Source organism: Aythya marila (assembly GCF_965140915.1).
Source record: "Aythya marila genome assembly, chromosome: 1".
Taxonomy (NCBI): domain Eukaryota; kingdom Metazoa; phylum Chordata; class Aves; order Anseriformes; family Anatidae; genus Aythya; species Aythya marila.
The window spans coordinates 181,819,737-182,108,094 of NC_139042.1; positions in this window are offsets into that span (position 1 = coordinate 181,819,737).

A 288,358-nucleotide genomic window follows, 5' to 3' on the forward strand; every position below is an offset into this window, starting at 1 on the left:
GAACCAGGGATATTCAATAAATATAAATAGAACAAATGAAGAATATGAATAGATGAAATGTACCAGGTTCACTAGCACTGGGTGTTCAATGAAATCTGTAATTGTTACTTGTCAATAAGACAAAAAGCCCTGTTAAACTGAGTTAGCTGCCATCTCTATTTTTCTAATCTATATAGAGTCTGCATAGCATATTTTTCAAGTTGTTCATCAAAAGAATGAAAGCAGGGTCTGAAATGAACATTCAAATGCAAAGTATAGAGAGAAGTGTTGAATTCAAGGCCTGCATCTGAAAAAAATTACTGCAGTTCTTGCTTCCAGATGGAAAATATAGCAATTTTAAGTTTGGTTCTTGTGGACATGAATAGTCTAAAAAATGTTTTTCTCCTGGCTGAAGCTTCTCTTCTTTTCCTTACAGCCAGCACCATACACACTACCTTAAGCCATGCCCAGCTGATCTAAGGCAAGAAGTATATTCCTTTCCACTGTCTTTCCTTCCCTTTGTTTCTGCTGGGGAAGACTCTTGTTATGCTTTGTTTGCCCTTTCTTACCAGCTGGAAAGGAAGATGGATTTAGACACAAGTAAACTATGAGTTTCAAAGCCTGATCTTCTGTAGTCTAGCCCTTGATTTCTACTTGTGCTCCTTCTGAAGTTCAGCTGTAAAAGGAAGAAGCAATGTCATTTTTCTGCAGTGCTCACACTCAGAACATCGAAAATTAAGGATGAAATTTTGCAGTGAGGTACACAAGCAAAGAATCTCATCATCATCACGATTATTGAGAGGAGTAAAGTGAAATGTATGTGAAACCCTTTCAGGAATGAGAGTAGAGGAATAATGCTACAGAAGAAAAGAATGATTTTGGAAACATAATATTGTATACTTTCACGTTATTTTGAATGCATTAGGCCTTACAAAAATATTTAAAATATATAATTATGTATGTAAACAACATTGCAGAAGAAAAACTTTGTGATATTTAAACCAAACATTTCTATATCTCTGTAAATTGCCTGTCAGAAAAACATGAAAATGGATATTAGAACATAAAAGATTTATGCTGGAATATCCGTTGTATCTAAAAGAACAGATGAAAATCCATTTTATTTTTAACTAGAAATTCTGACATTCTTAAGAAAAGCCTACTGTCTCTTAATGCATAAATAAGAAAACTCCTAACCCAACACGTTCATGTTTTTTCTTTTGTCTTATGTCATATGTCTTATGCCATTTGGCCTCTAAATATTTATATGCATTCAACCACACAGTCATACAGCAAGCATTCTCCACAGTAAGAAAGAAGTCCTTTGCAATGGACTGTTTTTCTACTTGTTGTCCTTCTCTGATTTTAAATTTCCTCCTTTCACTTTTCTTTCTGTCTCATTTTCTCTCTCTTAGTTTCTTTTTCTCTTTCTTTCTTTTTCTTTCTTTCTTTCTTTCTTTCTTTCTTTCTTTCTTTCTTTCTTTCTTTCTTTCTTTCTTTCTTTCTTTCTTTCTTTCTTTCTTTCTTTCTTTCTTTCTTTCCCTCTCTCTCTCTCTCTCTCTCTGTCTCTCTCTCTGTCTCTCTCTCTCTCTGTCTCTCTCTCTCTTTCTCTTCTCATTTTGTATTTATTGTCTCTTTTTTGAAATACTTTTCCCTTCAGATTCTCTCAACACTGAGAGGCAAAACAAAAGGTTAAGAAATATGAATTGAACAGACTGTGGGCAGTGACCTATTAAGATATTAATTTAGATCAATTTTCCAAAAGTATTCGGCACTGTCTTATTTTTTGGGCACTATAGAGACATTTCAGAGTATGTAGTGTAGAAGGCCAGATATCTGGTCACTTTTAATATACAGTCATGCCATAGAGTCTCAGGAAGGTCCAATGTTTTTCAGTTATGGAATGGCCTTAGGTTTAGCTTTTAATCTATAAAATAAAGTAAGGACTTTTTTTTTTTTTTTTTTTTTTTTTTTTTTTTTTTAACAAATCACATATCTTCTGTACCTTTGTTATAAGTTAGACCACACAATTTACTGGTCTATTGAAATTATTTTATTAATCAAGTAAGCAGACACAAGCAAAACAGCGCTGGGCGGCTGGGGAGTCTCCGCTCCACCACGGCACGCAACTTCCCCTTTCCAGTGTCGCTGTTTTATAGCATTGAAGTTCCAGCTTGTCGAGACCTGTCGAGACCTGTCGACTTGTCGACTTGTCGAGACCTGTCCTGAGACTGCGCAGTCTGTTGTTGGGGGTCGTTATTCTTCCTCCGGTGATCATGTGTTGTGCTTGTGTTCAGGTGGGGGCAAAACAGGATGTCTTGCGGTGGGTGGGTGGTATCTTACAAAATCTTTGTTTTAACAAGGATGTTCACCCAACCCCCCTTCCCCATTTGTCCCCATGTTACAATGTCGTGAGTTGTGAAACCTTATCTCCTCAGTAGATTCTTTAAATTCTCAAGGACAATGAACAAACCCCTACTAATTTATCACACCTTTATATACCAACTCAGTATACTCACTGATGAATGTCTGACTTTGCAGAATAATAGCTTTGCTCAACTCTGGGACTTGTGGGACATGGATATTTTTGAAGTTTAACCTGACTTGTGTACAGAATGTCTGCTAGTACCTTGCTAGTGGAGTATGTGGCTTAAACTTTTAAGCAGAACTGCAGTTTTCTGCTTAATCTCCCCAGAGATCCCTTGTTTCTCTATTTTCTACTTGTTGGCACGTTTTCTTCATTTTATATGACTTGTCAAGTCTTTCTTCCTTGTCTTTCTCTGCTTTCTTCTTTCTCCCCAAATTTCACTTCTTGTTAAGCATAAGTAAACTATATATACACAGGAGCCTATTTGCCTTTGAAATGTCCTTGTCTATATTCGCCTGCAAGTTCAGAGAAGCTCATTTATATCCTGTATGTTAGCTGACAGTTCCACACAGATGTCTAAGGTACCACAGAATATCTCAAAGATCACTAAATGCCTTTGTTTCAGGGACTACATTGTACTCCCCCTAACCCCTAACCCCAAATCTTCCCCTAACACCACAGAAGGTTTTCCCACTATATTCTCCTCTTCTCTGACCTTTCTCTATTATTTCCATTTCTTAAAATCCCATCCTGAGTTCTCTCTCAAAGCACTCCTCCTGGCAGAACTGTGTGCCTCAGGATCCTGTCTTCAACCTATGTCAACAACAGCCTTGTTGTGAACATCACCTCCAACCTTTTTCTTCCTCAGCTGTCCCTCAGTAATCATCCCGGCTATGTGCTCCCATCAAATTTCTGCCTCCATGAAACAAGGGGAAAACAGAGAGAGAGAGAAAAGATGATTTTGAATGAAATAAAAATGAAGCCTTGCCTTTTAAAAAATCTCAGTGTATGGAAAAGCATAAGGAGAAACAAAAGACACCTTAGTTGCTTGGCTACAGATCTTCATCTGAGTACAGCTTCTCTGCATAACTGACCTTTTACTGTTATTTCCTCCCTGTAAAAGATGAACTTTTTTTTTTCTTTTTCCACTTTGCATTGTCTGAGCTAGCAGCTTATATATTAATTTTTACAACATTATTTCCAGTGGGTGCACTTTATATCCTGTGTTCAGCATGTGCTTTTATAGTGTGAAATACATCAGTCACATCAGTCACATAACAGCATAGCTTTTCAGCTATACCAGTCTGTACTGAATCCTATAATGTATAATTAACTTTGCAATCATTAATTAAAACTTGATTATTACTTGTGATAAAAAACCATAATATAATAAAGACAATTTTTTACTTGACCATAAGGGAGATATGACGGTAGTACTAATAATCCTGCAAATTTTAATATAATACTTAACTTGCTATTGTGCTTGTTTCCAGCAGACAATTTTACAGTGTATTTATATAAATAACAATTTTCTAACTCATCCTCAAGGCCTTTTATTTGCTGCTCATACTTTTAATAAATGGAAGAAGAGGTAAAAGTTTCAGGAGCTTAGCATTCTAACCCACACAAACAGAAAAAGAAAAAGAAAATAGTTTGATAGTTCCCAGTAGCTATCAAAGTAGTTATCAAAGCCATGTACCTGCATTTGGGTGGCGTTATATCTCAGCTAGTTACTTCCTTTGGCACAGCACGTTAGGGGGAATCAGGCTATACATCTTCTGATCTGGGCTGGCCCCTCAGTGGCTGTGCCCTTCAATACTCCCACTCACCCCATTAGCTTGTGCAGAACCAGCCTGTGCACCTCAGCAACTGTGCTGCAGTCTACAGCTGTGCTGTATGCCCCCTGACAGCTCATCCTCCTGAATCATCTTGGGCAAAAAGAGAAAGTTATTCTCTGAATTCCATCTTTCAGACATGCTTAAACAAAACATTTTTATGTTTTCACCATCAAACTGGTTAACGCTCTGTACAAACATGAGTCAGGACTGGTGCACAGGTGCCAAAACCCAGAGTTGCTATTGGCTTTCCCAACACACTAGGCAATTATTTGCTGATTTTTTTTTTTTTTTTTTAAAGAAAAAAAGTGAAAAGCACTTTAAAGCATGGAAAGTTTACATCTTCATTATGGGGAAAGAAAAAAAAAACACATGAAAAACTAACTGAATCATTTCACTGACTAAATTATGTCTCTAAAGAATTCATATGCTAATCTCCTTTCTGATTCTTCTGGAAGGCAGCTTATTAAAAAAAAACACTGAGATTTTGAGATTCTTAGTTTACAGCAACACTTCAAAACCATAAGCAGTTATGGTCACATAAATAGATAAAATCCATAGCCTTATGTCAGCCTTATAAAGTCAGCCTTATTAGTGTCAGACAGTGATTCACATTGATAAGTAAATGGCTCTTTAGATAGTCTCATCTTTTCCTATGGCTAACTGAGGAGTTAATGATTCTTGGAAAGTATTTTGAGATCTGTTAATTCATAACTCTACCTAGCTCTAGATAATATTATTATCACTATTATTAGCATTAATTATAATAGTAATAACCAGAGAAGAAGCCAGTCAGTAAGAATACCACCAGTATGAAACTAAGCGGGGAGTCACTATCTGATCACTCCAGCACACCTGCATTCATACTTAACGAGAAACAACATAATTTATTGTGAATGTCTTGGGGATTTAATGTCTGCTAACTCTGAAAGCATCAGATTTCAATTGTACAAATGACAGTCAACCTTCTATTTCAAGTTGGAAGTGATTTAGTATTTATCTCAGCAACCTTCCTCCCTCTCTTGTCTCCCCCCCAACTTCTACTATGCATCAGAGATCTTTCAAAGATTAATCTGAAATATGCAGTTGGAGGGAGAAATAAATTAATATTTTATATCATATCGTATAAATATTTATTAATTATACTATATATTATACTTATTTATATTATATTATTAATATAGTAATATTAATTGAGGTACTCGCGAAACAAGACTGAGCCTGCTGAACTAAAGGAGGCAGAAATGATACTCAAGTTCTTAACATAGCACAGAAAAGAAAGAAAGTGTGGCTGCTAGAAAGCAATTTGTTATTCAGGGAGGGGGGTAGGTTTTTCTCCAATGCAGGAGAGAAATTAAATTCAAAGGGATGAGGGAAGTCTCCTTTTTGGGTTACTGAAGGAGTTATGAGGGAACCTTAATCAACTAGACCTGGATTTCCTTTTTAGGTCTGTGCCCCCTAGTTTGAACCTATACCTATGCTTCTTGCCTGAAGGAAGGGAGAAGGCAACTAGTGCCAGATCTTTGGTCCTGAGGTTAGGAGAAATCTTTGCTGCAGATTTACTTTGGGTATAGATGTGTGTTTGCATGTTTATCTGTCTGCATCTACCTTTTTAGCATTCCTGATTTCTGGCTATTTACTATGAGCACACCCACGTCCTTTTCCATGACTGACAGTACTGAAATGCTCCTACTGAAGAAGATAGCTCTTCTGCTCTGACAGCCAGTGATTTGTTGGTACACAGTGCCTGTGCTCACTGTGGTAAGTTTCCATTAGGCAGAAGGAAAAACAGTAAGGCATCAATGGGTCTGGCATGAATCAATGCACTGAGTGCTGCTGAGTGATGGCTGGTATTAACTATCCTCCATTGTTCTGCCACACTGCGTGGAAAGGAGTGGAACAGATCAGACTAGAAATGGCGCACTGGGATTAACTTGCAACTTTCGGATCCTTCTTACTGACTCTTGTAGACAGCTGGAGATTTTGGATTAGGAGTTGTATTAAATGTCATTGAACTGCACAGTATAGCTTCTGTTGGCTGAGCTCACTGAAGTTACTGAGGGCTGCTTCAGCTAGCATTTCTTCTGTGCTTTTCCAACTGCTCCTTCCACTGTCTCCCCACTTGTGAGACTCCCTGTCTTCACACCATCCTCTTGGTTGATTCTGGGGAATCTCTGTGACCACAGCCCTCACACCCCAGGGACATGGTTTTTGATTGTGTGGCCCCATTTCTGCTTTAGCTATTACACCCTATCTCCAATCCTCCTTCTCCTCCCCTTATTTCTCTCTCTGTCCATTCCCTCTTGCCTTCCCACTGTACACCCTTACTAGTCCTGTGCATACCCCAAATAATTACTCTGTTTCTCCTGGCAGAAGGGTAAAATGCTCCTGAGATGCTGGCCCAGGTGGTGAGATTCATCTAGCTCACTGTCAGCCATGAAAGCAGAAGGCTGCTCCACGATTTGGAAAAATGTTCAGAGAAGTGTTTGGAGGCTGTGGCATCTACAAACCTTTCTACGGAATATTCTGTGGTGGGCATGGTGCACACAGCTGGCAGAAAGTAAAGTGAGATGCAAGACATGAATAAATAAGTGGTTTACTCTGTGGGGCATCTAATGAAAAGCAGTGTGGACATGACTACTGCACTGCAAAGGTTCAAGCCCTTATCTGTGCATGTCAATGGACATGCTACTGTTTCCAAGAACTGGTATACCTATGCAAATTTTGCTTCCACGGAGAGATGAAAAACCGTTGAGTCCCTCCAATTTCTCCCCTCAAGTTTTCTTTTTGCCTGTCACCGGCATAAATGAGATTTAACTAGTCATTGTCAGCATCTTTGGCATTTATCGGACCCAAAGATACACCATCAGACAGAATATAGAAGCTTGCCTCACCCAATTGTTTATAAATTGGTGACATCAGACAACACCAGACATTGCTGACTGCCACAGTGTTTGACATATTTTCAGAATTATGTCTTTCCTGGAATAAGCACCATTTCTTTATTCTTGCTACTTACAGTACAAAGTCAGTACAAATCAAAGAACATTTTTTCTCTGAACACTTTTGAACATTTTCTTTACAAAATGCCAGATATCCACATTTTCCCCAGAAGTGATAGTGCATATAAATTGCAAAATGTTTTTATCATTTCTACTAGAAGTGGAGAATGTGATCTCCTTTCATGCTTTAGCAATTTTGCCAACATTAATTAAAGATATTTTAATGAGATTTTTAGGAATTACTTCAAGCTATAAGAAAACATAATCTCTTGATTAAATTTTACATAACAAAATTATATTTTGAAAACCCTATGTAACTTACAGATCTTGTAAGTCAAATAGCTTGTTGAATTTTACAAATAAAAAGCTGATTTGGCTGTAGAGATACTATCACGACTAGGTGTGTCCAGGAGCCTGCAAGTTCTACATCTAATGTAAAATTTAATCCTTTTTTTTTTTTTTTTTTTTTTTTTTTTTTTTTTCCTGCTGTGTGCCAAAAGTCATTATAATGCATAGGGGAATAAGTTCTTAATTTCTGAATAGCTGGTCAAGAAAAATTTAATGGCAAAATGATTATTAATGTAATACCATGTACAGAATTCAGAACATGAATGGTTAACAGCACAAAGCACAATTAACTTTACTCTTCCTGCATACATGTATATGTCAAAATATATGTACTTCTGATGATATCTTCAAAGGTACAAAAATGTGTAGTATCTTAAGCTGTCATTGGCACCTAACAGAATTTAACCACTTCAAGACCCCTCTGTGTCTTTGAAAATTTTCCCCAGGCTTGTAGACAAATCTGGTATCGGGAACAGACATAAGGTGGGAGAAGCTGGCGGAAGGGGTCTTAGCTTATCATTAGCATTGGATGGCGTAACACTTTCTCGTGCATCATATGATGGGTCCATGGTTGCATGGATGTACAGCCCTCCTACCCCTCTCCACAAATAATAATGAAGTTGTATCCACCTTTGGATATTATATGGTATTGATCATTAATGTAATTTGAAGTTGCATGCTTGGAAAACACAAGTCTCTCATCTTTATGTTCTATTTGGTAGTTTCCTGTAGCTCAGAGTTCACTTCATCTACACAGGTTTGGGTAAGGCTCAGCAAATGTTATCGTGTTAGCTGAAGCTGGTTAAATTTGCTGCCTCTGAAGTAAGATGTGCCTCAGTTACCATCAGAAAACATTTTTTTCTCTCTTAGGAGCATAAGGAGTATGTATTTGCAACTGTATTCACATGTGAAGGGATAAGATAATATTTCATATTAACCAGTCACTTGCATAATCCATTCTCTTTGTAACCCTCCTATACCACCTTCCCCTGGCAATGTCCAAGGATCCTCACCTCCACTCTGTGTGACTAAGCTGCATAACCTGCATAACATTGCTGAGGATATTGGAAGAGTAAGAGCTCTGAGAGATCTCTAGAAAGATAAGAAATGTGAAATTGCACAGAAGTTGGGTTGCTGAGGTGGGGATTGAGAAGAAAAAAAGAAAAAAAATACAATATGGAAATATATAAAATCACAGGCTGAACTCATGTGTGAGTTCATATGTTTGTGAACAGACTAGAAATGAGAACAAGAATGCAGCCTCTGGAGTTTGTGTAGATGTTTACAAATAATATTTGGATTATATTATTTTCACTGTCCTGTATTCATTGCAAAATGGATAGCAGTAGTCCTTATGAATGCTATCAGTGCATCTGTAACAACTGATGATTGCTGGCAGCGGTTCCAGGAACCTGTAGTCACTGGTGAATGTACAATTCCAAAGCCTTTGCTGCTTGCAAATGCTTTATTTATTTTATTATTTTATTTTATTTTATTTTTATTTTATTTTATTTTATTTTATTTTATTTTATTTTATTTTATTTTATTTTATTTTATTTTATTTTATTTTATATTTTATTTTATTTTATTTTATTTTATTTTATTTTATTTTATTTTATTTTATTTTATTTTATTTTATTTTATTTTATTTTAATTTTTATTCCTTAAATCTGAGGTTTTGATTGAATTTATGACAGTAGTGGTTGTAAAGAGGGTAGTTAGCTTGTTTAAAGTATACTATATGATTTTAAATTGATTAACCCAGACATTTATTAGTCAAAGTGAAGTTACAACATTGATTTTAACATATCATCCTTAAAGTCAGCTAGGCCATCATCTATGCAGTGAAATGTCCCCTTTGGTAAAGCACTAAATCTATGTAACCATCAACATCCACTTATGATAATGTCAACATTTCTTTACTTTGGGGGTCTCCATAAAGCAAATATAGTTTGTATGTGCCCATTGAGATAATTTGATCTGTAACCTTTACTGATATTCATTATTTTGGCGTACATCCATTCTGCTATACTGTGTGTGAGGGAGTATGTTATTTCCCCAGATGTGCAACAGATGTTTTAAAATATCAGCTAGAATTTTATAAACTGCATCATTCAATTCTAAACCATGTTAGAAGTTCTATTGCTACAATGCTAAGAAGGATTTATATGTCCAAGAATAAATAATTAATAGAACAATTGATACACAGGGAAGATTACACTGATTATAGTGAAGAATACAAGACAGATGATGCCAAAATGAACTTCCCCTATAGACATCATGTTCTGAGCCTTTGAAGGCTGCCAGGAGCAAATTAATTCTGGTTTTAGCTCTTTATTTCCTAATTTATCTACTTGTCTTCTAACAATTTGCTTCTGTCCAATAGACGTGAAATGTACATCATTAAATAGAAAATATCAAGAGCCAGCTTAGTCAGTGTCTGCTACAGGATTTATTCCCCTTGCAGAAATATGACTTTATGTTGCTGTGTTTCCTTCTAACATTGCAGGAGTTGTATAGTCTTTCTAATTTAGATACATGCACAAAAATGCCCAAGCTGAAAGAATGGCTGAAGCTCAAAATGCTGGAGAGAATGGGATGCCATGCAAAGGGACATTGACAAGCTTGAAAGGTGGGCCTGTGCAAAAAATATGTAGTTAAACAAGGACTAGGGCAAGGTTCTGCATCTGAGCTGGAGCAATCCCAAGCACAGATACAGACTAGGCAATGAGTGGATTGGGAGCAGCCTTGTGGAAAAGGACATGGAGGTACTGGTGAATGGAAAGCTCAACAAGAGCTGGCAACATGTGCGTGCAGCCCAGAAAGCTGATCACATACTGGGCTTCAAAATCAGTGTGGCCAACAGGCTGAGCGAGATGATTCGCCCCCTCTGATCTGCTCTTGTGAGATCCAACCTGTAGCACTGCATTCAGTTCTGGAGCCCCAGCACAAGAAGGGCATGGACCTATTAGAGCTAGTCCAGAGGAAGGCCACGGGGAAGATTAGAGGGCTGGAGCACCTCTTCCTCATCAGGCTGAGGGAGTTGGGTTTGTTCAGCCTGGAGAAGAGAAGGTTCTGGGGAGACTTTACAGCAGTCTTGTAGTACATAATAGGGCTCTACTGAAAAGATAGAGAGGAGGTTTTTGCAAGGGCATGTAGTGATAGGACAAGGGTTACGAGCTTTAAAGTGATGGAGGGTAGATATAGATTAGATATAATGAACAAATTATTTACTTAGAGGGTGGTAAGGCACAAGTTGCCCAAAGAAGCTGTGGATGTCCCATCCCTGGAAGTGTTCAAGGCCAGGCTGGATGGGACCTTGAGCAACCTGGTCTAGAGGTATGTGCCCCTGCCCATGGCAGTGGGGGTTGGAGCTAGATAATCTTTAAGGTCTCTTCCAACCTAAACCATCACATGATTATAGTGTACGGCACTGATGTACATTGGTTCTCTGTTTCTAGCCTGTTTCCTCCACTTTCATCTCACATTCATGTTACTGGGAGTCACCATAGAAAGAGGTTATTTTCTGGATTAGAAAAGCTAATTCCCATATAATTTTCTTCTATATTTCTTTCATGTGAACATATGTGAAAGATTTCTGTTTAAAATCTTTGTGTTCTGCAAAATGTTATACAGAGGGCCAGACATAGTACCTTTGTAAGGCTTTCTTTTATTAATTGGTTCTGGAGCAAAATGTTCCATCCTGGTTAAAAAGAAGACAGGATAGTTCATTGAAAATCTGAGCTCTTGGGCTATTTTTCCTCTCAGGAGGCATCTGTAATAGGTCTTCTTTGCCCATCCAAGTGTTTAACTTGCACTGAAGTTATTATTCAGCTGGTGTAGCTTTCATGTAATACTTCTTGTTAGAGTCTCAACTGATTTAAAAGGCATGAATAATTAAAATAAATTTAGATATTGAACAAAGCTGCTGTCTTGCCAGGTATATGGTGCTCAATCAGAAATCAGCCTGCATCCTTTCTGTACGAAGGAAACGATTCTTGGGGTACATCCAAATGTATTCTAAAGCTTGTGATGATTCTTACCTACAACAGATGACACTGCCTCTTTAGACAATTGCATATGATTGCTCTAAAACAGCAATTAAGAATCATTTTTTACAAACTGTTTTGGATATATTTTGTACAGTGTGTGTGTTATGAATGATTTTCAGCAAAATACCTATTCTGTGAAATACAAAGGGAAAGTTAATCTGGCCAACTATTTTGTCCACCTTCTTCAGTTTATTTTTAACACTTAAAAAACATTCTTAAAACAGTTAAAATAGCAAAAATGTGGGCTGGACAGTTCTTATTTTTCTTTTCTGTCATTCACATGGTGGCAAAAAATGAACAAATCTCTGAAGTGAAATGCTTTCCGTTGAAGTGTTTGCTGATATTATATAAGAAGGCCACCACATAAAAATGTAATGTCAGAAGTATCAGTGAATAACCTGTCAGAAAAACTGCTCTTAGATACAGAGTGGAACAATGTAAAAAACAACTACGTCCTGCATAATTATTTTCATCATGTTTACTATGAAAACAAAAATCCTTTGCATTTTTAGAAATTTAGAGGCTGTAAAGCTCTGTGTTAAAATATCTTCCAAAAAGGCACTGTTAGTAAGTGACAGAAATCCATCCCATAATGTTCCCTGTGCATCCACTGTTTCTTAGTGCTTACATCAGCAGCAATGGCTTCTTCTCCCTTACATGAGAATTCCTTTTTCCAGGACTTCACTTATTCACTCCTAAATGAGCAAGTTAAGTGCTGTAGTGAACTGCTACCCATTTCAAAGAGATATCAGGCTCACTGCTGTCTGTTGAAGGTCTCATACCATAATATAACCACGGGAAATTTTGATTCCATTCTGTATATAACATAGATAAAACAAAGCTGAATTTTGTAGCTTGAATCTGTCATATTTGTCACATCTGTCCTCCATTAAAAGTGCTCAATTTACCAGCTATTTCCCAGTTAAGGACAAATGAGCAGAGAGGCAAAGATCATCCTTTTTTTTTTTTTTTTTTTTTTGTTTGTTTGTTTGTTTGTTTGTTATTATGTTATTCAAAGATGAACACTTCTTCAATACAGAAGTATTTTGTTCTCTTTCCCATGATCCTTTCACTGGAAATTTTTCTGCCTGGGCAATGGTAAGGCAGAGTTCCTAGAGCAATGCAGTTGGTGGCCATGTAATTGAAAACTGTATCATAATAAGTAGACGTGAAGGGAAGAAAGTATTGTTGTTCAAAATTTAATTCTGGCATTCCTCAGCTTTACAAAAACTATTTTGCCTCCTTCACTCTGGTCTTTTTAAGGATCTTTTTTTTGTTTGTTTGTTTGTTTGCATAATCTTAAAATTGAGTCTCCTAAGTCTGAATTTGTTATATTTATCTTTGTTTGTAATGGGGATTTATTGGAAAGAAAAAAAGTTTGACTTTTTTTTTTTTTTTAAGTCTCATAAGATTGCTTCTTGAGTTGATGGAATGAAGCAGTCTCCCGAATCTAACTTTAACATCTCTGATTACTCTCAATATACCACCGTAATTTCATAAAAACAAAGTCTTAAAATGTTTTTGAAATGTATCAGTCTCTTTTATTTAAACATATGGGTATAAAATTTCGTGAGTCAGGACTGGTGTTAAAACTAGCTTGATTTTTGAGTACAGAGGCAGTTATGAAACATCAAAGTATATATATAAGACTGAGCTTACGTGCTGTGTTATATCCATGAGGGTATCATTATGGCAAATATGCTGGCATCTGCTTTTATATTTCTTTGCAATTTCAGAATAATCTTTAAAGATATTTGGTTAAATCATTTTGGCATGACTTTGTACCTCTGGGCATCATTGTTCTTTCTACTCTAAGTATAATATCAGCTATGTTCTTTCGAGATTAAGGAAGTTATCACTGCAGACAACACAGGCAGATAACTTTAATTTGTGTATGATTTTCACTGTGCTGCTTAAGTCCCATTGTAATTTGATGTCATAGTTCAAACATGTCTTTCTGTTAACAAAACAGGAACAACAATTCATCTTCAACACTCACCATATGGCAGAGATATTGATATGCAACAAGGCATAGTTGAATTAGCATTTTCTGCAAGCCATGCTCATCTGTGTAACTGATTCAATAATTAGATGTGTTCTTTCCTGTCTACAATTAAACTTATCATCTTTGCTAATTGAAAGTGCCCAGCCTCATTTTGGCAAATCCGGAAAGTGTAAGTAATACAGTTTTAGGAAAAAGCTGCTGGGTTTCTCTTTGTGTTTTCCTTACTGCTGACAATTGCTTCTTGTAGGGAGGAGGGAGTCCAGTAAGTTACTATACAATAATTTAGAGTTTTTGTGTACATTTGATTCAGTGAAGCCTTTTTGTTATTTTAATGCATTTGTTCAAAGAAAATACTTTTGCTTAGTCCAGCAGGACTGTTAAAACATCTTGTCTGCTTCATCTGTGTAGGAGCCTTTGCTTTAAGATAAACATCATTTCTACTGCTGATCAATTCAAGATCATAAAGTCCCACCTTCAACCTTCCCTACAGAGTTTTGTCACTAAATCAAGTCCCTTAGAGCCATGTCCACAAGCCTCTTAAATATCTCCAGCATTTGGAAACTTCACCACTTATCTGGGAAGCCCATTCCAACGCTTGACAACCATATCCATGAAGAAACTCCTCCTAATATCCAGTCTAAATGTCCCCAGCACAAAGTCAGACCATTTCCTTGAGTCCAATCACTTGTCACCTGAGAAAAGAGGCTGACACCCTCCTTTTTTCAGCCTCAGATAGTTGTACAGAGAGATGCATGGCTTCTTTGGCAAAGTTGCCTTGCTGTTCCACTCATCAAAATTATTTTATTACTTTCCAAGGCAAATACGGCCTTTCTCGTCCTTTTAAGAACTTCCTATTTTGCTCCTGTAGTCCCAATGTCACTGTCAGGAACCTGGTCCAAAGCACACAGGCAGCCACTGAACCCTCAGTGAGATAGTTCTGCTATTATATGTTGAAAACTCCTCAACTCATATTACTAATGTGGCTTTTTGACTTCTGCTTTGAAAATAATTTGTTCAGTGAAGAAAGAAGATGAGAATCTGTCACTCTGGAGCCAAGCACCATGTAGCAGTGCTCAGCGTTCACTGAATGTAAGCAGCTGCAGAAACTTCTAACCTGCAATGGCCAAGGTTCCATGAAGGCTGGCTAGACACCAGCATGTCAGAACTGTGGAGGCTGATGGCTCTTGGAAAGACACCACTTTCCCTAACATAAGGACGAGGAAGGAGACTCAGTTAATGTTGATGTTTAGTCAGGATGATATGGATACAAGTTTATGGATTATTTATTATTGTCATTGTCATTGTTATTGTTATTGTTATTATTATTATTATTATTAGTAGTAGTAGTAGTACTAGTAGTAGTATTTAATGGAATAAAGATATTATCAAAGATATCTTTCCTAGTTTTCTGTCTAGTGGTTGGACATATATTTCCACATATTTTCTCTTTTCCCCTAATCTGATTCTGAGATCTATTAGGCATAAACTGCTGCTATGTGTCTAGTAGTCTTTTGATTATTTTATTATTATTATTATTATTATTATTATTATTATTATTATTATTATTATTATTATTATTATTATTTTCTCTTCTGATTCTGCCACAAATATTCAAGTAAACTGGGAAGTGAATAGATGAGGACTCATGAACACATAGCATAATTTTAAAAGAAATTTCTTTAAAAAGAAACTCTGCAAGCCAGAAGTTCATGAGTTTCTCAGTCTTGTTTTGCCATTGAAGAATTTTTAACTGCCTATCTCTCCTTGCTTCCAAATATCTGTGTTTTGCATGGTCCTGCAGTCTCTCACCCTATAGTCTCAGGTGCTTTACAAACACATTAAATGTAAATTTGATGCTGAAGTCCATTTCACAAATATAGATTTTCTCCTCTGGGGTTGTGATAGCTATCTCTTTCATTTTGTAAACTCTTGTTGTTTTGCAGCCTTCCTGTGGTTATCTGACTTCTGTAGCTGGCTGAAAGTGTATCAGTAATCTTCTCTTGGATATCCCTTAGTAGTTATCTTAGTAACAAATTCCCTGTTTTTACTCTCTTTTATATTTAGTCCTAATATCTTAGAGTCCTTCCTTAAATAAATGGCCCCATTTAAAGGCAGTACACAACCTAAAATATAACACTCCATTACAGCTTTACCTCCTTGCTACAGATTTATTTAAGATGTTTAGTTCCTATTATAACTCCACTAAGGAACTTCACATGCCCTGTTTCTCCTCCCTTATCTCACTTATCTTTCTGAGAACATAAGGTACAAAATGATAATTCAGTCTCCTGCTGTCTACCCCCTTCCAAGCTCTACCACTAACTGTACACTCCACAGCCCAAAGCAGTTCAGTATTCAATTGAGTTTATTAATTTATATATAGCGATCACATTTGTTTCCTGAAAAACACTGGATATTGAATTCATTGCAGCAGTTACACAAATACATGCACAAGGGAGCTTATGAATGAGGCTTTGCTTCAGTGGATGGATTTCAGCACACAAGCTTACTTTTCAGACCAGAAATGCCTCAAAATCACTTATTTGTTCATCCAACAACATGGAGGTTGAATCTGAATAGCCTAAATCAGTAGGAGAGTGTGAGAAAAAACGAAGGTACTATCAGTATTGTGCTCATCTTTTCTACAAACAGGTAGAGTTCACATCATCTCACAGCAAGAAAGGCTGTTTCTGCACATTTTTTTTTTTGACACTTAAGGGAGAAGCATGCAATTAATAAAACTGTTTCTTGAATTAAGGATTTTTTTTTTTCTTAATTTTCCTGGGGAACATTTCCCTTACCCAAGCCCCAAAGTGCTCACAGTATCTTCTGCAGGTTGGTGAGCAGGAACAGACCTGTGCTGTGCCTGCCCTGAGCCTCTTCACTTGCTTCTCTCCAAGCAGTACAAGAGGGGCAGCCAGAGACTCTTAGTAACAGGAGGGATGGAATTTTGTCTACCTGCTCCCAACATCTGAAGTGTTTTTTTCTCTGGAGAAGGCACAGTTTTTGTCTACCCAAATTTGGACATAGGCAGAGCTGGCTGTTGAAATCCTCCCACGAATATTTGTTATCTCCTGCTGCTCATCCTGGGTGATCAGTTGCCCACCCCATTCTTGCTCCAGCTCCTTCTGATCACAGGGATCTCTGCTTGTTGCTTCAGGAGGGAGCATAGTGGAGGGTCTTCCAGTGCTGGCCTCCTTTCTTGCTCCCAGCTCCATGTCTGCAGGAGCAGGGGCTTTTGAATCTGATTGGTGTTTATCTGGCAGCCTACTGCTGCTCCATAGACACCAACCTTCGCCAAAGAGGTCCACCACTTGCCTGCCCACCGTGGAGACCCTCATCCATGTGAACCTGATTTAGATGTCTTCAGAGCCCTCTTCTAGGATGCACGATTTTAGACCACAAGAGAACAGCAGTGCATAGCCACTCTATTAACTTACTGGAGCTTATTTAAATTGTATGCCCTGATTTGATATAAGCGAAGGCTATGATTTTCAGGCAGTGCTGAGCAGTCAGAGCTCATGGGAGAGTCAATATGAACTCTGGTCTTAAGCCTCTGGAAAAATCAGATCCATAGTGAAGCAGGGCAATCTGTAGTTCTCATTCTAGAAGTAGTTTTTATGAGCTGCGGGTAAACTGTTGCATGAAATCAAAGCTGAAGGCATATTTATCTTAATGGAAAATGAAAAATATATCCTTCCTTCCATTGATTAGATTTTTTTTTTTTTTCCTTGTGTGTTGTAAACCTTTCCATGGCAGCTATTATTATTTCCATATCCGCTATTATTTTCATTACTGTTCAGGCACTGCAGGAGAACTAAAGTAAAATCAAGAGGTAGCTGCAAATTAAGCTGTTATATAAACAGCTGCTTCTGACACTCAGCCAAACAACCAACTGCTGCATTGTAGAGGAAGGCTTAGTCCCAATTTCAAATAAAAAAATCTTCTGGCATGGAGGACCATTCTCCAGGGCTTGGAGATTGGGATGGCAGTGCTTTCAGCTCCATTTGGAGACAACCAGATTAACTGATGTAACCTTAAATCACCAAAACAAACAAAAAAACAAAAGCCAAAAAAAAAATATCTCTGTACTTTTGGGCAGACAAATCATGTCCATCTTTGATAGCTATGTATATCTAGACCAGCTCATGCATTGAATTTTCTTCTGTATCGAGAGCTGTGGTAGAAATTTTTGAGGGGCCTGGGAAGATTGCTGCTTGGCATTCATACACTAAATACATGTAAAAAGAGAGAAATGGTATGGGACCTTCCCACCTTTCAGAATCCCTGAGGACTGAGGTGGCAGAACCAGCTGCTCTGGAGCTTGGTTGGTGCCAGTCAGCCCAGCCAGCTGCTGGTCCTTCTGGGAGAGCCCTACCACTGTTTGCTGTGCCCTTGGGTCTGCAATCTACAGTGGAGCCATGGCAGTTTAAGGAAACTGCAGGTTTGTGTAATCAGGGAACATTTGTTTTACATCTCAGGAACAGCAACAGCCCAGGGAACATTATGGCTTTCTGGCCTCCTACGGTGCAAAATACCAGTGGTTTGTGATTCTGGATGTCTGTCCTGTACAGGCAGGCTGCTGCTGCTGCTGCTGCTGAGGTCTGAGATGGAGGCAGGGATTCATTTCCCTTTTTTAGGCAACCAATTTGCAGCTAGACTCACACTGAGCATTACAGCCTTGCACCTGGAGATTACACTAATTCTGGAGAGGTGTAGGCTTGGCTGTGGACAACTCTGAGTGAGTAACTGTGAGGAAGTCTGTAGTAGCACTGTCACCATCACTGGGAGCCCAGCAGGCTCCTCTATCCTGTAGATAAATCTCCTCTCAACTCACAACAGATTAATGGATCCTCAGACTGGGAGATCTATGGCCGCATTCTGTGGCCTATCCATAATGAATGAAAGGTGTAGATTAAAGCAGTGACCGGTTGTGTTATTTATAAATAAGAAACATTGTTCTGTTCTGAAAAAAAAAAAAAAAAATATATATATATAAGTATTATTTACCCAACACTACATTAAATATCCCCTCTTGTAGAAAAATTGCCTGTGCTAATCCCACTCATACTGTGCTTGCTGAACTGACGATAGACAATTTTGTTGGTGCTAAATTTAGGAGATATGGATGCTATATGAGAAGTTGTGTCCTAAAATGTGACAGCACCTACATACTCAGCAAATCTGTTTCCTATATGCGTTCATAAACATGCCTGGTAGTGTTACAAATAATTTTTACTAGATTTTCAGTCTTGCTAGCACTTCAGAAATAGTATAACTAAGTGGTGTCAGCTGGATTTTATTCACCTGAGTGCATTAGAATTGCTCATTGCTTTCCATTACAGGCACAAACAAATGAAAGGATAGCTGCAGGGCTGTAATGGGTTGCAAGGCACACAGGGCAAATTCTGTCCTCTCTAGCTAAATCTGTACATGTCAGCTGCGCAGCTCAGGGCATATGCTTGGTTACCTGTACACTCTAACTGCTCACAATTTTCTGTGTCCTGTGTCTGCTCCATGCCAGCTCTCTCTCTCCCAGGCAAAGCTTGGACACAGTGGAGGAGTACCCTGTAGGCATTCCTTTAGGGGAGGATGTCTTCTGTTAATTGAGAAGACAGACTTTTGCTTTGCGAGGCTAACTAAGCAAGTGAAGTTCACGTAACCTGTTTCATTAGATATAGTGTGTTCTTAAAAATTCACCAGTCTCATAAATGTAGTGATGTTGATTCTTTGAGACTATTCCCATTCACTTCCTTTTTTCATAATCATAAGTCCAAGGTTCATTTACTTTTTTTTTTTTTTTTTTTTTTTTTTGCTTGCTTTTATAGATGATTTTCTATTTTCCTTTACATCACTGAGAACTAAAATACTTTTCTGTCAGCTACTGCAGATCTCTTTCTTCTTCTCTCTTTTTAATTCTATTTTTACTTCTGCTTCTTTGTCCCTAATGCTGTTTCCTTGTTCTCCCCCATCTCTTTTTAATGTAAGACATAAACAGAACATTTTATTTTGGGAAAAATGCTGCTGTAAAAAGTAAATTGCCAAAAAATAAAAATGAAAACTCAAAGCTCTGCCTATTTTGTGTCATGCTTGTGGTGACAGAATTAGGACAAGACTGGAAAATTTCAAGGTTTTACACATTTTCAAAGTAACCTGTTTTGGCATAGAACACCTAATGAGTATTACCATGGTAACTCTTTGAGGACACTGCAGTGAATCTTATTTGCTTTTACTGCTGTCACTTTAAAACAGTAGCATTAAAAATGGTAGGAAGACTACCCTCATTGCAAAACTTGGATCAGTTTGAATGATCCATGATGGGATTGGGAAATAAATTCTTTGACTGCAGATCTGTGAATACATCAGTTGAGAGGAGCAATGAGCTTGGCATGAGTGCTATCCTCAGCTACCTGAGGAGCTGGATACTCTCCCATATTTGAATCTGTGTGTTCATTAATGATTTACCTCTTAATTTTGCAGGTCTGCTGTAACAACATGATTAAGATCTTATTCTATGCCACTTTAGAAAGTATCCTGGTGACAATGTACCTTTCATTTAATGGTAGAAACATAGGCAGCGGTAGAATAGGAAAGCAGGCAACCTAATTTCTGAGGTGAGCCCACTTATAAACATTTTTCCAGTTTAGAGGCAAATAGGCCCAAGTGGGAGGTGGCATGGCAGGAAATTTGGTCAGAAATAACAAATGCAGCAGATGGAGTGTGACAAGAGGCAGTAGTGTGACTTCATGTATTTTGGCAGGTATGAATTTATATGTTTTGAAAGGTATCAGTTTATTAACTTTGAGAAAAGCATGGTGAGATGAAGTAGGAAAGTGGGAGAGTATAAAAGGAGATTGGCTTGCGTCTTGCAAGAGCTATCCTTAAATGTCATCCCTGTTTTTTTACAAAGAAGCAAAGATGAACTTAAAGTCATGTTGATTTTTCAGGTATTATTTTGTATGACTGGCAATTACGAGTTTGTATGAAATACACTGAGTGCCTCCTTCAAAATTCAGGATCCCTCCATCCTCATAAACTCCCAGAAAATTAATAAGAACTGATTGCCTGCTCAGATTTGCAGTCATGACTTTAGGCAAATTAATGTTTCATATCTGAATTGCACAAATATGGAAAATATTTTCATCAAATGTATCTTCATTACAGAACACTTTAGCAGGGATATTGTATGTTTCATGATGTCAGGGATATCTTTAATAATTCAATAAATGTTCCTTTACTCTTCTGTGTTCTCTTTGTTCTTGTTATATTCTAAAGAAACTTAAAATATTTCAAACTTGAAGTCATTGATATAACTGTCTTGTTTTATCTCCAGCAGCTATAAACTCCTTTATTTATTAGGTACTTCAAGCCGAGGTGATGTTGGCTGAGGATTATTTTAGGTATGAATGACAATAACAGATTGGGTTTTATGGGTATGTTTGTCTGACCGGCTAGGGAAAATTAAATAAAAAAATGGGTCTTTAATAACCGTTGGTAATAAAGAAAAGTTAGGGTCTAGTTTAGTGTGATACTGATGTAGATGCTTAATTTCAAGCACGTGAGCAACTCCATTAAAATTGATTGCACAATTAAACATTTTAAAGATTAGTCTCTGAAAGGCTTTTAATGTTTAGGACATAATGTAGAAGAGCACAAGCTTCTGATAGCTTATCCTATATGGACTGAAAATTGATCAATGAATATTTCATGTTCATGTCCACAGATTGTGAAAAGGCTGACAGAAATAGCCTTAGAAAGTGCAAATAGTGTCTGAAATGAAGGGGAGAAATGTCAGTCTTGGCCAGAAGTGCTTAATTTTGACCTAATACCTCACTGAATGAAGACGGAAATGTCTCTGTTTTCATGAAAAAAAAAAAAAAAGAAAGATTGTCTCCTCATGGAAATAAAACAAGTCTTCAAAGTTAAGTGAGTGCAGAGATCCTGTGAAATGAAGAAATGGGACATTGAATTTTAGCTCATTCACTGATTCTTTATAACTTTATGACATAGACTTAGCTGGGACCTAAAATAAGAACATACTGCAATTTAGATAGCCTTAACAACTAGTCAAGGGACAAATGGGCTGAGAATCTGTCTGTAGATCTCTGAGGGAGCAATTGTAAATATTCTAGACATACAACTGGAACAGAAAGACATTCTGATCCCAGAAGTAGTAAAATGTAGCCTCTGCAAAAGTTAGTTACAGAACTTACAAACTGTTGGAAAGAAAAGAATAGATAAGAGAAGGAAAACTGGAATGAGAAAAGAAGTACTTAAAAAGTTCTTGAAAAATTCCTGAAAAAAAAATAATTTAGGACAAGACGGAGTATGTCAGAGGTTTCACAGTAATGTTTCCTGTAACAAAGGGGAGGTGTTCAAGGATGACATTTCTAAGACATCTCCTATGCAAAATCCAGTGCTGATTTCATTTATATCTTGTTCCAAACCCCTGTATTTCATTTCATAAATGGAGATGGAGCCCACTGAATTATATCACCCTGTGCAGAAGATTATGGGGAATTAATCTTATATATATATGGGGAAATAATAGAAGACTATGCAGTGTGTCCTATATGACACGGAGTCTACTAACTAATGGGAAAGGTAAAAGGTATCATTGAGAATGTCTAAGCAAAAACTCCACTGCAACATTCTTTTCAGTCACACTGCATAGTGCAGATGAGCAAACTCTCACTGTAAGCTCTCACAGGTCACATGTGTTACATAAAATCAATTCAAGTGGTATTTGTACTCCTTGCTAACTAACTAGTTGTACAAAGTTGTTTTTGATTAAATTCATTAACCTTGTTAATAGCTGAATTCTTTCTTCACCAACTCAAATATCAGTTTTCCCGGAGTGCTTAGAGCAGCAATATCTCAGCACCTAGAAATTTTTGACTACCATTTTATCTTCAGCTTTCACTTAAAGCATTCATATCTTAGCTCAAAGAAAATATGTTTTTAAATGAATGGATGATTTGTACAACATTGAAACTGAAATAAAAGAAGGAATTACAACCTTTGTTTCTTTTATTGCCATATTGTGTGCTTGAATCTGTTGAAAAAGTTACCTTTTCTTCTAATGAGCAATGGAGAACCTGATAGTCTTGGTAGTGATCATATCCCATTATGACAAGCTGAAAGTTAAAATTTTTCCTCCTATTTTGAACAAAGAATGATACGATCTTTGAAACTAACCAGTGAAAGTGCAAACAGCAAGCATTGTATTAAAATATCAATTGTCGGTAGTCGCAGGATAAAGTACTGTGGAATATAATAAGCCTCCGAAGTTCAAATGATACATATAATTTAAATCAGACACTACTTACACTGAATATACCTGAAGGTAGTATAATTATGTTGCAACTGCAGAATATTTTTATACGGTATATATAAATTAGGCTTGAACCAGTGTTTGGCCTCATGAACAAGATGATCATTTTCCTTGGCCTCTCTGGTGGGGCATGGGTCTTACAATCCCTCTCATTTGTATTCCTGACTGTGAAGTCCCCCAGTAGCCCCAGTTTCAAGCTCAGGTATCAGGCAGCCCCTGACCAGGGGAGACCTTATTATTTTCAGAAACCCTGGTTAGTAATCCTGTTGCTGAGCATTAAGGTTTTACAATACAATGAGAGAATTGATAAAGGTTAAAGTGATAATTCCAGCTTGGGTTGATTTAGAATATAAATATAACCACAGTGAATAACAGTGGCTAGCTGTATGTAGGTTGGAGAGAATTAAAGACCATAATATGTACTGTATAACTAATTAGTATTCCAGACAGAGTCTGCAAACAGATTTTGTAAAATGGGAGCACTACATAATTAATATGTACCCATATCACACTGAAGAGTTGATTCATTGCTAGAAATAGGGGTATTACATCAATTTCTTGTATGCCTAGGATGTGCTAATCAGAGTATTCTGAGTTTAAATAAGGAAAGAAAGATACTACAGTCTGCACAAATACATTCCAGTGTTCCTACCTGTAGAAATGAAGGAAGAGCCAGGGAAAGATCCTATTCTTTCTTACATATGAAATATGCATGTAGCATAGGATTCCTGGTCTGGTGGGAGTTTATATGTACATATGCACACGTGTAAAAACATATGCAGGATATCTGGGGATTTGCAGAGATGAGCACAGAGTGGCTGGCTTCCCTATCAGAGTCTGCTGCTTCCATGCCACAATGTGCAGTGTGACACTGTTGTGTAATGAATAGTCATTGTCCCATTTCTGATAGGGCTACATTTGTGCTCAACTGCACACAAGCATGCAAAAATAACACTTTTTTGGATGTTCTTTGAATTTATAGACAGTGGTTTGACTGACCCTGCTGCTCAGCTCCTTATTCATATGTTGGAGAGGGGACAGCTGCTAATTAATGGGTGATATACACAGGTAAAGTAATAAATTATTATTTATCACTTCATGATATTTTACTTGCTAGAGCATTAAAAACCAGTTAGACACTTATTACACTACAGAAAAAACAACCCACAAATATTCAGTTTTGACCTCATGTGCATGATGGACTTTATAATTATAATTATGACTGAATTTATTACTGATTTTGTGTTAACACCTAGAAGCCCCAGAAAAGTCTGCCCCTGCCATAATTAGGTTACAACCTAAGTTTAAGAGAAAGCACTGCCTGAATTTTTATTTACACTCTTGAAGAGCATTTGGAGTACATGGCACACAACATTTAGTGCAAAATAAGAGAATTAAGACACATCATTCTCTTGGAAGTAGCTATAAGAAGAAGAGAAAATATGTTATGATACATTTTCTCAAGTGTGAGAATATAAACTTTTAATGCTGAGTTCATATTCTTCATGACTTCTGTGTTGACTATTGATATCTATTTTTGCTAGGACTGGATTCTGCTGTCCTTGAACTCAGTATCAAAACTCCTGTCCAATATACTGGGACAAAATCTGGTTCTGAGAGCAACCTTTTCATACTACCACATAGTCAAAGCTTTAAGTATTTCTTCAACCTTACTAAACTACAGTAATTACTCTTTTTGGTCTTTTAATAAAGATGTCGTGTGCTAGTTAACTTACCAGTTTTAACTTCTGATTACTGAGCATGGGATTAGTATTGATTAACTAAACATAAGAAATATTTACAGTTAAAAACAAGCCACAGATAATTACCTGGGCAATTCTGAAAAAGGACTAAGAAGAGAGTGATTCTTCCATGAACATATTCCTATTCAGCTAGATTATTAGCCAAATGATTTGTTCCATTCTGCTGTTAACAGGGGGGATCAAGTCAAGTAGTATGACATGTAAAATAAAATCTTAGTTAAAATAATGACTGATTATTATTATTAATTGTATATGTATTATAGTTATAACAACTAGAAGATATTATTTACTAGAAATAAATTTAATGAAAAACTGCTTTCAATATCAGTGTATTTCTCTTAACCGAGAATCTCATTTCTCTGATGCTGAAGATGACACGGTTACTAGTGGAAATTTTACAGAATAGTCATGGAGATCTTACAAAGTAGGAAAATATTAATTTGGGATGAATTTTTGTTGCATGAATACTGTTATTATATTTAACAACAACAACAATACCAACACACAAACTTAAAATGTCACTGGAAATTCCTAGGGGAAGACAGTTTGTGGAACAGAGATAGTGATGAATTGAAAGGTAAAAGCAGATTCAGAGAAGTACTAAAGCTAAGATCACAGATCAAATTCACAAAGACTTGGTCTTAATTATTAGTCACAGGCTTCCCACAGAAACAAAAAACGTGATACCACAGAACTGTAGAAATTACAGATGAAAAGATATAATTATAATATCATTATACTAATATAATATTATCATAATTATAATTAAAATATTATAATGATATAATGTTAATTGTCAGCCTTGTAACAGAATCTTTAATGGAATTTGTGATCGGCAGCTAGGTTGAAATTCTATTTTATCCCAGAGAGTGGTGGTAAACAGAGTGGAATACAGCTGGCAACCGGTCACCAATGGTGTTCCCCAGGAATCTGTGTTGGGGGCTTTTGATATCCTTTTTAATATCTTTATTGATGACGTAGATGAGGGAATTAAGTGCACCCTCAGTAAGTTTGCAAATGATACCAAGCTGGGGGGAAGTATTGATCCGCTGGACAGTAGGGAGGCCCTGCAGAGTGACCTGGACGGGATGCTTTGATGGGCAGAGGCCAATAGAATGAGGTTCAACATGGCTAAGTGCTGGGTCCTGCACTTTGGCCACAACAACCCCATGCAGTGCTACAGGCCTGGGGAAAAGTGGCTTGAAAGCTGTGCAGAGGAAAAGGATCTGGGCATGTTGGTTGATGCTCACCTGAACATGAGCTAGCAGTGTGCCCAGGTGTCCAAGAAGGCCAGTGGCATCCTGGCTAGTATCAGGAACAGCCGGCAGGAACAGGGAGGTGATTTTTCTCCTGTAATCTGCTCTGGTGAGCCCACACCTCGAGTACTATGTTCAGCTTTGGGCCTCACTACAAGAAGGGCATTGAAGTCCTGGAACGTGTCCAGAAAAGGGCTGCGAAGCTGGTGAGGAGCCTAGAACCCAAGTCCTGTGAAGAGTGGCTGAGGCAATTGGGGTTGTTTAGTCTGGAGAAAAGGTGGCTCAGGGGAGACCTCATTGCTGTCTACATCTACCTGAAAGGAAGGTGTGGCGAGCTGGGGATTGGCCTCTTCTCTCAGGTAACTAGTGATAGAACCTGAGGGAATGGCCTCAAGTTGCACCAAAGGAAGTTCAGGTTAGAAATGAGGAGACATTTCTCCTCAGAAAGAGCAGTTGGGCATTGGAACAGGTTGCCCAGGGAGGTGGTGGCGTCACCGTCCCTGGGGGTGTTCAAGAAAAGGTTGGACCTGGCGCTTATGGTCATAGTTTAGTGAGTGACAGTAGTAGTAGTCGGGTGATGGTTGGACCAGATGATATTGAAGGTCTTTTCCAGCCCTAATGATTCTATGAGTCTATGATCTACAGTGAGTAGATAGCTGCTGCATTGGCACAGTTATTAATATTTGGACTGAAGTTCCTGAAAGAGTACTTGAGCTTGCAGCCACCACAGTGTAAAGAGCAGCTAGTGTCACTGAAATAAACACCAGATGATGGAAGCATTTCTAGTCTTCTTGTTTTTAAATTCTTTATAATCTGTCATACTCACAGAGAGATGATTGTTACGGTTTAATAGCATTCCACTAAGAACTTATTTTCTATTTGAAGACATCTATTCTTGTACTTAAAATGATTGATGGCGCTTAGCTCTCTCTCTTTATCTTCTTCCAACACCACTGTTGCCCATGCCAAAATGAAAGCTTTAGAAATGTGGGGTTCAGTGAACATCTGCTAGTGCAGTGCAGTAAATAACTGTGCTGATCTGGAGAGCAATGGGTCCATTCCTCTTGTGCGTGAGTACAGCTAGGTGACATTCACTGAAATGCAGCACTTCACTCGTGCACACTTTTGGATAGATGAAAATTGGTGCAAATTCTACTCAAATGAGATTAAATAGTTTAACAGAAAAATGACTGAAAACTGCATAGTTTCTGTTTATCATTTACTAAATATTTTAATTTTTCTTTTGACATATTTTAAGTTAAAAAGCAGCTGAACAATTTTAAAGTGTAACCACACTTGTGTGTTTTAGATATTAATTATGGAAACAATTAAGCTCTATACACTTTTCAAATGCTTTCAGTTCAATCTGAGCATTTTATAAATTGAATAAATTATGGTGCAGGCCAGGCTAACAATGTGGTGATAAATCTAGTTGGTGCATAGTCTAGTTGGATGCCATTAACTAGATGTGTACTTCAGGGGTCAATACTGGGTCCAGTCCTGTTCAACTTCATTAGTTATCTGGAATGATGAGGCATATTTGTTGAATGTAGCCTCAACCATCTTGCTGGTGACTCAGTGCTGTGAGGGGTGGCTGTCACACCAGAGGGTTGTGACAACCAGAGAGACCTTGACAAAATGGAGAGATGGGCTGACAGGAACCTCATGCAGTTCAACAAGGGGAATTGCAAAGTCCTACACCTGGAGAGGAACTCTAGACACTAGAACATGCTGGAGGCCAAACATCTGGAAAACAGTCTGTCAGAAAGGGACCTGGGGACTTTGGAGGATACCAAGTTGAAAACAAGCCAGAAAGTTTTGTCACAAAGAAAGCTAATAGTCCTGGGCTGCATTAGGCAAAGTATTGTCAGCGGGACCCCTCTACTCAGCCTTGGTGAGGCCACACCTGGAGTACTGTGTCCAGTTCTGGGCTCCTCAGTACAGGTGAGACATGGAGCTACTAGAGAAAGTCCAGTGAAGGGTCACAAAAATGATTGAAAGACTGGAATTTCTCTTCAGCTGATACCAAAGAAGGAAGAGATGCCACTCAAAGGGACCTGGACAGGTGGGAGAAGTGGGACCATGTAAATCTCATGAGGTTCAACAAGTCCAAGTGCAAAGTGCTACACAGGGGTCAAGGCAATCTCAGACATGAGTACAGACTGGGAGAACTCATTGAGAGTAGCCCTGCAGAGAAGGACTTGGGGATTCTGATGGACAAAAGGGTTGACATGAGCCAGCAGTGTGTGGTTGTAGCCCAGAAGACTAACTGCATCCTGGGTTGCATTGAAAAAGGTGTGACAAGCAGGTCAAAGGAGGTGATTATCCCCCTCTACTCTTCCCTTGTGAGGTACCACCTGGAGTACTGAATCGAGGTTTAGGGTTCCCAACACAAGAAAGATGTGGACCTGGTAGAGTGAGTCCAGAGGAGGGCTACAAAGATGATCAGAGGGCTGGAGCACCTCTCCTATGAAAAAAGGCTGAGAGACCTGGGGTTGTTCAGCCTGGAGAAGAGAAGCCTCTGGGGAGACCTCACGGTGGCTTTTCACTACTTAAAGTGGGCTTATAAAAAAGATGGAGAAGGACTCTTTACTCGGGAATGGTCTTAAACTACAGGATAGATTTATATTAGAAATTAAGAAGAAATTCATCGTGATAAGGGTGGTGAGGCACTGGAACAGGTTGCCAAGAGAAGTTGTTAATGTCCCATCCCTGGATACGTCCAAGGCCAGTCTGGATAGGGCCCTGGGCTACCTAATCTAGTGGGTGGCATCCCTGCCTATACCAGCAGAGTTGGAGTTCTTTAAGAGTTGGATGATCTTTAAGGTCCCTTCCAACCTAAGCCATTCTATGATTCCATGAGGAGAGAATGAGAGAATTGGTACTGTTCAGCTTATAGAAACGAGGCTCAGGGTGGTATTGTCAATGTACCTGAAAGGAAGGTGCGAGAAACAAAGAGCCAGGCTCTTTTCAGTTGTGCTCAGTGCCAGGACAAGAGGCAATTGGAGCACAAGAGATTCTATGTGAATAATGGGAAACAGTTTTTTCTTGTTTGGGTGATCAAGCACTAGCACAGGCTGCCCATAAAGGTTGTGGAGTCTTTCTCCCTGGTGATCTTCAAAAGTTACCTGGGCGTGGTCTTGGGCAAGTGACTCAAGGTGAGTCACCTGCTTTAGCAGGTGGTTAGAGAAATTGACCTCCAGATGTTCATTCCAATATTATCCATTCTGCAATTTTTAATGGCACTTTTAATTTGTGAATAGGGAAAAATTAGATGATTCTGAAAAAAATATTAAGATTCCTCCCCCTTCCCCCTCCCCCCCGCATTTTATGAGAAGTGAACTCATGCCTACTTTGAGAATTAAACTTTAATATTATAAGGGCCTGATTCTCAAAATAAAAGAAAGAATGATGATATTTTTTTTCCTTTTTGAATGATCTATTCATGGGAGAAAATTGTGTCTTTTTCTAGTCACTTGTCCACATATTCCTTATCCTTAATAAATATAGACCTCAACTGGTTTCTAAATGCAGCAACATTCCATAGCTCTTGCATTCTTCTAGTGTGACAAGATGTAGTAGCAGCTCATATTTGCACCATTGAAGGATTACATAAACAAATGTTATCTCAGACCTGTTTATATTTGTTGCTGGTTTTGGTCCTGCATGCATGCGGAATATTGATTCCCAAAATCTTGTTGCTGCCAGCAGGTAATAGCAGTTGTATATCTGACAGCAAACATAGGTAAATGGATGAATACAATTAGGACAATACAGAAGTTACTTCTTTTTACTACTTGGTCTGAAACTCAAAACATGATTTTATACACTTTTTGCACTGTTCTACACTCTCCCTGGTTTAGAATATATTGGACTATAACTTCCACCATTTTACTCATTATTTTGCTTAAGCTGCTTTGAAAGGGAAATGATTCTGTTACAAATGCTCTTCCCCTTGTGTGTGATATGTCTGGGTGCTTGGCAAAGATAAGAAGACTACAACTGTTCTGTGTCAGGTTGATTTAATGATGGATATCAAGAAGACATTGTACAAAATGTCAGAACAAGGACTCATTTCTAAGTATTAGTAGAAAGGAATGTACTACAGTTAGTATAGAAAAAGAAGGATTTGAGTGAGTACAAACTGTTTCTGAGCAAAGAAGCTAATGCTAAACCATGAAAGGTAAATATCATTCTGGGATATGCAAATACAAGTTTTTATATTGAAGGCTTCATATCTAATCATTCTACTAAGTTGGCAGTAGTAAAATTTCATCTGGAGTGGTCAAGACTGGATATTTAAAGCTAAGACAGATGTTGATAAATCAGAGACAGCACTTAAGAGAATAATAAAAATATCAGGTTTTAAAAGCATGGTTTATGACAAAAGGCTGGACCTTATTTTATTTTATTTTATTTTATTTTATTTTATTTTATTTTATTTTATTTTATTTTATTTTATTTTATTTTATTTTATTTTATTTTATTTTATTTTATTTTATTTTTATTTTATTTTATTTTATTTTATTTTATTTTATTTTATTTTATTTTATTTTATTTTATTTTATTTTATTTTATTTTATTTTATTTTATTTTATTTTATTTTATTTTATTTTTTCTAGAAGACAAGTCGTGTAGGTGAAAAACTCTTGAACAAGGAACCAGAGGGTGTTCTGTTACACTACATGTCCATTGTGTATTAATAAATAATTTAATTTCCTTACTCTTCTCTATGGGGGGGGGGGGGGGGGTGTTGAGTTTCTCGTTATGAGGATTCCTCAGGAACAAGCTACCAAGGCATAGGGTGGGATTCCCACTGGTGGAAATTTCTGAGAACAGATTAGACCAATGTGTCTTAAGGATGGTGTAAGGATGTTCTATCCTAACTTGGTGAGAATGGCTAGAGCTGATTATCTAAGATCTTATGCCTAAGAAATCTTAGGTGCTATTGGTAATGCTTCATCTCTATATTTCTATAACTAAAAATCAAGACAGCGGAGTGACAAGATCATCTTTAGATTATACAGTTTAGCTGCTGAAGATAGTTATCTTTGGTTTCTAGACATTACAGAGCTGCACAATGCAATTTATCTGATCTATAATAGACCCTTTACAGTGCACTGACTTGTTCTTTTATTTGTCTTTCCTCTGACTCTGAAGAGATCCCTAGGTGACAAGATTATATTTAGGTATTTAACTTTATGTGCCCAACAGAGGTGAGAGGACTCTCAGCCTGTTACTTCAGATTCTGAGGTTACTAGTTGCAATTTTCTTTCCTGCACAAGTATACAATTTTCTAAAGTATTTTAAGGCATACTTTCACTGGTGGTTACAGGTAGTTTCCCGCCTGATTCCAGCCCAGACAGACATAAGCAAGAATGTCTCTGGATGGTTGGCAATTATGTGTTTATTTGTGGCTGTGCTGGCATTGGTCTCTCACCCCTTAGGAAGGCATGGTGGTTTGGATTCAGAGCACACAAATATGCTTACATGGCATCTAAGCATGGGTGACTCCGAGGTGGAAGGGAGATATCAAGAAGCACAGGGAAAAGAATCTGGGGAATTGCAGGGCACTCAGCCTAACCTCACTCCCTGGGAAAATGATGGAGCATATCCTTGTGGAAGCAGTTTCCAAACAAGAGGGACAAGAAGGTGATTGCGAGTAGTCAGAATGGATTTGTGCTTAACCAACATGACAGCCATCAAGGATGAGAATAATTGCTTGGTGGATGAGGGGAGAACAGTGGGTGTTTTTAATATTGACTTTGGCAAGTCTTTCAGCATTGTCTTCAGTAGCTGATGAAGTACAGGCTAGATATATGGGCGGTGAGGTGGCTTTAAAACTGCCTGAATTTCTGTGCTCAAAGTGTTGTGATCAGTGGCCCGATCTCTGGGTGGAGGCCCATGGTGGTACGTTCCAGAGTTTGATACTGGGGTCAATAGAATTTAAAACCTTCATCATGAACTGGATGATGGGACAGCTTGCACCCTCAACAAGTTTGCAGATGAACTGGTTGATACCAGTTGTTTGTGTTGCTGTTTAGAAGAATCGTGACAACATGGAGAAATGGACAAACAAGAACTTCATGAAGTACAAAACAGGGACATGCCAAGTACTGCACCTGCACTACTACTTTCTGTGTGACATGTATACCTGGCGTTGTACATATTTTTTTTTCTCTTTCAAATAATTTAATTAATATTGTTGTAATATTTGCATGCAGACATATGAGCATAGCAAGTCAACTACTTTTTATGCACAGTTTTTAGTTAATCTGTGTGGATGTCCTCTATAGAATTGGTTCTGTAAAAAGGGAGAAAAAAAAATACCCAGGGACTCAGATGCTGCTCAGTTCCAAGTCATGTCTGCAAGTCTGAGTGCTCTTTCCTAGTAAGATACCAATTACAGATACAGACAGCTGTGTTTTCTGCCTCCCCTGCTACTGTGAAATTTCATAGTTCAGCAGTGCTTGACTATCATTTGCCTGAATATCTTTATCAAATGCAGTTTCTGAAAATTAACTTTTTTTTTTTTGTTTGTTTGTTTTTTTCAGAAAGCATTGGACTAACTCAGCTACAAACATCACCATGGCCTTAAGAACTTCAGAGTGTCAGTCTGACCTTAGCGCCCATAGAATGAACTTTTGATGACAAGGAGCTGAGATAAGTAGCAATATGAATCTCCTGGCAAAGCCAGTGCCAGAAACTTCTCTCTAGCAGTTTGATGTGAAACAGTTATTAAATCTTCCTACTTTTCATAATGGTTTTAACACATTCAACAATACATTTTCTTTTGCTAGATGCTGGCTTTGCACTTTCTGTAGAATGTTTTCCATTTTCTTCTTTAATGTTCTTTATGTGTGAAAACTTTACATTTTTCAGAAATATTATTGAGGCAGTAGCATATTATTACATCTGAGAAGTGGACTTGTCTGATTTCTCTGTATCCAATTCTTTTAGTTTTATCTATATTTTAGATATTTTGAAATTTATTTTAGATATTTTGAATATATTTATGAATGTTCATTTCAGGTTTGATTTTTGGTTTTATCATACTGCAGTTTGTTCCTGGTTTTATGTTAATATAAAAATGATGAGAGTGTTCCCTGATAAACAAAAATATTTACTTTTTTTTTTTTTTTTTTTTTTTTTTTACTATGATATAGACTTTCACCGATGCTGATTTAGCAGACTATTATGTGAATAAAATGCATTCATTTTTCAAATGTCCTACATCCCTGAATTTAAAATTGTGAGCTAATATGTCTTGGCTAACAAGTGGCTACATTAGATGAATGCACCACAAAAAAAAATTATTTGTCCTTGAAAATGTAATAACATCATGCATGTTTCAAAATTGTGCCTTAAATATAGTTTTATATTGACAGTCACATAACTTTATTATAAGTAGCATAACTTGGTAAAATATGGTAGACTCAAGAATTTAAAAGCCTATATATCAGTAAGAAGAAAAGATGAATTACATTCAAAACTTTACTGCAGGTGTTGGTGCCTTGTGGTAATAAGAAATGGGTTACCATAAAATTCACAAGCATTGCTTTGATTTTCTTGGAGTAATTGGAATATTTGATTGGTCTTAGGTCATTAGTTAAATGTGTTTGTTTCAGATGGTGGCTATAATAAAAAAACATACTTTTTGTTTTAACTTAAGAACAGTAACTGGTTGTTTGCCTGGAGGGCAATCTTAATATGCAGTTGTATTCTGCAAACTCATCAGCATCTATTCATAAAATTTCTCTTCCATGCCAGTTAAGAAACTATTTGTTTACATTTTGATTATATCTATACCATGACTTCTTTTTTGATGTATTTCTGTGTCTGAAGAAATTTTTCCCTGCTTCAAAAGCATCTTCCTTGCTCACTCCTGGAATCATCTGCAGCCCCTTTACTGGCTTCATTTCAAGAAACGCTCAGGACTTATGGTCAGGTGTTATACCAAAGAAGACTCTTGAACACCTCATTAATCTCAGCTCCTTTTTTCCCTGCCTTGCCTGACTCATGTTTCTCAAGCACTCTCGCTTTGTAGTCCTCACAAAACTGCCCTCATGTCTTCTTCAAGTTAGCCACATCTTCCAGGACCTTCTTATCAAGTCCTTTTACCAAATATGTTTTCAAACTTTCTGGGAATGGTCCAGAGCTTCTGAAGGGTTTTACCACTTGTCCTACCCCACCCTATATCACAGGGCTAAAGAGTACACACCTACTGTACATTCATGCTTTTATTTTTGACACTTCTGTCCTCTCTATTTTTGTTGTCTACCTGGATTGTAAAGGTTTTCTGGAAAACGTTGCATCTTATTCCATGCCTTTAAATGCTTAACATATTTCTGAAAATATAACTATAATAATATGTTGAGTGGAACTGGTTTAAACAGTGTAAACAGGGATGCTTTCTATCAAAAAGGTAATTTTATCAAAATTGAAATATTTCCCATGAAGGTACTGATTTTTATGATAAAAAGGAAAGTAAAATCTTTGCATTCTAGCAGTGTTCAATTACATTTCACTTATATCATTTGAATTCAACTTCTGGAGACAAAGGAATGATTATTTTAAGACGCTATTTTGTAAATTTGAAGTACATTTATTCAGTTGCAGATGCTACAGACTATACTGACCATTTAACCATCTGATGTTCTACGTGTCTGCTCACTTTGGCACCGTGTTGCTACTGGGAAAATGTCAGTGTACCCTTGTTCTATTACTTCATTGGACATGACTGTCCTAAAAGCCTTTGTGCTTCTTCATGCAACAGACTCGTAGCAGTCATGAGATGGAAGTGTGCATGGGTGGTGGGTTTTCACTTTGATCATACAGGTGGGGACCATGGGGTAGGGAGCTTCAGGTACCAAGGGCTGTGTTATGAGAATAATTTATTCTGATTTATGGTTTGCTGTCTTCCTGCATCTAAACGACCCTGGGGAAAGAGGCTGGTAGCTCTTAGTCTGCAAGCTGAATGAATTATTTAGGCAGCACTGCAAATCTAGCCCATAAACCATAGGTTTTCTACCTCACCCTTGGTTTTACAACATTACAGCAGAGAAAATTATATTAATCAAAATTATATTAATCAAAATGACATAATAGAAATGAAGAATTTTAACAGTATGATATGTCCTTCAAATGTCCTTTCTGTAGGAATTATCTACATGTGTTTCCTCAGGCAGATTCATAATTAAGTGTATTTCATTGTCTAGCACAGTTTCTGGTGGAGCCCGAGTACTCTGGAGTGGGGACTCAAGTTCTTGATAATCTGAGACAGATTCATCAGCCTGGGAATGGACAGAAAAATATTTTCTGACAGAATGTTGTTTTCTTGAGCTAAAATTAAATTCTTAATGACAGATAACAGCAGGGGCCTATTTGTTCTTCTACTCTGTGGGAAATTGGTTTTCTCCCTGACTCCAAGAAGAGACATTCAGAGCCATAGAGACACCACAAGAGTCTCCTTCACAACAGTGAGTGCAAAAGTACATGATCCTGTTTGTTTCAGAGGGGGAAAGGCAGTATTTCCTTTCCTCTTTTAATAGTAGTAGCAGTGCAGTACACCTCCCAAGAACATTGCGGTATCTGATGCAGGGGTATCTGATGCCTAAATGATGATAAATAATCCTCTATATAGATGAACATGAGACATTTTCCCCTCAAAATTTATGCTCTCTTAACAGGAAAGAACACTTCCTTCTCAGACTTACTATTTGAAGAGACCATGAAACATATGTAGGCATTCTTTTTATGTATAACATTTTTATATACACCTTCTGTATACATTCTTGTGTCTGTAACACCTTCAATATCCTGACTGTTCCTTGCCTCATAATTACATTATAGACTACTTTGGGCAAGGCTATCATTTTCATGTGATGTGTAGTGACTTCTTTGATGGGTTCCTGGTCCATGATTAAATCTACTAGATCTTATGATAACAATAATACTAACAATACGCTTTTACTCCCACTGGCTGCAGCTCTGTTTAATGCAGTGTGTCATAGTGAAGTCTCCTGATAACTCTCCCAGAGCAGCAGCAGAGCTGTTGTGGCAGCTCTGGCACCCTTAATTGCTGTTTATGAAAGCTTGTGGCTTTCTGATGCCTGCAGCCAAGGCCAGCAGCAAATGTGACTTAACATGGCAGCTAATTAAAAGGGAGTACTTCAGCATGGTATTGAGGAGTGGACTTATTACCTCTTAGCTCAAGTTTCAAATAATGCCCAGTAAACCCAGGAGGAAACAAACTCAACCACATTGTCATTTTGATATTTTTACCAATCTTGCAGGAAGTATTTGCTGAAATTGTTGAGAACAATTTTATTAGATTCAAAAAGGCCACCAGATGTCAGTATGACCTTCTGTAATATAGTGTGGTATAATTAATTCACTTTTTGCCAGAGAGAAACAAGAGTTTTAATATATATATATTTTTAAAGAAAAGTTCTACTTTCTGTCACTGAGAAAAATACAGTCAATTTTTTAAATGCCTTCTCTGACTTCCAGTGAGTCTTTCAGTTATTAGAAATGAAGGGCAAGAGTAAAAGCTAGAGAAATTCTGTCCACTTCATGTTGGCTTTTGCAGAAAATTCAGACTAGTGTGTATGCTCCTCATAGCTGAGGTCCTTCACAGAAGTGCTGAAGTAGGAGAAAGTGGCCTACTACTTTTGTCCCCTTGGTAAAACCACTTCTGGGCAAGGACATAAATCACAAAAATGGCTAGGCTCACAAAAGTTGTTTATTTCACTTAGATTATATATATATACATAGATATATTTCCTCCAAATTTCCTCTATTATTGATCTTCAAACTAGATTTCTTTATTTGGCTATAGCTAGATTGCTTAGCCCTGGAGTGCTTCCCAGATCTGGGTCTAATTGTTCATTCTCTATTGGGACGAAACCTGGGCATTTGTCAGTTTTGCCTTTGTGTACGTTGTTTTTCCTACCAAGGAAACTTTAATTCACAGACCTGATGGCATCTGCAGCATAATTTCTATGTCTTTTTATTTATTTATTTATTTATTTATTTTTTATTTGTTAAGTTTGGGAAGAGTAACATAGGGTATGCCTCAGTGTATTCGATAGTCAAACCATGAACCCAATGTCTTTGAAAATAAAAACTATATGCAATATATATATATATATATATATATTCTCAAACTTAAACTGAAAACAGTCTTACTCATTTGTCTTTGGATCAGAGGGCTTGTATGTGGCTTGAGCTTTAAAATATACTTAATGATGATATTGTGACAATTGACACTGTTGTTCTGATATCCAAGCAGGTGCAGCAAGATTATATTTCTTTGGTCTTCCATTATTCCAGTCAGTTTGTTAGAAGCAGTATACTTTTAATCACTAGCTTGTCCTAGAAACTGGACATATTTAGTTTAAACAGCCAGATAGACAAACGAAATACAACCATGCTTTGGAAGGTGGGCAAATATCAGGTGGTTGGCTGCAAACTTCCAGCAAAGTATCTCTACATTGATCAGCTCCACTATATATTGCCACCTGGAAGTGCTTAACAGGTGTTAAACAAGTGTCCTAAGTATGTCACACACCAAAGCATGTGCTGGAATCATTCAAGTGTGTTGGAGTAAGTAGTTTTATAGTGAGAAGCTTTAGTTTTAAACAGTCCATTGATTTTTGGAATCTAGAGCTATGGGTTAACCATTTATTAAAAAACACTTAAGAACTATGAATTCATGACCTATGAAAAATGTGTATACAGAACTTTAATGAAAAATAACTTTGGAGTTAAATACAGAGAATTACTGAGGATGATCCATCTTTCAGTAAAGGGGAAAATGTTTCAAAAGTACTTAAGTGATGTAGAACCCTCAACAAGGACCTTTATGACAATATGCATACATATCTATATATTTACTTGTTTTTTTTTTTTGTAAAAAATTTAAATTACTTTAAATCTTGGCTGACCATATTTTCCTCCCTGCACTTTCCTTTCCTTCCCCATACATTTTCTGACTGCATATAGTTTATCATAAACGTGGTTGTTTTCAGAGGGATTTGAGGATGCTCAAATAGTGTTAGTTAATGTTTTTACAGCATGGAAAACATAGCATGCAAGGTACAGCTAAAGGATTTGTGCCAGGTGGAGAGGCAGCGACTATAGCTATTTAAATGATGGGCCTTCTATTTCTAAAAGATTTCAAAATGTGCAAAATTCGGTTAAATCTTTTTTTAGTGGAATACACACACAATCTTTGAAATTCTTCATAAAGGGAAAAAAAGAACCAAAAAAACACCTACCCCAGTATTGTTTGAATTTATACTAAATATTTAACTTTGATAAAATAATTCACTAAATCTTTGAATCTTAAATATCTCGTTATATTACAACATGTGGTAAAAGGATCAAAATGAATATTTCAAAACATGTTATCCAAATCTTTTACCCTATTATATTATATTAATATATTCTAATTCCATTATGGATTTTTTGGCTTTGTTTAAAAACATTTTAATATATCCAAATTAGCCTCTTCAAAAAGTATTGGACAATTGATAAATTCATCATAAGCTCTTAAATACAAAGACTTTGCCTCTGTCTCAGGCATTCACAGATCTGGGAAACATCAGGATGTGTTTGCCCTTTTCTTCTTTCTCTACTTTTCCTTAGTTATCTACTATCAGCTATTTCTGGAGACAGGATACTGGGTTAGCTAGATCATAAACATATTGTTTAACACAATATGGCGTTTCTTACACTGTTCTGCTCTTTCTGTTGAGAATATCTGTTTTCATAAAATTGCATATTCCATGGAGGTCAAATTCCATCTGGAGCTTCACTGATCCATTTTATTCTATGAAATTACCATTAAAAAATCTTTCTTGCTGTAGCCATTCTATAAGGCCTTAGTTTGAAAATTGTCTTGTTGATTCAGATTGAAGAGAGGGATGGAGTGTTTCAAGTTAGTTTTAAGTTAAAGAAAGTCTCAAATATGTGTTTACATTTTTGGCTTCTGAGTGTTACTCCTTTATCTCCTTTTAGTTCAACATTGGCTTGCTGTCTTTGAGTACTCAAAGAACTCTTAAACCTTCTGACTTACTATTCCTTAAAGAAGAGGAATTTGACATAAGATTACTCATCTTACTCATGATTTTTGTTTTAGATGACTTTGTCTTGCTCCTGTGAAGCAATAATTTCTTTGCACTTCAGGTTGAAAAATATGAGACAGCAAAATCTGAAAACTCATTTTTAATGGTGTAACCCAGACCAGAAAGATCTGTGTTTGGGAATCAAAACACACTCTCCCAAACAACCTGCTGACATACCTTGAGTGACATGAATGCTATCAAAGTATGAAAGGTGTGTGACAAGTATTCAAACACTGGTTCTTCTGTGGGGATTTCCAAAACCATTCCAAAAACTTCACATCCTCTGTCCAGCTGAGAGGTATAGTTAGTTTTGAAAATCTACAAGTGACTCCAGGTCTTTCGTAGCTGCTTATTTGCTATTCTGGATTCTGATTACCTTGAGCAGTGAAACAAAGAAAAAAACTGTCACCAGCACAAAGTGGTCAGCATGAAAGACAGATCAAAGAGAAGCAAAAGGGCTAGGGAGGCTGCAGAGAGTAGGACAGATGTGGAAGGAAGTAGTTGTTAATTCAGTGTGTGCTGCAGGTGAGCAAGGGGAGCTGCAGAAGCATGCATCTTGATTTGAACTGTTCCGTTGAATTCCTGCTGAATTCCTGCTGGTGTCTAAGGCAGCTGTTCCCCTACTCCCCATGTCCCTTCCAGTGTGAGGCACAGCATGAAAGAAGACAGTATAGTACAGGACTTCATTATCCTGTTTTTCAAGCATGATAAACAAAGAACATTGTCATTTATGAAGTTATCTTCCTTAACAGGCTTCTCAAATTCTTCTAAAGGATGTGTTTGGTTACTTCCCTACTTACTGTATTACTTAATTACAGTTGTAGGCTTTGATCATAGGAATCAGTAGGAAGTTTCAAGAGATGTAAATTTCTGTTATTTCCTGCATAATGTATGGAAGGAATTTGATTTGTAAGGAGAAATCACATTTGCTATCTGAGAAGAGAGCTGGCAAAAAAAACACAAAACTGCTCACGCAGATACTGAAGAATGCAAACTGATTTTTGCAATTCTCACCCAAAAGCTGAAATAATGAAATAAAAGTGAATCAGCCATGGAATTATCATGGGGCTTGCAGCCATTTCTCTTGGTATATTTCTGGTATATTCCTCTGCTTCTTCTCATTCTTGCTTGTTGATTGAGATCAGTAGCCATTTGGAACAAGGATTACTTAAGCTACTTTTATTTTGAATGCTTTAAATACAACTTAATTACATTTAACAACTTAAGAAGGTTAATAAATCTGAGTGTATGAATCCTTAAGAAGACTGGGGAAAAAAACAAACAAACAACAACAACAAAAAAGCAACCCTAAGTATTGGTAATATACCCTGATGTAAATAGAATAAATATCTCCTTCTCGAGCATATGCTATATTTTAAGGTGTGATACAGTCTGCAATGAACCAAATGGAGTTGCTATCATGTAATCATAGAATTGCTTCGGTTGGAAGGGACCTGAAAGATCATTTAGTTCCAACCCCCCTGCCATGGGAAGGGATGCTACGTACTAGTTCAGGTAGCCCAGGGCCCCATCCAACCTGATCTTGAACAACTGGGGGGATGGGGCATCCACAGCTTCTCTTGGCGACTTGTTCCAGTGCCTCACCATCCTCAGAGTGAAGAATTTTCTTCTAATCTCTAATCTAAATTTTACCTATCTTAGTTTAAAATCATTCTTTCTTGTACTATTATCTGCCCAAGCAAAAAGTTGCTCTCCATCATTTTTTATTTTATTTATTTATTTTTTTAAAGCCCTCTTTAAGAACTGAAAAGTTGCAATGAGGTCGCCCTGGAGCTTCCTCTTTTCCAGACTGAACATCCCCAGCTCTCTCAGCCTTTCTTCATAGAAGAGGTGTTTCAGGCCTCTGATCATCTTCATGGCCCTCCTCTGGACTCATTCAAACAGAATAACATCCTTCTTGTGCTGGGAAAATCTTTTCACAATTGCACATACATGAAGAAAAGATAATCTCAGCACAGATCTGGAAATCTGACCCTCCTTTTCACCATTCATTGTTTAGTGTTTGTTTTAGATTGTAGAAAATTTTCTTGCCTCCTGTACATAAATGCTATTTACGCTTCTGAAAACAGCAAGAGAGCTTCATATATGAAGGACACCAGAATTTATTTCAGGTACAACATCAAAAGAAAGACAGTTTACAATATCCTCAAAATGGGTGAGTTATATTCAATAATATAGTACACACTCCTATTGCTCAGATTGAAAAGTGTTGATATCGAGTGGAAACTGATCTTAGGAATACTCATTAAATTAAATGTTATTCAGTTAACTTGAAATTATCAGTGTAACTGAGATTATAGATCTACTCTGGTTCTTAAAAACTGCAAACATAGATTTATTTATTTATTTATTTATTTATGCATGCATGCATGTCTATCTATCAGCAGAAAGGAATGATAGTCACATTTATTCAGTCCCAGAATAATCAGAGTCCCTGGATACGGTTGAGATTACTCATGAGAGAGTGCTTTGGCAAAGAAAAAGTGTTGAATGATGAAAGAGTAATTGCTGGAAAAGTCTCTGGTCCTGCCTGAGACTTTTTTGAATGTGTACTTTGGTCTTTTTGGAAAAAAAAAAGGCCAAAAAAGCATAAGTAGAAGGATGTGTGCTGACTCTGCTTTTTCTGTGGCAGTAGAGCTCAACTTATGTTAACTTATGTTAGTAGCTTTGGGTGAACAGCGGTTGAATCCACTTCAGGCTAGATATGATGTGAAAATGAACAGTAAATAATGAATGCTTCACATTATTCTTAATTTAAATAAGCAAAAACAAACACAAAACAACAACAACAAAAACATAGAGGTGTATCATTGAAGCAGGGGTGAAAAATGGGATGGTGCCAAAATCATAACAAGTCTAAGGTGTTTTTTTGGTAAATGAACTTATTGTAACATAATTCAGATCAGACAATTTTAGGTGGCTAGATAAAGAGTGAGAGAGCTACTGTAGAGGGTATGGTGCTGATAACTGCTCAAGACAGAATACAGACTATCCATAGCAATGGTGTTAGAAAGCAGACCAGTATTTGAGGTTTCTCTTTTCCAAATTTAAATGAAGTAGTTCTGATCTCTGCCTGTTTCTTTTTCCTGCCTTCTTTATCTTCAAGACAATTCATCAAGGGAAGAAGATCCAAATGGATACTATGCTTTTCTCAAAGAAAATGGATTTCCTGCATTGTCTTGAGTAAGGGAAAAAACACCTGAGGATGGGTGACATAGCTCAAAACACACTCACTCTCTCCCTTTCCTCCTCTCTGTGCAGTCTTAGTTTCTTGGTTGCTTTCTGCAGTCATGGACTGTTTGTAATATTTGGCATTGTTTCCCTCAGGGAGAATAGGAAGACTCATCTTTTTGGCATAGATTTCTTACAATTAAAAACATTTTAAAATGAATAAGTGTTCCCCTCTCTGCTCTTTTACAGAAAGGACAAAAAATCTCTAAGTTAACTCTAATCATATCAAAGGGCAGAACTGTATCTCCCTGCTGTGCACAGTTACCATACAGAAGGGAACAGAGTAAGGGTAATAGGAATCTTTTCCATGGGGCTTTGGACTAGTTCCTAAATAGTTTGTACAGTCAGTGGGAGATTTGGATAGGTCAGGGTGGCTGAGTCTCAGATCCCAAAGCAAAGGCCTTCTGCTTAGAAAGAGGCATATGGTAAACTAATTAAAAGTGATATTTTCCAAAGATTAGAAAGTGAAATTTTAGTACCAAAGTGGGGAATGCTTTTCTATTCTTTTCTCAAAATTTTACAGGTCATCTCTAAAGGAATATTTTGTTAATCATCAGTTTTGTTATGAGATATTTTGCAATTTTTCCATGACCTTTAGGAAAGATATAGTTTATAAAAAGAACTGTCTATGTACAATAAAAGTTGCTGGGGGCAATTTTGTATTTATGAAAAAAAAAAACCACATAACACTTCTATCAAAGCAGGAGTTATCTTTGGTGAAGTAAAAGACTCAAAATTAGGAAAAATCCACTCATATCATTGTAAAATGACAGTTTCTCTTCTCTTCTCTTCTCTTCTCTTCTCTTCTCTTCTCTTCTCTTCTCTTCTCTTCTCTTCTCTTCTCTTCTCTTCTCTTCTCTTCTCTTCTCTTCTCTTCTCTTCTCTTCTCTTCTCTTCTCTTCTCTTCTCTTCTCTTCTCTTCTCTTCTCTTCTCTTCTCTTCTCTTCTCTTCTCTTCTCTTCTCTTCTCTTCTCTTCTCTTCTCTTCTCTCTCTCCCATTTCACAGTGGTAAAAGCACGTAACTGCCATGAGCATGTAAGTTCCAGAACTATTGATAAATATTTTTTCCTGAGATTTTATGCTTTTTGAGAAGTATAACACACAGGTTTTAAAACAAATCCATAACAAGCTTTATAACTCATATTGGGTGAATTATGCTTCTTGCCTTTGCAGGCTATCTTTACAAAGATAGAGCTTGTAGTTAGCCTCTCTGTGCTGACTGTGACTATCTCAGGTGGTACCGTGTTCCAGGGAAATCTCTTCACTTACAACACCTGCTATCTCTAGTTATTGAAAGTAAATTGACAGATATCCTTAATGGGCTTCTCAACAACCAGTTGCAGTCCATCTCAAGGGCTTTTGGCAGTTCTGAGTATCCACAGCCAAACAATTATTCTTGCTTCTTTTCTGGTCACTCCATAATTGTACACAACCTGCATCAAATTTAAGAAGTCAATGTTTAGTGGTATATTACTGATTGTTATATACAGGACAAAATTCTGCAAGAAGATCTGGTAAGTGCAATACTGTTTAGATTTCTCCTTAGTCCTCCTTTTGGCTTGTTTCTCTGGCCTTCTAGTACTGGCGTGCTACCTTGTACAGGGGCATGTTGCCATCCTGACAGATGGGTATGAGTGTAGTTGGCTAGAAGGACATGTTTACTCATCAGATATGTTTGTTGAAAGCAGAATTACCAGCCAGATGTATTGGATCAACTGTTCATTCTGGGCTTTTATATCTGTGTTCAAAACTGTTACTGTGATTTTAAAAAATATATATATATAAACAAAATTGTATTAAATAATAAAATAATTTAATGTTTACAACCCTTTACAATTTGGTGTTATTTTTCCTCTCCTTCTCTCCCCCCCCCCCCCCCTTATATTATTTATTTATTGTTGTTATTATTATTATTATTATTTATGCTTGGGAGAGTCAGCATATTCATTGCCTAGATGGTAGGTTACAACAGAGGGGTTATAAATCAATCTTCAGCTATGTACTTTAAAAATTCTGAAATCACAGATGAATTTTACCTATTGGGTGGCTCAATGATATAACAGGCAGACAATACTGAAAAAGCTTATTGTTACATTTTTGTGGGATTAGAGACCTTTAGTGATACAGAACACAACAGTAAATTCTATTAAACTTTTACTTTTGTATTTTAGACTCAATTACTTAATACTAGTAGTAGAATCATTTGTGGAACTATGTTTAGTGAAAGCTGAAATCTACCTTAATTAGAGAGATAGCATGAGACATACATTAATTGTGGGTTTTAAACTGTTTTTCTCCTTTTTCTTCCAGCAGAGAATGTGTCAGATGTAGAGATGCTTTTTGGTTCTCTTAGACTGCATGCACATAGTAATTAACGTTAGTGTTAATCTTTTCCCATGTGAGACACTTCATCTGAATTTTTAGTATGCAGTGCTGTGCTAGAAGATATTAAATAGGGCAGTTGGCTAAGTGAATTAGATCTGAGGTTAAAAGTTGTGCTTGCCACATGGTTCCTGTCTCAGCTGCCTTTTCTCTAGTGCTCCAAGGTGAACCAGAGGCCCTGCAGAGCTGGAGGTTCTTTAGAAGCCTGTAGTTAAAGTGTGGCAATGATACTCATGCATATTGCAGTATCTAGCTTCTCCTCTTTGTTCTTCACCTTGCATCATTTTTTCTTCTGTCTTCTAAAGGAAGAGATGAAAAGTAGAAAAGATGTGTAGGGCAAGGGATGGCATGCTGTCCCAAGCTCAAGAACTAGTTTTTAGATTTAGATGCCATGATCAGGCTGTGAATGAAAAACAGTGGTCCTTACTGCTCTCTATTGCTTATGTAGCGCATTGTAGCAATGATTAAAATATGGCTCCCTGAAACATACCACATCTGGGAGACAAAGTGTCTCCCAGACACTTTGAGACAGAATGTCTGCAAAGTGACAAAGGCTGCAATACGGATTTTTTTTTTTTTTAACCAGAGAGACTTTATTATGTGTCATGCGGTGTCCCCATTCTGCCTCCTCCTCCCAACCCCAACTATAAAGGCAATATGAATGATTAGTTTGGGTCTAGCCAGCATGGAAAATAATATCATTTGTTCCTATGATTATGTTCCTCAGGATCGAAGTAGTCCTATTTTCTAAATGAGTCTTCAAATCCTCATCCTCTGAGGTGTGCAGTCCAGTGACTTGAGCTGTTTGGACCAGCCCTGTGTCCCCAGCCCAGTATGACACTTATTCTGAAGTCTGTTTGAGCCTGTGTGGCTAGACACATGCTGAAACAAGTTTGATGGATTGTGATCATGATTTTCTTTGTGTGTCAATTACCTGAAGTGTGAAACTCTGTAAAGACAGGAATATGTGAAGCATCTGTGTAACTCCTGTAGCCCAGAGATATAAGAATTACCTAGCTCAGTAGTTCAGAGGAAATGGGAACCTGCTGAACCTTTCTTCTGAAAGTGAAGTTGAATTAATGGGCATAAATGAAACCTTTTTTTGAAGCTGATCCAAACGTGGTTTGAGCAAACACAACCATTTATTTTCTGGAGACACAAGTAAGTAGATTTATTAAAGACATTGGCTAGTTCCATAAAGGCAAATGGAATATCTGTCATTATTCCTGACCTGCATTACTTTGATTCTGTACTGGAATATCTCAACTTTAGTTTTCTGCAATTAGAAGTACTAGTTGATATTTCTGAAGTTTCCTTTCTAAATGGAGCATATCATTAATAGCAAACAGGCAGAGAATTTCTATTCTTTTCATAAGCCAAGGGATTTTTCCCTTGATATGTTCTGTATGTTCTGGGAAAAAAACAAACAAACAATAAACCAACCAACCAAAAAAATAAACACCCCCCTTCCTCAAAAAGGAAAAGGAATAAAAAAAAAAAAAAAGGAAATAAACAAACAAAAACAAGCAACCAGGTTGTGCTTTGCTGTTTCTTCCCTTTTGGAATGTACATTGCAGTAAGCACAGTTACCCATTTAAGTTGCCTTCTAGGTTTAAAACAAACAAAACCAAAGAAAACAGAACACAACAGTGGCAACTCCAAGGATTATTTGAATCTCCATTACTTCCCTGATATCTAAGTGCAATGACTTACATCCTGTCTGGAGACATTTAAATTTCAGTTAGTAATACCTTAAATTTCTGCTATCAAATATAAATCTTAAACATTAGTGATTCACAACTGTTATCTGCTGCATGGACCTAGAGAGGATTTACAAGCTTGATTCTTTCTTATGCAGAGCACATCAGGAAGAAGTGAGAGAGACCCTCCTCCTACCCCAAAGGTTTGATTACCCATGTATTAAGGCTTTGAGGTCTAGCTCTGACCTGTCTCAGTTGCACAGCCGTGGTTTGTGCTGCTGAGAAAGACCCGTGAGAAATTCTGTCAATAGGTAAGAAGGGTAAAATTACAGATGGGAGCAGAAGACTTGAGACCAGATCATCAGTAGCTTAGGGATTCAGACAGGTAAACTTCAGCAGAGAAAGACAAAACTCCTAAACAGGAAGGGGTGGGGGGAGGGGGTGTGTGTGTGTGGAAAGGGGGGATGGAGAGGAGACTGGTCAGGATCCTTGAGTAACTGGTTCAAGTCATTGGTACTGATTGAGCTGGTAGAGGATGGCAGCCCAGTGATGTGGAGGAACTGTTCCTGGAGCTGTTCAGGCTGAACCCTCCACAACAGCCAACTGGTGTTGACTGTCTGACCAACTTGTGGGGGCCTCTCAGTCAGGCAGCATATGAAACTTGGCCTTACAATCTTCTGTAAAGCTGTATCTACCTTTCTTGCAGAGTCTCTGTGCATTTCAAATGACTGAACATGATCACCTGAAAGATGAGCTGGGACAGAGGGCCTACTTGTTTTACTCAGGGGAAGATTAAGGGATATGCTGGGCCTGGGGTCTGCATGCCTGGGGAACTCTCCCATGCTTGTGACAGTTGTTTTGCCTTTCTTCTCTTCCTTGTTTCTGTTACATGAGAGGAGGAGCGATGGGGATTAGGTGCCACCTTCTGAGAAGCTATTCCCAGGTCTGAGACCCAACCAGGGCAGATGCATCCTGCCCACTTAAGTGAGGGGCCCTGGCTCCTGGGTGAGAGCAGATACTAAGGCATGTACACCTCTTCCTGGTGCACTATTCCCTGCAATCCTTTCTAGGGAATGGAAGGGCACCTGCCCCGCACATAGAGCTGGAGGAACTGGTGTCCTCAGCTTCCTCCAGGGAGTCTGGGAGCTGCTAGCTTCCTTGCTCCTGTCCTCTAGGAACAAGTCTGAGTGCTCTCCAGCATTTTCACACTTTGAGAAAGTCATGACTTTGTCATTTCAGAGGTGAAACTTGAAGTGAAAGCACACTACAGCATGTGTGTTGGACTCTGAGGTGAAAAACCTGAGAAACTGCATTCCCACAAATGATATTTCTCCGGTTCCACAGAACTGCCTGAAAATAATCAGGCAACTCTGATTGTGATGTAATCTATTATTTTAAAAGGGGGAAAACAAAAGTGGAGGGAGTGACTTAACAATGTATTAGTATTCCTCAGATTACATATATGGAAAAAATTACCAGATGTGCTGACTTAAATTTGCTTTTTCTGGAGCCAATGTGCTCTTTTATTTATTTCCACTGTGATTGCAGAGGGGAAATTAACCTCCAGAATTCAGGTGGGAATGACAGCTCAAATGCCTTTGTGAATCTTTCTAAGCCTCACTCAGGCAAGGATTCAGCTAAATGAATGTAGATATTGAAGTCTGGATAGAAATCCCTAACATGCTGGAAAATGAAAATGACTATTTGATTCTCTTTAGTGAATCAAATTATTCAGAATAGTGAAGGGAAAATGTTATTATGTGAATCAATCCAATACTTATTGATTAATATCACTACTGGTTTCAGTAGTTCTCCCCTTTCACAGTAGAATATGTAAGAATCTTCATAAATTTGAAGACATTATTATACTGATAAGGTTTGAATGAGTTTTTAAATGTGAAACCCAAGACTCCACTTTCCCTTAAGACAGGATTTTTGGGGGTCTCCCTGCAAACTGGTGATTCTGTCTCAATGTGAGAAGCTGGAGCTTTGTAGAATGACAGAAAGGTCAGCCCATAGCCATCTCTGAGGTCTGATTTCCCAAGGTAGCTCATTTAATAGCCATAGTTTTGGACTATCACTTAACTTCTCTGTAAGTCCTGGCCAACCAGGTGGTAGAAATGTACACTCGTTTGTGTGCAGAATATTGGCAGATATGGTGATCCCCTGTCTTTGTGCTTCTTTCAGTCTACAAAACATGAAGCAATTGCTGTTCCTGTAAAAGTTTATCTTTGGGTTTGGACACAAGGGAAAGATAACTACAAGTCTGCCCCAGAGCTGGGAGGGGGGGGGACGGCGGGGGGGGGGGAGGGGAAGAAAAGAGAAAAGAAAAAAAAAATAAAAATAAAGGAACTTTAAATCTATAGTGAGCATATGTAAGACCATAAAGCAATCAATTCCAACATTCACATCATATGTTTAGGAACATGCTGCTATTTTCCTGTTGCTGGACCACAAGAGCTGTCCCCAGGGGTCATCATTTGCTTTTGGGGAACAAATGATTTCATCAAATACTGGCTTTTCACCACCTCCAGCCTATGGAGCTAACTCTATCAACTTTCATCAAATGTCTCCACAGTCATTGCAAATGTGTGCACCAATGCTAGAAAGAAACTCACTTTTCCTTCACTTTGCAGCAATAATGTCAGTGCATATTTAACCTTGACTTTTCATTGGAAAATGTTAATAGATGGCAAAACTTGTACTCTGGAGCTAAACAGATCCAGGTAAATTAGGTAAATATTTGAGTTAATCTTCAAAGCTGTATCCTGTCCCTATAGACAGTATCAAAATAGGAGTTCTGACATCCATGGTCTCTGGGACACTTAGATGAGTTAAATAAGCAATTATGGACAAATAGTGGTATTGATCTGAAGCCAAGTTTCTATGTTCACATGCCATTTTTTTTTTTTTTATTTTTAATGTAGCTAGTAATTCCAGACCCTTTCCCTCTCTATGCTACTCCATTTTCAACACTCACAAGTCACTTAAAAATAAAAAAATAAAATAAAAAATTGATGAAACATTACATAATTTCATGTCAAAATTATTCTTTGGAGTTAATTAATGGAAACCTGAAAATAGATTTTTTTCGGTGTCAGAGTTAGTTGTACTTCTATTTCTTATATTGCCTGTTACTTCATTGCTGAATTCTTTCAATTGGATGGTGAAAATGTATTTAGTAGTGGATTAAATTTAACATGAATTTGTGACATGGCATTGCTTTTTCCAGCTATTCAATTTATTTTGCTTTCTCTGTTTGTTAAATAGCATATTAATATGAAGTGTTTGCACAAACCTAGGTCACTAAAATTGAAATTCTACTTTATAGTGGTAAGTTATAGTGCTTATACACTGTTAGATCACTACCAGGGTTTTTCCCCTATTCTTTTACCATTTGTTTCTTCCCTAGCATAGTACTTTGAGTAGCAGTTTGAAAACAAAGCTATACTTCAATATTTTTAAGAACTTATTTTCCTGAGAGCACAGCATGTAGTTTTCTGATACTTGCTGCAGATATAAATAATAAAACCAGAATTGCCTGTAGATTTATTAGTTAAACTCTGGAGTGCTTTTATATGTTAGGACAGAAAATCTCTGTACAGCTATCATAAAATCACTGATGAAATCTATTGGGTTCTCTGCATTATTGGTGTAGTAAAGCTATGAACTGTGAACCCCAAAATGCTCCTCCTTGCTGCCTTTTGGAGAAGTTGGGTTGCAGTTTCCCTTTTAATGAAGGGACCTGTATCAAATAGAGTAGTGCCTCTTAAATCCTTTCTAATTAGGGATAGATAATATGTAGCTGCAGAAGAGCCTGGGGAAGGTATACTTTTGCCAGACCTTCTGAAAAGCAAGTTTGTTATCAGCAATCAGACTTCTTAGACCAGGTTTTCTTTGGAAAACAAAAAAAACAAACACAACAAACTTTGGCCTTCTTTTCTCTAAACTAGATAACCAAAGTGTCATCAGCCTCTCCTCACTGGTTGTGCCTTCCAGTCCCTTTACCAGCTTTGTAGCAACCCCCTCTACTCTGCCTTTGTGAAGCCCCAGTTGGAGTACTCCATCTGGGTGTGGGGTCACCAGCCCAAGGAGGATGTGGATCTGTTAGAGCATGTCTAGAGAAGTGCCACAAAGTTGGTCCCTTCCAACCTGAGCCATTCCACGATTCTATCAGCAATAAACTGTTTCTGAACCATAGTATAGATTAAAAGTGCAGAAATTATATAGGTAAGTAGGAGTAGAGTAGTGTTCTCAAATAGTTATTGTAGGCATGCTTCTTAAAGAGCTGGCAGTCACTTGGGGAGAGGAATAAATAAGGTGTTGGCTAGAAAATTCAGAAAGGCAGAACAGTTATCGGTAAACCAAGACTCTAGCACTAAATGAAAAATGTGTAGAGACTGTAAGTGACTTTCTGTGAATAGGCAGATGTTTGAATAGTTTGTATATAATACCACTGTAAACTGTGATATTTGCATAGATTTATTTTTTTTTATACTGCATTTATTGGCTAGTAAAAAGAACAATAAAAAGCATAGCCTATGGGCATATATCCAGGCTCCTTATTCATTTTCAGCCTCCAAGATTTTACTCATCTTTCTTGACAGTGGATATATCAAAGTTGCTCTATCCTGAGCAACTCACATGGTAATAGAAATATGTCTTTAAAAAAAAAATAAAAAAGAGTCTGAAAATAAAATTCTGGCTGCTATTTAGCTGTGCCAAACTTAAAAAATCACAACATTTTAGCCCCAGCACTTGTGTGTGTGTGTGTATGCATATATTAAACCAACAAGCCTTATTGAATGTGGCGTGTAGTTGCCTTCAGATATGAGAAAGATATTCACTTATTAATTTTCTGTTTTTAAACTTAACTAGGAGCAGCAAGTGCTCATTCATTTATATGGCATAATGTGAGCTTGTTGTGACATAGTATATAGCATATAGCCACAAGAAAACTAATATATCTCTGAATGAAAGAATTTTGCATCATGCCACCTAATTGACTTTTTAGTTTGTTATTGATATATAAAAGATAAACATACATCTTTAGCCCCAAAAGAAAAGCAAACAGCAACAACAACAAAAACAACAAAAAACAAAAAACAAAACACAACAAACCTTACAACTAAACCAAAAAAGGAACATAAAACCAAAACAAAGCAAAACACCAAAACCAAAACAACGTTTTTCACTCTTTCTATCTTGTATTACAAATACATTCAGTTATCAGGTATAGCAATTCTGGGATGGCTCTCATGATTGAAGCATTGGAATGAAAGAATACAGGCTCTTCAGGAAGGACAGGGAGGGGAGATGAGGAGAGGTGTTGATCTCGATGAAGTTCATTGAGCTCTGCCTGGAGATGGATGAGGAGCAGGCAGAGTTTATGGGTCAGGATTAAAGGGAGGACACATGACATTGTAGTGGGGGTCTACTACAGGCCACCTGATCAGGAAGACCAAGCAGATGAAGACATCTATAGACAGATAGAAGCAGCCTTATGTTCACAAGGCCTGGACTTCCTCCAGCCTGGAATCAGGGAAAGCATAGCAGGGCATAGGCAACCCAGGAGGAATGAACTGATAACTTCCTTTTCCAACTGATAGAGAAGCCAATGAAGACAGGTTCTATGCTGGACCACTTTCTCACCAAGGAAGGTCTTGTGGGGTACGTGAACCACAGGGCAGCCTTGGCTGCAGTGACCATGAATTGGTGCAGTTTTGGACCCTGAGGGCAGTGAGGAGGAAGTACAGTAAGTCTGCTACCCTAGACCTCAGGAGAGCACACTTTGGCCTCTTCAAGGATCTTCTTGGTAAAGTGCCATGGGACAAACCCCTGGAGGGAAGAGGGGCTCAAGAAAGGTCATTAATATTCAAGGATCACTTCATCCAAGCTCAGGGAGGGATGCAGCCCAACACAGATGAAGTCAGGTCAAAATGCCAGGAGGCCTGCATGAATAAACAAGGAGCTCCTGACCAAACTGAAGCAGAAAAAGGAGACCTCCAGGGGATGGAGGCAAGGACATGTAGCCTGCAAAGAATACAGAGAAATAGTCAAAGCAGACAGGGATCAGGTTAGGAAAACTAAAGACCTATTAGAATTTGAATTGGACAGGGATGTCAAGGGCAACAACAAAAGCTTCTATAGGTACATCCGTGATAAAACAAATACTAGGGAAATTGTGGGCCCTCTCCAAGAAAGGAATGAGAGACCTGGTTATCTGGTATATGGAGAAGGCTGAGGACTTGAGCTATGAAGACAAAGGCAGGGACTGGGAGAATGTGATGAACTGTCTACTGTAGGAGAAGATCAGGCTTGAGATCATCTAAGGAACCTAAAGATGTGCAAGTCCATGGGACCTGATGAGATATATCTGTAGGTTGTGAAAGTTGGTGGATGTAGTTGCTAAGCCACTGTCCAGCACATTTGAGAAGTTGTGGCAGTCTGGTGAAGTTTTCACTGACTGGAAGAGGAGAAAATTTCCCCCCATTTTTAAAAAGAGAAAAAAAAAAAGAAAAACAAACAAAACTAAACAAAACAAACAAACAAAAAAAAGACCCAAGGAACCACAGGTCAGTTGGTCTCACCTCTGTGCCAAGCAAGATCATGGAGCAAATCCTCCTGGAAACTGTGCTAAGGCATGTGGAAAACAAAGAGGTGATTGGTGACAATCATCATGGCTTCACTAAGGGCAGATTGTGCCTGACTAATCTGGTGGTGTTCTATGATGGGGCTACAATGTTGGTAGCTAGGGGAAGAGCAACTGAAACCATCTGTTTGAAATTGTGCAAAGCATTTGATACTGGCCCACATGAATCATAGAATGGCTTGGGTTGGAAGGGACCATCTAGTTCCAGTCTCCCTGCCATATGCAAGGATGCCACCCACTATATCAGGTTGCACAGGGCCTCATCTAACCTGGTCTTGAATACCTTCCAGGATGGAGCATCCACAACCTCTCTGGGCAACCTGTTCCAGTGCCTCATCACCCTCTGAATAAAGAAATGATATCTTTGATATTGTTGTCTCTAAATTGGAGAGACATTGATTTGATGGATGGAACACTCAGGGGATAAGGAATTGGCTGGATGATCACGCTCAATGAGTCATAGTCAATGGCTCAGTCTCCAAGTAGAGATAGTGATGAGTGGCATTCTTCAGGTATTGGCATTGGGACCAGAACTGTTCAATATCTTTGTCAGTGACATGGACAGTGAAATTGAGTGCACCCTCCACAAGGGTGGAAAGGCCTTGCAGAGGGATCTGGATAGGTTGGAGAGCTGGGCGATCACCAACCGCATGAAGATCAATAAGAGCAAGTGCCGGGTCCTGCACCTGGGACGGGGAAACCCTGGCTGCACGTACAGACTGGGTGATGAGACGCTGGAGAGCAGCCTAGAAGAGAGGGATCTGGGGGTCGTGGTAGACAGCAAGTTGAATATGAGCCAGCAGTGTGCCCTGGCAGCCAGGAGGGCCAACCGTGTCCTGGGGTGCATCAAGCATGGCATCGCTAGTAGGTCAAGGGAGGTGATTGTCCCGCTCTACTCTGCGCTGGTGCGGCCTCACCTCGAGTACTGTGTGCAGTTCTGGGCACCACAGTATAAAAAGGACATGAAACTGTTGGAGAGTGTCCAGAAGAGGGCTACGAAGATGGTGAAAGGCCTGGAGGGGAAGACGTACGAAGAACGGCTGAGGTCACTGGGCCTGTTCAGCCTGGAGAAGAGGAGGCTTAGGGGAGACCTCATCACAGTCTACAACTTCCTCGTAAGGGGGTGTCGAGAGGCAGGAGACCTTTTCTCCATTAACACCAGTGACAGGACCCGCGGGAACGGGGTTAAGCTGAGGCAGGGGAAATTTAGGCTTGACATCAGGAGGGGGTTCTTCACAGAGAGGGTGGTTGCACACTGGAACAGGCTCCCCAGGGAAGTGGTCACTGCACCGAGCCTGTCTGAATTTAAGAAGAGATTGGACTGTGCACTTAGTCACATGGTCTGAACTTTTGGGTAGACCTGTGCGGTGTCAAGAGTTGGACTTGATGATCCTTAAGGGTCCCTTCCAACTCAGGATATTCTATGATTCTATGATTCTATAAGTATGCAGGTGACACCAAACTGTTTGGTGTGGTTGACATGCAGGAGGGAAGGGATGTCATCCGGAGGGACCTGGATAGGTCTGAGGGGTGGGCCTCTTGTCTTTCCTCAGTGTGGAGAAGAGAAGGCTTCAGGGAGACCTTGCAGCAGTCTTCCAATACCTAAAGAAGGGTCTGGAGGGGCCCTTAAAGCTGGAGGGGCATTTATTCTACAAGGGTATGTAATGATAGGACAGAGGATAATGTTTTACACGGATAGAGGGTAGATATAGATTAGAAATTTGGAATAAATTCTTCTTGATGAGGGTGGTGAGGCATTGGAGTGTGTTACCCAGAGAAGTTGTGGGTGCCCTGTCCCTGGAAACATTGGAGGCCAGGTTGGATGGGGCTTCGAGCAACTTAGTTTAGCGGGAGGTGTCCCTTCCCATGGTGGGGGTGTGGAATTAGATTATCTTTAAGGTCTCTTCTAACTAACCATTCTATGATTCCATGTAGATACCTACAGATTATCATATAGATTATTAACTTCCTTTTTTTTTAATAGACAAATTGACTAAAGATGAAAATAAATAGCTAAAGATGAATTCAAATTTCTTCACTTTAAGATGGAGTCATTGTGAATTCAGATGTAATCTATTGGCCCTAAAAATGGGATACTTAAGCTACCAAGTTCAGCATTTAGTGAATAATTCAGATTCCCATCAGTGCAAAAGAAATTATCTTTGTCTGGCATACAAAACAAAGTAGTAATAAATTGAAGGTGACACCACTTCTTGGAGTAACTGAAAATATAAGACGACTTCTACTTCTTCCTACACTGTCATAATAAATATATCTTGTTGACTCTTCATTTCATACCACTTCCTGTTCAAGAATTGTGATTACTAAAATGATATTAGGTGGAGTGTAAATAACATTTTTTTTTTTTTTAGATCTGCATTCATTGCAAACAACCTGTTTCACTTGTTTACTGTCTTTCTGGAAAAAGATGTGGTGTACCTGAGAGTGTCTTTGAAGTGAGTTCTTCCTTGATTTTCTTTAGGCTTGATCTAAAGCACATGCTGTTTTTCTTGTGTCCCAGTTCACTATTGTGTTTTTCTTTTTGTTGCATGATACATTAACTTTGGTGCTGGAAGTAAGATAGAGTTGTATGGAATTTACTCGTAGACTGTAATATTTATTCCATTCACTTAAACAGCAGTTGTACACAGATATACTACATTGTTTATCTGTACAGTTTTTTACCACTAGGTTTATCCGAAAAGTATATAGCTGTAGTAATTGTTGTCAAGTAATTCTAGAGATAAGTTTTCAACCATTTCTAACATGGCTATAATCTGAGACAAATACTCACAAATTATCATTATTTAGTATGTACTTCTAAATAATCACATTTTTCAAGGTCTCTGAATTCTTAAGCTTCTTTTAAGCACGTACACTTATATCTGTATAACAGACCTTGCTGTCTTTGCATACCAATATAAATCAAAAATAACTTAATTAAAATCAATGGCAGTAGATGAGAATAAAACTAGCGTGAGAAGACTGCTACATACTTACATACTCTTTTTTTTTTTTTTTTTTTTTTTTTTTTTTTAATGTATGGGAAGTGTAGGATATAAGTATAAGCACTGTCTTAAATTAATGTCTGTTTTATACTCACATTCCATTACTGGTGCTGCAGATAAATTTCTCTGCCTATTTCTAAATAGCATCATACACCATGAAAGTAAATGAATTGCATGTTATTGGTAGGCTGATGTAGAAATATACACTAGTGTGTAGCTCACAGTGGAAACATGCTCTTAAAATGTTAGACTGGTTATTAAACCATAGAATATCTTTAATTGGAAAGGACCCATAAGCATCACTGAGTCCAGCTCCTGGCCCCTCAGAGGACCACCCTTTGTCCAAATGCTTCATGAATTCCAGCAGATTTGGTGCAGTGGCCAGTTCCCTGGGAAGCCTTTTCCAGTGCCCAACCATCCTCTCAGTGAAGAACCTCTACCTAACACCTATCCTGAATCTCCCCTGACATAGATTCCTACCATTCTCTTAGGTCCTGTTGCTGGCCACCATAGCTAAGACATCAGCCCCTCCCCCTTTATTTCCCTCTCATGAGGAAGCTGCAGGCTACTGTGAGGCTTCCACTCAGTCTCATCTTCTCTAGGCTGAATAAGCCAAGTGACCTCAGCTGTTCCTTATACATGTACATATCCACTGCTATACCCTTCACCCTCTGTGGCCCTCCTTTGGGCACTCTTTAGTGGTTTTATGTCCTTCTCATAGTGTGGTGCCCAAAACTGTACACAGTACTTGAGGCGAGGCAGGACAATCGCTTCATTTGCACAGCTAGCAGTGCCATGCTTGATACATCCCAGGATATGGTTAGTCCTTTTGGCTTCCAGAGCACACTGTTGGCTCATACTCAACTTGCTGTACCAGAATCCTAAGATCCTTTCTGCAGGACTGCTCTCCAGCCTATCAACCCCCAGTCTGTATATATAGCCAGGGTTGCTCCTTCCCAGATAAAGATTCCAGCTCTTTCTTGTAGTGGGTTTATGTTGCAAGATTTTGGTTGTGGGGGGCTGCAGGGGTAGCTTCTGTGACAGGAGTCCAGAAGCTGCCCCATGTCAGACAAGGGCCAGTTTCAGCAGCTCCAAAGGGACCTGATGCTGGCCAAAGCTGAGCTAATAAGCAAAGTTGTTTGCATCTCTGTGAGAGCGCATTTAAAAAAAAAAAAAAGGGGGGGGGGAGGGGAGGAGGAGGAGGTTGTGAAACAAAACTGCTGTGCAACAGCAGATAGGAGATTGTGGAGTGAGAACCAACCTGTGGAGAGGCCCCTGGTGGAGCAGGCTGTCCCCCTGCAGCCCATGGGTCCCACAAGGAGCAGATCTCCACGCTGCAGCCTGTGGAGGAGCTCCTGGTGGAGCAGGTGGCTGTGGTCTGGAGAAGGCTGTGGCCCATGGAGAGCCCCTGCAGGAGCAGGACCTGGGGCAGAGCTGCAGCCCATGCAGAGAAGCCCATGCTGGAGCAGGGGGTCTGGGGGGTGCTGCTGCCTGTGGGGGACCTGTGTTGGAGCAGTTTGCTCCTGATGGATGGACCCTGTAGTACAGAGCCAGTTGGAGCAGCTCTTGAAGAGCTGGTGCCTGTGGGAAGCTCACATAGCATCAGTTTGGGAAGGATGGCATCCCATGGGATGGACCCCACGTGGAGCAGGGACAGAGAGTGACTGTGGAGGTGTGGCAAAACACTATAGACTGACCACAGACCCCATTCTCCCATTTTCCTGAGCTGCTTGGGGGTAAGAGGCAGAAGAGGGTGGATTGGGGGAAGGTGTTTTTAGTTTCTCTTCTGTGTTTCTCACATAAACATAGTTGCTTGTTAGTAATAGCCAATAAATTTCTCTAATCTCCCTATTCTGAGTCTGTTTTGCACATGACAAAAATTGTTGATCAATCTCCATGTCCTCATCTTGGACCTTGAGCCCTTTTCATCTTATTTTCTCCCACTTTCCCTTTGAGAAGGATGAGTGAGAGAGTGGTTGTGGTGGAGCTCAGCTGCCAACCTGAGTAAAACCACCACATTGCTCTTGTTGAATTTCCTGTGGTTGGCGATTGCCCAGTCCTCTAATTTGTCGAGATCTCTCTGCAAGGCCTCTCTATCCTTGAAGAAGTCAACAGCTCCTCCCAGTTTAGTGTCACCTGCAAATTTTCTTACTATACCTTTGAGTCCTGCATCTATGAAAAACTTAAAGAGAACTGGCTCTAAAACAGAGCCCTGTGGAACCGCTCTAGTGGCTGGATGCCAGCTGGGTGTGAACCCATTTATTATAATCCTTCGAGCCTGACCCAGCAGCCAGTTGTTCACCCATCATGTTAGATACTTGTCAAGCTGCATATTTTGTCCAGAAGGATAGTGTGAGAAACTGTACCAAAAGCTTTACTGAAATACAAAAATATTACATTAACTAGCTTCTCTTGGTCAACTGAGTGGGTTACCTTGTTATAAAAGGAAATTAAGTTCATTAAGCAGGACCTTTCCCTCATGAGCCTATGTTGGCTGTGACCAGAGACCACATTGTCCTTCAGGTGTTTTTCAATAACCCCCAGAATTATTTTCTCCATAATTTTACCTGGCATTGAATTGAGACTGACAGTTCTGTAGTTACCAGGGTCTTCTTTCTTGCTTATCTTGAAAATTGGAAAAATGTTTGCCAGCTTCTAGTCAACTGGGACCTCTCCATATTCCCAAGTCTATCGAAAAATAATTGAGAGAATTCTCATGGCGACATTGGCCAGCTCTCTGAGTACCCTGGCATGAATCCCATTGGGTCCCATAGACTTACATGCATCCAGGTTGCACAGTAAATTCCATGCAAGTTTGGAGTTGGCTGGGAGCTTATCATTACCGCAATCAAAAAGTCCTCCAACTCAGGCTGTAGAGGATGTAGTTTTCTGATTAGATGACTGGGGCTCCTTGTGTGGGTTGCAACAACTTCTTCACAAAAAAATACAAAATATTTTATTATGAGTACTAGTTCTTTGGCAGAAACATAACTGAATAATGTATGTTCTGTAACAAAGAATATAGCAAAAGAATGGGAGAGAAAACCTGAAAGGAAATACAGTAATGCTGTGAATGACATCACGATATACTAGGTGCACTACTAGGTGCAATTCAAACCACACCAAGGGAGTTTTCTATGGTTTATGAAGAAGCTTTGAAGGAAGGTCACGTGTTGCTCAGAACAGCTGCTTTCTTAGTCCAGAGAGATTAGTTTCCATTTTATACCTACTGTTTATATCTGGTAATTAAAGCATTTCTATAAGTATTGGGAATGTAACTGCATTATTTTGGATACCTTGGACAGAAAAGGAATTTATTTTGCCACCATCGTGAGTGGAAGTGTGTAGGTTTGGCTGATAGATGCATCAAAATTGTATCATTTTGATAGGTTTAGTAACCACAGAATTGTAAATACACAAACATGCACTTTTAACAGAATTAAAAATATCTTGAAATAACACAAAACTACAGAAGCAATACAGAAGTAAAAAGAGAATAAGAAGCTTAATAAATAAGAGCAATGTCTCCTTTAAACTTATGACTTTTACATAAGGTATATAGAAGGAGTCTGGTTCTGGAAAATTATTTTCTACAAAGCCATTCATAAATGCATATAACACATTACAGAAACCATGTACATAACTGTCATACCACATTATCACATTGCCATGCACAAGACAGCGGATATAAACTTTGCCATAAGCACATGCCATGTACCTCTAACAACAATTTCTACAAATAGATTTGCATATAGTCAGCAAACAGTACATCAGTCAAGTCAATGTGACTAGATTTTGTGGTTGTGCGGAGGACAGAATTTGAATTAATGAGGTACAAATAGTGAATTTCAGGTACATGTATCTTTATGATAGCTGCATAACGTTGCATTAACCGTTCATCACTGTCTTCTCACTTGGATTCTTAGTCACTTGTGTCTTGCTTAGAAGGCACTGCAAACTCTGTAGTTTTTGTAGAGATTGTCTTCTTATGTGAACATTCCAGAGGGACTTTGGCCCTGTTTGTAGGTACCACTGAATTACAAACAGTTAATAACAGTATCACTCTTCTGTAGTGACTGAATGGGAAGTGCTGTATGTACGGTGTTGCTCAGATTCTATTATCCTCAGTGTGTACGTGTCATCAACCTTATCTCTTCATTGGTAGTTGTTTTCCATATGGTTTTCCAGCATAGCTGTCTACACAGAAGCACCAGAAATTGAGGGTAAATGGTAAAATTCTAGTTTTACTGACCTAGGAGTAAAACTCTTTGAAATCAGTGGGGTCAAATATTCATATAGCAATTACAAGCGCACTTACTCCACTCATTCCTTAGATCTCTGAGGAGTTGTTTGGTTGGTTCCTTTCCTGTTTGTGTGGGGCAACATCTAGAACTCAAGTAGCAAACAGTCAGGAGACATGATCCCTGAAAGAAAAAATAAATACCCAAATAACAGCACCAGAAGGATGCTAGAGCCATAACCTACAAACTCCAGAAACAATACCAACCTGGAAACTGTTTTGCGCTCCAGTATCCATATCTCTATTTTAAAGGCAGATTTCCAAAAACTGTTCAGATTAACACAGTGTGAATATAGTGTGTTCTTTACAAGAGTCCATGTTCGCTCTGGATTATGCTCAGAGATGGTTTCTACTCTTGATCAGTTCTCTCATGCACCGTATGCCAGGTGACTAATCCCTTGGCTGAAGTATTTAGCTGTTTTCTCATGATTTTGGTTAGTGTTAAACTTTACTGTAGAGCCTTTACTGTAGAGCTTCTTTTTCATGACTTCTGAATACAGTCCTAGATTCTCATCTCTGGCATCACCAGGTTTACGTAGTTTTGTGTTTCACTATTTAAATACTGACAAGCCCTTTGAAATCAAAGGCTAATGTGAGTAATCTTAACTGAAAATCTAAGGAAGCCAGTCACATAATTCACAAATTTCTTTTGTAAATTAACTTGTTTTTCTTAATTGCAGCAGGTAAATGATATTCAGAGCTACATAGTATTGATCGTATATGCATCTGCAGAAAGACTGGGCTAATAAATAAACCACCTTTTCCAGTGATGCTATTTTATCTTGTGTTCTTACTGAGGAATATATATATATACATATTTATTTATTTATTTATTTATTTAATTTTTTCCTGAATATTAGAAGAAACAGTATTAAAAGGATAAGAAAGCACTGGTCATCAGGATCAGTAATGTCTTATAATGCATTTTCACAACCTGCTACTGAATTATGCAGTAACGGTATTAATAACATGGTCAGGTTCTCAAAAGGCTGTGGTCAATTGGTGGTCTTGACTGTAACACAACATTACAGTTTAGGATGAAGAAAAGATGATCGGGTCTACCAGAGAGACAGACACCTTGATGCCGCATTTAACACTTTTGTAGAGTTATAGCAGAACATAGATGTCAGAGTGCCAACCCTTCTGAGTACTCTGTCATGATGCAAATAAATTTTGGATCCTGGTTTGCCAGCTGCAGCTGCTAGCATCATATTCCAGTAATGAACCCCGTGAGCTTGCTGGTGATGGAAATGGATTAAGACTGTGTGATCTGAATCTGTTCCTTTTTCTAGCCAAGAGAAAAATAGGCTAGTCTTGGTCTCTTAATTTACTGGAACATTCTGGAAAGAAAAACAGTGAAAAATCTCAATGAACCAGTAGTAAATAAATGGAATCATGATGTGCAGGATTGCTTCTAAAGCTTTCTAAATGTCAAAACAGAAGGGATAGAAAGAGCCTGACACATAAAAACTGGACAAAGACATGAAAAGACAGACAAAGCATGAAGATAAAAACATACAGAATGATGACACAGGAAGAAGAGAACTTGTGGAAATGGAGAGAGAAGAAAAAGGGACTAAAGGAACCAAGAAAAAAAAAAGGGAAAGAGCAGAATGAGAAAACGGAAAATAGGAAATGCAAGGAAAAATTGGAAATGAGTTGTACAGGTCAGAATACAGAAGGAGAGGAGTAAGCTAAGGTTAAAAAAAAAAAAAAAAAGCCGAACAGGAACAGAAGCCCTGAAAAGTCTGTGAATCCTGTTTCTACAGGATAATGGTGAATCAGTAGTGGTCAGGACTGCATGACAGAGGGGGAAGACAGCTCAAAACCCTGTGTGTTGATAGGGTGCAAGAGCAACACATAACCTTATTGTAGCATATGAAGAGAAAAAAGACACACTGATCCAAACTTATGATTTAGGGCGTACATAGACATATTACCACCACAATAATAAATACGACCAACAAAAGTAATTGAAAGTACAGCTAAATCAGTGTGCTGTTTTATTTCTTTTGTGAACATTTACGTAAGACTGAATTTGGCCAAGGGGATCTAGCCTTAGTTGACTGAAAAATATCCTGAAAAATAACATTGACTTATGACTTCTATTGCAGAGGAATTGTTTATTCAATACAGTAGGGTTTACATAATAACTTTTGACCTTCTGCCTTCATCCAGAGTGGATGTCACCCTCCTGAACGAAGTGGTTCCCTCAATCTCCACAGTGTCCTTTTCTATGGAAGATTTTACAAATGTGAGTGCAGAGACTGACAACTGATCCTTTTAATCCATCCTCAACCCGAGCTTCAGTGACTATTTGAACCAGTAACCTTCTTCTGGCATTGACAAGTGTTACTTGTCAAGATTGACTGTACATATGACCCACTAAAGGTCTGTTGGCAGACTTTTTCAGTTCTTCTGCCATTCCTTGTAGCTAAGTTTTATTCCCCCATGAAGAGGAAATCTTTGTGATGAGACAACATAGAAAGACAGAGCCTTAATAACCTTTTGTGTAATCTGCACATACTGAGAAATGCTTGCCAGATAATTTTGCAAGCCTGTTAAGGCAGAGTGTTGAAGAGAGTTTGTACAGAGAACACACAAAATAGGTCATAATTTTAAATTACTGGCTTATGGCTCCAGCAGTTTTATTTTCCTATGAGTTATCAAGAACATGGCAAAGAAATGTTAGAAAACTGTTTAAGAAATAAATAAGAGCCTGAATTAAAAATAATATGGACAATTTCAGACAAAAGTGTGAGCCCACCAGTATAAAGAATGGCACTAGTAGGACTCATTTTGAAAGATGGCATCTGAAGTAAAAAAGGACCTTTTAAAATATGCTGAGGCAGTGCTCCATGTCTGGCTCAGAGGGAAGGATGTTACCTATTGAAATATGAGCACCATCTTGTTCAGCATGCTGTTTAAAGATGGGATTTTCTCTTTGCTTTACAAAGGGAACAGAAAACTTCCAATAAAAATAATGTCAGCCTCTCAGTTGAAACACATGTAAACTTCCTTTTACCTAATGTTGTATATAGCACAGAATAGCACATTTCATAAAACAATATAGTAAAAAGATTATTTCAAGCATAGCATGTTTTTCCTCATTTTAATTTTTTTTTTTCTTCTCTCTCCTCTAGTAATATGATATTCAGACAGGAGCAAATTATATTTTCCACAGATCACAGATTTATTTATTTTTTTAAACAGTTGTCACAGTTCTTTATTTTTATTTTATTGGTAGTCATGTTTGTTATATTTAAGGCAATGCTGATTCTCCGTGTTCTTTAATCCAATATGTACTGATATTGAATTTCTATCACAGAAGAGAAAAATAAAATAGATAAAAATATTTCTCTTGGGTGACTGTATAAACTATCTGTGTTTAAAAATGGCATCACAGATATCTAAATTTTAGCCCTTAAACACAAGGCACTGTAGAGATGTTGGATTCTCAGAAAACCCTTGTCCAAGGATTACAAATTCAGACCATATGCTACGTAGTGTTTAGGACTTAGCCCCAGTTGGTCTAGAGCAAATCAAGTGTAGGGCTTCTGAAAAAGAATTATGTTTTAATAATGATGTTATAATTAAATATTAACCATTCAGTTTCAAAATTTCTCATCTAGTTAAGTCTCCGTATATTTACAGGTGGTTTAGCTATAGCCCCACTTCCTCCTTCCCCTTCCCTTTCATTTTTGTTTTCTTTCTTCCTTCTAATATTGCATAATTTTCTTCAGTTAACTTTTGAAATATACAGTGCAGGCCTCTCCTATCTGGCTTCTCACCTCAGATTCCCTTCAGAGTCAGAGAAGCACTTGCAGGGCAAGCAGGCGATCAGGCCTAGTCAGCATGGGTTTATGAAAGGCAGATCCTGCTTGACGAACCTGATCTCCTTCTATGACAAAGTGACACGCTGGGTGGATGAGGGAAAGGTTGTGGATGTGGTCTACCTTGACTTCAGCAAGGCTTTTGACACCGTCTCCCACAGCATTCTCCTCAAGAAACTGGCTGCTCTTGGCTTGGACTGGCGCACGCTTCGTTGGGTTAGAAACTGGCTGGATAGCCGGGCCCAAAGAGTCGTGGTGAATGGAGCCAAGTCCAGTTGGAGGCCAGTCACTAGTGGAGTCCCCCAGGGCTCGGTGCTGGGGCTGGTCCTCTTTAATATCTTCATCGATGATCTGGATGAGGGCATTGAGTGCACCCTCAGTAAGTTTGCAGATGACACCAAGTTAGGTGCGTGTGTCAATCTGCTTGAGGGTAGGAAGGCTCTGCAGGAGGATCTGGATAGGCTGCACCGATGGGCTGAGGTCAACTGCATGAAGTTGAACAAGGCCAAGTGCCGGGTCCTGCACCTGGGGCGCAATAACCCCAAGCAGAGCTACAGGCTGGGAGATGAGTGGTTGGAGAGCTGCCAGGCAGAGAAGGACCTGGGAGTGATGGTGGATAGTCGGCTGAATATGAGCCAGCAGTGTGCTCAGGTGGCCAAGAAGGCCAACGGCATCCTGGCTTGTATCAGGAACAGTGTGACCAGCAGGGCTAGGGAGGTGATCGTCCCCCTGTACTCAGCTCTGGTGAGGCCGCACCTCGAGTACTGTGTTCAGTTTTGGGCCCCTCGCTACAAGAAGGACATTGAGGTGCTTGAGCGGGTGCAGAGAAGGGCGACAAAGCTGGTGAGGGGCCTGGAGAACAAGTCCTACGAGGAGCGGCTGAGGGAGCTGAGCTTGTTCAGCCTGGAGAAGAGGAGGCTCAGGGGCAACCTTATTGCTCTCTATAGGTACCTCAAGGGAGGCTATAGCGAGGTGGGGGTTGGTCTGTTCTCCCACGTGCCTGGTGACAGGATGAGGGGGAATGGGCTTAAGTTGCGCCAGGGGAGTTTTAGGTTAGATGTTAGGAAGAACTTCTTTACCGAAAGGGTTGTGAGGCATTGGAACAGGCTGCCCAGGGAAGTGGTGGAGTCACCATCCCTGGAAGTCTTCAAAAGACGTTTAGATGTAGAGCTTAGGGATATGGTTTAGTGGGGACTGCTAGCGTTAGGTCAGAGGTTGGACTCGATGATCTTGAGGTCTCTTCCAACCTAGAAATTCTGTGATTCTGTTCTGTGAAAAGTCACTCCTGGGGTGCAATTCACCTCATCCTATTTTTGACAGCTTAAATTATTCATACTCTAGAATGATTATGACAACCTCTGTGGTTTTGTGGTCTATAACAAAAATATAGCACAACTCAGAAAATAGGTATCTATATTTCAGATGGCTGAAATTCATTGAAATAATTCTCAGCAGCTCGCTTCTTCCAAAGGTGTTTCCACTTTGGGAAGAACAGTGGAGATACTTAATAGTGGAAACACACTTCCCTCACCCCTCCCCCTCCAAGATTCCAAGATTTAGTAGTGCGTAACAGGCTTCTGTTTGTTTGTTCCATATACAGAGACACTTTTAGGGCTTATACAGGATACTAAATAAATTGTAACTTGCTCTTGAGAGCAAAGCACTTTTTTTTTTTTTTTTTTTTTTTTTTTTTTTTTTGCCTGATTGGACAAGAGAATCAGAATTAACCTGGGAGAACAATGACTGGAACCAGGGTATCTCTGCTGTTTAACAGGGGAGAGGAAAATTCAACCATCCATTGCAATAGAGCATAAAACTGAGTAGGGCACTCGGATAGTGCTTCAGAAACACTTAGTAATGGGCTAATGTACACTAGTAATATCCAACATTGGCAGTGGTAATATGTTACTTGATTTACTTCTTCTACATTAAAAACAATGTACCTATTTTATTCTAATGGAGACATAAATCTTTGTCTCAGCACAACATAGTAAAATGAAATTTAAGTTACTGAACATGCAGGGGCAGAAAGTTCTATGTTTCTATTAAGTGTTCACTCAGTTTTGAACAAGCAACAAATTTTCTCTCATGACATGCAATTTCATTTTCAGTATTTACATATTGTCTGTACTTTTCACAAGTAACAGTGTATAGTAAGCTATGCTATTATGCCATTAAAAAGTTGCCAAATACATATTTAAAGAAATTAAAAATATTGTATTAATTAAATAGTACTTTCACAAGAAATTCTCAGAATGGAGCTATAAGGCATTCATTGCAATGAGGATTGAAGTAATGCCAATTTACTGTTTTCTGAAATTAACAGCAGATTTTATTGGAGAACAAGTGCAGTAGGTTAATAACTGGGTCAGCACTATATTAATGTCACTTATTTCTTTTTGAGGGGAAAATCTATGCTGAAAACATGACTGCAAAGGATAAAGTGCTGTGTTCTCTGTTTACTGTTTTCAAATGAGTTCAGTAGATATGTTCAAGCTTTTCTAATTGACTTGCATGCAAACTTCCCTGAAGTTATCTATTTCTCTCATATTAAACTGTAATGACGTTCCTGTTGATCAGTAAGTGCCTTCAGGTATGGTATCATTCATTTTAAATTCTGACACAATGGACACGTGAAACCCTTGCTTGGTTATCTGTAACTCTCTGGAGCATAAAATAGCAGTTCTTTTGAAGATTAATAAAGATGTAAAATCCAGTTCAGCTCCTCATTACTATGTTTTAATTTCAAAGTCTAACAGCAGTAAGCTTAGCTTTTTTCTGGAGCATGCATGTGTAACACTGAAAACAGAAGGAACAGATCTGAGACAGAAAGAAGTAGCATTTTCAAACAGTTTCCATAGAAGCACTGTAGTTTAATATATGAACCTGGTACGTAACTGGATGTTTGATACCTGAACTGTGTTCAGATTCAGCAAGTTTAAAAGTCTGACTCCTTCTCATGCTATACAAGGAACTCCCTTTCCAGAGTGCATTGGCTAACCTGTATTCAAGGTTTCAGTTTTATTGAATAATACAGAGTATTTTAAGTTGCAGTTTTGTTCTAACCTCTTAACATTCTTAGCATTTCTTCTTCAGACATATAATATTGTTGTGCTTTAACCCAGCTGGCAGCTAAGCACCACACAGCCATTTGCTCACCCTTCCCACTCCTTCTTTTGGATGAGGGGAGAATCAGAAAATAAAATGAAAGCCTGCGGGTTGAGATAGAGACAGTTTATTAGGACAGAAAAGAAAGGAAGATAATAATAATAATGATAATAGTACTACTACTAAAGACTACTAATCATGTGTACAACACAAGTGATGCACAATGCAATTGCTCACCACCTGCTGACTGATGCCCAGCCTATCCCCGAGCAGCCGGTCCCCCCACTCTGGCAAGGTTTATTTTGTTTATTTGTCTATTGTTTAGCATCACGTCAGATGGTATGAAATACCTCTTTGGCCAGTTCAGGAATACCTCTTTTGGCCAGTTTGGGTTCAGTAGATATGTCCTGGGTCTTTGTCCTACCAGCTCCTGCTGCACCCCCAGCCTGCCCATTGGCAGGACAGAGCAAGATGCTGAAAAGTCCTTGGCTTGGAGTAAGCACTGCTCTGCAACAATTAAAACATCAGCGTATTATCAATATTATTCGCATCCTAAATCCAAAACACAGCACCCTACCAGCTACTAGGAGAAAAATTAATTCTATCCTAGCCAAAACCAGGACAAATAGTATAACAGATATCTTTTTTTTTTTTTTTTTTTTCTTTTTTTTTTAAATGGGAATGCAGTTTAATTTCCCTAGTCCCTAGTGTTCTGTGGACTTCACAGAATCACAGAATCACAGAATTTTCTAGGTTGGAAGAGACCTCAAGGTCATCGAGTCCAACCTCCAACCTAACGCTAACAGCCCTCCACTAAACCATAACCCTAAGCTCTACATCTAAACGTCTTTTGAAGACTTCCAGGGATGGTGACTCCACCACTTCCCTGGGCAGCCTGTTCCAGTGCCTCACAACCCTTTCAGTGAAGAAGTTCTTCCTAACATCTAACCTAAAACTCCCCTGGCGCAACTTAAGCCCATTCCCCCTCGTCCTGTCACCAGGCACGTGGGAGAACAGGTCAACCCCCACCTCGCTACAGCCTCCCTTGAGGTACCTAAAAAGAGCGATGAGGTCACCCCTGAGCCTCCTCTTCTCCAGGCTGAACAAGCTCAGCTCCCTCAGCCGCTCCTCGTAGGACTTGTTCTCCAGGCCCCTCACCAGCTTCGTCGCCCTTCTCTGCACCTGCTCAAGCACCTCGATGTCCTTCTTGTAGCGAGGGGCCCAAAACTGAACACAGTACTCGAGGTGCGGCCTCACCAGAGCTGAGTACAGGGGGACGATCACCTCCCTAGCCCTGCTGGTCACGCTGTTCCTGATACAAGCCAGGATGCCGTTGGCCTTCTTGGCCACCTGAGCACACTGCTGGCTCATATTCAGCTGACTATCCACCATCACTCCCAGGTCCTTCTCTGCCTGGCAGCTTTCCAACCATTCCTCTCCCAGCCTGTAGCTCTGCTTGGGGTTATTGCGCCCCAGGTGCAGGACCCGGCACTTGGCCTTGTTCAACTTCATGCAGTTGACCTCAGCCCATCGGTGCAGCCTATCCAGATCCTCCTGCAGAGCTTTCCTACCCTCAAGCAGATCGACACATGCACCTAACTTGGCGTCATCTGCGAACTTACTGAGGGTGCACTCGATGCCCTCGTCAAGATCATCGATGAAGATATTAAAGAAGACTGGCCCCAGCACCGAGCCCTGGGGGACGCCACTAGTGACTGGCCTCCAACTGGACTTGACTCCATTCACCACGACTCTTTGGGCCCGGCTATCCAGCCAGTTTCTAACCCAACGAAGCGTGCGCCAGTCCAAGCCAAGAGCAGCCAGTTTCTTGAGGAGAATGCTGTGGGAGACGGTGTCAAAAGCCTTGCTGAAGTCAAGGTAGACCACATCCACAACCTTTCCCTCATCCACCCAGTGCGTCACTCTGTCATAGAAGGAGATCAGGTTCGTCAGGCATGACCTGCCTTTCATAAAGCCATGCTGACTGGGCCTGATCGCCTGCTTGCCCTGCAAGTGCTGCATGATGGCTCTCAGGAGGATCTGCTCCATGAGCTTTCCTGGCACTGAGGTCAAACTGACAGGCCTGTAGTTTCTCGGGTCTGCCCTCCAGCCCTTCTTGTAGATGGGCGTCACATTTGCTAGCCGCCAGTCAACTGGGACCTCCCCCGATCGCCAGGACTGCTGATAAATGATGGACAGTGGCTTGGCCAGCTCCTCTGCCAGTTCTCTCAGTACCCTTGGGTGGATCCCATCCGGCCCCATCGACTTGTGCACATCTAAGTGCCATAGCAGGTCACCAACCAGTTCTTCATGGATAGTGAGGGCCACATCCTGCTCCCCATCCCCTTCCACCAGCTCAGGGTACTGAGTATCCAGAGAACAACGGGTATTGCCGCTAAAGACTGAGGCAAAGAAGGCATTGAGCACCTCCGCCTTTTCCTCATCTCTTGTAACTAAGTTTCCCCCCGCATCCAGTAAAGGATGGAGATTCTCCTTAGTCCTCCTTTTTGTGTTGATGTATTTATAGAAACGTTTTTTGTTATCTTTAACGGCAGTAGTCAGATTGAGCTCCAGATGAGCTTTGGCCTTCCTAATTTTGTCCCTGCACAGCCTCGCTACTTCTTTAAAGTCCTCCTTAGTGGCCTGCCCACTTTTCCAAAGCTTATAAACCCTCTTTTTCCTCCTAAGATCAAGCCACAATTCTCTGTTGAGCCAGGCCGGTCTTCTTCCCCGCCAGCTCGTCTTTGGGCACGTGGGGACAGACCGTTCCTGCGCCATTAAGACTTCCCTCTTGAAGAGCGCCCAGCCTTCCTGGACCCCTCTGCCCTTCAGAACCACCTCCCAAGGGACTCCACCAACTAGTGTCCTGAGCAGCTCACAGTCAGCCCTCCGAAAGTCCAATACAGCGGTTTTACTTGTCCCCTTCCTGGCCTCACCAAGAATAGTGAACTCCACCATTGCGTGGTCACTCTGCCCAAGACAGCTCCCGACGATCACGTCCTCCACCAGTCCTTCTCTGTTTGTGAAGAGAATGTCTAGCGGGGCACCACCCCTGGTAGGTTCACTAACCAGCTGCGTCAGGAAGCTATCTTCCACGCTCTCCAGAAACCTCCTAGACTGCTTTCTCAGGGCTGTGTTGTGCTTCCAGGATATGTCAGGGAAGTTGAAGTCCCCCACGAGTACAAGAGCTGATGATTTTGCAACCTCTGTCAGCTGCCTGTAGAATTCCTCATCCGTCTCCTCATCCTGGTTCGGCGGTCTATAGCAGACCCCGACCAGGACACTAGCCTTGTTGTCCCTGCCGATCCTAACCCAAAGGGACTCGACCTTGTCATTCCCAACCTCGAGTTCTACAACCTCGAAAGACTCTCTAATATAGAGAGCCACACCACCACCCCTTCTATGCTGCCTGTCCCTTCTATAGAGCTTATAGCCAGGCATTGCAGCACTCCAGTCATGAGACTGGTCCCACCACGTCTCCGTGATGGCAACCAAGTCGTAGCCTGCCTGCCGCACGATGGCTTCCAGCTCCTCCTGTTTGTTACCCATGCTGCGTGCATTGGTGTAGATGCACTTCAGCTGGGCCATTGCCTTATCCTCCGGCCTTGCCATTGTTCCCCCTGGCACAGCCCCAACAATCCTAGCCTCAGCCCCATCCCCCTTCCTACCTAGTTTAAAGCCCTCTCAATGAGCCCTGCCAGTTCCTGGCCCAGGATCCTTTTTCTCCTAAAAGATAGGGACCCGTCTGCGGCCATCAGGCCAGGTGCTGAGTAAAGTGCCCCATGATCCAAAAACCCAAGATTTCTGCGTTGGCACCAGTCCTGGAGCCACGTGTTTAACAGGTGGGCTTTCCGTGTCCTCTCTGAACCCCTCCCTGCCACCATAGGGATGGACGAAAACACCACCTGCACTCCCGCTCCATCCACTAACCGACCCAGTCCCCTAAAGTCCCTTTTGATAGCCTTGAGGCTTCTCTCTTCGATGTTATCACTGCCCGCCTGGACTATCAAAAGGGGGTAATAGTCAGAGGGGCGTACCAGGTTAGGAAGCTTCCTGGCAACGTCCCTGACCCTGGCCCCAGGGAGACAGCAGACTTCCCTACGGGTAGGGTCAACAGACTTGCAACAGGGGTTACCTGTATTCTTTCATCTAGAGAAATTTTAATAAACATGAAGATGTGAGAATGGCAAAATCTCGTATACAATACAAAGGGATCTCAAAAAAAGTAGAGAAAAGTGAGAAAGAATACATGAGAAAAGAATTTATACACAGAAAGATTGAGATGGAGGTACTAGAGGAAATATTCAGAAAACTATTCCAGTTCCCTGCTATTTTGTAGAAGGGGAAAAAAAAAAGAGACTGAAAATCACTGAATTGCCTCAAATAATATTTGGCCACACTGCTCTGAAAAGAGAAAGTAAAACTCTAAGCTAATGTTGAAAGGGAGTAGTAGGTGGGAAAGAGAAATAGGAGAGACTGAGACTACTATGTCTATAGTAGTAGTTTAAGTTGCCTACCTAGGGTAACTTCCATCTGCTGCTCCTTCATCCATCACACTGCAATTCACAGCCTGTTAGGGAGTCATTATTACAATGCATCAGTCCAAGGAGTGAACTGTTCAGAATTAGAAACATATTTAGTTTTCAATTATTTGTGGAATATCATAAGATCATTTCAAGGTGGTCAAGGACAGTATCACTATAGATAAGCAGAGGGTAGCATAAAGGAATATTTCAGCAAAGATTTTGATGCATGTGATACAAAAAGATTAGAAAGGGAAATTGAAAGGCAGGACCAGGGCTGCCATGGCTACAGCCAGCTCCATTCAATCTGTTTTGCAAAAGATGTAAAAATGTAGGACATTTTTTCTTTAATGGACTTCTGCTGTTAGAAGGGAATGAAGGAATACTCCATTATTTTGAAAACAATAACAAAAATTATCCAACAAACCAACCAAACATAAAACACATGAATATCTATTTGACTAGGAAATTGCATTCCAGCCCAGTGAAATGACCTGTCTTCAGTTATTGCTATGTCACTTCTCTACCGTATTAACAGGTGTTCAGTAGTTAAGAGCTTCAAATAACAATCTGTAGAAGGGCAAATATTAGCAAGCTACATCCATACATAGAATTGGATGGGATAATCGAAAGAGCTGGTACAATTTCCAGAGGGAGGTGAGGTAAAGAATAACTTTGCATATGGATGGAGATGCCATCATTGGTGCCATCACTGGTGCCACATATAGAACATTCCTAGGGTTGACTCAAGGCTGAAGAATGAAGCCCCAGAATGAACCCCCATTGTGCACTTTGATTTTCTTTCCTCTCTAGTGAATTCATAACAGGCATATTAAAATATAGAGGTAAAAACAAACCTCTATCAGCAAACAAGCAAGTCTAGTATTCTGTCATGTCAGTCTACAGAGAAGATGGAAGGGAAAAAAGCTCCTCCAAAATGGATGCTTGTTACATGATATAGTTCTCTACCTAGAAGTGTTTAATTACTCCAGCAAGTTTATGAGAGTTTTACCTCACCCTTGGGGAATAAAAACCAGCAACAGTTCATGTCTCTGTCCGTAGGACATAAGGAATTGTATTATATCATGTCTATCAAAAGAGCATATGTGTCAAACCTCCATATGCTCCTTGTTTACTGCTAAAGTCACACACGAGATGTAGCCAGACTGCACAAATACAGAAATGATGTTTTTCTGGTACACACAGACATTATCTTGAAGCTTCTATTGTTTTTACACAGCAAGGGCTTGGTAGCAGAGGTGCTGCAGAGGTAGCCTCTGTGAGCAGAGCCCAACAGCTGTCAGATCAGAGTCAGCTCCAGACAGCTCCAAAAGGGATCTACTGCTGACCAGAGCTGAGCCAGTGAGCAATGCTGGTTGGGCCTCTGTGAGAGCAGATTTAGGAAAGGGAAGAAAAACTGCTGTGCTACAGCATCTGGGAGAGAGGAGTGAGAAAACGTGAGAGAAACAGCCCTGCAGACACCAAGGTCAGTGGAGAATGAGAGAGCAGAAGGTGCTCCAGGCGCTGGAGCAGGCTGTCCCTCTGCAGCCCATCGGTCACATGGCAGAGCAGATCTCCGCACTGCAGCCCGTGGAGGAGCCCCTGGTGGAGGAGGTGAATGTGGCCTGGAGGAGGCTGCGGCCCACGGAGAGCCCCCGCAGGAGCAGGCCCCGGGCCGGAGCTACCACCCGTGGGGGACCCATGATGGAGCAGTTTGCTCCTGGGGGATGGACCCCGTGGTACAGACCCATGTGGGAGTAGTTCTTGAAGGCTGCTGCCTTTGGGCAACCCCCACAGGATCAGTTTGGGAAGGATGGAGCAGGGGCAGAGAGTGATTATGAAGGTGCAGCAGAGACGAGGTGTTATGGATTGACCACAGCTCCCATTCTCTGTTCTATGCTGCTTGGGAGAAGGAGCAGAAAAAGGTGGATAGTGTGGTTTTATTTTATTTATTTATTTATTTATTTTAGTTTCTCACTGTTCCAGTCCACTAGTGATAGGAAAAATAAATAAATAAATATATATATTAATTTCCCTATGCTGAGTCTGTTTTGCCCATGGTGATAATTGTCCGTGTCCTTGTCCTTGTCTCAACCCTTGAGCCCTCTCCATTGCATTTTCTCCCCAATTTCCTAATCTGAGTGGGAGTGACAGAGTGGTTGTGGTGGACTTCAGCTGGCAAGCAGGGTAAACACACCAGAAAGCTATAAATAAAATGTTTGCAAGAGAAAGGTATATCAAAATGTCTTTTCAGTGGGTATTTGATTTTACTAGTATTGACCTTTATCATATGCAAAAACTGCTGTTTTTCCACATTATACAGATGGAATACCAGCACAGATAAGGAAATGTATTTTTCTTCCTGCAATATGACGTATGTGTGACATGGCCAATAGACTTTTTTTTTTTTTTTTTTTTTTTTCAGTCTCTTCTGGATAAAACTAAATCATTCTGTAATTGTTAGCCTATTTTAACCCTTACTACTGTGCACTGGACTCTACTGTTCATCAGTACTATTCTGATTGATTAGAACTAGCTGTTTGTGCTGTCTCAGTCTGAAGAGCTGGTTCAAAGTTTATATTCCCTCATAGCTTACTGTGGGCTAGTATTTGATAAAATATATCAGTATTTTCATTATTAATTATTAGAGGATTTAAATGGATCTTCTTTTCTTCTTTAACTTCCCCTTATTTTTTTGTTCTTTTACTATAGTAATACATCATAATGTTGTAACAATAAAAGTGTTTTGCATTAAGGAGGATCGACTTCATGCTAAGTAGGTTTTATTCTTTTACATTAGATTTTGGAAACTAAAACAAACACATCAGTGATTTTATGCCATTCTCTGCAAGACAGGAAAGAAATGCACAATTAACACTGCAAGCAGCTTTAAAAGCTTCTCTCCTAACAAGAAAAACAAGTAATAAAACCAGCAGCTCAATTTCTTGCAAACTAAAACATTAACAGTTTTCGTGTTTGCCAGTGTAATTTTTAATAATTAAAATAATTCGGAAATTGTTACCTTGACCATCTTCAGAATGTGACATTGTGATAAGATGTACTTTTCATGCTTCACGCAGTAACGAGAAGAGAGAAAGCCCAGATTTTCTCATAGTCACAGGCAATCTTAGTTGCTTTATGTCCTCCTTCCTTCAATATTTAATATATTCCATTTACACATGAATAGTACTCTGAAGCCTTGTTCATAATTTCTGCATTGTGCAGTTAATGGACTTCCACTGATCAAGATTTTCAGAATGTTTAGTGAAGACTTGAGATATGAAATAATCACTGCATGAAGTAAAAAATACAACTTAATAAAAAGAAAACACTAGAAACAAACCCTTCAGCAAAAATATTTTTCTTTCCTTTTCATTCATTTCTTTCAAATACAATGCTTTAAATGAATAGTAGAATTCAAGGTGGCTTTTCATACAGATGTTCCCTTAAGAACATCAGAAAAGTTTAAGGTTCCCTTTTATTTCTGACTATGAGCTCTTTTTGCCAATTGTAAATGTTTCACTAAAATATAGTGATATTTTCCATATGCACAAGGGGAATAATGCACTGAAAATGTAGATATTATCTTCTTAAAAAAAAAAAAAAGGAAAAAATGCCAGTACTTGTAAGTAATAACTACAGTGATAAAGCTGCAGCAGACAGAAAACAAGTTCTGACAATCCAAGTTTTGCTGGCACCAAGGCTCTAGGCAGAAAGGAAGAAACCAGTAGACTTTCAGAAATGATCGTGAAGGTTTGAACATCAGATGTCCTTTATTAGAAGTAGATTGAGAGAAAGGTTGAGGGACATTAACAAAGCCGTGGCCATAGTTCTATGACTGCCGGCTGTACTATATATAATCTTATAGTACCTACATGGTGATAGGTATCTTCAAGAGAAAATATGTTCTGGGAAGAATGAACTTTCCATGAGAAGAAGGGAATTTGGATAAATCAAATTATTATGAAGAAAAGATTTGTTGAAGGATATTACACAGAATTCATCCCTGTGGCTAAACAGACATACTGCTTTTTCTTATGTGACAAAAAAGTACATACCAAGAAAGTGTAACACTGCTATGTTAATTCCTTATGTGTTGAGTTAAGGACCTTTCTAATCAAAAGAAAAAAAGAGCTCTGCTCTATTCTTAAATACTTAAGGCTTGTGTGCAAAGGCTTTATTAAACATTTCTCTGTGTTTTAGAAGCCAAATATACCCCCTTTTCACTTAGACCAGTTAAGCTTTCAGCCAAGATGAAGCGATAGTTAAAAAATGTATGAACAAAATGATCTCGTTTACAAATTCTGCAATAAAATCCACCCTTTTGTTACATAACTGTAAAAAGGAAGAAAGGAAGGAAGGAAGACAGGAAGGAAGGAAGAAATGAAAATAAAAGGAATAAAAAGCACTGGCGTAAGGCTATACAAAAAATATTTTTCAGAGGTTCCACTGAGAAATGAAAATACAAACATTTTGGTCTTTTCATATATTAAAAATATATATATATATTTACAAAGCACACTGTGATAGATTAGTTATGAATACAAAAAGTTATATAAATATTGAAGACAAAAATTTCAGTACAAAGTTATTTAAACAAAGTTTTTATGTGTTTTTCACTTTCCTCCTCAATATATCAGAAAGGTGGGATCTTCTATTTCTTTCTTCACTCCTTTTAAAAAATCAGACTAGATTGCCAATATTTTTTAAAATTCTTGAAATGTGCTGTTTATGTAATTTTTTTATTTATTATTTGGGGGAAAAATATAATTTGCTTTAGCAGAATTCTGGCTGCATTGATACCTCAATGCACTAACTCATATCCAAATGTAATAAGTGACTGATTAGGGCCTGTGTAGATCTATCACTGCAATTTGCTATGATGAGGCAGTGATATCTTATGGAAAAAATAGTCTAGACAGGAAGGGCATGTCATGAAACAAGTAAATTAACACAAGCATAAATGCACAATGTGCTGAAACTGCATTTTATAATAACTTGTAATTTTTGTTTAATATTTTAATTTTTAGAGGCTATTCCCTTATTGTGCAGCCACGTCTACTGCATATATTTGTGTGAATCAATAAAAGAATGCCATTTTAAATTGAAATAAACATGTCTTTTAGCCCAAAAGAGACTATTTCCAATGTTTTACCTTTAAGAAATATTTATGAATAACTCTGAAATAAAATTTGAATCAGTTAAATATTAATTAAAATGTTAACTATATTCCAGAACAAAATGTATTTCATAATTACTTCAAGTGTCTTGTTCTGCTGAAGCAATTCAGTGAGGTCAACACAACTAGTGGTAAGCAGACCAGAGCTGTTCTTTGATGGTAAGAAGAGTTTAGGCTGATTTTTTTTTTTTCCTAAGCATGTGCCATTGGTGTTCCATGGTGTACAGCCAGCCACCAGCCTATGCTGCTGGCTCACTCTCAAATGCAGGTCCTGTTGGCAATGAGGAAATCCAGGCAGGCTCTTGTGGAACTGGCTTTGCTCTACAGTAGCCAGTGTGAGAACTGTTTTTGAAGGAAGGTCTGGTAGAGCTGCTCTAAATAAGTTGACTGATGCACCATCTAGCTGCTAGGCCTAGAGAGTCTCCTGACTGAAAAAGAGAAGTCCCAGTTCATGAATCGTCCCACTTCATGAAGGCTTACAGAATGGTGAAGGGAATGGTACACAGCATTGCCATTTTTCAGAGTAGTCCAGCATGAATTGTTATGCCTACGTGAATTTGGTTACATAGAAGTGACCTGGAATATCGTACCCATGCTCAGCACCATGGGTGGATGCTTGAGGTTATGGTTGGAATGGCTATAGCCATCCAGCCCTAGCTCTAAGGGCTGGAGAGATTTAACCAAGCAGTGGTGCTAGAGGCAAACAGTAGACAAACCTAGGTATTCATATCCATATCTTTAGACATGAAGCATATCTAAAATACCACCTTAGCAGTGATTAGAAACAAATCTTCTTTCCAAACACCATACAGGCTTCACAAGGAATTAATAACCTAAACAAAGCCTTTAAACCAGTACAGGAAAGGAACTGCTAGAGAGGATCGTAAAAGTGATCTAGCAAACAGCTCAGAAAAATTGCAGTTGGTTGTTTCACAGGGCTACACCTTGTACTGCCTTCTCAGGATGGATATTTGAATAGTTGGAAGTATTTGTATGAACAAAACTATGAATATTAATCAAATAAGCGGAGAAGAATAAAGATGTGCACAAAGAAACTTCAAATTTATGACCGTCTTCTTTAAAGTCAGTGCTTTCCACATTATCTACAGATAATGTGTTTCGTTGGATAAAAGGCATGAGAAATCTGAAATACTGTAATTTCCAGACTCTAAAATGCATATCATGAACAAACTACTTTCTACTCAAATCATAGTGGTTTCTGATGCTTATTTCTTTCCTCTTTCCAATATATATATATATATTTATCTCTGAAAATTTGGTATGTAAGCTATGTTGTGGTTTAACCTGGCTGGCAGCTAAGCACCACACGGCTGTTCGCTCACACTTTCCCCTCTGTCTCTGGGATGGGGGAGAGAATCAGAAAATAAAATGAAAGCCTGTGGGTTGAGATAGAGACAGTTTATTAAGACAGAAATAACAATAACAATAATAATAATGTACAAAACAAATGATGCACAATGCAATTGCTCACCACCTGCTGACCGATGCCCAGCCTATCCCTCTATCCCTGAGCAGCTGGTCCCTCCATCCCGGCTAGCCACCCCTATTGGGTGGCTATATTGTTTAGCATGACATCAGATGGTATGGAATACCTCTTTGGCCAGTTTGGGTCAGCTGTCCAAGGACTGTGCCCTCCCAGCTCCTGCTGCACCCCCAGCCTGCCTCATGGCAGGACAGAGCGAGACACTGAAAAGTCCTTGGCTTAGTGTAAGCACTGCTCTGCAACAATTAAAACATCAGTGTGTTATCAACACTCTTTTCAACCTAATCCAAAACATAGCACCCTACCTACTAGGAGGAAAATTTACTCTCACCTAGCTGAAACCAGGACAGCTAACACCATAATTTTAAATATGCTAAATATGTCTCATCATTGTATTTCACAAAGAGTACTTTCCCTGTACAAAAAAATCAAGAAAGTCATTGGAGGCATATTTTTACTAGAACATTACCTTTATCAAATATAGAAAACTTGTGAATGCAGGTTATCAGAAACTGCAATATACCAAGAGCAGGAAATACCTCTTTACTTTTATGGAAGTTGGAATAATCTCAGAACTAGTATTTCACTGAACAAAATGCTCAGTTAATTTAAACTGTGTGTCTACATTTCCCCATTTTTCTCTCTTGCTTTTTTGAATCTATCTCCTTAGATTGTTATTCTCCTTCACAAAATACCATAGAGCAGTGTGGAGATCTGTTCCCTATTTGTTTGAGCTGTTTTCATTGTCAGTGCCAAAGTACAGTGGCTTCTAGTTGTCTGTAAATTGCTTTGTCCTCAGGCCTTAGAGGGTGGTTTATTTTTTCTAAAGTACATCACAAAAGTGATGCAGTTGAATAGACATTGTAATATACGAGAAATGCTATTGGGCCTTCACTGTGCCAAAATGAGGACTATGAAATTTTCCTGTTACTTTTCTGCATAAATTGAGCTGATTTTTAATATTTGGAAGTAAAACTGACTAGAGCAAAGGGATTTAGACTGATATTTTCAACACACTGAAGAATAATATCTTTGAGGAATAACATCACACATCTGTAATTTTTAATGAAACTTTCTTCCATAATCAGACTGATAGATTTTTCATATCTCCATGTAAGTGAAACATTTAAATGCAACAAGGAAACTGAAAGTAGTCCCTTTCTTAAATGTAGTTAAGTTGGTATCTACTTCACATGTAGATAAATCATTTTCAAAGGTGCATGCCAGTTTCCCCTTATAAAATTATTAATTATACTTCATGTATTTATCGGTAAATATAATCACACTTACCCAGTTCCCTTGTGATTTTCTTTGTAAGATAATTTGGTTTTACAATTTTATTATGTGTTTAATGTATTATGTGTTTATGTATTATGTGTTTAATGACAAGCTTTTGTTTCTGTGACAGCATACTGCATAGAAATGGTCTGAGTAAATAAGTGGGGATGTAATGTGGAGTCAGGCTTTAAGCTGAGCAATATCCTATTGCTTGTTGTGGTGTAGGTATCTTGTTTTACATTGTGCTCTCATTCATCATATATGAACAACTTCACAGCTGTTATTTCTCTTCAGCTTAATCAAATCATGCTTGTGGTAGCCAAGGACAAAATTAGCTAAGTAGAAAGGAAAAGTTATTTTAAAGATAACATTAATTATTTTGCTATTTTCTTAACATTAAACTAGTGTATTTTTGCCATAATTTCAGAAGCAATTTTCTCTCAGAAATGTATTTTCCTGTGCAAGTATTCCAAAGTAGCCATTTGTTGCTATGATCTGTTGGCCTCAAATATTCCACATATGATTTTATGTAGGATAATTTGTATTGTTTTAAATTGTTCTGTCTGATATTTTTTGTTGGGTTATTCAAGTGTTATTATTTATTTTTATTTTTATGGTTATTTATAGGATTTTGTCACTCTTGAATAAAAAAGAAATAAACAAATAAACCCCCCAAATTTATTAATTATTATTATTATTTTTAATATATATATATATTTTTGGCAAATTGAAGCATTAAACACTACAAGTGATTGCTTTTTATTTAATTATTATAAGAATAACTTATACTTTTGTAATACTCTCCATTAGAGGATTTCACACTACTTTACAAATATAAATTAATTAAACCTCTCGGTTCCTGAAGACACACACAGTCACCAAACATGAAATGTTAGAGAATATATCAATATTGTATATGATCAGACAATGAAAATGTCATGGATGTACCTGGAGAACAAAATATGGAAAATGGAATTATTTGAAGAGCAGTGTAAAATTCAAAGGGCAAAGTTAACATTCCTGATTTTCTTCCTTCAAAGATCATTGAATTTTAGTTCCTTGACTTATGGCTTTGTATACCTCGAACACAACAGAAACTTAAAACCATGTGAACAATCTATTTAGACATCTGTGAGTGAAAGCATAAACACATTAAATCAGTAAATCAGTAAAGAGTAATGCAATATCATCAAGGAATGGACACCTTTACCTTTGTGTTTGTGAATACAAGACATTATACTTCCATATTTATTTTTCTGTAACTGTTTGCACAACTTATGCTCATTGTGACTAAGATGTGGATATTCCCATGTACAAACTGTGGCGGGAAGCTTTTGCTCCAAACTTGTCCTGAGACAGTGCTGGTGCTCTGTTTAGCCTTTCTACTTCTGCAATACTTCTCAACAGAGACTTCCTCCCAGCTGTTTTCCCAGCCTTTAAGGTAACCACTGGTAAAATCTGTCCTCCTCTGAGTGGTCAGATTGGCCTGTCCCATGACTCTTATGGTAGGTCCCACCCATGTGTCTTTCTGCCTAACATGCTGCAGAACCTTCATATAGCTGATAGTATGATACAAGACAGTAATAATTTGTTAGTAATTTAAGTACATTCCCACTATACAAGTGAGCATGCCAAGTCTTGGATGACAGCCTTGGGATGAACTTGATGAATTCCGTTCTTAACAATGTTGTGAAAATTTTTTCCTGCCCTAGCTGGTGCCTTCAACCTCTTGTCTGGTAGCTCTGAGCACTCCTTTACACACACCTCCATCTGTAGGAACGTGAGTACTCTGAGGCAAAAAAAATGAGCTGCCACAGTACATCTTCACCTTCATGCTTTATGATTTATGCTCAAGCATAATGCTCAGAGAAGGAGTATTTTCTTAAAAAATCTTAAAGCACTAGTTTATCTATCAAGTGTGACTTACCACGGAAACACTCTTTAATATTAATCTTACATTATTCTTTCTTTAATGCCAGAAAGTAAAAATGGCAGAGCTGCACAAACAGGGAGGCATTAACTTGTGTCCAAAGATGAAATTGAAAATAATTACTTCAGCCATAAATCTTGCAGTCCATATGGATAAGGTATAATACTGGCACAGATATCTACAGGTCCATCTGCACAGAGCCTCATTTTACTGCATAGGGTAAAGCTTTCTAAATCCAGCCATCTGTTTTCAGTCCTGTTTATTCTCCCAAACCTCTAAGTAAGGCCAGGCAATAAAAACAAAATGTAAAGAATTCTTCTATATCAAATGATTGAATTAAAAAAACAAAACAAAACAAACAAACAAAAACAACAATATGAATGGATTCAAATCATGTTTAAATATTTAATGTGGTTATTTCTGCCCCTAAAACTATTTAAAAATAATAAATACATCAATTGACTATTATAATGGCATCTGCTAATTACTATGTAGTTGTAAAGACCTAATTCTGCTTCACCTTGCTGTAGAACAAAGCTTCTCCACCAAAGCCAATCCACTTCACCACAGCACTGCAGAATCAGGCTTCTTATATATTGTTTTTCTTATACATTTGCTTTCCATGAGGAGAAATTTTGTTTTGACTCTCCCACTGATTTAATTTTGTCTTTTGGAGCACCAGTAGATTTTTTGTTTTGAAAATATTATCTCTTCCTCCTTTGTTGGGGAACACAGGATTATAAATACATTTGGTAATATCTACTTATTGACTTGAGTTCTTTTGATTAGTCCCATGCATATACATATGTATATCTATATCATACCCATATCATATACACATGAAAAAATCCATTCTGTAAAACAATTAACAGATGAATCAGACATTCAGTGCATTCCATAAATTCTGCATACTAACACTCTGAAACTGTGAAGTGCTGGAAAATGCTGGAAGGTACTTCTGCTTTCTGTAGTCTGGGATGAAGTAATTCAAGGCTAATATCATTCTGCGAGTAAAGAAGTGGTAATAATATTAATTACAGAAGTTCCTCAGGTGGTATCTCACCCTAATGATTCCTATTTAGGAAATATAAATCTATATAGCCAACCATGTTTCCTGAGGCCAGTTTATCAGAAGTATTTGTATTGTTTGAAGAAAATGAAATGAAAGCCATATTCAGTTAAGTCCAAGCATTCAATTCTGTCTAGCTAGCTCATCAAACATACAGCAAAACATACATCTACATAAAGTTCATCACCTTGTTTTAAGAACTGATGCTAAAAGAATCTTCAAGCAGCTAGCAGTAGCCAGGAAAGCCTCTTGACATGCAGAAAGATATTTGGGAATCATTCTGAACCCCCAGGTGTCACCAGGGGTTGTGTATGATACACCTAAAATTTTTTGCTTCAAAATTCAAAGCAAAACTGACCATCAGCCCTTTCAACTCCTAAGCTTCTTTTCCATGGAAGATAGATAACTCCATAAATAAATGTGTTTTAGGTAGTGGCTTCATATTCTGACGTCTTCCACTCTTGAAGGAAGCCTTCCAAGCCTTCATTTCACAAAATGATCTCCATGAGACAAGTGCCTTTCCTAATGAATGCAACATTTATGGTTTTAAAAATCAAATTAAGACATTTGGAGTAATATTGGGAACAAGATAATCCTCAAAGACTTACAAGTACTTTCATGCTAGAAATCAGTTTTGTATAAATAAATGGGCGTGCATGCTGAACATTGCAACAGTTTCGCACAAGTATTTACAAATTTATTTTATTTTATACTATTGTCCTTTGATTATAGAAATACTTGTTTTAAAAAATAATAATAAATAGTGTTAGATAATCAACAAACTTGGACTTGTTCAGCCTGGAGAAGAAGAGACTCAGGAAGATCTTATCAATGTATATAAATACCTGACAAAAGGTGCAATGCAGATGGATATAGGCCTGTTTCAGTGGTGCCCAGTGCCAGGACAAGACAGCGAGCCCAAACTGGAACACAGGAGGTTCCTTTTGAACTTCAGGAAACAACCATTTCCTATGAAGGTGTCTGATTATTTGGACAGGTTGCCCAGTGAGGTTGTGATCTTTATCCTTGGAGATATTCAAATTAATTCTGAACGTGATCCCAGACAACTGAGTGTAGAGCAAAAGGGTTGAATCACATGACCTCCAGAGGTCTATTCCAAATTTTGAGATTCTATGAATGTTGGACTGAAGTTTAGAGTATGAAGGTTAATCTGCCATTCAACAGGTGGCTGGCAAAAAGGCATGATCCTTACTTGTAATGTCAGAGTTAGTTTTAAGTAGAAATTATCACAAAATCAGAATCTACAATGATCAATTAATCACTAAGCACTGAGGTGTTATTTCTATATAAAGACTTATAACATCTGCCCTCTCATCTGCTCTATATGAGTCATTGTTTTTTCAAATTTATGAAATGAAGGAAATCCATTACTGTTCTGCAGACAGATAAAAGGTAAGAGTTAAAGTCCTTTAAAAATGATCTCCAATACCTGGTATATTCCCATTATTTATGGGTTATTTAAGCAAACCTGCTACAGGAAACTCATCAAAATTTTGTCAGCTAAAAAAACACAAATGTTATGTCAATGAAAAGTGATTAAATTACCCCAAGGGACTAGGACAATTTAGAAATAAATTTGTAGTGAGTATCATGAGTGACAAATGAGAAGAAACATCTTGGCCAATACTTATGGATAATACCATTCTAGAATCAAAGTCAAATTTAATCAATTAGCACATTTTTTTTTTCAGCAAGTTAATAAGAACAAAATAGAATCTCCTAGAGCTTTATCTACTAAAAGACATTACAAAACCATTATTAAACTGTGACCACTATTCAGTGCCCACTACAAAATGGATCTGAAAATCAATAAATGTGATACCATGCATTATGCATATATATAGAAACATATCTATTTTAAGGTTTGACATAATGACTGTATATTGTAAATAGTAAAATATATTTATTTATTTAATTACTTACTTACTTATTTTTGCTATGTTTGCAAGCAAAAATTGTTTAAAAATATTTCAGAATAAAAAGAACCATGGTAACCTAGGTAGAATTTAAAGAATCCTTCACTACAACTACAAATATGTTCGGGCAAATATTGTACTGTATCATACCACTCCTCACAACAAAATTATGTGAATATCTCAAAGTACCTCATTTTAGATAGACCTTGCTACCACAGTCCTAATATAACAACATGCAGCTAAAATAAATAAATCAGAAATATGCTTGAAAATACCCCCCAAAATCAATTCTTCTTCTCACCTTTCCCCAAAGCACAAGATTTTAAAACTAGTTTTCTTGTTATGTCTATATGTACCACCTATTGGTAAGCTGTAGAAGAAATTGATTTAAAACTTTGATCACCTTTTTTTTGGTTCAGAAATGCTTAAAATCAATCCAAGAAAATCTTTCAGTCCTTGGGATATGCAAATTGTGATAGTTTTAATGCACCTATATATAAATTGAAGATAACTGTATATATACATATATATATTTAAATTATGATATTAAAAATGGAAAACTTTATCATGTACGTAGTTTGGTTCAACTATAATGAGATGCATTTTAAATATGAAATGTATCTATCTATGCATTATATTAATCTAAAATCCAATATAAAATATCTAATCTAATCTTGGTTAATATCTATCTAATATGTAAGAGGGTGTGGAAATTTTAATACTTAATAATAACATAGAGGACAGTTTCAAGTAATAGTCTTAATTTGACTATCATAACTATTATACTTTGTAGCATTTGTGTAACGGATTGATGCTCTTTTCCAAGATTTAGATTTTTAATGGCAATAAATGATTCAAGGTATATGGTAATTCCCATGTGTTTGAGAAACAGACACCAATTAGATGCTACCTGCCCCTTTTTATTTTTAGGGGAGGAGGAATGAAACATTATGGTACCTTCAGAAACTAATTCAGAGATTTCTATATGTCCTGGGCCCTTGACAGGACAGTTACATATTATAAACATGGAGTTTTATCTACTCCATACAGAGAAGATAGAATGTTGGCTTACTGTGCACTGAGGAGACTGTCATCTAGTAACTTCAAGATGAGAAATTATAATGTATTCATTGGTTTAAATTTTCATCTGGGGAAGATGAGTCAAGTTTTTCTCTCTAACATGAAATGAGATCATGAAATCATGAAATAGCATGAAATGCTGCTGCCTGTGGGAAGCCCATGCAGGATCAGTTCGGGAAGGACGGCATCCTGTGGGAGGGACCCCACGTGGAACAAGGGGCAGAGAATGACTGTGAAGGAGCAGTGGAGATGAAGCGTTAGGGACTGACTGAAGCCCCCATTCCCTGTTCCCCTGTGCCACTTGGGGGGAAGACATAGAAAAGGGTGGATGGGGGTGATATTGCTAGATTTTATACCTACAGAAATATTTCAAGGGCAACTTTGAGTACAAAAAAACCCACATTATTTTCTGAAATCCATATTAAGCTGCATGCTTTTATTGGTATATCTAGTTAAAACAGACTGGGAGTTCTCCTTAAAAACAAACAATATTAAACTAAAACCCAGGATATACATTTTTAATAATTTAGCTGGAGTGCTAGTACTCAAGCTGAACTCAGTGCAGGGATCAGTAGGTGAAATTCCATGTTCTTTCCCATAGGAGAAATCAAACAAATAATTTTTGCTTCTAAATAAATAGATTTTTAGAAGCAACATTTTTTTTTTGTTTGTTTTACTAAATGTTCTTTTTAACATGATTACATTTACTAGTTTATAAAATATTTTTTAAGCTTTATGTCCCATGTAGTAATTATAAATTTTGATCATTAGGAGAGATTTCCACATTCTTAAAGAACCAAACAACAGCAAAACCATCAATATCTGATAGCCTTTTATTAACATCTTAAGATCAAGAACCGCTATAGAAGCTGAGATTTAGTAAGGAAATTGTATCAATTGAGTATCTATTGAGAGCCTTTGAACTTTTCTTGTTTATTTATTTATTTGTTTGCAAATGTACCCCTCTCTTAAAATAGTATCTCATCTGGTGCAGTTGACATAAAAATATAGCAATGTTTAGAAAGAAGGTTGTCCACGTGGCTTATCCAATTTGCTTTGCAGTATAAAACTAGGTTCTGCTTCAATAATATTTTTCAATACAGAGTAGTAATAGCTCTGTAGCATTTTTGCTGATGGCTGTATACTACTACCTGGCCTGGTGTGTGCTTCCCTTTCTTTTTTATTCAACATGTAGGCTGACATGCTTATGGCTTGAGATAAATGGTACTTGGAAAGAGTTTAGCAAGAGTCATGGAGATCTCGTTATAAAGACCTGCTAACCGTTAGGTAACTGTATGCCCATAGTAGAAAGTTTTTATTTTTTTTTTAAATAACCACAACTTATGTTTTTGTTTTGAAATTTTTATTTTTGACCACCTTATATATGAAGTATATAATTCTTAAAAATTGGTAATACTCTGCAACAGAACAGAACAGAAAACATACTAAACACTCATTGATGCTGCTGTACATCTGAAAGGAAAAGGTCAGAATCACAGAATGGTTGAAATTGGAAGAGACTTCTGGATGTGATCGGTGGAAACCCCTGCTTAAGCAGGGCCACCTGGCCCAGGGCTAGGTTCTGTTTTCTGTCCCTGAGATCAAGTAGTCAAGACTGGCTCTACATATACTCATTTCACTGCATTTTACTCTGAGTCATTCTTCTCTGGTCTTAAAATATATATACACACTATACACACACACATATACACACACACACACACACATATATATACACTATATACACACAAATAGTATTTATCTGCATTTTCAGGTCAGTGGGTCTCAAGTAATTCACCAGCTTTGTGAGACACATAAGAGAGGAATATTAGCAGTGTATGGATAATGGGTATGTCTTTGCCTGAGGGGCTCTCCTCCTCGCCATTCTATGGAAAATAACAGCACTCATAAAATTCTGCAGTGCGCAAGTGTGTCCAGGCTTTTGAGAGGTCTAGCTGGCACGAGGTGACAGTATGTGTGACAAGGGTTGCATTGGTTGGTGTTTAAGGCCCTGTCACAATCTCATTTTACTGAATTGTAGAAAATACATATTTAGACATTAATTATATTACTTATTCATACATTTTTACATTATATTACTTATATACATTATATTACTTATTCATACATATTATATTACTTATTCATACATTAATAATATAAATCTAATCATAGAAATGCCTTTAATCACATCTTCGAATTCATCCCAACACTTTATCACATGCTTAGCTTTAAATTTGTGTTTTGATATCCATGATAATGAGGCTATTGCCAAAAATGAAAGATGTACATGAACATTTTTCTAAGGGGGCATTTTTCTAACTTTGGGCTATTAATATTTATGTAGTGGTGACACTAACCAAGCATGTGTCTGATGCTTAGTAAACATAAGTGAATCTTTCTGCAAACTAGTCATAAGACAAAAGGCTGATAGCTTTCTAAGGCAGATAAACCAAGTAACATTAGAGTGAAGACATAAGAATGGGTATTTTTAGGGTTTCTGGTGAAGGAGATTTTGGTTCTCAAAACATCTAATCTCAGCCAAGATAAAGATGGCTCGTCTCAATACTTGTCTTTGTGTAACAACACAGAATCTGAAAAACTGGTTCAGTAAAAATGTTTGCCTCAGTCTCTGATCTCTTGATACGAAAAAATCTGCCCATCTCTATGAGTGCAAAAGATGAGAAACCTCTTGGGGAAGGGAGCAGCTGCTGCTGGGTGACAACACAAGTGGTGTGAGCTGTTAGCTGGTATACCTGCAAGCATACTGGCATGTGTCCTGAACATGTGCTGTTTACTGGTTGCCAAGAGTTTGCTCTCTGGTTTATGTGAAAAACAACATAATCTGAAGTGTGGAATTCCACCTCTTGTTGTGTAGGCATTAAAAACAACAACTACAAAACATCATCAGTCATCGAAAAATGTTGATTAATTTCATTAAAATATTTTTTGTGAGACTAAACTGTTATAAAATTTAAAAATAAAATATTTTACAGTTATTCTGGTCTATGTTTCTTTTTCTACCTTCCTCCCCCTAAATCAAAATGAAAATGAAAGCTTCAGTCTTTCTGAAAGGTGCAGTGAAATATGCAACTCAGATGTGAGATTTAATAGGTTGCCATGCCAAGCTGCTGCAAAATTGTTTTTCTAATCAATTGGAACTTCTGAATTATTCTATAGCCTGACATTACAGTTCCAGAAATTGCAAGTTTTTGTAAGTTGCTTTAGCTGTGAATATCAGTAAAAATGAAAACAAAAGAACAGGCATTTAATCAGTGCCATTTATTCAGACAGTTTTCACATATTTTCATGGGTAGCACAACTATTCATCCATTTGAATTGATCATGGTAATGTCTCTGTGCACTGACAATTGATACAAATGAGATATAAAGGAACATTTAGTCATTGGATGATAACTACTCAATTTAAAATTATCTCCTAAATTAGATAGGACAATAACTGTCAGGAATTAATACTGAAGGGGACTAAATCTGTAACTGCCATTCTTTGTTAAAAATACTCTGCCATTTACATTTTGACTATACATGTCAACTAATCTGTAATTAGCTTTGTGTTTAGCTTTGAGGAATGATCTGACATCAGAATAGGCCACAATATTAGGAGACACACAAAACCAATGTGCTTCATCATGAGAATATACAATGAAATAAGATATAAAGTAATACAATGGGAAATACAAGAAAATATAAGGTGTAGACACCATTTAGAGCTTTCTGAGGAATGTGTAGGAGTAGACATTGCCTCTCACACTCTGAAGATAATATTCTTTCTTTGGACTTCTGTCACATAATCACTCAGTCTTCGGGCAATATACTGATATATATGAGTTTGGTGATTAATTGCATTGCCAAGGAAAATATATCAATTTAATTTGTGAGGTATATTTTCTAGAGTTGAATATAATATTTATTTTTAAAATATAAATTTAATTAATTAATAATTTATTGAATATGTGATGGGTTTCCTGTGAGATATTTTTATTCCAGTGGCATGTTGTTAGAGAGTTGTCCTCTGTCACATTTGCAGTATGATCAATTGAGGACTTTTTACAGATACTGAACAAAGTTGACTAACCATTTTCTGAAATATGGGTGTCCATTCCTTCTTTATACTCCAGTCATTAGGGCTGGGTTTGCTATCCATGCACATGAACAATGAATCAGACCAGGAACACAACTGAATTAAAAGTAACCCAGCAGAAAAGGGAATAAAAAAGTTAATTTAATTTCAGTCTGTCTTGTTGTATAGCTCCTTAAGTGCTTGTGTTGGCTTAAGGGAGAAGGAAAAAGGGACTACTGAGTAATCAAAAGTAAGGACAAGGCCAGAGGGCTATACAAGTTTAAACAAGCTTGAAGTGTTCACAGAACCATAGTGTTTCTCTAGGTAATCTGTTCTGAGTCCATCACTGCTGTGCAGTTTCAGAACCAAAAACTGCTTTTTAAACTCCACACTTTAATTTGAAAATTGTCGTAAGAAAATACAGCATAGAATTAATCATACTGTGATGTTTTGTCTACTATTGCTTGTATTTTTTTATTCAGCTGTATTAGCTTACATTAGCTAACTACTACTTCTTCTTAAAGCAAATCATTGTGCATATCATCTCAAGAAAAAAGGTAGTCATCAGTAGAAGGAAATTAATTTCTCTTAATGCAAAGTATCACTATTTTGTAAGAGCTATAGTGTTTAGATCATATATAATAGAACCCTTAGAAATAAAATGGTGGCATTCTTTTTGAGATAGACTGTTCACATATAATTTAAAATATAAATGACTGGGTATTACTGAAAGCTGAATCAAAGACAAAATACTGTTCCTACTATTTAAAGCTATATTTATGCTGCAAGGGGAGACTGCATGTTTTCTACATTGAAATAAAAGTGCATTTTTAAAAGCTGGAAGAACGAATATGAGTCTGGGATAGATCTCTTTGATCCTGAAGTCCCAATGCCTTGTTACAGCAGGAAGCACCATTGTATAATTCTATCTGGAAAGGCATCAGGTTCCTATATCAGCTCCCTGCTTCCCTATTTCACAGAATCGCAGAATCACAGAATTTCTAGGTTGGAAGAGACCTCAAGATCATCGAGTCCAACCTCTGACCTAACGCTAGCAGTCCCCACTAAACCATATCCCTAAGCTCTACATCTAAACGTCTTTTAAAGACTTCCAGCGATAGTGACTCCACCACTTCCCTGGGCAGCCTGTTCCAATGCCTAACAAATGTGGATTCTACAGTCATCTAAGTCAACTGGTCACTTGAATTAACCTGAGTTGTAAAATTTGGAATTTGTTAACTATTAAAGGAGTGAGTTTTCCATAAAGGTTTTCAAATAGTCGGCTGATTTAGTCGGCTGAATATGAGCCAGCAGTGTGCTCAGGTGGCCAAGAAGGCCAACAGCATCCTGGTTTGTATAAGAAACAGTGTGGCCAGCAGGACTAGGGAAGTGATTGTCCCCCTGTACTCCACTCTGGTGAGGCCACACCTCGAGTACTGTGTTCAGGTTTGGGCCTTAAGAACAGTTGTGAAGGTATGTTGGTTTTCCTAAGATAGGTATTTAAGACAGGGCATATGAATCACCTTCTGAAAATTCCTATTTCTCTTCATTATGGAGTTTCCAAGATGACTCAAACATCAAGTTTTTAAATGTCTAAATAGGACACATGAGCACAGACCTTGACACCATGCAGTTAAAAATATATTTATTTTACACAACAGAGAATTAGAGGAAAGAAAATAAGATTGTGGTTTACAGCTTTAGCACCCTAATTCAAACCTTCATAACCTCAACATTATGTTTTAGGATTTCTGATGTCAGTGCATTACTTTCAAACACATCAAAAAGAAGCTTTCAATCATTGCTGTGTTTAGAGGTGTAAACACTTCAAATCATTTCACTTCCTTTGATCCTCTCTCTTTTTTTTTTTTTTTTTTTTCCTATGAGATATATAACAGAAATTCTAAAGAGGAAATAGAAGGGAGAAAAAACATGGCTTAAACTGGCATTATAATATGCGAGCACACATTGTATAATAATAGCAGTGAAAAACAGTAATGCTGACAACAACTTTGTTTTGTGATAAAACATCTTGCACGTTTCTTTGGCTAAATCCAAGTTAAAATTTCCCTTGATCAAGATTTCATGAAAGGAAGAATTCTTTAACTATTCTTATTCATCTGTAATGTAAGCAACCTTGATCTTCATAGTAATCATTTTGGTGAGTTGGTCAGAGGCATGCCAATGATTTTAGATTTTGGTTGACATCAACATAAGCAGTTCAGTCCTAAGATCTCCATTGTTGTCCATCATATTTCTGAGCTACAAGAGATTACATGATAATGTCTATGCTGAAGTACATACATCATGGAGGCACTATTGAGTTATATGAGAAACAACAAACATTTGATTTTCAGGATGACAACAAACTGACATATCAGGAAGTATTGCAAAAATGGGGGTTATCTGATCATTTGCATTGTGCTCTAATAAATTCAGTCAATGGAATCAATCATTCTCTTTAAATCATTGACCTGCATCTTCATCCTAAAGTGATATATACGGCTGTGGTGGTTTTACCCTGCTGGGCAGCTGAACTCCACCACAACTATTCTCTCATTTGCCCTCCTCAGAGGAATGGGGAGAAAATAAGATGAAAAAGGGCTCAGGATTTGAGATAAAGACAGGGACATCACTCAACAATTATCTTCATGGGCAAAACAGACTCAATACAGGAAGGTTAATATAATTTATTGGCTATCACTAGCAGACTAGAACAGTTAGAAAGTAAAAGCAAACTACAAACACCTCTCCCCCCACCCTCTTCTATGTCTTCTCCCTGAGTGGTGCTGGGGAATGGGGAATGGGGGCTATAGCCAGTCTCTAACGCTTTGTCTCCACTACTCCTCCTTGGTGCCTCTCTTCCCCGACTCCAATATGAGTTCCCTAGCACAGGATGCCGTCCTTCCCAAACTGATCCTGCGTGGGCTTCCCACAGGCAGCAGCTCTTCAAGCACTGCTCCCACATGGCTCGGTACCATGGGGTCCATCCCCCAGGAGCAAACTGCTCCAGCATGGGTCCCCCACGGGCATCAGCATCCCCCAGACCCTCTGCTCCTGCGTGGGCTCTTCTCCACGGGCTGCAGCTCTGTCCCAGGGCCTGCTCCTGTGGGGGCTCTCTGTGAGCCACAGCCTCCTCCAGGCCACAGCCACCTGCTCCACCGGGAGCTCCTCCACCCATGGGGGGGCTGCAGCATGGAGATCTGCTCCATGTGGGACCCATGGACTGCAGGGGGACAGCCTGCTCCACCAGGGGCCTCTCCACAGGCCGCAGGGGAACTTCCGCTGCATGCATGGAGCACCTCCTGCCCTCCTTCTGCACTGAGCTTTGTTTCTGCAGGGCTGGTTCTCACTCCTGGCTCCCCCAGCTGCTGTTGTGCAGCAGTATTTTTCCCTTTCTTAAATCTTTTCTTCCAGAGGCCCAACCAGCATTGCTCGCTGGCTCGGCTCGGGCCAGTGGCTGGTTCTTTTTGGAGCCTGCTGGAACTGGTTCTGATCTGACATGGGGCAGCTGCTGGGCTCTTCTCACAGAGGCCACCCCTGCAGCAACTCCTGCTACCAAAGCCTTGCCACATAAATCCAATACGTCTATAATCCAATTATAGAACAGTTGATCTTGGTGTAGCTATTTTCACCTTACATATGAAAAGCAACTTTAAATATTTTCTTGCTGATTCCCGTGAAGTTAAAATTATTTTTGTTATAGTAGTGAGGGCACAACTAAATCTGATTTGCGTTTATATTTATTTCCACTCGGTACTGAAGTTAATTGTTTAGATTCTACAGGGTTAAACTGTAGTTTTAGTCTGTCTATTATAGTAGTTCATTGGAAGTTTTCAGAGAACTCTTCAAGATTATAAATCCATGCCCAAAGTGAAGAGCATATAGGCCCTGCTGCCTAGTGGTATCTGTTTTCAGACTGTGAGGTGGGCAATTTTATTGCAAATCTCAGTGTATTGTACTGGCATATCTTGCGACATTTGGCACATACATATGCAAGTGTTGTAAAGTAGGCAGCTAACAGAGAAAAAGACCAGAAGAAGGCAATTTGTTTGGATTTGCTGTGTCTTAGCCATCTGGGGGGTGAGGTACTACTAACAGAAGAAATAAAACTAATGCCATTTAAAGAACCTTACAGCAACTAGTGTAAAAGTATAAGCCTACGAGACACAGCTATTACTATTTATTGATTTCTTTGTACAGGCAAATTTACTCCCAGTGCTTCTGAATTGAACTTCTGATTAATATAAAAGGCCTTGGTCACATTTACTGAATGTTTTCTCATTTCCTTTTGAAGAGTTTGGCTCTCCCAGTTTTGGCATTTGGGTCCATAAATACAGATTTGAGGTCAATGGATTTATTATTCTATGGAGTATGTTACTATGTTGTTGCAATGTTCTGTATGTATATTATTGAATTAGTGTTAGTGTGGAGTTACTACTGTATGCAGAATCCTATCTAGGGACAGCAGGGGATGCTTGTAACCAAATAATAAATCCCATTGGAGTTACAGCATCAAAAAATAAAGCAAGAAGCAGAACTTTCTCTACTAGTTAACTCGGGAACATAACCTTAATTTGTTATAAAAAGAAAGATTTGAGAGTAGGAAGATAAAAATCTACTTCATATGACTGATCTGTTTGTAATAAAGACTTCTGTCAAAGTCTACAGTATTTTCAAGATGGGCTCAAGACTGCTTTACATAACATAGCGAATGAGAGTACACAAAAGAGTAGATTAACAGCTCCGAGTCTGGGAAGTCTGACATTACCACCTCTGTTTGGACAGCACATTCACAGAATGTGAATATTGTAAGATTCAGGGTGGCATGAAATAAAAGGAAAACCAGTCAAAAGATTAGGAAACTAAAAACACGGCAACTGGCTAAATGGTGGTCTTCAGAGAGAGGGTATGGTGCACAGCAAAAACAGGCCCCGTAGTAGCCTTTTTATGAAGTGAAACAACCTGAGAATCTAAAGGAGGGAGCAGGTGAGGCACAAACAGGTGAATTTCATCCAAGAAAACAAAACAAGGAGGAGACTGATTCTGAACATTTTCTGATAAGACAAAGGGAAGGCACAAGGTCTTCTGTAAGAAAGATTTAATAAAGTATTATGAACACAGGCTAGCTCATTCCCCATGGGAAAAAATAAGCATCCAAAGACAATATCTTCCCAAATAAAGTGAGGCGTTTGTATCCTTGTTTCATCAATTCAATCATAAAAACATAGAATTCAATAGGAATTGCATTATCTTTTTTTTTTTGTTGTTGTTCTCTAAGTTGCTCAAAATGTAAGGTTTTGTATGCCTCAACTACAGCCCTTGTTAGTATATATATCTGTCCTTATAAGATGTAGCTATATACACAGACAAGAAGGATTAATGCACAGATTTTAGCAAGTGAGAACATTTTCCCTTCCTGCCTTGCAGCTAGCAGAAATACTTCCTTTAAGAAACTTTGCCTCTAAGCTTGTGGCTGTGAAGTTCCGATCTATTTCTAGTGATTTTGTGACTCTAAATTAAAAATATAAAGAATTTTCTTTCATAATGCCTAGTGGAGGTTACTTGATAGAACTATTTTGGGCTTATTTTACTACTTACTATTACTTTATCAAATAGCCAGTGTGAACAAGAGAGCCTTTGTGCCTTTGATAGCCAGTTTGATTGACTGGCAAGTGCTGTTGAAGTGGGTTGTGTTAACTTCATGAGTGAACTGAGCAAACACAAATTAAGTTAGTTAACATTTCCTGTTCCCATAGCTCTGAATTTCAGCCATGACAAACTCAGTCACTGAATTGGCAAATCTTTACCTTTCTGATGAAAAAGGATTATATTACTCTTGTTCGCTTGTTCTGCTATGGATTCTTGGTATGTCAGAGCAGTGCTGGTGGCGGGAGAACATCCCTTGCATCTCTGTGATGGGATTGAAGTCTCATTTCTGATTAAAATCCTAACTAAAACTGTAAGTTGTTGCCTGTGTGCTGCCAGTGAAAGGGAAAGTGGAGTACCTGTAAATATCCTGCTTGCGTTCAGCACAGGAGTGTCCTGTCACATCAGCAACCCACAATGGTCTCAAAACAAACAAACAAACAACTACAACAATAACAACAAAATACTTGTTTTAAAGAAAGGTTGGATGACAGCTGTTTTCATCTTATTTAGAACTAGCTTAACTTGTATAATCATGGCTTCATCTCCTTAATGATATTGAAGGAAGCACATTTCCAGAAATACTGGGAATACTGGGATTTTCTAGAACTGTGATTCGTCTCCATTTTCCTGTGTGAGCTAGTGCCCTAAAAGGACAGATTTAACATCAATATGTTCAAGGTAGTTAAACTATGTTATCAGTAAATAGTTCTCACGAGAACTTAAAATCAGAATTTTAATCAAAAGTACTTGAAAATATATTTTATCAAAAATTGGTATACCCTGAAAATGAGATAAAATGTAGATAAAATTTTACTATGATTTACATTTACATTAATATTTGTTTTGCTATTTTATATCAGTCTACTTTCATGTACAAAAGTCTATTTATCCTTCTCCAAAGAGTTAATTTAATTTTATCTAACAAGTTTCCTTCTTGAAGAGAAGCTTTGCTAGTATTCCCTTGATAAAAGTAATAGTCATCCTGGAGTGAAACTCAAGATTCATGTTTAAAAAAGACAGGCTGTTCAATAAGTAGAGAAAATAATAGAATATAGATTTCACAGTTAAGGGGTCATCTCTTTAATTAGGAAGACTTAGCACTGTTAGGTAATGGGTGGCAAACAGAAAGTGAACAAACCACATATTACTTAGGAGTAGCATATAAATCTGTTGTCCGAAGCTATTTGGCTGATTAATTTATTCTCCAGCATGTTGTACTATGCTAAGAAACTCACAGACTTCCTGTGAACTACAAGGTTTCTTGGAAATGTTTTTTTTTGGTGCTGTTCTATGTTTTCACTTTTGGATTACTTCTCAGATATACTTTTAAAAAATGACTGTATAACATATGCACTCTAATTATCACCAGAAAGGCGAGGGTAGTTAGATTACTCACATTCTGAACTACCACTAGTCTACTGTAATCACAAATTATGAATTATTATTACTGTTTCAGTACCATCAGCTTCATCTAGTACCCAAAGGAAAATGTAAATACTTTAAGACTATATGTATAGAACCCGAATTTTAAAGCGCACAAATAAAATAATTATACTCTTTAGTACAGATGTGACAAAAAAGTTTTTTTTTTTTATTTTGTTTGATTTTGTTTGTAATGATTTCATCTTTTTAACAGTCATTGTCAGAATGCAGATGTCACACAAATATGTTTGTGTTTTACTTTATCTGTCAGATTTGCTCATTTAAGTAACGCTACATCATAACACTTGTTTAAGTGGAAGGAGCAGTGACTTGTGATATATGTGACTGAAGATATGTGCATACCCATTAAATATTTGAACATTTTAGTGAAAACAGATTTGCTGTGATCATTAACATCAATTAAGTGTTTGATGAAAATGAGTAAGAAAAGTCTAAGAATATCATCACATTCAAATTTACATTCATTTTGAATTAATATTCATCCTACATATTTTCTGTGCTTCAGACATTAACAATTTCATCAACAAATGCAAAAGCTGTTCACATGGGAAGTGATTCTAATTATAACTGGCATGGAGTATATGTATGCTTGTATGTTAGCCTGTTTGCCGGCAAAAGGTATTGTTTCTCTTGTTTAAATAGTCCTAGCATTGCATACCATTGTAGCTTAATAATAACCGTGGACGCTCACCTAATTCAGTTTCATAGTCCTCTTCAGCTGCTGCACTGGTATACATTTTCTGTGTTAGACACGTTGACCTTTGGTAGTTATGGCTCAAGCCCTAACTGCTGTGACTGAATAATTATATCCTAATTTAGAATTTACATCTTGCAGAAAAAGCAAGTCAAATGTATTATAAAAGTCTGTGAAACAACTATTTTCTCTTATTGTAAACTACAGTTTCCATTACATGATACAAGATGTATCTCTCTCTTTATATATCTATATATATTTTTTGGTAATGAGGTATTTCTTTAACAGATTTTTAGGATGATACATGGTCACTAATGGTATAAAGTGGTGATAAGTAAGGAAAGAGTTGCATTTTCAGGGCAATATTGGTATTATCAGAGCTCCTTTATATTGTTCTGGGGCAGGTGGATAAGAATTAATGATTCATAATTTTACACCAATCTGTACATGAAGAAGTTTACTGCTTTTATGCATAATTTTACTTAGCTTACTTCTTGTTCAGAAGGAGAGACAGATGAAAAGCTTCTCTTTCCCAGTCCTGACTGTCACTACAGATAGTAGTGACTACAGTCTCTCTACAAGAGAAAGACAGTATGTTACTTGGGGAAAAGTAATATATTTCAGTATTTTTAGCACAGGAAAATAAAAATAGTTGGAATAGATTATTTGTTGTTATTTCTTAAGTGCTATGGCTAATGTGAATGAGAAAATATAGCCTCTCACCTCCTCTCTAAAAATCAAAACCAGAAAACACAACACCAAAGAAAGAAAAAATAAATTAATGTAATTTTGGGACCAAGAGCAAAACTGCAAATCTTTTGTAATTGAATGATATTGCATTCAACTTTAATAGCAATAGAACACAACCATACTGAAAGAGGAAGGTGAGTGTGTTTAGGATGCTGGGTCTCTGTGTATTGTTGTTATATAGCAGAGCCATCTTCAAACACTGTACACACCAAGCTGTACTGTAAGTAATTTATTTACTACTGATCTTGGAGATAACTAAGTAGTAGAGCAACCTTGCACCTCAGATCTCATAAATGAAGAAATATGTACAGGGGGCACTAAGAAAAAAGTGTTAAAAGAATAGCAAAGCCACTCAGTGTACTGCGAATGATGGTCACTGAGTGGAGGTTTGAAGAGGGTAGTTCATCTATAACTTTTGGCACCATTAATTTTAATTTGAAACTTGCGTCTGAAAGGTAAATTCTAATGACTATATAGGACTTTTCAAAAAGTTCTCCTGGTGCCTGAACCTATGCAGAATGAATAAGGCTGAAATGCTGAACATTAAATGCTTTGAAGATGCTGGTGGAAGGGGATGGGGAGCAGGATGTGGCCCTCACTATCCATGAAGAACTGGTTGGTGACCTGCTATGGCACTTAGATGTGCACAAGTCGATGGGGCCGGATGGGATCCACCCAAGGGTACTGAGAGAACTGGCAGAGGAGCTGGCCAAGCCACTGTCCATCATTTATCAGCAGTCCTGGCGATCGGGGGAGGTCCCAGTTGACTGGCGGCTAGCAAATGTGACGCCCATCTACAAGAAGGGCCGGAGGGCAGACCCGAGAAACTACAGGCCTGTCAGTTTGACCTCAGTGCCAGGGAAGCTCATGGAGCAGATCCTCCTGAGAGTCATCACGCAGCACTTGCAGGGCAAGCAGGCGATCAGGCCCAGTCAGCATGGCTTTATGAAAGGCAGATCCTACTTGACGAACCTGATCTCCTTCTATGACAAAGTGACGCGCTGGGTGGATGAGGGAAAGGCTGTGGATGTGGTCTACCTTGACTTCAGCAAGGCTTTTGACACCGTCTCCCACAGCATTCTCCTCAAGAAACTGGCTGCTCTTGGCTTGGACTGGCGCACGCTTCGTTGGGTTAGAAACTGGCTGGATAGCCGGGCCCAAAGAGTCGTGGTGAATGGAGCCAAGTCCAGTTGGAGGCCAGTCACTAGTGGAGTCCCCCAGGGCTCAGTGCTGGGGCTGGTCCTCTTTAATATCTTCATCGATGATCTTGACGAGGGCATCGAGTGCACCCTCAGTAAGTTCGCAGATGACGCCAAGTTAGGTGCATGTGTCGATCTGCTTGAGGGTAGGAAAGCTCTGCAGGAGGATCTGGATAGGCTGCACTGATGGGCTGAGGTCAACTGCATGAAGTTGAACAAGGCCAAGTGCCGGGTCCTGCACCTGGGGCGCAATAACCCCAAGCAGAGCTACAGGCTGGGAGAAGAATGGTTGGAGAGCTGCCAGGCAGAGGAGGACCTGGGAGTGATGGCGGATAGTCAGCTGAATATGAGCCAGCAGTGTGCTCAGGTGGCCAAGAAGGCCAACGGCATCCTGGCTTGTATAAGAAACAGTGTGGCCAGCCGGGCTAGTGAAGTGATCGTCCCCCTGTACTCTGCTCTGGTGAGGCCGCACCTCGAGTACTGTGTTCAGTTTTGGGCCCCTCGCTACAAGAAGGACATTGAGGTGCTTGAGCGGGTGCAGAGAAGGGCGACGAAGCTGGTGAGGGGCCTGGAGAACAAGTCCTACGAGGAGCGGCTGAGGGAGCTGAGCTTGTTCAGCCTGGAGAAGAGGAGGCTCAGGGGCGACCTTATCGCTCTCTATAGGTACCTCAAGGTATCTCGACAGTTTTGACTGATGAGTCAAATAACTGTAGTGAATCAAAGTATATTTCTAACTGCCAGATATAACGTGCTGACTATAATAAAATACCAGCAAATGAAGGAACTGGATCTACTCTTTATTCCTTTTTGGGCAATGCATCATGAAGAAAGAAAAGCCTAATATGCTTATATTGTTATATATGCTATTGTTAGCATCTTGTCTTATTGCTCTGTAGGTTAGATAGATGGTTTTTGACCGGACATAAAAACATGAATCCAAGAAGAGACAACTAGTTTCTTTCTTATCTCACTGCAAACTGCTGACTAAACAATTTTCAATTTTGAACAAAGCTTTGTTATGAAATTCATCTGAGTTTTCCTGTAATGGTAATTGGTAATTGATCTCCCTCTTTATCTTGACCCATGAACTTCCTCATTGATGTTCTTCCTGTCTGTGCCAATCACCTTGGGAGAGAGTGAGTGAGCAGCTGTGGGGGCATTTGGCTGTTAGCCAAGGCTAACTCCCCACAGTGGTATTCTTTAAAATACCGTTTATTAGAGCTAAGGCAAGATGGAAAAAAAGGATAGATAATCATATGTCTCTTCAGTGCTGGGAATCCCAAGTTTTGCAGCATCAGACAGACTTCCCATTAGGACATGGTACACTGTGCAGGCTGTATCTGTGGAAAAGTTCAACAGCATTTAGAGTTCTAATTGGATTTTCTTAGAAGAAAACAGCTCTATTCATAATTTCTACTGTCAACAAAAAGAATGTTCATATGGGAACATTCTGCTTCACTTTATATAAAGCCAAAAACAGGCAGGTGGTACAATTGCTGGTGCCAAGTGAGAGTTGTCTGCAGGCTGCTTTGTTATGGTTACCCTTCATAGATTATCCTGTAGCCAAGAGATTTGTGAAGCACAGCACAGGTCTGGAAGCACAGCTATGTGTGCAGGATAGCACAGCACAGCACAGGCCTGCCTCTACTCAGATTAACTGCTGTGTGGGTTGCAAACTCTGCAGTGTACAGTGGTCAGGATCACTGTCCCTTACCTCTCAGAAAAGGCAGGTCTAAATGCAGGATGTACTTGGCTGATGGAGTGTGGTGGGTTAGCCTTGGCTGACAGATAAACACCTACCCAGAGAGTCACTGCCCCTTCATGGCAGGAAAACGGGAGAAAATAGGATGTGAAATTTCACAGGTCTGAATAAACACAGGGAGATTGAATAATAATTACTGTTGCAGACAATACAGACTTGAATTAATTTATTGTCAATTAAAATATCTTTGGGTAGTAAGAAAGAAAGGCAAACATTAAAGCAATACCTTTCTTTTTCCCTTTACCAGACTTAACCTCTTTCCCTCTCTCTGCTCACTCCTCTCCCTGAGACAGTGGTTTTCATCTGTTCCAGCACAGATTCCCAATGGGATGCAGTTCCTTACAGTAAAACTATTCTCTGCTGTGGGTTCTCCATGAGCCACAGGTCTTTCAGGACATATCCATCTGCTGTGTATGCATCCTCCATGGGTTGCAGTGAATATCTACTGTGGTGGGGTCTCTCTCACAGGCAGCAGGGAATATCTGTTCTGGCTCCTGGAATACCTCATCCCTTTCCTTCTCTGCCCCTGGTGCTTTCCCTGCTGCTTCTTACTCTCTTTCTTCCCTCCTTCTCTCTTTCTGTCATTTAACCTTTCTTAACTATTTTTTTTTTTTTTTTTTTTTTTTTCCCCCAGAGGAGCTACCAGCTTGGCTGAGGAGCTCAGCTGTGCCAGGGGTGTTGGAGCTGGCTGTGTCCAGTAAAGGACAGCCCCTGGTCTCTTCTTAAAGAGGCCACCCCTGCAACATGCCCCAGAATACCTGGACAGGAGCACCCAATATCAGAGAAACTCAAGATACATCTGAGTGTGTCTTGTTGCAGGAATCTAGCTTCTCTTATCATGTTGTAGCACATTTTTCCTGTGCCTATCTGTGGGTGCAACAGGACAGCCAGTTGTTTCTAGTGCATGGGATCACAGCAAGTGAGAAGGGCTCTAGCTCTATTTTCCAATGGTAAAATGTTGCCACACAGATAATTGGTTTTGTTTTTCTGTTACTGCTTATTATAGTAGTGGGATTGTACTTCAGCTCTGATTTTTTACTGTGCTTCTTATGCAAGAACATTTTTTTCTTAATTTGTTAAAAGTTTTATCCAAATAACTTGTGATCCTAGCCTTTCTCCATTAACCACATCTGCCACTATCTTATTTATTTTCTGAGCAAATGTGTGAACACACATTGAATTGTTTTCTGAAACAAAAAGCTTTTCTCAGTTCACATCATGCATAGACTTAATACACGCTCCAGCAGTAAAGTAGTTGTTGATTATTGCCTTGCACAGTTGTGGCAGCCTCATTAGTTTCACTATGTAGCTTGCAGTAGTTTTATGCCAAATTAAAAATACAGGTCATTCAAAGGACTAACATTGTGAGATCAACATGTGGAAATTTAAAGCTCACCTGAACCCAGTCATTTATAAATGTACAAAGCCATTTACTTCATCTGAAAGCAAAAAATCAGTAAGGTTATAATTAGCCATGTTGTTCGGTCTTAGTAATTATGCTTTGGCTGATACATACACATGACTATGAAAATGAGAAACATGTTTTAATTGTTTGCACTCTACTTAAATGTTGAGTGCTTATCAGTGGTTTTACTGGTCATGGGAAATATTAAACCACAGAAGCAACTTGTCCATTTTTAATATTGCTTAGTATGCAATGAGCCTGAATTGAAGACCACTAAAATTGAGATGTTCTTTTCATTGTGTGGAATACATTAATGGTCATGCTTAAGTGTCTAACTTTGAGTGGAATAATACAAACAGGGACTCTTACCATGGTGATGTTTGGAGGCAATAAGCATAGATGGGTCTGTCCTGTATGGTATCCATGTGTGGTATCAGGGAATTCTCTAAATTTCCCTTTAGAGAAAAAACTAGTGTAATGAGGCTCTTTGCCTCTCCTTGCAGATTGAAAGATTTGCTTAGCCTAGTGAAGGATCTCAGAAGATGTGATTCATCTGTATGGGTACACCAAAGGGATATACAAGGTAGGAGAGACCACTTGTGAATACTGATGATGTGAGTGTTTTTACACTAGAGAAAACTCTTCATATAAATGACAAGGAAAAATAGATGGAATAAGAAAAACAAACAAACAAAGAGGAGACTAAAGAGTAAAGGACATCAGAATGAGAAGGCATTTGTAGAAAACTAAGTAAAAATAGCTTGTGTAGTTATATCAGCAGTGTAAAATTTTGAAAACTGGCAATCTTCAATCACCAGAAGAAAAATTACTTATAAACAGACTGTGAAAGCTTGGAAAGAATATCTTGAGCAATTGAAAACAGTTCCCTGCAGCCAAATCATACTAACCCTTTCATAATTTCATTAAGTTCCCTCCTTAAGCCAGTTATACACAAAACTGTGTTAACAGCAGAGTGCTCAGAAACCTTTTTTTTTCTGCTTCCTAGCAACCTTATTCTGATTTTCAGCATTTTTCATCTGTTATCACGCATTGTCCACAAGGCAACATTTTTATTTTTCATAAACAGATGGTCTCCCTCCTTGATGTTTACCCAGGTAATGATTTTTCAGGGCAGATTATGGTAATTTTAACTTTATATTAGCTCCTGTCTCCAGGATGCTGCTTTTCCATCTCCCTAATCCTGTATACCTGGTTTACAAACCAGGAAGAAATTGTGGTGCTGACAAGCAGGAAACTCTCTCAGATAAAGAAGGGAGGAGATGGGGCTCTGCTCATGCATCCCCTAACCACTTTTCCATAGCACATGTGAGAGGAGACATCAGTATTTACAAGAGCTCTCATCTACCTGATACATCCTTTTGATTTACCTGTACAGAAGAATCATGTCTTCTGAGATCCTTCACTAAGATAAGCAAGCCACGGTCTTTTAAGCAGTCTCAATCTGCTTGAGCAAGAGCCTCTCCTTCCTCATTTTCCTACTTTTTCTCTAAGTCTTAAAGAAGCTATTTTTCCAGAAAATCTCTATACATGCAATAAGTTAGAGCACATTAAAATCTTTTAAACTATTAAAATTAAATAATGTAATTTAACAATAATTCTATTACACTGTGATTATTATTATTTTATATATATTTTTTCTGCCTGCAGATAATAACAGGTTTTTAAGACTACTATGAAACTTCTTTAGAGTTGAATATATCAGGACACATTCTCTTCCTGTGATTTTGATCTTATTTGATGTCCTTAAAAAGAAAGTGTTTTTTTTTTTTTTTGTCTATTAATTCCCCTCCTTCCTCCCCCTCCCCCAATTTGAGATCCAGGCATAAATAGTTTGTTTCACCAAACAACCAAAAAGCTGGAATACAAAGGAGTCATTCAGGTTTTAATTTGGTCAGATATATGCAGACAACATAACTTCATCACTATCAAGGAACATTATTAGAAATAAAAGTATATTTACATCAAACTCATGATGAATAAATTGTAAACAGTAATTGCAATATATTTAATTACTAAGTTCATAATAGGTTTTAATGGACACTACATTTATGAAGCTATGTGAAATATGAAGTACTTAACAGAGGCAATAACTAGTTTAATTTCTCTTCATAAATGTAACTGCCATTATTAACAAATTATTATGCTTAGGAGCTGTGAACAGAGACCATCAAGAGGAATTCTCTTCAGTTTGGAAAGCACGTATATGAAAATGTAATTCTATCCAGGTGTGACCACATATCACTGAGATTGACAAGGATATTGTCGTTGACTTCAGTTGCAATGATGTTCTCCATGAATATATGTAGGTTTAAATATATTAAAGATATAGCACAATAATAAAGAGAGGTAATAATGCTTATCACTATCATTGTAAAATAGTAAAGCACAGAAATGAAGTAGTATAAGACTCCATTAAAAAAATTCAAGCATATATTTTAATAAAGTTATCATATTCATATATAACAATTAGTCTTCTGCAATAGCATTACAAGAAGTGTGGCCACAGTGTTGTAAGGCAGAAACATATGTAGTTTCCTAAAGCCTTTTTTATTTTATTATTATTATTATTATTTATTTATTTATTTATTTATTTATTACCTTTTGGAGAAAGGGTATGATGCTGCAAGAATTAAGAATTTTAACAGAATAGCACAAATTTACTCGAGATCATTATACATCCAAAACTCGGGTAACAGGAAATATATTGTTAATTACTGGATCAAAATAAAATAAAAAAAATCACAAATACACTTTAACAATTTTTCATCAGTTATATGTAATAAGCATGTAATCATGAGATTAAATATGTTGCACATTAACTAGAAGGATTTCATCCTTAAATTAAAAAAAAAAAAGATCAGTGTACACAGTAAAATTTCATGTAATCTCAGTATATACAGGACATTAAAAAATACATTATAAAACAAAACTAAATGGAGAGAGATATGCATTCTGACAGATCTGTTCCTAAGAAATCTAGAAGTATCAAGGTAGTTGCAGTATAAATAGAAGGCCAGCTATCAGTTTGGGCCAGATATTTAAAGTTTTTCTCAAGTGGAGAGAGTTTAGCAACAAAGAACTTGAATGTAGGTGTAAAGAAACAAATAGGAAAGGAAAAAGCATGAAAGAAGAAATATGTGACATTCTGATGAGTAAAACGTGTCATTCAGTGCTCTGTAAACACATTTCCCTTCTTCAAGTAATAGTTAACTAGTTTGACTGCCTCAGCATCTAGATAATGTGAGATATCAGAGTGAAGGATTTAGCAGATTATATTATTTTCTTCTATATTCCAGGAAGATGATAAATGGGTTTGAAAGGATACAATCTCAATGTTAGGTAATAATGGAAAATAAAGAAATTTACCAGGAACCTAAAGAATGGGTCAGTCATTAACTGGAATGGAACGGATTGATGAAGAAACCCTGGAGGTTCATTCAGGTTAAAACACACTGCTGCTGCTCAGCTGCATGCTTAAAACCCCACTGCATCTCTCCTGCTTAATTCTGCCCTTAGGATTTTCTCTTTCCAGGCAAGGGGGGAGAGTGCAGAGATCACTTTCTGTAACTGCAGGATAGGATTGTATGGATCAGGATTTCTGTCATTTTTAATAATGCCCATGGAAACAGAAACCCTGAGTTACCATGGTAAGGAATCCAATATAAGGACATAGATAAGAGAAAACTTTGGGAAAAAATATGTCAATGTGCTTATAAACAAGCCAAAAATAACAACGGCAAAAACTCACAGCCTTCCAAACATTCTTAACTTACGCCACTTCTCCACATCTAATTAAGGTGAGCACTAGACTGTTTCATACTTACATTGTAAACTGAGAAGCTGAGGTGGTCATTTATTGTTGATAAGCAGCTTGAATATTAAGATGCAAAAAGCCAATGAGAGCTGAAACTTCATGTTCAAGAGAATGAAATATTTGGAATGCAGCAGAATGTTTAGCAAAAGCTATCTTCACTGTGAATTTCTTATTCCTCTGCTATTACTAATAGCTGAGGAATACTAGCAAATTCCATTCCATCAGAGTATTAAAAAAATATGTAAATGAGATATGGAGACCTAATTAGAGTGCAGGAGTTGCATGGTTCAAGGAAAAGTTTGGTTATGTATCAGTAATTACACAACAGCCCCTTTTCCTAACAGACTAAAACAACTCAATTTCAGCATAATATGGATTATAATTAAAACAGCTTTTCAAACTAATGATGCATGAAATATGTAATAAAAAACGTAAAGTCAAAACATCTATATAATTTGTTTAAAGACCGAAGAAGCATGGAAAATAGGATTTGTTTATTTATTTATTTTAAGTTAGATGCAGATAATATAATAGTCTTTTATATTTAGAAACAGAATGTTAATGGCAAATGCATAATATTCCATGCAAGGGAAAATTCATACTGAGCTACAACATGAATTTAAATTTTTAACTTTGTTCTTATTCTTAGAAGTGAAGCAGAATGATTTACATTGATATGGATGCTCAAGGAGGGCCTGGGTAGTAGCAATGAATGTTCAAAATGAGGGGTTTGCAATGATGAATTAAATTTAATGGGCCAATTCAATCTTTTCAATCACGTTATTAAATCTAAGTATTGAAATGCACATTCTCCTAGGAATTATTGTTCATTTTGTATCTCCATGACTTTTTCTCACATATGAGTTGTTTTTTTTTTTCTTCTCTAAAAGATGAAATTGCAGGGTGCCTAAAAAAATTGTACCAAGGCAAAAGGAATTGTACTTCCTAGAAAGGAAAACTGAACAGCAGGGTCATAAACCTCTGAGTGTTCAGTTATTTTTACATATATTTAAATGACACTTTTGGATCATATCCAGATTAATCACATCCATTTTCTTCACTTATTTACTTCATCCTTGGATAGCTCTTCACAGAATAAGAAAATTCTGACTTTTCCTATGCCACTGCAAATAAAATTACGAGGAGGGCTAAAAATCAGAACTGTAGAGATATTCCTTAATTATCTTTTAAATATTACTGATCTATGAAGGAAATCAGTTGCTTACTCTGTTAAATCTGACTGGGCATTTCCAAGTATCTTAACCTCAAATAATAAACTTCTAACTTTGAAGTCTTTAAATTATTATTTAAAATATTAGTATTATTTAAATACTTTATATTTAAATACTTCCAAGGTTAAAAGAAAAAGTAGTTATTGGGAAGTACAAGATTTAATAAACTGTGCTATTCTGAGCTTTTGGTCAATAAAAAGGTAGGCCATTTCTATAGACTCACACAATGGTAGTCCTTAGTCATGGCCCTGCATTTTGGAGCATTCTATAGGAGATGACTGAAGGTTGTGCTGCTCCACTGAGGGCTGGAGCACCAATACTGGAGCCCACCAATACAAGAATCATAGAATCATTAAGGTTGGAAAAGACCTTCAAGATCATCTGATCCAACTATCATTCTCCACTAGACCATGTCCCTAAGCACCAGGTCTGACCTTTCCTTGAGCAGCCCCAGGGATGGTGATGCCATCACCTCCCTGGGCAACCTGTTCCAATGCCTGACTGCTCTTTCTGAGAAGAAGTGTCTCCTAATTTCCAACCTAAACAATGTTCACAGTAAAAAAAAAAATAATAAAAAAAAATAATAAAAAAATAAAAACTGTCACCTCTTTCCTACTGTGAAATCTGGGAAAGCTCTTACATTCAAGGAGTCCCATTATAGTCATCACTTCAGAAACAATTCTGATGAAAAGACGGTGTAAATGAAAGCCTGTGTGACTGGTACCTCACTCAGGTCAGTTGTGTGACTTTTGTGTTACTGAATGTGTGAAGAGTTCAGTATCTTTCACTCTACTCAGAATCTAATCAAACCTTGATTCTGGTATGTTTAAAAATTAAGATTTTTTCTTAGCTTGCAAAGCACCTGGCAGGACTAGACCCTCAAGTTATACTCCATTTTCCTTTCTGTCTTTCAAGGCTCTCTGTTCATCAGATCACTAATATCAATGAGCTAAAATGTGTTATGTTGTATTATTATTATTTTCATAGAGGAGAATGCCCTCTGACACAAGAAAAGCAGAAGGAAAGCAAAAATACTGAGACATACACACATATATTTCCTTTTATGCATGCTAGTACATGCCATGGAAGACAAAAGGAAGAGTTTGTAAAAGTCCAAGGCAACATGTATAGTGTAGAGTTCCTTGGAGGTTTCACTGCAGCTCTGACCACAAGTTCAGACTGTCTCCAAAACACACATAATATTTTTTTAGAGGGGAACAGTAGCATTAGGGTTCAAGATCAATTTTTGCTCTCAAAAATTTGTGTAAATAATGTGTTTTCTTTTCCTAATGCCATTTCAATGGTGTTGATGTTGAAGATAGGCACAAGTGAATTATATTTGGTATGTGGAGATGAAAGAAACTTGTAAACCAACTTACTTGTTGATCGCAATTGATCAAGCCAAATTATTGTATATTTATCTCCTCCCCTCCCCTCCCCTCTGTTTATCCCAGGAAATGAATTTTAACATTATATATTCCACTCCTTCGTATTTTATTCTTCCTTTAAAGAATTTTGCACTTTGAACTGTCAGGCCTGCACTGTGTAATGCAACACATCCTGCAGACATGTGCCATCACATCTTTAGGAAACATAAATAAGAAAACCTAACCCAACATATTGTATAAAATTAGTGCTTTTAGGCTACTGTATGGTGGTCATTTCCTATTCCAGAATGACTGTAAACTGGAGTCTTAGGATAGCAGATGAAAAAGTTTATTTCAGTAATTTACTGGTGCCATGAGTAATGTTTGAGACCATGCCATTTCCCTAGCACTTGTGACATATAAAGTCATTTTTTCTGCAAGTGTCATACAATTTTGCATAATGCAGTGTTTTTGTTTGTTTGTTGTTGTTGTTGTTGTTGTTGTTGTTATTGTTGTTGGTGTCCTCCCCCCCCGACTGTTAACTACACAGTTATCAGACTTGAAAAACAGAACAAATAAGACTATATTACATATTTTATACAGAGATTACTTGTGCTTCAGCCACAAAAATATATCATTAAAGTTCCCTTTGTAATACTTGCTACATGTTTGAAAATGAAAATATTTGATATTATAAACTAGGAAAAACAAACAAACAAAAACATGCAAATATTTCACAAATACTTGTATTTCTCTGTGCACTAATGTGTCAATATCTCAATATCTGTTTAAGGAAGTGCCCATCCAAGGCTCTTCCTGAACATACAGTACTAACAATTCAACAGAAATATATGATTGGCTTTCAAGGAATTGAATCTATTTTTTTTTTTTTTAGTGCTGTCTGTGCTTTTTATTATGTATGTGAAAGCTTCAGATGCTGATATCTTTCACAACTGTTGGAAAAGTGCAGTTTATGTGGAATGATTTTAAAACAAATTATATTTTTGCACAAAGAAAAAGTGGTCTATTCCAGGCTGTTAATAATTCTGTTTCTCAGATAGTGATTCTTGTTTACCACTCATGAATCTTTAATCCAATTCAGCCTTTTGACATTAATGGAATCTCTTTCTATTTGATTGCATCAAATAAGACATGTAAACATGTCTTTGCTGGTATGGTGTACTTTTTTAAAACATACTATTACCTTTTTTTTCCTTTTCCTGTATTTTTACTACCATGCTTCTGTCCCCTCCCAGCTTCTTGTTCACCCCCACCTTCTTGTGCACCCTACAGTAGTAGGGCAGTATGAGAAGCTGAAAAGTCCTTTACTTAGCATAAGAAATGCTGTACAACAACTAAAATATCATTGTGTTATCAACATTATAACCGTAAATCTGAAACACAGCACCATACTAGCTACTAGAAAGAAAATTAACTCTATCCCAGCTGAAACCAGAACACCCTCAAAAGTCCATCTTGGGACCTTTAATTTAATTCTGATGACTTGGACAGTGGGATTGGGTGCACCCTCAGCAGGTTTGTGGATGACACCAAACTGAGTGGTGCAGTTTATATGCCAGAGGGTTGCCATCCAGAGAGGGACATTGGCGGGCTGAGAAGTGGGCCTATGTGTACCTCATGAAGTTCAACAAGACCAAGTGCACCTCCTTCAGGGCAATCACTAGTATCAGTACAGACTGGGTGATGAATGGGTGGAGTGCAGCCATGTGGAGAAAGATTTGAGGATGTTGGTAGATAAAAATTTAGATATAAAACTGACAATGTGAACTTGCAGCCCAGAAAGACAGTTGTACTTTGAGATGCATCAAAATAAACATGACAAGCAGGCTGGGGGAGATGATTCTACCTCTCTACTCCACTCTTGTAAGACCCCACCTGCAGTAGTGTGTTCAGCTCTGGGGTCCCCAGCACAAGAAAGAAAAACTTGTTAGCAGGTTGTAGTGGATTTATGTTATATGGATTTATGCAAGGTTTTGGTAACAGGGGGCTGTAGGGGTGGCTCCTGTGAGAAGAATCGAGCAGCTGCCCCATATTAGATAAGAGCTAGTTTCAGCTGGCTCTAAAGGTACTCGCTGCCGCCCAGAGCCAAACCAGTGAGTGATGTTGGCTGGGCCTCTGGAAGAGCATATTTAAGAAATGGAAAACAAAACAAAACCAAAACAAAACAACGACAAAAAAAACACACTGCACAAGAGCAGCTGGGAAAACCAGGAGTGAGAACCAGCCCTGCAGGCCCCAAGATCAGTGCAGAGGGAGGGCAGGAGGTGCTCCAGGTATGCAGCAGAAGTTCTCCTGCAGCCTGTTGGAGAGGCCTCTGGTGGAGTAGGCTGTCCCCCTGCAGCCCATGGGTCCCACATGGAGCAGATCTCCACGCTGCAGCCCGTGGAGGAGCCCCCGGTGGAGCAGGTGGCTGTGGCCTGGAGGAGGCTGCGGCCCATGGAGAGCCCCCGCAGGAGCAGGGCCCGGGACAGAGCTGCAGCCCGTGGAGAGGAGCCCACGCAGGAGCAGGGGTTCTGGGGGCAGCTGCTGCCCACCTGTGGGGGACCCGTGCTGGAGCAGTTTGCTCCTGGGGGATGGACCCTGTGGTACCGAGCCATGTGAGGGCAGTGCTTGAAGAGCTGCTGCCTGTGGGAAGCCCACGCAGGATCAGTTTAGGAAAGACTAAGTCCTGTGTGAGGGACCCGACATTGGTGTAGGGGCTGAGAGTGACCATGAAGAAGTGATGGAGGTGAAGTGCTATAGACTGACTGAAATACCCATTCCCCCACTCCCCTGTGCCACTCAGGGGGAGGAGGTGAAAGAGGGTGGACGGTGAGGAAGGTGTTCTTGTTTGGTTTTCTTTGTTTCTCACTTCTCTAGCTTGTTAATAACAGACAATAATTTTCTCTAATCTCCATAGCTGAGTTTGTTTTGCCCATGACAATAGTTGTTGAGTGATCTCCCTGTCTTTATCTCAACCATTGAATCATTTCATCATATTTTCTCCCCTTTTTCCCTTTAAGGAGGGGGAGTGAGAGAGTGATTGTGGTGGAGCTCAGCTGCCCACCTGAGTAAAACCACCACACATGTCCAGAAAAGGGTCAGAAAAATGGTCAGAGCACTGGAATACCTCCGCTACAAAAATAAAGCTGAGAGAATTGGGGTTGTTCAGCCTCAGGAAGAGAAGGCTCATTTGAACTTACAATACATACAGAAAGCTTGTAAGAAAGAGGGAGAGGGATTTTTTACCATGGCCCATGTTGATACAACAATAGCCAAACAGTTTTACATTGAATCACGGTAGATTTAGATTGGATATAAGTAAGAAATTCTTTACGATGAGGGTAGTGAGGCACTGGAACAGGTTGCCCAGAGAAGTTGTGGATGCCCCCTCCCTGGAAGTGTTCAAGTCCAGGTTGGATGGGGCTTTAAGCAATCTGATCTAGTGGAAGGTGTCCCTGCCCACAGCAGGAAGGTTGGAACTAGATGATCTCTAAGTCTCTTCCAACTCAAACCATTATATGATTCTATCATTTTATGATTCTAAGGTGCTATGAAGCATCTATCACCATCCATTTTAAATCATTGTACTTCATGAACAAAGGTGTAGCTACTTTGGAAAATCTAAGTTTTCATGCTTTTGAAATGGGGATATGCAGATATTTAGCAAGCAGCTTAGTCATGTGAATGCTGTTCCAAAAATCTTTTTCAGAAAATGGTTTCTTCTAAGACCCTATTGCTGTCCTCTGGAGATAGGGTCATCAGGGATTCCAACATCATTCTTGGTTAGAAAGCATTTTACAGTTCCTCAGGTATACATGTCATTGTCATGCATGCACATTTAAATAGCACCTTCTCTTAGTATGTTGCTTGTATATTGTACATGTCGATTAATGGATTTCTTCAGCTGCAAAATGTTTTTCTGCTGTCTTTAATGGGTTAAACCCATTTCTTCTTCTTTTTCTTTTCTGTCAGATCCAGTGGAAATTATTTGACAGAAAAGGAATGGTGATTTCAAGGAAGGAAACATTCATGCTTCGAATATTATTGTGGGTGTCTGGTAGAGACCACCTAATCAGGAAGAAGCAAATGAGACATTCTTTGTTCCTGATAAGGTGCACTGTTGAGTGCTGAGAGAGCAAGTCAATGTCATTGCAAGGCCATTCTGAATTACTTCTGAACATTTTTGGTGATCAGTGGAGGTTTCTGAAGGCTGGAAAGCATCAAATGTCTTTCCTGTCTTCAGGAATGACAAGAATGAGGATCTGGGGAACTACAGACCACCCAGCCTCACTTCATTCCCTGTGAAGGTGACAGAGCAAGTCTTCCAGAAGACTGTTTCTAAACAAGTTAAGGACAAAAAAAGTGACTTGGAGTAGTACCTGTATTGGTACAGACTGGGGGCTGCCTGTCTGGAAAGGAGCTTTGCAGAAAAGTATCTGGAGGTCCTAGTGAACAAGAAGTTGAACTTGAGCCACCAATGAGCCCTAGCAGTATCCCATGTTGCTTCAGAAAGAATGTCACCAGCAGGTCAAGGGAGATAATCTTTCCCTTCTTAGCACTGGGGAAACCACAGCTGGAATGCTGGGCACAGTCCTGGGCTCCCAGGTACAAGAGGAACAAGGACATAATGGAGCAAGTCCAACAAAAGGCTAGGAAGACGATGAAGGGCTTGGAGTCTGTGAGCTACATGGAGAGGCTGCAAGAAAGCTGGGATTTTTAGCCTGGTGAAGGAGTCTCAGGGAGATGTCATCCATGTGCATAAATATTTGCTGGGGTGTGGAGTAAAGACAGTGGATCCAGACTCTTCTCAATGGTGTCCACTAACAGGCTAAGATGCAAAGGGCACAAAATAAATAGATGCAAATTCCTTGAAACAGAAGAAAAAGAGTGATCCCAAACTGTAGCAGGATGCCCAGAGAACCTGTGGAGTCTCCATTCTTGGAAATGCCTAAAACCTGACTGGATGCAGCCCTCTTGGTCACTCTGTTTAGAGCAAAAGGTTTGGACTAGATGATAGCCAGAGGTTCTTTCCAGCTGAAATGGGTCTGTGATTTTCTGTCAAATACTTAAGTGCTGATAAAGCACTGATATGATATGATTGTACATGTGTTTGTTTTCAATGGGAGTGAGAAAGCATGTGTGTGTGCGTGTGTGTGTACGTTTGCAAGCAAAAGTGAAATGCTTTTCTTCATTAAATATCACCTAGTTCATCCAGAGCTGTTCTTCCCTGCTCTGGAAATTGCCAGAGACCACTCAGTTTAATGTTAAATTTCCACTTCTGTCCCAAACTTGTGGATAACTGAGAATAAAAGAAGTCTGTGCAAAGCAAAACAGAACAAATCTGTGCAGGATATTTTAGTATGCTGATTAGCTGCTACATAAAAAATAGAACAGAACTTTTTCTTTTGGGAGAGTACCCGGTGATGGCTTTCGAGAAGCACAAGCAATATGTTTACTAATCTCTCCTGGCTAACAGCAGTATGCTTAGCTTCCATAAGCCTGGAGGGCAGTAGTTCTTTGAGAACCTACAGCTGCAACAGTTTGAGCGTAGTAATTTTGTCTTCCAATTACAAAGTAATTGACCAAATAAATAAATAAATAAATAATCCTTATCTTTTACACAGTTCCAGCCACACACTTCAGCTCTACAAGGAATACAAAAGACCTGACAGCATGACTACCTACATACTATTTTTAGCTCATGATAGAATCTAATACTGCTAAGGGACTAAAAAAAGAAACTGAATTCTAAACCCTTCAAAATATCAGGCATGAAGCAATCACATCTGCAGTGTCCCATTAACTTATGCTGGATTTAAATGAAATTTCAGAGAGCATTTGTGTATCTGACAGCTTTTTTTTTTTTTTTTTTTTTTTAACACCTACTGACTATAAAGAGTTTAAGCATCAGGAAAAAAAAAAAAAAAAAAAGGAGAGAGACAGGTGTTTCCAGTTCCTTTAACCTTTTAAAATCAAGGTAATACATTTTCTGGCAGTTTCCAGTATCATTTTGACTTGTTTTAGTTTCTTTAGAATGACATATTTCTGTGGACGCAAGCATATGTAAAATGCATCAACATGTATTATGTATTCATAAATGCACATATTCTCTTTTCTCCACACACTAATGTAACATTCATATTTTTACATTTGTGTTGGGTGTCTGTGCCCAGGTGTTGGCAGTGTGGGGCTGCAGGGTTGACATCTGAGAGAGGGCAGGGGCTACTGTGTGATGGGAACAGCCTGTTCCAGGTGGCTCCACTGAACCAATCAGGTAAGTTGCTGATACCTGTAGGAAGACATAGTTAAGATGGGATAAAATGCTGGACAGGCAGAGAAGGGAGGAAAAAGAGTGAGAAACAACAGAAGGAACATCAGGGCTGGAGGAGGAGGAAGAGTAGGAGCATGAGCATGTAAAGGAGATGCAGAGCAGATACTGTTGAAGAACTGCAGCTCCTGGAGGGTGCATGCTGGAACAGAGGGAAAGAGTGAGAAGGGAGTTGTAGAGAAGCTACTTTTTGCTAGCCATAACACATCTCTGTCTCCACTCTGCTGCTCCTTTTGCTGAATGTTACCTCACTGAGGGGACTGAGTGTAACCAGCAGAAATAACAAGGGGACAGATGAGTTTGTAGTGAAGTTGAGCCAGGGAAAATGGGGAGGAAAGGTGTTTTCCTTAATTGTGTTTTCCCTAGATTGTATTATTTTGTCTGTATTATTTTTTGTTTTGGTTTCCCAATATCTGACTCAATAATTAAGTATGCATATTAATTAAGAATAAATTAATTTCCACAAATCAAATCTGTTTTGCCTGTAACATTAATTTGTAATTCCTAGAACCTTAGAATGGTTTGAGTTGGAAGGCCATAGTCGGGGCACCTTCCACTATATCAGCTTGCTTAAAGCCCCATCCAGCCTGGTCTTGAACACTTCCTGGGAGGGGACTTCCACAACTTCTCTGGGAAACCTGTCTCACCACCCTCACTGCAAAGAACTTCTTCTTTATATCTAATCTAAATCTACTATCTTTTAGTTTAAAACCGTTACCCCTCATTGTATCAATGGAATCCCTGCATAATCCCTGATAAAGTCCCTCTCCAGCTTTCTTGTAGGGCCCCTTTAAGTACTGGAAGTCTGCTATAAGGTCTTCCTGGAGCCTTCGCTTCTCAAGGCTGAACAGTCCCACTTCTCTTAGCCTTTTTTCATAGGAGAGGTGCTCCAGCCCTGTGATCATTATTATAGATCTTCTCTGGACTTGCTCAAACAGGTCATGTCTTTCTTATCCTGTGGGCTCCAGAACTGAACATAGTACACCAGGTAGGGTCTCACAACAATAGAGAAGAGGGGAGACCTGTTGGTCATGCTTCTTTTGAGGCAGCCTAGGATGCCTCTCTCTTTCTGGGCTGCAAGCATGCATTGCTGGCTTGTGTTCATTTTTTTTCATCTATGACTACCCCCAAGTCCTTCTCCACAAGACTGCTTTAAATACACTCATTGCACAGTCTCTATTCATTTTTGGGATAGTCCCAGTGAAGGTACAAAACCTTACACTTGTCCTTGTTGAACTTAATGAGATTCACATGGGCCCACCTTTCAAGCCTGTCAAGGCCCTTCTGGAAATTCTCTCTGGTATCTTTTTCCTCCAATGTGTCAACTGCACCACTTGTCTTGGTGTCATCCACAAACTTGCTGAGGGTACACTTCTCCTATTGTCCACATTGGTATTACTGTGAAACCATACTGATAATTTGTTTTCTGTGTCTGGTTAGGGTACTCTTGCTGGCTAAGAAACTCATGCAACTTTTCTGACTGAGAAGTGAGAGGATGGTATGGTGTTATTTCAGTTTTACCTACAGATTTTTCAAGTTACATTTTTTTCTCTGTGTTTTATACGTAGTTCCTATTGGAAAAGGTAGTAAGACAGTAAAATGTAATGGTAGCAACCACCTGATGTCCAACTGTGCAATTATATGCCCTAGTAAAGACTGAGGCATCTGTTAAAACTTGGGTTTAACTTGGACAATATTTGTCTGAACATAATAGGCTGTGACATATACTTGAAGGGCTTACTGTGTTTTCCTTCCGTACATAGTATATCATCTGAGTTTCAACCTATGTTTCAAGTAGTTTATTAGTGCTGGTCAATAACTGAAAGTAAAACCAGTGAAGACTTGCTTTTAGTGCCAGAAAACTGAGAGAGCTTACTTTGGCTGGAGATCTTGTTTCTCTGAACTCTACCTACTCTATCTCAAGTCAGAATTTAATTCATGATTGCCTGAAGGCATTTTAGTGTGAATGATTTTGAAAACTAAGGCTATTGATCCTTTATTTGCATGTGGCTTTCAGTAGTTCCAGGAGCTTCACAGTCATCATTTGTTTGCATTTAAGTGGCATTCTTCAGCAGTAATGGTGGATCTGGCTGAGTACCTATTTTAAATTTATAAAAATGCTGTATTGGTCTGGGAGATAACAACTTACTCTTCACTTGAAAGGAGAAACTGACTGTATAATATGTAGGCTTGATGATGAATCTATTTTCATGGCTGTATATTTATTATTTGCATATTTTTGCTAAGTTCTGCTCAGTGTTTAAATGAATTTAGCCAATATGAAAGATACTAGGCTGGGAGCAGTGGGTTGCAAAACCTCTTATACTGGGGCCGTGAAAAACCCACATATCCTTTTCCTGCATTTTTGTACTGATTTGCAAGGTTTACTTTTAAGAATAATAATTGAAGTGCTCCATGCAAAGATGTACACAAAATAATCATTAGCAGTATAAAACAGATTTTATTGATCCTACAAAAACAGAAACTATGCTATGTACTCAAATGCCATCTGCTTCAACACATCTATCTACTAACTCAGCACATACATACAAATCACTTCTTCAAAGAATGCTCTATACCATGGTAGCTTAAGGAAGGGTTTGGATTTTCTGCTGGAACTACAGGCAAGGTGACAGTAAAAGTGCCAGTTATGATGCATGAAACAGTTATGATGCATGTAGGGTGAACTGAGCAGAAAGCCTGAGTTCTTTGCAGAGGCCAAGCAAATCCATTAGCTGCTGATCTGTATTGAAGTGATAACCATGCCAATGCTACTTCTATTATTCCTATTATTATTATTATTACTACAACCTCTGTGACTATAATGTTTGTACAGAATGAATCTAACTAGAAGATATAGATGGAGATGTGAATAAGAAATAAAATATGTTTGTCTTTCTTTCCTTAATAAGTGGAGCATGGAAAGAAAGTATGATTTACAACAAACAAACAAACAAACAAAAAACAAAAAACAAAAAACACTTTATGACAAAACTAAGAGAAAACTCTTTAGTTTGAGTTTTAGTCAGAAGCACTATACTTTCACTCTGATCCTAGAGAAAAAAACTCTCTGTATTGCTCTCCTAATACTGTAAATGTTGCAATCTCCCATCATATTAAATTTTGAAACACACTCTAGGAAACATTTTTTTTAGAATGCATATTTTCTGAGCTTGACAGACATTTAAATAATCTAGAAAATTTGCATATAGGTAGAAAAGCATTCCAAAATAAGAAATGGAAAATGTGGACTAATGAAACTATACAAATGAAAAGAAAAAAAAAAAGTGAGTTCTTCCTGAACTGGAGAACTGGATTAGCTAATATTTATCACTGAAGAGTATACACAAACTGCACCATGGCATTGAAATTAATGATGATTACACTACATTTAGGTACCTTTAGTGATGAAGCAATCAGATTCTCCTCTCCTCTGTGGTTTGTGTAGGATAGTCATTTCAAAACCACTGAAGGGAAATGTCTAGTAGTATTGCTGTAACAGTTAAAGTGCTGTAACAGTTAAAGTGCTTTGCAGGGATGCCCCATCCCTGGGGGTGTTCAAGACCAGCCTGGATGAGGTCTTGAGCAACCTGATCTAGTGGGCGGCATCCCTGCCCATGGCAGGGGGGTTAGAACTAGTTGATCTTTAAGGTCCCTTAAAGCCCAAGTCATTCTATGATTCTGTGATTCTATGGCTACCCATGCCGAAAGGCAAGGTAATAAATAAATCTAAAGCATCACTGGGCCAAGGGGAAAGCAACCAGCACAGCTGAACATGCAGAGGAGGCTTTCATAGGGCCTGGGCACATCTGTACAGAGAAGATCCTTTAATGCAAATTAGACCAGCTATAAAGCTGGCCTCCCCTGTGCCAGCTGCCTCTGTATTTAAGCAAATATCAGGGGAAATGGAGATTATCAAGATGCAGGAAAATCTAAATTACATGTTCAACTCCAGCTGCTGTGTGGCTGGTGATTAAGAAAGCCTCATCCAAACATATCCAAATGTACCTTTGTGCAGGGATGAACTCCCTGAGCCATTTTGTTCTATAGAAGTAGAGTCAGACCACAGATAAAGAGCAGAGCCAATGTCTTAAGAAGACAAAAAGATGTAGCCAGATACTTCTCTTTATCTACGCTTAGTGTAAATAGATTTTACCTAGTATTGTAATGTAATGCAATAATGTAGGAGGCATTAACATGTTTTTAGCCTTTTTTTTTTTTTTTTTTTTTTTTCTTTTTGAGCAAACAAGATGCCTGTGATTCTGAAGTTGATGAGGATACAAATGGCAGAAGTGTTGTGGTACATAGGGGTACAGGACAGAAATCCATAGGAAAACAGATTTCATTAATTCCATGTTTACAGAAGAAGATGTCTTTTAGTTGACCAAACATTTCTCTAATCAAAAAACATTTTGTTCTGTTACTGAACTGAACACAATACAGAAAGCATATGGGTAAAGCTATTAAGAATCTGTTTTCTACAGGGGAAGGTTGTTTGTTTGTGTTTAAACATTATTTATATCTTATTTTTCTGATGGTAATATATTTTTTTTTTCTGAATTATAATTAGGAAAAATAATTAAATTCTTTATTATTATATTTAAATATGTAAAACAAAAAATTCAGTCCTTGTGATGTCTCAGATGTAGCAAAACCTGTTATTGGGAACTGTAAACATGCTATTTTTAATATCAGTGTATTTTATACAATTTCAACATTAATGGGAAAAACAACATGCTGCTAGACAAAAATCTGATAAGTTGCAAGTGATCTTTTCAAATTGTCTTATGGAAAGAAGACAACTTCCTTTAACAAAACTAGCTGTGGCTTTATAATTTACCCTTTACTTTAATAGTTTGAATTCTGATAAATGCTTTGGCATATTCATTTGTGAGAAAATAAGAATTCTCCTTTCAAATACTTACTAAATTGAGACACTCTTGCTTGTAGCTCTTAGTAGTAGAGAATTGCTCCCATTCAGGGCAGAGTTTGAATATGGAAATCTCTAACGTGAATGAAAAGCAGGCTACACAGAGTATAATCAGTGTTTATGAGTTTCCTCACTGGGTTATTAAGATTAAAATGATTAGGTTACTGACTGTGTGCTAGGAACTATTGTTCATTTAACAATACATAAATTGTTTTAAAGGTGTGAACAGATCTTGTTGCTGAATCAAACATTTTTCATAAAAATATAATTAGAAAGATACTCTGGTGTGGTGTTATGGGATAATAATTTCAGTAATAGGAATGTGAACTCTGTTTTATACAAAATAAAAGCTTGTTACCCTGTAGGGCCCACAGTTAGTGAGACTGCCACAGCTCCCTTGTATATTGCTGCCTTGGAGAGCAACTTGCTGTATGTTGCTGGAAAAATGCTGTAACTAGAGGCAGATACTAAATCATCCTGTTAGCTCTGTCCCATTGTCTTGTACACTTTACGTTGGAACTGAAAATATATTGAAATAGAAATTTATACAGTAACATTAAAAATCTCAAACTCAATGTGTTTCTTCAAGGATGAGCTAACTGTTCATGTGTGTTTTATATTTAATAGACTGCAAAAATATACTAACAAGCCCAAAGTGGGTTGCAGACCATTTATAGCTCCCACATTTAAAATGACAGTTCCTTAGAACAACTGAAAAAGTGTTGTTATGAGTTATTATTATTATTATTATTATTATTATTATTATTATTATTATTGTTTCTGGCTATATTGATCAAATCTATGAACAGAAGTGGAATAACAGAGTAACAGCCAAGTACCTTAATGCAACCAAATAATAACATGAAATAGTAAAAGAAAGCAAGACAAAGAGGACCAGAGAGATCACATAAGAAGTGGTATTGCAGAATATTAAATCTACTGCAGATAACCAATAGCATATGAACAAAATTAAAATAGACAGTCTGAAGCTAAAATCTGGGAAACATAAATTTGTTTCTCTCTAATGTTTCCCTAACGGATAGCTCCAGTGAATGATGAGGATTTATTTTTAAATAATATAATTTCACTGCTAACTGCCCTTTCTGTCTAGTCCAATTTACATAAGAAATGAAGATGCTTAGAAGGTATGATTTTTGGGGGAAAGAGAATTTTTGCTAAGTCACTCTGAAAGCCAGGAACAGAATGAGATCAGTTTTGTTTTGACTCAGAGAAGCATTATAGTAAACCAAATTCTTAAAATAGAAACACAGACTATTGATTCTGTGTAAATGTAATTCTGAGATCATAGTGCATCCTCAGGCTGGGAATGAGCTGCATTTGGGCTGAGTCTTGTGCTCTTGTGAAGGTTCAGAGGCTCTAATAAGGCTTTGGGCAAATGCAGGCATCCACCTACATGGAACTTATTTCAAGTCAGGGACCTAACACTACTTAACTATATTGGATCAGAAATAATAAGCCTACCAATTGTACAAAATAAAACTACAGAACAGATGGTTCTTCAGAGTAAGTGAGGTGGGGAGATGTGCTAGTAATGCCAAGGTTTTGGGAAATGGTGAAGATAGGCTCTGCTCTCGCTCAGGTGTAGGTAGGCACATGGTAAGTCATTATTAATGTAATTATTTCTTCCTGTTCACTTTATAATAGCTCTGGGTTCCCATGGATGTAGTGCAGGATTTGCTGTATATGTTTATAAGACTATGGCATATCACTGCAGTGTGTGGCTGAATGAACTGTTAACTCCGCTTAGTTCTGGATGTGGTGGTTGGTTCTTGATAAAGTGAAAAGCTGTTCATATATCTGACAAGCTAACAAGAATAAAGTCAGTCTGTACAGTCGCACTGTTTATTACTAGTAAATTAAACAGTGCTAGGTAACATTTGAGGTACTGGTGTTCAGTTGCCTACAATGTTGAATTATTAATACCATACTTTTTAAGTTTTGGCTTGGGCAAACTATCACTCGTTTACGAGTTATCACAGTCTGATTATTGTTCCCAGTAGTCATTTTGGATATAGTCACTGTGTTCAGCATAGAAAGACTAGTTAAGAGTATGGGTGCCAGCTTTTCTAGGTTAGCTGGTTTCAGATCTGGGGAATGGTCAAAAACATATTTAATCTATTAGCATTGAAATTGCTTCACAGTCTGGTGCTACATCAGAGATAAAACATAGCAATTAATAGCTCTCAGGTTGGAGAAGGAAAAAGCTTCTGAGAATGCTTTTGGGCAGTAAATGACATGTGAGCAGATGCTATTCTTTTAGGCCAAACTTAAACCAAATTACTCAGAAATGGCTTAATTGTGCCTATTTGCTTTGCAATAGATTAGATCTCACAGTCTGTAAGAGCTGAGAAATATGTAGGTCACTGCTGCATGTCTCATTTTTGCTGTTATTTAACATATTGGGTGACATCTTTTAGCTCCTAGACCTCATCTTAGAGATCTGGACATGCATTCAGGCAGTGTGAAGCACAGGCTGTCAAACTCTACTCTGCTGCTTCTATGATGGCAACTTACTTCCACTTATCACTTGAGTGCACCAGTTTTATTGATCCAGGGACACAAGGTGAAGATAATGACAGCATGAATATGCTATATAGACATTTCAGAATTTTGGTTTATGTTAAACCCTAGATTGATTAACATGAAATAGTTAAATAATACATATGTGGTAGGGTGACATCAATATCAAAGAATATGGGGAACGTACTTTCCCACCTCAAAATGTGCACGATAGTGATCCCCAGCAGGGCTTCATCAAAGAGAAGGTTCCAGCATCATTGTGAATTCTTTGGTTCTCTTCTGCATCTCTGCCAGTATGTGTATCCTGGGAGAGGGACCAAAATTCCCTTCAAAGGTGGACTCTGGCTGGAGGGCTGAAGGAAGGCCACACTGGGAGACAATAGGAAGGCCTGGGAAAACATGAGCAGGACTTCCCTGGTAAATCCATACCTGAGGTGTCTTCCAAGTCTCCTGATTACATACACTGAATCTCCTTCTGTACTTGTTTGTCTCTGCCTTTGTGGAGTCTACTTAATTTAAGATGTGACTAGCAAAATCACAATGGATAATGTTCCATGGGAAAAAAAAAAAAGACAAGGCTTGACTTTGTGCTTAGGGGAATTTTTACCCATTACCTATCTCTTTTTACATGGCTCCTATATCTCTCTATGAAATTGCTATTATATAAGGTAATGTGTTTCTTTCCCCATTAAACAAAAACAAATGGGAAAATACTTTCACAAGAGTGACCTACTGATTACTAATCTGAAACGTAGGTTCCAAGCTCATTTTCTAGATTTATTATTTTCTGCCAAAATTGATTTGGACAAAACAAAACAAAACAAAACACAACACATTATAATCACCTAATATGTGGTTAGCAATTTTCCATGTCATTACACAACCCTTGTATCTTATCACCCATTTAAATGAATACCTGTTAAATGAACAGACCTGTACAATGCAAACAATTTTTCGATCCATCAAGCCAAAACAAATAGAGGGCTTCAATAAAGTCTGTACAACAGTATACTACACTACAGAATGCAGTAAAAATGGGATTTACCAGTGTAGAACAATAGTTAGTTGAACACACAACTTTGTAATAGAGTCAGAATTACTTTGGGGGTGTGGGGGGGAGGCATTATTGTACTATAACCCTATTGCTTTAAAATCTTAAGGAGCTCTGAGGAAGCATTCAGCACCATCCAAATAAGATTTTTGAATATTTGTTACTGTAGTGCCCATAAAATTGACACTGCCCATAAAATTGACACTGACTGCAACTGAACTAGATACCAGATGTGCAACAATCTATCTTACTGACTTCTGTCACTACACATCTGTCCTAAATTCCACTATCAGTCTGCACACTTGAATCTCTTTAAGACAAAGATACTGATGTGAACCCAAAGATTGCAGTGGACTAGGTTTATCCATTGATTTAAACTATGATTTAGAACTAAGTTCTCTGAGGTGGAAGGAAATGTGTTCACTCTTGGTTCTCTTTAAGACAAAATTCACATCCAAAGATGCGTACTTTAGCAAATGTCTATTGTATGTAAATAGAATTGATAAGGAAAGTTACTGACAGAATCAGAAGAAAGAGGGAGAACACTGGGTGATCATCTCTGAAGCATTTTCAAAGAATTTTTAACAAGGATTAGGGAGGAAAGGGAAAAGATATATTTTTATTAGGAATCAAGTGAAAGGGATACAATATTAGAATTAAGTGGGAAGGCCAAACCTTAGAAAATAGTACTTTGGAATAACTGAAATTGAGTGAATTTGTTTACTTGTCAGAGCTACTAGGTAAACAGAGTTTGTTAATCTTACTTTTTCCAGACACTTTTAATTATAGTTGATCATTTCTGAGTTATAATGAGTGATACTGCATGGACCGGTTCTTTCTGTCTCTAGCAGTATTTAAGGATATGGCTGCACAGATACATGACTTCAGTCACATAGCTCACTCATAGCATTTACTGTTTTAGCTGCCAAAAATACTTTAGACTTGTTACTTCACTTCATAGCTGGGTGTAGCTGAAAGGCAGTTTAATAAGCTATCCCATTGCACTGTTATGCATCAGCTATGTCCCAGTTCAGATCCTCTAGCTCTTTGAAATCACTTCTGCATCAGGAAGAACAGCCTTGCAATTATGAGTCTGAGCTGCAACCTGTCGTTTCTTAACACTTCTTGCCAATATCCAGCAGAAAAAGACTTCATATAAACACATGTATCAATTGAGATTTGGCAATAACTTGTCTCTCCTGAGCTGTAGCTGACACACTGTTTCTTATCAGCTACGTTGCTCTCAGCTGAAACAGATGTCTAACCTCTCAGAAAAGACTCAAAGCTTACATACTGACCATTTCCTTTGCATATTGACTTTTACCCATACTTAAGCTCTAAATTACACATTTTTATTATTTTTTTTTTTTCCTGTGCCAATGATAGAATGTTGTGCTTCAAGCATAAGATCAGTGAGGAAGTAATAGGACCATGACCTAAAAACCAGTTAGACTTCATGCTTGAATCCTCCTACCAGCTAAATAGCTCAGCCAGAGTTTTTTCCCTAGAAGAATCATGTAGACTTTATTTTGTGTCATTCATATTGCATAGAAAGTGTTTAGACACTCTGGGGATAGCAAGGTGATACTGTCTCTGTTTTTGCTGTATTTGCTACCTATACTATTGCTATAAAGATCTGAAGTACTGGAAATTGTAAATGTAGAACAGATTTTGTACTTTGATGTCATTGACACTGTGTGCTTGAGGTTAACCTCTGACAGCCCCCTCCTCTGGTAAGGTCTGCTCTCTTTACACTGCCTATGTGTTCTCTAGTGAATGGTTTTCAACCATGAGTGTCTGAAAGAGAATTTTTAGTTCAGAAGAAAATCTCTTTAGAAATACAGATGACAGTTTTCCTTTATGCTATTTCTCATTGCAATCCTCATATAGCAGATACCAAACAAAGAACTCTTACTAGGTTAGTTTCTTAGTGATCAAACAAGCCAAGTGAGAACATAGGTGGTGGAAAACACAGATTCACATCCTGGTGGCAATGGGTCCTTAATTGAATATACAGAATAGCACAGTTTCAGTTGAAAAGCCTAAATATATTAATCTCATAGCAGAAAATTATTCACAATAACCACTTCCTTCTGTGCTATTTGGGCATCTTAGATTCATGGTCCACTTCAAGTTCCCAGCTAGGACCTGATGCAGCTAGGCTCTCTGTCATGCAATACTATTATCTATTTACAAATGAAAAGAACATTCTTTTCAAAGGTTGAATGTCCTCAGTTTCACTTTGATATAGAAAAGGACTATTTTCAAAATAAGATAATTTTGTTGAGCTTTTATTCTGTGTTTAAGCTCTTGACTTTTGAAATTTCTTTATTTGCCACTATTTTTGAGATGCAGCTGTAGTACTGCACAATAATATGTTGGATAAAGAACATAGGACACAGTTCAGATAAACTTTATTTTTAGCTCCAAAATATAACTGTTGTAACAGGAGAAAAGTTATATCCAACCTCAAAATACAAGCAGACTATTTTGATTTAAAACGGAGACAAAAAGGATGTTGTGCAACAATTAGAAGTATGTGTTGGATATAATAGAAGCCTTCTAATATGATTTTTCTCTTAGAAACATCTTGGCACTGACATTCTCTGATAGTAAGTAATGTTTTTAAAAACTACTGTTAAAAAGATATAAACATTACAGGTCTTGTGGAAAATTTGTTCTTAATCTATCTTTCTCTCTTTATTTCCTTACAGTTTTATTACTGAAGGAGAAAAAAATATTTATTTATTTTTTCCCAAATGGAATGAAATATATTAAAACACAGGAGCCTTGTTTTCATAGTTGAGTGAATTTTTAATGCCTTGTGATAAATCTCACAGAGCAAGAAGTTGTGATAGAAATTCTGAGTTTTTCCTGGCTATGTTATATGCTTATTAGGCACTGAGCCATGCACATATGCACACACATACTTTAAAATAAATGTATTCAAGTGTAGTAAAATAAATTTTATAAGAGCAAAAGCTGAGCTAAGCTTTTTAATACAAAAAGTCAACTTCGTTAGAGAATCTGACCACCCACTGCTTGAAGAAAAATGTTTGTATGCATCTATCATATCCACAGGCTGATATAAAGCATTGCAAGGTGGAGCACTACTGACTGGATAATGAAAAAGATGCATTAAAACAATAAAAAAAAAAAAGCAAAAAGGATTTATTAATTAATGAATTTACATTCTCCAGAGCCAAAAATTAAATCTTCCTATACAGAATTCTTTAGCATATTAGCATCAAGGGACCAAATCTTCAAGCTACTAGAACACAAACTTAACTACCCTTATTTATTAAAAGAATCTAAACACACACTGAACATTAAGAGCCTTATTGAATTAAGCCCTACATACCTTATCAAAAGCAAGCTCTTTGTCATCAATATAAGTCTTTCTATTAACAAGAAAATGTTTAATCAGGGGTAAAACTTTGCTAGAATGTTAGAACATGCCCTAGATTAAAATTAATGTTGTGTATCACAAATTGCACTGTTTTTTTTTTTTTTCTTTTTTTTTTTTTTTTTTTTCTCATTTCTCTTTGCTACCAATACTATTGCTGTAAGCAAAGATTATTTTCACATATAAAATAAGAAAATAATGCTAGTCGTGTAGAATGCTAAAATCACAGAATCACAGAATCACAGAATTTCTAGGTTGGAAGAGACCTCAAGATCATCGAGTCCAACTTCTGACCTAACGCTAACAGTCCCCACTAAACCATATCCCTAAGCTCTACATCTAAACGTCTTTTAAAGACTTCCAGGGATGGTGACTCCACCACTTCCCTGAGCAGCCTGTTCCAATGTCTAACAACCCTTTCGGTAAAGAAGTTCTTCCTAACATCCAACCTAAAACTCCCCTGGTGCAACTTAAGCCCATTCCCCCTCGTCCTGTCACCAGGCATGTGGGAGACTAGACCAACCCCCACCTCGCTCCTTTAAGGTATCTGTAAAGAGCAATAAGGTCACCCCTGAGCCTCCTTTTCTCCAGGCTGAACAAGCCCAGCTCCCTCAACCGCTCCTCGTAGGACTTGTTCTCCAGGCCCCTCACCAGCTTCGTTGCCCTTCTCTGGACCTGCTCAAGCACCTCGATGTCCTTCTTGTAGCGAGGGACCCAGAACTGAACACAGTACTCGAGGTGTGGCCTCACCAGAGCCGAGTACAGGGGGACGATCACCTCCCTAGCCCTGCTGGTCACACTGTTCCTGATACAAGCCAGGATGCCATTGGCCTTCTTGGCCACCTGAGCACACTGCTGGCTCATATTCAGCTGACTATCCACCATCACTCCCAGGTCCTTCTCTGCCTGGCAGCTCTCCAACCACTCATCTCCCAGCCTGTAGCTCTGCTTGGGGTTATTGCACCCCAGGTGCAGGACCCGGCACTTGGCCTTGTTGAACTTCATGCAGTTGACCTCAGCCCATCGGTGCAGCCTATCCAGATCCTCCTGCAGAGCTTTCCTACCCTCAAGCAGATCAACACACGCGCATAGCTTGGTGTCATCTGCAAACTTACTGAGGGTGCACTCGATGCCCTCGTCAAGATCATCGATGAAGATATTAAAGAGGACCGGCCCCAGCACCGAGCCCTGGGGGACTCCACTAGTGACTGGCCTCCAACTGGACTTGACTCCATTTACCACGACTCTTTGGGCCCGGCTATCCAGCCAGTTTCTAACCCAATGAAGTGTGCGCCAGTCCAAGCCAAGAGCAGCCAGTTTCTTGAGGAGAATGCTGTGGGATAATTACCTCTCACAAAATGTGAGATTTTGTTCAGTGAAATGATACTATTGAATTTGCCACCTTATTGAAATACAGTTTTCTTTAAGGGAAGCCTCCTTAATTTCATGGAAGCTTGCAACTTCCTCCTCAGCCATGGATAAGGAAATTCAGCATCTCCTTAAGGAGTTGTTTAATACAGATTATTTTCCATATAAGTATCATATATTAAAGATATACAGAATAAAATTAAATTGGAGCATTTATGTTGAGAGACGCTATGGTTAATGTTGCCAGAAGTGCTCATTCATGGAAGTCTTGATGCAAATTTTCCTGATCTTAGTGTGACTTTTGGTAAGTGGAAAGCACGTAGTCTGAATGAGCTGAAAACAGGAAGCATGTGAAATACCATATTCCCAAAATATGAGTTGTAGCAGATATATCAGGTACATAGACACTAGGTAATTATCCAGTAGTAATATGCCCATAGGTTACTAATATCAACTCTGTAAGAACAAGAGTTAATGTGGTTCTTGAAGAACCTAACACTAACAAGTCCTCCAATAAACCATGTCACTAAGCTTTTCATCTGGACGTCTTAAAGACCTCCAGGGATGGTGACGCAACCACTTCCCTCGGCTCTCTATTCCAACGCCTAACAACCCTTTCAGTAAAGAAGTTCTTCCTAATATTCAACCTAAACCTCCCCTGGCACAACTTTAGCCCATTCCCTGTTGTCCTGTCATCTAACTCTTTTATGAGCATTCAGGTTTTTTTCGTTTATAGTAATATACCCAGAGCCTGAAACGTTACAAATTAAAGCTCATTTGTAATATTTCCTATGAATTTGGAAAGTTTCAAACATGAATATTCAAAAAGACTGTTAATTAAGAAGACATTTCCTACTTAAGACAGTTTCTTAAACTGTAGTGATTTTGTTGTTTTGTCTGTGCAAATAACATTATTTATATCATGTACATATGATTGTTGCATACATGATGTAACAATAAATAAAAAGACTGTTCCTAAACCACAGAAGTCTTACAGTTTGTCAGAGAGACATGCATAGCCAGATTCATATTGCTGGATAATGAAAATCTAGTTCGTATTTAATACTGTCTTGATTTCAGTGAAATCAGTATCAGATATATTTTAGTACAACTAAAGAGCACAATTAGCTGTGTTAAAGGAGTCAGAAACAAATGAAGAAACAAATGATACAGTTTGACATGATTATTTATGCTGAAATTATTTCTTTTCAATAATTAATTAGTTGTGGCTAAATGAATGATAAAAGTATTGCATTCATTTATTTATTTATTGTAAATTTTGATCATGGTTTCCCTCAGAAATTTACATAGCAGTGCTAGCTGTATGTGTATCTATTGGTCTTCCCCTAATAACTTTTGAACCTGTGCATTTATTTCAGTCACATCTGAGAGGGAAAGTTTCAAAAGGATATGATCATTTCAGAGATGATCACAGTTCTATCGATTCTATTAATATGTAAGGGCTGAAAGGCTGTTGAAGTGCCACAACACTTAAGGTTGCTTAATGAGTTCAACCCCTTAAAAGACATACGGGTTTTGCAGATAAACTTTGCAGATAAACCCTATAAGTGATCCATTTTTTTGGGAAAAAAAAAAAATCAGTTGGAACTCATGTCTCCTTGGCCATCAAAGTCAGTTAATCATAAATCATACATGTACAGAGTGGAATTTATCACTCATCAGTAAATGTCTACAGAGTAGATGTGTACATCTGAGCTAGTCATGTTTTTCATAGTCAGTGAAGAGTAAAAGGCTCTGCAAAGGCACAGTTCATCTGACCTGCTTTAGATATCTATTTTAAGACAAGATAAATTGTGCCCTAGAAATGTGAACTTCTCTCCATCAATGACAAAGGCAGTCTAAGGCAACTTACTCAAACATAAATGGTGTTTTAAATCCCAATAAAAATGCAAAGGATATCAAGCTACTTATTCCTTACATAGTTAACAGAATTTAACTCTGAAAAACAAACAAACAAACAAAACAAAACAAAACAAAACAAAAAACATGCTCATAACTTTCATGAAAATTATTGTGACATTTTTTAATTCACTAAAGTTTTGAGTGCAGTTGAGTCATTTGTGTATTTCTCACATGGGAACAAGTATATTGTCTCTCCATTATAAGTTTAGATGTTTGTTATCTGTGTACATACAGAAACATATGGACAATGCAGTTTCCTTACTGCTTTGGTTGTGTAACTGTCGTATGCTTTGGATGTGGACTAAATAGGACTAAAAGGCAGAGAAAAATACCATAGGTCGAACTTGCAGGTAAGAATTATTGTCTTCAACAAAGACTCTGCAAAGAATGAAACCATGCCAGGAGACTAGCCGTGCATAACTGAAGTGAAACTTTCTGGCAACCAGTCCTGTCCTGTGTATGCAACCTTCAAGTAGTTTAGTAAATTGCAGATTGATAAATGTCATTGTTTAGAGGGTTTTCTACTATGTTGTTTCACATTACGTATGAGAAAGAACCTTAGCGCCAAAACCTAATACAAACTTTTAAGAACTTAAAATGCCCTGTTGTATTCAAGGCAATTACTTATTTTGTTTATTTTTCATTTTTTTAATAATAAGTACATTTCAACACAAAACCATAGAAATTTACTGAGAATAGAGGAAAAAAACAGCCACATCTGAGTGTATTTTTGACTTTGAATGTAAAATTTTGGTGAATAGTTTCAAAGATATGATAATAAACAAACAAGTTTTATGTGTAAGAAATTGAAAGGATACAAATCATTTTAACCCATATTTGTTATACACATACTATTTGCCTTATTTTCCACATTCAATTAGAACTAAATGTCCTTTTCTTAAGGCTTTCATAAGGAGGAGAGGAAAAGTGAAAAAAGCAGTATAAAACCCTCTAGAGTAATATATATATATATATATACATGTATATAAATATATGCCTATATTTACTGAAATAGTAGACAAACAGTCTCTTCACAGCACAGAGATGACTCTCTTTTACACATAAATACAGCTTCTTCAAATACATTACTGTATTTCAGGAACAAATCACAGAATAACTCCTTGTTCCTCTATCACAGAATCACAGAATTTCTAGGTTGGAAGAGACCTCAAGGTCATCGAGTCCAACCTCCAACCTAACGCTAACAGCCCTCCACTAAACCATATCCCTAAGCTCTACATCTAAACGTCTTTTGAAGACTTCCAAGGATGGTGACTCCACCACTTCCCTGGGCAGCCTGTTCCAGTGCCTCACAACCCTTTCAGTGAAGAAGTTCTTCCTAACATCTAGCCTAAAACTCCCCTGGCTCAACTTAAGCCCATTCCCCCTCGTCCTGTCACCAGGCACGTGGGAGAACAGGCCAACCCCCACCTCGCTACAGCCTCCCTTGAGGTACCTAAAAAGAGCGATAAGGTCACCCCTGAGCCTCCTCTTCTCCAGGCTGAACAAGCCCAGCTCCCTCAGCCGCTCCTCGTAGGACTTGTTCTCCAGGCCCCTCACCAGCTTTGTCGCCCTTCTCTGGACCCGCTCAAGCACCTCGATGTCCTTCTTGTAGCGAGGGGCCCAAAACTGAACACAGTACTCGAGGTGCGGCCTCACCAGAGCTGAGTACAGGGGGACGATCACCTCCCTAGCCCTGCTGGTCACGCTGTTCCTAATACAAGCCAGGATGCCGTTGGCCTTCTTGGCCACCTGAGCACACTGCTGGCTCATATTCAGCTGACTGTCCACCATCACTCCCAGGTCCTTCTCTGCCTGGCAGCTTTCCAACCATTCCTCTCCCAGCCTGTAGCTCTGCTTGGGGTTATTGCGCCCCAGGTGCAGGACCCGGCACTTGGCCTTGTTAAACTTCATGCAGTTGACCTCAGCCCATCGGTGCAGCCTATCCAGATCCTCCTGCAGAGCTTTCCTACCCTCAAGCAGATCGACACACGCACCTAACTTGGTGTCATCTGCGAACTTACTGAGGGTGCACTCGATGCCCTCGTCCAGATCATCGATGAAGATATTAAAGAGGACCGGCCCCAGCACCGAGCCCTGGGGGACTCCACTAGTGACTGGCCTCCAACTGGACTTGGCTCCATTCACCACGACTCTTTGGGCCCGGCTATCCAGCCAGTTTCTAACCCAACGAAGCGTGCGCCAGTCCAAGCCAAGAGCAGCCAGTTTCTTGAGGAGAATGCTGTGGGAGACGGTGTCAAAAGCCTTGCTGAAGTCAAGGTAGACCACATCCACAGCCTTTCCCTCATCCACCCAGCGCGTCACTTTGTCATAGAAGGAGATCAGGTTCGTCAGGCATGACCTGCCTTTCATAAAGCCATGCTGACTGGGCCTGATCGCCTGCTTCCCCTTCAAGTGCTGCATGATGACTCTCAGGAGGATCTGCTCCATGAGCTTTCCTGGCACTGAGGTCAAACTGACAGGCCTGTAGTTTCCCGGGTCTGCCCTCCGGCCCTTCTTGTAGATGGGCGTCACGTTTGCTAGCCGCCAGTCGATTGGGACCTCCCCCGATAGCCAGGACTGTTGATAAATGATGGACAGTGGCTTGGCCAGCTCCTCTGCCAGTTCCCTCAGTACCCTTGGGTGGATCCCATCCGGCCCCATCGACTTGTGCACATCTAAGTGCCGTAGTAGGTCACCAACCAGTTCTTCATGGATAATGAGGGCCACATCCTGCTCCCCATCCCCTTCCACCAGCTCAGGGTACTGGGTATCCAGAGAACATCCGGTATTGCCGCTAAAGACTGAGGCAAAGAAGGCATTGAGCACCTCCGCCTTTTCCTCATCTCTTGTAACTAAGTTTCCCCCCGCATCCAGTAAAGGATGGAGATTCTCCTTAGTCCTCCTTTTTGTGTTGATGTATTTATAGAAACGTTTTTTGTTATCTTTAACGGCAGTAGCCAGATTGAGCTCCAGATGAGCTTTGGCCTTCCTAATTTTGTCCCTGCACAGCCTCGCTACTTCTTTAAAGTCCTCCTTAGTGGCCTGCCCACTTTTCCAAAGCTTATAAACCCTCTTTTTCCTCCTAAGATCAAGCCACAATTCTCTGTTGAGCCAGGCCGGTCTTCTTCCCCGCCAGCTCGTCTTTGGGCACGTGGAGACAGACCGTTCCTGCGCCATTAAGACTTCCCTCTTGAAGAGCGCCCAGCCTTCCTGGACCCCTCTGCCCTTCAGAACCGCCTCCCAAGGGACTCCACCAACCAGTGTCCTGAGGAGTTCAAAGTCAGCCCTCCGAAAGTCCAATACAGCGGTTTTACTGGTCCCCTTCCTGGCCTCGCCAAGAATAGTGAACTCCACCATTGCGTGGTCACTCTGCCCGAGACAGCTCCCGACGATCACGTCCTCCACCAGTCCTTCTCTGTTTGTGAAGAGAAGGTCTAGCGGGGCACCTCCCCTGGTAGGCTCACTAACCAGCTGCGTCAGGAAGCTATCTTCCACGCTCTCCAGAAACCTCCTAGACTGCTTTCTCAGGGCTGTGTTGTGCTTCCAGGATATGTCAGGGAAGTTGAAGTCCCCCACGAGTACAAGAGCTGATGATTTTGCAACCTCTGTCAGCTGCCTGTAGAATTCCTCATCCGTCTCCTCATCCTGGTTCGGTGGTCTATAGCAGACCCCGACCAGGACACTAGCCTTGTTGTCCCTGCCGATCCTAACCCAAAGGGACTCGACCTTGTCATTCCCAACCTCGAGTTCTACAACCTCGAAAGACTCTCTAATATAGAGAGCCACACCACCACCCCTTCTATGCTGCCTGTCCCTTCTATAGAGCTTATAGCCAGGCATTGCAGCACTCCAGTCATGAGACTGGTCCCACCACGTCTCCGTGATGGCAACCAAGTCGTAGCCTGCCTGCCGCACGATGGCTTCCAGTTCCTCCTGTTTGTTACCCATGTTGCGTGCATTGGTGTAGATGCACTTCAGCTGGGCCATTGCCTTATCCTCCGGCCTTGCCATTGTTCCCCCTGGCACAGCCCCAACAATCCTAGCCTCAGCCCCATCCCCCTTCCTACCTAGTTTAAAGCCCTCTCAATGAGCCCTGCCAGTTCCTGGCCCAGGATCCTTTTTCCCCTAAAAGATAGGGACCCGTCTGCGGCCATCAGGCCAGGTGCTGAGTAAAGTGCCCCATGATCAAAAAACCCAAGATTTCTGCGTTGGCACCAGCCCCGGAGCCACGTGTTTAACAGATGGGCTTTCCGTGTCCTCTCTGAACTCCTCCCTGCCACCATAGGGATGGACGAAAACACCACCTGCACTCCCGCTCCATCCACTAACCGACCCATTTCCCTAAAGTCCCTTTTGATAGCCTTGAGGCTTCTCTCTTCGATGTTATCACTGCCCGCCTGGACTATCAAAAGGGGGAAATAGTCAGAGGGGCGTACCAGGTTAGGAAGCTTCCTGGCAACGTCCCTGACCCTGGCCCCAGGGAGACAGCAGACTTCCCTACGGGTAGGGTCCGGCCGACAAATAGGGCCCTCTGTTCCCCTAAGAATCGAGTCACCAACAACAATAACCCTCCTGTCTTTTTTGGTGGAGGCAGTCCTGAGGCGCGGAGTCGACCTCCTCGCCCTAGGCATCCTCCTGGGAACATTTGCTACCTCTTCCTCACACACCGGCCTCTCAATCTCTAGGGCCTCAAACCTGTTGTGTAAGGGCACCTGGGAAGGTGGGAAATGAAATGATGAATATAGTTTCTATACTGAAATCCCAGGAAATTGTTAGTTACAGATTCTAGGAGGTAGATTGGTGTAGTGTTAATGATTTTAAATAGTGTTAATGACTTTATACTGTGTATTACTCAAAAACAAAAAACAAAACAAAACAAAACAAAACAAAAACATTTTCTCCAGGATTTGTGACTAAGGCAAGCATCTGTCTTTTTTTTTTTTTTTTTTTCTTTTTAAAGTGTTACTGAAATTATAAAGCCAAACTCCAGGAGAACTGCAAATTCAGTGGCTTTTTGCAGTAGTAATTATATGTTGTATTTCTCTAGCAAATGCTTGTAGATAATTGCTGCATTTCTACTTTAACAGGTGGGTTGGAAATGAAATATAGAATACTATTGCTGAAGTGGGTATAACAAAAGATATGAGCAGTAAATTACTGTGTTTGCTTCAAGCATATAAAAGGCAATGTTTTTTCCAATCATTTTGTTCATTCAGCAGTTTTCCTGTGGACAAAAGACATTTTTACACAGTCGAAATAATAGTCATCGATCTGTTAGACAAAGACTCTGTGGTTACAAACTCTCATGACCCTTATGTCCCCTAGAATGTAAGTGTTCCTTTGATATAGGAAAAATAGAAGATTTTCCTATTCTGTTATTTATTTTTGCACAATGCATGTTGTAGTTTTTGTATCTTCAGTTCAGTGCAAGATTCTTGTTCAGGGAATGAGGAATGGCTTGCCATTTCTGCAGCTCTAACTTGCTTTCTCAGCATGTTCTCAAGCATCCACCAGCAGAATCATATTATCAGAGGTCACTGATGAGGCTACTGCTGACAGTTTGTATTACAACAGACAGTCATCATTGTTGCAGCTGTAATTTTTATTAACATTACTCACAACCTGTAAATGCCAAGTGTAATTCAGGCCTGAACTCTTTTCTCTTTCTCCTCCCCACAACTTCTTCCCTTATTTTCCTGCCAGCTTGCTTATCTCCTATGTTTCTCAACAAGAAACCTAGACAAGAGGATTTATTTAACTTTGAAAACCTTGTTGGCAGAACCTTTTCTCTTTTTTTGTGAAGCAATTTTTGTGTTGGAAGAACATTTTAATGCGATATTCTGTTCATTCCTTTTCATCACAAGTGCAGCTTTCTTTTTCCACAACCTACAGAGATTTATTTCATTAATTGTCGATGTGATAACTTACTTTACAGCATAATGAATGTTATCTGAAGTCTTGGCATGCTTTTCTACCTGGTGCTCAAAACATATTAGCGTAAGTTCTGAAAAAATAATTTTTTATGTTAGTATTTTCTTCCATGTTGCATAACAAAGTCATGTTTTGCTAAGTGTATTTATGCTGGTCAGGAATGGCAAGGATAAGATTGCTCAAAGAAGTATTTTTCAGGCACTATCACAAACTCTCCATTTTGCTCATTTTGCTAGTTCTGGCACCCTACTCCCAGTCTGTCACTCTGTAACACTCCCATTTGTCACTGGAAACATTGGCTGACCTGCACGTCAGCTCTGTCCTTCTGGGAAGCTGAGCCAGGGGGCATAGCAGGGTGAAACAGAGTTATGAAGCATATATACCCATATAAAGGGTTTGTTCACATGGGTAAGAGGACAAACACAAGGCACTGGGTAAGCTATGAATTTACTGCAGTCAATTTGGGATCAGTCTGCAAGACTTGAAGGTGCAGTAATACAGATCTGTAGTGAAAACAGCAGACATACTTCTCTGATGAGCTCAGTAGCTTCAGCATGTTACTATGAGAATATGTGACTGAGCTGGCTTGTTTTTGGCAAATCAATGGATGGGTAAGAACAAACACATATATCTCTGCACCTGCCTATATAGAAATACCCCAAAACATCATTGAACTTTAAATCAATGATAGATTAAATCTAAGCCCATCAGATGGGACAGAAAAGTGGTATTAATGGGTGATCAATGCCCCTCACCAGTGATGAAGAACCAAATTTTAATTCAAAATGGCAAGTGTAAATAGCTAATACAAGGACAAAATAATCTGTTAGCCCCAGAAGTCCTTTTTATTGTTTACTTTTCCATGACAACATGTGAATTTCAGTATTTTCTTTTAATGATAGCAAATGTACCTTCAATACGGCCAAGCATGCCTACACTAAGAAAACAAAATCATCCTTGAAATGAAACCAGACTAAAGAATTAAATTTTGATAGCTAGTTGATAACAGAAAGCTTTCAGTATGAGTGAATTTTGTTTTAATATTCAAGCATTTTTACCAATTCCTTTACTGCTACTATTGAAGACTATGTAGATATCTACAGACAATTCAAATCTCCTGGTTTTGAACATTTATGACTCCACTGTTCATAATGGCACAACTTCAAGCTTCATTTGGTACATTAAGCTTCTCATGATGGGTTGTATAAATTACAAATTACAACATAATGTAACTTTTGACCAAAAAGGATTATAATAATTAAAGTCTGATCCTTTGACCACATTATAGCATTAAATTTCCTATGCACAAAAATATTTATTGAGGGCATAAAAAGCAAAGACAACACTGAGCCTTTTTGTCATTATCATTTATCTAATCTAGTCACTGAACCTGTCTGGTTCCATTTCTGTAAATGCTACAGTATATGACCTACCTTGACCAATACGTTTTACAAGCTGGAGTCATCCATTAAACTCGTGAAATGACTTTGCCAATACAGCTTGTACAAAAAGCCAATAACTAAAAAATGGTTCTCTTATGGGCTGCCTAAGCATTTCTTGTCATGATTAATATAAGCAATTGTCTCAGTTTGACTCTTCAAGAAACTGATAACTGAACAGAACAATGCTATTGGAAGGCAAATAATTACTTGTTTATACTACTGCCTGGAGTTTATACACCAAATATGTTTAATACATGCCAGATATTCTTCATTACTAAAATATATGGGAGAGTGCTGGGGTACAAATATAAATGTCACTTAATGAAAGTGCCAAATGTAGTTTGCTGGCAGTGCACAATACAGCAGTGATGAATTTTCTGTGTCAAATATGATAAATAACTGTAGCTTATGTTTTTCGTGTTCATATTCAATATCTATGTTTCTACATATGAAACATTAGCTCAAACTAATAAAACAATGAAACACTTACTTTCAGTCTCCAGAGTTAGCTTAACCATGATAATACTCACTAATTATCCATAGCAGACCAATATGAATACCATAAACTGTATGGCTTGAAGTTCTCATAAATAATTGTATGAACCACCTCCCACTAGTCCCTCACAGCCTCAAAACTTTTTGAAAGGAGAGCTTTCATGATTCAGATGATGTGGTGTTTGTAAGATGCTTCTGGCCAGCATCTAGTTTCACTGTGACCTGCTTTTAGAGAGAGAGAATTCTTTTTATATAAAAGAAAATAAAATATAATCATGAGAGGAAAAAGGAGTTTAATATTTAAAAGTCTCCAACAGAAGATCATGCCTTTTATCTGGTAAAAAAATGTTCTCCTTGTTACTAAATACAAACTATTATGTCTGTCTAATCTAGAATTAATTTGTGCAATGTTTCTATTATTTATAATTTTCTGTGCCATCGGCTGCTCAGCAGATTAACAATATATATTTTTTTTCTTGAGAATAATTATAATGGAAGAGCTTTTGTATTCATCAGACTTTTTAATGAGGTTATTAATACTTACATCTTATTACAGCTGTTGTATCATAACTGAATTTTTAATCACTTCATACACTTGTGTGTTCTCTGTATTAGTGTACGTACATGATGATTATTGGAATTGTTTATTTCACAGTGGCATACAATAATTCATTTAAGACAAGAAAATGGTTATTGTGCCATTTTTTTCTTCACTAGAATTAATATATCAGACAATCTGATCTTTTTGCTATTGTTCAGAGAAGTCTGTAATTCTTGTTCGCTAAATTTAACACTGTAGAATCCATTTCAAAACTTGTTGAATTCAGCGTAGTAACTCCAATTGATTTTTACAGTTCTTATGTCAGTTTATTATCATGTTGTATTACTACACCTCTTTGAAGGACAAAAAGACTACACCTCTTTGAAGGACAAAAAGGAACAGTGGACAGTAGGAGCTCACTACTCTCAGAAGATGCAGGATCTTTTTAGTTTTTATTTTTTAATTTATTTATTTTTTACCCCCTAACCTGAACCTTTGTTCAGCAAACCTGGGGTAAAGATAAGGGAGGCACCTGGAAACATGTAGAGTACTTTATCCTTGATCCAGGAAAGAACTTGCAGAAGTGCAATGGACATGTCTCCCACATGTCTAACTATTTATTACCGGTGTAGATTAAGAAGACAGGAATTTAATATTGGCTCAATTATTAAGGTTATGATTAGGTCATGATTAGGATCAATTTCTGGTCACAGTTACAGCCTAACCTGATACTTCTTACACCATTGTTTTAAGCCAATGAAATACTGAAATTTTGTGCTATGAAATTGAAGAGATGACTTGTGATGGAATTTATTTTTAGTAACTTCAGCCTTCAGACATCTCATGACTATGTTAGTCATCTGAGAGAAGCCCTTCTAAGGAATTCACCTGAAGTTACCTTACTTTTGAATGAGATGAATTATCCTTTCAGATTTTCTAATTCTCTCCATAATTTTCAAAGGGAACTTAGAAAACTAGCTTACTATGGCATAATCATTTTAGATATCTAAAATTAGCCTAGGTCATCAAGTTGAACATAAATTTATACCTTTAACAGGTGTTCCACTGGCCCAGCTAAACCTGTAGTGAACTAAAATTCATTTAAGTAATGATTTAGCCACTATGGGTTAAATAATGAATCCCATTTATCTGCATTTACACACACAACCCCTAATGATTGTTCTGTTAAATGCCTTCATTTGCATTATATATACAGAATTTCTCTCTTCTCCTCAGTGAAACCAAATATCAATGAATGCACAAATACCCAATGAATCTATGTGCAAGCATTGTATTTAGCATGCATAAATTGATACCCTCAAAAAAATATGGAACTAGATAATAAATCATTTCTTCAGTGACAGGGGAGAACAAATTACAGTTGATGATTATAGCTCTGTTGTAATAAGAAGAAGCAAAATAATAAACAACATAAATTGAATAAAAATTCACCAGCTGTAAATGAATTGTAAGTAATAACAAAATCAGTTCCTTGTTAAATAATGGAATCATGATCATAATGTCTCTGTTCAAAATATAAAGCTTAAAGTACATAAGTTACAGACATCAAAACCTAATTGTATATATTTGTAGCCATTCCATTAAAACTATGGATATTACTAGCTTTTCTGTTTATTTCTTCAGTTACCTTGGTTTTAAGATAGGTTATGCACCCATTTTAAAGATTAGATCCTCTTACCATTGATAAAATTATCAATGGTAATTGATAAAATGGTAAAATTATCAATTATTGATCAGCTGTCCTGGCTGTGTCTCCTTCCAAACTCTTGCCCATGCCTAGCCTGCTGACTGGGGGAGCAAAGTGAGAAACAGAAAAGGCCTTGGCACTTTGCAAGCAGTGTTCAACCATAGCTAAAATATTGCTGTGCTGTTGCTGCTTTGGTACAAATCCAAAACACAGCGCTGTATGGACTGCTGTGAAGAAAGTCAATTTCATCCTGAACAGATCCAGTATGGTATGTATCTTTGAAATAAAGGTGCTTTTGACAAATGGGTGCCCCCTGTTTGCTCTGTTTTCTTCTAAAAGAAATGTTGTAATTATGAGGTAAATTCATCTAATCTCGTAGGGAACTCTTCTGAAATTGTAGTGCAGTAGATTAGCTGTCTGAGAAGACAAATAAGATTTAGAGCGGTACAGAAATGAGAAATTAAGTAAAAGAGAAGGTCTACAAAGAGCAAACACAGAAAACTAACTGAGTTTTGTATTTCAATTAAGGCAATTATGACCAGAAGAGAAAAATTTTTATCAGTGCACTGTTGTAAGTAATCTTATAAAATTCTCTGTAAGTAATATCAACTCAGGTTAGACTGCCTACCAGGCAAATTAAAGGAAAATCTACATTGTGAATGGAAAGCAAAATCAAAAATAATATTTAATCAGACAGCACTGTAACTAGTGCTTGGATGTGTTGTAAGTGAAAGTGATTTCCTTTTTTTTGGTTGTATTGGTGTTGTAAGTGATTTTCTGCTCTTCCCCTTCCCTTTCCCCTTTCTTTTTCTTTCTTTCCTTTTTTTTTTTTTTTTTCTTTCTTCTCTCTCTCTCTCTTTTTTTTTTTTTTTTTTTTTTTTTTTGTTATGAAAGAATTGTTGACTTCATCAGTATTTTAATAGGGTAACAAAATATTGGTGTCTTTTACCTTTTTAGTTGGGGAAGAAAGGTGAACCTGCAAATCTCATTTGTTTGTAGTCTCATTTATCCTTACTAAAGTTCCCTGTTGGAAGGTTTCTCCATATGTTATTCTGGCACAGGAATAAAAAGTTCAGAGAATGAGAGGTATACAATTTTTCATTTAATTGACAGGAAGGCTTTTTTTTTTTTTTTTCTTTTCTTTTTTTCCTTTTATTTATTTATTTATTTTTATTTAATGCAAGAACATACAATTATTTATCTTCATACAGGAGAAAAGTATACACTCTTCTATCAGTCAATCCAACGAGCTACAACCTGCATTTTGACAGTACCATCACACACCAAGCGTTTGAGCTTCAGTTTTAACATTGTTCAGTGACTTCATGCAGGACTGTTCTCACCTGCAACTCCTGCTATTCCCTTGCTGCTTGACTGCTGTCATATTTTACTCTTAAAAAAAAAATAACGACTGCTTGTGTTTGATATGTTAAGGCCAATAATGGGTGAGGAACCTTGTTGACTCTGTCTACAAGGTGTTTTGCAGATACCTGGTTATGATTCTTGTTAACACTCACTTGAATATGAGTTAATGTAATTACAGTTACTGAGCCTGAAGTAATATCTTGAAAAGCAAAGTATATTACCTCTACATTTTGTTACACAGGAAGATTTATCTCACATCTGTCTGAAAACAGTGGAGGTCATGTTTCAAGGATCTGGATCATACATTCTAGCTAGGAGACCCAGTTGACTACAAATATTTTTCTCCAAATATGAGTTGTTCCTTAGTTTTGTGTGTTGCAGCCCTATGGAAAAACTTGTATCTATTCTGAAAGATAAATTTGAAGCAATTCCCCAGTACAGATTACTTAGACATAGAAAGATTAGTTCAGAGCACCTTCCTGAAGTTAAGACAATTTATAAAATCAGTTGTTTTGTGTTGTTATTAAACTACATTTTTTCAGTCTTAATTTCATTTAGGAGGCAGGGAAAAAATAAAAATAACCAGAAACATTTTATGTCCAGAAGAATAGCTTCTTTACAAGTATTAGTACTTTTTTGATTAAAGATAAGCAAGGTAAAGACATCTGTGTGGCTGGTTTTTTTTTTTTTTGGAATGGCTTGTCTGGCTGGTGGCTTTGTCTGTGACTAAGTAAAAATATTCTGTCTTTACAGGGTTATATTCTACAATGTTTTGAACACATAGTGAAGTTCCACAGATAGTTGAAATGTGATATAAAATCCAAGAAAGTGTCATAAACAGTGTCATAAACACTGTGAAGTCATAGTGGTACACAGTTGTTTTTTTGTTTGTTTGTTTCCGTCTTCCAAAGGGAAGGCAATTAAAAGGACCTTTCTCGTTTTCCAGATGACTAGATTACTTGGCTGCCTCTAAGGATCCTGAGAATTAATTAATAATTGACTGGCTCTTTGAAATAATAAAATATGGCGTCTATTCATAATTAATGATGTAACTATATCTCATTTTAAAGCATTTTACTGTTTTATGTGCCCCTTTTATGTATAATTATTTATGTATCATAGATGCCAGCTGTTCTGGGTGCCCAAAGTGGCACTGGGGATTGAAATACATTTTTTTCAGTGACCTTAATTGTGCATTTCTGTACTGGCAGCAATGTTTGGGATTTAGTAAGCGCTCAAAATTAGAACTGTTTTGCACTTGGATGGTGTAGTACAAAAGTTACAATTAAGGGAATTTTCCCTAAAGTTGCTGATTCAATTTTGTACTTAGCCATGTGTCTGGACTTGATTATGATTCAGAGCATTAGAAGTGCAGGAATCAATATCCTTGTGTTTTTGTTTTACCATTCACAGACACCTAATTTAAATATCAAAATTCTATTTCTAGTGGGTCATTTTTTTTCCTTGTTTGTTTTGTTTGATTTCCAGCTCTCGGTCAATTAATTAATTAATTATTTTTTTTGGGGGGGGGAGAGGATGGTCTTCATTACTGTCATTAACAGTGAAAGAAATCCCTGCAACAAATGAGGTGGGCCCCTCTGAGTAGCAGAGACATCAGTACCTAAAATAGTAAATCTGTAAATGAGATGTGCTGAGGGACCTTTACTTTTTCTTCTTGCTTCAATTTGTACTAATGATGCAGTTGTTGTACCACCCATTGTACAATAACTTTGCTTATCTTTCCATGTCTTCTCATCCACCCTGTTGAAATTCCTGTAGGAGCGCTTATAGAAGGTAAGATCTTTAATCGTAAAAATTGGCCCTTTTCCAATAGGTGTGCACATAAGGAACATGTATGTGGAATATGTGTAATAAGCAATATATGTACACATAAGGAAATCTTAAACATAAATAGATGCACACAGATGTTACTGGAATACAAGTACTAAAAACCCACTGGCTTTTCTGCTAAGCTTCATTCTCAGTTAAATATTTGAATCTCTAGGAGATTATATTTTTATTGCTCCTTTTTAATCTGATGTCCTTAGGTGTGTAATAATTGCTTTCCTTTCATGTAGCAGTCAGGAAAAAAACATACTTTTTTATGTACTGCTGAATTATGATTATATTATTTCTCTAAGAAATTAAATTTATATTTAGTGGGTGTAGCATAGCCACTCCCAAATTAATTGTTTTGGACCAAATATATCCATCTCCACATCAAAATACATGAAAAAAAAGGGAATGTGCCTATATAAGAATTATAAGGCATTATTGTTGATCAACAGGTAAATTTCATAACATAACCTTTTCCCTTTGAGAATACATGGTTCATTCTTTAAAGAAATATCTCCTTATTAAATATCTCCTTTCTTTAAATAAATATGTCCTTATCTTTTGATATGGACAAAAATGACTGATTTTTTTTTCTTTGTAGTTTGTTAAGGAATTGGTGTTGCTAACTCTAAAGAACACATGGGTGAATTCACAGCATAGATTTTTCAGTTAATATTTAGTTGGTAGTCACTAATGGGGCAGTAAAATGAATTTGCTTTTCAAATAAAGGAACAGAATAAATGCTCAGATTTTCCAACAAAATTCTGATGTATTTCTTTCTGATAAGGAAGCTTCAAAAAATCAGATAGGATTATACAAAGAGTAGTAATTAGGTCTTACTAAATTTGTTCTTTAAAACTATTAAAGATACCCAGAAAAATAGTAGTGATTTGTTTTAAGTAGCAAAGAGTAATTCTCCTTTGTGATGGCAGTTTGAGGGCTGATGCCTTCATAGTTCTTTATTCATCTCTAAGTAAAACAAGCTCAAAGTAGTGCAAACTTTCTGTTTGACATTTTGGTGTGCTGTGGCAGACTATGTTCTGGAAGCCTGGGCTGTCATTGCTCCTGTCATGAGACAAATACTGAAACAACGCATTTCAGCTTTAGCAGAACACTCTAAGGGCAAACATACCTCTGACATGCTATGTTACCATGTTTGGTGTAGTTTTCAAGAGTGAAAGTTTTTGTAGGGTCAGTGTTTTTCATCAATGTTTAGAAAGGTTTTGTTGGTTTTGAAGTTATTGATAACCTTAGAAATAACTTGCAGGCCTGAAATACCTGTTCACATGTACATGTAACCATCATTGATTTTACCAAGTTTGAGTGTCAGAAAGAAGAATGTCAATGTCATATGTTAGTTAAGATATTCTGCAGTGGGAAAAGAGTGGTTAACTGCACTATGTGGGAGACATCTTTGAGTTAGTTCAGTCTTCTATCCTCCTTTCTCCTCACTAAATTATCCTTCTTCCTTAAGAATATTTATTTGAAAAGCTCAATTATTTATAATGTGTTTTTTTTTTGTTGTTGTTGTTTTGTTCAGTTATTTATTTATTTATTTATTTATTTATTTATTTATTTATCATTGAGGGATGATTTTTGTATGAAGCAATTTATTAGCTAGTTCTTAGTAGGACACAGAATGTATTTAGTTCCTGCCTTGATTTCAATCACTATAATTGCTCTTAATAGTGTACAACAAATCTAGTAGATGTGTTTCTTTCTGCTTTCCTCATATGAGGTAAGTTATGGGTCTTCTAGAAAATCATATGGCCAGTGGCCAGTTATAACTATATTAAAAAGGGAAAGGAGGGGCAAATGCACCAAGAAAACATCTCTACCACAGTGACAGATTTGATGATACAACACCTGAATGATGAAAAATTACTGTTAAAAATAACACCAGTTAAAAGCCTCAAATTGATTTAAAATCAAGACCACCTTGATTTACATTTTGGGTAAACATAAGGCTTGAGGAGGTTTCAGATAAGATGAACTAATATTGAACTTTTTAAATATAAATTAAACATCTTAAATACAAAAACTTGATAGAAAATACAGAAATGTGGTTGGGAGAGCAGGAAAATCAGTATGTCAAGAAGGTGAGAAATTAAAATTGTCAGGGAACATAAACTTGACAAGTGTTGTTCTGACCTGGCTTCTTAATGACAGGAATAAAACACTGTATTCATTCAGCCTACAGATATAAGAAGAAAAGCTGTCCACAAGGCATTCAATAGAAGTACTGGACCTACTGTGAATCATACTAGCCTTTCACTTTTCTTTGAAAGTGATTCTTTGGGAGCACAAGGCCTTAGCTTCTGTATGACCACAAATTACACAGTTTTCAGATTATACATTAAGAGAAGCTTTGTGCTGTAACACACATTTTTTTTTTTTTTCTGTAGAAAAAAGCAAATGTTTAATGCTAACAAAAAAAAAAAATTGTTCTATCTAGCAGTTTTCTGTTTTAAATTCACTTACTACATAACTACACTCTCAGGGAAATATTATCTTTGTTTTGAGATGAGATTGCATTTTTCTAAAGAGTAACTATCCTGTCAACTTCCTGTAACACTTCTGAAAGCTATTAAAAACATGTTCATCATTATTATCATCATCATCATCATCATCATCATTTTCAAAATTATATGTTTGAATTAATTATTCTGTTGTATAAGAAAAATAGTTCATGAAGTGACAAAATAAATAAATAAATAGGATAAATTGGAGAGTACAGTGAGTATTTTTATAGCTACAAATTTTCTCATACTGGTGGTGTCAATTTCATGGGGAAATAATAGTTTTGGTGGGGATTTCTACATATTTTAAGTTGTTAGTTTTCCTTGGACAAAAAATAAAATTTCCAGAGAGTAAAATGTGAACGATCTGATGACCGGAAGGTTTTAGATAAGTTCTTCACTGTGGGAATATTGTTTAGCATGGAAAATTTCCAGTCTTCAAACTTCAAAGTAAATTTTTGAGCATTTTTTATTTGAGCTGTCATATGGAAAAGATTTTTTAACATAGGACTGAAGACCATATAATGATAGAAATTGCATAGTATGGTTTGGTATGATATGTAGGAGTGAAATTTTGATTAGAGCACTGCATGGGAGTATTAGATGTGCAATTCATAAAGGTGTGAAGTCTGTTTATATTTTATTTTCTCTAAAAATTTACCCCTGGCTGTCTAAGAAGCCTTCCCAGCCCAAAGCCCTTTAGTATTTTGAAATGCAATAGTAAAGAACCATTATAAAGCTGTAAACATGTAAAGTGTTAAAGATTAGGAAAGTGTTAAAAAAATAGGAAAAAGAATAAATCTATTAAAAAAAAAAAAAGGAAAAACAGCAACAGAGCTAGAGAAAATAGCCTGAAAATAGGCATTTTATTTATTATTTTATTTTATTTTATTTTATTTTATTTTATTTTATTTTATTTTATTTTATTTTATTTTATTTTATTTTATTTATTTTATTTTATTTTATTTTATTTTATTTTATTTTATTTTATTTTATTTTATTTTATTTTATTTTATTTTATTTTTCCTGCTCTAAAACTGTAAGAAAATAAACAGAGGTAACAGCCTATGCAATATTACTTGCAATGTAGGCTTTACCTCATTTGGATTCCTTGATAGGTTTTACTACTTTACATAATTTTTTTATGGTTACCTTGTATCAGAGAACACTTCTCTGAAACACAACAAGCTGTCTTTCATACAGCTTTCATACAGCATATTTGACCTTAAATACCATCTAGATAGCATAGATAATGTGGCTAATTTGAGCATGGTGTCTGCAAATTTTTGTGTTACTTTTATACTGATTACTTTTATTCCAGAAACAGGCAAACTTTGGACTGGTGGTCCATACAGGAGAAACAAAACATTTAAACTGAGGAAATGTTTTAATCTGTTTTATTTTGTTTAATTTTATTTTCCTTCTATAGTGAGGATGTTAAATGACAACTTATTTTCAGTAACTTCGTAAGGGAGAAATCCAGAGATTTAATTTTGCTTTCAGTTTCTGACAATAGTAGTGGAACTCATCTTGCTTAATTTTAATTAGCCGTAGCTGGGAGTCAACTCTAAGCCCAAGCTTCCTGTGCAATTGCTGGAGAAAGATAAGCACTATCAGATGACAGTTCATGTTATCAAAAAGTTGCTGAAAATAGTTGCACCCATTCTGATAGTGTGCTTATTTCTCTCTACTGGCAGATAACTAAATAAGATACCTAACTCTAACATGACAAGTTGAGTGAGGTTTGTCATGAATGCAAGTTTGTTAAGCTGTGTTGAGACTGTGCATGAGAGATGACTGCAGCTGATCTGAAAACAAAGCTTGTAAAGAGTTTTGAGAAATGTAGATTTAATATTACACTGGGTTTCCACATTCAGACTCCTTATAATAGAGGTTCTGATGCCTAAATTAGGTCTCATAGGCAGTTTGCAACTGTTATTCTGAATTAGGTGCCAGGGTTTAGCCAGTCCAGTATTAAGTGCTCTGAATTCCTGATCATTTTCTTGAAAAAAAGAAGCTATGAAAAATTCATAATAGTGAGTCAGAAAACTCTCCTTACTCTCATTAGAAAAAGATACCAATACTTTACAGTCTGATGGTTTATCGTTTGTTCAAGAATTTCTTTGTCAGTATACAATATAGAATGCAGAATGCAAAAGGCATTTTGAAGAAAACAAATAGAGAAGTGTCATAGGATTGTTTTATGACAAATTATTAACAAGATCTCTAATCTTAGTTGCACTAAGTTGATTCAGTAAGTCAATTCAGTGTGACACAGATCTGATCATTTGAATTTCATGTAACTGCAAAGTAAAAATGAAACCAAATACATTTCATTTATATCTAAGATCTTCCCTAATTCTACACATAAACAAATATATAATTTACAGTAGGGTTGCGGAAAAGTTACCAGTATTATATGGATTGTTTTATATCTACTAATATCTTTGTTGGCTTTAGAAGTAGAGGATCTTAAGGATCTTGCATTTTTTTGTTGTTGTTTGTTTGTTTGTTTGTTTGTCTGTTTGTTTTCCCAAAAGAGTTTTATTATTCTTTTGCTATATCTTAGTTTCCTGTACCCTAATACTGTGTTTTCTTGCCCTGTATGTCTTCATGGTGATGTCCCCATTTAGCAGTACGTGGTTGTGCTTGCATTATTATCAAGAACAAGAGAGAATCACTTAGAGTTGGAGAGTTAAGAGTTAACTTAGAGTTAAGATAGTTTGTTTTTGCTATAGAGGAGGAAAGTATATTTAAGAATAGTAACTCGGTAATATTAGTTGACATTAAAATACCCTATTTTCACTTGTGCTCAAGCCTCATTCTGATGAGCACATACAATTTTGTAACTACAAAAACATGCTTGTTATAGCCAAAATTTTGTTTTTCAAGCTCACAAATATGTTTCCTAATGATTCATTTGTTCCTATGTTGTCTGCTGGTAATGAACCTGTCATCTGATTCAGAATAAGTCTTCCTAGCCAAGTCATTCCAGTCATTCTACATGTTCTCCTTGACTTGTTCTGTTTCATGTGTTCTATCCTCTTCTCCCAGCTGCATCATTCCTTTTGCAAAGAACCCTGCTGGGCTTTGGCTTGAGCTATGCTCTAGTGCCTGTTACGTTACACACTTGTGAGTAGATAAAATTCTCATACAAAGGAAACCAAGCTCTATCAGACTCCTTGGCTACAAATACTTGATGAACAGTACAGGCAACACCACATATTTCTCAAGAAGTATGAGAAATATACGGTATACAGTAACTGCATGTGATATGTAACTGTAACTAAAAAAACATCAAATATTTGGAAAAAATCAAATAAAATGGATAGCAAGGTATATGTGTGAGGAGTGGTGTGCTTGTTTTTTGATTTTATTTTCTGGATCCCTTTCAGTCAAGTGTGATGGTTTAGTTTTTATTTATTAATGATGGATTTTTAAGGCCTGACCTTGAAAGCTGCCTATAGCAGAAAATTTCTGGCTTCATGTGGAGACACATTAACATCAATGAATCTCTGTTTAGCAAAAGTCTACCCACTTGATTTAGTGCAGTAGGTCTCTGCATTATAAAATCTTCAAGCCTAGGTTTGTGCTTTTTTATTTTCTTTAATAAAGGATAAAGCATATAAATTGTACTGAATAAATAAAAATGTCAGTAACTGTAGAGGATTTTCATGAACAACAGAGGATTTTCATGTATCAACAGTCCCAATGGAGTTGCAGTTGTCTTTATTCTCAGAATAACATAAGAATGGCCATACCATGTCAAATCAGAAACTTTTGAAGCCTAGCAGCTTGTCTCTGATGGGAAGAGATACCTCACAAAGGATGTAAGAACAGAAGAAACATGGAACATGTAAAAAAAACTTACCATGGGGTTTTTCTAGAACAAGCACCTAAACAGCAGAAATATAGGTGTTAAATAATAACAAAGATGTATATCAGTTTTGTGGTTTTTAGTAGCTTTTGATAGATTTTTTTTCCCCCAACAAATTTATCTGTGAGTTTGACTAATGTACACTTCAGTTACTATGCAAATCATTGGGTTGGAGTCTGTTTCATGTGGTATTAAGAAATTTCTTGATCAAACACAACTTATTTGATAGGTTAGAAAAACCTAGAGCACCAAGTAGTTTTGTATATTGGTCTGTAAAACAAACAAACAAACCCCAAGAAGTTATTTGGTTACTCCCACCCCCGCCCCCCCCCGGATAACATAATTTGGGCTATTCAAACCTTATCTCCATTTAGTTCTCTGAACAATATTAATTTATAAGTATTCTTCTGCACACAAATTTGTATGTCATTTAGATTAAGCATCCTTTATTAAATTCTAAATATCACACTAATAAATGTGATTAACATACAGTATGGAAAATTTTTGATGTTCTTCAGGTCTATTTTACGACTATTTATTTAAAGTCTATTAAACCTATATTATTATTAGGTTTATTTTATAAACCTAATAATATTAATAATATTAATAATAATATTAATAATAATATTAATAATAATAATAATAATAATAAATAACAACAACAATTATTATTGTTGTTATTATTATTACTATTATTATTATTATTATTATTATTATTATTAGATCTTTCTCAAGAAAATAAGCCCCTAGTTATTCTTCTCTGGTTCTCTGGGGGCCATTTATAATTTTAAGATGCAATTGCCTCTTTAACCTCATACTGTGAAATATGATCTAACAGCAATGGAGTCCTTAACTAGAACTTCACGGAGCTGGATGTTATCCAAACAAGTCTTAATCTGGACAGCATCAATATTCATTTTATTAAAAGCTTTCTGCAGACAATGTAACAAGGGAATATATCTAGGTTTGGGGGAGTTATTGTGTTTTAATTATTGTGTTATTATTACATTTTAATATGTAAATTACTTGCCATAAATTAAAAAAAATAATGACAGAATTTGGAAATGTAAATAGATCAGTTCTTTTAAGTATATGCTTCAAAGATCCTCTATTATAGCGAAGCATGTTTATTAATGGCTGCATCTCTTGTCTGACTCCTTTACAAATCAAATGAATCCTACTGAGAGTGACAAATTCAAATGATAAATTGCATTCTCTCTTCTCCATATGTGCCTAGCATCGATGTAGCTAGCATGGATCAGTAGGGATAACTATCTTTAGAAAAGCCATGCAGCTGAAATGTGAAAAATATATACTGTCATTTTGCTAAAACTGTTCCCAGAATAAAATCACTGCTGACATTGACCATGGCAGTCACTCCTAGAAGTATAAAGTTATGTATTTGTTGACATGCAGCTGTTTAAAAAAAAAAAAAAGGAAAGATAAAATATGAGTAAGCTGTAAAAGCAGACAGTCTTACTTTTTGCACATTTTCATGATGTGAGAGAAAGAAGCTGTCTTTCATTTTATTCAGAAGTTACTAGAAATAGTGGAACTTTTGTTCTAGTAATATTTCACTAATATGACATCAAAGAGTTCAGGCAATGCAAATGATAGCACATTCTCCCATTTGATTTTTAGTTTTAAAATATTCTAATAATAAAACCTGTCATAATTAATTTGAACACTGAACAGAATAAGGATAACAGAGTCAAAAAGCATTTGACAAATCAGATCTTCTGGTCTCCCACGAGGCCTACTGTGGGGACTACATTTGTGGCTATTGTTCTGTCTCACTCTCTTTTCTGTTTTTAAATCCACAAGAGAGACAGATACTAATAATTTGCATGCTTTTCTGATCTGTTGTTATTTTTATATTTCTAAGTACCATGTCCCGTGTAACATATTTGGTCCCACGGAAATAAACTGAACTTGGACCAATATCATATAAGGATTTCATCCAAAATAAGAACCCTCCCTGAAATTTTGTTGATCCCTTGTTGTTTTTTTTTTTTGATGGTTTTACTTAGGTGTGCGGCCAAGCTCCACCACAACTGCTCTCTCACTCCCCCTTCTCAAAGGGGAAGGGAGAGAAAAATATGATGCGAAGGGCTCAAGGGTTGAGACAAGGACAGGGAGATCGCACAGTAATTATTGTGATGGGCAAAACAGACTCAGCATAGGGAGATAGTAAGTTTTATTAACTAACAAGTTAGATTAATGTATTTATTTATTACTAACAAGCTAGAGAAGTGAGAAACAAAGGAAAGAAACCAAAAGCACCTTCCCCCCATTCTGCCTCTTCCACTTGCTTCCTCCGAGCGGTGCAGAGGAATGAGGGAATGGGGGTTATGGTCAGTCTATATCACTTCTGTGCCACCGCGCCTTCTTGGTCAGTCTGTCCCCTGTGCTGTAGGGTCCCTTCCATGAGATGCAGTCCTTGCTGAACTGATGCAGCATGGGCTTCCCACAGGCAGCAGCTCTTCAAGAACTGCTCCAGATCTGGGTCCACACCGTGGGGTTCATCCCTCAGGAACAAAATTCTCCAACCTGGGTCCCTCATGGGCAGCATCTCCTGCCAGGTCATCTGCTCATGCATGGTCTACTCTCTACAGGCTACAGGTCCAGCCAGGAATCCACTCTGGTGGGGGTACTCCACAGGCTGCAGCCTCCATTGGTGCAGGTCCACCTGCTCCACCGTGGTCTCCTCCATGGGCTGCAGGGGGACAGCCTGCTTCACCATGGTCCTCATCACAGGCCTCAGGGGACTTCTGCTTTGGATCCTGGAGCACCTCTCCCTCTCCTTCTTCACTGATCTTGGCACCTGCAAGGCTGTTTCTCGCTCCTCTCACTCACACTGATGTGTGGAGTAGTGTTTTTTCTTCCCCCCATCTTAAATATGCTGTCATAGAGGCACAAACAACATTGCTTATTGGCTCGGCTCTGGTCAGCAGTGGGGCCCTTACCTAACATGGGGCTGTTTCTAGATTCTTCTCACAGAAGCCACCCCTATGGCCCCATGCTACCAAAACCTTGCAATGTAAACCCACTACACACCTAACTGGAACTGAACAGGAACATTTTCAGTCACAGATGAATTGAAGCTGAACCTAAAGTCAGAATGTTCTGGTCTGTCTTCTTGTTCAGTATTTCTCTGTCTTTATCCCTCAAGCTTAATTTAAGACAAAAATTTCATACCAGAGAAATCAATGGCAAAGCCATGGCAAAGGTTATAAAAACAAAACAAAACAACAACAACAACAACAGCAACAGCAACAACAACAACTAGAAAGTCATGTGGTGTGAGTTTATAGCACATCATCAATCACATTTAAACTCAGGCAGGCTTGGTGCTGTAACCACTTCCCTGCGGAGTCTCTTCCAGTGCCTCACCACCCTCTCAGTGAAGAACCTTTGAAGAACCTTTTCCTGATATCTAACCTGAACCTCCCTTGTCGCAGCCCCGTGCTGTTCCCTCAAGACCTGTCGCTGTCCTCAGAGAGCAGAGCTCAATGACTGCCTTTCTGCTCCCCTTGTGAGGAAGCTGCAGGCCACCATGAGGCCTCCACTCAGTATTCTCTTCTCTAGGTTGAACAAACCAAGTGGCCTCAGTCGCTCCTCATACATCTTCCTGTCTAAACTTTTCACCATCTTTGTAGCCCTCCTTTGGATACTCTAATAGTTTTATTTCCTTCTTATATTGTGGCACCCAAAACTGCACACAGTACTCAAGGTGAGGCTGTACCAGTGCAGTGTACAGTTGACCCTTTGGGTTGGCAGGGCACACTGTTTACTCATATTCATTTTGTCTTCAACCAACCCCCCCCAGATCCCTTTCTGCAGATCTGCTTTCATCCCCATGTCTGTACATATATCTGGGGTTGCCCCAACCCAGGTGCAGAATCTAGCTCTTGCTCTTGCTGAGCTTAGTGATAGCTCTCTAATTTGTCAAGATCTCTCTACAAGGCCTCTCTACTCTCAAAGGAGTCAACAACTCCTCCCAATTTATTAGTGTCTCCAAACTTGGTGTGCATTCTAGTCCTACATGCAAGTTATTTCTGAAAACATTGAGAGAAATGACTCTAAAATGGAGCCCTGGGCAATCCCTCTAGTAGATGTCTGCCAGCCTGATGTAACGCCATTTATTATAACACTTTGAGCCTGACCTGTCAGCCAGTTTTCATCCAAGGATATCTCATTCAGATGCCTATTCCTTCAAGAAACATTCCCTCAACTTCTTGTAAGTAAGTTTAGGAAAGCTGGGGAAAATATGATTCTGGAGTGAAAACCATTACTCTTAACCATTTTTCTCTCTAAAACTTTCATCTAATTAAACTATTTCAATTTATTCTTCAATGATAACCAATTTCAATGTCTTAGGTATTACCTTTGTGTTGTTCATTGTTCAATATTGTGCAAAGGAAAACAAACAAACAAAAAAACACCAAAAAAATACACTCAAACCCTCAAATCCTCATGTAATAAACTGGGATAGGACATTTCTTAGGAAGGGGAATTCATCTCTGTTAAGATGAAATGTTACTGCTCATTTCACTAAGTAATCTGAAATCATTAATTTTTCTCAGCAGTACTCTAAATAGAGGGTAAGGAGATCTGTTTTCTTAGGAAAGTTGTGTATGAGACAAGGGCATGTTGATAAAATCCATACTTAGATAACATGGATAATGCTGATCATAGGAAATTCTTAGTTTTAAAAGTAGCCTAACAGGTGATTTTGTTTCACTCCTTTCTTGTGAATTGTAGTAAAAGCTGAAGCATTATTCACCTGACAGAATGATTCCCTCTGCTTTTAATGTCGTACTTTATTCCTCAGCATTGTGCAGATACAATATGTTGGCAAAACAAATCAGCCTTTGTGATTCCTACTGTCATTTGGGGAGGGCCTGCAGAAATCCAAGTTTTGTTATAACATTCTAATATATAATGTCTTAATGTCTGCACTAGAGAATTTCTTTCAAAACTACTTGTGCTATAATGACAACTCCTGAACACCACAGGCTACCTTATGTGTGTATGTATTAATCTGAAGATATTTTTTTTCTTCAGTCCTGGCTCCATTAAGATAAAATTCCGGGGGGGGGGGGGGGGAAGATAAGTAGAAGAGTTTCAAGCAGCTTTATTGTGTATAAGTGGTTTATTTTTTCATAATTGTGTTTACATCTGCTTCTACAAATCAATTAGTTTTCTTGCACATAATACTACACTATACTTAAATGGAAACTTTGTTATTGAAATACGTACAATGATGAACTCTAGATAAAAATGAAACAGCAGGTGTATGTATTTTTAATCAAAGAATACGAATAAACAACATTTTAGCAGTTTGTCAAAGAAAAGCTTTCATAAATCTGGAAACAGTTTAGGAAAACAATCTTAGAACTAACCAAGGACTAACACTAGACACAATATGAAAATGAAAATGTATTAACAGGATAGATTAAACTTAGAATTGAGAAAAGGAGCTGATCCTTGAAAAACAAAAAAAAAAAGTAGAGGTATTAGCAAATAAAATGTAAAAAAAAAAAAAAAAGTAATTATACAGTTTCAGGAAAAAAAAATCTTTATAAAGAAGAAAAATGTATTGGAGATATGATTTCATCATGAAGGTGAATTCAGAAAAAGAATTTTCTGAAGGATGCCTTTCAAGAGAAGCTTATAGTAACAGTGTAGCAGAATATAAGTAGAAGAATCAGTTCATCACACCATCTGTGCATTTAATCAAGCTTTCACTTTCTCCCAAGGGAGAAAATTAAAAGAGAATCATAACTGACCAATGTCTGTGAGAGTTATTTTGTAAGGTTCTAGTTTTTGGTCATTTTAGGAAAGAAGAAACAAACAACCAAAAATTAGATCACATGTAGATGCTTTAATGAAATATATTTGACATTTAAAAATAAAAATAAAAATAAAAATATATGTATCACACATACTAACAGAACCTAAGTATCATTATTCTTCATCAAAGAAGGAAACTTCAGCAGTAACATGTGGTTATGAAAAGATTCCATTTTTTAAATACATTAAAATGAACCACACACAACTTTCTATGGTTGCCAGGAAAAAGCTGGAGAATACAGATGCTTTCCCAAGAATACGGATTTTATTTTTTCTATGTAAGTTATGATTTGTAAACTGAATATAAATTTCAATGCACTTTGCTGATTGCAGATTTGAAATATCTGTCAAATTTTAATGGAGTACAGGCCAGATCTAGCCAATCAATATATTGATTTGATTTTTTTTTTTTAATCTGCTTTTAGGCAAAATGTAGACTGTATTAGCCAGAGTAAAAGTTCAGGAGGGCATGGAGGATTTTAAAAAATAGCAGCAAGAACATAGTTCCAGACCCTCTCTCAGCCAGGCAAGAAGCTTTCCAAGTTTGAAAAGTGTTTACAGATATCAGGATGGTGATTCAGAAAAATGTGATAGAAGATACAGTGTCTCCATCTGGGACCTGAGAAATTAGAGAGCAGAGGAACTTGCACACCAGATTTATTTGACTTAGTTCTGGTGTACCTGATAGCAATATCTGTCAATAGGGTATAATTCAGTGACTATGAGTTTAAATATCTTGCAGTGAAGATTAGTTCCTTGGCAACAGTCATAGAGTGGGTGAAGGGTCACATCTGATACAAGAATCAATAACAAACCAAAGACTTTAATTCGTTTATTTATTTTATTTATTTATTTATTTATTTATTTATTTATTTTTTTTTGGCTGTGCAACTTATAGGAGGCTATAGTTTTTATATGAAACATATGATTCATTCAGTGTATTAAAAAGTTGACTTATTTGAACACAGTTCTTCCAGGCAGAAGATAGTGGTTCTCTTCATGGTAAGCTAATCATTGGAGAATAGTTTAGTTACGAACTGTCAATCAATAGGTGAAGAAAACTAGACCCCTAATTTTACGTTGTCAAAACAAATGATCTTACCTGCTGCCAGCAGTTCATGCATTTCAACACAGATCCACAGGGCAAAGCAACAATGCAAGACATGCTGGAGGTCAATTAGATGTGGCTTGTCAGTTCACTAATGGCTTGTATCTGAGTACCTGGAAGACTGTATAAAAGTAGCTGGCAAGATGTTACAAACTTTGTTTAGTGAAGGATATCTATAACTAACAAGCTTAATTTTATGAAGGAAGAAGCTGGAGCAAGGATGTGAGAAGTCCACTAGGCAGCTGAAGTCTGAACTGAACTCTCAGTGAGAAAGTGTTGGCTAAACACTCTAAAAACACAGTTGTTATAGCATTATCCTCCCAAACTTGTTTGGTTGTCCTAAGATGGAGACATTGATTTTAGTGACATTATCAATTTTATTCTGAGTAAGAATTTGTCCCTAGATGAATTATATTTTCTGTACATTTCAATAATATTCTTAAATTAATTATATTCCTTTATGTAATGCCCCTTCAATGAGTCTGCAACTTCTTTTAATTAGTTATCATCTGTAAGAGCAATTAATATTCTATCTATCCTCTTCTTTAAGAACATGAATACAAATGTTAAATCAGAATGGACCTAATAAAAATTCCAGAAGAACAAGAGAGTTCATTGAAAACAATGTTCTTCCACTTAAAATTACCTTACACGAATCGTTTCAGAAGCACTATTCACTTTATTTTATGCCCCTCCAGCCTTATTAGTTTAATCCTATAAGTCTAAATCTGCAACATGTTGTGTCTAATGCTCTACCAAACTTGAGTTATACTTGTCTGATTTTGTACTGATAATGTAATCTTATTCAAAGTCATTCAAATTTACCTTATAGTCAAAAGTCTGCACTGGCTATTAGTCATGACTTTATTGACAAAATTTGAATGCTTATAGATCTTCTTTTGTAGTATTTTTTTTTTTTCTCCAGTATTTTGTTAAGGGCTGAATTTCTCAATCTCTTCTTTGTCTTACTCTGTTTCTGCCAGATGCTGTTTTTCTCTCCCACAGTGACTGTTTAATGCTTTTTGTCCTGTAATGATTTCTGCCTGGAGACATAGGAACAAAACTTCAGGACAGCCTTTGCACAGCTTCTCTGTATTCAGCAAGAAGTGTTGACAAAAATTCCACTATGTGAAGTCCAAATCATATTGGGTTGGAAGGGACATTGAATATCATTTAGTTCCAACCTCCATAAATAGTCTCAAAAAATTGTACTGAGAAACAACCTGATTTTGCACCAGGTCACCAGTATCTATATACTTTGAGCTCAACACCAGCACCCTGTCCACACTGTCAGAGGGACAGCTTGAGAATGAGCCTTTACACAATATGACACACAAGTGGCAGTCTCTTCCAGAGACTCAATTCTGCTGTCAGGTCACAAAAAGGTGCAGCTTAGCATCTTCCACTTCAAGGGAATATGGTATGTAAATCATAGTCTGTTTTATATGTAATCTGAAAATATAATTCTTATATTAGCCTTGATTTATTGGGGAATTCTCTGAACGAAAAAGTAAACAAAGTCTTGTTTTCTTATGTTCACCCCAGCATTTATACTCTTGCTCTATTCCTGACTCTAGAACACTATTTATATTTTGGAACAATTTATAGCATGATGGATACAAGACAAGAATTGTATTGCATAGTTTTTCTTAAAATATTCAACATTTCTAAATGTTAATCCAGGATTCTAAAAGATGAGGGGTATGTGATTGCATGATTGCATCCTTCAAAGGCCTTGAGAAACTACAGAGAGTAGGGAGGTTAACAGTTTCAATTTTGTTTTAATGAGATACTGCAGCCTTGAGAAGCTGTGGAGATAAGGAGAGAAATAACTACCAAATAAATGAGAAAAGTAACAGAGAACTAGGAGATAGAAAACTTTTCATATGAAAGTCTTGAGGAATATGCTGTGGGAAATGAAATAAGGAACAGTCAAAGGGAAAGATCTCATCTTTATATTGTGCTTTTCTATTTTAGTAAATCAGTGATAGTAATAAAGGAGCTACATTGGGATCACCATCTGGTTCTGAAATCAGATTATGGTAACACAAAGTGTAATGATGTTCAGCAAGACTGGGTGAATGATTTGAAAATATGCTGAGATGTTGCTGCACTACTCTTTAAAGTGAAAATCAAATTACAGGCAGAAAGGAGGCTATGCAATATCTGGTTGCCCCAAGGTCATGACAAGGAGATTTCATAAGACTTCACTAATTTGTGATGAACCTGGTGTTCTAAAACTCATGTTTTTGCAAACTAATTGGTTTCTAAATTGCAATATTATTCTAAGATTGACATTAATTGTTACTTTCAGTAACACCTGCTTCTAAGGAAACAAATACTTAAAAACTTCTGAACATCTCGTCTGAAAGTGCTGAAATTCTACAACAAGCTCAGGAGAAAAATCAGAAAATAAGTATTAAAATAACTAATTTCTTGACATGGACTTAAAAATGTCAGGCTAATTTCTGAGTTTGCGTTTCTCAGGAAGTGTAATCATTATCTAATGTAAAACATTTATACGAGTTTTCAGTGGATGGAAAGGGAACACACATAGAACAGATGTTCTAACTAATCATGTTAGTAATTAAAACTGTTTTCAGTGGAATTATATAGTTTTAGAGTAGTAACACAAAATTTGATTTTTACTATAGGTGAAAAACTTATGCTAATAATTTTACCTTTACCCCAGACAGATTCTTTCAGTCTAAGGTGGAAGAAGATTGTTTTCTCAAAACTAAGGTTCCCCCTTGTAAATGTGTAAATTCGACACTATTTTAAAAATGGAATTTTTCAAACAAAATATTCTTCAGCAGGTATAATTTGATAATGAGGGTAGCTGTCCAGCCCTTAAGGGCAGATAATTTTACTCTGTGTGTGAAATTGTGTTGAATATATCCACCAGCATATACAAAGCTTCTTGTTCTGGAGGCTATTTATTTTTTTATTTATTTTGTAATACAAGTCTGCTGACTAACTCGATCTGGTGGAGATGATTTCATAGAAGCAGATAGTGGGAAAAAAAGTAAAACTACTTAATTGCCTTTTCCTTTTGACTGCAGCACTTTAGCGAGACCCTCCAACCCTCATTGCTTTGTGCAGCTGTGAACTGGGGTCTCTGATCCAGCTAGGACTAAGATGTGAGTAGTAGGAAAAGTTAAGAGTTGCTTTGCCCTGTCTTAGCTTTCTGAACTGCAGCTTCCATTATCTGGGAGAAACCAGCTCTGTGTTGTCAGCCTTCCTAGGAACTTTAAAAACTTGTCCACAGTAGTTGCAGCAAGGCTATGTATTTCTTTATTATGACAATTTCAAGGCTGACAAGAAAGTGGATGATCTGGAATCTGTTCTTTTGATGTATGGGAGTAATGACCTACACATATTAGTTTTGTCATTTATGGTATTTGTTGTCCAGTAGAATCTGTACTAAGGTGGAAATGGATTAATTTTGCATTTTGTAAGGAAGCACCAGACCTTAAACAAAATAAAAGTGTTCTTTATGAAAGCATTCATTGTGATCATGCTCTGTCAACTTGGGAAGAAGTATTGTAGGACACTTATTTAACAATAACAAAAAAGCCAAAGACTAACCATTATAGAAATTTCAGGATAAGGAAAGAAATTTAAATAAGTTAAATCAATAAAGAGTTAATGTAGAGTAAAAATGTGAGAGTTAAAATAAATATGCCATTAAAACTGACTGAAATTAGTTTAGCAAACAGCAAGTATGCTCAAAATGCACTGCTGAAAGACATAGAAGCTATTCAGCTATGTCAATTCAAAAACAGTTTCATCTGTGATAAATTTAGAAAGTATGTAACCCATTCATTTCAAAAACAGTTTAAGATGTAAAAGTATATAAAAAAGTGTTAAGAAATCAAACATATACTTTTGTGTTTAACATGAAAATGTAAGAGAGTCTTGGTAGATTCAAACAAAAGTGTCACATGCTTTGGGCTTTGTGGGTTTTGTTGGTTTATTTGGGTCAAGTCTGGAAAGATTTTTCTTTTCCTCAGGTTTTAGTTGAACAACACATGTAAGAGTCTGTTACTCAAGTTGCTCTCATTGATCTAGAAAGGACTTTTCTACCAGGAAAGCACGTTCTGCTGTTCCTTTTTCTGCTCCAGCTTCCTTTATCTCTGTGAATCCTTTCCACTGAGTTCTTCTTTGTCCGATAACAGCACTTAGCAATCTCCTCCGGTGATTAAAGTCTCCCATCTGATGGTCTGTTTTTTAGTTATGTCCCCCTAGTTTAAAACTGAAAACCTGGCATGCTTTGGCAAAAGGGCAGGTAATCTTAACATCCAAGGCTGCTCCATTTGGATAGATGATCTTCAAAGATTAGTAACCCTAATTGTTAGGCATTTCCATAGAATAAAAGGTATTTCTTGTCACCTTCTCTCAAATTATACCTTTATAAAGATAAAAGTTATTGAAGAATGTGATTAAATCCCACATTCAAAACATTTATGGAGTCTGACTCATATTTACAAAGTCAATTTGAAAAGAAAATGGAATAATTTCTGTGGGCACAGACTCCATAATTTGTCATATATATTTAGTTTTTCTATAAAAATTCTAAGGATTAAGACATGTTCATTTCTTTCTTGGTATTTTCATTATTATTTACCAAAGAAATTTGTTATTTAATGCAGGAGCTTCAGATTTTTTTTAATCAAAATAATAATTATGTATTTATATATATAAGGAAAGGAAAAAAATTAAATCATAAGAAGAACTTTACCTTTTTTTTTTTTTTTCTGTTTATTCTGCAAGTCAAGTTTAATACTTTCAATATAACATACAAAAAATATGGTTTGATGATAAGGGGTGGTTTTCTTATGCAGCACAGATGACAACAAATCACTGAAGACAGTTAATGCATTGTTCCCAAAAAGGAGGGGGGGAGGGGGGACGGGACACATAAAGTAGACTATGCTACATATTCCTTTGGCATATGCATACCAAAAATTAGTACAATATTTTACAATCCTGGTACTCAAGAGAACTTTTTTTACTTTAATCTACTAGAACCATTCCTTTTATATTAGTTTTGAAGAAGATAATAATATTGTGGGTTCCATGGATATTTTCTGTCATCATCAGTGGAATCTCTCTCTATCTGAATTGTCAATAAATTGTTTCAGATGCTATTCTTGTACTCTTTTACAAGAGAATTTTCAAAGTAGGAGTTGGGGCTGTACCTGTACTTCAAGGCAATTTTATTTGTCTTTCAGCAGTGTCAGGTATATAGTAGATTAACTGAAGTGTATGTACACTGTGGGAGTATGTAAGAAGAATGCACTTGAAGGTAGTCTCACAGATATTTTTGTAAAGATTTAATAGTTTAAATGCTGTATCATTTAAAGGGACCTACTGTTCAGAAGAAAGACACATTTTTACTTAGGTAAACAAGTGTTAATCAAGAATTTATTCCCTGAACACATGGAGGATATAAAAATGATCCTGAAACTTGAAAATATTGTCCTTATTCTGCTTTAAACATGTAAAGCAAAAGACTTGTGACTCAGTAGAGCTAATTCAAATACACAAATAAATTTGAACAGGTTTACATTTACTTTGAGGACTCTATAGTCAAGAAAATAGGTGATCTATGATGATAACCAGGAAAAAACTATGTTAGACATATGTTAGACTAACTGTACAGCAGTTCCAGTCATTTTTCTTTTTCAAAGCAGTGTTTATGACAGAGTGGTTCATAGGTAATCTTTTCCCAGCTTTAGTCCCTGCCGTTATTTTTCATGCCTCACTTTTAGAAATATGTAGTGGAACACCAGCATTTCTAACTTGTATGAATCTCCACATTGTCATTATCAAAATCTTTGATAAAACCTGCTGGTGCACAAGGCCCAGTACAGCAGATGTCTCAGGGAAAAATCATTGGGTACTCAAGTCTGAACATCAAATGTGCTTTTTCTAGATCATTTTACCTACTACATGCCCCAAAATTCCCCATTACCTTCATGTTAATAACCTTTTATGCTAAAACAGGAAAAAAATCACTTCTGTGATCCTTTTTATTTCCTGAGAGCAACAAGTTTTACTCTTGATTTTAATGTATTTAACCTAACTGAACAGAGTTACTCTTACATCCAAATAGTAGCCATCTGAGATAACCATCAGGATTTCAGTACTGGAAATGGCAGTCGTTTATTTAGTGCAGTGGAATCTCTTTGAGAAACCTAGCTGGACTAATTGTGAGAATCTATTCATGTGATCCATGTGATTCCAGATGGCCTATATGCTCTCACACATGTATTAGTTGATAAAAAAAAAAATACTAGCTCTTAATTTAAATTTTTTTTTTTTTTCTTTTCAGATTCGCAGGAAATGACAATCATAAATGTATTAAATTAGAAATATTTGATTGTTCTTTTTGCCCCTAGATTTTGAAGGATTTCCTAGAAATAATGTTAGGGTGTCTAAAACTCTCACCCTCTCTGAAAAAAAAAAAAAAAAAGGAAAAAAAAAGCAATGTAATTACTGTGTATTTTAAAACTGTGTATTTAAAAAATTCTTAATTTGCAAATTAATCTAACACATTTCTATGAATTTCCCTCTTGAACATTCTGCAACAGATCCTACATACTATGCTTTGTATGCAGCTTAAGTTTTCCATCCCTGGGACGGAAAGAAGGATACTATTTACGTACAAATGTGTGTAGAAAGACAGTGGTAGAGTGTGTGGGGGAACATTTACATAATAACCTGCCCCAGCTCCTCCCAGGCCCATCATAGGAGCCATCAGCCTACCAGCAGTCTATACCCACCAGCCCAGGGGAGCAGAGAGGCTCAAAGGTGGATTGGAACCCAAATCAGGGACTCAGAGGAAGATACTTACTTTTTGGACCCCTCCCAGGGCTGTCCTAGGAAAAGGTCAGCCCCAGGGTCGTAGAAATTCTCCTGAGTGACTCTCCAGAGGTATGGGACACTATAGGGTGCAGGGGAAGAGCTTTTGGCACAGGCACAGGCATTCTAATGGAACCTTTAGGGGAAAAAGCAGAGGAGGAATGGCCAAAGCACTGGGATGGATCTCAGTGATTTGGGGAGGACTAATCATGGGAAGATAAAGGGCTGGCCACTTGCAGCCTGATCACTCCTCTTGGCCAAACATGCCCTGCTCCTGATCAACAGAGTCCATCCTGTCTTCTCATAAAATTCCATATCTAATGCTTTGCTTGGCTGATATTACCTGTGTGTGAATGTGTGTGTCTGGGGTTCTGGAGGCAGCAGGTAGAGTAGGACCAGTTCTCAGAGCCCCATGTGTTTGTGGTGGCAGTTGGTGGTTGCGGGCATGTGTGTGTGTGTGCGCTCTGCATCACTGCTTTTTAGACCCAGGTGCATGGAGCAGTAGCAGCCTTGCCAGTTTTGGATCCCCTACATAACAGTATATTGATTCACCCTTAGGTTTTAAGTAATAGATTTCTACCTCTTACTGCTCTCATGCCTTCAAACCAATTATATTCATGTGATTCAGTGTGAGATTCACTGCACCTAAATCTAGCCCTCTAAAAGATGAAGTGTATAGCCTTTGCTGTTTGCCTAACCCTCCTATTGTAATCATTGAAGAATGAACGGTAGCACTCTACAAAGAGTGTGCCTAAAGTGCATAGGATGAATCACCCTGAAGGCACCAATTTCCAAATTTCATTGACTAAAGTGGGCTCCTAAACAATAACCTTATATTTGACATGGAATTTTTAGATGGTTAAAGTTACAAGAATTTAACACAAAGTAACCTGAAGTTCTAAACAGTATTTTGATGTTATAATCAGTAATCCAAAGTTATGGGACTGAACATCCCTTTGATATTTATAGGCCGAATGAGATTGGATCTGATTAAGATGAAGCCACATGGGCCTTGTTGTCTTGTTCCCCTTGTTCTAAATGTCCCTTTTCTCTGACAATAAATCTTTATTAATGAGAAAAGAGATCACTGAGATTGGCCTATCTCTTAGCTTTGCAGAAATTCTGTAGCATCTCCCTTTCCCTTTTTCACACACACTTCACACACACACACACAAACAAACAAAGAAAACACAACACAACACTCTGTTACTAATGAATTATACTAATTTTGTAATGTTCTTCTTTTCTACATGGACCTTCATTTCTATAAGAAGAAACAGAACGATATAGACAGCCAGAGAGAAATCATGAGAGCACAGACTGTGCAAAGAGCTGCTCTGCTTTTGTAGATAAAAGCTGATGAATATTCAAAACCTTTGTACTTGATGATGGGTTGATTTTGGTTGACCTAGTAGAGAAGTATAACTTGTCATCACTAGAGATTCTAAAGTCAAGAAATCCTCTGAACAAATGATTTCAATGGTTGAACCCACTAATGAACTAGGACTGGCTAGACCATAATGTAGAACATCAAGTATGATTTAGGATTGTGGCTTAGGTGTTTAACTGTCATTTAGACACTTACAGTAAGTATCAGATTCTGGAAACCTTGCACAGGAAGTCAGTTGATTAATTTAAAACTTTCTGGAATTTAATCACAATAGTTAAAATGTTTACATTACAGCTTAGAGTTGTAACGGTTCACTTTAGAGAAAAGTCAGTCATGATTAAAGGGAAATTTTGAGCTAGTGTGCTATACATTGACTTCCTATGTCCTTTTTGAAAAATCAAAAGGAAAGAAAGTATAAGTGTGAACTTATTGTATTTTCAGAACTCTACAAAGATTTTTAATAGACATGATACATTTGATCTTGTTTTTCTGGGCTGCAGATGATTTATGCATAGATAACCTATTATCTTTAATATTTTGGAAGGCTTTTTATAGATAGTACCTTGAAATTTTGTTGGCTATATGAAGATAAAAATCAACGATCTTCTGTGAGCTCCTTACACCCTTCGTTGTCTCAGTTTCAGGTTGGTTGCTTGGTGTCCTTTAACTTTTTTGTGTTCAGCTACTAACTACTTCTTTTCAATGACTATAATTTCATTACTTTATATAATACATTGACAGATAAAGTTCAGTTTTGACAAGTGGTATTCTATGAAGACAGCATTTCCAGTGCCCTCACAGTGAAGAATTTGTTCCATGTATCTAATGTATATCTACCCTCTTTTAGTTTAAAGCCATTGCTCCTTGTCCTTGTACTGGGTCTGGCTGGGATGTTAACTTTTCCTGCAGCAGCCCATACAGTGCTGTGCTCTGCACTTGTAGCTAGCACAGCAGTGGTATCACACCAGTGTTGTTTCTGCTGCTGAGCAGTGTTGGCACAGCAGCTGGACTCTCTCTAACCCTCCTAGGGGGTGGGCAAAAAGTGAGAAAGAAACATCACCAGGGCAACTGACCTAAACCAACCAAAGGGATGTACTTTATCTGTACCATACAAAGTCACACTCAGCGATAAAAGGTGGAAAAAGGAAGAAGAGGGGAGGGGCAGGCTCTTGTTGCAAAAAAGTCTGTCCTCCCGAACACTGGCTACGTGTCTTGAGGCCCTGCTTCAAGAACGTGGTCAAGCATCACTCATTTGTGTGAAGTAGAGAGTAATTTCTTTCCTCTGCACTTCCACCTAGCCTTTATTTGTTTTGTTTTGTTTTACCTTTCCCCCTCCCTTTTCCCCTTTCCCTTTTTCCCTTTTGTTAAATTGTTTAATTAATAATAATCTTTCCTTAATAATTATTATTTTTTTCCTTTTAACTAATTTTTCCTTATCTCAACCCGTGAGTTGTTCTTTCCTTTACTTCTTCCTTTCAGCTGCCGAGCACGGTAACACCACCACAGTCCTATCACTACACTGCCTGATAAAGAGTCCTTCTCCATCTTTCCTGTAAGCCCTCTTTAGGTAGTGGAAAGTCTCCACGAAGCCTTCTCTTCTCCAGGCTGAACAACTCCAACTCCCTCTGTCTGCCTTTGTAGGAGAGGTACTCCAGCCCCTGATCATCTTTGTAGTCCTCCTCTGGACTCATTCTAATACTTCCATGTCCTTCTTGTGCTGGGGACCCCAGAACTGAATGCAGTGCTCTAGGTGGGGTCTCACAAAAGCAGAATAGAGGGGGAGAATCAGCTCCTTGATCCTGCTGGCCATGCTTCTCTTGATGCAGCCCAAGTTATGGTTGATTTTCTGGGCTGCAAGTGCACATTGCCGGCTCATGTCAAGCTTCTCATCAGCCAAAACCCCAGGTAATTCTCTTCAGGGCTGCTCTCAATCCATTCTCTACCCAACCTGTACTTGTACTTGGGATTGCCCTGGTCCAGATGCAAGACCTTGAACCTCATGAAGTTCACACAGGCCCATCTCTCAAGCCTGTCAAGGTCCCTCTAGATGGCATCCCTTCCTTCCTTGTTGACTGCACCACACAGCTTGGTGTCATTGGAAAATCAGATGAGGGTGCAGTCAATTTCACTGTGCATATCACCAATAAAGATGTTAACTATTGCTGGTCCCAATACTGACCCCTGAGGAACACCACTTGTCACTGTTATCCACCTGGACATTGAGCCATTGACCACAACCCTTTGAGTGTGACCATCCAGCCAATTCCTTGCTCACTGAATGGTCCAACTATCAAATCCAGATCTATCCAATTTAGAGACAAGGATATCATGGGGGACAATGTCAAATAGTTTGCACAAGTTGAGATAGTCAGTCACTCTTCCCTTATCCATCAGTGGTGCAATGCTGTCATAGAAGGCCATCAGATTTGTCAGGCACAATCTGCACTTAGTCAAGGCATGTTGACTGTCACCAATCACCTCCTCATTTTCTGTGTGTGAAAGAGATTCTCCTTAGTTCTTCTTTTCTTGTTTATGTACTTATAAAAACACTTTTTATTGTCTTTTAGTGCAGCGGTCAAATTAAGCTCTAGCTGGGCTTTGGCTCTTCTAATTTCCTCTCTGGAAATCTCACAATATCTTTGTAGTTCTCTTGAATAGTCATACACTCTCTTCTTTTTCCTGAATTCCAGAAGAAACTCTTTGTTCAGCCACGTTGGTCTTCAGCAGAACATCTGAATCACACAGGGAAACTGGGTCAAAGGCAGCACAATGTTTATCATGCACAACAAAAGGCTGGTAATATCTTTTGTTTAAATTAAGAGCATTTGAAGCATATTAAAGTAATCTTAAGTACAAATGTTATTCTCTTGCTAATTTCAGAGATAATCAGCTAAAAGTAATATATTATGTTGCTATCAAGACAGCATCTCGTGCCTTTCATGCAAGTCAGTATACTCTAAGATTGAATGACTTTCTTAGGCCATTGCTAAATGTGTTAAGTTACCTCACTTACTGAAAATCTTGAAACTATTCAGATAATAGCAATGGCTATCCTATATGAACCTGAATAAAATAGATCAAAATATACTTAATTCAACATAAATTTAAACTCTTTCATACTTACCTTATTTATTGTGAGACACAATATTACAGTTCTCCAAAGATGGGTAATAAAGCTAGCATTTTGTAACTCTGTCTTTCGAAATAAAATCTTGAAAGCAATATATCACTCATTAAGGGAGTGGGTGGTTATGCTTTTGTTATAGCTCAGATATAAATTGAGGAGCTTTATTGTTTTAAGTGTATCTTGTATACTTCTAAAGAGAGACTGTAAAGATTTTACAGAATTTAAGAGGAACAGTTTCTGCATACTAGAAATCAAAATAAAGCTACGTGTAGAATCAAAGTTCTACATTTTTAAAGTCAGATGAAATTTTTATGATCATTGAACTTGGCCTCTTCAGCCACACTCACCAAAAAATTTGGAAAATATTTTTGCAGAAAGCATATAAAAATGATTGATGCAGAAAATTCTGAAACCCATTCAGGCCATGCATCAGAATGGTATTTGGTATTTTCATCACAATGAATATATCAATGGATATTTTGTATTCCAAAAGTGGAAAAATATTTGTTTTCTTGAATTTGATGATATATTGTTAATATTACCACAGTAATTTGTAATTATATTAATCTTGTAAATTAATAATATATTTACACGAAGTTTGTAAGATATGATATTTACAGATATTTTACAGATATTTTACAGATATTTACAGATACAGATATTTTTGTAAGATATGATAAGATATTTACACAAAGTTTGTAAGACTCTTTCAGAAAAGGTAGGAATGCTTTGGTGAGATTCATCTAATCCAACTATAATCATTTAAAAGTTAGATATCAGGTCTCAGTTAATACAACTTCTCTTTGGTGAATAAAATGTATAGACCTGGGGAAGAGTGGTTGGAAATTTGCCCAGCAGAGAAAGACCTGGGGGTGCTGGTTGACAGCCAGCTGAACATAAATTAGTAGTTTGCCCATGTGGCCAAGAAGGCCATTTGCGTCCTAGCCTACATCAGAAACAGTGCAACCAGCAGGACTAGAGAAGGGATCGTCCATTTGTATAAAACACTGGCGAGACTGCACTTCAAATATTATGTTGTCTTGGGCCCTTCACTACAGAAAGATATTGAGATGGTTGAGTATGTGTAGAGAAGAACAATAATGCTGGTGAAGGAACTAGGAAACAAGTAGTTATATGAGGAGTGAATGAGGGAACTGGGGTTGTTTTGTCTGGAGGCTGAGGCTGAGGCTGCTACCTGAAAAGAAGTTGCAGTGAGGAGGATGTTGGTCTCCTTTTCTCATACACCAGTTGATAGGACATGAGACAACAGCCCCAAGTTATGCCGGAGGAGGCTTAGATTCAGTAGCAGGAAGAATTTATTCAATGGGGTGGGTGGTCAGACATCATAATGGGCTGTATTCCTCATTCCCAAGGTATTTAAGAAACTTGTGAATGTCTCCTAGGGACATACTTTAATGGTGGACTTGTAGTATTATGTGTATTTTTGGACTTGATGATATTAAAGGTCTTTTTCAACTTAAATGATTCTATGATCAGTATTTTACTTGTTCAATTAATATCTTTTCTCAGGTAAAGAATGATTAAATCATATATGTAAATAGCTAGAGAACATATATAAAATATATAAATAAAAAAATAATCTTAGTAAATGGTTAGCTACTGGCTAGCTTAGTAGCTGTATTATAAAGAAAGTAGTAGCAAATAGTTAACCCGTGTGTGTAAAAAGAATGAATGTTTAGATTGTTTTTTAGTCAAATCATTTCTAAAAAATGGTTTTTAAAATTTGCAAGGTCACTTTTGTATAATCTTTACTGTCAGGAATCAAAGAATGAAGCTTTGTTTGCTAATTTCTGCATATATCTGAAATAAGCTGTGATTATAAACTTAAAAAAATTTTTCTCTAAAACATTTCAGCTCTGAATATATGTACATAAATACAAAGTCTGGCTCTCACAAAATTATATAGACAAATTATTCGTAATCTCAAAGTAGCATGAATATACACAGCTCAAGCTGTTAAGAAGTGTACAAAGAAAAAAAAAAAAACACAACACGGCATTGCTTCATACGTATCATGAGAAAAGCAGAATAAAAATGCATAAGTAAATAAATTTGGCATGGTTGATATTTATTAAACTTGATGGTTTTCTTTTACATATCCTGAATGTTAAAATATCTGCTTAATTAGAATAGATGGAGTGGGCAGAAACAAAGCAAGGTGGTATTTCTATTAAAACTACTGTTATATGTAGTTGGTAGTTACTGGTTATATTTGCACTGCTTTAACACAGTGTATATGCCCCTTCTAACATTTAACAAGATAAAAAAGGTACCTAGAGCAGTCTAACTGTGGCAGCACAGAAAAGGCTAATTTACTCTGTTGAGAATAAGGGACAGCAGACAGTCTCAGGCAGACAGACGAGAGAGAGAAGGAAATAGTAAGAGGATGTAGGATCAGCAGCCTAAGGTTTTTGTAGGAATTAGGGCAAAGGACAAACTCATGGAGTACCTCATATAACAAGTGTGTAGATTTTTGTGCTGAGTCCAAATGAAAGGCACATATGAGATGCCCGAGGGTGTACTTTTTGGAAACTTGTGTGTAATTTTTTTTTTGAAAACTGAGTAATGGTGACTGGAATCACTGTCTGAGAAAAATGGCAAATCAACCAGACAGTAGAACACAGAGAGGTAAAATGATGAGCTGATATGAGATGTTAAAGAAATATTTTTTTTTTTTTTCAGTCCACTGAAGGGAAAATTAAGGAAAACAGACATACATATATATAAGCATATGGAGTATATATGAGAGTATATATAAGTATATATAAATATAGAGAGAGTATATATACTGAGGAAGGCATAAGGAAGCTCAGTGTTTTAGAGCTGAAAATACACACACTCCAGGTAAAGGTAAGAAATATATTTTTATTTGTGAGAAGAATTAACCACTTCCGTTTGATTGTAGCCTCCATCAAAGAATGGAATATATTTAAGACTTTATCTGCACAGATGTACTGTAAGGGAGGTTGTTGATTCAGTAGAGAGCCACAGAATATTATGGTATGTTGATACAAAGCTATTTGTTGGATGCAGTGTGGACTAATGTGCATGAGTAGTGTCCCTCTTTGTTTTGGTGCAAGGTCATATTAATGCAGCTATAGAGCTTCAGAATCAACCCCAGCAGATGTTTAACTAGCTTGGGAAATGAACTCAATATATTCGACTTCCCTTACACACATATTTTAGGAAAAAATATTATAATAAATAGGCAGATGGCCCAGTAAAGTAAGTGGTTGATCTTTGCATTGTGCTGTTTAGTAGATCAGCCTACATTAATAACATCTATCTGGCTATAAATTCTTTTATTATAAGTGAAAACATGAAAAAATGAGAGAGATCAATTAATAATGAATGAATAAAATGTTATTATTTAAATGACTACCTCTGCTATTTATTACAATATTTATGGTCATGTCCACCAGCAGAATGTCTATTGAACCTTTCCTGAGCTTCTTGTTTAGTTTTAGTCTTGCCATATTGTAATTCATGTCTGCATGGAAATAAGGAAATCTATTATTGTCATAGTTGTGTGACAAAATGAAATGCCATAAACTATTTATCCCTTCCTTATTCATTGTTCTTAATCCATCATTTCATGACCAATTTAAATTCATTTACCTGATGAAAGGCATCCCACCAGATTATTTATTATTATTATTATTAATAATAATAATTATTATTATTATTATTAGGATTGAGAGGATGAAGACCATGTAATGATACAGCAGCTTTTTCTGGAGAAGCTGGAAATATGGACAAATAATGTTTAATAAAATTTAGTTGATTTTGTATAATTTTTAAAATAGAATCAATTGAGATTTGTAAATATAAACCATACCTACATTTTCTTCATTATTTCATCTTTGATGCTATTAAATCAATCCTTGCTTACCTTGTATGAAACAGTGATATATTTATTTTAAAGCAGTAAAAAAGTTAAAATAGGTTTGCATTCTTATGTTAATGATGCAAAATAGAGATTTCCTTGCATGCTATTGCAGTATTTCTGGGGTTTATGAAGGAAGTGCTGTTTACAACTGCCAGGGGTCTTACACAAGTTTCACCAAATGCCTGAAAAAAAAAACCACAGGAAGATTTAAAACAAAGATGTTTGTTTTAACAACAAACAACCTTGACCTGCTTATCTTTGAATTGTTCATTGAAATTAACAAACTTGGAAATCTTTACAAAAGCAAAAAGCTATTTTCTGTGTTGTTTTTGATGTTGTCGGCATTTTTTTTTTTTCTCTATTTATTTATTTATTTGATTGTTTTTAATGAAATCGTGGAAGAACAAAGATTTTTCAGGCATTTTGTCCCCAAATGTATCTGTAATAGATCATAAATTTCTCTATATCTCTTGGTCCACTCAATAGCTAATAGCAGAAACAGTGAGATAAGCCTTCTTCTTTTGTTGTAACCCAAAGTCTTAGTTAAGGTTTAGAGGAATTGACTCTTTGGAAGCAACGGAATATTGAACAAATGATCATTCAAGAATCACATTACTGTGTTGTACTCTCGTTGCTGGCTAGTATTTTGGAAGTAAGTTGTATTTGCATAGATTTATTTTTGTGAATAATCTAAGATCAAAGCAGACTTAAGGACAACTAGCAGAACAGAAGTTGCTGCTAGTGTTCATTTGAGAAATTTTTCCTGCACTTATCAATATAGTCCAATAAGGTAGAAAAAACCTCAATGTTACTACGCAACATCTCATTGTGTTTTGCAGGTGTCTGCATGTTTGTTCACTCATGCTTTGCTTCACACCCTCCATAAATACGGAAGTAGGTAATGGAAAGTGGAACAACTTAAGGAGAAGAGTTTAACATCTCCCTATTGGGGATATTTCGAACACTTTGGTGATTTAGTTGCTTAAGAACAAATTTATTTCTGAAGGTAGAATAATCATTAGATATGTTTAGGAAAAAAAAATATTAAAAATATTTCCCATTATTATTTATTTATTCATTTATTTATTTATTCTTATTAATGGCCTGATTATAAGCAGTCATTAGCTAGTCATTGGACCAAAGAGAAAAAAATGCAATGTCTAGTCCAGCAGCCTGGCACATTCAGTTAGGTGAACAAACTAGAACTGTGTCATTTTTTCATTATGAGCTAATTTATGAGTATCTAAATGTCAAAACAAAAACAAAAACAAGAGTCAGCTTTTCTTAATATATGTATAAATGGGATCTGGTTGGGATGGAGTTAATTTTCTTCATAGCAACCCATAAGGTGCTGTGTTTTATATTTTTGAACAAAATAGTGTTGAGAAGAAACCAGTATTTTGGCTATAACTGACCAGTGCATGTATGGGGTACAGTCTTTCTCTTTCCCCCACTTGCTCCTCCTTCCTTTTCCTCCACAGTCTGCAGGTGGTCAAAAAGCTGGGTGTGTACACAGCCAGAAGAGCTTACCTGGATTGGCCAAAAGGATATTCCATACCATGCTCAGCAATCGAAAATGTGGTATTGGAAGAAGAGGGTGCTTTTATTCATTTATCTATTTATTTATTTACTTGTTTTTATTAATATGTATTTTTTTTTCTTCCAAGGTAGCTGTTGGAGACTGTATGGACAGTCTCCATCTGTATGGACACTGGCTGCCTGTGGGAGATGGTAAGTGATTGCATTTGTAATGCTTGTTTGTTTTTGTGGGGTTTTTCTTGCATGTTTGATTGCTCTTATTTCCTTCACCTGATAAACTGCTTTTTACTCTAAACAGAAGTTTTCTAACTTTTCGTGTTCGAATTCTCTTCTCTGTCCTGCTGGAGAGGGAGTGCTAGTGAGCAGGTGGTGAGTGCTTGTCTGTTGGTCCACAACACTGTCCTACTCCTACTGTTATGCACCTTGGCTGTAGCTATTACCAGGAAATGAAATTAAGCTAGCACAGGGGCAGAAGAGCTGCATGCCACATTTTCAACCAGCCTGTCTTCAGTAATGCTCAGGCTCTGTTCAGGAGATAGCAAGTACATTTCAAGGCTACGAACCAATCCCTTTCATCAGATTAGATGATGTTATCCTGCTTTGGGAGCAGGAAAGAGTCTAATTTATGGGTGTAAGCTGTACTTGCAGATGTAGACATAAGCCTTTGGTTGCTTTGCTTCTCTTTCTCTCTGGCCTGATGGACTTAAGTGTAAAGAGGAAAAAATTCAAGGTAGGTGTCTGAGAGCCTCCCTTTTAGTTGAATGTGTCAGTTCCCAGTTGCTACATAGTTTGCCTGAAAAATAAGACAGTCAGGCTTGAATGACTTAAGGTAATAGAAATTGTGGTCAATTCTTTTACAAATTGTAGCAGCTTTCAATGGTGGAAGATGGAAGATGGTAGAGCTAGATGAGAAGAAAAAAAAATAAAAAAATGGAGGAATATTAGCATCCTCTCTATGTTTTAAAATAAGAGAAAGAAAGACAGAAACACCCATTTCCAAAAAAAAAAAACAAAAACAAAAACCGAAGAACATGAACTATATGTGGAAATAGATATTTCCAGTTACCACAAAGATGTATCTCAAGTGGAAATTCAAGTAGAGCTCTGAATTCTACCTCTCTTTTGCTTGCTGAAGGTGATTCCTCAATCAGTGTGTTGATGACTATCAATCAGTTTATGAGGCCTCTTGATTCTTCATGCTCTACTTAGGTAGACTAGATATTTAAATCAAGACTGTATTCGGTTGCAGTGAACTGAAGCTTAGATTCATCCCTCTATTCAACTTCAGAAATATAATTTAAAAAATTTAAGCTGATGTTTAGCATAATTCCCTACAGAGTGACTAGACAGGACCAAGTCTAATTGCAAGAAGGACTACACATGTGAGACATGAATCACTCTGGACAGAAATACATCCTTTCACTGATTTTGTAAGGAGCTGTATTTTCTTGACAGAATTAACTCTGCTGCTAAGAAGACACTGGTCTGTGAGAACACAGCCATTTTGTGGACACAGGCACTTGATTTATTTTGGTTAGGGAAGGATCAAAGTATGGAGCAAAACATAGAATGCTCAGAAACTGTAAGAATTATATTGACAACTGAGAGGATGGGGTTAACCCTCATGTGTTTAAAACTGGGAAAAGAAGTTGTTCATAACTTAAATGGTGGCCAGAACTTTGTAGAAATGGTATTCAAACACATCAAATACATTTTGTAAAAATATTTATTTTAAAAGTACCTCAAATATGTTTTTTTTTTTTTTTTTTTTTTCGTTAATATTTTACCCACTGAAGTTTAGAGTTACACTATTAACATTTCAGTTGCTTTAAACCATGGATGTACTTAGTGAAAAACAGTTGACCCAAAGGTATGAATTGACATTTTTTTATTCTTTTGTCTCTAAAAGTTTGTAAAAAATCATTTTTAATTCTTCAACTTCCTCAGTTTCCCTATAAAAATATAATTATACAGTGTAGAGAAAATATTTCCTTGTAATAAGAGTTTTTATTCTTTAAATGAAAATGGAAATAGATATAGAGTAGTTACCAGTAAGTTTTGACATTCTTCCCCAGTGTGAGGCAGTGTCAAATGCTGCAGAAATATCTGTTGCTTCCTTACTTTTTTTTTTTTTACTGGAGGACGAAAGTGCTTCCATAGTCCATCCACTTGCACCATTTCTATGGTTAATCTTTTTTTTTTTTTTTAACTGAAAGCTATACGATTTTTAAACCTCATACATACACATACATAAAATACACATGGTTAAGAATAATCCCCCTTTAAAACCAAATTATGCAGAAATATCTTTTAATTCATGTCCTAGGTATTTTTTAAAAAGTTGTTTTATATTATCAATTTTAGGAGTTTTATATCATGTTTTCTTAATAACTTCTAGCTTTTAAGAGGCAAAATTTACCTGCGTGACAATCAATGACCAATAGTTTTTGTCTTCTCTCAGGTTTCAGATCCTTATGACCAATCATTGGTCATAATCCCAGAGTTCTCTCCACCTCTGAAATTCTAACCTTTGCTTTCTTAATGTCTCATCCTACAATGACAGAAAGTAGTGGAGGATGCTTTACTGAAGGAAAGCAAGTTGGTTATGGAGATGGTTAAGTAGGGCTGTGTCAATTATGTCCTGATCCTGAAAATTAGCACCTTTTCTTGCACAGGAATAAAGCGTGCCTGGGGGCTTTATTCAGATAGAGAGGGCTAGGGGAGGGTGCAAATGTATTGCCCATATGCATCCAAAAGCAGGGCAGCACAACACTGCCCCCCTCGCTCTTCAGAATTTTCTGCCTTTACTGTATCAGTTGTGAGATTTCCAGGGACTGTGGGTCTCCTGAGGGAAAGATAAGGACATTTCCAACTCCTTTTTATATATAAGTGGATCTGTGTAAGCAGGCATGAAGAATAACTTAAGTTTTCTTTCTATCTGGGGAACTCTTAGAGGGGTTTTCCCTAAAGAAGAACTAAAGCTCATACTGTGGCAGATGTTGGCTGTGCTATATTTGAATATAATCCTGAGTGTTATTTATACCTTACTTACCTGCGAATGGTACTACTGCTGCCTTCAGGGGCACACCTCAGAGTGAACAAAGGCTATGTCAATAAATATTTTCCAGGAACCAGGTGCTTAATATTTGTATTTCATTATACAGTCACTTTTAATGCATTTATCAGCCAACTAAAAACAAAGACCATAGTCATTCTTCTCCTTGTTGCCGATATGCATGTTTCTATGCCACTGAGAACAAATTATTTTAGATAAAATATTCCAAATATTCAGGGTTTATTATTATTATTATTATTGTTGTTGTTGTTGTTGTTATTGTTGTTGTTGTTGTTGTTATTATTGTTATTATTTTATCCAAGTGTCAAGAGGCAATTCCCATAATAATACTTTCATTTTGTTTGGAGCTCCAGTCTAATGTCATCCTGTGAGACAGACAAGTTCATTTCCGCAGTGTTTGTTCCATCTCCATTATCTGCAGAACCCCAGGCAAATAGTTTACAGCATGAATAGTATCCCAGAACCAAGCAAGGGCTGTCATAGCTGGTGAAGTTTGACAGTTTGCAGAAATTGCTCAGGGAGCAGGGTCTTTTTCTTATAGCTAATAAGGCCAGCATGTTCTCAGATTATCAGATTCACACTTTCTAATGATTTCTTCTCAGTTTTGCTATACCACAATAGCAGGTTGGAAAGTCATTTGACGATTACCAGCTAAACATATGTAGTACAGACGTTTCTGACACTTGCAAATTTAATGTGTGCTGACTCCTCAGACTGACACAATCCAAAAATGGCATCTGTTTTGGGACTTCATATTTTGGCTTTTAGTCAGGTGTGAAATGAAAGTTCTTTGATATGATGAAATATTGCTTTCTTGCATTAACATGGAGAGCTAAGTGTCCTTGGGTCAGCCTAGCACATCTGTTAGAAGTCCTCATTTTACACTGAATTTCTGTTGAAACAGAATCCAAAAATACGCTGCCAACTCCATGTTGCATTTTGATTTCTGCTGCTAGGCCACAGCTAACCCTTCAAAACTGCCCAATCAGCAGTAAAACTGCTCTTCATTTAGTTCCTCCCTACTTAATTATTAGTGACTCACCAATTGCCTTTCATTTTCACTATGTCAATCCTGGCAATCCCAGTGGACCAAATGACCAATTAGTGACATAGCACCAAAAGCACTTCAGCAATCTCTTTTTAGAGCTGAGCTTAGCTTCTACTTAGGAGTGTTAACAGGTTCATAATTAGATTTCTTTCTTAACATAATCTGGATTCTGTAAAAGATCCCAGAGGTTTAAGACCAAGCAATTATTTTGCTAGAATAGCAGCTATGGTTTGTATCTTACTGGGTTTTTAACAGTCATGTTGTGTACTGTGATGATCCTTCATCTTCGCTTTCTTTCATGGAGTTCTGTAGATTGAGGACTGTGAACTCAGATCATGCATTGGTTTCCACTCCTTTGCTGCTCTTTTTCATCCTTCTTATGCAGTAGAAGTCGACAGTCCTGACTATTTCCTTTCCTCATGGGATGCCAGGGAAAGAAAATTGGCTAAATGGAGCAGAATGTGATGAAATGAGAAAGGAGAGCAACAGGAAAGGTGTAATGGCTTTCTCTCTTCCTTGCCTCACCAATGAGTCCTCCATCACACACTTGCAGCCTAGTTACCTCCAGCCATTCTATCCTGAGCCAGATGAGCTGTGAAGCAATAATTTCCAAATGGCCAGTGTGCAGTTAAGGAAGCGTTTCTGTAAAGAACTGTTATTGTATGAGGCAAGAACACTGCCATAAGTGACAACAGCCCATGTCACAACATTCAGGCAGAAGTATGTTCATGGCACAGAAGTAATGAAGTGCCATTGCACTTTGCAGCCTATCTAAGACCACCCAGCCCTCATCTTGACCTATTTCATCCATGCTAAGAGCAGGTTGTGTAACTGCTACTGCTGTGGCTACTGCAGCCTGAGGACTGAAGCAGCTTCTTCCTTCATTCTCTTTCTTCCAATATGTGAGGGCAAATGGACTGAGTCCATTGCTTTCCTGCAAAGCAATGATATTCATTTCTATGCATGCACATCATGTCTTTTGGAAATCCAGACATAAACATGCACAAGAGCTTTCTGTCTACAGAATTTCACCTTTGGGAATGTAAAGTCATATATTTATAAAAGCCTAAGTAATCCTGCAATAATCCCCATTCACTAGAGAAAATAAAGCAAGGAAGGCAGAAGTGAAATGAAAATTTCATACGCTTTGAAATACATGTAGTCATTTTATCCAGCTATGAAAAATCGTAAATCAGGATATAACTTATGTCTGAAAAATAATAATTAAACCAATCATAGTCTCAATCTCAGCAGTTCTACAAGACAAACAGAGACAGAAGATTTGGGAACCTTTAAGTACCTGTTATTTTTGTTAATGGGTTGTTTAATAAAGTTGTTCCAAAACATTTCTTCAATTAAACAAATTCTTTATTTTTAACTTTTGAAATAAAATAATAATAACAATAATAAAATGCTTTAAAATTCTCTATTTTACTAGCTGTTTCCTTTGCAGTGTGAAGCTTCTAATTTGCCTTATAAGGTTTAGTATTTAGCTGTCAAACACGATGTTTTAATTCTATAGACTTGCTAAATAAAACCTAAATTATGTTAGTGCGATTCAGGTTACTTTACTGTCCTGGAGATCAAAAGATGATAAGCAGTTTCTAACCTATATTATGAGTCTTGCCTTCATTTTCTTCACAGCAAGCATTGCTCCCTCCTTCTCTTTGGAGCTTCCAGGCAGGATCATTCATAATTTCTTTTCCCACCACTCATAAATACTGGCAGGAACTAAATCAAGTTCAACAAAAAGATTCAATTTGAAAGCTTGAAATCCTGGATTGGATTTTACAACCTAAAAAGAAACTGTTGTGGAATTTATGTGCCAACAAAAAAAGAAAAAAGGCCCAAAGGAGAAAAACAACACTTGGCAATGTAGAGACCATATGTGCTTAAACAGTCAGGTGAAATTGCTTACAAATTTAGCATTTACAAATAGTTGAAATTCTTCCACTATGTATGTCCAGGCAGGGACTGACAGAAGGACTGGTGGGAGCATACCCAAAAGATGGCAAATACCTGGGCTATAGTGACTGTTCCAAGTCTGTTTATGCGTCTATTGTTCTGCTACTGCTGATTAATACAAGTGCAAACTGTGTTCTTTTCCCCAAACCTTGACACTCAGGACTATGATACATGCCTTCTGTCTGTCCTCATCATATGGCTGTCTGCTATATGTGGCTTTCCATTTTTGTTAGAAAAAATTCTGCCTTCTCTCCTGACCAATATTAAAACCACAACATAGTCTGTAATGCTGTCAGTGGCACTGGACAAGGACTATACTGCACAGCAGATTTATAGAATTTAGAAATTTAGAAAAAATTCAGTGGTAAAATCTTTTCATCCTCCGTCTTGCAGATAATACTATCCATGTATATTTAAGGCTTCTATTAAACATTTTAACTGGTATTCTAAATGTCTGTTCATGTCTGGTTATTTATAACCATATTTGCACTAGGTCTGTCCACAGTCAGGGAGTTTCAACACACAGTCCCCATTCCTCATTGTGATTGATTCACATCTTTGGTTCCTGGATGTTTTTTTCCTTGTACTTGTGAATCATGTTGTGTATACTAAACAAGTCTGCTCTCTGTTTTTCCTTTGTTTAGCACTTCCCTAACCTTTGTATTGCCTGTAATTTTTATGAACAGATTTATCTACTTTATTTTTTCTTCTGTAACATTAATGATAGCTTAGAAGACTTACACAGAAATGTGTGTAATATATGTACATCAGGATAAGAATCTAAGCTCTTATGTGCATACATAACTACCCCAATCATGAGACTAAAGGAAATTGCCTGCCAAGTAAGCATAATTTTGCATGTTTATAATTTTTTTGAGGTTTTCAGCTGTTCTGAAAATCTTTTAGTTCACATATTTTCAATACAAATATAAATTTTAGAATAAAAATAGATAAGGAAATGACTGTACATATGCTTATGCATATAGTTACTATATAGGGATATAGTGATTCTGAAATAGCTTTTGTTTAGTACTGGAGCATATTGACGGAATATATATTTGTGAATTTTCATTAAAGCGTTGAAGACTCTACCTTCACAGCATTGGTTTATAAACTGAAATTTGCCTTTCTGAAACATTTAATGATGTAATTTGAAGCTGCCTAAACATTTCAATCTTAAACTGCCAGTAGAGCTGTTACCTACATTTGAAAATTATTTTGAAAGTTGACAAGGTAACCTGTTCTGAGCAGTGATTGTCAAGTACGGTACAGCACCACTCAGAGTTCAATCCATGACAAAATATGTAAGTGCAATCTAATGAAGCATCAGAAATAACATTAAAACATATGTATTTAAAAAGGAATTACTTTATGTATCACTTATTAGTTAATCTTTAGAAGATAACATGCAGTGCTATAGTGGTATCTGAAGTAAATATTGCATTTTTCACTAGATATAATAAAAAGGATTCGATACTATGTTAGAAACATTGTAGCTGAATTGTGAGTGGTTTAAAGTTATTGTATTTACATAGCCGTCTATGCACAAATTGCAAAAAATTTTCATGGACAACTTGACAAATACAACATTGATTGCAAACAGCACCAGAGGAGCACAAGTAATTAAATTAATGACTTTTTGCCATAAAGTACTAATTTCTCAAAATACAATACACCTACCTGGGCAGCCTGCTCTGAGGAACCTGCTTTGGCAGAGGGGTTGGACCCGATGATCTTTTGAGGTCCCTTCCAACCCCTACAGTTTTGTGATTCTGTGATTCTGTGATTCTGTGATTCTGTGAATACTGAAAATGTTAACTTAAAACTCTAATTTATTTGGGAGTCTTCAGAGTGTTGGATTCTGGACTGGTGAACTTTTGGAAGAGCCATTGTTCATGAAATATTCTTATATTGTTCCTCTTCTATTGCTGGTGTGCTCTGCTTAATGCATGGATATGCATTATGTTTATTATTATTATGTATATTATTGTTATGTTTAATGCATGGATATTCATTGATAGCTCTAATAAAATTATTATTATTATAATTATTACAAATATTATATATTTATATATTTATATTATATATTTTTTCACTCCTTGTTTTCTGCAGATCCTTCTCTGAGATAAAGCAACAAGCATGGGGATATTCAAGTTTAGAAATACAGATTTCAGCTACATTAAGTATGACATCTCTGAAGCCAATATTAGAAAAGAATTAGCCAGCCCTGGATGAACTTTCAGTATTCAGTTATAAGGCATAATTTCTGTTATTAGATTGGTACTGATTCTTTAAACATTCATACACTATAATCTACTCATGTCAGCTGTGATGTTAATGGAAATATTCACATGAACAGACAAAATTTTAAACATGCAATCTGCTTTTATGTAATAACCCATGCTCAAAATAAAGAGATTGTCTGTCCTATTAGGCCAAGCCTTTATAGTAGACTTCATGGGGATGGGAAGATCTCTCAGCTAGCTTTAAATTAGCCATCTTGAGTACTGAAGCACTATCACCACAATAACAAGAAATTCTACATGGACTAATTTTCCTTCTTCTGGACTGAGCAAGTAGTGTGTCAAGTATGTAAGCTAAATAGTTTAAAGCTACTTACTTTTACTCATTATTTCACTATGGTCTTGAATACATTTACATTCCAATTAGAGAGGCAAAATAAGATTTTGTCATGGAAAATTTCCTGGGAGCCTGAATGTGTAAAAATTTTTCGCCATGTAAACTTGACTTCCATTTCAAATCACATAGGTCAGTAGCTTTAGAAATTTGGATACACAGTTACTGACCACAGAACTGGCCACAAATCTTCCAGCACAAACAAAGTTTATGTAGGATATTATGCTGGTTAGTTGCATGGCTATAAGTAGTTTTTCACTGCAACATTTCAGTACAGAAAACATAACCACTGAAGCAGTAAAAATCATACGGAAAGTTTTAGAATCAAATCCTCCCTACTATTACTGGAGTTGAGCAAGTTTTATTATTAAGTAAATATTACTGTTTTAAATCTTTTAAAATCCCTTTGCTTGGTTGAGTTGAAATGAAAATAGAGATACTGGATGAGGTAGAAATTTCAGTGTGAGATTATCAGAAAAACATTGTGAACCTTCTTTCCTGAACAAGTACACAAACCCACTTTTCCAGTGCACAGACAGTGAAGGTCCTTATTAAGGTCCGTATTAGAAAGAACATACAGAAGTTAAAAGTTGTGTGTGATTTTGCAGGTAAAAACTGTTTGATTCACATGGTTTAAATCAAATCCAGATTAAAATCAAGTAGTTTATGTGTTAACTCCACATAACTAATCAGCGATCAGTGAACTATTCATTTAGGATCAATATCAGTAATACAACTGATAAAACAGCTCTAGATTCTTAAAAATATTTACAAACACATACAGATTTCTGAACACTCTTCTGTCACTAATTCAACAAAATTCTAACATCATCACTATCGGACACATTTACATCCCCGCTCCCTTTTGCCCCCATCACCCACTCCCCAGAGATGGGTTACAAGTACATACACCTTTGCTGAAAGTACCACTTTCCCTATTTACTTGTGCTTGTGCTCCAGATGTGATTGCTCTAACTTTACGTGTTCATCACTCCTTATGCTCCACTAGTGCATATGTCATGGAGAAATTCCTCCACAATGTCACATAAGCACACTCCATGTGTGGGTCCCCTGTGAGTAGAACCCCTGCTGTCTGTTCTCTAGCTGTATACAGACTCTTCTTGGTGTCTGATGGGGAGGCTACTGTGTCTGGCCTGGAAGGAGGTCACGACTTGTAGCAGTACCAAAACTGGTTTTCACTACTGCACTGTTACTCTCTTCTTCCTCCAATATGTCACATTTTTTTCTTGCTTCATTGACATTTCATTTCAACCCCAGCCCTACCTTGTTTTCTGGAGTTTCTCTGCACTTCCACAGTTACTGGTTAAAAAGGCTGATGGCTGTCTTAATCAAACTCCATTACCGCGAATTTTCTGCTAGCATTATCCAGTTCTGGGCAAACATCCTCTCAGAAGACAGTTCTGTTTAGTCTCTTCATATACACCATTTAAACTCATAGAATCATAGAATCATAAGAGTTGGAAAAGACTTCTAAGATCATCTGGTCCAACTATCCTCCAACCACCACTAAACCATGTTCCTAAGTACCACATCCAACAATTTCTTAAACACCCCTTGGGACGGTGACTATACCACCTCCCTGTGCAACCCATTCCAATGCCTAACCACTCTTTCTGAGAAGAAATATCTCCTAATTTCCAACCTGAACCTCCCCTGGTGCAACCTGATACCATCTTATACAGTCTTATCATACTGCTAGTTACCATCTTATACCGTCTTATCATATTGCTAGTTATCTACACATTTCTGTTTTGTTATCTGTTACTATCTCAGCCATTTTTACCAAGAAAATGCCATTTATGCTCTGTCACAGTGTGGGAAAGGAGAAAGTGAATGCATTGCTCTGTGAATGGATGGACACAATAAAGCAGTTGTTGAAAGTGGTTGGCAAGTGGAAGCTGAAGTCTATCTCCCACTTTCATCTCAAAGGATGTATTTTTCAGGGTCTAGTTTCCAGACTGTGAAAGGTGCTTCAAGGCTTAGATAGGACAGAAATATTTCTTTCTCTCTCCCTCAAGGCATGAACATTTAGCCTGACTGCAGACTAAAAAAGGTAGAAGGACCTTCCTTATTCATTGTTATTTCCAAAAGATATAGACATGAGTTACAGGAACATTCATTTTGATGTAGTATATTTGGGTTATGAATGTTATGAATGAGTCAATGTAATTTATGTTTCTCTTATAAGGCACTTTGTTACTAAGCATACTTGTGAAAGATCCCTGCATACTGGGACCGAGAGATAATTCAACACACGTTCAAAATTGGACAGGGCTTTGAGAAACCTGATCTGGTGAAGGATGTCCTTGTGTACAGCGGGGAGGTTGGACTAGATGATCTTTAAGGGTTCCTTCCAAATCAAATCATTCTGTTATTCTATGCTACTAAAACCAAGGGACTCTTAATCTTACATATAACAAACACAATCACTTTACTTAACCATACATGTACATCTGTCAACAATCAAATATTTGAAGATCGGGAAGAGATTTCCAAACTCTTCTAGCAGTAGCACATTGCCCCAGAAAAATCCCTGACTTGCAGATCCTGCTGATCCTTACACTATGTAGCTATAGCTTAATGTATACATCTGGTTAAAGGCAAAGATTTTTTGTGAATACTTCAGCTCCAAATGATCATATCTATGTATGTCTTAAGACATTCTTTTTGTCTTTTATAGGCTACGGTTTTGCTGAACTTTATCTTCTGAGGCTACAAAATACTAAAACTATTTGTTAGCAAATTGTAAGTGAATTTTCAGCACATGATGACAGATGAACAGCTGGAACAGAGCCACCTGAATTTTTGAGAGTGCTGTACTGATCTTTCCTTCCACCAATACTTGAACATATCCCATCCTGAGAAATAACAGATCTGGCCCCTAGTGAAGGAGAAGGTATTATCTTCAAATATTTATTGCTTTGCAAGTAGAGGTGCAGCTTGGTATTTTGGAATTTAATCATGCCAGATTATATTAGTAACTGTGTTGGGTCTCAGATTGGAAGCTCCTTAACTAAATGTGCATTGCTAGTAGAACCACTATAGGTGTTAGAATGAAAACAATGTAAGCTATGTGGTGGCACTACTGCTTTAATTAAGTGCAATTGCAACTGTGGCCATAACATACTCATTTCAGTGTTTGCATTTTTACAAGTACATCCAGAAATAGAAGAAGAACTACAAAAGAAAAAAAGATCGCAGGTGGTCTGTTGATTTATGTCACTGCTGTTTTCCCTTTATGATAGATACAGTAGCTTTTGATTTGATCTAAGTAAAATATTGTTAAATGTTCCAAATGTTCAGTTTTATTACTGGACAGTAATTTTTAAATTATTTTAGTGCAAATAGTTGCAGAGATAAAAGTTTCAAAAAGAGAATTCAGGGACAAAGATAGCACTATATGAAAAACTTATGTTCCACTAAAATTCCTTTCAATATTTAAATATTGCTGGGAAGGAATAGCATTTACCTGTCAGAAATGCTTAGAAATAAATGGTCTGCTGCACTAAATTTAAAGTAGGATATATGTTACAAAACAAAAAGGGTGTCTTACAGTGCCAGATATTAATGATGTGCATTGATTTTCTATAGCCAGTACAACACAGACTTTTATAAGAAGGAGCATGAACAAATTTTCAGTCTTTTACTGTGGATAGAAGTGTTCACTCACAGAGATATTTCTGAAAGGAATGTTTAAGAATGTTAAGAGACAGTGATTGATAAAATAAATATAAGGAAAGAGCATTAATTGATGACATTAACTTTTCAAGTCAGTTCTTGAATTGCTACTTAGGTAAATGACCCATTGCCTTAGACTGGCTAGGGTAAAAAATTTTCAAGAATAAACACACGTCATTCCACTCTCAGGATGACCTGACTGTGAGGGTGTTTCATGATACAAATCTCTCAATATGCTCTTCCACCGCCATAATATTTTGAGGTGAGGAGTTTTTTTCTCCAAACAGAAATTCACTTTAAAGACTTGGTTTTGAATTCCCATTTCTGGTTTGTTTCTGATTTTGAGATGATGCCTGCTAATTCTAATGTCTATTTCTGATTAAGCTAATGATGTAGTATAATAAATATCTTGCATTATAATAATGCAAGTAACACCAACAATATATGCATATGTATATGTATATGTATATGTATATGTATATGTATATGTATATGTATATGTATATGTATATGTACATGTACACTATTTTCCCTTCATGAATGTTTTCAAAGGATAAAAATGCCCTATACAGTTGATGGTGGTACAAGGCACAGATTGAGCACTGACAAAAGTTACAGAACAAAACTGCTGGCAGGTGAAATTTCTGAAAGATCAGGTGTAAATAGGAAATCAAGATGGTTAAAAGAGAATTTGAACACTTTGCAAAGCATACTCACAGTAAATGCAATAAAAGCAGGAAGATGGATAGGAAATGGTGGAACTTTCTGGTAACAGAAATATAAATGGGTACTCAGGGATGAGAAGATCATAGAAAAGAAACTCAGTAAGTTCTTTGCTTTTTTTCTGTAGTGTTGCAACACTCTGGGGAACAGAAAAACATGGTCTCTGGGGAAAGAGGCAGTATGGCAGAGTTAACAGATAGAAAGAAATCATGCCTCACTGGTTTGCTGGAGTTCTTCCAGAGTGTAGCAGAATGTGGACAAAGGAGATCCCAGTACACAACTTATTTGAGTTTTCAAAAAGTCTTTGCCAAGGTTATATGCCAGAGATTATTAGAGAAAGTTGGAGCATTTGTGAAGCTAGTAAAACAAAGGACATAAAATTTAGACTGATCAGGACAAAGCTAAAATTAGACATCTGACTATGTGCATTGTGATTTTGAATTAATCACCTCTGCAATAAGTGTGGAGAATTAGGCACCAAATAATTTACATCTGCCACCATGAAGAAAAAGAAACTTATTGTTGTAGTGTGGGAGACAGGGGCTTCCTCCAGAAGAGCAGAGACAAGGAATTTGTCTCAATTTTTATTAATACATTTATTTCATGAATACTTGATACATTTATTCATCTTTCCATATACTGGAAAGATGAAGTATCTTCTAATTGCAGACAAAAAATGTTAAAAATTTAGTGAAAGTTCACAGAAGTTGATTTCCAACCAGAACTCAATAGCGTTTTAACCAAAATAAGAATAAAGTTTTTTCAGATTTACTTACACATGCACGCACACACTCAAATCATTCAGCAACTGAAAGAATGAAATAGAAAACTAAAGAACAAACAGAAGAGGATCAATCTAAAATATTTTCCCTTCTGTGAGGATTAGTAATAGTGCTGTATGTTGTATAAGGGCAAAAATGTGTTTGTATTGAGGAGAATTTTTTACTTACATGATTGTATAAAAAATTGAAGAAAAAATTAACAAAGGCAAAAAATCAAACTGTCAGAATTTCCAGCTAATTTGGAAATTTAATGTACATGGGGCCTGCTTTTCAGAACACTTAGTGTTTGTTGAACTTTATTCCAACTGAAATTGTCTTATATATTTGCAAATCAGAACCCAAGTGGCCTAGCTACAGAAGAAAAAGAAGAATGTGCAGAAGTTTGAAGCTGAGGCCAGAAATATACGAACTGAGTGTTGGAGTCAGGGATAGAACCCATGTGTCTCAACTTTTTTTTTTTTTTTTCCTGCAAACATTCCCTATTTCATCTACTCCTCTTCATTTTACCTTTCAAATTTTGTAATAATTGACATGAAAGAAAGAAAGAGCAAAAAGCTTCCTTCATCTTCATTAAATACTTCTTTCAGTCTAAAATCCAAATCTGAAATTATCCGTTACCAAACTCATGAAATACAAGATTATGAAAGCTAAAACTTTTAAGAAAAAAAAAAAAAAAAAAGACCTGTATGCATTTGTTATACAAGTCAGACCCCAATAACAGTTTTCAAGGCAGTATCTGAGACAACCAAATCAAAATTCTTTCTGGAGACTGAGTTACTGCTTTTGTAAACTTATTCAAGTGAGAAGTACCTTTGAATACTTTTACGAGGAAAGCTCAGAAATAAACTTCACAGGTATGTGTGTGAAACTGAGTCAGAGACTCAAAGCAACTGCTTATCCCCAAGACAAGTGTACTGTAGTAGGTACTAGAATTAAGTGTAAGTCATGTAATGCTGCCTGGTTTCAGGACCTGGTTTGGTCCCCCTTCTACTAGTAATGCAGACATAGTCTGTTTCTACAGGGCTTTGAAAATCTTCTAATTCTTCTAAAAAAGAAGTACAATATAAATGGGATAATAATTTTACAAGGAACCTAAAGATACATTGCTTGAGCAAGTGGAATGACAAGTACTTTCTCTTGAGACAGTGTGAAACCAATCTAGAAGTTACTTATAAGTACCAATGACTATGTCTTTTTAGTGTTGCCAAAAGTTCAGGTAAAACCTTGATTTTAGTGAAATACATGATACATAAATTGCAGAGAGATATTCAAAATTCTTCTTAGAAGAAGTGACAACTTGCATATCACAGAGATCACAGATCCTGTTCTAATATCTACTAATATCTAAAAATATCTACTACTTTTTTGTTGCAAGTGGGGTGATACTGCCAGAGCACTGGGTCACTGGAGTAACGTGGAACTGATGGCTCAGGATACAGACATTGAACTACAGTCCCCAAACTTTAATGATCCATAGCAAAACTTTTTTTAGAGGAACTATATTGTACCTGACTTTAAAAATCCTCCTCATCTTTTGTTGTGTGATATCTTTAAAAGCCATTGTGACCTTAGTGTCCTGTGCCAATTCATTGTTGCTTAGTCAACTGTGCCATACGGAAGCTCAGTAAATAAGGCATATTTTTTTTGTTATACATTGACTGTGGTGGCTAGCAAGTGTGTACAAATTATGATAGTATAGTACAGGTTCATTAGCTTCTTTAAGTCCTTACAGCTTCTACTTGAGTAGTTATTTAACACAGCATAAAAAGGTCATCAATAAATTACTGTTAAGGCACAAATAAAATCTCCACTCTCAGTCATAAAAAGAATGATATAAAACAGTCAGAAAAAAAATATGGAAATATTGTTTAATAGTTGTTTGACTGAATCTGTTATGAATAAAAAATGATCTGTCCTTTCTCATGTTAGCTATGAGTAATCAAACCAGATTGAGGTGGTGCTGTCATTAGGGCACTATGTGAGTGACAAATGTTCCATGTGGCACATACATGCAGGACTGACATTTTCCCAACATCAGTAATTGCTTTTTTTTTCTTTCATGCTTAACCAGATCTTTAAACATGTCCAAACTAGGCATGCTTACTCTGAGTGAACATTTCTCTGAATTGACAGATGTAAAACATACACAACACACTGACACTTGAAACTTTAGATTTCCTAAAGCAACAAAGCTGTTAAAGGTAAGGCAAGGTTGATTAAGTGCGGAAGCATTCAACTTTTAATGATGTCTCATTGATACCCTGCATAATTGTTGCTATATTCAGTGGCTCTCTCTGTAAGTGCTCCTTCATTATTCAACAGGCCAAGGCACATTGTGAATGCCATCAAAATCAATTACATTTTGGCTACTTTTGGGGGCCAATGAGGCAAAGAATTAACCTCCAACTAATTTCCAAAGTCATTTACTCACTGATAGCTTAGCACATTTACTTCTACAGGCACTGTATGTTATGGAGCATTTAGAAAAATACAGTATGCAATAAGGTATGGGAAGAAAATCATCTGAACATTAATAAGGAGACTGTTGGGGCAATTGATATTACATGGAAAGACTAAGTAGATTCTGCACATTGAAGTTTTAGGGAAATAGATTATACACAAGATTTAATCTGCCAGATATATTTTCATCAGCACTGTTTAAAAAAATAAAAATAAATCAGCACTTTGGTTGACTTAGATTAAAACATTCATAATTACTTACAAGACATGGTGATCCAGTTATCTAATTGAATTCTTTACTGTTGAGCATCATAATTGGACTAACTGAAGTTATAATATGGAAGAAAGGGTACTGCAAATTAGAGAATTGCTTAGAAGATGCTTTCTTTCCACTAAGCTTCAAAGGGCTATCTTAGGCAATCATTTTATTCATCCTAATATGAACATTTTGGAGAAAGGACAAAGTTATAATCTAAAAAGGTAATATTCTTTTTCCTCCCTGAAGGAGCTGACTATATAATCTGTGGAACATCTATGATATTTAGACAAATGACTCTGTAATACTCTTAGGAAACCTCCTTTCACCAAGTCCTTCTATTAAAAAAAAAAAAACAAAACAAAACAAACAAACAAACAAACAAACAAAAACACCTGGAGTCAGGGGTCTACTGCTTTTTCTGATAAAAGCAAGTTATGGGACAGAAGCCTAGATGTAGGTTTGGTAGATTGAGTCTATAAACTGGATAAATACAACTTAAAGACACTGTACATGTAGCCTAAACTTTCAAGGAGGTATTTCTTCAAGAAGTTAAGAAGTGGTTTCTTCAAGATATATAAGCACTCTTCCTATGCTGACACTCGCAGTAATCTTTGTGAGGACCATATGTGATTACTGGTATCTAGGCTATGAAAATAGGCATTATGTTTCTCCATGGGAAGTGAAAAAGGAACATAGGGAACAACCTTAACATATCCAGTACTAACATATCTCTTATTGTGTGACCAGTACTGGTTACAAGTAAATGTGACTTATCATCTTGTGGATTGTTTTGTTGCCACAGGAAGTAGCCCAAGCTCCCACCTCCAACCAGATGCTCTGCACTACATAAAAAATCTGTAAATATCCTGCAGTCTGTTGTTCACATTCAGAATCACCCTGTTGAGGCTCTTAGGTATTCCCTGGTCTGGTCTTGCTGGTGAAGACATCTTGACTGATGTAACTGGCCATATTTGTGTTTCAACGTGAAGAGACGACACTGGCATCCCAAACATTTCTGAGTGCATAACTAACCAGAAGCTGGATGTTTCAGAATGAACTTAACTATGCCATAGGTCAGCACATGCAAATTCTTTGTAATGTACCATGTACAAAACATAATGCAGTATGATCCCCCCAGATTGGATGCATTTGGAACACCTTCAAGCCAGAGTATTCTTCAGAAGTAACGATTTGCCCAAAATTCCAGTTTCGCTGAAACACATAGCAATTCATATTGCTATGGATTTTTGTCCATTGGAGAGGGTTTAGGAATACTGCAGTCAGAGAAAATATTCCATAACACTGCAAGATCTCATATATCACTATGAGATCTTCATGAACACTAAATCAGCCCAACAATGTACAATGCCTGCATGTTTCTGAACTCCAGCAAGTTCCCCTTGGAACAAAATGTCACCTATGTTCAACTTCATGATACAGACATCAGCAATATGCAAATGTTATCCATGCTACCCTCCTCCCCCTGCTGCAGTGGCTTATGCAGTACTGAGTCTTTGTATTCTCAGCTGATGTTAGGTGTACAGTGACTCCTCTCTACACATTAAAAATCCTTGTCACTCCTTCCTTAACTCTCAACAGTAATAACAGCTCAATCTTGATGGCCTGAAGGTACCAGCTTTTTCTTCTCTTTTATGGGTTGGTAACAGTTCCCTAAAAAAGTCACTTGCTCTGTCCTGGTCTTTCTGGTTGTCTGTCTCAAACACAGAGAGAAGTGTATTTTGTTCTGATGAAACAGAATTCACTGTGCACATAGGTCATTTTATAAGTATTCAAAACCTATACCTATGAGATTTCCAGGTCCATAGTGATTCCTTAAGAGCCTGTTTGTGATGGTGTGTGGTACCTAAAACAAGTCAAAAAGGGTAGCTGCCCTTCAGATCTCCCAGTATTTGCTGCAAGGTTCAATATAACGCAAATAACGCAAGGTTATTGATTTCCACCTGGACAATGAGTTGTTGACCAAAAAGAATGCAACCATCCAGCTGATTCCTTATCCACCTATCAAATCCATGTCTCTCCAATTTGAAGACAAGTATATCATGCAGGATAGATGAAAATAAATTCAATACAGCAAGAAAGCAAGCCACAGATTCCAGAAATATGTCTTTCTTTGGCTTTTAACCAGGTGTTCCAGTTTCACAGAAACATTTCATATGCTCAAAGACACAGTGTATTTGATATTTATATATATATGTAATATTACATATATATGCATATAATACTGTTGAAACTATATCATGTATATGAGAACATGGGATCAGAGAAAGATGGTAAAATGTCTAAATGAAGGCAGTCAGCTCTGAAAAGTGTCCTTGCTTCCAGGCCGTCTAAGATGTTTTGTATCAAAACTTTATTGAACAGCATTCATAAACAAGGCAATGACTGTTCTCTCATGACTGACTACCCTCATCACTCATGTATGGACTCAATTTCATTTTCTTTGTCTCTGTGAAACCTGAATGTTTAGCTTCAACCTTCATAGAGGAGGATGGATGTTAACTCTGTCTCCGTCATAGTAAATTATGTGTTTTTTGTTTGTTTCTTTCTTTCTTTTGTTTTGTTTCTTTATTTGTTTGTGTTGTTTGTTTGCTTTTCCCTCAGAAGACAGAATTATGTTTTATACACTTCAAAGACTTTCCCTAAGTTGAAGGCTTATATCTTTAAACCCAGAAGAGATTTTGATCTATGAAACCCAATCTCAGGTATGTTTCTAAATCTTTGAGAATCAGACACGTAGAAATGTGACATTTTATTGGCCATCTTCCCATACATTTTGTTTGTGCCTGTGTACACATTAAGCTTTCCCTTTGAATTATGTTGGGATAAATTATGTGGGTGGACTCTCAGGAGTCCACCCTGCAAAACCTAGAAAATTCTGCTCCCAAAGTTGATTAACTAAATTTAAAAAAAGTTATTCTGGGGAGCAATGTGCATCACCATATAGTATTTTTGTGGAGCTAAGACTGTACCACTATATGTTAAAAATGTGAATTTTTATTGGTGTTTCTGCTAGAAGTCAGTAAGTGGAAACAACAATAACTAGAAAAAGAGAAAGCTTTTTGAAAAAAAAAAAATCATGAATTTATGTTATCTTTCATGAAAGACTTCCAAAGGATATCATCACTCTTTTTCATGAAGGAGGGCTGTAGGCTTGTTAAACAAACTCAGTCTATTTAGTTTATCCAAGAGGAGGTTAAAAGGTGATTTCATAATGCTATTTAGGTATCTGTATAGGAAAAACATTTCTGATGGTAGCTGCTTTTTTAACCTAATGCAGAAAAATGCAATGAAATCCAATGGATAGTAGATGAGGTCAGACAAATTTGAATTAAGAATAAAGCAGAAATTTTAATACTGAAAGTAATTAATCACTGGAAAAAAATCAGCAAAGGATGAGGTAAGTTCTTCATCATTTGAAGAACTAAGATTGGATATCTCTTAAAAATATGGTATACTTCAGAGATTATTAATATAGACATTTTCCAGTGAAGTTAATTTCCCTGTGTCATATAAAAGGACAGACTAGGTCATGATTATGACATGTTTAACCTTAAAACCTATGAATCAATAGATCAGCAGAGTAAGAATTAGAATTCAAGGCTTCTTACTTACCTGGAGTTACACCAACTGCTTCTTCTAAATAACCTAATTTAATGACTGAGCCTGGCTTTGCTCAACAGTCTTTCAACAGTTGCTGCCTCAATACCAGGCAGACTAAAAGCCCCAGTCTTCTTTCTGAATATCTGCTATACCTAACCTCTTATTCCATACATTATTTTTATGATCTAAAGATAGCATTCAGGACAGAAATTATTGCCCAAACTCACAAGACATTTTTTCTGACAGAGTAGGAGGCTTTCTGGAAGTACAAGTGTAAGGTACTGAGGTACAAGTGTACAAGGTACTGAACTTTGTCCATCCACAGGCTTTGGCAAATATTTGGACAGGTACTTAAAACATAAATATTCCCATTCAGGTAAAAATATTTAGTTTTACACTGTTTTTAAATATAAGCTGAAGTATGTGTCAGTTCTATTTTTTCCCCTACTCTTTAGGAAGATAAAATATACATGGAATGATGACAATACATGTGGAAGCTAGAACTAAAGTACAGACTACCTTATCAATACATTAACAAAATACAGAGAATATTTTATCAGCACATCTTCTCCATTTAGGCAATCTACAGGAAGGCTGAAAATATCCTGAGCTCTGCAGAAGATGTAGCTGTTGCTGTATTAACCAGAAATGAATATTACTGACAAGACACATTAATATTAGGTGGCTTCTGGAAATAACCATTTCTTATTTCATTAGTCCAGAAAAAGTCAGATGAATTCTTCCAGACACTCTTCAAACCTGATAAAAAGTACATATTTAAAATATGTTAATCCCTTTCCATTTGCAAATACGGACTCCAAGGACTTATGTGAAAAGAAATTTAAGGGGACAGAACACAGATGAATAAAGAAAAACAATAAAGTTGGAAAAAAAGTCAGTAATTTCTACATTTGTAATAACATAAGTTCCTGCTTGTCTTTGTGAGGCCCTATCCTTAATTCTCCTTGCTGTTGTCAGTAGTTATTAAAATCATCCATTCTAGGATAACCACTTCCTTTTGTTTTTAACACACTAATTTATTGTTCTGAGCCAGACCATCTTACACTCGTGCTGTTTCAGGAGCAAGCAGAGGTGGGAGTCGTGCATATATAGCACTAACTTTTCAGGTGTCTTCACCAGCTCTGTAGTTTCTCAGTCATACAGTCCATACCTACAACCATACTGTTCATCCCTGCTCATTGCTTTTTTGATCCGGAGCTTTCAGAAAGAGATCTGCACTATGTAAAACACACAACAGAGAATTAATAGACTGCTGCTTTCTTTCCAAGAACAACACACAAAATATCATTATTTTTTTTTTCCCCAAAATTCAAAACATAACTACATTTTAACACAGAACTTCAGGCTATTGTGTTACTAAAACACCTGTGAGTATCTGACCTCTCTCTGCTTGTCACTAGAACATGACAGCCAATTTGGTCCACTATGGCATCTGGATATTTGGGTTTCTCAGGCTGCTTGGAGCTAATGCTATTCTTCCTCATGAGTGTGGGCTACTAAAGAGTTTTTCTAGGCTACAGGGCTTACACTCCAACTAGTTATTTTGTTAAAATGGTAAAAAACTGTGGAATTGCAGTGTATCATTAAACAGATTTACACTGACTTGTGGTCAGAAGGGATTTTTTAAAGTAAGGTGCCCCACAGCTATAAGATAAATAATGACATTCTTGATGTCTGCACAGAAACCATACTATTTAGATCTAAAATGTAATTTAAAATGCATGGTTAAAATGTCATATCTGCACAATTGCACTTCACTTGTGTTTGTCAGTTTTTCACTTTGCTGATAAACAGGTAACACGTGTGGCTCTTGATAGGTAACAAATAAAGATATGAAATAGATTTCATTTGTTCTTGCGAATTATCTATACCACAGTTGCTTATTTTAAAGTAAGTCAAAGTGAAATCAGTAATATAAGCACACATTTAGAACCCAGACTAATTTTGAATTGCAATGTGGGTGACAAAAATGACTATTTCTCAAATGACTATATGTCTTATGGTTTTCAATTTTACAGAGTTTATTTGATATGAAGCATAAGTGAAAGCATCCGTGAAACACAGAAAGCCACAGAGTACCATAGGACTGCTTTGACAGAAGAAGATTCTAATATAACAAACTACAGAGACCTCAATTTGATTATGTGAAAACTCCCTGCTTCATTTTGAAACTCAGATTTGAGTAGGTAACAGCTTGGCTTTTACTTCATCAAACCATTTTCTACAGCTGTGTTGCTTTTCCTGGGTGGTAGATGTGCACAATGAGTAGACAGCCCTGGTTGCCTTGAATGTAGTCACTGCTGATGATGAGTTTCCTCTGTATCAGAGCTTTTTAGAGGACAGATTGGACATTTTTTTTCTGAAATAATCCTTTATCCTAGCTAATCTGAGAAATGCTTTTTTTTTTTTTTTTTTTTTTTTTTTTTTCTCCCAACATCATCTGAGTACTGTTATTGATGAATACAATTGTTCAATTGTTTGCTGCCAGATATTGAATGGATCCATTCATTATTCCTGTCATTTTGTCAGATTTATAATGGAAGGAGTCAAGAACAAGTCTGTGTCACCAAGACATAATATTTATTATCCTTTCAATATTTTTCTAGTTTCTTCTTTTCCAATTAACAGCAATCACAATTGAAAAAGCTTAACTCATGACATATACATACAGTGATATTTTTGGCACAGAAGAACTTGCTTCTGAAACTTTTTAAAATGTGAAAATAGCTTTCACTGAATATAGGGACTTTATTTTTAAAGATAGCAGAAGCACGTGTTATGGAAAGCAAAACGAAGCTCAAAATATTTGTATTATAATAATTATGATAAACCCCTTTAAGTTCTTTAAGTAAAGGTATGAAGATAAACATAAAATGCATAGATTCTCACCTTATAAACTTTTTTTTTTTTTTTTTTTTTTTTTTTTTACTTTTAAAACAATCTGCCAAGTGTTGGTGTAATTTCCTTATTAGCCATCATCCAGAGTATGGCAGACAGCCAGAAAAGCACTCAATGGTATTTTCTGTTCACCCGTCCATCCCTTTCCAAAGTGAAGAGCTGATATACTTAAAATCAGAAAATTAATCATCCAGAGTCTGTTTACTTTGAATTTGCATGTAAATTTACAGCTCCAAGTGGCAAACAAAAATATCTTTGGGACTGCTCTGCTCTGGATAGTGTCCATCTGTATCTTTGAAATTAACAGTCTATATTTCACCTTTATATTCACTGTTTCTTATTAGTTATAATAAATTGTTAATTATTATTAATCACCAATAATTTATTAATATTCATATTTAACAATAATATAGATTGCATTAATATTCCTATTTGAGAATAGTATAGATTGCAACAGGTTTTTTTTTTCCTTTTTCCTGAGAAATGCAATATTTTAAACTTAATTACTTATATTTCTAAAGAAATATCTATATATTTTTTCAAATACATTATTTGTGATGTCAGAGGTATATGTGAAACTTAGTAATAACACTGTAAATACTGATACCTAGTGTCTGATGGAACATTAATGCTGTACAGAAGGAAAAATATTCATTATTGTGGATGTTTATTGCTGTAATGAGTAAGGTACTGTCTTGAAACTATGCTTGATATCCAGTGAACATTAGAGATTTTACAGAAAAAGATTTATATAGGTGTCATTTTGGCTTAAACTACTTACTATTTGAAGTAACTACTTTTTCTTTTCATTTTTTTCTTTGTTTTTATTGTTTAAAATACTGCTGATTTTATCATTATTTTATTTTATTTTATTTTATTTTATTTTATTTTATTTTATTTTATTTTATTTTATTTTAATTACCATTCAGCTAGCAAAAGGTGTTATTTTAACAAAAATTCATAGGATAACTAGAAGGGTGTAGTCAGCTGACTCTTTCATCATTTCAGGGTTTTCATACAGAATATGCTCTTCAGAGAGGTATGTGATCTGCTACAGGATTCCTATGGGCCTTGACCAAAGTACTTTATTTCTCCTTTTCTCAGTTTCTTTTCTGCATAGTACTCATGGTAGTACTTCTTTCCTCAGACTAATGGACCTCTTTGCAATAACATTTGCATTCACAGTGTTTATTGTTATTTGCCAATCATGAGAAGGGCATAGTTTTGACTGAGGTCTCAAGAGGGCTACTGCAATAAATGAACAACAATAACTTCCCATATAGTTGACTGGTGGAAAAGAAATCATAAAGGTACAATTGTATAATACATCCTGGGTTGAATCTAGGACATCAGCAAGGAAAAATGTTTCCTTTTACTTGCCACACACTTGTTAGTCTTAGTAACACTTCCATGGGGTGCCCTATCTACTCTGAGGATCCTTTCAGCCATACTCAGCAAACTGTGCCAAAACCAACACCTCACAGGTAAAAGGAACCCCAGTGTATGCATTAGAGGAAAGCTAAAGTGCTAAGACTGGTAAGACTGGAAAAGACTGGTTTTGTACCTAGAAAGAGCTGCTGAACTGGGAAGGTCATCTAGGCTCAAGGTAAGAGAGAAGCTTAAATATTTATTTATTTATTGACTTAAAAGATTCTGAGACTGGATCTTCATTTTTGTGATTAGTGCACTAGAAGCTTATATCCTGGAGATTTCTTCAAGATGGTAAAACCCTTCACTTGGTTCAGCAAAGTTTACAACTTCAGCTACTTTAGAGGCAGAATATCACATCAGTGAACATTGAATTAAAGACGTAATTCCTGTTTACAGCATGCTTGCTCTCCCTGGACATTGGCTTGATAATTTACCTCACTGTCAAATGTTGTGCTTGCACTCTAGTTCCCATATATATAATCCTTTCCAATGAAGAATGATACTGTTACCTAAATATAAACTGTCTGCCTAAGCTAGAAGTTATCAATACCTTAAATAGACCCAGGAGTGTTTTTCACAAAAGAATACAGGCAGAGATGTCCATTTACATTTTCTGCATCACATATTATTAACATGTTTTACTTTCACTTCATTCATCTATGTGGCAAAACATGATATACGGTACCTGTATCACCTATGTGGATGTAAATTTTGTTGTGATTAAATTCTAGATATTTATAGGGCTTAATTGGATGTATGTGACTGTTTTTGTGAGTGTATTTTAACAAGTTGTACAATTGTTGATGGAAAAAAATAGAATATATATGCTCAAGATCCACTCTGATTCACTTTGTCTATATCAGTCAAATATGTACTTGCATTTTCTGAAAAAAAAAAAAAAGACTGATTGTGGTGTGTTCTTTTATTTTTATAAATTTTATTTTTATAAATTTTATTTTAAATTATTTTTTTAAAGCCTTAGATCCTCTACTTTTTTAAAGACTTATATAAAATAATAAAAAACTGGTTAATAAAAAACTGGTTAAAAAGAAATGTTCATCTCTTCCTATAGAAAGATATTTGACACTTTTGGATAGCTTCCATGGAGTATCACTATACGTCATAAATAAAATAATAATAATAAAGTAATTTTATTTAACTTTCCAGGCACTATGATTCTTGAATTACCAAGAATTCAAGTTAGTAGCTCTTCACAAGCATTATGCCTTACAAAACTGTTCATTTTTATATAAAGTACTGCTTTAGAAATAAAATCAAAGGTCTTCTGCTGTTGTGAGGGACAAGAAATATTTCTGAATAAGTGAATACATTTACACTGTACATTTAAGACAGTGACAGATTGTAAAAGTATATTGCTTCCTGCAGGTATTGCATCTAGTGTTCTAGTTCAATCCAAAAATATTCAGAATGGTAAAGATAAAGAAAAGTGCAAGAACCAGACTTTTTTTGTTTGTTTGTTTTTATGTTTTCCAGAACAGCGAGAAAGAGGGAAGAAAAAAAAAAAAAAAAAAAAGCTATCAAAATGCTTACAAATTAATGCTAACAAAAAAAAAAAGAAGGAAAAAAAAAGTGGGTGAATTTTACTCCAGGTGACCCTCACTTCAGGGGCCATAATATAACTAATGTGTTATTAGCATTTATTTTTTTTTTCCCTCGTCTATTCCCTATCTATTATAGCATACCACAAATGTATATGTGCAATTCTGAAGGAATGGATGTAACAGTTGTCTTTATGATGTGCCTACATTTCCAATTTGCCTTGTACACAGTGGATGCTGATGTGTTGTGTGTAGGAAGTTGAGCTTTAGCATATACTTTTCTTGTCTGGAAAGCTTTCTACTTCTGGAAAAGAATGGACCATCCAAACTGCTCAATAGATTGAGTGCTGAGATGGAATATCTGGGAAGGAATAAGAGGTAAAAACCTGTGTATACCTTTCCAACACTGTGCAGACAATATTCCTCTTGTTCCAAACCAGATTTGTTGACCTTTCTGAATGCCTAAAATGGACGTAATTTACTGGGAGGAAACCTGCTCATCTACATTTGCCTGTCTAAAATTAAGTAGCTAGACTAAGGTAGTTGTGCAGGTGTTCTCCATACTGCAGATGATAGAGTATGTGCTTGATCTCATACAACCTACCTTTATCCTAAGACCCATTGTGTCTTAAGAGTGAGATTAATTGCTATTTAAAAGATTAATTTACAAGTGTACATATTCCTATCAAAATACCAGTGCTACTACTGCCTAATATTCAATTTTATTTGAGTCATAATTTTTTCTTTCATGAAGATAGGTTGTTCTATGCAGCTGAAATGCTCCCCAGAAGATACCTTTGATTTGGTGAAAAAGTGCAATTTTTAGTGAAAAGTATTCTATCAGATGTTGTAACATGTAAGCAAAAACTGTAAGAAAAAATAAACTTTTTTTTTTTTTTTTTTTAAACAGGTATTGTGAGCTTATTCCTAATCTCCTACAATACCTGCCTTATTTATTTACTATCAGTCCTTTAAAGTGTGCTAGATCTCCTTTCCAAATGTTCTAATGCAATTCCAATTTAAATGTAGGACATGGTATAATAAATATGAATGCCAAATAATAAATTGTCGAGAGTTGGAAGAAGGAAGGTTATTATTAGTGGAGGTAGCTGGGCATACGTGCATTTGTTAAAATATGTTATTAAGGCTAAAGGCACTAGATGGCAATGTTACACACTGTCTTAAGAACTCTGCCATTAGAATGCAAGCAAGTGTTCAGTCTCTGAAGAAATGCTATATGGTTGCTACTGTTGTGCTCTTGTTTTTTAAAAGTACTCGTTTGCTTTTTTCGTGCTAATATGTGTATTTGGTAATGAGAAACAAACATGTTTTGTCAGCTTCGATTTCTGGAGAAAGTTGAGTTTGAATGCTTTTTAAAGCTGGCTTTGTTCCATAGGTGGAGGGCATGAAGAAGGCAACGACACTGAGAACACAGAGGCAAATTTCTACTCAGTTGAATAAACTGACCTACAAGAATTCTGCTATTGTAGTGAAGAGGACCAATAAGGATATCAGAAGTGAGACACTATTTTGAAAAAAATGTCATCATGGCTCTCTTTATCTCTCAATTTGTGTAACTATAAATGATCTCATATTCCTCCAAGCTGACAAAGGCACTGCCAGAAGCACTATGTTATTGCACAGTAACACTCTCAGTTCCATCCATGGTAAACAGAAAAAAAACAGCTCCAGAGACAGAGTCACATAACTGGTGGGTTTTCAAATGCCTCTCCCTGTTCTTTGCATATACTGAATCTTTGAAGAGGCAGATCCTAACCTAAGCATCTCAGTTAAATGCACAGTGGTAATTTTGGACTACAACACTTGCTATTTTGTGTAAGTTTATACATTTGTAAATTATTTAATTTTCAATTCAATCTTGAGTACAGAATCAACTTTTTAGGAATGATTAGAACAAAAGCTGGGAGATGAGTGAAGAAGAATGAATGCAAGACTGGCTCTACAGAAAAGAAGAGCCAAAGAAAAGAAAGTGAAAGGCTGAAGTAGACTGAAGTCTTCAAAGAAACATGAAAAGCAGAAGATAGCCACTGCATTGAGTTTGCTAGAGTTCTAGATTTTAGTTATTTCTTTCCTTCAAGCAGTAATTCTTTATTCATTACTTAAGTCTGTGAGTTTTTCAGGGACCACCAGAACAGGAAAGACAGGCAGGAAAAAAGGAGAAGAAAAACAAACAAACTAAGAGAGAATCATATATATGTGAGACATCATGAGGAAGGATAGATCACTGAAGCATGAGAAAAGAAATTGTAATATACTGAATATGAAGAAGCAATAAATAGAAGCAATTTCCTCCTAGAGGAAAGATGAATGCTTGTATCTCTTGGCTGCTCCAACTACAAGTCTTTTGCAGCCAGTACACTTTCAGGGCCATGCTGGAGAACATCTTTTACATGTAATAGACAGCAGTATCTTGCCAGCAGATTTTCTACTGCCAAGGGATTGAATCTGAGTCCTGTATCTGAGTGAAACTGAGCTCCTTAAAGACTGTTGAAAAGGTAAAGGACATTGTTACCTAGAGATAATAACACTGATTAGACAATAAAGACATCTGTGTCTCATTCCTTCTTCTGCTACCATGATGATGAATAATCCTGTGTCATTTATCTGTCCCTCCTGTTATGTAGTTAGCCTTTATTTAAGCTGTAAAATCAGTCTGTTGCTTACTCCTGACTGAAGCCAAGGCCGTGGGACTTGATGTGCATGTGACTCAGTTCTCATCAGCTTGGGAATTTAGAATGCCATAGGCCTTACAGGATCATGTTGTAAATTGCCATTCTGTTATTGACTGAGTGTCCACTTAGTGGTATATTAAAGAGGTAAGTTAGGTCTTTCCTCAGTGGACCAAAGAATGTATAGCCTCTAAATAAAACATAAGAAATTATTCTTGTTTGGAGAAAATATTATCTGTTTTCTGTAGATTAATATGATGAATTCAGTAGCACATTATTTATAAGGTGTATTTCTGTAATCATAATAAAATGTAGGCAGGAAGTGAGCAGAGATGCTTAAACAACTGAAAAAAAAAAAAAAAAAAGTTTTTCTTGCTAGAATAGTATGAAAAAAGTAAGAATAGAATGTTTAGTTTTGGCTTTGGTGATACCTAAGATAAAACAAGTAGATGCATTACAAACACTCAAGACTATGACAGTGTAGTCAATATTTCTAAAGTGTTGATCATATGGGTATTACTAGCATTTTGCCTTTTATTTAGAAATGCATGATTTTAAGGTACAGGATGGCTTGCATTTTATATAAGCAGTCAGGCAATAAAAGTATCTCTGTGTACTTTAAATTTACATGAATACACTGTAACATTTCTGTTTAGTGTTATAATTTAGTGTGTGTTTAAAATTATTTCAATTTGACAGAAAAAGTTCAATATGCTTTCTAAGTTAAGAAATTGTGGTTTCATATATGGAACACTTTAAGGGCCATGTGATACAAATTAGCTGAGGAGGGTTCAAAATATTATTAATATTATTATTTATTTATTTTGTAAGTATTCTGCATTATACATTTTTATTTAATGATTAAAAGAAGATGGTGAAAGTTTGTGGTGTTTTTACCATGCTAGGCAGCTAAACACCACAATTGCTCTCTCACTCTCCCTCCTTAGATGAGGAGGGGAAGAAGTAAAGTAAAGAACAACTCATGGGTTGAGATAAGGACAATTTAATGAAAGGAAAAAAAATAATTATTAAGGAAAGATTATTATTAACTAAGCAAGTTAACTAAAGGGAAGAAAAAAAGGAAAGGGGAAAAAGGGAGGGGGAAAGAAAACAAACGAACAAACAAAGGCTATGTGGAAGTGCAGAGGAAAGAAATTACTCTCTATGTCCCACAAATGAGCAATGCTTGACCACATCCTTGAAGCAATGCCTCAATGCATGTAGCTGGTGTTCAGGAGGAGGACCAATGTTTTCATGGCAGCCCACCCCTCCCCTCTTCTTCTTTTTTCCACCTTTTATCACTGAGTGTGACATCATATGGTATGGAATATCCCTTTGGTTGGTTTAGGTCAGCTTCCCTGGTTATGTTTCTTTTCTCACATTTCTGCCCATGCCCTAGGAGGGTTAGAGAGAGTCCTGCTGCTGTGCTAGCACCGCTCAGCAGTAGACACAACACTGGTGTGATACCACTGCTATTCTACCCACAAGTGCAGAGCACAGCACTGTATGGGCTGCTGCAGGGAAAGTTAACACCCCAGCCAGACCCAGTACAAATACTAGAGCGGAAGACACATGAGGAGTGGCTGAGGTCACTAGGCTCGTTCAGCCTGGAAAAGAGGAGGCTGAGGGGTGACCTCATCATGGTCTACAGCTTCCTCAGGCGAGTGGAGGGACGGGCACTGATCTGTTCTCTTTAGTGACCAGTGATAGGAACCACCAAAATGATGTCAAGCTGTAACAGGGGATATCAGGTTGGATATCAGGAAGAAGTTCTTCATCGAGAGGGTTGCCGCACACAGGAATAGCCTCCCCAGGGATGTAGTCATGGCACCAAGCCTGTTGGGGTTTAAGAAGTATTTGGACAGCTTTTAGTCTGAATGGTCTGAATACTCAGACCTATGGTCTGAATTTTGGGTAGACCAGCGTGGTGCCAGGAGTTGGACTAGATGATTCTTATGGGTCCCTTCCAACTCAGGATATTCTATGATTCTATATTTATTTGTAAAGGCTTAGCTGTTTACAGGATTTTTTTATTATTATTATTTTTTTGTTTGTTTGAAAAATACAAACAATTAAGTTTAGAACTTGGAAGTAACTTGCCTTCACTTGTAAATTTCCACGTAGCTTTTCTCTTGATTTGCTAGTTCCACAAGCCATATGTACAACAACAGAAAAATCACCAAAACTAGAAATAGACAAATATATTCACTGCAAACATTTCAGCAATTTCAGAAAAACTGTGGATGGTATGTGTCTGAATGCATGGACAAATACTATAAAAGCTATCAATGTATATATATTGTATCCAACCTGCACTGAAAGCCTACTACTTATGCAAAGATAGCAACAATCTCTGCTAGTCTGACTGGCCCCTTTAGAATTTTAAGAATAATAAACTTGACAGTGGCAGCTATTCAGTTGAGGATGATGTTCTCTCTACTTGTATGTAACTATAGCTAATTACGCTGTCATTGTGAGCTGGTACAGAAATACACTATTTTAGCAGCAAAACCTAGTTTTCAAATATTCCACCTGTTCTCCTGCAGACCTGTAGTCTCCAGCCCTGCTGTACAGTCCCATTGCTTATGTGTGGCTTGCTGCCAAACACAAATGTTTCTTCTGACTACAAGAACAAAAACTTAGCCCCTAAAGGACTAAGTTGTTCTTTGGCTCTCATTATGTGCAACCACCCTTCACTGCATATAGTATGTCAGCATATCTTCTGTTACAGTGATATTAGACATATGCAAAATTTTTAATGTAAACTTTTCTCTTAAGTAAAAATACAGATTCAGCAGTACTGAAATATTAGTTTTAAACAATTTATTGGCTTAAAATGATTTCTGATTTTACTTAAGAAAATTAAATATTTTGTTTTATTAATTTTTTTTAGTTTTGACAAAAATATTTGGAGAACAGATGAAAAACAAGCTCTGGTCATTCAAATAAATAACAATAAAATACTCCCCATAGTGTAAATTAAAACAAAAAATAAAAAATTCAGTTGAATGCAATAAATTGATTTTATAAAATGAAACTTTGGGGCTTTTTTATTATTAGTTTTTACTTATTTATTTTATTTTTAACAATTATTTCTCTGTTTATTTAAGCTTCCAAAAGTTAACCACTGCCATAAATTGACAGAAAATTCATTTTGCTCAGCTTTACCTAATTGTGTTACTGAATAATGACTAAGAACAGTCTGTGGTAAAACTTCGCAAGTCAAGCAAATTGCAAATTTAGAGTGAGAGGTTTGATACTATATGATAAAGAGTTGGATTTTTTTTTGTTAATTTTAGTGTGTTTCTTGGCTTTTTTTGTTTGTATGTTGTATATTTTTATTTTAAATAAAAAAAGATGGTGAGGTGATCCAGGGCTATCAGATCATGTGAGAGATTTTCTCAGAAAAGCAGTCTTACTTACTAAGGAAGCTGTTTATGTCAGATCACCCTTTTTCCTGTGAAAGGAAATTTCATGTTGTTCTCCCAGTGCATGAGTTTTAGAGGACTCCTAGTTTTAAAGGACTTCTAAATTCAGCATTACAAAACAGTAAAACAGCTGTAACACCATTATCACTTGCAATGGGAGTATAAGTAGAACATGACATTCTCTAGTGATGGTGAATGCAGAGAGCAGATCGGCAGTTCAAAGTTTGAATATGCTGTATTAAAATTCATCTTTTTATCCCTTTCTTCAGTATTCAGATAATGGATAGCTTAGAGCCAAGTTACAGTAAAGGGCATTTGGACTCCTTGACAGTTCACAATTACACTGCAGTAGTGAAGGTAGATTTGAGATCACATTGAAAGTCACCTGCATATATTCAACAACATGCTTGAATCAAAGTGTGTCTAAGGGGAAGTGATCTAATAAGTTTGAAAAGGTGGAGGAAAGGTTTTTACAAAGAAAGATGGGTCCCCTTCCTAGGAATAAGTGTTTTTATTGACAATTTAAATTATCAGATTTAATGAAAATTTTATATAAGTTTCTGCACAAAGAGCATAAACTTACTAGCTTGTAGGTTGTCCTGAGCTTCATGAAATTCACAGGATCAGCCCAGGAAGGTACATTTTGCTGATGGTTTCTGAAATGCCTTTTAATATTTTTACCACTGACAGAAGCTAGTAAGCTATGGAATGAAACAAGAAAACACAAGTGAGTAACAAACTACTCTAGCCCAAGAAACTGGGGACTAGAGTAAGTAAATAAATGGAAGTAAATACATGGAAGTAAGTAAATAAGTAAGAACTTCATGTGAAAGGTTCAGAATGAAAGAGTGTAAATTTCATTTTAAAGAGACAATTATAAATAAATTTATTTCTCCTCAGAGTTTTCTGCTTGAAGCTGAGGTCATGTCTTTCACCTCTTATTGTTTTTCTTCCATTATGTTATGTTTATATATTTTTGGGAAATCATTTTCAAAAATATGACCTATAGTAATCATTGCCATCTGATTTGATGATGGCTGTTACAATGCCAGTTAGTTAATGTTATTTTGAAACTTGGAATGGATTTGAAACTACTTGGATGATTGGAAGCTACATTAATTTCAGTTGGAGTAAAATACGTTATTAATTAGCACTTCATGATTTCACTGTTAAGCTAGCCTACTATTGGTTTGTTTATTGGTTTGTTTTTGTTATTTTTTTTTATTATTTTTTTTTTCTCCCCTGACTTTATTTCAAGATTCTTATTAGACAATAGTATCTTTCATTCATGGTTCTGAGGCAAATTCTGCTTTTGACATTTGTGAAGGTTACCATTGTCTTTTATTTGATTTGCTTATCTATAGTTACAAATGGACAGTGAGCTTTCATGGGTTCCATATTCAAAAAATCCTAATCTTTCTAATCTTTTATTTTTCAAATTGTCATACCCAGAGACAAATGACGTATTATACTTCAGTCAGAGCCATAATTACTTTGAGTTTTCAAGATTTATGTAGTAGATATCTAATAGAATTGTTTCTCTAACACATCTTCAATTATATTCTGTGGTCATACAGTAGAATTCTAAAGTGTCTATGGAAGCACTGTCTTCTTCCTTCTGTATTAGTGTTGTAAAAGACTAAGACTGTGTAAAAGACTGTTCAAGACACAGACTTCCGGTATTTAGTTTTTTTCTTATTTTATAGATTGATACGGTTTTATATTTCACTTCTACAAATAGATCAAACTAATCAGAAGATAAAAGAAGCAAACTTTGATTTGAGGTGTTGCCTTCTGGGTGTCTAACATGAAGACTAAGTTTTAGGGAGTTGACTTCAGCCCTGTCTTTATGTCCTCGCTCCTAAAGTTTTAGAAAATATGACAGATTTCAAAACAAGCTAAAAATGTTATTTTGTTTTGTTATACATTTGTTTTTTGTAGAGCTATTTTTTGTACATGTAATGGATTTCATGAACATTTTTTGCATAATTGCAAAACTTCATCTTGTGTTGTATCTATTGAGGTGTTCAGCTGAGTGATAGCTAGATTTTGAAATATTTCTTATGGATATAATTGGACTCAGAAATGTGTAGCCAAAGCTATTGGAAAGTCTATCTACCTGCAAACTGAAATCTAAAATTATTTATTTCATATTTTTTTTCAGTGGGCAACTTGTACAAATAATAATAATAATAACAATAACAATAACAATAATAATAATAATAATAATAATAATCACACATGAAAAAATAAGAACCACATCTGCATTCATGATACAAGTATTTTTTGGGGAAGACAGGCAATTAGAAACTTGGAATGTATACTTTAATTTTGGAGATAAGCTGTAAGAAAAAATAAAACAAGAGGAGACTTATCAATGATAAATCTTGAAAGTTTCATTCTGCAAATGTAACTCAAATATAGAACTTAGACTGCAGGTACACTTGACTTGAGTAGAAGACACAAAAGGTCTGATTTCTTTTTCAAAAACTCCCTGCTAGATATATGATTTTACTTTTTACCTTAAATTTAGAGAAAAAAAAAAATGTTGGATTTTTGTAATAAGCTCTCCGTAGTATGACAGAAAATATGATTATACTGCTGGATTTTAGACTTTAAACTTTGTGATGAGGAATTAATTTTGTTAAAAATGATTTTGCTCATTAGGACCTTGATTCTTCATTTACAAGCTCTAGCTATTACTACAATACAAACAAACAAACAAACAAACAAAAAAAACCCAACAACAACAAAAGTCATAAAACTTCTTCTAATGCTCTTTCATAGTTTTTGTAAAGGAAAACATAACATAGTAAAACAAGTTTATTCATTTTGGAATGTTGTTCAGTGGAAAAAATATTATTTTAAAATTAAAAGCTTTCTACACTATATTCTATTTAGCATTTTTTCCTTATTGTCTGCATATAGTATACGTTGAGGAGATTAAATGTCATCTGAAATCAGTGTTTTAAAAGGCTGCCTGGTGTTTCAAGATATTGCTTCCCTATGGAAAACAAACTAATACTCTCAAAACCAATTAAATTTATGACCTTGTTGTTGAAAAGATTTTTAAAAAGCTTTAAATGCTTTGTCTTTGCTTACAGATTTTTCATTTAGGACTGGGAAAATTGTGGTTGGTGCAACAATACCAAGTTCACTTATAGTAAACTTGCAGTGAGATTAATTTACATATTAAAACATATCGATGCATATGTCTGCATATAAATGTCTACATGTGAGCTACATGGCTTTTGCACTCCTTCAGTTTTGCTCCTCTATGCTAGTAGTGTTTAATTTGAAGTGTAGCTCATCAGGTGAAACTGCTGGTGTTGTTGGTAAAAAAGAGAACTGTAGGAATGAAAAGAATGTTTATGTTAAAGATTAGGTATTTAGTGAGTTTATGAAATTCTGTGATGAGCAACAGCTCAATAACTAGAAGTCTTTGCATCATAATTTAATGTTGAATCTTTCAAACAATAATTACAGTCTGTTTTGAATAAGTCTACCTTACGTCTTTTTCTTGGATTGTAAGACTGCCATTTTGCTAGGTAGCATTCTGAATATTTAAATAGAAATTATATTAAGAATGATTTCAAGTATTTTACATCATATTATGTTTTGTTATTCAGAATTTATCTATACATTTCTTCTGGTTTCATTCTTATCTGATCTTTAGTACATATTTTAACAATGTGACAGTAGGAGTACATAAAAATGTCACTAGTTGATCAGATCCAAAGCTTGTCTTAAGGTCTTCCTCCAGTCCAAGCTGCTATTTGGTGTTTTGGAAAGCAATGGCAACAATCTAGTAGAAAGAGAAAAAATATACTTAGTTATACTAAATCCCAGTTATACTAAATCCCAGGTTCTGTCAATCAGCAAGTTAAGGATTTCTTGAGACAGATGTTCTCCTTCAAGAGTATGTGAAATGGTCATTGATGGTTCTTCAGATTTGTCTAATCTTTCTCTTAGGATCTTACTGTGAGATATGTTCATCTGATTCGTGTCAGTATGGAACAGTACTAGGGCCGCATGGTATGATGAATGTGGCCTTCCGTCTTACAGACCCTTGTATAACCACAAGTCTAAGAAAAACAGAGTGGTTAATGTATATAATTCTTGTATCTTGCAAAGGAATGTTTTAGCAATTCGTGTCAATGGAGAGCTTGAAGGGAAATGGATTTGTAGGTTTTTCCTGGAAGTCTCTGATATCTGGGGGGGTTCAGAATAACTGCTAACTATTATGACTATTGCATGGGACACTATGCAAGTCTCTGATATCTGGCCAGGAGATTAAGGAGATGGGGAGAGCTGAAGAACAATTAAAAGACAAAGCTTCCAGGGGATGTTGCACAAGTCTCTGACATACAGCCAAGTTGGACAAAGGAGAAGGACAAGAGGGAGGAAGACTATGAGCCTTCAGCACAAGAGATCCCCAGAGACTCCCAGAGGGACCACCGGAGACTGATACGCATGCTCCAGTAGGAGGGTTTGGATTCTGGATTATAATTATAATAATTATAATAACCCTGTTTTTATATGTTTTTTTTATATAATTATAATAACCCTGGTTTTTTTTCAGAAGTAGTAATGAATATGTATCAGCCTAGGAGCATAAAAATCAGCTGCTTGATGTAACTGGTGTGCGTCTTGGTGGAGCAGAGACTCCTGGCGCACCCAGCACTGTTTGCTTACCTCAATTCCTTTAATAAATTGTAAACTTTGATTATAGTCCCATTTTGAAGACTGAGCCATTTATTACATTACTATTAAGGCAGAAAAAATATTATTTTGTTCAGTGTATGCCCTTCTATAAGTTTTCTTAGGATGTGAACTTCAGTCAGATTTGACAGATCAACAAAAAGCCCATAGATTTATTTATTTATTTTTTAATATTCAATTTATAACGTATTATGGCTCTACATTTTCCTTGCATTCACTGAAGCCAAGGAAATGAAGTTAAGCAGCTTTCAGAATCCTAGTGGATTTTCAGTTAAATAAGTGTATGAAGACAAACTGTTGTCAAGGCCTAAAAGGCTAAGAATAAAATAACAAAAAAATCATATCTCATGAGATCCAATCTAAGTGGAGACAGCACTCTAAAAATTGTAACCTTCTGTCATGTTTTAGTCAAAGACTAAATTCAAAATATTTCTCTGCTTTTCATTAGTATTACTGGTTGTTTTTAAAAAATGAAATAAAGAAGTGAATATCCTTGACTGTGGTGTTATCATCTTTTAAGCAACCTAGAGGACAGATAAATTGAAGAAAATACAAGTGAAAACTAAGGAAAAGTATCTCAAGAAACAATATGAAAATGATCATGAAAAGATATGCTTACCTTTTCTGGATACTAGTCTTCATTCCAAAATAATTCTAATAATTTCCACTTTTAGTTTTAAAATAAAAAGGCAACTTACCTATTATATCTAAATAATAAAATGACATTCACACAAATAAATTATTTTATTGTTTTTCTCTTTGACTTGCAAGGGAAAATAATGATAAAAAGATGATTGTCATCAATTGCTAGTTTTTGTCGTAGATGAAACTGATGATTCTAGGTTGCAAATGCTTTGAATCGAAAAGTAAATAGGATATTGACTTCTTGTCACTGGATGGGTGACAGGTACCTTCCATAATGAAAGTCAGTTGTGCCTCTCTAAAGGTCAAATTCCCATCTTCTGCTCAGTTCGTAGTCCTTTTTTTTTTTTTTACTGAAATGTAACCATAGATGTTTTGTTTGAGAAACTTTTCTGCTTTTAACAGTTCTCAAGGTCTCCTGAGCAATCTAGCTAAGACAAAGTAAGCCAATATAATTAAACTGGATATCGCTCTTTCATTGACAGTGAATGACAGTGTTAAAAATTACATGTTAAAAACCCAGATGATTTGGTGTCATCTGTGTTTGCATCACAGTCTGATCTATTAGTTGGCATGGAGGTAAGCTTTTCAGTCAGTTATACATAGGAAAGAAGCATTAGTATTATCACTGTACTAAGAATCTGACATATTGCCACCCTAGCAGTGTGTGAGCAAACAATATTCTGTCATGAAAAGCAAGTACACCTGAGAAATGGGTTGTGTTTTAACTGGAATAACTATCAGAGTGGAGGAAGATGGGGACAAAAATTTCACCTGAACTTAGGGGGTTGATAAAAATAGGTCTGATTTGTCTTCAGGTTGGGAGAGAGATTGTGGCAATTTAAAGTGGATACACAATTTCCATTATCATCAAAATGTGAGCTCCATGACTTAAAAATATAAAGCATCAAGAAACACTTATGAATGTTATAATTTTAGATTATTTGTGATTTAGGAATCTATTGCATTTCTAGCTAGAGAGATAAAAGAATCTAAGTGACTCTAGAATAGCAAGTAATAATTAGCTAGAAAACTGTTCTTCAGCACATAGGCTTTGTCTTTGTTTCTGAACATACAAAAAAATACTTTAGAGTGCTGCATACATAAATGGAGATATAAAGCATTAGGGATAATGTGATGAATTTGAAAGATGAGATACACTCTTTGTCTTCCCTTATTGCTTAACTGTTATCCTATTGCTTTGCTTCACTCCCCTTGCCAAATAGTAAGATGGACAAAGTTACATATCAGTTGATTTTCTGGTTGTCAGGACAGATGTCTTGAGAACAGGAAACATTGTAGTGCTCAAGGTGTTGCAGTATCATGAGACAGTTAACATTAAAGGTGTCAGAAGTATTGAAGAACATGCTTTTCATAGTTGTTCCAAAGAAAAGAGGAGAAGAGCATGGAAGAATCATCTTTGTTTCTACTAATTTTGATTTAAGTCAGTGACATCCCAAATCAAAAATGTTAATTGCAATTCATCCTGTCAGCCCTAGTAATATAGATATATATTTATATTTGTTTGATATCTACAATTATGAGTTTATCTACAGCTACTACAATTATAGTTTTAATCTATCTTTTGCCACAAAACAGTAGATTTGTGTGTTTCTAATTTGAAAATAGATTTGTCTACAAAATACAATGCTTTTGCCTCCTAGTTGTTGGTAGATGTGGCTAAGCTCTAGTGATAGCATTTACTATGTCACAGGATGAAACAGGGATGTTCAGGGCTGATTGTCCAGATCAATCACTATGTATGAAGTACTGAGATGTGAAGGAGATTAATAGAACCAGATCAAAAACAAAAAAAGGAATTTTATTGACTTTGTTCAGCTAAGCACTGCACAGCTGTTTGCTCAGTCCCTGAACACACAGCAGGATTGGGGAGGGAATTGGGGAAAAAAAAAGGGAAAACTCATGGATTGTGATAATGACAGTCTAATAGGATAGAAAATGAAAGGAAAATAATATTTATTATTATGATAAAGGAATATAAAAAGCAAGTGGTGCAGAATGCAATTGCTCACCACGTACTGACTGATGTTCAGCCAGACCCCAAGCAGTGGCACTCACCCCTCGGCCAGCTGCACCTCGTTTTATTGTTCTTCATGACATCATGTTGTGTGGGATATTCCTTCAGCCAGTTCGGGTCAGCTGTTCTGGCAGTGTCACTTGTGCATCCCCAGCTTCCACGCTGGCAAGGCAGCATGAGAAGCTGAAAACTCCTTGGTATGGCGTAAACACTGCTCAGCTAAGTCGTTAACATAGCACCAGACCAGCTACTAGCAAGAAAATTAACTCTGTCCTAGATGAAACCAGGGCAATATTCACACCTTATTCTATACCATGTATGCCCTGTGCAGGTCCCACACTTTCCAATAAATCCCAATGAGTGAGAACCTCTCCTGTCTTTTGATATACCCACACACAGATTTCATTCCCTTAGTCTATAGGCCATCCCTTTAAAATGCATCTTGATTTCATTTAGTCCATGACTTTGAGCTCAATCTGTCATAACAGTCCTTTAGGGCAGGAGAGATGGAGTGTGGTGTTGGATTGTTTCATGCTGAATCTATTCTGGTTCCATCAGTGCTTGTCTGGTTCTATCACTGCTGCACTTTGCTCAGTTATGTCAAAATTAATTTTTGATTAATCTGAATGATTCTTACTGTAATACCACTGAAATGTCATATAGCAATCATAGAAATGATGATATATGATATTATAAAATAATTAAGAAAATACAATTCAAATCATCAGTTATTCTCACCCAACATTAAAATTGTTTGAGGTATGCATCAGACTTTCCCATTACCCACCAAGTGTATCCTGGTACTTGAGCAAAAGTAATCCCACAGATGGGTTTGTCTTTTCCTGAGTAAGGAATATAACCCAAGCTGTCTTCCCCAGAATGTTCTTTATGTGCATTAATAGGGAGTTTATCCCCTTCTACAGTACATAAAAGATTTGATTGTGCAAGGTCAACCAATTGGCAGATCCTCTAGTACTGATTAACCAGGTGACTTTTGCTAAATGTATGTCCCAATGTTTGGGTATCCCAAAAGTTTAGAGTCATTGGACCTCTTGGGAAAGTTTCTCTACAGCTGAGACTCAGACCCATAGGGAAAAAGAGAGGCATTCTTTATTCTGCCAGAGCTGGCTAGTCAATTTATCCACCATGACTTCCTCTCGGTCTTTGCAGGTCATTACTACCAATGAGTTGGTATAGTGGTGCACTCCATACACACTTAGGTGTATGGAGTGTGTACGGAGTGCACAGCTGTCATCTGTTCTTGACTTCCTCTGCATCTTTGGATAGCTGTTTGTTCTCTAGGTCATCATAAATCAAATCCAGCACAGCTAATTCCCTCAGGTACAAATTTAGCTGCAGGGCTTGACTTCAAGGTTGGCGTAGCCACAGAGCTTGTTTCAGGATTAGAGTAGCTGCAAGTGCTGTCACAGGGGTTGGATCGGATTCAGAGATATTTTCCTCCTGCTAGAGGTGCTGAATAGTATTGAATAGTGTTCAATAATGCAGGTCACACCCCAGCACAGTGCGTCAAGCTGTAAATTTCCGGCATTGCCTAGATCAGGGCATAACTTTTTAAATTATTCTGTAAGTTTTTTAGGATTCTTCATTTCTTCTGGGAAAAAATTGAAAACCCTCAGAGTTGATAATCATGATAAATACCTTTCCATATCCCCCCACACACATTGCCATCCACAACCATCATGACTCAGGGCAACTCTCTGGGTGTATTTTTAAATAGTTATCTGACCATAGATTAAACTGGAAACACTTGTAGGAGATATAGCAATAAGATCGTGCTAATTTGAACATTCCAAGAATGTCCAGTTTTCAAAAACTATTTTAACTCACCTGGAGTAAAGAGTGTACTTGTTAGTAGTTTCCATAGTAAGGTTCCTGAAGTGCAAAAGTGAAGGTCATACTGAGTACAGATAATGGATTAAGTTTATGGCTGGGGTTATACGAGCACATGGAATATACAAACTGGCAAAACCATAAAGAAACAGACCAGTCCTCAGAGGTGATAAAAAAAAAAAAAAAAAAAAAAAAAAAGAAATCAAGCAAAACAACCTCAAAAAAAGATGAAACCACATTGCGAATGACAAAATCAACAATAACCAACAACTATTACACTAATAGAGTGTTTATAACAAATCTCATTTTAACATGCTCTGGTCAGATCTGTCATTGTCACAACACTTTGTGTCCAAAATTGGGCACCAAAGGACTGTTGTGGTTTAACCTGGCAGGCAGCTAAGGACTACACAGCCATTCACTCACTCACCCCACCCACTGGGATGAGGGAGAGAATTGGAAAAAAAAAAGGCACAATTCACAGGTTGAGATAAAGACAGTTTAATGAAACAGAAAAGGAGGGGAAAATAATAATAATGATAATAACAATATATATATGTATACACAAAAGAGGTGATGCACAATGCAATTGTTAACTGGTTTCCTAAGAATGGTTCTTACATGTATGTCTTTTTTACCAGTGTATTGTTCTAAGCCATCTGGGACAGAGTTCAAAATTTATTCTTCACAATTATAATGAAAGCTGAACTTTAAAAATGTGTTGCCACTATGTTCTTTCCTTGCAATTATTGTTATTAAAATAAGCTCAAGGTGCAGTGTGTTATATTTCATCATTGCTGTAATCTTTATTATAAGAACAGAGTAGCGCAATTTTAATAAGTATTAAGGTATAGCAAATACTGTGGTCTAATGTACCTAATCACGTGTTTAGTTGTTCATATTTAGATAAGCTATGCATTCCACAGCCATCATTAGGTACATTTGCTTTGCAAAATGCATGAGGTATTAATTTCATTCCTTTTGTAAAGGATATAAGAACACAGCATGTCACAACGAGAATCTGTCCACATAAACTAACAGTCCTCAAGTCTCATCTTTTCTAAAGGTTTTGGTTTCACTACATTCTTGATTTATACTTCCCTCTTTTACAAATCAATCAATAAATAAAATTGTTGGAGCAACCCAGTTCTGCTCTGAAGTCATCTTCAGAGAATGGGAAACCATGATCAGACTCGATCTGAACTTACTGTTCGTATTGAACACGAGGGATAGGTTACTTCTCCCTCTCTCAGGTTCTCCTCCTTTCCCATTTCTCCAGAAAACTGTCATTCTAATCACTATAATCTCATCGTTGTTAGACTTAAGATCAGTGGATGCAGTTAGTCTTTATATAAATGTGTATATATATATATAAAAAACTATGCGTGTATGTGTATATTTAACAACTGGATGTATCAGTACAGGCTGGGGGACGACCTGTTGGAGAGGAGCTCTGAGGAGAAGAACCTGGGGGTCCTGGTGGATGACAGGTTGACCATGAGCCAGCAGTATGCCCTTGTGGCCAAGAGGGCCAATGGGATCTTGGTGTGCATTAAAGAGAGCATGGCCAGCAGCTCAAGGGAGGTGATCCTCCCCCTCTACTCTGCCCTGGTCAGGCCTCACCTGGAGTACTGTGTCCAGTTCTGGGTTCCCCGGTACAAAAAAGACAGGGATCTCCTGGAAAGAGCCCAGCAGAGGGCCACAAAGATGATACGGGGCCTGGAGCATCTTCCCTATGAAGAAAGGCTGAGAGACCTAGGTCTGTCCAGCCTGGAGAAAAGACTGAGAGGGGATCTCATCAATGTATATAAATACCTGATGCATGGGAGACAGAGGGATTTGGCCAACCTCTTTTCAGTGGTTTGTGGGGACAGGACAAGGGGTAATGGCCACAAGGTAGAGAACAGGAAGTTCTGCACAAACATGAGAAAGTTCTGCACAAACATGAGAAAGAACTTCTTCATGGTGATAGTGACGGACCACTGGAACAGGCTGCCCAGGGAGGCTGTGGAGTCTCCTTCTCTGGAGATATTCAAGGGCCGTCTGGATGCCTACCTGGGCAACCTGCTCTAGGGAACCTGCTTTGGCCGGGGGTTGGACCCAATGATCTTTCGAGGTCCCTTCCAAGCCCTTCAATTCTGTAATTCTGTCATATATATCACAGAATCACAGAATTTCTAGGTTGGAAGAGACCTCAAGATCATCGAGTCCAACCTCTGACCTAACACTAACAAGTCCTCCACTAAACCATATCACTAAGCTCTACATCTAAGCATCTTTTAAAGACCTCCAGGGATGGTGACTCCACCACTTCCCTGGGCAGCCCGTTCCAATGCCTAACAACCGTTTTGGTAAAGAAGTTCTTCCTAACATCCAACCTAAAACTCCCCTGGTGCAACTTTAGCCCATTCCCCCTCGTCCTGTCACCAGGCACGTGGGAGAACAGGCCAACCCCCACCTTGCTACAGCCTCCTTTAAGGTACCTGTAGATAGTGAAAAGGTTGCCCCTGAGCCTCGTCTTCTCCAGGCTGACCAAGCCCAGCTCCCTCAGCTGCTCCTCGTAAGACTTGTTCTCTAGAAAAATAAATGTATTATTCTCCTTTATCTTCTATATGCTGTTCTTTTTGTCCATCAGTACCTCTAGACATAGTTTATGATACTTTTTTTTTTTTTTAAATAATAAAAATAAAAATTAAAAAATGGAATTAAGCTTTGTGTGTGTGTGTATGTGTGTGCATCTATGTGTGTGTGTGATTGACACAGAGACAGGGAGGATCTGGCATCTCTTCTGGATCTGAATTAAAAAACAGAATAGAAGCTTTAGAATTAATAGATTCAGAATTAACAGAACAGAATAGAAGCTTTAGAATTTTTTTATTTGGTAGATGATAGAATTTTTTTTTGGTAGATGTTTCCTTTAGTATACCTTGATGGACCATGACCATGACCACAATCATTACTTCTTTTTATTTATTTATTTATTTATTTTTAATATTTCTTTTGATTGTATTATCCCTTCTTCTCTCTTCCCGCATGACTCTGCCTTTTTTTACATCCTTTTTGGTTCCTTTCAGCCACTCATGGCAACTATTGTATCTCTGTCAAACATTCATTTAGTTTATAGTTCTACTTTGTCTTATTCACCTTCCCTCTATAGTCACAGAAGGATATCATGCACACCTTATGCAAGGCCAAAGCTGAACATTTTCTAAAACTCTTCCTAATTTTCACCATATTGCTTGCTTTGACATATGTTGCCAAGATGACTTATCTTCAGTTATTATTATTAACGGGGACTGTGGTCCCCATTAGTAGCTCAGAAGTTATCCTGATTACCAGTGTAAGCATTTTAAAGGCTTAATAGAAAAATATTCTTTCACATTTATTTAATTCCATTGATTTTTAACTGTCTTGTGGAAGACCAAATGAAAGGAGGATTTGGGCAACTATTTTCATATACAATTTATAACTCCTTATAAATATATTTCCAAGTGAGTGAATTTTAACTATATATTTTGATTGCTTATTTTTATTTATTTACTGTATTCGTTTGCCACCAAGTATGGTAACAGAACTAATCTTACATTTATCAAGGAAAGACTCGTGGGATGCAAGCAATATGCCAACCTCAGGTTATATTTGAACAAGAAGCAAAACTACTGTCAAATTTTCATGAATTATATGACAATAATATTTTGCTTAGTAACTATTCTGTACAAACTGAAAAAGATAGATCAACTGTTCTGAAACTGCAATGATAAACCCATAAACAATCTGCGCAATCAAAAGAAGACACAGACAAATGTTGAACAAAGCAAGTAAAATACTGCAATGTGTCTGTGATATTTCCTATTAAGTAGATGGATAATTTGGGGGGATTTCTCACACCTTCCTTTCACACAAGTCTTGCACTGTCAATATTCTATCAGCAAAATAACAGATATGTCTGTTATGTAACACTTAATCATATCTGAGATTATTTAAATATCTAAAGTTTGATTGGATCTTACCTTCTCTTTCTGTACCTTAGGGTACTTTCTTATCATCCCTTCATCTTAGTTAAGTGGCTTTCAGTCTTTCTTGCAACTATTTCTACTACACCTGTTATGTTGGTAAATTCATTAAAGCTTGTGAATTGTTTTGGTAACATGATAATGGCGGACAGTATCAGATACACAGCAACAATAGTTGTTTTCTGTATATTCAGCTCTGCCATTCATTTCTGTCTTTGTGCTTTGGCTTATCCTGGTTTTTAGACCAGAGGAATTTCTACCTCTCTTAACTTTTTGGGTGCATTTTCTCTCTTGTTTGAAGATGTAATACAAGAGTTGAAAAGGACTGAAGTTTCCATATTCATAGTGATACCCGTCAAGCTGGATAGTAGGAAATTATTTCAGAACTCTGTTTAAAAAGTTCCCTTAGAAGCCACAAGAATTGAAGACAATCTCTGTTGAAGAATTTTTGAAACAGCAAGGAGGCCATGACTTGCTGCACCTGAGCAAACCAAGCTACCAAGACGACTACAAGTTCCCATGACAATGTTCCCACATTGACCGCTGAGGAATTCAGAAAAATATTGTTGCCAGCAGCTGGCTTCAAGGATGAGATCTACGTGAGTGCTAATCACAAGGGGGTTGTTTTCTTGCAGGTGGGGTTGTTTTCTTGCAGTTGTTTGAGTGCTTTCGACCAATAATCTTGTGTGAGACACTATCCACCCCTGTTAAATTTGCTATAAAAGTCAGGCTATTTGGGTAATATAGAGTGAGCATGATCTGACCATACTAGTGTCTGTCGTGTTTTTGGCCGTTCTTCCTGCAACATACCTCTGAAACTTTTTGATAATACTGGCATATAGTGGCATATACACTGTTCATGTAGAATGTTCAACACTGAACACATGGGATAATCATACCAGCACTGGAAAGTCTGGGCATGGAACAGGGGAGCCTAGGATTAAATCTGGACCAGCAAGGAAAATGTTTGTTATACACAAGAGTTTGTACTCCTCTGAAATGAATGTAAAAAACTTCCACTAACTGCAGTGACCTTTGAAATCAGAGATATCAAAGGTAGACGAATGGTTTTCCTTAAGTCTACATGTATTTCTCCTCTCCCTGACGTACCATAATCCTCTGAATATATTGTAACTTTAACTAGTCTCTCACATGTATTCAAAAAATTCTTATTATTCAGTGTGACACAGTAAATAATTTGATATTAAAAGAAAAATAAATCTACAAAGAGATATCCCATGGAAAATATAATAAAAATTAAATACAGAATGTTGTAGTGTAACTTCTCAATATATTCTAGAGAAACAATCTGCCTAAAATTAAGATTAATTCAGAAAAAAAGATTGAAAATAATGAAGTATTGCAATATGTATATCAGTGGAAAGTACTTAGCTACTATAGTGAGTTGGCAAATATTGAGAGATTTTTTATATTAGTTAAAGAATGGATACTTTTCATACCGTGCACAATTTATCTTTGCAAAATATATATAGACAAAAAAAACAAACAAAAAAAAAAAAAACAAACAAAAAAACCCAAACACAACTTAAATCTAATACAGCGCTTAGAAATTTAAAAATGTTAAATAATATTGTTTTTATTTTGTTAGAGCTTTTAACAAATAACCACAACAATTCTACCTACACAACTAATGGATTAAGATTTGTTTTGTCCACCATGTGAAATCAATTTATTTAGCACTTAAGAAGAAGTCTCTGAATAACAGGCAACGTGTTTCACACTCCTATGTCAGAACCACTTATGGGTATTGCTGTCCAGAGAATCATCTCCCAGCCAAAATTACAGCCAGCTATAGCATAGCTTTCTCATTTTGGCGGCCTTAACCTGACTTTACCCAGATACAAAATGTTTTCTAAGAGAAGTCTTGTATTTTGCTTGTGTCCTTTAAGAGCTCCTTTCCCATATTACACATGCCAGCTGGAGTTTCGTTCTTTCTCTTTTCTCAGCTCTGACCCTAATCTGAAAATTATACTTTCCCTCTGAGTAAGATGCAACCATCTGTCGTGGAAGTGCTGAAGGAAACTTAGGGCTGCTGAAGTAACACTTACCCAAGGAAATTCAGCCTTTGAGAGGTTACCAGGAATACACATATAATTTATATGAGAGGTTTGTTTAGAGTTATGTTATGTTATGGATTAGAAGAATGCCTGGAGTTCAATATGGAGAAGGTCTGAAAAATTGCTGCCAAAGGAATTCTGCCCCAAGGAGTTCCCAATCTGGTTAAAGTCTGGGGTGCTCAAGAGGAAGCCCAGAGCTCCCTCTACAGGGAGAACAAGTCAGTGGACACAAACTGAAACACAGGAGGTTCTGGCTGAAACAGGAAATACTTCATTACTAGGAGCGTGACTAAGCACTAGTAACTACTTCCAAGAGAGACTTTGGAGTTTTTATTCTTGGAGATATCCAAAAGTTGTCTGGACATAGTCCTAGGCAATGTGCTCTAGCTGTCTTTGCATGAGCAGGAGGGTTGAACCAGGTGACCTCCAGAAGTCTCTTCCAACCTCAACAACTCTGTGCTTCTGTGACCCAGTGGGAGTAGACTGGAAAGAAGTTCTCTAGATAAGGTGAGTAATAAGAAAGTATTTTTGTTTGTTTGTTTGTTTTTCCTAAGGAATGTTTAATTGTTGAAAATTTCAGGCATACAGATCAGCCACATGTTAGCTTTTAATTAGGCCTAGGGTAATGATTATGACTATGGTTTGGGCAGTGAGAAAAATAAAGCCAGGAAATGAGGTTGGCTTTGGGCTGGAAATAGCTACCTAAGGGAACTGCGGGCTACAAGCTTTCTTTCCAAAGGATTCTTTATCTGTGAGAACTTGGTTATGACTTTTTTTTTTTGATGCTCACCACAGAGCTGAAGATAGGATTACAATGGAGAGAAAGATCAAGGCCTGGGCTCCCATTGAAGAGCAACTGGAAGAATTCTAACATAGGTAAAACAAGACTGCCAGAACTTTCTCACCTGAAGACCTTTATTATTTAGAGGATCTGGGTTCACTTGGTCTGTGACTCAGCCAAGATTGTCCAGATTGAGTGGAGCTGGAAAGAAGCTAAGAAATTAAATTAAGGGCTGTCAAAAATTTCCTCCCAGCAATTCCTCATCTAAGCAAAGACTAATGTTGCTATGTATAAAGACCAGATTAGGTGATATATAGGTTTGAGGTTGTTTGAGGGAAAGTCAAAGCCCATTTATTCACTTGAAAGTGTCTGGAAAAGTGTTTGCTAAAGAAAAAATCCTTAAGGCAGAGGATTCTCCTTTAGTGGAAAGTCTCTGGAAGGTCTCCAGTTTCTGGCTGTAGGACTTATTGTTGAGAAAGGCTGTAGCTGTACCTAAAAAGGGGCTGTAAATGGCCATTCAGATAAATGTAATGCTACCAGAAGATTTCTCTTCAGATCACTGTTTTCTCTGGGTCGGATCTAGGGTTTCATGTGCAAACTATGATTAGAGTCAAGGGCTAAGGCTGAGAGGATAAGAAAGCCCAGAGCAAAAGTTACAAGGGGGTGGAAAGCTGTTTCCAAAGAAAATGAGGGCTGATAATAATGAAGCCCTTCTGTCTTCTTTCAACCCTAAATCTTATTTTCACCCAGGTGCTGGGCTGAGCCTTATAGGTAATTCTCACTAGCAGATAATTCTCCAGGGCACAGAATTTCTTCCACCATCCTCTCTGTAAACCCTTCCAGATTGCAGTTCCTGGCTTTATCTTCCATGCTGCCCAATTCAAGCAGATTGTTATGTAGAGTTGCTTTTTGGGACCTCTTGTTATTTGTGACCATTTTTCTCTGTCTGCAGATATATACACTGTTACTTTTGCAAAATAGTGGCAGCTGTTAGAATTCCAGATTGAGATGAATTTTTGATTAGCTTTATTTTCCTCTTTACATATGTGCCTATTTCCACTGATGCTGACCTCAGTTTATAACTGTCTTACTTTGAGTTGTCTGTGAAATAGAACAGAATGGCAGCAGGTGACAACCTGTGTGCTTTCTTTTGTCATTCTATAAATTAAAATTGCTAATGTGGACCGGTGTCTGAGTTCACTGGTTTTCCATATTACAACACTTATCTCATTCTTTATGTTATTTCCACAACCAATTATATTAGGTGTGACAAAGGCAAACACTGTGTTTTACTGAAGACTGTTTTATTCATGTCCGTTAAACTATTGTGCGTGGTCAAACATAACTATATGTCATACACAGTGTCTGGCAACAATGAATTTTAGAAGCATGATTGCATACTTATTTATCTGTAAAGTTCTAATAAGAAAGAACACTATTGAAAAGCAATTGAAAATTTCACTCATAGATATATATGCAGAATTTGTTCCAGGGATACTTTTATTCTACTTTAGAAATATATAAATATGTATGGTAAATAGATATTAGTCATTAGCTGAGAACAATATGAAGCACCTCTTAATCTTTTTAGTTCTTCATTACCTTCCTAATTAACTTTCTAGAAATTTAAATGTAGTTATCTGTAACATATAAGAAATATTACCCAGATGCTTTTAATCAACATCCCATCTAATACTGAGACCACCATTTAAAATAATCGGATTTGGAATAATTCTGTCTTTGCTGCCATTCCCTAATATCAAAATTATTTTCTTTTAATATTTCTTTTCCAGTGTCTCTTGTGCTTTTCTCCAAGTTTGGACAGAATTGTTCAGCCATATTTTATTTGCTATTTAAGTGATATATATAAGATCCCTCTTCAGTTTTGCCAGTCTTCCAGTCTTTCTTATATAACTAATTGATAAAGTATACATTTATATCAGAAAATAAAATCCTGAAACCCTTGGGGAATGGAACAAGCTGTTCAGACACGCTGTGGAAATGCCAGCTCTGGAGATCTTCATGACTTGAGTAGAGAAAGCCATAACTGACCTCATCTAGTGCTGACAAAAATCCTGTTTTTAGTGGGACCTTCAACTAGATAACTCCTGGAAGGGGCTTCCAACAAATATTTCTGTTGTTGCATAGTTGTTCCTCTTGTCATAGTCCTTCAAGCTATTGATACTCAAACATCTTTTTGCCATATTCTGTTCTTATCAGAGTAAGCAACATTGCTCACATTTCTGTAATACTTTTCCATAGTTAATTTTCTCCGCCCATGTCAAGGTGAATTTAACTTACATTTCCCTCTCATATTTCCAGATAAGATTTCCTCTGCCATGGCTTCTAACACCACCAGTTTTCCTTTCACCATATTTTCATAGTGTGCGTTTTAGTTGTTTAGTAATCATCCAGAAACAAAGAGTTGAATTAAACTGCGCAAACTTAAAAGATGTACACTTCACGTATCTAAGTAATGAACTAGACACACATAGAATAAATGTATTGCATCTATTTTAGATAAGTATGTTAAGATGAAATGAACCATGCCTAGAAGTGTCACTGTCTCTCTTCTCTCCAGTAACCTGAAAAAATATCTAGACAGATAGTTCAGATGCAGACATGTAAATCTGATTACATGTTGTGTGTTGCATTTTGTTAATACTCTACTACATGCACTGTTTTTAGTTGCTGTGACATCATGCTATAAGCAATAATAGCAGAAGCTATGTGGCCTGATAATCATGAAACCTTAAGGTGAGGAAATTAACTGCTTTTTGATCAAGCTGTCTTCCTTAAGATAAGAGAAACATTTTGCATGTATGTTGAGAATTGGCACAAAGGGCATGGACATGAGTCCGTGGAACAATTGTTCGATCTGAGCTTGCTTTAAGCAACCAGGAGTAGGCCTTAGAAAATCTCATGGCCTGCTGTAGCTGAGCAAACCAAGCTACCAGGGCAACTATGAGAAGCTCCCACGACAGTGTTCCCACATCGCCCAATTGAGGAATTCAGAAAAATATTGTTACCAGCAGCTGGCCTCAAGGACAAGGTCTACGTGACTGCTAATCACAAGGGGGTTGTTTTCTTGCAGGTGGGGTTGTTTTCTTCTAGTTGTTTGTCTGAGTACTTTTGACCAATAATCTTGTGTGAAACACTGTCCGCCCCTGTTAAGTTCACTATGCAAGTTAGGCTATCCAGATAATAAAGTTGAACTATGCTTTTCCACTCATATTGAGTCGGCTGCATTTGTTCCGTCTGCCACGCTCTAACACATGTAGCAACTAAAAGTGAGGGATAAACTATATGAACACAACTGATCATGGCAAGAAAAAAGGTATGTAGTCTCCACTGCCATGAAATGGCACAAGTGGTGTCCCCCAGGGCTCAGTATCAAGGCCGGTTCTCTTCAATATCATTTTATTAATTATTTGGATGAGGGGATCTAGTGCATCCTCAGTAAGTTTGCAGATTACACTAAGTTAGAGGTGAGTGTTGATCTGCTTGAGGGTAAGAAGGCTCTGCAGAGGTATATGAACAGACTGGATTAGTGCGCAGAGACCAACTGTATGAGGTTCAACAAGGCTAAGTGCTGGGACCTGCACTTGGGACACAACAACAAAATACAACATTACAGGCTGGGAGAGGAGTGGCTGGAAAGCTACATGGTGGAAAGGGCTCTGGGGGTATTGGTGTGTAGCCAGCTGAATATGTGCCAGCAATATGCTCAGGTGGCCAAGAAGACCAGCAGCATCCTGGGTTGTATTGGAAATAGGGTGGCCAGTAGGACTAGGGAAGTGATTATCCCCCTTGATTCAGCTCTGGTGAGCAAACCAGAGGCCGCACCTCTAATACTGTGTTCAGTGTTGGGCCCCTCGCTACAAGAAGGACATTGAGGTGATGGAGCATGTCCAAAGAAGAGCAACGAAGCTGGTGAAGGGTTAGAGAACAAGTGTTATGAGGAACAGCTGAGGGAACTGGAATTTTTCAGCCTAGAGAAAAGGAAGCTCAGGGGAGACCTCATTGTGCTGTCTAATCACCATAAAGGAGGCTGTAATGAGGTGGGGATTGGTCTCTTCTCCCAAGAACCAAATGATGAGACAAGACGAAATGGCCTTAAGTTGTGCGAGGGGATGTTTAGGTTAGATATTAAGAAAAATTTATTCAGTGAAAGGTTTGTGAGAACAGTTCTGCCCAGGGAAGTAGTTGAGTCACTATCGCTGAAAGGTGTTCAAAAGATATGTAGATGTGGTGTTTAGGGACATAGTTTCATGGTAGACTTGGCAGTGTTAGGTTAATGGTTGGATGTGATGATCTTAGAGTTCTTCTCCAACCTGAATTATTATATAATGCTATGATTCTTTGAATTGTGGGGTCATGAAGCAGGGGTTACTGGCGTACTTTCTCTTTGGCAGACATTTTTGTGATGTGCACATTATGAGTAATCCATTAATTTATATTACTATACTCATGTATGTGGAATTCCTCTTTCCCTATCCAAAAAGTACACAAGAAAATTGTTTCCAAGGTTCCTTCAGAGAATAATCTATAAATGAATATACATTAGTGCCTGCTAAGAGCAAGTACTTTCTTTATCCACATATTTTTTTCCTTTTGAGTTGTTTATTTTCTATGTTCCATCCCCTATCCTGCTTCTTCTTTGTTGACATTAAAATCTTGGTGTCTCAATCTTCCTGACACCCTACCCTCCCCACCCTACCCGATTCCCCCATTATGACGTGAGCAGTTCTGGTCCTTGTAGTGGCTTCCATTTTTCCTTGTATCATTCTGTTCCTCACTGTCTATAAAATTCCTTTATCTTCTTTCCCTTATTCTCATAACTTGGATTTGCTATTTCACTTATTTTCTAAACACTTGGCATGCTCTGTCTTTCTTTTGTTTCACCTTGTCTTGCCTTGTTGTGGTTTAACTCGGCTGGCAGCTAAGCACCACACAGCTGTTTGCTCCCCCTTCCCCTCCCTTTCTGGGATGGGAGAGAGAATCAGGAAAATGAAGCCTGTGGGTTGAGACAGAGATAGTTTATTAAGACAGGAAAAAAAAAAAAAAATGATAATAGTACTGCTACTACTAATGTGTACGGAATAAGTGATGCACAATGCAATTGCTCACTACCCGCTGACCGATGCGCAGCTTATCTCCGAGCAGACGGCCCCCCCATCCCAGCTAGCCACCCCTATCTACTGTTTAGCATGACATCAGAGGGTATGGCCCTTTGGCCAGTTTGGGTCACCTGTCCTGGGTCTGTCCCCTCCCAGCTCCTGCTGCACCAATAGCCTGCCCACTGGCAGGACAGATCGAGAAGTTGAAAAGTCCTTGGCTTAGTGTAAGCACTGCTCTGCAACAATTAAAACATCGGTGTGTTATCAACATTCTTCTCATCCTAAATACAAAACATAGCACCCTACCAGCTCCTAGGAGGAAAATTAACTCTATCCTAGCTGAAACGAGGACACTTGTCTACTTTGCCTTTTTTTTTTTTTTTTTTTTCAGTTTGTGGTTCCCTTAGGTATCCACCTATAAAATACTTTCTCTCTTCTTTTCTTATTTTTTTTTTCTCCTGTTTTTCTGCTTTAATATTTCTTTGATTTTTTTTCTTAGATTTTTTCTTTTTCTTAGATTTTCCTTTAGTATGTAAAATCTTTGGTCTTTTTCAATCTGGCTTTGTTCTGGTTATTCTCATGAGAGAGCCCTCACTAGTTATTTATTACTTGCTTGTGGCTTAACCCAAAAGTCATACTTAATTCTTATCTCACTTGACTTATTAAATGTTTTTGACATGGTGGATCATTCTTGTCCTTCATTGCCTCACCCCAATTTATGGATTTTCTGACTAGGAATTCTCAGGCACATTCATCATCTCAGACTGTGTGGTTTTATTTTCCCTTATAGACCCAATTATCTGTTATTGTTCTCACTTCTCATTTTAATTTCTATTCAGAAACATTTCTACTTATTATAATTTCTTTTAAAATGAAAGTTGTTTTTTTTTCTCAAACTTATGAAACACGTATTCATTGGTGAATAAGTCTGATGCATAAAGTCCAAAGGTCTATTGAATTCCGATGTTACTGCTTTATAGGTTAATGTTCTGACAACCTGATATATTTTTGGCATATCAAAAGGGCATAAAAGAATGTTTGCAAAGCTTACATTTACTGCTATAAATTGAGTGTGAAAACTCAGATTTATTCATTCATATAGACATATACACTTTATTCATATCATCAAGACTGTGCAATAAGTGTACTTAATTTTAGGCTTAGGTACATAGCAGCACATAGGTAAACACTTGCAACTCAGAACAGATTTAGTAAAAAAAAAAAAAAAAAAAAAAAGAGGGCCCTTCATTGTTCCTTAATTATGATTCTTTCCTCCTCTGACAATTAAAAAAATATGTTTATTTTTTTTCAAATTCTAACAGATTAGATATTCTTTCCAACAGGTGAAAATACATCTGAAGTATAACTTTAAAAAACATTATTTATCACAAATAAACACACTGAATGCCAAAAATTTGCAAATGTATATTCTTATATCTCATTTTTTCCTCTGAATGCTGTTTCATTTGGACTCTAAATTTTTATGTCAAGGTCCATATCAGTGCCACAAGAGTTTCTTAGTAGTATACTGCAGTTTAATTAAGCCCCTAGCTCCATTCCCAAGTCTTAGACAGAAAGAATTTGAAATATATAAGAATATTGTACCTCTACAAGTTTAATTATTACAGTATTGATTTTCCCAGTATCTGGGAAAATCACACAGAGTTGTGATGCTACTTTTCCCTCAGCAGATCCTGTTTTCTCTCTGTCCCTCTAATGTTTCACTTGGTGACTTTGATCCCAAAGATGTGATATTTTTAATCATGCTGAGTAGTCTTCCATTGCACATTAAGATCTTCAGTGATTAAGAAAGTGAATAGTTTGGAATAAGACATTTACAGTGTCTCTCAATTATATAAATTGTAATCCAGGACAATTCACACTCGGAAAACTTTTTTTTTTTTTTTTTTAATTTATTTAAGTTGATCTTACACAATAATCAGAAGACCATTTGTTTATTATAGCCATGTATAGTCAGGCATATGTATTATAGCCATGTATAGTCAGGCAATAAAATGCTACACCATTTCAGTTCTGAATACAACTAAATGTGTAAAATCAAAATCTGAACATCAAATTCCAAGTTATAGTTTCACCTTTTTTGGAGAAGGGAAATAATAGGTTTGGTCACATCTCATAGAGGTGTTTGTTTGTTCTCTCTTTTTTTTTTTTTTTTTTTTTTTAATAACCAACATCTATTTTAAAAGACAACTTCCAGTGATTAAAGCTTTAGGAAAAGTTGTGTTGTCATATATGAAACTATATATGACAAATACATCCCACGATGTTTCAGAAATGAGTCCCATTGTCTGACTCAGTTCTTTATGGGGTGCCATGTTGCTATATGACTTACTTTTCAAGGCTCAGGATAGTTTTCTGGGTGGTGGTGTGGGGCACGGGATGTATTTCCAGCCATACAGTTGTTGCTTTCACCAGTGTAAGCCAATGACACTTAGTGTATTTGTAGGAGTGTGATATAATCAATTTGCCAGGCCTCCCTGTATTGATATTTCAGTCATCATCCTCCATACCAGAGAGGCTTTAACCAATTGGCTTGCTTGATTGCAGCACATTTCAAATTCATAGATCACCTGTGCAATATTGTCCGTGGCCAAGTTTACCACTTGATCGGGAGCCCATCTGTATGTAGCATCTCTTCTTTGATGGCCTGAAGTGTCATAATTCCACTGAGCTAAAAATAATTTACCCTTATGTTGCCAGTCCAGATACACCTGAGCCACTTCAGTCTTAGCAGTCTGATCCACCTGATGGTTGTTTTGTTGTTCTTCAGTGGCCTAGCTCCTGGGTACATGAGCATCTACATGAAATATTTTACAACCAACTTCTCTACGGAGGTAGCAATATCTTTCCACAATGTGTCAGATTTCACAGGTGGCTCAGATAGGTTTGCCTCTGTGCTACCAGTTGCTCTTCTTCCTTTGGGACTTGCCACTGTCCAGAGCTGAGCTGGTAAGCGATGTTGTTTGCACCTCAGTGAGAACAAAGTTAAGAAAAAAAACTGTTGCACAGCAGCAGCTGGGAGAGCAAGGAGTGAGAAACAGCCTTGCAGACCCCAAGGTCAGTGCAGAAGGAGGGCAGGAGGTGCTCCAGACATGCAGCAGAAGTTCCTCTGCAGACTGTGAAGAGGCCCCTGGTGGAGCATGCTGTTCCCTTGCAGCCCATGGGTCTCACGGTGGAGCAGATCTTCATGCTGCAGCCCGTGGAGAAACCCATGGTGGAGCAGGTAGGTCTGAACTGAAGGAAACTGTGACTCATGGAGTGCCCCTGCCGGAGCAGGCCTCAGGCCAGAGCTGCAGCCTGTGGAGAGGAACCCATGCAGGAGCAGCAGATCTGGGGGGAGCTGCCACCCATGGAGGATCCACATTGGAGCAGTTCTTGAAAAGCTGCAGCCTGTGGGAAGTCTACGTAGAATCAGTTCAGGAAGGATGGCATCCCGTGGGAGGAAACCCATGCTTGTGCAGGGGAAGAGAGTCACCATGAAGGAGTGGCAGAAACAAAGTGTTAGATACTGACCACAACCCCCATTCCCCTGTTTCCCTCTTCCCCTCTGCCACTTGGCTCCCCAAGGAGGTGGAAGAGGGTAGATGGAAGATGGAAGGTGTCTTTAGTTTTTTTATTTGTTTGTTTGTTTGTTTTGTTTTGTTTTGTTTTCCCACTGGTTTACCTTGTTACTAATAGGTAATAAATGTTATTAATCTCCCTACACTGAGTCTGTTTTTCCCATGACGATAATTGCCGAGTGATTTCTCTGTCCTTGTCTCAACTCTTGAGACCTTTCCTTGGTATTTTTTCCCATTTTCTTTGAGAGAGCAGTTGTGTTGGAGTTTGGCTGCCCATCTGAGTAAAACCACCACACTTGTGCATCTTCCCCTCTAGACCTTTCACAATCTTATGTTGCTTTCCATTGGGCAATCTCAAATGATTTCATGTACTTATATTTTGGCATCCAAAACTGTACTCTGTACTCGAGGCGAGGCCACACCTGCACAGAGTACAGTGGGACAATCCCTTTCCTTGACTGACCGGCAATGCTGTGTTTGATGCACCCAGTTATATGTTTAGCTCTTTTAGCTGTCAGTGCACACTGTTGACTCATTCAGCTTGCCATTAACCAGAACCCCACATCCCTTTCTGCAGGGCTGCTCATCCCCCACTCAGTGTTGCCCCCTCTCAGGTGCAGAATCAAGCACTTGCTCTACTTAAACTTGTTAAATGACTATATGTATAAAGGATTACTGACCGTTTGCACAGGACAAGGTTTATTTCTTCATGTTGGGCAACTTCATCTATAAGATATACAAATAAAAAATGGTTTATTTGTTTGTGTGTGTGTGTTTTTTTTTTTTTTTTTTTTTCTAATGAAAAAAATATGTAGAAATAGTAGCTTCAGAAAGAGTTGGAGATTTTTGGTCCTGGTAATTATTATGACATCACACTGTTCTGATGATTTATTTTATTTTATTTTATTTTATTTTATTTTATTTTATTTTATTTTATTTTATTTTATTTTATTTTATTTTATTTTATTTTATTTTATATTTTATTTTATTTTATTTTATTTTATTTTATTTTATTTTATTTTCAAAAATGAAAGAGGCACCAGCATTCATTTGAACAAAATTGATGTCCTACTCTACTAGATTCCATGAATGGTGACACCCACTTCTAACAAAAGAGAGGTGTGACTGTGGTATAACTTTGTCATACTTAGCTCTGAATTATGCCATTTAGATCCATAACTCATTAAGATCATGAATTAATTTATTTTGTGGTGATCCAATTACTAGTAAGGAAGATATTTCTGGAAAAAAAGAGGGGCAGATAGATTTTGGAGACTTGAGTGTGCAATAGATCAGATCCTTGAGTGTGCAATATGGTTCAGCCTTACAAAAGTCAATAACATAGATTTCAAAACTTTCTCTGTTCTGCCAAATTGTTTTTTGTTAGTCAAAGTTAGAAGTTTGTAAATATATATATCTATATAGATATATAGATATATATCTATATAGATATATACACCATTTCTTGGTATCACTGTCTTTCAATTTAAAGATAGGCTTGGAGAAACACAATATATATTTCAAATTATCTTTTGATGCCTCTGCTATATTAATGGAATTGGAATAATACATTGATCTGCATTACTGTATTTCTTTAAGAAAAAAGAACAGTGTATAAAAAAAAAAAATCTTGTGTGGATGACATTAAAGGCAAATTTATATAAGTCACTAAAATAAAACATAAGTGGGACAAAACCTGTGAGGACCACACGGTATATATGGATATATACGGATATCTATGGGGTATCTGTATGTTTTCACTAGAATTTGTAGAGTTGACTCACTTGTGTTCTGTGTCCTACCAGTTATCTTTGAATTTTGTAGCACTTTGTGTTCTGTAAGATAAAACATCTTCATAGACATCTTCATCTTTTAGGTTGCTAGAAAAACATTTATCAAGTAGTGTGAGGATTTCAAATTATTTAAGAACTACTTTTTTCTTCGTTGATATATTTCTTTATATATTCATTTTATTACTGTGTTAGCTCTGTTTCCCAATGACCTCAATTTTACTTTCCAAAAATATTTTGAATATATTATATTACATATATAATTATAATATTTTAAAATATATTTAAAATAATATTTTAAAACATAATTAAATGAATCACTTTTATGCTATTTTGGTTCATCTCTCTGATTTCTCATATCCACTTTAAAGAAAGATATGCAAACAGCAGGTAAATTAGATTTTTAAAAACAGGATGCAATTTAGATAGTTACCTTCCTTTTATTATGTGTATGATATTTTTCTATGTTTACAGTAATACATCTCTAGAGTGATAATGCATCCCTTCACTGAGGTATGACTTGCTTCTAAATTTTTACTTATTAAAATGAGAGTCTAGTAGAAATTTGTCTTTACCACAGTAAAACAAATCAGTTCTGTGTATGCTTCACTTACAGCTGTGTCCTCTTCATGGATATTTTTACACACTCATACCAGAGGTTTTTTAAGTTTAAGTACCAATCACTGTGCATGTAGAAGAATCAGACAGAAATCTGATTTGTCAGCAGTTGCCCACTCTTTCACAGAACACAAATCTCAGGCAGCTAGGTCCTCTCCATTTACATTAATACCAATGAGTTTGGACCCTGAATTTCTTATTCATCATGTTAGCAGTAAGTTCTATGGAAAAACATTCTACTTCTGTTTTCATGAATCTTTTAGTTTGTGCTGCAAGACAGTATAAAGCATAAAATGTGGTAGTTTCAGGGATCTCCTGAACGAGCACCATCTTCTTCACTGATTATATGTAGGATTGCAGGATAATAGAAGTTCAAAAGAACATTAGAAAGTCTCCAGGGCAGCATTTTTCACTAAGCACTCTCATCTCTGAGGTTAGGCCAGGCTGCTCATGGCTTTATCTAGTCTACTCTTGGTAGCCTCCAAGGATTGAGCCTGCACAACTTTCTCGGCCAACCTGTTTCACTTATTGACCATCCTGATGGGAAAATGTGCCTATCAGCATGCAGTCAGAAACTCTCATTTCCCTATTTATGCTCCTTGCCCATCATATTTCCACCAAGCACTCCTGGAGGTGCTTGGCCTTGTCATCTTGACTTCTCCAGAAATATTGGGAGGCTACTGTCAGGTCCCCCTTAAGCCATGTTTTCTCCAGGCTGAAGAAGCCCAGTTCTCTCAGCCTATCTTCACAGGGCTACTGTTTCTTTCTCTGATCAGCTTGGTGGCCCTCCATGAAACTTCACCAGTTAATGGACTGGGAATCCCAGCTCCTCATGGGCTCTAGACATGTACTCTAGATGTAGTATCATGGACATTGAGATGTGGGGGAATCAGTTTCTTGAGCTACTGTCTATCTGGTAGCCCAGAAAAATGCTGACTCTTTATGAAACTCTTTTAGCATTAGCAGTCTTGCTAATGTATCAGGTAGACTGCAAGCCCTTGTAGTAGGATTTCCCAAGGATAGACCTCTTTTCTGTTTTTAATGTACTGAGATTTCTCTATTTGCTGCCTTCTAAATCCCTCTTAGCCTGCAACACTGAAATTGGCACAATACCTTTTGTGTCGGCAGTATGCGAAAGTAACAGATGGCCATACTAGTGGACAAGTTATTTGCATTAATTTTGATTAGGATGGGCAGAAGTCCTGAAAAAGCCATCAGTGTAGAGATTTTCAGCTGGTTGTTACAGGCATAAGTCATCACTGCTGCTGCCCAGAGATGCAGCACGGAGTATCCCAGAATAGCTTGTGTCTCCTTATAACATGTTTCTGCTCAATTGGATTAGATTAATTTTGAGACAGAGCAATAATATTTAAAATTCTAAGTAAACTTCTCTCAGGTCATCATAGCTACCAGTAAATGCATTTCCCATGTAACCTGTAACTCCTTTGTGTCACATAAATTCTTAATATGTTTTTTTTTTATTATTATTATTATTTTATTTTTTTTTTCAAACAAGCAGTCTCCTAACAAGTGCAAGAATATATATATATATATGTATATATTTCTTTTTCACAGGCACATTTTCCAATGTAGATAGGTAGATAAGTGGTTAGATAGATTGAACCTTCTGTTTGAAAAATCTCAAAACACAATTCCTTGTATGAATTCCTTAAAACTTTTTGTATGCTTTACCTAAGTGGCTTTTATGCTTGAAAGTTTAATTTTATTTTCTTTTCCAATTGTAATGGAAACCAATAAAATTGTAATAAGAGTTTTTGAAATCAGGAATAAACAGGAAGTCTATTTTTGTTCTAAATTGTAAATGCGGGACCACTCTAAAAGTTATTGCCTATCGTGATTGTGTCTTCATTCAGAGATTTGTGCTTTTTGTGGCCCCACTTAGGGACAATACCTTCTGAGTTATTTTAAACTACGAAAGCTTATCTTGAACTGTCAAAATAAACTTCATTTTCTAAAAACAAGCTTTCATTACAATGTATTACACCTTGCATAAAGGTCTTATTTTTATGTCATTTTCACCTTTTTTCCCCCCTTTAAGTATAGTCTGTCCCAGCCATTTTATTTTTTTAAGAGTAAAAAAAAATTAAAAAAAAAAAAAAGAGGAATATCTTTTGGAATGATTTGATCAAAAATGTAATTGAATGAATTCTGGGATCTTTGTAGATTTTGGGAAGTGAAACAGATAATAAGATTTATGTTCACAATGATCACATTATCTTTATCTCTAAATCCACTGTCTTTTTAGGTAACTTTATGGTATGGGTAAGTGTATTATCCTGATAGAGTACACAGCTATGGGACAGCATTGTTCTTTGTTTTACTGTAATATTTGAGAGCTTTTATCTAGCTGTGGATGCTGGCCAGTGAACAGTGAGGAGGGATCTTCTTTTTGAAGCTGATTACTGCTGCATTGTCAGTATGCATCAAAGTGATACATATCCCCAACAATATAATTGCCTTGAAAATGAACAGAACTCTTCAAAAAATGATCAGTGAAAGAGGATTTGAGGTTTTTCAGTCGAGGAAAAAAATAAAATAAAAGGAAAACTGAGACACCACATGGAAACCATCTTCAAAAAAATGTCAGGAAAAAAAGGATTAAAACATTTTTATATAATGGGTATAATGGATATAATGAAGAGTAATAGGCTTTAAGTGAAGCAAGGGGGAGGTAGGGGATTCACTAGAAAAAAGTATTTTAACAGTGAGGATGGTTGAACATTGGGATAGATTATCTGTGTGAGTTTTGCAGCATCCATCACTAGCAGATTTTTAATAAATGTTTAAGTTAATGGAATAGAGGTATGTCTAATGTTTCAGTTGGAGATGGATTACATTATCTGTCCAAGTTTATTCCAACCCTGCTTTTCAATTATTATTAAATACCTTATCCTCATATAGATTTCCAGTTTGTTTTTCTTCTTTAGCTTACAGTGATATATATTATGAGATGAAACACTCTAATTAAAGAAAAAATATTACTTTACATTGGTACAGAACATATATATTGAATGTATATAAACATGGGGGAATAAAAAACTCCTAATGCAATGTGTTACAAATTAGATTGTAGAAATCTGTTGTCTTTTTGCAATTTCACATAATAATACAACACCAACCTTTTATTTTCAGATTGCAAAATATTCTGAGCATATCACTGCGTTGATATGAATTGGAAAAGATTAATCACAGAATCATGGAATCATTTAGGTTGAAAAAGACCTCTAGATGATCAAGTCCAACCTTAAACCGCACACTGCCAAGTCTACCATTAAGTCATGTCACTAAGTTATACATCTCCATGTTTTTTGAAGACTTACGGGGATGGTGTGGTGGTTTTACTCAGCTGGGAAGCCAAACTCCACCACAACTGCTCTCTCCCTCTCTTTAAAGGGGAGAGAAAAGGGGGGGAAGAAAATACAATGGAAGTGGCTGAAGAGTTGAGATAAGTAGAGGGCGATTACTCAGCAATTATCATCATGGGCAAAACAGACTCAGCATAGGGAGATTAATAAAATGTATTATCTGTTAGTAACAAGATAGAGGAGAGAGAAACAAACAAAAAAATGAACTGAAGACATCTTTCCCCTCCACGTTCCAACGCCTTCCCCCAAGCGGTAGAAGAGTACTGGGGAATGGGGGTTGCGGTTAGCCTGTAACACTTCGTCTCCACTGCTCCTTTACGGTCACTCTGTTCCCAGATTCAGAGTAGGGTAGAAGACAGTGTAGAAGATAAATTGGTCATTTTTGTTTCTTACATATCACCAAAATCCAAACATCACTTTACGAAAATGATATTATAGTCTACAGAACATCTATAGTGTCTCATAACTAGAGTGAGTGTACACTTCCTGAAAATGATTCAAACCAGAAATATTTGAGGTTACAATCTTTTTTAACTTTGTAGCTCCTGCTTTTTTTACCTATATAAGTATGAAATATTAACTTGTCCTTCTCAGTTTCAAAATGACTGATTAAAAATCAATGTTTGGTTGATTTTCTGAGCATTATGTTCTGTTTGTGACCAGGCAGTAGGAGTTACCATATACTTTGAAGAGCTTAGTCTAAAAAAAAAAAAAAAACAAACATAGATAATAATAATAATAATAAATAATGAGATGTGATTGAAGACTGAATTTCAGTGTTACTCCAGTGTTACTTTTCCATAGGAGCAACAATTTCTATTGGCTTGCCAGAATAGATGTCAAGTGCAATTGAAGCTATGCCAAACTCACTGTTTTTGCCCTATGGGTGTGCAATAAGTATAGAAAAAATTGAAAAACTCATGAAATAGGACACTTGGGGATTTCGTCTCTGGAATGTCTCATTCAACTGATCCCCAGCTTGAATCACCAGACTTTCTTTAAAAACCACAATGCAGAGTTAAAGTTCTAGAAAATTTGAGTGTACACAAAGGTTTTAGATCACATAAAAGATTCATCTTTACTTAGAGATGAATCTAGACTTGTCAGTAATGACCTTGGAGCTCCATTGTAATATTGCTTAAGATTAATCAGTTGTATTTACTGTGTTACCATGATCTTCTGCAAAAAGTTATTCTAGAAAAGAAGTCTTATTATGAACATATGGGGGATGAAAGGAAAGGGCTTTCCACATTCCTCTGTAACACAGAGGATGCGTAATATGTCTAATCAGGAGATATAGGTCTCTTCCAAGGGGCAAGTTTCCCCAGAACTGAACTCTCAAGAGTTGCAGAGACAGCAGTATATAAATAGACAGGAAAATAGATACTTGATTCCAGCACACATGGATGAGAGGAAGGAAATTTGAGAGCTCACTCAAAATTGGTGTCCCATCTCCTCATGTTCAAGTCCCTCACCCCCTCATTCTTATATATTTCCCAAATTATTTTTCCATTTCTGATAAATACGGTTCCCACGAGTTTCCCTGCTATTCTATTCTCTCTTCCATTTATCCCATAATCATAGATTCAAACTTCATGTTTCTTCCCAGCATTTTGCTTACACTGCACAGTAAATGTTTGTCTCTGATTTTTTTTTGTGCACCTCATAAATTATTGTCTTCCCAATAATTAATTTTCTTACTCTAAACTTGCTTTTCCACAGAGTTGATCATAGTAATACATATATGCACTTTCCTCGCTTTCTTCAAAAGTCAAGATCAAACTTATGATCTTATATTGCTTATGAACTTATATTGCTAGGAAGCAATACCAACATAGTCATAACATCATGGCCCTCAGGTTATTTATGAAACACTTCAAAACAAATTTTTTGCATATATGTAATTTGGAATGTGTAAAGCCCAGGAAAATGTGAATACAAGCAAATAAACCAAGTACAATTGCAGAACTAAGTGAAATTGAAGAAGTTAATCCAATAAGGTATCAGAACTGTCGTCTGTACATCAGTGGTGTGAATACATACACACAATAAAGTAGATGATACCAGGTACAATGGATTTTTTTTTCCCTGTCTTTCAGACATGTGGTTCCCAATACCATATTTAGATGATTGATGGTATTTCTTACCAGCATAATGTGCAACAGGTGTCAAAGCAATTCATATAATTGCATACAATAGTAGGCTTTTTCTTGTGTTGAAGGCTTCATAGTCTTCCTGTCAGCTGTTGTTCCACTATAAAAAACTTCTTCACTGTGTCTGGTAGAAACAGGAGGTGGCTTTAAACAAGTTTAATTATCCTTTTTCAGATTAGTATGACTTGGGAGTTATTATTAAAGATTGTCAGAGGTATGCTGGCAAGCCACTGTGTGTAATGAGAACTGTCAGAGTATTTCCTCCACAACCTTTTTCAGGCTGTTTGGAAATCTGTTAGAGGAAGTTGTGGTGGCAATCATCAACTATGCCTGAATGCTGACCGTGGGACAAGAGCACAGACTGGGTGGAGAGCTCATTGACAGCAACCTAGCAGAGAAGGACTTGAGGGTTCTGGAGAATGAAAAACTTGACATGAGGTAGCAGTGCAAACTTGCAACTGAAAAGGACAACTGCATCCTGGGCTGCATCAACAGAGATGTGGCCAGCAGGTCAAGGGACATGATAATCCCCCTCCACTCTGCCTTTGTGAGGCCACACTTGGAGTACTGCATCCAGGTCTGGGGCCCCTAGCACAAGGGGACCTACCTGTGGACCTACTTGTTAAATCAGGTGCAGAGGAGAGCCAGGAAGATAAGAGGGCTGGAGCACCTCTCCTGTTGAGAAAGCCCGAGAGAAATGGGGCTCTTCAGCCTAAAGAAAATAAAGCTCTTCTGTGACCTTATTGCAGCTTTTCAATACTTAAAGAGGGCTTATAAAAAAGATGGAAAATAACTTTTTGCTGGGGCAGACAGTGACAGGACAAGAGGGAATGGTTTTAAACTGGAAGAGGGGAGGTTTAGATTAGAGGCTAGGACGAAATTCTTTACTCAGAGGGTAGTGAGGAACTGAAACAGTTGCCCAGAGAGGTTGTGGATGCCCCATCCCTGAAGGTGTTCAAGGCCAGGCTGAATGAGGCCCTAGGAAACCAGATCTAGTGGGTGGCATCCCTGCCCAAGGCAAGGGATGGCAAGGGGAGTAGAACTAGATCTTTAAGGTCCTTTCCAACCCAAGCCATTCTATGGTTTTCATGGTGTTACAGAGTTGTTTTTTGTTGTCATTGTTGTTGTTTTTATTATCTAGAGTTTCTTCTCTTTCAGGTTAGCTTTTAACACTAACAGATCCTCACCATATTACTGTGATAGGACTGAATTCTGTGTTAAGTATCATTCTTGTAAAAAGACTAGATTCTATACAAAGTTAATTTTTATGTTTTTATGTTTTTGTTTGTTTTATTTTTTTATTTTATATATATATATATTTTTTACTATTCCAATGCTGAGATATTTAAAATGGGACCATATGAGTAACACAGAAAAAATTACGAATAATGGGTATAGTGAAATAGTAATGGGTAAATGTAAATGGGTAAAGTGAATAGTCTTGGTAACACTTCTGTTTCAAGAATAGTCATTGCCATGCATTTTAAGAGATGCTCAGGAAGAATTTTAACTAGAGCAGACGATGAGCAACTGACATTGTCTACCTGGACTTGTGCAAAGCATTTGATAGCATCCTGCACAACATCCTTGTCTCTAAATTCGAGAGACATGGATTTGGCAGATGGACTGCTTGGTCAATATCAAGTTGGCTGGATGGTATCACATAAAGAGTTGTATTCAACAGCTTGATGTCCAGGTGGAGACCAGTGACAAGTGCTGTTCCTCAGGGCTTGGTATTGGGACTGATCTGATACTATTTGACATCTTTGTCAGTGACATGGACAGTGAAATTGAGTGCACCCTCAGCAAGTTTGCAAGTGACACCAAACTGTGTGGTGCAGTCAACAGACTGGATGGAAGGGATGCCATCCAGGGGGACCTTGACAGGCTTGAGAGGTGGGCCTCATGAAGTTCAACAAGGCCAAATTAAAGATCCTGCACCTGCGTCTGGGCAATCCCAAACATGAATACAAACTAGGCAATGAGAGAATCCCTGTGGTGAAGGACTTAGGGAAATTATAAAGGAAAAAATGAATGTCAATCAATGCAAGCAATGTCTGCTTGCAACTCAGAAAGCCAGCCATATCCTGGGCTGCATCAAAAGAAGAATGACCAACTCGTCAAGATTCTTTCTTTCTACTCTGCTTTTATGAGACCCCACATAGATTATTATGTTCTGCTCAGGGCCCCCCCAGCGTAAGAAAAGTCCAGAAGAGGGCCTTGAAGATGATCAGAGAGATGGATCAACTCTTCTGTGAAGAAAGTTGGGGCTTTTCAGTTTAGAGCAGAGAAAGATCCAGAAAGATCTTATGGCAGCCTTCCAGTACTTAAAGGAGGCCAATCGGAAACATGGGGAGAGACACTTTATCAGGGACTGTAGTGATTGGACAAGGGGTAATGGTCTTAAACTAAAAGACATTTAGAATAGATATAAAGAAGAAATTCTTTACTCAGATGGTGGTGAGGCACCGGAACAGGTCACCCAGGGGAACCTCTGAATGCCCCATCCCTGGAAGTTTTCAAGGCCAGGTTGAATGGAGCTTTGAGCAAGTGGAAGGTGTCCCCGCTCATGGCAAGGAAGGTTAGAACAAGACAATCTTTAAGCTCCCTTCCAACTCAAACCATTCTATGATTCTATGATATTTTGGAGGAGAAGTGAAAAAAATATAAAATCAGAATAAGATAATTTAATTTTAACCCTCTGTCTTTTTAATTATTCATTCATGAAGCAGAAACAATGCTTGCAACTTGGGTGACTACTGATAATAGAAATTAAAAAAAAAATCGATGAATAAGATTTTTGCCATTGAGTATTATTTTATTTCATCAAAACATTTTCAATTAGATTCTTTAAAAGAACTGTTTTTGTTTATTTGTTTGTTTGTTTTCCCCCCAAAAAACTACAGTGTTATGACTATGCTCTGCTGTAATGAATCAGTCACAGGCATTAGTAGTGCATTTAAAAACTGTTTTCATAAATTGGTGGCCAGCACCAAGTCTGATTCTTCAAAAAACAAAGTGATTCCAAAATATTTTGAGAGAAGATAGTGGTGTTATCACTGAGGTGATGTATTACTCAATGTAAATGAAACTGGTACTGTGTGAAAACTGGCAAATACAAATGAGTCAAAACAGTGCTTAGAGAAATGTCAGATTAGCCAGAAAGGGAAAACAAACAAACTTTTTTTTTGCAAATTTATGAAAATAATTTGTTGTATGATTCTACTCATCCCATTTAATGCAGGTGGTTGTGAATACGGATTTCTAGGTGTGAAACCATTCAGTGCTGCTTTCTGTCATAGGATTTTTTTGTCTTCTGCATTTATGGTGCTGCGAAGAAAAAAACAACTTCATAGAATCATGGACTGGGAGGGATAAACAACTGTAGAGATTAAAGTCTTATGCAGCTGAGATTCATGGGGTTCACAGGACATATTATTTGTAGCACCACATGCCATCAACCCCAAAACTCTTCCTAATAGTTTCCAACAAACAAACAAAAACTATTGTGTCATTTGCAAGGACTGGGCAAAAACAAAACTGCTGCAATTAAGTGAAAAATACAAGTGTGAAATTTGCAGTTCCAGAAATTTAGCTTTAAAGAACTAAACATGACATGAACATTTAGGGCTCCTAAAAAGTCTGCTGGAGAAACAGAAAAGCAAGATAATCTGTTCTGTTAAAGCTGAGCTAAATACATATATACATGTATATACATATATATATGTCACAGCTCTGAGCTGTTTAAAGAGAAAGAATTTTCTGCTTATTTTCACTGATTTTATCACCAATAAAAGATTTCTATGAATCTTTCATATGCTGCCTGAATCTTGGCTTATTAACTGCATAGTTGTGTATTGATCAGTCTTTGCAAAGGTCAGTAGCACTGAGAAATTTAAAATTCTTTTAAGAACTGGATGGATTAGAATTCTCTGTGGGATGCAATAGTGGATGTCTCTTCATAAATAATATACAGACAATCTTACCTGAGTTTCCATATATTCTCTACTATTTAGGCAAAAATTATATTTATCAGAGCCACGGGAAGTGTTTTACTTTTGATAAAGACATCCAGTCTCTCTCTATGCACTTATTTTCCACACAGTTGGACAAATTCAGCCAATTTAGAAAACAAAACAAAACCCAAACATCTATCTGCAAGAAGGCGAAAAGTGTTATTTCCTTTCTATATCAGCTGGGAGGTTAAACTTAAATTTGCATATCTTAATAAACACATCCAGCTGTCTTCTATTTTTTTTTTCTACCACATACTGAATGATGTAATTATAGTGTGCACAAGAAAGTATAAAAACTCCACAAGACTAAAAAGCCTTTGTTTAAACTGTAAGGCAAAAAGAAACAAACTCAACCCTTTGTTTTCCTACTTGAAAATATATTCACACAATCATCTTCATAATGACTTTTACTATAGATAGTCTGTATAAGGCTGTGGCACCATAGCCATACTTATAATTAATTGAAGCAGTAAAGAAATGACCCCACTTTGCTTTCAACGATGAAGGCTTCTTGAACAAGAAATAAAATAGAAATAAAATCACTGAACTAACCTCTGGGACTGTAGACAAGCCAAAGTGAAATAAGACCATACCGAATGAGTGCACCAGCAAACAAGATATAATGAATTCAACAACAACAAAAAAATGATGTGAGCTCTAGATTTTAAAGGAACAAGAAAAAATATTTCAATTTGAAAATTTGCATTCCTCTAAGGGCCTCTGAAAAAATGAGAGACAGATTTATTACGCTTAAAGATGGTTCTGCAGCTGAAGATGTCTTATGCATTCCACTTCACAAAAGTAAAGTTATCTGGCTGTGCTACGAGAATTATATTAAATGCACACTTGCTGTGTTTATCAACAAAACTTGATTTTTTCCCCTCCCGTTTTCTACCTAGATTGTATTGTTCATAAAATCAGTTACATGTCAGATAAACCCAGGCAGACATAAGCAGCCTGGGCAGGTACACACTTTGAATGTGGCTCAGGAATTCACTATAACTCTGTACTGTGCATTTGTACCATATTGCATAAGAGTCAGACCATATCCAACACTGAAAGGGTGGATACCTTCCAAATTTTCCTCTGGCACAAGGGCTATTTCCTTACAAAAAACATAACAGATAGTAGTACAGTATAGTCATGGATGGCTGTAAGTGGTAAGAAAAAACAAACCATACCACATGAACATAGTGCATGTTTTGACATCTTTTTATCTACATTTGTTGTGGACTGTATTCTCTTTTATACTTTCCCTAGTCTGCACTTGAGTCAGGTAATAAAAGTGTTGTTGCCCTATTTCCTGAACTGACATTTTACATTCTTGTCTTGAGGATTTTTTCTTTTCCTACACAGCTTCTGATAATTCAGAATGCATAATAATCACCATTCCAAACCATCTTCTTTTGCAAATGCTATTAGCAAAACAATTACAGCAAAAAGTTCAGAACTCCTAATTACAATGCAAAATTTAATATATTCTGCCACACTGACTGGGAAGGAATACTTGGCATTTTCTAAATCTCATAATTACTGGACTAAACAAATGGACAGAATCTATAATAACAATACTATTAAATTCTGAAAAGGGACTCTGGAAAAAAAAAATATTAATATGTTTCATTAGTGGCATAGATTCTACCTCAAACGGTGTTTTTTTTTTTTTGTTGTTGTTGTTGTTTGTTTGTTTGTTTTTGTTTGCTTTGTTTGTTTACTTTTCCAGGATACCTTCCTTATCTGAATCTATTCCAGTCAGTACAAAAGCATTATTTCAAGAGAGAAAATAGTATGATTGCTTGACTCCTATTAAAACAAAACAAAACAAAACAAAAAAAAACTTTCTTTTTTCCAGCAATCTCTACTTCAGTTCTGAAGACAGACATTCAATTTACATTGTACAATTGACTCTTTCTTGTCCTACTCAAATCCAGAAATGTTGAGAATGAACAGTTATTTCTTCCCATCTCCATTGCTTGATACAACCAGGTAGTGACCCAGGTGGTATTGAGCAACCTGGGTCGAATTAACTCAACTTTATGAGGTCTACTTCATGGAACTCAAAATCTAAAACTAAATTTAATGCCAACCTCATTTGTGCTAGCCTCTCTGATAAGAAATCCATTCATTCAGTAAGTTATTCTACCTTATCACTGCTAAGGTCACTAGTACACCATCACAATGTAACAGTGATCTAGAAATAGATCTAGAAATAGCACAATATCTTTGGATATTTGCAAACAAACTGAAACCCTTAAGGTAATTAAGAGGAAGGATTGGATAACATATATATATATATATATAATATATTATATACTATATATTATATATTTTATATTTATTTTATTTATATTTTATTTATTTATTTATATATATTGTATTTATTATAATTATATTAGATATTATATTATATTTATTTATATGATATTTTATATTATATGATATATAGTGTCTAATATTATATATTATAATATAATAAATATTATACTATATATTATATTACCCCCCAAAAATGAAATATATATATATCTATTTGCTATATATATACACATAAATGTTATATATGTGAAATATCTATAATTAAATATATATATAAATTATATGTATATGTATATATATATAACGAAATATATATATTTCAAATAAATTTATATTTTTTAAATTTTTATTTTTTAAAATTTAAATTTATATATTTAAAATAAACTAAGACAATGGATATGATGTGTGCTTTTAAGATTGGAATTTGACCTTCTATGTAACCAGTCACTTTGTTAAGAAACTGCCCTTTTATTTAATCCATGCGCAACAAATGAACATACCATTGTATCACCAGTAAGAAGGCTACAGATAGATGGCATACCTTCAAAGATCTCATTTGGCCTATTTAAAGAAAATTTCTTTTTTTTTACAATAAAGAGTGTAAAGTGATAGAGATTTAAATAACTTGAAAGCAGTAAAAGGAATTTCCACATTATGACAGGAACTCAATTGCAAAGTAATAACCTCTGAAGTATGCAGTTCTGGAGGATTTTCAGTTATTTACTTCATCCCTTCAGAATAACAGAAATGTGAATTATGCCAGGACTCCATCTTGCAGTGCATCTGTTTGTCTGTCCATCCTTCTTTCTCTTACAAACACATAATCACTTAGAAAATCAGAACAATAGGACAAATATGTATTTGCTGCTGAATTTGTAAACTACAGCTAAACTTGTTTTTGTGATATCAGTAAAACATTTTTTTTTTCAATTAGAAAAACAATATAAAAAAGAAATACCAAAGTAGGGATACAACAATGGTTAGAATCATAGAATAATAGAATCACAGAATCATGAAGGTTGGAAAAGACCTCCAAGGTCATGTGGTCCAACCATCCCCCTACCACCAATATCACCCACTAAACCATGTCCCTAAGGGACATGGTGCTACATGCTCCTTTATTTACATTTACATGTTCTTTTACTGCCCTCAATACTCAATCTTTGTCTTTTCTGCCATACATCTTCCAATCCTGGACATTTCTTGGGTAGTTTTATATTATTTTTCCTAACCAATATTCATAACCAATATTATTTTATTGTTTAAATGCAATCTCTTTTTTTTTTTTTAATTGTAATATAACAAAAAATCTCCCTTCTTGCCCTATGTCAGAATAAAAAAGTTACAAAATGTCTAATATGATTAAAAAAATGTATAGAAGATATTAGAATGATATTAAAAAATGCCTACTGTAGGTTAATGTTTACAGTATGCTAGAGGTATAAATGATGTATTTGTACAAAATCTCATGTTATTTATGTTTTCTGGAACAGCCTCTTAAGCAACTTTTCAGTGTGAAGACTGAAGTGAAAAAGGATACTTGAAAAATCAAGTGATGCTGATACTGGTGTTATTTCTAGGGAAACTTAAACAGGAAAAGCTATCTACTTCACATGCTGAGCTAGAAAAAATAAAATACTGACCAATTTTGCACAAACAACTCTGAGATTAAAAAGATTAGATTGTTTTACATTTCTCCCCTCATCAAATGTAATGAGCGTTATATGGTTACTGCCTTTGTTTGCTTTTATTTATTAATTTATCAGGTTTATCTATAATTGATGTAATCAAATAATATTCAAATATTTTCTAATAACATTTTTAAAGCCACCACATATTGATTTTAGTGTAGAGATTGCATTTGTGTTCGTATATACTCATGTTATGATCTTTGATCCTCTTTGATCCAAATGATTAATTACTTGAACTACATAAATACTTGCTCAGTGACCTTCAGATTTATGTTGGCATTCTAAACATGAAATATGCTTTGACAATACCCACAGTCTGTGTGAAATTGTTCCCTTTGCAGGAGGTTCCATAGCTGTGCCAGATTACAGCCTGAAGCTTATGCATGCTAAGGGAATGGTAATCTCTGTGATGTATGTACACCTCCAAGCGTGTACATACTATGGGTCCCATCACATAACAAGAACTAGTCATGATTTCTGCTAATAAATTCAGAATCCAATCAGAACAGTGAGCTGGCTTTTTTGTCTTCAAATTATCAGAAATTATTGTAAAAAAAAAAAAAAAAAAAAAAAGTTTATAAAGGCTAAAAGCTAAGGATGAGCAATTTTGATTAAAAAAAAAAAAAAAACACGCATCAGGAAAAGCAGTAAAATGTTCCTGTTTTTATATTATAAATTTAAGGTTATTGTATATTTTCAACAGAGATCCCAGAAGGAATACATTGATTTTTTCCCTTCAAATTTTCCTCCTTTTCCTCCTTCCTTCCTTAATTTTCAATTACTCTTTAAATGATTTAACTTCTTCAAAAGCTACTTATGATCCAAATTCCACTATAGATTCCTGGATTTGCTCCTCCTATGAATGTCTCACAGAATAATTGTTCATATTATTTTTGTTCAGGATTCTGTAAATAATCTGTGTTGGGATTTTTCCAAATCTGAGAGAGATTTATTTCCTGAGAACCCCTTATTGCCTTTGTCTCCCATTAACATCTACCTCCCTATGTATTTGAACTGGTCCTCAAAGCATCATATTTCCAAGCTCTCTCCCACAGTCATTATTCTGCCTTCTGCAAAATGGGTCTGGCTAAATTTTCTTATAATACTCTTTTCAATTATCTACCCACATTTTGAGCAATGGAAGATTTTTCTGGGAAGATGGGATAGCTGTTGAAGCAAGGCTGTTCCCATATGATTCACCATTGCTCCTTCAGCCACAGTTTGGACAGGAAGCAGCCATGAAGACTGGTCATAAATAACCAGGATATAGTTCATTCACTTTCCAGAGTTGGAGCAGTCAGCAGCAGTTTGCTTCTAACTATGGGGATGGTTACAAAGAGATGGGATAAAAAATTGCCTGCATCAGCAAGGAAGAGATTTTCTTGGGCCAAGACAGAGTAACATATACTGCCTTGTTTAAAACTTCCAACAATATTAATACATACTTGAAACAAGGTATTACAAAAGGGAAATACTTCAGTACAGTGGAGGTAGGCCATATTTCAGCAAAAAATGATGCCAGGAGAATGTGACTTTCAGCAGCTTGTCCTCTTTTCTCCTTCAACCCTCACCTGTTTGCTTGTTTGCTTATTTGACTTTTGACTACTCATTTATAAGGTAAAGTCACTTCGATGTTGGGCTGTTAGATTAAATGAAACAATAAATTCCCTATGTGCTAATATCTACACCCTGAGTCAACAAGGATGCCTTTTGTCAGGAAGACAGATAATTAAAATACCCTTTCCCCAAGTAAACAGAGTTTTGATCAAGAGATGCTTTCTTTACAGATTTTGAAATGAGTAGTGCATTGTCCCCTACTAAACTGTCACTGTCTTTAATGAATTCACATCTTAAAGTGACTTTCTGGTGTAGTTAATTTAGCTTACTATTAAGGATGGATTTATGGAGGACTGTTTATTGAAGATAGGAAAGTTTATCATAATAAAGTGACTCAGCATTAGTTATATCTTTTTTATTTTTAAAAAAGTTTTGAGTGATTTAATGTTAATTAGAGATGACAGATTACAACAATAGAGATTGAATTCTTCTCTTAAAAGAACAACAAAGAACTAGCAATGTTCCTCAGTCTTTGTCAGAGCAAAGCTGGAGCACATCTAGGGACAAAATGTTAAATTCTAGCCTAATTTACTCCAGTACATTGTGAAGAGCAGTGATGAAATTGCTTGTTTCTAAAGTAATATTTTTTATCTGAACATGTGGATGAAATTGAGTGATTAATTTTCCAAAATGCCAAAGGGTGATAATATGACTTGAGAATGGATACTGGCATTAAAAACTTTGTAAAATGCTACCTCAGGGAAGTAAATGTATTAAAATCACTTGTTACTTTCTCTCCAGAAGAATGGTTAGGGGTACAATTCTGTTCTGTAATTCTAAAGGAAACTTCTCTTTTGGAGACAAGGAATCAGCCCATATGTAGATAAAGGTTATTGTAGTCCTCCTGGATTTCTGAAAGGCTTTTAACTAATTCCCTTACCTTTGGAAGTTAAGGAAAAGGCGTTGGAAGTTAAGCCACAGTGAGATAAATTGGGAGAGCCTTTTTCTATGCATAAATAGTTAGCTGAACGATGATTGATAAACGGTGGGGGTGTGTGGACTTATGATGTTCCTGCAGTGGAGTGACCATGACAGTTCTGGAACAAAAAACCTGAAAAAAGGGTGGGGATAGAGTGTGGAGAAGGTAGTGAAGTGAAGCATGTAATGGTAATAACACATTTTTCACATTAAGAAGTGAAGGAAAACTGTGAAATCTTGCAGAAGAACCCTGTGATACTAAGTGAAAGGTCAATAAAGTACCATCTGAATTCAGGGTAGATAAATGTAAAGTAATGCATATTGGAAAAAAAAAATGTAGTTTGACATAAATTACATATTCTGTGTTGACCATTATGGATGGGAAAATTTTTAGAAGTCATGATAGGTATTTCCATAGAAATGTTCAGTGTATATTATTCAGCCAAAACATACAAACAAACAAAAACATTAAATATTAAAAATTCTTAGGAAAGGGATAAAGAGCAAATATACATTTATGCCATTGTATAAATCCATTGTTCATTCACACTTTGAATGTCCTATGCAATTCTGATATCAACTCAAAAAGGAAATGATTCAGAGAAGGGCAACAACAATTAGGAGCATGCAACAGGTCTTTAAAGAAAGCTTAGGCAGAGAGGTCGTGTCAGCCTGGAAAAAGGACAGCCTTGTACCATGTGATTGAAGTCTGTAAAATCTTTACTGGCATGAAGTGGGAAAAACGGTCTCTTTTACTTAAAAAATGTAGAAGCTATCAAAGGTAATTTGTAGGAGTCAGGTTTAAAGTGAACAAAAAAACTGACAAAGTGTAGAGCCGTGGTACTCCATATCAAAGAACAGTGTGTCTACAAAGGGTGTGTAGGTCATGGGAAGATTGGGAAATAACTGGAAAAGTGATAAAATGAGGGTTAGAAAGGAGGCAAATCACAAGGCTCAGGGCAATCACAGCTCAGCCCCTGAGCTAAAAGACCAAAGAGTGACTAGAAGAGTATTTGAGGGAAATATCATATATAGATACACTGTTCTTGTTTTCTTCCAGAAGTCCATGTATGACTACTAAGTAGAGTTGGAATGGACTGACTGGACACTAAAAAGTATGCCAGATAGGTCCACTATGTGATTACTGGTGTCCAGTCTTCTATTTTCGTATGTTGTTTGTTAGAATCTAAATTCCTAGTTTTATATAGTATATGATATGGTATGATGAGGATTTCTTTTATAATGTGTTCCATTATAAATAGATATGCCTCAAACACTAGAAGGAAAAAGGAAAGCTGCACCTGAAATTTTAGGTAGTATTAATTGAACGTTATGAGATCATATGAAAGATATGTGTATGTAGTATGCATCAGTCATGATAACAAATTGGACCATAAAAGCAAACCAAGTTAAACACCTAACAAAGAGTACTCTGGACAACAGCTACAGAATTTCCTAAAAATTTTGTATCAAAATATATATATGAAAACATAAATAATTATATCTGGGCTTCCAGATGGACTTTTACATCACACTTGTACATGTATTTATTTTTATTTTTTTCTCTTGAATGAGTAAACCTCTTTTTAAAGTTTAAAATAAGTTTATGCTCTATATTATATGCAGATACTCTAAATCTCACTTGTGCACACCAACGGTCCTGAAGTACAGAACATTCTCAAATCTCAGCAGAAGATAACAAAACAGGATGACCAAAGTAAGAAGAAATTAAAGTAAATGAGAAATAAATGAGCTGATTTAAATGAACTGAGTTTCTCTACAGTATTTTGTTGATTCATGTAAATAATTACAGTGCTGTCAAGGTTGATTATCCAGGGAAAAATGAGTGCGCTCGTGTTAAGCAATAGAAATTTGCAGCAGTAGGCTGTTCTTAGAATCATAGAATCATAGAGTGCCCTGGGTTGGAAGACACCTTAAAAACCACCTAGTTCCAACCCCCCTGCCATGGGGGACACCTTCCACTAGACCAGGTTGCTCAAAGCCCCATCTAACATGGCCTTAAATATGTCCAGGGATGGGGCATCCACAGTTTCTCGGTGCAGCCTGTTTCAGAGCCTCACCACCTTCTGAGTAAAAAAATTTCTTCCTTATATCTAATCTAAATCTACCCTTTTAGTTTAAAATCATTACTTCATAAAGGGAAAAAAATAAATAAAAATAAAAGTAAACAAACAACAAACTAGCATGACAGATAAATGAGCAAGGAGTAGGTATAGAAAACAAAAACAAAAACAAAAAAAATAAGATAAAATGATTGTGAAAGATGTAGGTAAAAAGGAATGGAACCAATAACAAGATAAAATAGCCTGCTTTGCTGGCTCTGCAGCCCATCCTGATAGTTAGGTCTCTTGCTGTCTTTATCAGTAAACTTTTCTTTAAATGGAAGAATTTTCCTGGCTCCTGGCTTTCCTTCCTCTTCCCTCAGCATTTTGAGTATTAAACCGGAATTCTGTGTTCACACAAATGTTGGGAGAGAATACCCCCCATAAGACCTTTCTTTCTCTCCTGTTATTTTTCTGCAGATAAAGAGCGGAGAGAAAGTATTGGCTTCAAATAGATACAACTCCAGGGTTTCTGTATACAATTCATCTGAGATTTAAAATATGTTACATTTTGAACCACCAATCTAATCAGTGTTGACTGTTCTTTATCTTTTACCAACCAAAAAATAATGTTAAGATCACTTTACTCAGTTCTTTATTGGGAAGATGCAGGTGAGCAGATTTTCTTAACCATCACGTCAAGTTCTTACACAAACATTTCTTATAATATATCCCTTAACTTGTCCTGTCTCACTTTCAAACTAGCCAGATTTGTTCTGTAAGATTTTCCAGAGCCTCACTCATTCTTCCAGTTTCCAGCCTAAGTTTTCACATTTATACCCATTTGTTCTTGTGTCAACCTTGTCTTTTAGTTTAAATAGCTTTCTTCTTCTTTAGCATTTATCTACCTCTGAAGTATTTATAGAGCGCAATGATATACCCTATCAGACTCCATTAAGTTATTTTAGACTCCTTTTACAAGATAAGCTCTTTTTCTTCCTGATCATCTTAGCAGCCATTCTCTGCAACTATTGCAGTTTAATTAATCTTTCTTAAATACAGGCTATCAGAACAGTGTATGCAATATTCCAGAGGAAATCTTACCAGTGCCTTGTTTAATTGCATGAATGCTTCCTTATCTCTAACAGTAATACTTTTCTTCACATGTTCTAGGATTTCATTTGCTTTCTCATGAGCACACATTCTTGTTTTATACCTATATTCTGTCTGATTAACCATACATATGAAAATACACATCAAAGTACAACTGTAACTATTTGTTCTCTATACTTTCATCTCTGTTTTAGGTATAAACAAAATTAAACCAAACTACAGAACAACAAAGTGGGCAACAAAGTGAACAAAAAGAAAAATATTGTCCTTAATTGTCAATGTTCAGTGTTCTATGTCTACCCTATACCTGTTTCCATTTTATGAAGTTTATTTTCTAACCCACTTTCCACATGCTGGAACTTCTCTTCAATTGTCTTGAATATTTCCAAGGACAGCAACAACAGAAAGTTTCAGTGCTTTTACGATGATTAGAGAAAACAATTACTTGCATAGATTTGCTGATAGCATGTTTGGCATTAAGGGTATGATTCAGCAAGTTATTCAAATATGTGTTCAGTATTAAAAAAAAATAAAAATAAAATCTTAAGTGGCCTTAGTTGTCCCAGAAACAGAGGTCTGAAACAAAATAACCAGCAAAATAACCAGCAAATTATGTGCTTTCAGTCATGATTTACAAATTAATATGAAAACAATATTTTTGCAAGAGGGTCATTAAGGTAGCAGACAGCAAAGCAGATACACCATTCAGCTTCTTTTACAGTCATGGCTCAATTAAATTTTGTACATACGAAGATATCTGACCATGTAAACCTGGATGTCTGAGAAGTACTATTGACACAAGCCATTACTCCTAATTATCCTGATGCTCAATTTTTAGCTATCATGACAGATATGAAATAAAACAATCAGAAGTGCATATGGTGTCAGAAGTTCATGATATGCCTGTTGTCTCTACGCTTACCGTTAAAGTTACCATGATGAAATTGGTTTCCCATGACTTGATTTCATAGTTTACAAGAACTTGCTTACAAATTTATTCACAAATGCTACATAGCATTTCTGTAGTATTCTGTAACATTTCTATATAGTATTATCTTCAGTTAGATCTGTCAGAACAAGAGACTCATAAACTGACCTATTTACACAGCACACATACAAGTAGAGGACTCTTTCACTTCTAGAATTTGGACTAGGCTGATAATGAGGGGAAAGTTGGGTTTTGCAGTTTATGACTGCAGTAGCCCTTTGTAAAATCCATGAACTGCTTCATATTTATGTTGTGGGCTTGCATAAGCCTCATGACTGGTCTAGCAACCTTGGTTGTGCTCACATGACCTAACTACAGTAATGCTCTGCACATGCCTGAAGCTTCTATTCAGTAGGTAGAATACTGAAGTAGATTGATCTCAAAGGCCATGTGTAGTGACAAATGGTGCCAGGTGCCCATTATTATCTGCTCTGACTTAGGAGCCTCCGTGGCACCACTTTGGGCTATACAACCAACTGCTCCCCCATATAAGGCCAAGCACAGCATTAACCATATACCTAGCAATGTGTACATGTGAAAAGAGAGCTTGAGTATGTGGATGTGTGCCATATTGTATCATTTGGCTGCATCACAAAAGAATGACATCTGGCTTGTTTTATTTTGTAGTTGTAATGTAGCCTAAGATTACTTCAGTTGTTTGTTTGTTTGCTTGTTTTGGTTTGGCTTTGGCGGATAGCATAAAAAAAACCAAAACACACCATGTCTTTGAAAAAATAGATTAAATTTTTATTTGAAGTAAAGTGTCAGAGAATTCTGACAGCCATGGGGCAATGGGTAAAAGTAACAGATAACAGAGAGAAGAATCATTGAACGATGTCCACTGCAAATTCCTTCACAACTGTCTCTGGCATCCAAAATGTCTCTTTTTTAGGCTGGAGCCTGGAGGTAAACAGGCAAACTGTTTTTTCCTTTTCTACAAATAGCTTTTACAGATGACTACTTGGAGTGGAAATATTGGCAAACCAAGTAAAGCTGTTATAATTAAACATTTTATACATATAAAAAAAAAAAAAGTTAAAAAATATGAAAATTACGTGGCAAAGTGAATAGTACAGATAAAGAAAAGGGAAAATTGTTATCAAAAAAAGAGGGTGGGGTGGGGGGAAGCAAGATATAATGACAGAATGTACCTATGCCAGGTAATAAAAGAGCTTAGGCAACTGATTGTTCTGTTCAAGTCAGAAACATTAGTACATCAGTGATGAGCTTGTCTTGTCCCTGCTATGTTAGTAAGCATCACAGAACATCAAAATGTTCTGTATTTTCAGTTTTTAAATAAATCAAGCTTTATGCCTCTCTTTTTGTTTCCTAATTTAAATTGCCAGAAAATTTTCTTTACAGCAACAGCTACTTTGAAAAGGATCTGAGGTCTAAGTACAGATTTAGAATAAAATTCAGCATATTACAGCTGACATCTGGGTAATGTTTATAATAGAACAATTACATGCATGACTATTAATAGCAATATAAAGATAAGCATACACTTTAGAAGATAAAAAAGGACAAGTAGAAAGAAACTTAACAAAACTAAGCTAAAACATTCTAACTGGAGGCAGAAGTTGAAATATTTCTAATAAAAATCAGCAAAAAAGAAGCCTACAGAGATATTCTTACAGGTGGTAGTGTACATTTCTATCTTTTAGCAAGATAGAAATGTACTTTTATGTGTTTTGCTGAAAAAACGGAAAAAAAAAAAAAAAAAAAAACAAGAAGTCCTACAAAGGAGAAAACAGAAGAGAGGTATTTAATCTGGAGAGGCCAGATACGTGCAACTTTGGACACTAAATATATGAAAAAAAAAAAAAAAAAACACAAAGGGAGTGTTCTATTTGTTTACTGGTAAGAACATGTGGTAAAAGGCTTAAAGAACACCTGGGGAGATTTGAGTTCTGCACAAGCTAAGTTTTGCAAAGGAGAGGACAGATAATCTAGTAAGCTAGTTAGTCTGAGAATGTATCTCAGGAAGTTTTTAAGGAGAGCAGAGATGTATGTGATGATTAGGGTGCCTTTCTTTAGTCAACTTTAAGGGAGAGGATAGATGAGAAAATTTCTGAAGGTTCTGTGGTCTCTTAGATCTATGTGTAGACTTTTGAGAAGTGTTACTGAAATCACTTCCTCCCCTTGTTTGATCACAGTATAACGTTTCCTTGAGTTCCTGCAAGAGGAGGTCATTTATAAATTGCAAGTTGTAAATTCTTTCAATATTGTTGAGATTTACTTGTCATTTTTATGCTTTGGAGTTAGCTGATAGTATTTGCTGTAAGATCTGGACTATATTATATTCTTCATTGTATGAATTCTGCTACTTGTCCCTGAGTATGGATAACTGAACTGGGACCTCAGAGAAATAGGCACATCGACAGCAACTTCCACAGTGATGTGGAAGGGATGGAAAGTTATTGTTTTTTTCCAAGGCATCCTGTCAAATTGTCTGGCTGATTAATAATGAGAAGTCTTTCAAGACAAATAGAAGAACCTTTGCCTTCAAACTTGTAAGAGGAGAGTTGTTCATTGCAGCCAAGAGTAGAGCTGTATATATATCCTGAAAAAATATTATGCAATTCTGGGGTAGAGAGCAGTTGTATTAATACTAGAGATGCTATACATTTCATGAATGATGTATCTGTCATTTCTGGTTCTGAATTGGGCCTAGGAGAAATACTGACTGGATGAGTTACTGGAAGACGATGACAGAGGAAGAGTCTTGTTTCTTTGCTCGTTTTATTTGTCTTTTAAATACAACATAGATTTTCAAAGATTGAACAAGCACTCATAGAATAAACTGGGACTGAATGTATCCTTTAATTCCTAAGAACTAAAAAGCCGGACTCTTCTCATCCATTTCAAAAGAGGAGCCTAGGTTACTTAATTTGTCACAGAAGAAAGTGCAGCTGAAGCCAGGTGTAATGTAGGAAGCTGTTATTTGAGGTAATTTTGTGCAATTACTTGTATATGGCAATAAGTAGGCCTAAAAAGACAGAAATAACTGACTTAGACACTGAATTTTTGCTGACTATTTTAACAACTTTTGTTTAAACTCCTTAGAATGGAATAAATTATTCTTTTTTAAGTATGTAGTCTAACATTTTTGTTTGTATGTTTGAGAATAAAATTAAATAAAACAACATTTAGTGCTTGCTTTCATCAATCTACATAATGTCCTTTATCATGAGTCACAGATGATCTCTACATATGATCAAGTGGATGCATGAGCTCAATTATGACTATGCATTATAAGCATCTGGTTTCGACTCAATGCTTGTAACAGAGTAGAGGAAATATAAATACATATTTCAAGATAGGATGTAAAGTAAAATGCTTATTACTTGGAAAGAAACATCCAGGTTCACTAAAAAGGAAAAAGAGTGATGATAAAGACAAACGTCATTCGTACCAGGATTTTTTTTTTTTTTTTTTCTGCACCAGGTCCTAAACACTGCAATAATTTTAATGCACATTTCACAGAATCACAGAATTTCTAGGTTGGAAGAGACCTCAAGATCATCGAGTCCAACCTCTGACCTAACACTAACAAGTCCTCCACTAAACCATATCACTAAGCTCTACATCTAAACATATTTCATAACATTTCATTTTACCTGCATAAGTCATAATTTCTCCTTATAAATTAACATATAATTTTGAGCTTGCAAATAAATGATCAATAGCAAAATGACAAAATCAAATCTCCTGTCAAAGAACTCATCAGGCAGCAGGCATGAATGTGGCCAGATGGATAGGCTCTCTGTCAATAGTAATATATTCCTGCCATTTGCTGAATAGCAGCCAGTAAAAATTAGCTGCCTTTATGTGACAGGGAGGCTTCACTTTATTTCTAGTTTCCGATTAATACTCTGTGAATACTTTTTGGCCAGTGTGTGATTTGTGACCATGAGGATTCAAGCCTTTGATCAACCTGTATAACTCATTAGGGACTAGAAAAAGTATTTGCAAAATGCAGAAGAAAATAAAATGCCTCAAATCAAAAGGTATATATTTTTAAAACTTTAACAGCAGAGACAATTAGGAAACAGGCCCAATACTGAGCATGTAGTCAGATGCTTAGCTTCACTTCTAGTCAGGCAAAACATTTGATAAGCAATGAAAATTAGAGCTTCAGGTAGCTAGACATAGTCCATTGCTATAAAAAAATTAGCATTCCACACTTTGGCATATGGATCATCTAATTGCCAAGTACACCTCCTGTCTGGCTTTGGTGCAAAAACGTATGATGGGAAGGACAGAGAACTTACTGAAGTACACCAGAAAGAGGAAGAGGTGATAAACATTTGGTAGCAAAATTAACTCCAAATACCACTGTGCACAGTAATCATATTGACCTTTAAGAAAAACAAATAATGTATTATTGGTAACACAATTTTTATTTGACTTTGTATTTATAGTGGTATAAGAAATTTGGGCAGAAGCTCAAATTTTTCCTTTTCTCTTCTCTTCTCTTCTCTTCTCTTCTCTTCTCTTCTCTTCTCTTCTCTTCTCTTCTCTTCTCTTCTCTTCTCTTCTCTTCTCTTCTCTTCTCTTCTCTTCTCTTCTCTTCTCTTTCTCTTCTCTTCTCTTCTCTTCTCTTCTCTTCTCTTCTCTTCTCTTCTCTTCTCTTCTCTTCTCTTCTCTTCTCTTCTCTTCTCTTCTCTTCTCTTCTCTTCTCTTCTCTTCTCTTCTCTTCTCTTCTCTTCTCTTCTCTTCTCTTCTCTTCTCTTCTCTTTTCTCTTCTCTTTTCTCTTCTCTTCTCTTCTCTTTCTTCTCTCTCTCTCCTCTCCTCTCCTCTCCTCTCCTCTCCTCTCCTCTCCTCTCCTCTCCTCTCCTCTCCTCTCCTCTTCTCTCCTCTCCTCTCCTCTCCTCTCCTCTCCTCTCCTCTCCTCTCCTCTCCTCTCCTCTCCTCTCCTCTCCTCTCCTCTCCTCTCCTCTCCTCTCCTCTCCTCTCCTCTCCTCTCCTCTCCTCTCCTCTCTTCTTTTTCCCCCCTCACAGGACTTTCAGCACATTTGTATTTGTGAAGGAAACAGTAATAGATTCTTCAGGTAATACATGAAGAAACCTTTACAAAGACAGAAAACTAAATTATTCTAGAATTTAGGATTTTCACAGAAACTATAATCAGAATATTTTTTTTTCTATTATCATGTTTAATGCCATCCATCTAAAAATATTTCTTTTTTGTGAGGGAAAGAAATCAGTGTAAATAATGAAATGATCAATGCATGTTACTGTTTCTGTAATTCAAAATATATTATTTTATTATTTCACCATTTGTATGCATATTTTTTTCTGGTATTTATAGAGGTTTTGGCAGAGCATCAACATCTTGAATTAGAGTCATACAAAGTCTGAAGTGCCAGAAGGAAACTCATCTTAGCGGTCTATATTTACGAAGTGCTAATGAGCATGTTGCTTTTGAATTTCATACGTCAGGTTATTTTATGCTGATGAATTAAAGTTGCTGGTTGCATTTGCAGATGCTGAATGAGTTGTAGCTGCTGCAATAGCCAGCAGAAAAGAAGCTGACATGAAGTGCTTGAATATGCATTTTAGGTATTCAGATATAAATCTCTCAGCCAGGGCTCCTGTAGAATAAGGCTGTCTCACACCTTGCAGGAGAAACAGAATACCTCTAGCTGCATTCCTTGGTGTGGTGCTGGATCACAGAACAGAAATATCTGCTCTTCATTTAAAACACAGGTCCATACTTTCATTCACACTGAGGCTTGTTTCTTGTCCTTGGATGAAGATCAGAGGCAGGTTTGAAGACACTTCCAGGGAATTCTGGGGGAGAAAAATTGGACCTCATGTGCTTGTCAGTGTGGATCCAGCTTGTCTGCAGGGAGTATAGGCCAGCCAAAACACAGCATATCTCATCTGTCTTGGTACAGATGTCAGGTGAGGACACGTGATGTTGTTCAAAGCACTGGCAGATGGACGATGTACCTTCCTTAAAATTTTCCTGCTTTTCTGCTTCATAGGCAGCTGCATCTGAAATGGAAGCACCTTACAGGTAGTGATATGGATGCAATCAGAGCAGTCAGGAAGCCCACCTTAATGTCTGGCCAAGACTCAAAAAAAAAATAAATAATAATGCACATGAATCCAATTATTCAAAACTTAAATAAGAGTATATTTTGTGTACTTAACTTCTGTCTATAAAAGAATGTTGTCATTAAAAAATGGGATCGTTGAATTTAGATAGTGAGAATTGTTTGCCAAAGATCCTCAATTAATGTTATAGAGCACTATGGACTCAGCCTTTGCATACATTTATGTAAAGCACATCTGTGAGAGAAAAAACTATAAGATACTTTAAAAAGTGAAACTGAATTGTATTATTTGGTCCAATGACATTAACAGAAGTTGGAAGAATCTTGCATCTGAACTTAATTATTTTAGTGATAGGAGAATACGCTAGTCACACATTGTCAGGAAGGATCAGGAGAAGGAGGAGGAGATGGCATGATAATTTATTTCTGCTGTCATAGGTTTTTGACAGCATTTCTTTTTATTCTTGCAGCAATATATATATTTTTAAATAAAATTAGTATATTTTTAAGTATATACCTGTCTGTACGTATATCTATATGTATGATAAATCACAAGGGTGTAAATATACGTGTGGTAGTTTCACCTTGCTAGGCAGCTAACTCCACCACAAAGACTCTCTTACTCCCCCTCCTAAGAAGAGGAGGGGAAGAAGAAAGTATGCTGGAAAGAATAAAAAACAATTCACAGGTTGAGATAAGAAAAATGTAGTTAAAGGGAAAATAATTATTAAGGAAAAATAATGATTAAGGAAAAACTATATGATTTAACTGAAGAAAAAGAAAGCAAAGACCATGTGGAAGCACAGAAAGAGAGGAAAGATATTACTCTCTACTTCCCATCAATGAGCAATACTTGACCACGTCCCTGAGGCAGAGCATCAATACACATAGCATTGTTCAGGAGGACAGACATTTTCATAACAAGAACCTGCCCCTCCCTCCCCTTCTTCTTTTCCACCTTTTATTGCTGAGTGTGACATCATATGGTATGATATTGCTGAGTGTGACACATATGGTCAGCTATCCTGGTGATGTCCCTTCACCACCTTTTACCCACCCCCAGCCTGCTGGCTCTTGTCGAGGTTGGAGGGAGTCCTGGTACTGTGCCAGCATTGCTCAGGAATAGTCACAACAGTGGTGTGATACCAGGGCTGTTCTAGCTACAAGTGCAGAGCACAGCACTGCATGGGCTGCTGCAGGGAAAGTTAACTCCATCCCAGCCAGACCCAGTACAATGTGCACACACACATTTATGATTTACTCACACAATGTTGCTTCATTTATGATTTACTCAGAAAATATCTATTCAGAATGTTTACATGTTGATGGTTTATTAATACTAATGCATTCCAATTGCTTTCAATTACGCTGTTTCTTGAAAAATAAGAAAAAAAAATAATCCAGTTCTCTAAGGATAAATGAGAAATGATTGTAACTATTATAAATGAAAACTTGTGAAATGCCCAAAGGTAAGTGTTTTGCATAAAGAAGATATCATAGACCTGTATTATTTGATGACGTGCAACAATCTTGTTACTTACATTAAGCATGCTAATCTTACCTAAGACCAAATATGAATCAACTTGGGTCATATATAATGCCTTCTTATCTTAATTATACCAAATTATTTAAAACCCCATATGTGTCAAGAAAATATACTAAAATATTCATCCAAAGACAGTAAAATGAGAAATATTAGCAATCTCTGAATTCCTTCAAGATATCTAGTGAATTGACTTTTTATCATTTAAATATATATTAGTTAAAAATGGGATCAGAATTTTTTCTGTGTTTACTCATTTATTTTTTATGTATTTTATATATTTAATATGAAATAACCAGATTCAGTGAAATAAATGTAGCCTGTAAGTACATTAACAGCTTGCACAGGTATTTTGCTAACATAAAATGTATGTAGATATTTATGGCAATGAAGGGTTTTCTCCAAAGAAGGTGACAGACCTTTGAGCTTTTTGATAAACTCTTTGCCAAATCCAAATCAACTTGAGCTCTTCTACTGCCTTCAGGCTCTTCAGTAGCCTTCAGTAGGATTGGCACTTCATTTGTGCACTTCACTTTAAAGAGTAAAACACCTGATGTTGTAGGCAAAAGTGGATAAAGAAGATGAGTAATGTCTATAATTAAAGTCACATCATGAAAACTAGCTTATCTTCTTGGAATATTAAGACAGGAAAGTAGAATGCACCTGAAACAGCTGAGGTTGAAACAGATTAAATGCTGTGTGACTCAACATACATGGGAGTATTCTTGGAACATTTAGAAAGGGAGTGTTACAGAAGGCTTAATACTCTATTGGCTTTCTATATATCTTATGCCTGGATAGAATTGCACAGAAGGAATTATCACATTATTTTGTTCTTAAGAGACATATTACAAAAACAAATTTAAAAAAATAAAAATGAATAGAATAAAATAGAATACAAAAGTAAAATAAAATAAAATAAAATAAAATATAAAATAAAATAAAATAAAAATTAGGTGATTTCTTAAGAAGCCCTACTACTAAAGAAATATATGCATGAGCATCTCATATGTTGATTTGGGATGTACTGCCAGTATGAATGAGAGAAGTTATTCAGGATGCTCTTATTAGATATATAGATATCTATTAGTTGCATGTAATTTCTCATCAATTCCTCTCACTTTACCTCTCACTTTACTAGATATTTTTCTGTCTATAAATTAAGAGCAATAAAGGATATAAATTCATCTCATTAGATATTTCATAGCAAGACTTGAGTTGAAATGTTTCACAGAAGGGGTATATTTTGAGGAGAGACATAAATAAGAGTAGATGCTTGTGATCTGATCTAAAAGTAGAGATTTTATTAAGTGATACCTGGACATGTCTTTGAATCCAAGAGAAATTTCAAAGAATGACAGTGATAAATAGGGACATAATAAACAAAATTTAAAATAATGAAAAGTGTAGGAGACTTGACATTGACACTTGACAAACTTGTAATACAGTTTGATTTTTTAAATTTTGATTCCTTGTTCATAACAATATGCAAATAAGGCCAAAACTTTAAATTGAAAAACTGTCCTTTTTCTGATTGACAAATTTTAGACACTCAGCAGGAAAAATACTTTTACTATTGCATATTAATTGGATTTGTCTCTCAGAAAATGCAGCAGAACACATTTGCCTAGAAATAAAGTATATTTTTCTCTGTAAGATTTATTTTTCTTTCACAGCACAGTCCCAGGTATAGGCAATTAATATGCATAATTTTTGACTTTCACTCCCCAGTGTTATTGAAAAATATATCTCTCAAAAATAGTTCAAGTTTTCTGTTCAAGTTTCAAGTTTTTTAAGATTCTGGACCAGACCAAGTAAGAAATAATGGAAAAAATCCATTTTATATTTTGTGCTTGTAGTTTAGCTACAACTACAATGTAATTAACTACATTGTACTTCACTACAATGTAGTTAATTCATCTGTTCAGATGAAGAAAGTAAAAAGATGTCTGTCTGGAACCTTTCTTTCCTCATTTGTGCTCTCATAAATTGTGTTAAATGACTTCTCTGAACCATAAGACTAATTTATATCTGATGTTCATTCAAATTGTTCTAAAAACAATTCTCTATCACATTGATATATTGAGCTTAAATTTGTTTACAGAATATTATTAAAATAGTGATCATAATCAGAAAACCTAAATGTATTCCTTCCTCTGAGCTTCAGATGGCATTTTAGGCTTTCCAAAATCTTGTTTTTTTCCATAATTTTGAATAGAAACTACAATAGCAAGTCTAAAATTAAAACCTTCAGAGATCTGGCACTACTGGTGTTTGAGGTATTTTTCATTCTTTGAAGATTTGAATCTCCTTCTCATTTTCTCTTCTTTATGCTTCTTTAAAAAGTTAAAAATTGAAGAGACCTATAAGACCATACATTAAACCAAGAAGCAAGTCAGCACCACTATCCACAAGGTGAACACAACCTGATCTGGTAAACGTTTGCATAAAAGGCTCTGCTATTTGCTATCAATGTCAGAAATTAATATAGCAATGTAATTTACTGTATTTGTATTCTCTGCTTGGGTTACAGAATGGAGTTGTTAAAATAGCAGTCTCTGTTTTTCATCATCTTGTATGAAAAACAAAACAACAACAACAACAACAAAGACGTGCTTCAGGTTACAAATCTGCATATAAATTCTGTGGTCCACAATGTTTTTCCTTAGGTCAGCATGAAAGATTGCAAATTTGAAAAACAGTTTTTAAAACAAACAACTAAAAAACAAAACAAAACAAAACAAACAAACAAAACAAAACAAAACCACAAACAAAGAAAAAACAAAACAACAAAAACACAAATAATCAGTATTCAATGTGTTATTTAAGTAATCCAGGAAATTAAATAATTCAGATAAACATTTTTCCTTTCTTAGTATTCAGAAGTTCGTATCTGTTCAAATATATTATGTACATAGCAATCATTTACACCTGCATGGTCTTATTCCTGTTTAATAGTTCTAATTTTTTATTTTTTCAAGAGAGGCAGCTTTGTAATATTACAAATTCCTACCTGAAAGTTGATGCAGACTCTTATGCAGTGTTTTGCACAGAGGCTGATTATCATAAGAATTTTGTAAATATAATCACTGGAATGCTAGATAGCTTATTTAAATTATTTAATTATACGTGAATATATATTTATAACTTCAATGATTCTATGAAGTGTAAGAGTTTCAAACCAGATATTGCCCCTTCTGCTATTGCATCATAATTTAGGCCGCATGTTGAAACAATTATTATTATTGTTTCATTTACCCCACTGCCCTACTTTCTGCTTTTTCAGCCTGATAAATCAATAAAGCTTCATGAAGACAAAACAGCTTGTAGCATTAGTACTAGAGCAGTGCATGAATGTATGTTTCCAGTAATCTATCCACCCTAGTTTTAACTGATTCACATGTATTTGAGATTACACAATAAGTAAAATTAACCAAGAAAACCTTTAATACATTTCCATCGTTGTTCTGGAAATAAGAGTTTTGACCAATTCAAGGGGTTTTATTAGATTTACTTGACTACAAAAAAAACAAACAAACCCTAGATCCTTAAATGAACTCTTCTTTCATAGTCTCACTTCAGTGAATGAAGCCATGAGGAACTTGTGCAAAATGGGCTCAAACTATAGAATAATTATATTGCAAGTAAGAAAGAAATGTCTTGTTTTAATCCCCAGAAATAAGATCGATCGATCGATCGATTGATCGATCTATCTATATATTTTTTAAGCCAGCAAATAACTCAGGCCCAACTGAGGACATAGATACCAGTAAGGACAAGTAAGATATCAGCAGCATACAAAATAAAATTTCTACTAAACTTTCAACTCAGAAACAGAGTTAACTAGTAAATTTGAGCATCACCTGGAGTCAGAAGTTAATGAATGGTAATGTTTTTAATTGTAATTCTGTATACGAAGATAGGAATCAGCTCTTACATTAAGACATGTCAGCTTAGCTGTCTGTATTTGTATGTAACTGTCCTCCTGCATGATTATGGGAGTCTGAAAAGTGATTCAGATGTGTGAATTTACATATCTGGTTCAGAGACAACTGAATAGCTCTCTGGACATTGTTGTCTGTATGCTATCCCTTAACTGTAATGGGAACAATGATTCTGGCTTACAAATTGTCAAGAAGTTAAGGTAGCTTTTTCTTGAAAATGAATGACACAGAGGTTGTTGCAGTGGGTTTATGTGGCAAGGTTTTAGTAGCAGGGGTCTGCAGGGGTGGCTTCTGTGAGAAGAATCCAGAATCTCACCCATGTTAGATAAGGGCCACTTTCAGCTGGCTCCAAAGGGACCAGCTGCAACCCAGAGCTGGATCAATAAGCAATGCTGTTTGCACCTCTATGAAAACATATTTAAGACGGGAAAAAAAGATAAAGACGGGAAGGGAAGGGAAGGGAAGGGAAGGGAAGGGAAGGGAAGGGAAGGGAAGGGAAGGGAAGGGAAGGGAAGGGAAGGGAAGGGAAGGGAAGGGAAGGGAAGGGAAGGGAAGGGAAGGGAAGGGAAAAAAGAAAGGATAAAAGGAGAAAAATAAAGAAAAGAAAAGAAAAGAAAAGAAAAGAAAAGAAAAGAAAAGAAAAGAAAAGAAAAGAAAAGAAAAGAAAAGAAAAGAAAAGAAAAGAAAAGAAAAGAAAAGAAAAGAAAAGAAAAGAAAAGAAAAGAAAAAAAGGATAAGCTGCACAAAAGCACCTGGTATAGTGAGGAGTGAGAAACAGGCTAGCAGGGTCAGTACAGAAGGAGGGCAGGAGGTGCACCAGGCACACAGCTGAAGTTTCCCTGTGGACTGGAGAAAGGACCATGCTGGAACAGGCTGGCCCTCTGCAGCCCATGGGTCCCACATGTATCTCCATGCTGCAGCCCATGGAGGAGCCCCCAGTGGAGCAGGTGGACATGGCCTGAAGGAGGCTGCGCCCTATGGAGAACCCCCATAGGCTCAGATTCTGTGCTGGATCTGTTGCCCATGGAGATGGGACCATGCAGGAGCAGGTGACCTGGCAGGAGCTGCTGCCTGTGGGGGACATGTATTGGAGCAGTTTGTTCCTGATGGATGGACCCCATGGTATAGACCCATATTTGGAGCAGTTCTTGAAGAGCTGCTGCCTGTGTGAAGTCCACACAGGATTAATCTGAGGAGGATAGCATCCTGTGGGAGGGACGCAATATGGAGCAGGGGAAGAGAGTGACCATGAAGGAGCAACAGAAATGAAGCACTATAGACTGACCACAACTCCCATTCTCCCATTTCCCTATGCTGCTTGGAAGGAGAAGATGAACATTTATTTTCTTTGTTCCTCCCTTGTTTAGCTTGTTAGTAATAGGCAATTATTATTATTAATCTCTCTATGTTGAGTCTGTTTTGCCAATGACAATAATTGCTGAGTGATCTCCCTGTCGTTATCTCAACCTTTGAGCCATTTTCATTTTCAGTTTTCTCCCATTTCCCTTTGAGGAGGGTGGAGTGAGAGAGAATTGATGGTAGACCTCAGCTGCCCACCTGAGTAAAACCACCACAATTGTCTAATTTTTCCCTTTCTCCTGTGTACTGTGTCCAACTGGAATGGAATTATAGCAGCCTCTATTTTGCTGGTTTTGATTTGTGACTAAAACAGTGTCGATAACACACCAGTGATTTGGCTGTTGCTGAAGAGTCCTTGCATATGTTAAGGCTTTCTCCGTTTCTCACTTTACCCCTACAATGAGCAGGCTGGGGATGAACAAGAGAGTGGGAGGGTTCACAGCCAGGACAGCTTATCCCAATTGAACAAAGGGATATCCCATTCCATATATCATCATTTTCAGTAATAAAAGCTTGGGGGTACATCACTAAGGTATTTCAATACATAAAGGGGGATTATAAGAAAGATGGGGAAAAACTTTTTTGTAATGGTTTTAAACTGAAAGAGGGCAGATTTAGATCATATGTAAGGAAGAACTTTTTTATTAAGCTGGTGGTAAGACACTGGGAAAAGGTTACCCAGAGAAGTGTCATGGGAAGTGTTCGAAGTCAAGCTAGATGGGGCTTTGTACAACTTGATATAGTGAAAAATGTCCCTGCCCATGGCAAGGGAATTGGACTAGATGATCTTTAGAGGTTCCTTCCAACCATTCTATGGTTCTATGATTGTACATAACCACTGCCCTGTTGCAGCAAGCCATAAGATGAGCCCTACATTGCAAAATTATTAATAATATGTGGATTTTATTATGAGAGCACCTTCAATAATATCTTCAAGACCTCAAAGTTTTCAACCCACAAAGATGATAACTCACTCACTGTGTACACTGTTCATCTAGTGGAGAAGGTGTGCTGAAGTCTGATTAAAGACAAATCAGCTGGCATAGTGGGAAGCCAGTAAATAGTCTGGCAATAAAAAAGAAACTGAGAGAGTTGTAAGGATGTTGAGGAGAGGGACAATGCTACACCTCATGTTGTTCTTTTCCAACAGAGTGTGCTTGGGCCCTCATGATGCTTGGACAGTTGTTTGACATGTGTGCAAATCTGCTGTATTCACCATTTAGCAGTGAGGGGCCTTTTGGTGGCCTAACTTTACTAAGAAATGTGCATAGGTTATTTTCAGACTCCTGGTGTTCCACTAATTTTTAGAGGATGCAATGCCTAGATAAACATGAAAACCTAAACATAAGTATTAAGAGAGTATAAGAAAACTATATTAAAGGTATGTTGATTGTGTGAATTAGTGACATTTATTAAAGGCCAGAAAATGTATGCATCCATTTCTTTTAGTCCTTTTGTGACTCTTCAAAGGGGAAATTTTAATGTCTATTTCTAAATGGATCAACTTTTGGAGCTATTAAAGCAATAACATCAAGGAGGATTAATCAACAATGATTTTTTTAATTACTTTTTCAGGCAGGGTATTTAGTCTTACTGGTCACACAACACAGCTTACTCCTTTTCATTATCTGTACCAGTTTGTTTTATTCAAGTCATCTATGAACTTGATTTCTTGTAATAACTATAGCACTATATTGTGGTAAAAGACTTATTTCAAACTGTCTTTAGAGGTCATTTTTTTGTTGCAGTTGTTCTGACAAAAAGAAACATCAAATTTAATAGACAAATACAACATCTATTTACAATAGACATGTAAATAATGAAAGTCTCACAAATACGACAGAAAAAATAGTATCTTGTGTAATGATGTGACTGTTAAAGATTAGAAAATATAATAACTGACAATTAAGTCTTTTTAAATAAAGTTCAATTGTAGTTTTGGTCTACAGTTATTCTAATGTAAATTCCATTGGAGCAAGGACAAATTTTTGAATATTTTTGTATCAGTTGCATTTTTTTTTTTTCTTCCAGCTTTAGATGATTGTTGCTTTTATATAATATTAAACATCTGGTCCAGGTTATTGTGGACTTAAGTTTAAATTAAGGTCAAACACATGGTCAAAAAGGTTCCTGGTAAGGTTTAAGTGCTTGCTTCAAGTTCAAACAGTGTATGCACTGATGTAGCTGTGTTTTCAAGGATACCACACTGACTGTGATTAAACAAAAAGTACCTTTTTGATAACAGGATGTCCTCCAGAGTTATACACATCAGATGGTGTCACTGGACATTGAAGCTGGACATCAGGAAAAGATTGCTACCCATACAGAACTAAAGTAAAATGACAATTCTTCCTTAATTTTTAATTAAGGGCTGTTAAGAGTCACATTTTATTTATACATGGACTCCCTCAGTGAGCAAATTAGAGCCCTCCCATCATGTAAGTTTTACTTTTAAAAAGTGAAACACAGACAACCTATGTCACTTTACTAGTAATGTTGTGTGACAGGTGAATAAAATATCCTGAATAGGTTAAATTTTTTAAATTGCCCAGGAAACAACTTTTTAATCACAACTTAGAAAAACCAAACAAATGATGCAACACTTACAAATGCAGGATTTTTCTGACTTGAGAACAAAATGTAAATGTACATCAGAATATAAAGCTCTTGAAAATAGACTCAACAGAAAAAGAAGTGTTCAGATAATTTAGTACCACTTGTAGCTAGATCTCCTGCTCTGGAGTTTTCTCCTTTGTGTAGACTTTCATATTATTTAGACACCTTTTCAGGGTTTGAAATCATATACATTAGTACATAATAGAGGAATGCAACTAAAACCACATTAAACCACATTAAAAATGTAGTCTAGGAGGATTCATATCATTTATTTATTAAAAATAAAAACAACAACAAACAAACAAACAAACAAAATCTTAAAGCAAAGACTGTCTATGGTGATTAAATTTTGACTTTTAATTAAATGTAAAAACAAATAAATAAAACTCCTATTTTTGTCTTAGAAATCTCTTGATTTTCTGGATGTCATTTAACTGCTAACCTAAAAGACGCTTTGATTTTCACCTGTTTGTTTTCTGGATCCATAAAGAGAACTGAAGAGTTTGGCACCTAGCCCAGAACTAACAATCCATACATTAGGCAATTTTCTGCCTAACGTGAGGGAAGCTTGATTGGAACTGAAAAGTCTGAATAAAACTGTGCTCCTGCCTGCCAGAGTGGATTCAAGTGAACATCACTTCTGGGGTGTTTTACAGCTGAAATGAAGGCTCGGTTACCAGTAATCACATAAAAGCTCACTGGTAAAAGATTCCTTTGAGGATATTGGAAACTGTGTTTGGATTTTTGTTTCTGGTTTGATTCAGATATACCTTTATGGAGTAAATAACAACCATGATAATATAAGCTTTTCTGAAATGTTGATATGGGCTAGCTCTCTCTTTAAAACAATTCTGTTTTTCAGAGAATGTTATTCCAAACTCCGTAATCAAGACCAATTCTTATCTAAGACTAAGAAAGAAACAACAAACCTAGCTTGACTAAGTGGTTCTACGGATAGAATCTCATTAAGATTTTTTTCTTGGGCACCCCTCCTTCCATTAAAGATTTGATAAATCTGGGGAAAAAAAAAAAAAAAAGAAAGAAGAAGTAGAAGCAGAAAATGAAAAAGATAGAAGAAGCAGAAGCAGAAGAAGCAGATGCAGAAGAAGAAGCAGAAGAAGCAGCAGAAGAAGAAGCAGAAGAAGCAGCAGAAGAAGCAGCAGAAGCAGAAGAAGAGGAAGAAGCAGAAGCAGAAGAAGAGGAAGAAGCAGAAGCAGAAGCAGCAGAAGCAGAAGCAGAAGTAGAAGCAGAAGAAGAAGCAGCAGAAGAAGCAGAAGCAGAAGAAGAAGAAGAAGAAAACGCAGAACAAGAAGAAGAAGAAGAAGAAGAAAACGCAGAAGACGCAGAAGAAGAAGAAGCAGAAGCAGAAGTAGAAGCAGAAGAAGAAGCAGAAGAAGAAAAGAAGAAGAAGAAGAAGAAGAAGAAGAAGAAGAAGAAGAAGAAGAAGAAGAAGAAGAAGAAGAAGAAGAAGAAGAAGAAGAAAAGTGTGGAGAGATATTCTCATGCTCCATTTTTTTTTTTTTTTCAGCTGGTTAATTCAATAATTTACTTCTCTGCCCCTCTCCCCCAACTTCAGCTTCATTTTAGCTTGCTAGTTTATTCTTATGTTCTCTTAAGGGATGATAGATAATTTAGCCTCTGGATTTCACTGTGGAGCTCCTGGAAGTTGGATTCTCAGCTCTGCTATCCCTTGTCTTGCCCAAATTTATATTTAGATCCAGCTTTTTATTTTGCTCTTCTGTATCACTCTTTTATATGAATAATATTTATTCAATCACCATTTAATTCAGAATGCAATGATTTTCATTAAAAAATGTCTCACACTTTGACAGAGAATTTGGAGGGGGTTTATGGTATGGGTCATGGGTTATTTGTTAAGAAAAAAAAAAAAAGAGAGAAAACAAAACAAAACAAAACATTATTAAAACATTATTAATAATAATGGGATCTTTTCAAAGTGCTAACTAGGTCCTGGAATGATTTTAAATTTAAACTATCTAGGATAGATATTTACATTTCTCTAAAAAGGCATGAATCTGTTAGTTTCTGAGACACTTCAGATAAGTTATGTGTAACAGAAGAGGAAACATTTCAGCAGATTCTAGGTACAGATCCGCAAATATCTGGCTCTTAAAGCTCCCATTTACTTCAGTGGCTAATCTGAACTGGTAATGTTAGTAAAATCAAGCACACATAATAAATAAAAATATTTATTTTTAAGGGAATGATTTTTGTTAACTTCATTTAAATGTCAAGGTGAAATAAATAAAAGACAGAGAAATAAAATGTAGGAACCAGAAAAATCATAGGCATGAGAACACTGGATGTGCTACATATTAAGGACTACCATAATGATTTAATTATGTGAAAAGATGCTCAGAAGTCACTTTGACAGTGTCTAAAAAATGACAGTAAGGAAAGGGAAAAAGGAAACAGAGAATTATTAAAGTGATACTGACGAAGATGAGACTTGGCCAGGGACAATGTCTCTGTGTTAATTCCTTTGTAAATCAATTCAAACTCTTGTTTTCTATACATCTTTGTAGCCTTCAAGGTTATTTTAAGGACTAAACTAAACATTTTGAAAGGGACAGAAGAGAAAGCTAGAAAGGGGAGAAGACAAAAGAGACAAACTTTGAGAGAAGAATAATGAGATCTTTTGTTTCCTGCAAATTAATCAAGCAACACTATCTAAGCAGTAGAAATATAACAATTTCTGTCATCTTTGTTTGTCATCAGCCACTGCCTTCTTGAGAAGTTTATAAATGAATAAAATAGCTAGGGAAACCTCACCTAGGTTATATGTAGAATACTAAACTCAGATATATGAACTATGTATGAAAATAACGTTGGGGCTCAGAATCACTGTCAGGCCTAAATTATTCTTCCACAAACTAAAACCAACATTTGCACAGAAGTAAACAGTGAAAGCTATGGAAATGTGCATGAAAATATCATCTAGAGAAAAATCCAGAATTACAATAATCATAAATTAACATATTAAATAAAAAGAATGGATTAATTTGGTTTAAGGAACATCTGTTAGCTCTGGTGCAAAATTCTCAGCCATTTCTTGCCTGATGTAAATCTGTGGATTTGATTTTTTTCATGTCTATGCGGATTTGCAGTTCCTAAAGTTGCTTTGGAATTTGCAATTGAATGAACTCAAAATTAAGCTTACTTCTTTTAAATGTAAATTACTGAATGACAGTAGGAGTCTGGGCAAGTGCAACTCTAGCCTGACTTATGCAGAGCAGATTGAGAAATGATACCATATTGCTCACAAATGTTTGTAAACTATGAATTTTTATTAGGTGAAGAAAAAAGTACTAGACTAGGAGGGGTAACAACAGTGTAAGGCAAGGCATAAATTTACATTTCAGCCATACACACGCTGATAGGCTGTGCATTCCATTCTGTGGAAATGACTTCTTTTGAATTTTGCTATTATATAAGGGATATGTAGAAGCTGCATCCACCCAGGATCATCAGTCTAGCAGGGCTGGCAAAATTTCTTTGCAATTTTCTTCTGCAAGGTAGCAGCTCCTCGTTTTCTCTGATATCTTACTGCAAACACACACATCTGGTACACTGTTAACTGTATAGATCATGTTGAAAGTGAGATCATTTTGGAAGCTTTTGTGAGAAGCAGTTGGAAAGGGTCTGTATTATTGAAAAAGTAATTATAGGATTGCTTCTAATTAGATTACACAGTTCTCTGAGGAAACACAAAGATGTTGTGGTTCGATATTTTGGCCCCATACACTGCCATGCAACCATGTTTAGAAAAAATAAATTTCAGCAGGGTGAATAAGACAGATCTCAGAAAGAATTAATGTAGAGAAATGTGGATTAATCTTCACTAAAGCTGGGTTTTCAATTGGAAGATGTGACTCAGAACTTCAAAGCCCCGTAAAAAAGGCTTATTATTTAATTCAAAAATGAACACTGAAATTGTAGGCTTTTATTTTGTAATGAAAAGGTTTTAATGAAAAAATGGGTGTATATATATTTTTTTAGCTTTTCAATATTGTTAGTATAGTGTTCTTTAACTGATGCTAACTCTCTTGATATTTTATAATTCATTTGTGTGGATTGCAGTGGTATTTAATGAGACATGCAGTGCTGATCATTTTGGTTTTATCCTCTTTTGTTACAACATACAAGGCAGAAATTCTCAATGATCAATCACTGCCAATTTTGTAGAATTAGTTTGGCAGTTTCTGCAACCTGAATGCTTGGTATTATCTGGAAATAATCCCACAGAAAACAGAAGTAGGATATAAGCATTACTAAAGTGGCTGTCTTTTCCTTTCCTTTCCTTTCCTTTCCTTTCCTTTCCTTTCCTTTCCTTTCCTTTCCTTTCCTTTCCTTTCCTTTCCTTTCCTTTCCTTTCCTTTCCTTTCCTTTCCTTTCCTTTCCTTTCCTTTCCTTTCCTTTCCTTTCCTTTCCTTTCCTTTCCTTTCCTTTCCTTTCCCTTCCAACTGCTCCCCTTGAATCAAATAAAATGATAACAGTTAGCAGGCATAGTCAATTACCATATCATTCTTTGGTAGATTAGCATACCCTGACCTTGGAAAAAAAAACACAATGGAGTATTTATGGAGTTATGTGATAAAAATGAAAGTCTTACAATGAGGTTCTGGAATTTCCAAGATTTAGACATTTATAAGTCTTTCTCCATGAGCTATCCTTTTAAAGACTGGGAATATCTGAACTGGCATCTTCAGTGTTAAAAACAGTCAGTTCATCAATCACTGATATAGTGGGTCACATTGTCCTGCTGTCCTGTTCTGTACCAGTATTTGCAACAGTTCCATAAGTAAATGGAAGGTCAAATACACTGATCACCACAATAATGATTTTTCCTAATATAGGAAAGTGTTTTTGTATTACATAGATACCCGTTGAAAGCTGCTTGGGAATCAGAATAAACTGATTAGGAAAATAACCATGGATATTTAGAAATATCTGAATACAATGAAAATAGAAGTCCTATTTCCAAAAGTAAGATATATATATAAATATATATATTGATATATAAGATATATATATATATATTATATATATATATATATATAATGAATTTATATATATATCTTACTTTTTATATATATCTTACTTATATATATATATATATATATGATCGATTTTCAAATCAAGAGAACTCATCAGTTACTTCTGTTTTCTTGATAAAGTAAAAATCACAGGACAACTCTTGAGTCTAGGTTTAAGTAACAGACAGAAAATGGTAGTGAATACTCTGCAAAAACAATATTGACCTCATGTTGCGTTAAGGGGTGTAGCTGATTAACCGTTATGGGCCCGGTCGGATTCAGAGTACTGAACCAGTCGGACGTTCACCAAAAACACGTTAACCGTCTGGGGGTCCCATCAGACATTCACCATCAATGTATTAATGGTCTGGGTGTCCGTTCAGACATTCACCAAAAACACATTAACCGTCTGGGGGTCTGGTTAAATTCAGAATACTGAACTATCATGGATAACCACATGGATTACCACCCTCACCCTAGTTGCACTTAATGAAAGCTATCACAGTGCAATCAAGTATGGTTTATTACAGCAACAGATAATCAGGTTCTTTTGGATTGCCAGTGATAGTGACTGTCTGCAAAAGCAAGCTAGTATGCATGAAATACACAGGTGTTATAGGTGTTACAGGTGTTACAGATATTACAGGTGTTACAGGCGTTACAGGTGTTACAAATGTTAGAGATGTTACAGATGTTATAGATGTTACAGGTATTACAGGTGCGCAGCCTAGAAATAAACACGTTAAAAGGATCAAAGACTCTATAGAGATTTATAAGCAATATTCAGATCTCACCCAAAGGCGTCCCAATGGGGGGGGGAAGAGAGGCTCAGCCCGTCGACTGATCCCAGGAGTCAGGAGGTCCTAAGGATGTTGTATTTCCTCGGGATGGTATCTCCCCTGACGGTGGCATCTTCCCTGACATCCCCTTTCTCTTGGGCCAATTTATATTATTTTCTATCTTTTAGGTGGAGCTTGAGTAGCTCTAGTCAAGCATATCTTAGTTATGAATGGTGTAAAGTTTTCCTGTCTCCGTTTAAAGTAATAGGCTCCGAGAAATTCAGGGCGCATGCTCAGTGAGGGGTGGTCGCACCTTGGAGGCGGGTAGCTTTTGGGATGGAGGTGTGTTTTGGTATTATAATGATATTATAATGAGCAAAAAGTACACTAGGGTACAGCATTTGTCAAAACATGACAGGTCTTTGGCTCAGGGTGGCAAAAAGTGCAGCTTTGTGCACAAGAACAATCGAGGCCCCACCTGATTACAGAGCCTAGCCGTGGTGTCTCCACTCCACTCTATGCTCCGTGCTGTTCCTTAGAGCTAGCACACCAAGTTTCCCCAGCACGGTAGCATCTAAGGTTGGGAGCCTAGGGAACGCTCAGATAATGCAGTTATTCCCTACCCTGAAAGCCTCTTCAGTGCTATACCTTTTCCTTAAAAATGTGAATGTTAGTTTTATTTTCCTAGTTACTTCAGGCAATTACACCACACCTCATCATAATAAAAGTGAAAATTCCACAGAACTTTCCATATATAGAATTCCATAGAACTTTCCATATATACAGAATTCCGAAAAATATCCCATAAGGACAAACTTTACCCTTTAGATCTCATAATTTTCAAAAACAAGTGTTGGTTTATGATGAAGTTTAGAAGAATATGGGTTTTATTTAAACACCCCAAATGTGATTAGAGGATTTCACAGAATCACAGAATGGCTGAGGTTGGAAGGTACCTCTGAAGATCATGCAGTCCAACCCTCCTTCCGAACGGGATCACCTAGAGCACATTGCTCAGGATAGTATCCAGACAGGTTCTGGATATCTCCACAGAATGAGCTTCCACAACCTCTTTGGGCAACCTGTTCCAGTGCTTTGTCACCCTCACAGTAAAGTGCCCTCTCATATTCAACTGGAACCTCCTGTGCTTCAGTTTGTGCCTGTTGCCTCTTGTCCTGTCACTGGGCACAACTGAAAAGAGTCTAGCTTCATGCTCTCCACACCCTCCCCTCATATAGATATTTATACACATCGTTCAGGTCTCCTCTCAGTCTTCTCTTTGCCAGGCCAAACAGGTCCAGCTCTCTCAGCCTGTCCTCGTACAAAAGGTGCTCCAGTCCTCTGATCATCTTTGTAGCCCTCCTCTGAATATGCTCCAGTAGTTCTATGTCCCTCTTATACTGGGGAGCCCAGAACTGGACACAGTAGTTAAGATGTGGCCTCCCCAGGGCTGAGCAGAGGGGAAGGATCACCTCCCTTGACCTGCTGGCAACACTCTTTCTTCTTGGCCTTCCTGGCCACAGGGGCACATTGCTTACGTATTACATTACATATTACATTACATATTGCTTACATTATAGTTACATATATTCATGGTCAGCCTGCTGTCCACCAGGACTCCCAGGTCCTTCTCTGAAGTGCTGCTTTCCAGCAGATCAGCCCCCAGCTTGTAGTGGTGCTTGGAGTTATCCCTCTGTAGGTGCAGGACTCTGCACTTGTGACTTCCATCACCTTACATGTCACTGAAGTCCATTTGTGAACATTTGTAGCCGTTTATTTCTATTTTGATCAGAACAGTTTTGAGATATAACCCATAGAGTCACTTTAGTGAATAGAGACAACACTTGTTTCTGGAATTGCTAGATATAGCAAGATATTAGTAGAAAGCTGGGGAAGGCTGGCTGATTGTTTCTAACCAACTGTGATTTTATGCCATTAATTTATCATTGAGTTTTTACTAGATATTGATACCTGGAAATTATGAATATGTACTTACAGCTTAGGCATTTTTTATTGTTCATAATTACATATATGTAATTATATAAGTTCATAATTACATATATGCATTCATTAAGCTGTTCTTTGGTGTCCTGGTTTCAGTTAGAACAGAATTAATTTTCTTCCTAGTAGCTGGTGGAATGCTGTGTTTTGGCTTAGGATGAGAAGAGTGCTGATAACACCCCGATGTTTTAATTGTTGCAGAGCAGTGCTTATACCAAGCCAAGGACATCTCAGCCTTTCGCTCTGTCCTGCCAACAGGCAGGCTGGGGGTGCAGTAAGAGCTGGGAGGGGACAGACCCAGGACAGGTGACCCAAACTAGCCAAAGGGGTATTCCATACCATCTGACGTCATGCTAAACAGTATATAGGGGTGGCTAGTCGGAGGGAGGGGGCCGGACTGCTCGGGGTTAGGCTGGGCATCGGTCAGTGGGTGGTGAGCAATTGCATTGTGCATCACTTGTTTGTACATATTATTATTACTTTCCTATTATCACCATTGTATCATTATTATTATTATTGTTATTATTATTTTGTTATTATTATTTTCCTGTCTTATTAAACTGTCTTTATCTCAACTCACGGGCTTCACTTTCCATTTCTCTCCCCCATCCCAGAGAGGGAGGGGGGAGGGTGAGCGAACGGCTGCGTGGTGTTTAGCTGTCGGCCGGGTTAAACCACGACATTTGGGTTAAGACAAGAAAAATAAATGTCTGAATACAATAATTTCAAAAAGGAATAGACTGAGCCTGAAGTGACTGGTGTGATGGCTGAAGCCCCCCAAAACCATTTTTCTCTCTCTCAAGAAGGAATGAAACAAAGAACTGAGAAGAAAGTAAGTCTCAGCTACTGGTGTTATCTTTAAAAACAGAATTGAGAAGCTGAAGGAACTCACAGGGTAACACAAAGAAGCTTTCTGAGTAAAGATGTAGCTTAAGCAGAAATTGATTTACACACATTAGTTATTTTGTCCGTCTCACTCCTTTCTTCTATCTGAGACAGGTACTAGTCTCCTCTCACAATCCTGTTGATCAAATTCATACTTGTAATATTCCAGGAAGGGAATATCTTGTGAAAGCCACACCTTCTCCTGAAACCAGGGCTATATTCACCTTTAAAAAATAAATGCAACTAATTATATGAGAAACAAAGGCTATATCTGTACTAGGAAACAAGATGAGACTTACTGCCATGGGACAATATTTTTTATTTTTTATTTTTTTATATATATTTTTTATATATTTATTTTTATTTTTTATTTATTTTTTCACTATTAAGCTTATTTACCCTGCTGGAAAAAGTCTTTGCTATATTTTGGCTCCCAAACTATGTCTGGGAATTGCTTAGGAAAGTATAAGTTGTTACATATATATAAAAATATAAATGACACTTTTCTAATAATTTAACAATACAAATGAGTGTATTCCAGTTGTGTTTAAGTCTTCCAGTCACTGGTTAGTTTACTGGTAAAGGCATTACTAGAACATGAACAGATTAATAATTACAAATGGATTGGCTGTTTCAGGAAGTAAATAAGACTGAAACAGTTATATATGTATTCATGATGATTCATGATTCATGATTTACTGCCAACCCAAACCCCCAAATAGATAGATAGATAGATAGAAAGATAGATAGAAAGATAGATAGATAGATAGATAGATAGATATGTAGATAGATAGAAAGAAGATAACATTTTTTACTCTTACCCTCAAGATTTTGAAGGCAAAATCTTGAAAGAATTGTCTTATGACTAATATATTTCTATGGTAGATATACTAGAAAGCTGATGTTAGTAGATGACTTTAGAAAAAGGGAGTACAAAATTCAGCATCTGTTTAGGGAGTCACACTTTATGAAAACCATCAGCTGATGTATAGTAAGAAGCCAGAATGTTATGCTGAAAAACATAATAGATTTGTAATAGTATTAAGCATACTAAGATATAAATAGTTCCTTTTTAAATGTGTGGAAAAAGAACAGAAGAACATGACTAGAAGACCTACAGAACATTGGAATGAACTCAGCTGACAAGCTTAATCTTAATAAGCAGAAAATTCCAAAAAATGGGAATAAACTATTTATGAAAGAAAGAAATATAGCAAAATGTTTAGATCACTTTAGATATGACTGTAGTACTCTGCTAAACTCCTCTGCTTCTATAGTTGTTCCTGTAAATGAGACTTAGAATCACAGCCCTCTTTCATATCTGTACCACAGTCCTACTGGCTGCCTCTGGAACATTCCACTCATCCCCACCCAGTACCCCATGCTGGAGTGTCCCTCCAGAACTCTCACATGACAAAGCCACCCTTCTTTGGTCTGCCTAGCTTCTCTGCACCAGTCGTGTCCCTTCTACATGATGGATCCTTCTTTGGTTTTTCACTTTCCTTTTTTTACTTCCTCATGCACTGTGACCATAACTGGAGAGATCAGGAATGCACTAGTTACTTTTGCTCACAGAGAGAATGCGAAGAAGGTTATTTATATTCTTATATCATTAACAATTTCACATGCTTATTTTCTCAACATTCAGTAACTAATATAAAAGCTGTCAGTAATCTTTGAGCTGACTTTGAGCTGCTCAGGACACTAGTTGGTGGAGTCCCTTGGGAGGCGGTTCTGAAGGGCAGAGGGGTCCAGGAAGGCTGGGTGCTCTTCAAGAGGGAAATCTTAATGGCGCAGGAACGGTCTGTCCCCACGTGCCCAAAGACGAGCTGGCGGGGAAGAAGACCAGCCTGGCTCAACAGAGAATTGTGACTTGATCTTAGGAGAAAAAAGAGGGTTTATAATCTTTGGAAAAGTGGGCAGGCCACTAGGGAGGACTTTAAGGATGTAGCGAGGCTGTGCAGGGACAAAATTAGGAAGGCCAAAGCTCAATCTGGCTACTGCCGTTAAAGATAACAAAAAACGTTTCTATAAATACATCAACACAAAAAGGAGGACTAAGGAGAATCTCCATCCTTTACTGGATGCGGGGGGAAACTTAGTTACAAGAGATGAGGAAAAGGCGGAAGTGCTCAATGCCTTCTTTGCCTCAGTCTTTAGCGGCAATACCGGTTGTTCTCTGGATACTCAGTACCCTGAGCTGGTGGAAGGGGATGGGGAACAGGATGTGGCCCTCACTATCCATGAAGAACTGGTTGGTGACCTGCTACGGCACTTGGATGTGCACAAGGCGATGGGGCCGGATGGGATCCACCCAAGGGTACTGAGAGAACTGGCAGAGGAGCTGGCCAAGCCACTGTCCATCATTTATCAGCAGTCCTGGCGATCGGGGGAGGTCCCAGTTGACTGGCGGCTAGCAAATGTGACGCCCATCTACAAGAAGGGCCGGAGGGCAGACCCAGGAAACTACAGGCCTGTCAGTTTGACCTCAGTACCAGGGAAGCTCATGGAGCAGATCCTCCTGAGAGTCATCACGCAGCACTTGGGCAAGGGCAAGCAGGCGATCAGGCCCAGTCAGCATGGGTTTATGAAAGGCAGATCCTGCTTGACGAACCTGATCTCCTTCTATGACAAAGTGACGCGCTGGGTGGACGAGGGAAAGGCTGTGGATGTGGTCTACCTTGACTTCAGCAAGGCTTTTGACACCGTCTCCCACAGCATTCTCCTCAAGAAACTGGCTGCTCTTGACTTGGACTGGCGCACGCTTCGTTGGGTTAGAAACTGGCTGGATAGCCGGGCCCAAAGAGTCGTGGTAAATGGAGTCAAGTCCAGTTGGAGGCCAGTCACTAGTGGCATTCCCCAAAGCTCGGTGTTGGGGCCGGTCCTCTTTAATATCTTCATCGATGATCTGGATGAGGGCATTGAGTGCACCCTCAGTAAGTTCGCAGATGACGCCAAGTTAGGTGCATGTGTCGATCTGCTTGAGGGTAGGAAAGCTCTGCAGGAGGATCTGGATAGGCTGCACCGATGGGCTGAGGTCAACTGCATGAAGTTCAACAAGGCCAAGTGCCGGGTCCTGCACCTGGGGCGCAATAACCCCAAGCAGAGCTACAGGCTGGGAGAGGAATGGTTGGAGAGCTGCCAGGCAGAGAAGGACCTGGGAGTGATGGTGGATAGTCAGCTGAATATGAGCCAGCAGTGTGCTCAGGTGGCCAAGAAGGCCAACGGCATCCTGGCTTGTATCAGAAACAGTGTGACCAGCAGGGCTAGGGAGGTGATCGTCCCCCTGTACTCGGCTCTGGTGAGGCTGCACCTCGAGTACTGTGTTCAGTTTTGGGCCCCTCACTACAAGAAGGACATCGAGGTGCTTGAGCGGGTGCAGAGAAGGGCGACGAAGCTGGTGAGGGGCCTGGAGAACAAGTCCTACGAGGAGCGGCTGAGGGAGCTGGGCTTGTTCAGCCTGGTGAAGAGGAGGCTCAGGGGCGACCTTATCGCTCTCTATAGGTACCTTAAAGGAGGCTGTAGTGAGGTGGGGGTTGGCCTGTTCTCCCACGTGCCTGGTGACAGGACAAGGGGGAATGGGCTTAAGTTGCACCAGGGGAGTTTTAGGTTAGATGTTAGGAAGAGCTTCTTTACCGAAAGGGTTGTTAGGCAGTGGAACAGGCTGCCCAGGGAAGTGGTGGAGTCACCATCTCTGGAAGTCTTTAAAAGATGTTTAGATGTAGAGCTTAGGGATATGGTTTAGTGGGGACTGCTAGCGTTAGGTCAGAGGTTGGACTCGATGATCTTGAGGTCTCTTCCAACCTAGAAATTCTGTGATTCTGTAATCAACTCTGTACTGTGTGACCACTGCTATAATTTAACTAGATCCTTTCTACTAGAAAAGTTGTTTTGTTAAATGATAAAAATTATTGCAGCAGGGTTAAACTCTACCCACTGAAGGGTTCTATGGAGGAAGTGAAGTTTGAAAAAGAATAGCTCTAGAACATACGTTTATAACGTGAAATACAAATTTATTTTCATCTTTACTATAAATCTCTAAAGGTAGTTATTCTGCATTGCATAAAGGCCTCTGACTTTTTAGGCAATACTTTTTATTAGTTGTTCGGAGCATCTGGGTTTGCAAATCTGAAAGGTGCAACTCCTGTCATGAAAATCTTTATCTTTTGTAACATAGAAATGTTTCTGTAAAGTTAATAACAACTCACAAATCAATGCCAAATGCATAGTCTAGGCTTCTCCCTCTTCACAGTTTGTAGGTTTGAAGACTGTAATTAAACCATGAACTTTCTTTTAGTCTCCCAGTAGAGCATCTTGTCTTTTGCTGTACAGTTTCAGCACAATTACCATTTCTGCTGGCCTGCCAATATCACCCTGTCCCTCAGGAAATGGTCTGTGTACAAAGGCATAGCCTTCAAAGAACAGACGAGATCTGGAAACATCACCACAACCACTGTTCAATATTGCTCCAGAGTCCTACAGAATACTAAGACTGGTTCAGTAGCATAATGAATAATTAAACTGAGCTGGCATTGTTTCAAATACTTTTTCCAATGTTTTCAAATCACAGCAGAAAGATAAGTATTTCAGAAGTACAAATCTTTGAAGGACCTGTATCAAAATGAATGTTAGTTGAAAACGGCATACTAAAAATATGACATCAGAAAAGATTCCCAGGTTTACAGGATGGAGTTAATCTGCATGTGTTGTTAGACTGTATAAGTATTTTAGTTTCTTATAGTAAGAAGGTTATGTTTTATCTTGTTGCTTGGCAACACTATTTTTAGATATTCAGGTAATGTTTATATTTGCAAAGTAATCTCAGAAATATGGCTGCTGAGTCCTTTCTAAATAGACATTTTTTCATGATTTTGAAATACAAAACAATGTAATGGCCATTTTAAAAATATTTAAAATAATAAGTAGAATAAGGTAGGGAAGGGAAGGGAAGGGAAGGGAAGGGAAGGGAAGGGAAGGGAAGGGAAGGGAAGGGAAGGGAAGGGAAGGGAAGGGAAGGGAAGGGAAGGGAAGGGAAGGGAAGGGAAGACACAATCCAAAGCAATTATATAAATCTTGGGGCATAATTATAAATACATTTTTATGTATTTTATACATGTCACAATGTATCAAAATTTAAAACTACAGAAACATAGAATACTCATACATAAAATACTCACACCTAAAATTCTTAAACATGGTGTCTATATGTTTTTCTAATATTTATGAAATATTTGTACTCAAAAGTACTCCAGGACAACAGGAGCACAAGATAAAAGGAGTGTCTTGTACATCATGATCTTGAGAATTACCCTGTTGGTATCATGACTTATAGGTTTGCCCCGTTTATACTAGTATTTGTTTTAACTCAATATATATTCCAGAACTCTGAAGAGGGTTCAAGTGGAGGCCCTACTAATCCTTAGCATAGAGAAGAGTATTTTTCCTGTTGCCTAAGGTGAAATGATAAATTGAACCAAAAAGTAATATAACATTTGAATAATAAATATGGTACAACAAGGACTGTATATCAAGAAAGGTGAAAACTAAACTCCAGAACCAGATAAAATGCATTTTCCTTGCAATATATATATATATATATATATTTAAGTGTGGCCTTTTCCTTAGAATAACACAAGTCTTTATAGTGGAATCAACAAGAATAAGAATATGACAGCAGAGTGATAATAGACCTACAGAGCTATGTCTTAATAACTATATTAAGACTCAATAAGACACATACGCTCCAGAATTAGAAAACAGTGGCAATAGTTTTCAAGTTACAACACCTACAACAACAGAAAAATCTCATCTTTATTTTTGACTTTGATTTAAAGAATTCCCCTTGACTATGTAAAAGGTAGCATAGCAACATTTGCAATTAGAATTCTAATCATATCACTATGAGAGAAAGAAAATGTGAAAGCTTCTTGGTCAGAATCTCTCTTCAATAACAATGACCATTTACAAGCATCAGGAGTGGTATAATTTATATGTTAGTGAAAGATTATTAGATGACCGTCAGTGCATAGTCATATTATGGGACCGAACAAACAGTTCTCAGAGCTATTCCATTTGATGTCATTTCATCTGTTCCTACAGAGGGGAATTTACAGTCACATTGCAGTGCAGTCATATTCCTTGTTTGCCTTGTCATTTTCTCCACACTGAGGAAAAATAGAGACCTAATTCTAGGTAGGTCTGTCCTGCATGTGAAGGAAACTTATGACACATGTAAATATAAGTCAAAGACTTCAGCTTTAATTAGTAGGAAAGTGATGGCAGTTTTAGGTTTTGCCACCCAGAACAGTAGTGAGTACTGTCGCATGTCACTGATACATTTTAACATTCTCCTACCTGACCCTTTTCAATTACTATGGCTGCAGTTTTCTTCAAACCAGCTGGGCAATCTTTGGGAGAGCTGGTGATAAAGAGGTGTATGTGATCATTAAATATCAGTATTGACCCTACTATAATCTGTCACTTACGGTTGCCATAGCAGGGATCCTGTGCTGCTATGATTTCACTCTGGCCAAAGTTGCTAAATTAAAGCTAGCTCTGTTTTAAAATTGGGATAATATATAGAGATGTAACATAGATCTACCTGAGAACATTTCTAAATGTTCAGAGGCACACACAAAAGCAGTGGTGAGAGATCTAGCAAAGCTGAGGATCTGACCCAGGCATGCTTTTCTCTTTCATTCTTAAGACTCTAATATTTCCATATTTCTTATTGAGGAAAACATTTACAAATGGAGTTTAATTCAGATAGAAAATGAACAAGAACCTTTCAAATCAAAAAACACCGTTTCCAAGGACTCAGGATACCATACTTACCTATGAGTTTTCTAGGTGGTTGCTATCTCTTCTACTGAAGTTGCTGGGAGTCCAAAAGAAAATATGATTTTAATATTCATGAACTTATGATAGCCTTGCAATGTTTCTAGAATATCCCTACTCTTTTTTATTATTTTTTTTCTCCCCAAATATTGATTGAAAAATAGATTAAAAAAAAATAAATGTTTAAATAAATACAGGCTCCAGTAATAAAGTCTGGAGTGATCATTTTCCAGGTACAGCTGATAAATGCTTCTATCCCCTTAGTGTGGTACCTTTTGATAGCTGGAAAATAGGAAGGATTTTTACATTTACCTTGTTTTGTAAGCATATATAGATGTGTCCTGGTTTCAGCTAGGATATAGTTCATTTTCTTCCTAGTAGTTAGTATGGTATTGTGTTTTGGACTTACAGTGAGAATTATGTTAATAACATGTGGATATTTTAGTTGTTGCTGAGCAGCGCTTACACACAGTCAGGACAGCTGACCCAAACTAGCCAAAGGGATATTCCATACCATATGACAGCATGCTGAACAAGAAAATGGTGGTGGAGGATGCTTGGCTGGGGGGGTGTTGCTGTTCAGGGTCAGTCAGGTGTATAATTGAATTATACATCACTTCGCATAGTTTTTCATAATAGTTATTGTTATTATTAACAATAGTATCCCTTCCTTTTTCTGTCTTATTAAACTGTCTTTATCTCAACCAGTAAGTCATAACTTTTTTTTTTTTTTTTTTTTTTTTTTTTTAGTTCTCTCTTTCATTGAACTGCAGGGGTTGGGAAGGGAGCGTATGGCTGTGTGGTGGTTTAACTGAGCTGCCACCAAAATGAGAAATGAGGTGGGACATTGAAAGCTTACATAGGTATAAGTCATGTTCCACTTTTCTAAGTAAAAATAAAATCAAAACTACCATTTTCTCAATCAAAACAATGTAGTAAAAAAAATGATAAGGAATAAACAAAGTTATCAATTTGTCTGTGACTTGATTGATCAACCACTATAAAAAGCTAAAGCTTAAATGGTATTCTCTGCAGATAATCATTTATGTAATAGCCAGCAACAAACATTGAAGAATTGTTAAGGTGCATGTATCACACATGTTTAAGGAATAAATTGTGTGAAAATCTCTCAGCCTAATTGCAGTATTCATAATCTATGCTGTATGCACAATGATAAAATTTATTCTAAACTAAGGTAAGGCAGAATATTTGAGCAACATGCTATGTGACTTATGTTCATGTGATAAAGTGAATCGGACTAATTTTGTTAGGATTTCCTCACTGTGGTGACATTACTTAGACTTTTGATTAACTATGGTTTTATGTATCAAAATAGTTGGAAGTCTGTAAATAGAAATAGAAATAAAATAAGATAGAATATGCTTCCAATTATCTTGTGCCTGAGCACTTTATTTAAGTCCTTAGTGTTAGATTCTGCTGAATAAATTCAGACACTGGTAGTTGGTAAGAGCACTTACAGACAACAGAGGGAATCCATGAGAAATGTATGTACAGATGTGCTCTCCAGATCCACTTTACTTAGACCTATTCAGTAGTGGTGGTGATCTTTTTATTATTTTATTTTATTTTATTTTATTTTATTTTATTTTATTTTATTTTATTTTATTTTATTTTATTTTATTTTATTTTATTTTATACAGGCTAGACAATCTCTTTAGGAGAATCAGGGTATGATTCTGTTAACTAAACACTTAGTGCCATTTAAAATTCCCTAGAACATCTAAGACATCTGCATTGAGCTGAAACATATGACATTGGATGTACAGGAGAGCAAACTCTGGAGCAGCTTACAGAGGCCAGGTGACATACTCCTCAAAGAATGACAGACACAGGATTCCTCAGTTCAAGCAAGAGTCCTTTCCCAGGTGATTAGGTTATGAGTCCCTTCTCAGATGTGGAATCTCTGTTTTCTGTATATCTGAAATAAGAGTATTAATTTCCTTCCCTTCAAAACTGTTTTACTGTACATCAAAGTACATAATATGTACATCCAGGTACACAATAAATGTGGGATCATCTGGAACACAAGCAATAGGAGAGTACTACACTGGTGTGCATGGAGGAGACACTGGAATACAGGTATGTGTCCCTGACCTCATTTTATTTATAAATATCAATGAGTTTAAAGGATTCCACAAGCAAGATAGATTAAAGAAAACTGCATGTTTACTTTGGTTTTGGAATTAACAGAAATGTCATTCATCCTTTAAAAAGTTATGCTCATGAAATACTTATATGTTCTGTTAAATCTGGGTAGTAGAAGTTAATAAACACGTATCTTGCACATAATCCAATTAATTTATAGTTCTCAGGTTCAGTATATAACAATTGTATCCAGTGCCTACAGGTCAATCATGTCATTAAATTGTTATTGAAGAATACAAGGAGGAAAACATACTATGGAAGTTTCTAACAGTTTGAATAATTTTCAGCTTATTTATTTATCAACAGAGTAAAAATATAGATGTTCTACAATGGTCAAAAATATAAAATATTGTAAATCTCTGTCATATAACTTATTCTTTTCTTTGGTGCAAGTAAATTTTGTCCATACTTTACTGGCTGATCATCTCTTACTTATATTTACTCTGTTTAATGATCTTCAGTGGAACAGTTTGCACACAAAGATGAATTCTTACTCTGGCTAAAACTTGACAAATTCATTTGGGAAGGTTTTGATAGAGCTAGTCATAGAATAAGCAGTATTTTTGGAAAGAAGCAGGATTTACAGTAGTCACTAAAGTCATAGGTCTAGAGAGATTAATTAAAATCCTCTACTGGAAAGTTTAAAGTTCTTGTTCTTGTTAGCACAACATCTGATCTTTGTCTTGGACTTATTAGACTAATGAGTGTTTTTTTTTTTATTATTATTTTTGTTTGTTTTTAGCATGTTTACTCTCTTCTTGCAAAGCGGTAAAAAATTGTTTGATTAGAAGTCATTTTTCATGATGAATTTAATCCAGTAATTTAAGCAAGTTAAGGTTTAACACTATCTAGCCACTGTACTACATGTTTATGCTGTGTCTTTTATTGCAAAGTTTTTTTTTTTTTTTTTTTTTTTTTTTTTTTTGTATTAAATAGCAGTAAGCTGTTCATTTACAATCTGTAGATACAATTGTGCTACTCTGCCACAGTGTTTTATGAATAACAGTTTGGAAGAATCCAGC